This window comes from Gymnogyps californianus, chromosome Z (genome assembly GCF_018139145.2).
Source record: "Gymnogyps californianus isolate 813 chromosome Z, ASM1813914v2, whole genome shotgun sequence".
Lineage (NCBI taxonomy): Eukaryota > Metazoa > Chordata > Aves > Accipitriformes > Cathartidae > Gymnogyps > Gymnogyps californianus.
In genome coordinates, this window is record NC_059500.1 from 40,765,056 (window position 1) to 41,053,413 (window position 288,358).

A 288,358-nucleotide genomic window follows, 5' to 3' on the forward strand; every position below is an offset into this window, starting at 1 on the left:
AATCAGGGACATGCACCACATTTCAGAAGCTGTGGGTGATTTGAACTAATGTTCAAATCCTTTTGAAAATCATAGTCCTGCGCTTAGATCCACATGTATAGAGTCTTGCTCTTGAGCGAAAGTGGGTGAAATTAATTGGATTACCGTTACTAGTCCTTCTACTTTCAAACAAGCTGAAATATTTTGGGAAAAATTAAGCAAGGAAGACACTTGTTTAGCTGTGAATTATGCTTCTGGAAAAATTATACATCTCTGCAAAATTTATTATTAGGCCATTTTTAAGTGAATGATACAAAAGAAACTGGAAATTCAGTCTGGTCTGTTTTATAGATTTAATTACTCTTTTAAATAGTTTCTTTTCAGTGGTTTTAATAATGTGCAAATATTGAGAAGGAATTATTATATGCTTAGAATAATTTTGTTGTTTTTCTTAAATTAGTGTTTTCTATTAGCAATGTTCCTTTCCCTCTTCTCTGTACAGAGACATTTCTGACTGACAAAAAGCAGATGAACTCAGCAGGCCGTTCCTATGTCCCTAGAGGCAAACAAAAACAAAAGGCCAAAACAGAGAAAAAAGAGATTTCAAATGTCTTAAACCAAAATGAAGCTCTTGGCAAGAATTTATGTAACGTGTCTAGTGAAGATCTCTCAAGATTACCAATCAAACGTTGCTGTTTTTGCTAATTTAGTATTAGCCTTTGTCTTTTTGGTGAGATTTCTTCAGATTCTTTGAACAAAACATTGAGATTTTAATGAGGGCCACTGTCCTCTTGAAGGTGATTTCACAGACCATTACAGCCTTGGTGTTAATTAGAGGGAGCTGACAGATAAAGATTAAAATACAGTTACTACTTTGGAAAATGCACAGTTTTCTCAGTGTACCAAATTTTTTGGTAGGAAATTTTCACTCGCTGCAGCTACAACTGAAGTTTTCTCTTCAGTTCAGTTTTCATTTCATTTTCTTCTATAGTGTTTCCAGTAATGTTCTAAACTATTATTTTGATGACAGCTGAATGACATCTAAGAAAAATTAGTTAGCACTGCAACATTTTAAAATGCGCTTATTTTTTTCATGTACCTTTCACCTCCCTTCTCCCCATTTACTTGGCAAAGCAGTGTTTGAAAGCCTAGGCCACTTCTGGGCTGGGCAAAAGATAAAACTGGCAGGAAAGGTTGTAGACAGCTTTGCGATTACTTTGAGAAAAGATGCTCCAAAAGATGCGGTACGTTTTGGGAGTCAATATGCTAACTGGTTCCAGATGTTTGCATTGAATTGCTTTCTAAGAATGGGTGTGCAGCTGTGCATGGTGTGCCTGTTTCCCTGCTCCTACTGGTGTCATTCTGCCTTTACATCAGTCTGTCCTTATTTTCTGGTAATAGTTAGGAGAGACGAATCAACACATACAGCAGAACAAATGATAGCATACAAAACACAGGAATAAATATATAAAGGTTTAAAGGAAGCATTAGTTTAAATTAGTGTGTCAAATGTGAAGGTAATGGTGACCTGTCCTCATAGCTTCAGAGGCAGGTCACCTTTTTTCTGTTTTAGGTGCTGTGCATACAGGCATTTAGAAAAGCTGTTAATTCCAGTTATTAAGTAATTTTGCTCTAGCATCTTTGCCATCCAGTAAACAGGGCTATTACTCAGTATGAGTGACAAAGGAATCTGGATATGCTTCAATTTGTAATGGCAGTGCAGTCCTGAATTGTAGTAGCATCTCACTGTAGTAAAAAAGCACAGTGCCTGTATCCAAGTTTCTAGGGATGGTCTCTGAAGATTATGGGCTGGTTACTTGTTAGTGATTGTTACGGCCAATATCCCATCCTGCAGCATTTCTGCATGGAGCTCTGCTTGTGGGAAGAGGAGCCGATGCTCACGTGCTTGGGATGAATTACAGCTTCCCAAGCTTAAGTGGGAATGAATTAGTTGTCTGCCACATACGATGTAGGTGGCATGTAATGTATGTGTAGTGCACAGCATAAGGAAACTCTTAGCACAATTATCTCCCTATTCAGAGTATTATCACTGTATAAATAGCTTAACAGGGTGAATGGTGGCTTTTTAAAATAGGGAATATATAAGGTGGTCGTCTTATGCCTGTGTCAGATTGCCTCTGTTAGTGCTATCGACAAATACTCTTGATCCCTTGCTGCCTTGAACACAAGTGACCTGCACGGTGTGAAACATCCTGCAACTTCCCAGTCACTTAAGACAATCAAGTGCCTCTTCACAGAAACCTGATTTCTGACTTTACTGGTAGTTTCTTCTCAGGCTGCTAAGGTTTCTCACCCTTTCTGCCTGGTTCACCCTGTACGTCCTGCTACGTTGGACTACTCCATCTGCAGTTCTCTTGTTCTTCTAAGTCTTCATGCACTCTTACACATGCTTTTTTGTTTATTTACCTCCCCAACCTCAGAGCTCAACACAAGCAAACAGAGAAGCAAAAGGGCAGATTAGAAGAACAGAACACCACAAAAGCATCAAGAATAAGCAATGCTCTTGCTCAACAGTGTTTCTGAAGAGAAACAAATATCAGGCTGCATGAACATCAAACTCCATCTTCCTTAGAAAGAAACTACACGTTTTGCAGACAGAACTAGTGCGATTTACTATTCATTTGTGTCAACCCAATCCTTTAAATGATTTCTTGTAAATAGGTGATTTTAAAATGTTCTCCGGTGGCATAAGGCTCACTTGCCCTCACTCTCTTCTGCTATTTATTAATTACATTATCTCCAATAAGCAGTCTAGAGTCCACTACAGACTAAAATCTTTGCTCATTTATGAACTGCATTTGTTTTTGTCTGATGCACTGAGACAAACATCATCCCCACCAGAGGAGGAGCCATCCTCAATGTAAACCTCTGCTTGAAGCTCTCATCCAAAGAACATCTTCAGAAACACCAGTGAAGTGGCTGTTATTTATTACTTGGGGGTTTTTTAATTTTATTTTAATTTTTAAAAATAATTATCAGTATTCTGTTTACTCACTGTGGTTTATACTACATGGCAGAAATACCCAGCCAAGACACAGCAGCAGGATTTGTGGGGTTTTTTTAGGTTTTGCTCCTTTCCTTTCTTGTTTCTCTAGATCATTAATTATTTAATAATCTGGAAGATAATTTTACTTTGGAATTAATGTCCTAAATATTTCTTTCTATCCCAGACTTATTAGCTTTCAGGAAAAGACAGTGTTTTGTTTATTTTGGTTTAGAGATGAACATACCGTGGCATACAAAACACAGGAATAAACATGTAAGAGTTTAAAAGAAGCCTTAGTTTCAGTTAAAATGTCAAAAGTGAAGATAATGGTGAGCTGTCCTGCTCATCGCTTCAGAGGAATGTCGCCGTTTTCCCATTTTATATACTATGGAGACAGGTATTTATAAAAGCATATACAGTATATTAGCAACCAGCTCCCCACACATATTCTACGGTTCTGAAAGCATCAGTATTTGATCGGCTCGCTGTATAAGAAGTCTGGGATGGTACTGACAGTACCACCTGGAGCAGAGACCGTTTCCGGCTCCCTGCAGCCTGGGAGGTTCAGGGGACCGCAGCCAAGTAGCACGGGGATCTGAACAGACATCATAACAATGTGCAGCTTTTTTTTCCACCTCACTTTTCATGGGGAACTATTCACCTAATGTCACTTCTATTTGAGGACTTTAACCTGTCATTGGTACAACAGACACCTGGCTGAGATTTTTATTTTTTTAAGTCACTTAGGGGATAAGAGTTGAGCGTCTGGGTAATCTCAGGGAAAATGACTAGATGATAACTGAAAAGTGTATGAGCACGAATTTTTTCTTCCATCACTTTGTTTCCTTTGTGTACACTTGTTGGTAATTTGCATATTGCTACAGTCACTTTCACTACAGATTCCAGTTACTTCTAAGTACCTTTCACATGAGAAAAACAAGTAGAAAACAGGAAAGCAGTTATATAAAAATCATTAAAAATTTAAAGAATGCTCATGAGTGAGAGAAAGAAGTAAAAACATGGACTCCATTTTAATGAGGTTGCGTACTTACTGTGTCTGAGGACATTTCATTTAAGATTGAGTTTGCTTGAATACAGAGGCATTGTTTTCTAATTATTCAACGTGAAATTTCATTGTTGGTTCTCTTTGTTTCATCACCAAAAATAGACGTTTAAAAGAAAAAAAAAATCTAATTCCACTTCAGAAACAACATCATCAGATACCAATGATGTTAAAGAATTCTGTTAGTATTGCAACTAATACCTCATAATTCATGTGAAACTCCTGTTGTCAAAAATTGTACTGCTGAAAGCCATGGCTGCAGTCATCCTAACACCTCTTTCTTAGAAATAATGAGGTGAGAGTGTTTGTACCCTGACAGATCAAAGGTCTCCCTATCCCAGGAGCAGCTTGTGGCAGGTGCATGGAGAAGGATACAAGGACAGGAAGAACACACAGTAATAACCAGAATCTTTTCCCAGCCTCATGTGGGCTGTACACTGATCGCTGTGGGACCTCCCCAGTCAGAGATGATGTCATACTTTTAAAATTTTTTTGGTAGATTTTTCTTCCAATGAATATGTCCAGCAACCTTTCAACCCACTTTCATTCCTGGCGCCCACAAGAAGCTTCGGCCATGTTACGCAGCTAAACTGCAGATGTGGAGGGATTTCTTCTCTTGTTGCCTCCAGAACATCTTCCTATTTCTTTTTGATGGCTCTCAGGACTTGTATCTGAAAAAAGGATGAATAATCGTGCCGTACTCACCTTCATCATGCCACTTGGGATTTGACAATTCTTCACTATAACCTCCTCAATTCTGAAGACTTAGGACTGTATTTAGGATGCTGCTGAGGCATTTATTGCATGATAGCCGCTGCCATAACCTAGATTTTCTTTGTGGCCCTTCTTTGAATTGTCTCCAGTTCTGCAGTACCGGTTGAGATGCATGCAGCATTTACGAAGTAAAGATTTACTCAGGGACACAATGATATTTTCTGTTCCTTCTCTATTCTTTTCATATTAATTCCTACCTACGTTGGTGCTAGCACAGCTGATGAACTGAGCAACAAAATGGTCATTATCTCAGATTTAGAGAGAGACATACTTTTATGTCTAGAGTGTCTCATTATTTCTCTTTGGTGGAAGCCTTATATCTATAGGGAGCTTGTGGCAGGCATAGGGTGTGTGAAAGCATTATATTCACAGTAGTCAGATTAAGAGCCCCTGAAATCAACAGGAAGATTTCCACTGACTTAAATGAAAGCTCTGCCAGGCCTTAAGGTACCACCTGACCATCACTTAGCCATAAGAAAACACCAGTGGATGGTTCACTTTTCTTGAAGACTAAGCACATACTATAAACTTTCACTGCTAGAATAAAAACAGCTACTCCACAACTAAACAGTTATGCAGGCAGTTTTTCATCTTGAATACCAAATTCTCTCTCATCCTGTACTGTCTTCATCAAGTCAATGGCCAAAGTAGAGGGGAAAAGTCAATCATGTCCATGTTGATTTTCTTCTTTTATGACCAAGATTCCTCAAACCACTTTTGTTTGGTTGGGTTTTTTTTTTTGCTAAATTCTGAAAGTGTAAAGATTTCACACAGTTATATTTTTCTGTGTATTTCATCTTTCCACATCCTTTCTTTCTCCCATACTTCCCTGGCCTTGCTTGTTTTTGTTTTCCATAGAACTACTGGATGGGACCCATTGCAGATTTGTCTTACTCCTCACAGTGCTCACTCATCCCAAGTCCCCAGAAGTGTCCGCTACTTGGAGCTTTCTCCCATGCCCTTCCTACCTCCACTATCAGAGCTTTTCCAGAATTCATGAAGATTCAAAAAAGTACAGAACAGAAGCTAAAAAAGGAGGTAATTTAAAAAAAAAAAAAAAGTATGCATGTGTATATATCCATATATACAGAAAGAGAGAGAAATTAAAGTAACAATTACACTTTTAAAAGAGATTTCTTGTAGATATATACATATGTTTTTAGGAATATTAGTTCTGAAGAAAGTCTATATCTCAACAGAGAAATGTTAATGAACAGCTAGCCAGCTTTGCTTCTGGATTATGACTGGTTTCTTGTATGAGGACTTTTACCAGAAACATATTTTAGTTGTTAAAACAAAATTAAACTGCCCTTAAGAGCTGGACAGGGTGTAATAAAAACAAGAAAGAGTCTGTCACCGGTAAGTTCAAAGCATGTTATGAGATGTTATAAAGGCAACATGGATTCTTCTATCTCCACTTTTTTGTGCATACAGTTGAAACAATTCACTTGTGTTTTGTTGAACCTTGTTTTGGTTGTTCCTAGGGTATGCCTGTATTTTGCTATATTTCAAATAGGTGCTGTTTTTTTGCTATGTTATACAACTGCATGGAAGTGACTTAATTTTTCTCTGAAATAATGCATTTTTTAACACCAGCAAGTAAAAGGCAGCATTGTCTTGATGTTGAGATGCAATTTAACAGCATCACTGATACTTTTTTTCACATGTTGATTTATTTAAAATCCTCTTTATAATTCATTGTTTTTCTACTGAATATCAAGACTATGTTGTGGCAGTTCAAAAATGTAACTACCAAACTCCAGTTCTAACTGCATGAACTGTTATAATAATGGGAGGAATAAGCAGATGAGAAGACAATCTTTTCCCGAGCATACTGCTGCGGCAGGTATCAGTGAAGATGCAAGAGGTAGAGGTCCTTAAGGTACTGGCTCGCAGACCTCATTCAGTGGCAGCATATGCAACAGTAAACGCTATTCACTGTGACTATAACAGAAAGAACTGGGTTCAAAAGTACTGCCAGGAAAATCGTCTTGTCTTCAGCGTGACAAGTTTATACGGGTGTGTTAGCATCAGTACAACAGTTACTTAAATGAGGAATGAGGAAATGAATAGGAAATTTGTTGAACAACACCCCCACGCTCATTCAACCAAATTGTTCAGACTGGTATCAGAGTGTCTGAACATAATTCACCTCTTGCATCAAAGGAAGTTTTACCACTTATTTCTGGAGGGAGGGAAAAGCTTTCCCCATAGATATTCATTACAGACCTTCCACTGCTCACAGTCAACTAGAGCAGCAAACCACTGAACCAGAAAATCAGTTTATCAGGATTTTTAAAAGTGCCAAAGCATGATACACAAAGTCTTCTTTAAAAAAAAAAAAAAAAATTATAACACTCAACTAAGCAAAGCAATATAACAGCTTGGTCTGGACTGGCTTGGGAAGAACACTTTTAATGTGAAAGCCTCGGGGTGTCGGAGGCAATCGAGTGGGACGCAAGGTCTTCCCAGCATGGAGTAACAAGGCTGGAAGACCCCACGCTGGGTCACGTACTCCACTCTGAGGCACCCGTGCAGAACAGTTATTCCCTTGCTCTAGGAGATATCCAAAGACAGACATTTTCTGTGAGCTTTTCCTGGCAGCCTGGCATGGCTGTGACATGTGCAGCCCAAACCAGGAAGGCTCACACCTTGGTGGGAAACACATCACATCACAGCCTTGGTCTCACACCTGAGTAAATATAGCTGGTTTTCTAGTCGCCTTTGAATGCCTCCCATCTCAGGGAAGGGAACCTGGCTGAGCTCCCTCTGCCTGGCTTACGGCCATGTGTCCTGACCTGCTGAGATCTTTGCCCCGGCCTGCAGCGACCGGGAATACCAACCACGATCCCCTGCAAAATAAAACACAGCCCTTTTAAAACCCCCTAAAAGCCTGCACTTCTCTGAGAGTATGGGCCTGATCCAGCACCCAGTACAGTCAGGGGGAGACAGATCAGCCTCTCCATGAAGAGCAACCTTGTTAGCGGCTCTAATTTAGCAACCGGAGCTCTGTCTTTTTAATCACTCGGCAGTTCTGCTCTGTTCCTTCCCAAGCACAGGGCATTTCCGATTTGAAGAATTGCTTTCCCATAATTAAATGAAAAAGAGTTAGTTGCAGCCCTCTGCACAAATTACTACCCAGTGAATGCAGAATAATGCATTATAAGTAGTACTTTATTGTATTTATTGTACAGGTATTGATGTGTGTTGGATTTGTTCTATTTTAGAGGCACTGCCATGGTAACTCGTCTCTCTTGACAAAGGCTTTATGTCAGAGCAGAAGTAGAAGACGCAGAAACTGAACTTTGGGTAGCCAGTGAGATGAAGGCTGCCAGCATTAACCTCACCAAAGCATCACTAGAAAACAATCTGGTGTGCCCATCTCCTGTTGAGTGTCCCGCTCACCAGGGAATCGCTGACTGCGGGGCAAGAACAGAGGCAAGGCGGCAGCCGGCAGTGTCTTTTTATGGTAAAACGCAACAAATCTGTGCTGCGTTAGTTTCCGAGATGCCAGCTGCCCACATAGATTTAATCACTGGCAAGTTTTAAAGAGAAAATAACAGCATGGAAGGGTTACCTTGATCTGACATTGTTATTCAGTGCCATCAGTAATACGGCAGGTAACCAAACAGCCGGAAAGATGAATGTAACGCCAGGCGCACTTTGCTGCCTTTCACTACTACTGTTGTTCTCACTTTGCGTGTAACAGCTTTGCTACCATTTCAAGGTACTGTTACAGACTGTCAATTTTAGTTTTTTTTGGGCTGGCTCTGGCTTGATTTCTTAGTCTGGAACAAGATTATCTAATCCCCTCCTAAATCCTTTCTCATCACACCCGCTCCCGTGAGCACCCCAGGTTTTGACCTCTGAAAGGCAGAACAGCAGCAGGGTTTGATCCCTGGGCAGGATCCCAGGAGACATCCCCGTTGCTCATGCCTCAGCCCACACTCTCTGCTGATTCAGGTTTTATGGCCCCCGCTGCCACCAGCTCTGCAGTTGTATGCTGCTAATTGGGGTGAGATCCATGTTGGACATGTTGGTGCCGCAGACTTGAAATCAAGAAATTTTGTGTCCATTGGTTGTGTTTCTGGCTTTCTAAAAAAAACTTTGTCCAAAAAGAGCTGGCAGATGAATTTGCCTCATGTACCATTCTGACTTGGGAAAGCCATCTTTGAACCCTGCCCTTAGTCACATTCACAAGTAGGTGTTTAGCAGCAAATCTAGTCTGAAAATAACCACTAAGCAACATGTATGACAGTGCGACAGGATTTTGCACACCTTGGCAAAACAGCGTGACCTGCAATATCAGTTTGATATTGCAAACTTCATCGATCCCTACCCAGTTGCCTAGCATAGAAGTCAGTGAGGTTGTACAACACGAGGTGAGCCAAAAGAGCACTGAAACAGCTTGCAAAGCGCCTAGCTCTTGCCAGAGTGATTAGTCGCCCACTGGTAAAAAAAACAACAACATTTATTGCCAATAGGTGTTATTTTAACCAAGCAAAGTGCATATTTATTTAGTGGCCTCTGTGGTATCGGAGGCACCATGTTTACTCTCCATCTGCTTTCCCTCATCCAAACCTCTTTAGATTCTGGGTTGCTAAAAATGACTGGTGCTAATGACATTTGTCAACATAATTCCCCAAATAACAAAGCAGTGCAAAAAAAACATAAGCAGAAAGACATGACCTGAGTTTACAATGCATTGTTTGCAGAGACTTTCTTTCTTGTGTAACAGCTTGGAGGAACTGGAAGACAAACAGACTCTGTGCCAAAACCCCCGTGTTCAGGGACAAGGGGAGCAGGGGATATGAGATCCATATGTTTGTCTTATTTTGTCTCCTAAAGACTTGCCGTTCCCGGCCGTGATTTTTCTTGAAACGTTAATTATAGGAGCTGGGGATGTCAGCAGTGCTCTTAATAGACTAACTTAAGTAAGTGCTGAAAAAAAATCACCCGATGAATAAAAAGCCTTTTTTAGAAATAGCGATCAGCTGCAGCAAAAGAAAAATGCACCAGTGGCTCGTGTGAGGAGTGCAGGACTGCACCTCTGCCCGCCCTGGCAGTGGGTTTGTCCATGTGCCTCTGTGCTGGCTCCCAAAACCGACCTCAGCAAGAGTGGTGGGAGTACATGGGGCCAAGGAGGGTGCACCCAGAGCTGGCAGTGGTGAGGCACACAGGTGCAAATACTGCTGGTGCCATCCAGGGGGTCACCTGGATGAGACAAATGAGTGAAAGGTGATGTGACTGCGTGTGCCTCCGAGGACTGTTTAAATTGTCTCTGGGACAAGGTATATTGGTTCTCCCTTTGTGAGCAGATTTAATCGGTGCAATAAAACCAGGACAGATATTTCGGTGTTTCAATCTCAAGATCACTTAAAGCTACAAAGCTATGCCACTGGGTGATTTATCACCTGCTGTGCCAGAGCGAAGCTAGACGGTGCCTTGCAGAGAGAAAGTGAGTGGCTGGGGCCAGGGAGCTGGTCCCCTCCTGGCGCAGGGCTGGGACCTGGCCAGTTCTCTGCTACCCGACCCCTGGCTGGGGGCAAGGCAAGCAGCTGCACAAGGCATGCAAAAAATAGCCAAGACCAAGATACAGGGCCAAGCCTAGCCGCCAGCCCTCTGCATGGCAAACAACTCAGGGCTGCCCTAGTGGCAATGAGTGGCATCCCCCAGCCAGCAGGTCCACCCAAAATGGCGAGTGTTCTCCTGAGGAGATGCGCCACGGTCACGAGCACCAGCCTGTGCCAAGACAGGCAGCTCTGCAGCCCTGGCAGCCACCCCACTTGCTGGCTGGCTGCTCTGATGCCACAGCAGCACGTGAAGATGGGAGTGTGGGCAGCTGTGTGCAGGGTGTTTGTGATGAACAGGATGACAGGCGATTCCTGTCACAGGGATTAACATCTTTTCCCACTCGCCTAAGACCAAGACCATTGCATGCTCAGCCCTTCGCCTACCTTGGTGAAAGTGTGCTCTCTCTCTCCTCCTCACTAGTGTTGGCACTGGGACGCTCCAGAGGCCACAGGAAAGAGTCGAGGAGGATTACAGGCTGCAGGCTGTCCACAGCCACGTGCACCCTGCTGGCTCTGGAGACACGCCATGCCATCTCCACAAGCATCCCATGGGACTGTGCCGACTTACGGCAGATGGACAGGAGGCTTGTTGTCAGCATCGGACCCAGCGTTTGCCAGCAAAGGGGAATCATGCCCATCACCTCTATCAGGATGTGGACACGCAGAAACCCAATCAGTGCAGGCACTTGGGAACAGGGACTTCTTGGTTGCCAGGACTCTCCCCAAAAGCCACTTGAGACTGAGGGCCAAGGCAGCTGGTCTATCCCTCTCATACTGCAGGGTATGAGGGGAGAGGGAAACATTTGTGTTGGGGGGGTAAGACATGAGCATGCTGAGAAGAGACCTTCCCACGTTGCTCCTTGGTAGATACCACAGGCCTCTCAGCACTGCTTAGAGGCTGGAGACGACAAGTTCAGCTTCTGTCAGCTTTGCAGGCTGGGCTGGCTCCCACTTACATGTTTTTTCTCCTCTCTATTGCATGGACAATAAACAGTGTTCACCTACCCTCACATGTATTGAGAGCATCTGCTGTCTCTGCAGTATCAGGGCACAGAAATTAAAGGACACTTACAGGTGCAAAACCCAACTGGCAAGGAACTGTCTGCTTCAAAGGCGAAGTTGATCACCTCTGCCAAATTTGAAGGCTCTGCCCTGGTAGTACATGCTGGGGAAGAAAAAAGTTTCAATTTAAATGTTACCCAGGACCAGGGCTGGTAGCACTGGCTAGAAGGGCATACAGAAAGGTGCTCTAGAGAGGAGATTTTTTTCCCTTTGATCAGCTATCACAAATGAGTTGTAATTTGGTTTCAGACTGTGAATGAGAAGGTGCTAAATGCCTTGCCATTCCTGCTGCAGCCCCAACCTTCCAGAGAATGACTTGGGTTACCCCGAGTAGAAGCTTGCCCTGGGAGTTACCTGTGTCAATATTCCCATTCTCTGCTAACCACCATTAATTACTTATTAATTCCAAACAGTTTCTAACTGGGCTAGCTGGCAAACTCAGATAAATTAACCCTGGAGCCAGCTCTGCCCATGCTGTGACACAGTGAACAGCAGTATCAGTTTTTAGGTATTTAAACGAACTGTTTCAGAAAAAAAAAAAAAAGCAAAAATCAGGATAATAGAGAGGCAGACCTGGACCTTCCATGAGACTAGCAGTCGTATCATAACAAAGCACTACTAGGCCTAGAAGCATCTTTTTCTGTATCAGAAGTGCTCAAAATATGTGTAAATAATTTGTGAAGTGTCTGTTTTGTCTTTCAGGTCAGACACTGGAACAGCAAAACTACACATCTAATATTTACATCACATTTTAAACAAGGGTTTGTTCACTTACTCTCTGATCTTCTCCTATCCATCTCTTCTTTCCTTGCATACCATTTAATACAGACCCCAACCAGAAAGAGCACAAGCTCTTCTATTCTGAGCATCCTTATTAATCCCTGGTCTAGGCTGAGTTTTAGCTCAAATTGTGATTTGTGATAGTACATATTTTGCATGATGTGACTATCAGCTCAAGAATGTAAATCAATTGTTTTTCCACACCTCTCTTGTTCTGCTTATGGTCTTTTTTATTAGTAATCTTCATTGCATCACTGATAAAAATAGACCCAATCCCTAAAATCTTCAACTCTCAAAAGGCTGGAGTTGCTGAAGGAACCCTGTGCGTGTTGTGCAGATCAAACCATCCTCAAGAACTCAAAGCACAGGGCTCTTAGCATAGAAATGAGCTGGGTGATTCTTCAGGTGATTACTTCAAGTATTTTTCTTTCTGGCATGAAGTCTTGCCTGTCAGAACTTATGGTTTATGATAAATATTAATAAGCTGCTTTGGTAAGCTTACCTGTGAGCTGGTTTAGTAGAGTATGCCTGACCCTGTCCTAATGACATCCAAGATATTTTTTTTGTCCTTTCTGGGGTCATCGTTCTTGTTTGTAACATAAACTTTCTCACTGATTTAAAAATAAATTATTATAGCCATTAAAAAATACTAATGGGAGTAGTCAGCAGGTACTGTGAATCACTTTTAAAATAATACAGTGATCAAGATGATTGGTTTTCCAGTTATGTGAAGCATTTAGCACAAAGACTTCTTCATCATGGAATCAATTGTGGAAGTTTGTTGAGCCTTAGCAGAAGCAGGTGCAGGATTTGTGTTGCATATCCCCTCCTGGCCTGTCAGGTATTTCACAACTCTCTGTGGATTTTATGCAGAAGGCAGGCGCAGGATGAGCTGATGGGTCTTTGGCTGCTGCAAGGCTGTGTTAAGGCTGTTGCTGAGCAGCAAACAGGAGGGTGCTCGGCTGGTTGCGCACCTTTCAGCATTAGCCAGTGACCTTAAACAAATTACCAAGTCTGACACATTTTGCAGCATCAGGAAGCTCGTCAGCCTCATTAAAGGGTCTTCTGCAAGCCCCTTGTGCAGCCTGAACTAATACCTTTACCCTTACAGCTGCAGTGAACAGAAGGCAATAAAAATGGCACCAGTCATTCCTTTTAAGTTGAGCCTCTGCTCTGCGACATGGTGCACGCTGTGGGGCCACACGTGCCCAGGTAGGAAAGACAGGAAAACACACAAAACTCTTCCTCCCTCAACCAGGGATGAGCAAGGCTATCAATGTATCAAGACCTCCTGCCTGCCCAAGGCCCCATCTGGGAAGGCTGGGATGAGTTGGGAAGGAGCTATGGGACACGGTGGGTAAGCAGGAGGGCTGCTCAGGAAAGGAAGCTCAAACTGTAGTCTTGAGGGGCCTGGACTGCACAGGAGAGAACAACCAACCTGCCCTGTTGCAATCCTGCAAAAATACTGAGTGTACTGCTGAGGCTGAGTGCCCATGGGCCCTGCTGGCTCATCTGGCTTCGTCTCTCGTGATGCAGAGCAGCCACGAGGAGTGGCAATGTCCAGTCCCTGCTGCTGCTACATGCCCCTGGCCCTAAAAATCCCTGGGGAAAGGGAATGGTTGGTGGGGAGGGTGTGCAGGCTGTCGTGCTTGTGCTGCTGGGACTGCAGGGCGATGCTTACACAGGCTCGGCGCTCGGAGTTTCTGCAGCTCTCGCTGCAGCCAAACAGACTTCATGGCAACCAGTTGTCTGCAGCAAGGTGTTTCATTTTGGAATGGCAACACAACCCACTGAATCTGGAAGGCATCCGGATTTTACCACGGAAGCAGGTAAGGCAGTTCTAAGTCACTGGATGAACATGAACTGCCAACAAATCTTTTTAGTGTGGTTCAAGGATATTTTCACAGCTTTGGACAAACTTTATCCTGAGGCTTTTTCTCAGTGGATTATTTTCCTTTGACCTTTTGAATGCTTGTAGCCAACTCGTCTAATCTCAGAGAGGTCTCTTGGCAGAGGGAAGCAGATGCAGTCATAAAGTGGCTCTAATATTGTTTTACTCTAACCTTGAAGGGCTTGGTTTAGATCAATAGCTTGTGGAGGGATCTTTAATCAAGTTGCTGAACCTTCCTTTGGATGTCTAAGCACTCTGCATTCTGAATCTTAATTAGGTTCTTCAAGGACTTGGATTTAATGCTATATTTGTTCACAATATATTCATTCTAGACTGACATGAGTAAAAAAGAACAAACTACATTTTTAACGGCACTGTGGTTGGAGGGTCACTTTTAGCAAAAAGCCAGAAAATATCTGAAGGCCTGTTTCTGCTAGAAGATAAACAGGTATTTGCTAAGCCAGGTCCCCAAATGAACAAGCATTCAAATAGGATCTTCATTTGGAAAATGAAGAATAAAAAAAGTCTGTTGTCACATTCAGATTGGATATTCTTTTGCCCTGTTACTATGGGTCTCCTCTTTCGTCAACTATGAGTTCAGCAACCTGTTTTTTATTTAGAGTTTTAGAGTGAAAATATGTCATGTCTGGAAGCATACAAAACTGTTCCTTAATTTCATCCTTTTCAAAAAGAATGGAGGTAAACAAAGGCATTCAAACAAAACAAAATAGCACACAACACTTCATGAAATTTTTAGGTTTTTTAAAGTAGTAATTTCATCTTTCTTTTGGATGACATTGTTTATTGTAAGACATCATTTTTATTAAATACACTGTAATACAAGAGACTTTCCATGTCATGTCGAGAGAAGCTGGTCACATGATTCACAAACAAAACTTTTAACACTGATACCTAGGCATCACTTTGAAATCAGCCAAGATGCAATGAAAGTTTTAAAGCAATGACTTGTTATAACAAACTGCAAAACAAGAACCACTAAATATTTCCACGGAGACATCACATTAAAAAAAAGAAAAAGAAAAAAGAAAGGAGAAAGATAGCTCAACACACCAGGTCATAGTTTGGTGACAATATAGAGATTTATATTTATATGTAGATATCTTCCTCTTTACCTTAAGTGACAAAGAGAGCGATATCTAGAAATATATATATACATAAAGTATAGGTGGAAAGCAGGGCTGGGACAAATATTTCATAATTAACTGATTCTCTCTCTATTGGTGATTCAATTAAAGATCAATGTTGAATTAAACTACTTGTATATAAAACATTCTTAGCTGCTTTTCTTTAAGTTACAGAAAGATACATACAAGCTGCAAGATATAGGCCTCTGGAAAGATTCAATTTGATCTCTGTTTTCTCACATACTCCAACCAAACGGCCTCACTACTAGCAGCTTCTATTATCCTTGCCCAAAGTATTCAGTGTTTATAAAATATCAGCCGGTCATCACTCAAAACCTTCTACACGCAAACAAAAAACCCCCACAGACCTGGTCTAGAATGCATAGACGGAAAAATAACACACCCATCATTTCCCATTTCTTCTCCTGAGACGTATGTTTAAAAGATGGCAAAATAGTTACTTGGTTGCTATTGTGAAATTCACAGTGTTTTCCCTGCAACATGTAGACTTTTTTTTTTTTTTTGCTTCATATTTGTGATGAATGTAGCACAACCCCCCTCCCCACCCAAATAAAGGTGTTTCAACTAAGGCTCTAAAGGACCTCTTGATTCAAAGCAGCAGTGGTTCATCCCAGCCCTCACAACAAGAAAATACAAAGTCCTGTGCTATCGAAACCTTAATCTTTGATTAGAAACCCCTATCTGTTCCCCAGCTCCTCCCCACTCCCCTCCCTCACATTTTATAGCAGTATTTGAAATTGTTACAGGCTGCAACAACCCAGACACTGACTTGTTCTAACATATATGCATTGTACCTTAGTCATCCAGTGACCTAATCGTTTTATTGGGTTATTTAATTTATTTTTAAAGTGTTTTGTAAAGGTCTACATCAACCACAACAAAAACAATCTCTCAGAAAGGTGGGGAGGGGTACAGAAAGAGAAAGAAAGAGAGGGAAAGAGAGAAAGGAAGAGGAAAGAATAAGGAAAGGAAGAGAAAAGGAAAGAAAGGAAAAAAGAAAGAAAGGAAGAAAGCAATAAAGAAATAGCAAGAAAGGACAAAAAAGAAAGAAAAAGATAAAAAAATAGGCAGTTACTTGTTAAACTGTAGACAATATATAGATATATTGTTTTACAAATCAAAATTAATGAAGTCCTTTTAAAAAGGGTACACTCCATCATGCATCATGGGGTGCTGTTGCTTTACAAGTATCTGTTCTCCACGGCCAGTTCTGAGTTCTGCAGATCTATTGAGAGTGAAGGACAGAGTGTGGCGAATGCTGCTATTACTACGGCTGAATTTTGGTGTTCTCATTGTCCTACAAGTCGTGTTGCAGTCTGAATAGTCCAGCTCATTCTTGGAATTATTTTGTTACTGCAGACGAGTGTAAAATGCTAATGGAGCTGCACTGTTATTCTAGGACAATAAAACAACAATAGCACAAACCCAGAAACGACAGTAAAACAAACTCTGTTTTCCGAGCTTGAAAGCTTGTCTGTTCATTTCATTGTGAGAAATCAACAAGTGAGATGGGAATGGAAGAAATGTTTTTATGCAATCATCTGGGGAAGAAAAGTGCTTGTTGTTAAATCTCTGGCATTCTAGCTCTGCCTCTGCTGCACACCAGTTAAAAAGTTGAGTCTTACAAACATAGAAAAAGAAATATCAAAAGAAAAAAAAATTATTTTGGTTACTCAGCAGACTTTATCAATTTATTAATAGCACTCTAATCATCATTTGTAATAATGTAGGTGTATGTAAATTTATACATATACACACAGCCCATACATAATGTGCATGCATGTCTGCACATATATAAATAAAATACAACAGACATAGGCATATATGTATATGCTATGTGTGTGTATATATATATGCCATATGCAAACACACATATATAATATATATTATATATATGATCAGTTCATAGTACAGTCCAGAAAGAGTTTTTAAATGAGCCTGATTGTCATATTTATTCAGTGTACACGATTTAGCTGACAGTGCAAGCATGATGAATATGCACATATACTCACCCTTCATTGTGATCTGAACATATTTCTTCCTCTTCGCTGCTCATTCTGCTACACTTACCCACCTTTTCATGAACAAACGCAAACTATGTATAGCTACAGTTTATAGCTTGTCTACTGTGATTATACATCTTACGCACTATCAAGAACATTAATGATATAGGTCAAAGTTATCCATACCGGTGGCTCTGTAGAACATTTGGTCCTTTAGAAGTTTAACATACTGCTATGTTATTGCACAATGCATCGTAACACTACTTATTCTCTGAAATGACTCTAATAGTCTCACTAGTAAATCAAAAAGAAGATGCCACTAAGTACATTTTCAGGGTTTTGTGGTTATTTTTGGTATACATTCTTTCAGTGCTTGCAAAACCCACCTGTTTGCTTTCAGGCTCGAGCCTGCTTTCCAACAGAAGAAGCATCTCAGATGCCTTTTTCTTCAGCTTATAAGAAACTAAGACAGAATACAGCAGGTAGAAACTTAGCACCCCCCTCCACCACCTGCAGCCTCCTCCCACTGTACAGTAAGAGCGGACTCTGACACCTTTCTTTTCCACCACTGTTATTTTGAAGACCAATTTCAAATTCCTTTAAAACACAACATTCAGATTCTCAAGAGAATGGGTTTCACTGGATGCTCAGTATTTATCTAGCTTTCTGTGTGAACTTCCAAGACAGTCTAGATAAAATCTTAAGGCCCATTTTGTAGGAATCTTTCTCTGGCTTTTTGTGTGTTTCCAGTTCAGTAACGGTTAAGAAATACATCTAGTTTATTAAAGAAATACTGAGTATGGCTTTATAGTTACACTGTCATGTTTATTTGTAATGCTGCCTTTTCAACGACATTGAGAAGGGTAAAACTTCATCAGTGTCCAGTGAACTGTTTTCTTTTGAAAATGTTCAGAACCTTTATGAGCTAGCTCTAAAAGCTTCTGAAGGAAAAACCTAAAGTGCCTCAATAAATAATATATGCGAGCAAATTATATATTAAATGTGCTATGGGAACACTTACAAAAATAAAATGCTTAATTTATTAAATAAAATATCCCCAACACAAAGATGAAGGACTATTTTGATCTGGCTCATATCAATAAGAAATAACAAAAAGAGAAAATGGAAAGAAAGACCACTTTTTTGCAGTAACGCCCCCTCACAGAGGGAGGCAAGAGTCTTGAGGAATAGGTAAGGTAGGTTTTCATTTGTAAGAATTCATATTAAAAATAATCCTAACTCTAAATTTGAAATCGTCAACTTCTGGTTTGAAAAATAACAGGTATGCCCATGCAGCTGTCATCAACACAGTGGCCATGCAAATGTTGTACATATACAATGCCAATCCAACCAAAAATAAATTATTTAAGAAAGACTGGATGTTGGTAATGACAGCACTAGTACCAATACAAACATGGTGCTGAGTTCAGGGTCTTTGCACTCTGAATAGCAAGCCATAACCTCAGAGTAATTTGTTTTCTCTAGAGATCTCTATCCCCTGCCATGGCTTAAACATAACCAGTGATCTCTGTGATTTAGATTACTCATGTTATATCAGCCTATTGTGTCTGTAACATTGTAAAGGCATTTTAACATGGCTAATGTCCTCCATTAGCCCCTTCTAATGAAATATAAGTTATATCGTTACGAGTTCACTATGCCTACTAGGGTGTACTACAAGATGAGTGATAGTTTCTGCACAAAGGGCATTAATCGACAAAGACCATGCACAGTTTTGCTTGCACAGTTAAAAAAAAAAGAAAAAGGATTGAGGAAGGAAGGAATATGCTGCTGGACAAGCACAGTATGAGATATACCTGCTCCAGCATCTATAGCTTGTCCTATCTTATCAAAATCCTTAGTTTCAACAGGTGATCCTGAAATTAATACTGTACATTAATAGCCTAGCTTCAGCCTTTATTAGAAAAGACTAGCTGGAGAACATTTTTATAACAGTGGCATGACAATATCCTACCAGAAGTCAAAACAAGGGCATGTGTTTAGTTTATCATGTTGTAACATAATTGTATGCAGTGCAGGCAGCATCTTTTTCCTTTTTACTTGTATCTGGCAATGAAAGGTGCTGGCAAAGCACCTCCTTGAACAATCCCCTTAGTCCTCCGAAAGACTCTTCAGAGAAAGTGCTAAACCCACTCTTGCTTTCCATCAAATCATTTCAATGTTTTTTTTGTGGGGTTGGATGCCATCTGATCCCCTAGTTCCTCCAGATAGTGTATCACACAAGACTGTCTTCTCTCCATCTGGCTTTATCTCCGCAAGGAACATGCTTCATGTAGAGAACACCAGTCTTCTTTTTCCACCCACATGCTGAAGCAAAGAAATTGAGGTGAATCCATAGAAACTCCCAGTTGCTGTACAGCAGAAATCACAAAGTTCGAGTCAAATATATTTTTCCCTTTTTTCATCCACATCAAAGGCATGAATACAACAAGGCATTGTTAGTTGTGGTGGGCAAACTGAAGAGTCTGCTGATATAACAGATCAGGTTTTTAAGGCCTTTGTCTATGCAGAGTTACAATAATGCAGAAGCCAAATTGATTAGAAAGACAGGAGAGAAGAAAAAAATGATAGAAACTGAAAAAGAGAGAGAGAGAGAGAGAGAGAGGAGATACATCTCAGTAATGTCTAAAAAGTCAATACTGTGTCTACAGATGGAGAAGTGCACATTGCTTGCCCTTTGAAAGCTTCTCCACAACTTTGTCATTAATACTGTCAAAGTTAAGAACACATTTTAATGGAGTTCAGCGGCAGTTGAACACATTCATTCCCGCAGCCCATAAGAAGAAATGCTAGGAGACTTTAGCCTAAAATATCCAAATAGACTGGAGATGCCTTGGCCAAGTTCTGGAGGAGGGAATGGATTTCTTTGATGTTGAGCCTCATGTGAGGCTCCCGTTGCCAACAGCCCAGCATCAAGTCATACACTTCCTTGGGGCACGTGCGAGGTCGCTGCAGGACTCGGCCCTGAGTGATGCACTCAATCACCTATGAGAAATCACAAGGAAAGGATCAGCACAGCTGTGCCAGCTACGTGGGGGTCATCCATGGAAGAGTTAACTGCTAATCGCCACAGCTGCCTCACTGGTGGCAGTCACCCAGCCAGCTCTGCCAAGGGCTGCATGTCTAGGTAGATGCATGAGCAGTGGGATGCAATCTGGAAAAATCACCGTAATGTAAGTTGTCAAGGAGCAATAACTTCTCTGATGTTAAGTTCACCCACGCTGCCCCTTCCACTCATGAGGGAATGATAGCCAGGAAGTAATCCCATACCTCCTCTCTCTACCCATCTATCAACCTCACCTCATCTCAGAAGGAGGCTAAGTTTTCACCCTGCTCACACAGAGCATCAGTGCCTCTCCCTCCCTCCCTCCTCAAACTTATGAGTATCACTGTGGCTAATCTCTGGAAAGGGGTTACTTGTGACCACCTGGAAATCAAGACATCTCCAGATTACTTCAATCTATTCAAGAATGGTTTTGGACAACCACTCGGCAACAATGACATCTATGATATGGAATTGAAATCACCCAAAGCCCGTTCAGGAGATAGCTAAGCTCCTTTTCATTGCCTCACGGTGTTTCTCGATACCCAGAGCAGACTCTATTCTATGCAAAGGAAAAAGCTAAATTCCAACTGGTATGGTTCTGCTTGGACAACTTCCATCCCCCCTGGGGAGAAAAGGGTAAAAAGGAAGACATTCAACCACAAAGTTAATGACAATACCATAAATACCTGATATCAGGGCTTTTGCCCTTACTAAATAAATTTGTTGCTGTCCCTTCACCAGAGAAGCTACATCAACAGTTAACATGCCAGCCTTCCCAATGCAGTTTGAGAATGTATTACACACACCTCGTTGTTTGAGAGCTGATACCATGGCTGTTTGCCATAGGTAAAGATTTCCCACAATACAACCCCCAGGCTCCAGACATCACTTTCTGTGGTGAACTTCCTGTACATGATACTCTCTGGAGGCATCCAACGAATGGGCAGCATGGTGTGACCCCCAACCTGAGAAAAACAAATGAAAGAGTCAGAAATAATTCCTCCAGACCCTCACAAGGAAGAGTATCAAGCCAGTAAATAAGGAGAATCCATGGTTTATTTTTTCCCCATCTGATACCATTCACTTTGAAGAGCTTTTAAGAACTAGGGATTCATGGTCCAAACTCCTCTCCCCCCAACAACAATCACTCCCATGATAGGTTTCACAACAGAACCTCCAAAGACACTGTTTCTGAAGTGCAAACTCATCTTTAACATTTACTTGGCACACCCTACCCAAGGAACAGGAAGCTCTACAAAATTATTAATTAATTTAGCCTACCAACCCACTTTAAATTAGGCCAGTTTTACTCTCCGTTTTAACACTCAGGAAACTAAAAAGATTCATGAAATGAAATCTGCACTGATGATTCTCCTAGAAACTCAGCGATATCAACTGAAATCCATGAAGACACAGTGGTCTGACTGCATGACACAGTAGGATCAGGATCTGTATGGTTTAATATCCTAATTTTGAGTGAATTAAAGCAATGATATTTTCTTTTGATAATTTCAAAGTTAATGCATTAAGTTATTTTGTTCCACATCAACTACCCAGTCCTACACAGCTTTAAAAAAAATTTCAGTCCTTTGGATATATTCCCTTGATAATAAACAACTTGTAAGACATGGACTCCTATCCCAAATGAACTCATGTTGAATGGGATCTTTCACTGAATGAATGCCTTTCTGAAAGTCTCTTAGAACATTTTTCATTTTCCCCAGAATGCTATACTTCCTTAAAATTAGGTTTCCTAAACTTAATTTAAATTTTTAAAAATCTCTTATTTCCCGTTTCTAAACAATTTATTGTTCCTGATATGTCCCATTCTGACTGGATCACATCAATAAAGAAATCCACTCAAGTAGTTTTAAAATAGTGTAACTGCTGAGATACTGTGAAATAGATATATAGATATTCTGATTACTTTTGCATCAAGACATCTGTGAATATTTCCAGGGAAGTTAAAAAAAAAAAGGAAAGCTTTTTCAAGGACATCTAACTTTCGATTAACTCTCATTTTCCTATCTGAAAATGTATTTAGTTATGAAAACACATCTGCACTTTCAAGATTCTGTCAATTCAAAATATCATTTCTCCTTGTGGGACTTTATATTTGTTGTTATACATAATGCCCTCCTTGTTCTCACGTTGAAACAGCAAATAGAAGGAAAACCCAATAGAAGTTCAGTCAGGGTTCACATTTTTTCTAAATCACACAGAGCATCTATTTCCAGCTATTTGTCAGTAATTCAGTGTTAGCGCAGCATACCAAAAACACAGCCAGGGCTGTGAGAGCTCAACCCTGTTCCGTGCATCGCCACAAGTCAACACTCGCTATTGACTCCATAAAAACAGAAGTCATGCTAAAACTTTCATAGACTTGGTCTACTACTACGCTGCTCTTCTCCCCCCAGTTGAGATGTCATGCGAGCAATGGAGGAGTACTTTTTGCCAGGATGCTGAATGAAAGGCAGAGCTCCCAACTTCAGTTCCTGGCTACATTGTGGATTTGCTTCTGACGCAATGCAGGTTGCTGTTCACAGGTTTCAGAGCCATTCAAAAGGGGACTCAATTCCTGCAGCTTTCTGCCTAACTTAAAAACATACATGTGAGCACTCCATTGACAGAGAATGGATACACATTTTTAAGAAGTGTTTTGTTCAATTTGGCCCATTTGTCTCTGTGTTACAGTTTACCCCTCTGGCAGACAGACTGGATGTAAGGCTCTGTGCATCAGTATTTTTAATCATCTTTGACTGAGAAGTCACTCTATGTGGAGAGTTTGAAGTAACGCACGAACATGCTGAGATGCAAACAAAGCTTCAGTTTCCCACCTTATCTCAACCTAAACTGACATGGCAACAAAACAGCTCCACATACCACTTCTACCCCCGTCTTGAGAGGTATTTCATTAGAAAGTCAGAAAAGTTAGTCCCTTAGAAACATGCAGCCACATACACCCGGACAAAGGGCAAGTGCCATTAAAAGATGGTTAGTGATGAGAAGCTTTTGGTCTCATCAAATATTAAAATGGCTCTTAGACCTGCTCATCATACAGCCTCTGCTAGTGGCTCTTTTAAGCAATTTGACTCATTCCTTAAAAATTAATGAAAGCTATAAACAATAAAATATGTGTCTATTTTTTCTTATTTGTCACATCTTACATCAAGAGATTTTGAAAAAGCAATTAAAAAAATCACCACTCTCCAAATCTTCTTTTCCCATGGTTCCTTGCTACAGAACCACAGTGTATTTGTGGTAGGACTCTATGCTGAGTTTACAATGTCATTCAGTAAAATGAATGACACACCTCTAGAGTGATGATGATAAATTGCCACCAAATGATGGCTCTGCAATGAACTGACCTGAAACATCACCAACCTAGCTGTCTCTCTTTGCAGTCATAGCAAGACTGACTCATCAGTATTGACACTAACAATTCGATTTACAGATAAGCACGAGCCACACGGCTCTTTGGTGTTCTTCCCACATCATCTTGCCTGGAGCTGTGTCGATTTCTGTCCCGGAAGGCAGAAGACTTCACTGGGCAGAGTACTTGTCCAGGACTGAGAAGTCCCGAGGTCTCTCCATCTCTATCATTGCCAATATCAATCATTTTAGGCAAAGTTACTTCCAACGCCTCAGCATCTTTGAGAAGATAATATTTAATGCCTTGCAAAGTATCAATAAAAGTATTACAAGGGGTGCTCTTCTTGCCAGATGGCATTGCAATGAAGACAGGATATTTGTGCAGTACTGAGCACCACCTGCGGCAGGCTGAGCATCTACCCCTGGTCCAAGAGCACCTTCAGTTTCAACTCAGATTTCGGTTCAGCCACATCAAAAGCACAGGTCAGGGCCTGGCCAAAGGCACTTTTTCTAAATGCACATTTCTTTCTCTATTAATGATCAGCGGTTACTGAGTCAACACTCACTCAGCTCAGAAAAGCATTAAGGCCTGTATTAGGTATACACTTAAAATGAAGCACATGCTTCAGAGCTTTCTTGAACTGAAGCTTGGGACTTGACACCACTGTTCGCAGGATGCCTGAAACAAATTGCCAGTCAGCTGTGAGCTTCTTTCGATCTTTATTGGACTGTTGAGTCCAAGCACCCACAGTTGTGCCATAACAGCAGTGAAGAGAGGTGGAATGCCTTTTTGCTGTTGTTGCCAAACTCTCATCAAGGCTAAGGGGTGTTTTCCAAGAAGGACCAATGAAGGAAAACAGGACTACACTGACCAAACTTTAAAGGTGCTGAGTGCTTCAAAGGGATGCCTTCTGTGTATGCTTCAATAAAAAACGCAAGTATTACACAGCTCTCAGATATCATCACCCTTCTGTAGGATAAAGTCCCTGCTACGCACACTGTAACTGCAGTGCTGCTTGATACACATAATTTTAAAATGGCTGTGTGCTAAGTAGACTACAGTTGCAGGTAAATAACACCTTTATATTCAGTCTAGCTAAGGTTATGACAGGTTTAAAAGCATTACAGTTTTAACTTAATATGCTATCACTTTAAAATCCATACTGTAGCTGTAAAAATGCCGCAAAAATGACCATTTTATAGTTACAAATTAGGGTATATTTTCTTGATGCTTACCTGAAAGCAGCTGCATTATGATGGTTCATTTTTATTTAGAATTGCACTTCTACAGATTCTTTCTGGGACTTAAGTACTTGCTTCCAAATGTCAGTTTATGGAAGCAAGCACTCCCTAGCCCAGCTGTAGCCTTGTATTACGTTCACTAGTTGCTTTTACTAGCAACATTGGGCTAGAATCTAAACCAGAAAGCTTGGTGAAGTAGGTTCTGCAATGTGCAAACTACCCACAGGGAGGAGACTCCTATGCCAGATCAGTGAACTATGATGTTCTCCAAAGAAACGCCTCCAAGGGGAAACTGCCACACTGTTCCACGTATAAAATGTTGCACTTTCAACAATACAATGTCATTCCACTCGTCACCACTTTCAGTCCTCATATTTTAAATGAATTTAGCACTTTGAAAGGTGCGAGATAAGCTGACCTTGAACATTGTTTTCATCTATTGGCAAACCTCAAGCTTCAAGGATTGCTGTAGAAGCACCAAGGCTAAGAGCCTTGAAGCAGGGCATCTAATTCTAGAGTTTGCTAAAGTTTGTTCACTTTCTGGCTTCATATGTTCCATATCCTGCTTCACAGGCACTAGGAGATGGTGAGGCTTGTCTAATGCAGAAATGTCAGCTTTAAGAAGGAAATCAGGCCTGTAGTATGAAATTCTGTGGAAGCTGATTTTTGTTGCCCAAGGGTCTGCACGCATCCATCCATCCATCCATTCAATGTAAACCCAGCTTTCTTGCACATTAATATACTGCTACAGAGAAGAGCCCTCAGCTGATTGTCATCAAGCTAAAGGCAGGCAATCACTGCAATTTCCCTATGCCAACTGAAAATGCATCTGTTGATACCCTGACCTGGTCACCGTTTCTTCTACTGCCCAACTGCCATGGGAACCCAAAGCCCTGTTGCCTGACATTTGTGAGCAAATGGGTATGCTCTCTTACACAGCAAGAGCAAATGAAGCCTTGTGCTCCTGCTGGGAACAGGAGGCTGTGGGTGGAGCTGGGGGAAGCCAACCTACAGAGATATGGAAGAAACAAGCTGTATGTTGGGCTGCACGGATAATACGCAAGCCACGAGCTGGGAAAGGCACAAGAAATAATGTTACTAAGATCAACTCAGTCAATTCACACTAGGTTTATGCCTTACTCATTTGTACCACGAAGAGGGAGGGCTGAATGGATTGGCCACACTTTTGCAATGCATGCCAGCTGCAACCCAGTCTTACCATAGCAGCACTGGGGGCTGTGGTGCTGAGGGTATGACAGTGGGCTTTAGGGGTCCAGAGCCATGCTGTAGGGTGCTGCAGGGTCTGACCAAAGGACAGGACAGGGATTAGCCAGAACGGGGAGCAATCTCTCTTCCTGCTAAATGCTGGTGGCCATATTTGGAGAGGCTCCAGCACTCCTGGAGAAGACGTCAAATTCAACCCCCAGCTTTTGCAGGCATTGTATTACATAACACTTTCCCTATTTTTTTCAATTTCTGGCTTTAAGTAGTTGATTACTCTGAATTCATGCAGTAAAAAGCACAGCAACCAATTGCATAGCCTTGGAAAACAGACTTCCTCATTTACGTTCAGCGTTCCCAGGTTCCCACGATTCCCACAGAGTGACATTGCAGTAATGTGTCACAGCGCTTTGTATATTCTCTAAAGACTAGTGATGCTTTTTCTGCCAACAGGATAAAAGTAATCTTTTTACTTTGTGAGCCCAATTAACCTGAATGACTAACCCATGGGTTTTAGCCCTGATCCTGCCCAATGCCCTGTCTGGCTTGACTGCTGCATCTCTCCAGAGCCCTGCTGATCTCAGACCTTTTGCAATTCAGGGTGGTAGTCTTGAAAGCAGCAACAGGGTTCAGCATATGCTTAAAATAACCGTCATGTGACAAGCATATACTCAGTCCCTTTAACGCAACTGGATCTTAGTTTGTGAAACTGGAACCAAGCTATACCTTTTGATTCATTTGTTCACCTCCTCCTAAAAAAGCATCCTGTATACTTGTGGGATTACAGCATTTCAGTGTAGTTTTCGCTATTTATGTTCTGGTCTTTGGACTTGTTTCCCCATCTCAGGATGATATAACTGCAAAGAATTATTCTCTGCAAAAATTATCATGTTTTATTGCTAAAACTGAAAACCTCTCCTCTCTTGGTGAACAACTGCTCTTTCCCCCTCATAAAATGCTGGGAAATGTTTCTCTCAGCATGTCGTGGTTTGACCCCAGCCAGCAACTAAGCACCATGCAGCCACTCACTCACTTCTCCCCCTCCCAGTGGGGTGGGGAGGAGGATAGGGAAAAAAAAAAATAAAACTAGTGGGTTGAGATAAGGACAGTTTAATAACTAAAGTAAAATAAAATATAAGACTACTACTAATAAATGTAATGAAAAGAAATATAACAACAACAACAAAAAAAGAGATAAAACCGAAGAAAAGACAAGTGATGCACAACGCAATTGCTCACCACCCGCTGACAGATGCCCGAGCAGCGATCCACCCCTGCCAGCCAACTCCCCCCAGTTTATATACTGGGCATGACTTGCTATGGTATGGACTATCCCTTTGGCTAGTTTGGGTCAGCTGCCCTGGCTGTGCTCCCTCCCAGCTTCTTGTACACCTGCTCACTGGCAGAGCATGGGAAACTGAAAAATCCTTAACTTAGGATGAGCCCTGCTTAGCAACGACTAAAACATCAGCATGTTATCAACTTTATTCTCACACTAAATCCAAAACACAGCACTGTACCTGCTACTAAGATGAAACTTAACTCTATCCCAGCCTAAACCAGGACACAGCACAAGAAAAAAATCAGTAATTGTTATTTTCATTTCTTCTATGCCCTGGCCTTGCAGACAAAGTCAATGTCTCCTCTTAAAATACCATCAGTCCTGCCACATCCACTTGCAGAAAAGCAATATATTATTTTCACAGTCATAACAAGCCATACCACTCCAGCACATGAGGTTACTGAATTATGAAACAAGGCAGATTATGAGCCAATAGCTAAAGATGTGTCCTTTCACTTTCACTTTTCACCCTGCTTTAGTTCATCTCTATTCAAAAGGGGCTTATGTCTAAAGTTCTTAATTAATTCTACCAGTGGTCTTGTCAGAAAACTGAAACAATGTCTAGAACAACATCTATTACACTGTACATTCTCTCTTCAGTTGTGCAACACCAGTTCAATATTGTGTGTCGACTTTGTGTCGCTGGAGATAAAATTCTTCTCATTAGTCTCTGTGAAACCACGAGCAGTATGGAGAAGATGAAGAAAGACCAATTATTCAGAGTTTCACATAATGCAAGAACCAGAAGACAAGAAATGAACTTTGTAAATGACAGGTTCATAACAAACAAAAAGAGGCACCCTGTCACATAATGTACAGTTGCTTATGCAACTCATTGCCACAAGATACTGCCAACCCCCAAGGCCTACTGGGATCAAAAAGTGATTAAACACACTCATGGAGGATAAAATCTGACAAGGGCTATCAAACACAAAGATACCTTCTCTAGCCCAGGAATTGCCTGAGCTCAGAGTTCTGGAGGCTAAGAGAGTACATGAGGAAATAATATATGCTTAACCTGTTTTCATACTATTCCACAGGCACTGGTTATTCACACTGTCAGGATCCTGGACTAGAGGAGCCTTTGGAGAAGCTATTCCTACGTTGCTATGTAAATGGGCCACACATTGCAATATGCTGTTCTTATCAAACTTCTCAGCAATGCTTATGGAGGGCTAGAAACGATTCTGCCAGAATGGTGGAATGAAAGAGAGATACCACATGGAATTAAAATATGTGAATGACCTAATGTATCTTACAATTCAGCATCTTCCAAAGATCTTTTCAAATGCTAAGTTGAAAGGATATAGAAACTGTATCTATTGTTGTGTTTTACACAGCACAATACATTGGGTCAGCCAAATATACAGGATAATTAATAAACTGTAGTAGTTACTGCATTACAGAGCACTTCCAAGAAAGGAAGATGAAGTGCCCTGGAGGTAAGATCCGACAAGTGCTATGAAGAAGGCGACATGATTCACATCTTTGATTAAAAGAAATGTCCCCTATCAGAGGGACAGAAGGAAAATTAACTGAGTAGAAATCTGCAGCACTGAAAAGTAAGATTATAGCTCTTCGGTGTCCCAGGATGAAGTATGTATGAATGAAAAAAAGAAGTCTATTCTTTTCAAATATTATTTCTTTTACTTTAAAATTAGAAAAATTTCTGGTGTTAAACAATAAATGATAATCTAAGTGAAAAGAAAGGGAGGTAATACTGTGGTATATTGAAAGGAAAGACAACTCGAACAGTGCATTTCATTGAATTCAGTGGACTTCTAGATTTGTTTCTGAAGATGGGAATTCAGGACCTTGGTGAAAAAGCAGGGAGATGGGATTACTATAAGCTATAGAAGACTTGGCATGTTGAACCAGACGGCCTTTCCTTTCTAAAACACCTTGTAGTCTCCTAATTTGCCATATCAAGTTATGCCGTAGCATACAGTTACTGACTGCAAGCACGACTTGCAACTCAGAATATGGAGCTCATGTGAAGTCCTGTGTTTTGCTTTACAAAAATTCGTCACTATATCACTTGTACCCTACCACTATTTCCACACCTGAGTGTCTGCTGCTTGTACCAGTGGATGAAGAGAGGTATCAGGTACCAGCAGGCAACCAGCTGGAACAACTCATGTTAAAATCCTCACAGGCTCTGGGATGATCATCTAACGTGTCCAAGTCAACAGCAAAACAATTTTGTAATGCAATATTAATGAACTACAGCTACTGCCTTTCTGATTTTCAAAGCAGTTTACAAAATATCAAATTCCACTTTTATATTAATTCCAAGTAGTCTGGGACACCAGGGCCAAGGAGGTTTTAAAAATAACCTTTAATATGCATTGGAAAACTGCCCTCTACAAGTCTGTACCATAGTCGAAATCCTAACTTCTGTTTGCTTTTTTAAATAGGAAGTTTGAGGTGTAATGTGATGAGATGCTAGCTGAACTGCACAGTCAATATCAACAAGTAGCAGTTACTCGAGGGCAGACTCTAAAAGCCAAGTATCATACCACATAAGCCAGTTTGTGTTCACTAGGAAATCTCTACTCCCAATGTTAAGTGTGAAAGCTGTTTCTCAAGTACTAGAGATCACAACCTTTTCCCATATTTATTTTACTGAAAACCACATTTTTTTCAAATTTACTGTAGGTTAAGGTAGCATGTCTGGCTCTATCGGTCATGTCAAATTACATGCCAGGAGAAGAGGGGAGCAACAGAGCTTGGTTTGTAGCTTTACTTCTCCCTCGTGAGTCACAAAAGTGTTTCTATAATGTATACCGCATGGGAACACCACAATTTTTAGTTGAAATGTCTCAGGTGTTCCAGTCCTTTGAATTTTGTTAGATAGCCTCTCCCCCTTTCCCTGGGTGGTTAATTTATCACATGGCTTACAAATACCAAGATCAACAAACTGCCACACATATGTGAGACAACAAAATGAGTAGAGTCTTTAGTTTCACAAATCGTAAGAATATGGGCAAACCTACTGAGTTCCCACATCCTTCCCACCAGTGAAAGAGGTTGTTTTGAACCATCAGTGCAAAAGGGAAATAAGTATGTCAACCATTTCATGTCAGCTATTTTGGCTTGTTCACAGACTACCTGTATGATGCTGGGCAAGTCATGTCAGATCAAATCTGTCAACTACTGACTGCCTGAAGAGAGTTCAGAGATGTGCTCTCTCCAGCCAGAAGCATCAAGAAGGCAGAGCAAGGTTTCATGAATTCAAAGGAAGACCGATAATCTTACAGATTGCTAATTGCTACAGAATTCTTTTCTGTGAAGACTTATCTCTACTTGCCTAAAGAGCAAGGGAGAGAAGTATGATCACAACCGCAATCCTGATCTGTCTTCAGTGCCTGCACTGGGAGTGTCTACACTGATATTGTCAACAGGCTAATCTAAGTCTACGCAGATAGACAGCCACATTGGCAGGGACCTGAGAGAGGCTAAATTATATTGGTCCTCAGTCAGATGCTAATAAACAAGGCAATGGCAAGGTCCTTGTGCTCGCTTTCCTTCTCTCCTGCAGTCTTGATGATGTTTTCTGCTTCTCACTTTCTCTGGGCCATAATTTGTTTATATAAACTGGAAAACACAAGAGAAAAGTTTCACTAAAATAGAACGGAAAAAATTCTCTGTTGTTTCCCTTCCATGAATTCTAATTTTTGTCTCCTCACTTGTACCATGACATCATTCTATGAGTTGAAACAGGCATTTGCTCTGAAATGAGGCATCCATCAAACAATAAGCAATATGATCATTAAAAATACCAGTAACTGCTATTACTGGGGAAAAAAAAATATTACTCATTCCTATGAAGCTTGCAAAATTCTAAATTGTTCTTATCCAATTCATAGGTTGAATTATTCCTCAAACCATGCTTAAAATATTGTTCTTGGACACAAGAGCAAAAGTGTAGCCCAAGCAGTGATGAAATCATTTTATAGCTCTTGGCTGAATTTCTACACTGGTGTAAAGGGACAATTTACACCAGCAGAGGGCTTGGAACCACAAATTTGGGTTTTGGTTTTGTATTTGGTTTTGGGTTTTTTTCTTAGTTCTTTTCAGTGCCTGTCTCTACCCTCAGCACTGTCATTTTCCATTTGGGAAACATTATACTGAGTTGTGTCTACAATGGCTCTTGGAATTCACATGACTGTGTTTGTTTAACACCAACACTGAGCTGTAAATTCTGCCTGTGATGCTGAAGCATCTTTCCTTCTGCCTCAAAAACGAGGCCAGATAATGTCCTGACATGCAAGCATTCACAGAAAGTGCCAGTCTAGTAAGAAGTGCCCCCTGAAATTTCCCTGGGTGGATCCATTCCCTGATGGCATGTCACCAAGGTGGAGGTTTGGCGTTCTGACATAAAGCCTGTTGAACTTGCTCATTACTAGGTGATCCTGGGGAACAGAGGAAGATCACAGACAGCAATCTGTGAAAGGATTTAGGACTCTGCACCAGCATTGCTGCATTTCAGGTAAGGGCTCTCTGAAGATTTAACACATATGAATTTCCACACTTCACCATGGATTGTGCAACGTACTCCTCACATCCTTCACTAAATGCTAGTGATGTGTGGACAAAGGAGAAGAGGTGGGTGGGGAAAAAAACCCCACAACTACACCTACTCTCCCTGCTTTTCCCTCACACATTTTGCAGTGCTCCAAGGGAGCATTCTGGAAAATCGTCTGCCTCCTCCTAGAATGAAGCTACTCCTTACTGTAACCATGCAGCACTGAGGTGGTTCCTTCCTCATGCATGCTCACCTTCCTCTCTGGATGAACAAGAATCCTATTAAACATTGAATCCTCTCCTTGCTGCACTGCTGTATACTATAATTAATTCAAAATCAATGTAATTGATGCATAAATGTAATTTTAGTTTCACTGCTCAAATAAAAGTAGGATCTGCAGTAAAACTGAGAGCTCAAAGGTTAGACGCCCCATTTTTTTAAAAACAGGCTGCCATTCTACACCAAAGTAGTTAGGACAGTCATTTAACTTTTTGAGATCTCTATTGTTAAAAGTGCAGGTCAATTGTATGATCTTCAATATAAATCTTACATGCAGCATTCCCAGACTCCAGAGCTGCCTAGATTCAAGGAGGTCCTGGAGACATTAAAAATAAGCCAAGTGGGAAATGAATGTCTCATATTGTTAAGACAACATATTTCAATTTGTTTGGGGTTTTCTGAGATTGTCTACAGCCCCAGTGTTTTGGACAGTTCAGGAATACTTTGGGCTAGGACTCCCAAATCAATCTCTGTGAAAATCTGGTACTAAAACAAGTCCTACTTAAATTAGGCTGGCACTAGTTTTTTGACCTATGCTTGTGTAATGCCTAGGTCAGTGAAGTTCTGATCTACACGAGGCTCCTACACACCCTTGCAGTACATGTCATACATTATAATAACATTTTTCCTAGCCACTTGTAAAAAATTACAAATGGCTCACCATAGCAGATGCACTTTAACTTGGTTATATGATAGTGGGTTACTATAGCCCTAATACTGTTTGTGAGTCTTTGTACTTCAGAATAGTTTTCATCTGCTTCAGATGAAAACTTTTGAAATATTGTTCCATAAAGCCTGCATTTCCTTTTAAAGTCATGCTACTTTATAATACTCTTTGGACATGTTTAGGATGATCCACACAGAGTATTATCAAATGCACTCAATGATGTTCTTATTAAAATGTTATGTGCTTCAGGCCTTAGTATATAGTTTTCTTTGTTTTCTTGCCAGGCAAATCTATTATTCTTTCTGTGTATTAGGCTGTCACCTTCACCTAACCCTGCATCCTGGCCTCTGTGGTTATTTTCATTTTATGGTTCATTGTGGCCTACAGGAAGGGGGTGGTTCTGGGGTTCCCATTAGCCTTGACCCCATACTTAGGCTGCAGCCCCATTTTATTTTCCTTTTCTCTCTGCCAGATAGGAGTTCCCCTTCAAGACACTTCAGTCATTGAGCTAGCTAAGAGGCTTTTGTTAACAAAAAGCAAATGCACCACTAAGTTCCCTCCTGAAAGGATCTTCTTCCTACCATAATGATTTTGAGTTTGGAAACCCACTGTATAGTGCAAGACCCATTCTGTATGAATGCTCCAGCCTTCCAGGACATCCAAAATGAGCGTTATACAAGTCTCACGTTCATTTTATCAGTTGGCTTATCACTGACTAGCTAACACTGACAAAAGAGGGTGCCTTGCTAGCATGGCAATTCCATGTGAATACCGACATTTTAAATGAATGTCCTCCAAGTTGCTGAACCGTGTATTTGATCTGTTTTAATTTGCTTTTCAATTCTTTTGAACACTTTGCATAGTTATCCCTGTATGAGTGATTGGGTGCTCTGTTGCTGAGAACCATGAACTAGGTAGTGAAGGAACAGGATTAATGCAAGATCATGAAGACTCCATCACAAAATGTACGCCACTTAATTTTGACACATTACTTACATCTAGTTACATAGGATAATATTTATAGCATGATAGTAAATGCACTGCAGCGTATTTGGTAAGGGTACTTAAGTCTTACTGAGATCTCACTGTTATGGTCAGTATGACACCTTTGCTGGAAAGCGAGAGGTGGCTCCAATTTTCTGTGAGAATTGTTGAGCTAGGGAAACAGTCAAGTGAGAGTTAGCCATTTGAAACCCAAAAATAATGCTACATGTACTTTCTTTGCCTGTTTTGAAGAGATAACAATGAGTATCATATGTGAGCCAATACAAACCATGCTTCTATTAGACAGGAATTAAGTCTGACAATTCCTGAACAAAATTCAATCCAACTTCTTACTCTTTAAGGTCAGACAGCTTCCCAGCATCCATGTCCTCCTGTGACAGGCCTGACACAATAATGGCAGAAGGAAGTTATTGTCTCCAAGACTGTCTTGGCTCTAGAGAAAGCAGGGGAGAACTTTCCCTGTTAAATGAACCTAATATGGGTTACTCCCCCTGATGGGCACTTACTCAAATAAGGGCCTCTTCATGCTCAGCAGGAGCACTTTAATGAAGAAGCATCTACTAAACGAAGCAACAACTCAACAGCCTAGCCCTGGGGAATGGGGAAAGGAATCAGAATGAAAACCACAGAAAAGAAAAGAGGGTGTGGGGATGGGAGGAGCACAGAGGGTGAACAGGAGCTGGGAGAAAAGCAAAATATTCACAACCATAGACTGGGGCATGCAGGAATGGATGACCAGTCAGCCTTCTATCTATTGCAAAGCATCTGCAATAAGCCAGCACACAGTCATCAGTGAGCACTGTCCCACATAACCCTCTTACTTACTGCACTCAGTCCCCTTACGGGTGGGCTGAAGCCTGGGAAGACTCCTTCAGCCCTAATCTTGCATGTGCCTTTCAGTTATTTTAGTAAATACCCAGTAACATTAACAGCCTCCTGCATAAGGTGACCTATGGTCAAAACACTGCCAAGTTACGAGAAGCCTCAACCTTTTTCTGCTTCAGCGAAAGGAATGCCATATTCAGAATGAACACTGTTGAAAAGAACACAATATTCAGAATAAGAATAATAAATATCATTTCACCTCACTAGCATGTAGGACACAAAAACTACAGTGTCCTTGCTCATTTGTTTTTCCTCCGCAAGAGGTGGGTAGGGAATAAAAGAGAGTAGGCAGAACTGGTACCTTCTCTAAGAGAACACAGAGACAGCTTTCCACTGCCCTGCAGGACCCCACGGGCCTGTACTGGCAAGAGACAAGGCAATTTCCACTGGCTCCTGGGAGATTTCACAGGCTGTGAGCGGCTGTCAGGAAGCCCTGATGAAATTGTGCTTTTCAGCTGTCACCACCAGAAATAGGGCTTTCCCCTGAGTCAGGGAGCACAGCCTCTCTGGGCAAGCCTCTGGGCTTTCCCTAGGTGAAACTCAGGCAGAGGTCTGGGGAAAGAACCACAGCATGCAGACTGACCCCAAATTTCTAGGGGTCTTGGGATTATGTCTGCCACCACAGGGAGTTGTTCCCTGCAAAACAGTTAATGCATTTGCATTCTATCTTGCAGCAGAAGTACAGCTTTTGGTTATTCTGCATTTGCACCAGGAATTTCTTCTGCAATGTCTAACACTGGGCCAGCAATCCTTTATCATTACTATCCATGTCCTTGTTCTCTGAGAAGCCTAAGTTGAAATACACAACTGGCAAGTTCAGCACCTGTAAATATCTTTATTATTTCTCTCCAAGGCTTACATTCTGTGATCATGCTTTAGCGCTAAGGGTGAAACTAATCTCTGTGGGGCCATGCCAAGGCCATGCCATGGCCAAGTCACTCATGATGCTCTCAGCTGGAGGGCAAGGGAAGAACTACGATACCCTTTCTGCTGATTATTAGCACTGGGATGGATGCCAATCACTACAATGTATTTGCCACAAATTCATCTCTGGAATAATTAATTTTAACTTGATATAATCATGGAAAAATCTTCTTATCATTAATATTGTTAAGCTTGTTAATATTTAAAGATATTTAAAATTTAATATTTGATGTTAATACTATAAAATACTATCACTGTTAATATTAATTATGAGAACAATAGGTATTATGTATGCAAAGAAAGATAAAAATGCACTAACAAATGAAAGATAGAGCTGCATCTGTAAGCATGAGCTTGGATGCAGGTTCTGGAATTCAACCTTTTTCTCCTATTCTAAAGAAATGGATAATATTTTTGTATTTTGCAATGGTATCCAGAAGCAGTCCATGTGGAACTGAGTCCTAGACCTTTTTGTTCTGTATTGCCAATGCAAAGAAGAGAGAAGAATTATCTCTGTAAAGGAAGAGATGGTTGTATTTAGTCTGATTGATAGAAGAATCGCAATAACTTTTGACTATCATGTTAATACATTGTGATTCAGAAGTACCAGAAGCAGCAGAGTGTGCGGATGAGATAAACAGAATAAGACTCAGCAAGGCAGCAGAAAAGTTCACCTTTTACTTCTTCTGAACTGAGAACGTCTCCCCTTAAACTTCTCTTTCCCAAGAAATCCAAACTAATTTATACAAACTTCTCCCTAGGCTACTTACAGTAGCCTTATTAGTCTATTCAGAAAAACCACAGTGGTCAAAAAAAGTTCTGCTCTTTGTGAGAATTACTGATGTTTTGAAATGCCTTTGATTCTGTATCAGGCAAAAGTATTGAACATTTTCACAAAATGAAATATTTGGAACAGTTTTGAGCAATAAATTCTGAAATGAAAAATGTTGGTGTTTTCCAGCAAAACAAAACAGCCAGATGCTCCCAAAAGATTTCAGTTTGAATGGAAACTTAAAATAAAATGTACTCAGATAATTAAAAATAAAATGTGACTGATACTGAATTTAGGTCACACTCTACAGCGTGTTTTTTGATATTGTGCATCCTCTAAATTGGTTCTGAAGTGAAGCAACCATCTACAGAGGTCTGTTAAGAAAAATCTCAGCAGTGTCTGCTGCTGGAGGTGGAAGGGAATATTACGCTTTTGGAGGGCAGCTTCCTGCAGAAAGTGGCACCTTCTTGAGTATGAGGGAGCCCAACATCCAGGGGATTCCCAGTGTGTTTCAGGCCCTAGGCAGTTTGGCACGGTGAGCGGTTGGCAGGGGCATGAGGAGCAGCTCAATGCAATACCACTAGTCTCTAAATTATTTCCATTATCACTTCTAGGAGGAATTCCTGGAGGAATTCTTCCCCTGCTCAAACCTCTCCATGTACAACTCTCATACTCAAGATCTGCACTGAGGGAAGGCGTATTTTACGGAGATTCACAGGAAAAAAAAAAACAAACAAAGCTTCACCCAAGATCAGTAAAACATGTCTTAAAACAACTGGATCTCAGATAAAGCAGTAAAACATACTATACGGAACAAACATATATTGGGAAGGGAACTGATTATCTTACAGCCTAAACAAAAACAAGCAACAACAAAATTATTAATTAATAGGGAAATCCTTCTGAAATTTCTCTAGACAGATTCTTTCCATGGAAAGTGAAATGATGGGAGAAAGTGATCAGCAGTTGTTAAAAAGAAAATAAAAATCTGAAATAGCACCAGTCAATGTCCGATTATACTTAGAGTGCTTTCCTTCTAGAGATTAAATATTTTAGCATGTCTGTATCACAACAGAATTAATCCCTCTAACAGTCTCCAACTGTCACATTGCATTGTTTATTCAGAAACTTCGCAAAACATTTATAGCTCCTGTACAGTGGCACAAAATATATGCAGCTCTGACTGAAACATTGTCAACCCAGGACAAAATATTGCAACCATTTAACAGAACAGAGAAATCTCAAAAAAACCCCAGACTAGGCCAAGAAATGAAGAAAAAGACTATGTCCAACAGAAACTGGATGCTCTACAGGAGGGGGCAGCATGTCGCTTGGCATCACAACTGGAATCTAGCAGAGCCCTGTTGTCTGTTCCCATGAAAATGCACCCTGGTCTCCAAGCTACATCTTTTCCAAAAGTCACGTCCTGCCATGCGCTACAAGCTAAGTGGCAGCAGAGAAAATATCATATCTTCATCTGAGTTAAGCTCGCCTTCTCTTTCCCCTCTCTGCAGTTCTCCAGCCGAATGTCACCATGATATCTGACTGGTTATCAAATGCACAAATTTCAGAATGCATAATTTTTGTCCCTGTTCCTGCCCAACAGGAAATTAGAGGCTCCCCTGTTTCTGGGGCATTTAGCTGGTAGGGTGTGAACGATGCCAGAGAGCTCATCTGTAAGAAAGCAGGTATGTGTCCGGTGTGGAACCCTCCTTGCTGCCCCAGCGAGGGGCAGCTGCCCTTCAGCTCCAGCCTGCTGTAGCCAAATGCCTGCAACTCCATCTTCCCCCGGTCCGCTGTGCAGCTAGGGCACTCCTACAGCTGCCTGCCTTTGCGAGCTCTGCCTGCCACAGCAGCCCTGGCCCTGCATACTAATTGGCACATTTAATGACTTTCTCTTGCTCTCCCTCCTGTCTCCTCCTGAGCTGCCGTCTGGGAGCAGAGGAGCCCGGCTGCCATGGAAACCGAGCCTCCAAACGCCCTGAACCTGCGTACCAACCTTTGGAGAAGATTCCGGTGGTGAAGCTCAAAAAAGGGGATGCTCAAGGGGGCGTAGAGGCGGAGGAGTGGGAAGGGGTAATGCTGACTGTGGCAGGAGCGGGTCTGGGCTGTTCTGCCAAGGCACTGCACGAGCAGAGTGTACACTGGGCATACGAAAGCAGACATTCAGGGGAAAAACAGATTAACCCTCTATTACCTACATTTTTCTTCAAAACGTTTCAAATGCTTCTCAACCCCCTCCCTCCTGTCCACTTGCAGTCTGGATCAAATACCCCTAATGCATGCACAGGCCATGTCATCAAAGGGGTTTTGACAATCCCAAATATGACTCACGCATCTGAAGGACTGTTTGTAGCCAGAAAAATTGCTGATTATGGTGAATGTTCAAGGGGGCCTCAGGCCCTCCACAGCACAAGCTGGCAGAGGACAAACCCCTGCCTAGGCAATAAGGCTGTGATCCCATGCCCAGCCTTTCAGTCCTGCCTCCCTTTCCCAGGCCAGCCGCGGGACTGCAGTCGCATGGAAACGCAGCCTTTGTGGCACCGTCTGTGTGCACTGATGCCTTTTCTGGGCAGGCACCTAATTCAGCTCCAGCTCTGTGTCCAAAAATATTCTGGACCCCACTTCAGGCCATGTGGCAATGGGAACTGCACTTTTGTCCTCAGTTCTGCCTCCTGAGGATTTCTGGGCATATAATGAAGGTAACATGAGTGTACACTTAAATCTGAGTTAGCACCCAAATTTCAGCCTTTGAAGGACACCATCACTTGCACCCAGTCTCCTTGTAAGCTTTCAGGCCAGCAATGGAGAATCTCCTTGGGGGTCTTTTTTCTAAGCAAAGTTCCCCATGATATGATTTATTCATGCAGGGAGCCCTCAGAAGGTCAATAAAACTGGCGTGCTCCCAAAAATACACAAACAAAACAAGGAAGAAAAAACCCCCACTGGGTCAGCACTTTTCTGAAGACTAGATGGAGCTGATTATGTCTCAGGCAGACCCTCTCATGCAAGGGACCTAATAAATGTTTCAACTCTCATTCTCTGTCCCAACCACTTGAACAACCAGCTTAATGCTGGCAATTTACTTCACATCCAAGTCAGAATGCGCCATGCTGTGAAGCGGTGCAGTGGTTTGGAGCTGAAGTACCCAAGACACCCAACAAAGGCCCTGCTTGGTATTCCTGTGAGGCAGGGGGATCTACCACAGTGCACGCTGGGGAGCAGTGAGACAGGTCTTAGGCATGACAGCTAAGGACAGCCCAACCTGCTTCCCACAAGGATACTTCCTCTTTAGCTAAGACCAGCAAAAGGAGACTTCTGCTTGGATTTTTTCTTTTAGGGACTTTACGTTGTCTTGCACCTGATCTTGCCATTAAGGAGACAGAATTCCCACTGACTTGAAAAGGAAGAGGACTGCCCCATTATAAATTTCAATACAGTAGGTCTGTCACACAACTTGCTACTACAGCACAAATTGGTGCATAAAAGATGAAGTGCAGAAGGAGTGTTTGCAAGTCACTTACTTACAAGAATGCCTAACCTAAAAGTGAAAACTGTTTTATAAGGTTTGCAGCATTTGTGCAAGCCTCTCCTCTCACGCAACTGAGAGTGATTTTATTAAATAAGAAATAATGTTTGAAACAGAAAATGTTAGAGGATTACAGGAAGGGAAAAAGATTTTTTTCCAAGCAAATAGAGAAGTTGGTTGTTAATGTTACCATGACCAAATGGCATTCACCTGAGTCTGAAGGTATGCAGGTGGGAAACTGCAGGTGTATGACTATTATTAAAAAGAGCAACTGTGCCAGAGAGCTGATGCATGGATAAAATCAGTCTGTCTGTATCTTTCTGAGCAGAGTGGGAAACAAAAGCTTCTGTAGAAAGGGATCCCACTCTACCAGCCTAGTGGTGGCCCACTGGGGAGTCAGGATGAATGTGAACAAAGGTGATCCAGCAGACAAAGCATATGTGGATTTTCAAAACACCTTTGATAATGCTCTGCATCAAGGGTTATTAAAAAAACTAAGCTGCTGCAAAGTTTAGGAAAGGCCTTTTTATGGACTGAAGGCTGGTTAAAGGACAAGAACCAGCAAGTAGGACTTCAAGGTCACTTCTCAGGATAGAGAGGAGGCAATAGTGGAGTCCCCAGAGGTCAGTGTCAGGACCAGCTACATTCAACATCTTCATCAACAACCTGGAGACGGGAGGGCATTGTCCAAGTGTGGGGGTGATACTAAATTCTTGGAGAGGCTTTTGTGAGAAGGACCTCACAAAACAGAGAGAGCGGGCAGCAGATGAGCTTCAATGCAGTTAACTACATGCATGATAAATAGGTGTAATAACCTAGTAACCTATGTTTACACCCAGCACTGGCAGCTACAACTTGGGAAGGAGATATTGCAGCCATCTCTGACACCAACAGCTCAGTGAGCAGCAGCTGCCAGAAAAACTCAAGACGTCGAGTATCACCAGCACAGGTACTAACAACACAGCACAGGACATAATTCTGCCACTTCACACAGCCATGGCCCCCCACAAGCCTTTAGTGCTGGGTGCAGTTTTGGTCTCCACAGCTCAAGGAGGATGTAATGTAATTGGAGAGGCACACAAAAGAAGAACTAAAATGCTTAAGCAGAGGCTTACAAAATCATTAAAATGATGAATAAAGTGAGGTCAATCAGCAACAACTGCAGAACTGTTATTAGCAAAGTCTGAAATACTGTAACAAGAGGACACTCAATGAAATTGCTATGATATAAGTTCAGAACAGATAAAAGTAAGTATGATTTTACATAATGGGTATTAAACTTCTGGAAATTCCTGCCACAGTTATGAAGGTAGACAGTATCAGTAGGTGCAAACAACGATTAGACAAATTCACGAACAACTGGTTCATAAACAGATAGTAAAGGGAACTGGCAGGAATGCACCCTAACATCCTTGATCCACAGATTGTAGATTCTGTAACAGCATAAGAAAACGCCCACAAAAAATGACTGGAGATAGGGCAGATAGATAGCTTACACGCAAATGTGATTTACACTTAAGAACAGGCTCAGTCATTTCTTAGAAAGGCTGAAGAGTCATATGCATATTGAGCTTCCTTGGGCAGGTCAGGACAGTCAGGACAGTATCTGCCTTGTCAGAGAGAATTAGGCCAGAATGGAGAGCCCCATGTATCTATGAGATGTCTAATTTTGAAGATGTGCCCAGTTTGCACCTCACTTTACTGCTTATTGTCATGTACCATGTGCATTTCACACCAGGAGGACTGGGTTAAACCTTCCATTTGGTAGAAAAATGAAAAATCTCCCTTGCATGTTGAATTAAAATGTAATGAAATCTTAGAAGATCTTTGGCATTTTACAAGAAGTCCTGGGGAGTTGGGTTTCTGAGTGGGCAAACATGCTTACGGGTAGTGGATAAAGGAAGAAGCATTTGTGAATGTACTTCATCAGTGCAACTGATCACTTGTTTACATCTGTATCATTTCTATATAAATGTTTTTTATATCACATATATGATATATAAGGGGTTTTTTTTGTTCTGGAGTGAAAGATTCCAGCGCCACTCACAATCTAAATATGCATTATGGAAAACATTTTTAATTACAGGATCTAATAATGTTTTTCCACAGAACCTCTGTTTAATTCTGTACATTTGCTAGACGATGCTCAGCAAATGAGGGAACTGTTAAATATTTCTTCTTAATCTCATCACTCAGTGTGTGGCCACCTGCCTAACTCCTTCCACATCTAACTTTATGCAAACATACCAGTTTCCCGCAATGTGTCAGCAAGGGGATTTGACCATGAAAGGTTCAAATTGCAGCAGAGACACCTGGTTCCTCATCTACCAGACTAACTACGCTGTCTCTGAACTGCTGTACTATAAGAACGTAGAATGCATCAGCACTGGGACCAAGTGTCAGCATAGTGGTTACAGCAAACCGGTTGCCTTTTTGCTGACTTTCAGAAGAACAGATGCTCATCCCACTTGTGGGATGCCCAGGAGGAGGATACTCTGCCTTAGTAGGAATACAATGGGAGAGCTGTGGCAGGAAGGACCATAGTCTGTGTTTCTCCAGATACTGACGTGGGAGCCAAGCCCTTCTCAGCAGTGTGCTGGAGTGGCTTGGGCAGTCATGCAAGCCCAACCTTAAGCAATGCAGTGGAGAAGGCTATGAGGACCTTTTATTTTGGGAAGTGTTTAGCAACGCACCACCATGAAAACAACAACAATGTACAGATTTGGGTGTGCACACACCCATGCTCTTTCATACACATGAAAGAACCAATTTTAGCATTTACTCATTTGGTTTCAATAGGTTTTGATGTGTATCTGTGTCTTTTAATTTCAGGACCTTACCTTTCTGACATACTGGAAACTGTAATGATTAGGTTTTTTCTACAAAGCAGAAGAAAGTGTTGAGGTGAAAGGCTGGAAATTGCAAGTTATGACTTGAATGCCAGAAGAATTCTGGAAGGACAAGTAAACTTTTTGTTTTGTTTATGTTTCATGGGGGTGGGCGATTTGCTATTCAAAGGGTAGTAATCTTGAAATAGCTGCCTGGTAATAACTATAATTTAACCTGTCTGTCCCCAGAAGTCTCCAGACTCCTTTTAAATTCTGAGTAGTTGCTCTGTAAAAGGCAGAGGATCATCCTATATAATTAAAATTACAGCTGCAGAGAGATACTCTCTGGGATTTCAGTGTGGAGCAAAAGCTCCACTGCCACCCTGGGACTTGTGTTTCCTGCTACTCAAGACTCCCAATGAAGAGCAAGACCAGAACAATGCACCCAGATACCTGCTGGAAATGAAGCAACTGATCTTGATGCTATTCAACCTGGTCCCAGCCTCAGAAACAGAAGAAAGGATGAACCATTAAATGAACTTTAGGGCAACTTCCACTGGTCCCTTTCTAACAGAATACTTTTTTTTCTAGGTGTTGAAGGGAAAGGTGAAGTGAGACAAAAGTGCCTTTCACCTTTTGAGAGTAACAGGTATAGGTTTGCTTTATTACATCTTCTGCTATTATATCAGACAGGAAAATTAGCCTTTGTCCATTTCCCCATGTCCACCATGCAAGACTCAGGAAGATTGCCATATGGGTGTCCTGTTTGTCATATCAGTGTTGGACTGCTGCTCCCTTCATCATCATATTGAGGATCTCCAGCACTTGAACAGACCTCCAGAACTTGAAAGCTCTAGACAGTGGCTAAGGTTGTAACGGCTTCATGCTCTCTGTGAAAGAAGTTTGGAGCAGGGCATATAATATGCAATAATGAATGTGATGAATCTGCTATACATTAAAACTCCAGTGAGAACCTGGCATAATCCAGCATGGAAGCCCCTATGCTCTTAACACTTTGCATGCGAAGCTGTAACTTTTTGACCTAAGGGGTAACTTCCACCTCGCTGAACCAGCAAGGGTCGTAATAAACCTTGTCACAAACAGAAGCCACTCATGTTTTTGAGATGGGCACGCACTGAAAAGATAAGTTCAAATTGTCACCCTTCTTAAAAAAAAAGAAAATGTGAAGAAAATAGAAGGGAGATACAGATGGAGCAAAAGAAGAACTATTTACATGTTTTCATGCTTTAAAATCTTCTTCTGACTTTACCTAATAACAAATGGAGGACACTGGGAAACAACAAGGTCAAAGCAATATTTGCTCTGCCTACGGTGAAACAGAAGCATCTGTAAAACTAGAACCCAAACTGCCTGGAATGTGGAGGGTTAAAGTCTAATTAAACCTAATCAAAGTCAAGGGAGGGGAGACTGCATGCAGAATTAAAGAACAGATTTTCCCAAAGTCACAGAGAGAATACAAAGTCAGGCCTGATTTTCTGGTGTGTGTGTGGTTTCGTAAGCAGTGAGAGAAGCTAAGAAGTTACAAGTTAAGAGTTGCAGAGCTACTGGCAAGTATTTTCATAAATAAGAAATATTTTATCTTCCAAACTTTTTCCTTGCCATGAAAAATCAGCCACTTTAAGCTGTCTTTCACAAATGCTAGTAACTCTACTTTGAATAATCTGTGCAAACTAAAGATGGGGTGAACTGATCCAGACAAAATGAAGTATCTGTTCTTCAAACTGCTACTCATGTTGACACTGTCGAACCAAATACTTCTGACACAATCAGTAGTTTTGGTTCTTTGTGTGCTTCAAGGTACCAGCTAAGAATTGTGAGGGGCACGCAGAGTCCTCTGGTCCTCTTGCACCCTATCACACAGCTTGCCTACATCACATTATTCCCTTCATAAATTGCACAGTACCACCTTAAAATGAGACAGTTTTCTTCCCAGTTCACAGGCTGTCCAAGAACCTCATTCCTCTGATGGTCAGAAACCTTTTTCTAGTCTCTTGCTTAAATTCTTTCATGTCCAGCTTGTAGTCATTTGTTCTTATGCAAACATCGTCCTTTAGTTTAAATAGTATTTTTCCTTCCCTGATGTTTATTTACTCTTCTGAGGCACTCATATAGCACAGTTCTGTTAGACTCTCCTTCAACAAAGACTTTAAGCAGGAATGCCCTGGTACTGTACGTCAGTTTGGAGAAGGATTCTGTCCTCCTCACAAGCAGGAAAGAAAGTACTTGATTTTCAGCTGGCCTGTTTCATCAATACAGTTTGTTCAGTGGCTGCAGAAACATCTGTGCTGGTGCAGAAAAGCGGATGATGCAGGAATTAGCTGTTGAGACTAGCAGCAGAGCAGGACCTTCTCTTTGGGAAGCAGGGCTGGCTTATGCTGCTTAAAGAGTTTGCTGAACTCTTTGTCTCCCATCATAAAACAGGCTGTCCACGTCCCACATTGTTTGAGGATCTCTTCTCTATGACTGTTCCAGGTTTAGCCTTCATGTTCTCAGTCCCATTAGCCACTTTGCCTGTATCTTCATATTCATCACTGTCCTTTCAAGACCTGATGTTAAAAATTAATTTTGCTTCCAGGCCAAACTAACTCTCCTTCCCACATCATCATGTCTGTAGTGGCGACATTTTCCTCCTCATTCTCTTTACATTTAAACAGTCAAGGGACCTTTCTCTTGTTTATTTTATTATTCTTTTCAAAGTCAATCACAAATGGTTTTTGGCACTTTTCACTATATCCCTCTTTGTCCGTTAGCCTTTCCCTCTTGCATGTTTTTGCTTACTCCCAGTGTTCTTTATGAGGTGAAATCACAGCTAGTTCTGCAACCTATTGCTCCCTATCTTCTCCTGTGATTTACGGACACAATTTCCAATTACTTTCTGCACCTTTATTTAAAGAAAATCCACATTTCCCAAATACTTAAGCTGATCCTAACAACTAGTTCTCTCCATTTCTCAGAGTTTACCCTCTGAAACAGCAGTAGAAGGACAGTAAGAAAACAGGTACTCCCAAAATTTGAGGTCATAATTATTCCAAAGCCAGGAGTTCTGAGAATCCCATGCAGTTTTTAAATCCATCACTACCCCTATAAGCTTTACTTAAAATAGGAAATTATTCAACTACAGGTGCAGAGTAATTGCCTCCTTTATGTAACCTGAAGGCTAAACAGATCCAGACCTATTCCTTTTTTGTTTTCTATTTTTGCTGCCTTTCATCTTAAAGAAGTCTATTAAGATGTTGTAAAATACTGCCAGATTAAAAGGAATAATGAGGAAAGAAGCATTATTTACTTTTTTTTTTTCTGATTGTGTTAATTAACATAATGCTGTTTTCCAGACCCCTAATGACATGACTGAGAACATATAAACACAAGCTACCTTTAAAGTAGCTAGCTCAGACTTGGTGAGTAGCACAGGCAGAGAAGTGTACGCCTCAGAAAAGGAGCATTCACCCTTCTTCTGAATAGCTATGCAGTCTGCATCAAGCTCGTGTCACAGTTTTAGAGCTAGCAGTGCCTGCAGACCAGACATATCTTCAGTCTCACGTTGTACAGTGGAGCTGTATAAACCTCTCTACGAAACTCGTTTGTATTTCCCAGTTTATGCCATTTTAGCTGTGCTTAAAGCTGTATTTGAAGGACTTCTTACTACATGTAGTACAGCATAGCCTTCAGTTTCCTCCTTTTCTATTTAGTGTTTTATTCTACTAACTAAAGCTGATTGGAACAGAAAATGAGAAGGTTAATATTGCATAATATGTAGGCATATACAAGCTGGCTCAGCTCCAAACCCACCATTTAGCCCCTCTCCAAACTGCCATAGAAACATTTGTTGGTCAAAACTCTGTGTTCCTCCAAGCATGATTGATGTAAAAAATCACAACTGTGTGTGTCTATGCAAACAGGTAGGAGCTGTGTAAGATGGATCTTTCGATTGCTTTCAAAAGAATTCCCCTCTGCAGAAAATGGCAATATTTGCCCTGTATATCTTAAACAATATATAAGCTTTATTTTGTAGATTCAAGTAGTATCTACTGGCTTTCTGCTGAGGGTCACATTCCACTCACTGTGTATTGGCATTGAGCTTTATTTTAATGTGGTTATGCTTTTCCCACACAAGTACTCAACACTAGATTCTTTTCTCTAAAAAATGGCTGATACGGCATGAGAGACCAGTACTAGAATATGTGAGGATACTCAAAGAGCATGGAAAAGTCACTCAACTGAAAACTGCAAAATTCCCTTTTTCATTGGTGCTTTCGATGTAGAAGATGAGACGTGCTGCCAAAATTATGACATGAAATATTCAGCTCTATTTTGATCTCTCTTTTTTCTCTGTGTCTTGTTTTGCTAAAGATGATTTAAAACTCTGCTTGCTGAATCCAAAAAACAAACAGCTCTTGCATATGACAGGCTGCCAAGAATGCAGGACCCTGCCCTTCGCTTAGCTCACAAGCAAGAAAAATGTCCTACAAGGATACTGCCAGCCAGCTATGCTGCACTAAATCTCACCGTCAGAAAATAACATTGGCAGCATAATCAGCTGCAAAAGGACTGCATGCAGAGCAGTAACTTGCAAAGAGCCCAGCCTATCAGTTAGCCTTTCAAAGTGACTTGGTGGTGACAGACATCTGGTAAATCAATCTGGAAAGAATCTATATTCTCCAGATAACATCACATTTTTATTTTGTGGGATTGGGCTAAGGCAGTATGAGGAAGGTAGATGACAAAAACATTAGGACAAATGATTTGTAATCGTCATGTCTGTCATTCATGTTGCCTCTTCCCCCCCCCCCCCCTTTACATTTATACTGGCAGTGAACCAATTGCAACACTGATGTGTTATCAAAGAATATCTGGCAATATATTTAATGAACAGTTCTTTATCTTCCTAAAATTCTATCACCAAAAAAGAAAAAGAAAATGAAAAAGAGAAACAGAAAGAAAATGCGAGTGATTTCTTTGCCCTGATAAGATTTCTTCCTTTCTGTGTACACCATTAAATCCAGATTTAGAGACATAATCTTGCAGATCATAAAATAATTTGAAGGACTCCCTTCACACACACACCTTGGAAGGGACTAAATGATGTTATACAATAATCTCCTAAGGGAAGCTCAGACTGCATCACATTTTACATATCAGTTGAAAAAAAACCCAGCTTACATTTCCAGCAAAACATTTGTTTGCTTCATGGTGTGGCATGCAAGGATTGGATCACAGGCTGATGTGATTTTTTTTCACCCTTTAGATACAACAGTGAACACAGAAGTGAAAACAGATGTAAAGCCATTAAAAATTTGCAATTAATAAGGATAAAGGTAAAAATCCTGTCCCCAGTGATGTCACTGCCAGTTTGCTCATTGGTCTGGAAGCTAGACAAGTTTTCATTCTTTGAATACGTACCAGTGTCTTTCTGTCTTCTATAAAAATTGTATAGGCTACAAAACTAACCACTTAGATCATATTCACTTTCAATAGCAACAGAAAAAAACAGTATTTTGTGCTTTAAAGTATCACAGTCTCAAGGTTCCTTTATCTCTAAATGGCTTTCAATCTATTTTATTTTCACTAGGTACTCCTTTATTACAAAGGCTCATTATTTTTTGTAGATGTAATTTGCAGCCTTTTATGCCATTATCAAAAGTCTCGCACAACAGCTCTTCCTTAAAGTCCTGGCTTGTAAGCATGTGATTATGTGAATAATTGAAATTACATTCATTCAAAAATGTTCACTTCCAGGACTTACAGTTGTGGAGAAAAGCTTGAACACAGCTACGTGGAACAGAGGACTGAAGTAGGGCTTGATGAGCCCCAAGTATCACAGGGGACTATCATTTAAGCTTCTTCCAAAGTGTATCCATCTCTACCTTGAAAGTAGTTGGGCTTCTTTGTGCTCTGTGTTGCTCCCACTAAAAGGGCTTTTCCAGACTTACTTCTTATACTTAAAAAATTCTCACTTACACTCTCAATCATGCCAGTGCATATGCATTTGTTCCCGAGACAGTCATGGCCTTTTGCTTGAATAGGTCTTTAGCCTCCTGATTATACACATCTTGCCCCATTATATTTCTTGTTCACAATTCTTGCCCTTAGCAAAAGGGCCCAGGAAAGAAAATACACTTTAGAGAATCCAGCATTTGTTTGCTTATTTAAGTGTAAGAATTTAAGCTCTTCTTCTGAGCTGGTGGGTAGGGAAGTAATTAAACTAATGATTTCTTTTAATAATTAGAGCTAGCAATGTTGTAGCATCTCTGGTGTGGAAAAAAATGGCAGCATATGTATTTTCTGTAACGGTGCTGAAAATGGTTTGGTCTCATCTACATTAGCAAGGATACAGATTCTTGAAAATCTTTGCTGACCATTCATTAGTTGCCTCTCTAACCTGGGGCCTAGCACATCCCTGTTCTTCATGACTCAACTCTGAATAAGGTGGTTTAGGCAAACTCCTCAGAAGTAAAATTAATCTCAAAAAGCATTCTGATTTTCTAGGTTTTGCTACCCATTTGGATCAGTTTCAACCAATTTTGCAGAGTTCCTGATCACATAATGCATACAGGAATGTAACTCCACGAACAAAACCAAATTCAAAGTCTTTCCTCATAATTGTCACAAAGGAAAAAAATGCCACAGCAAATTAAAAGCGTGACTATTCCAGGTCAAATCAAGAGTTAAAATACAATTTAGAAGCTAACTACATTGATCAGCAAAGAGAGAAGATGTAACTTGAGCAAAGTTATGCTTCCATAGGCTTTAAACTAAGGCTCATCTACTCAGAGTGTTAAACTTTTGACCAACATAAATATGTGTTGGAGAATAAATAGCTTGAAAACAGACAAGATAACTTTTATGTCTCACCGGAGGACAACACAAAGATACAAAACTAAATAAGGGAATAGTTTCGAAACTTCATTTGCATCACTTCTCAGGGTTGGTACCTCTATCTGAGCATTTCAATGGGTCTGACTTGGCTCCCAAACCAAAGACATGAGACATCACTATTGCAGTATCAAGCCCTGGATGAGATGAACTGGACAAGAGGTAGGAATTGATTGTATATCAAATTCAATGCAAACCCTTCCAATCCTCAAGGGCTGAACAGCAGCTTTGCAAGGATACTGTTAAGGGACAAATAAATACTAACTTCTGAAAGTAAATTCAAGGGTATTAAGCGAGGTATGTTTCTTGAAAGCGTTTCAGTACACTGGGAAGAACAAAGTTACTTCCCACTCATGTGGCTTTTCTTCTGCAGATTTGTTTACCCGCCTGATGGAGACAGAAGCATTTGAGTCACCACGATCTTTTCTAATTTTTTTTACCTGTCCTTCATATCAGATGCATATTCCCTCACTCACCTTAAATCAGGCCTTCATCTCTTCCTAAAGTTAGGCCACAGCTAGAAGCTTGACAGCATTTTGTAAGTGTTTTGGCTCCATTTTATGTAAGACTAGATTAATGCAAAGCCAAGTTATCTCTGAAGTTTGATTACAAAGTTCCTGAGCCTGCAAGATGCAAAACCACCTCAGTTCTGGGGTCCTCGCCTTCTGGGAAGCTTGGAGAGCTGTGCCTGACAACTTGTTAAAAACTTCAGTACTGTTCATGATGTCTGATATTGAAAAGGCTTCACAAAGGCATATGCGTTACAACTACATAGGTAACCTAAAGCATGTCCATGTTCTCTGTCACCGATGCCAACAGGCTCAGACTGACCCAAGTCTTTGCTAATGACTTCCTTTCCCCTCCATATTGGAGTGGACACATGCAAGCTGCCTGGCTGGCCAGGTGCTCCATCAGACAGCCGAAGGACCCAGGGAGCAATGAAGATCTAAATGACCTGCAGTATCACGCACTGCTTCCCTTGTTCCCCATTTCCACTCACCACCAGTAGCTCTTTGCTACGTATGCACCAATCTACAGAGCCAGATTTGTAGGCTCTGCTCTATTACTAGCTGATGCTGTCCTCTCATCCTCTAGATCCGTCCCGTTACAAATAGCACTTCATAGTCTAATTGTCTAGTTCTTCCTTTCCGTGCTTCCTGAGTTCTGTGAGCCAAAAGAGTGCCCATTGTTCTTTGGGCCCAGGAAAAAAAATGCATATTTAGGAAAACTGCCTAGCAACTGCTTTCCTTATTGCAAGGAGAGAGGCCATTTGCATAAGAAAACCTTCCAGCTGGAAGCCTGCAAAGGCTCTGCTGGGAGCTGATTGTGTGATCAGTCCTCAAAGGAGAACTCCCCTTTAGTCCTGCTCCTTCTGGGTGGCCTTTCTGTGCTGTCCCCACCATCAGTGGGGGCGGTGGCACGGTCGCATAAGGTGCACCAGTGCTCTGCAGCAGCCAGGAGCTGCCGCTCCAGTTTCTGACTGTGCTCACAGTGCTCCCAGAGATCTTTTTCTCATTTTGTTCCCACATCATCTTTTCCTCACACTGTGTGCATCACACATCACAAAGTCAACAGCTTCAGCTGCTAACCTTTGGAGTTCTGTCATTTGCTTTGTAGATTTCCTGCCAAAAGTGACAATCTGTAGCACTACAGTACAGTATCTCTCTCTCCAGATATTTACACATGGTTCCTCCCCACAATTACTAAATGGCATTAATGGTCTGCACAAAGACCTGGCCCAGGAAGACAAACTACAGAAATCACTTCATCATTTCTCTTGCCGTTCTACGCCTGGTCTCTAGAAAATGTTGCCTATAAGCTTTTCACTTTCTAAAGCCCTGGACAAAACATTGACTCTAGTGAAGTCAACAGAAAAAGCCTCCACCAATATTCCAACTACAATTCAGCAAGTTGTGAATAGGGTTGGGATTGAGAACATGGCCCTCTTATGTGCTAAACATCTACACAGGGGTCAAATAATTTCAGCACCTGCAAAAATGGCTTTGTAGTGCTGTGCTGCTACTTAATGGAATGAGCCAATTTCGATCAGAGTTCTGCAAAGCTCTCCAGATTGCGGTTCGTAAAGCTAATTTCAATGTGTGAATCATTGCTTTCCTTCAATTTATATCCATATGTGTGGTTATTTTTGAGAATGATTCAGTTTTGTATATATAATTTTAAAAGGACTTTTTAAGTTAATGAACATCTGTGCTAAGAGCCCCTCAACAGAAAAGCTTGTGTCAGCCACTGGTGATGCTGACTGTGTAAACTTCCTGCTATTCTATAGGCGTGCATATGGATCCTAAGGCTCTTACCAACTGCATATAGCAGGAGTAACCCTGCTGAAAACCACACCATTAAAATGCTTTAAAAGGGGTAGGAAATCCAAAATTTCCATCCATTTGAAAACTGTAATATCTGTTTTATAACCAAAATGGGACTGTCCTGGTTTCAGCTGGGATAGTGTTAGTTTTCTCCCTAGTAGCTGGTATAGTGTTATGTTTTGGATTTAGGAGGAGAATAATGTTGATAACACACTGAGGTTTTTAGTTGTTGCTAAGTAGTGTTTACACTAAAAGTCAAGGATTTTTCAGCTTCTCATGCCCAGCCAACAAGAAGGCTGGAGGGGCACAAGAAGCTGGGAGGGGACACAGCCATGACAGCTGACCCAAACTCGCCAAAGGAATATTCCATACCATATGACGTCATCTGCAGTATATAAACTGGTGGGAGTTGGCCAGGAGGGGTGGATCGCTGCTCGGGAACTAACTGGGCATCGGTCGGTGAGTGGTGAGCAATTGCATTGTGCATCACTTGCTTTGTATATTCTAATTCTTTTAGTATTACTATTGTCATATTAGCATTATTATTATTATCATTATGATTATTTTTCCTTCCTTTCTGTCCTATTAAGCTGTCTTTATCTCAACTCATGAGTTTTGTTTTGTTTTGTTTTTTCAATTCTCTCCCCCATCCCACTGGGTGGGGGGAGTAAATGAGAGGCTGCATGGTGCTTAGTTGCCGGCTGGGGTTAAACCATGACAGAGACCAAACAGTAAATTCTCAAAGCTTTTAACAGAAGCAAACAGAGGGAAAATTTCCATTTGAAAATTTCCAAACACTTTGATTAAGTTTTTGATTGACATACATTCAGAGGTTTTAGCTATAGTGTGGTTCAATAGGATTTCTGCATTTCCTGGCATATGTTTCTAGGTGCTGCTTCCTGGCTGAACTTATTTTCTCAAGATGAACCTATTTCTTGACATCCTTCATGAGAACCACACTGGTGTAAATCTAGTGGGGGTGGATTTACAAAGGAATAATTAGACACCCAAATTCAATGGGTAATCAAGTAACTGGTCACAGAAGCAAGGCCACTCTGCTCTAGTTTGTCTTTTAATCAGCTCCATTTTTCAACCTAGTCATTATGTTTTTCTGTTTCTGCCATCTCTACACTCTTTGATCTCACAGACTGAAGGAGAATGTGCTCCAGGAGCCATGGAGCTGGCTCCCCACTTGCACATTTCATGTGAGAGCGGGCTTAAATCTAGCAAAACAAAGTATGTCACAACCTCCCAGTTAAATATTTCATTTTCTGTATTACTGTCTTGTCATTAACCCTGCAAGATGGAGTTTAGTAAGAACTCACTGTTAAATGCAGCACACTCACATGCTGGACATCTGATGTTCCTTCTCCTAGAACTAATATGGAAAACTTTCTTGGACTCTCCTCTTAGGATCAGTGTGAGTGAAAATAGATGGAAACAGAACTATAAGTAAGACCAATGACCCTGGTGTGAACATGATGAGAAAACTTCATTTGGGAAGTGACTACATCTATAGCCATGCTAAAAAAGGTGGAACTGTACTTAGCTTAAGACAAAGCTGAATTTGGCCTCTCTGTGTAGAACTGAGCAGGTTAGAAAACTGCAATTCCAGACAAAACACCAGCAGTCACAGATGTTTAATAAGATCTGGGGAAAGAGCATGCTTCCCGCATACAACAGAATACACTCTGGCATGGGCAAGTAGTAACAGCCTTCAAGCCATACTGCTAATCCTTTAGCATCAGGATAACACTATGTCCTGGTGCTTACAAGTTTCTAAATGCTGACACAGTGGTGACCTTTAGGAAGCTCCTAAAAGCCCTCTAAAATCATTAGGCCTAATTCTGCTTGCGATTATGTTACTTTAAGTTCAGAGTTACTGCACTGACTTCAAGGCAGCTAGTTCGGATTTACATCTCTCTAGCTGGCCCATTATTTCCTGTATTGTTTCCAGTTGCATGAAATCATCTGTACACGTCCTCCAGGGCTGCTGGAACCCTCTGTCCTCCCCAGCACTACACATGATGCAATGAGCCTCTGACGGAGGAGGATAGCCGAGAAGTCCATGTAGGGAAGCAGATAATTTCCTTTTGAGCAATGGATGCAAAAATAGCAGCTAATAAAAAGCCTTCAAACTGTGCCTTCAAACTGTGACAATTCAATACACACACCTACGAGGATGCCTTGACAAGCTGCTTGACTTCTCAGTAACTCTTTCTTGTTTTCTTTAGTGCAGCCTCCTCCAAACTCCCACACACAGGTATTCATCTCTGTAGTGACAGCTGAGACCTGCAGGTGTTTGCTGCTATTGCCCTTTCAGAATAGACAGACACTTGTTCCTCACTGTAAACATTTGTATTGTGGTGCTTGCCTGGCTAGTTACAGCCCAAATAATGATAAGCCACCCTTTTCTTTTTTTAGCCCCTTGCTGTCATGCATTAATTCTCTTTGCAAATAGGCATTTGGTACTGGAAATAGCTTAAGCGAGATCACTCTCTGGTGATTATTTTACTAGCACTGTCTTTTAGCAAATGTTTCATATAGAGCGTCACCAGAAAAGTGTATTATGCAGTTGCCAGAAATACAGCAGTCTACAATATTAGGCTCACACATGAAGGAAGGAGTATGCCTAGTGGGCAAGATGCTCTTTGTTATTTCACTACTCTAATACTAAAGTTATTTCACTGTCTTCAAACTGTTCCTCTGGCCTTGCTAAGCAACAGCAGAGATCAGAATTGGGACTGTTTGCTGAGGACTATAATACTCCCCGGGGTCAAAACAGTTTCTCAAAAGGGTTTTTGACCTTTTTATGTAGAGAGAAGGTCTGAAAGCTGGGTATTTTTCAAATTGGCCTGGAATAGCAAATTGTGTAATCCTTAGTTTTTCTGGAAGTCTTCCTGGGAGACTAAGAAGTGTAATAACTTCTCACTTCTTAACCAAAAGCGCATGGGAACTCTATGTTTTAAAAAGACATCCTTTCCCAAAATACTCATTTAACATTAACATCAAATAAAAGTGATCAAGAAACAAAACATTAAGAAACAAAGCCACAAAAATCTAGGAAACTTCCTCACAAATCTTTCTCACTCCCTCAGCTGTTTACTTTTTGGTACCATGATTCTGTTTCTTTAGTTCTTTACTCACCACCAAATTAGACAAGACCTGAATTTAAATTTTCAAAAAAAGCAACCCCCAGAGCAGCTAAAAATAAAAGAGACAACAGTCTTTCTCAGCCACCAGAGGTACAAAATGTGCCAGTATGAACTGCAAAGTCATTTACTGAGGGATTGAAACCAAAAACTTCAAAAAAAGGGGATGTTCTTCATTTGGAAGGAGTGGAAGATGAGAGTGGCCCAGGGCACTGTTTGACAATACAGTGACTGTGTGCCAATGACACAGGCTATGTGAGTCTAGGATGTACTGCGCAGCACGTTTTCATTAGAGGCTGGGAAGTACCTCTCATCCAAGAACAGGCAAAATCTCATTTGGAAAATACTGCTCACAGTCCTAGTGATGTCTGTACCAGAAAGAGACACCGAAACTGCTGTTTCACACACTGGAAGTCATGGGAGAAGGCTACTGTGAGGATAAGAGAAATAAAGGACCTTTTCTCCTGACAGTGTGCCTTCTTTAACCCTCCAAAACAGTCTGGGACGGGACAGGAGTACTTTTTCTAAATACAGTTGAGACATAAAGGCTAGGAAGGGAGGAGAATAATGTGATCAACTAGGTGCACATTGGTCATGAGTTAATTCAAGTTACTGACAAAAAAGAAAATTTGCAGCTGTTAGGACAGTGAGGTTGTGGAGCAGCCTTCCAGGGAAAGCCCTGGCAGTAGGATCCTACTTATGTGCAGCATCCACTTTGATGGAAGGGGCTCTGTGACAGGACAGGAGTGATCCAGGAGTTAGAAATTCAAGCTTCAGAGACACAGGACTGCTGCTATTCAGTTTTGCGGTATACCTGAGAGACATTTGAGAAGACGCCTGTCGGTGTTTTGCAGGCTGCTCCGTATTAATTTATTTAACGGAAGTCTTTCTTCGGGACTTCCATTGGTCACCTGCATTTTTGTTTCCCCTCTTGCTGTATGATCTGGCTCTGGGTCAACTGTGGTTTCCACACTGCTCTGAGGCACTGAGGACAGGTAACAGGGCCAGATGTGCTCTGAGGGCCATCACCAAACCCCAGTAATGCCACAGGCTAGTGCAACTGGCTCGTCCACTCATAGCGTTATACAATTTGCCAGCTCAGAAGGTAATTCTTACCGAGACAGACTGATGGGGATTGGTGTCACCTCCTGTTGTGTGGCGAGTGTGACTGGCTTCCTAAGATCTCGAAAGAATTTTTGCCAAATATAATTTCTCTTTGGAGGCTTAGGACACCGTTGACACCCTTGACATCTCCTCCTCTTTTCCCCAGGCAGACTGGAATTTTTATGGGTTTTGGAGCCTTATATAGAAGGGGCTAAAGTGTTAATGAGTGTTGGGGTTTTCCATGTGGTTTGAGGAGGTCTGAGGTTCTTGTAGCTCCTCCTACCCTTAACATCTACTGCATGGCTTCCTGCAAGAGTGGAAGGCTTGGGCTCAGTAACCTATGTTGCCTCTCCCAATCCTATGTGCTATGCTCTCTTTAAATAGCAAAACATGGTACAAAATATGCAGCAGATTTTAAAGAGAAACCAGGTCACTGGACTTTATACTGAAACACATCCTCTTGGTCTTCTGCCCCATCTGTGCCAGAAGTGGAGGAAACTAATTTTTGACTTATGAACCTCTCTGTTCCTTTGGGGTGAGTTGGGCCTAAAGGAAGACGGAAACCTCATTAATAGCCCCAGTCTTTTGACAGATCTTTGCGCAGTTTGTACAAGTGGAGGAAAGGAGTCCTTATTTTCTCCACTGTTCCTTGTGCTGTTGCATAAAGGCAAGTAAATTATACAATAGCTAAACACGGATTACACAACTGAGCTCCATAAATCTAAATCAGAAACAGAGTCTCTATCCTGGACTGGACAAACATAAAAACGTGGAAGGGTGAAATTCTGGTCCTAATGAAGTTAATGGCAAAGCTCTTGCTTACTCCAGTGAGATCACAGTTTCATCCAAAATCTTGGCTCAAGCGTGTAGCTGGCTGACCAGGCTGGATATTTAAAGCATATCCCTGTTAAGTTTTTCCAAGTACTGGGATAAGGCAACCTTCCTTTTTTTTTTTCTTTTTTTTTTTAAGCTTTTTACTTATGATAAAGAAATGCAGAGAAGTATTTTAAGACCAAGTACTGAGCAACCACTTGCAAACCTGAACTGGAAGCCTAAAAAGGGCCTGATGTACTGTCTCTGAGTGCAAGAACAAATATCAGCAAAGTTGTTGTTCCCATGCTTCAGTGTCAATACTTCAGACCACTGAAAGCTGCTGCTGAGTCACACTACTTGGGTATCAGAGGGAAAGATGGGAAGCCCTGACCTGTGGGCGTTGGGAGTCCAAACAACAAAAACCAGACATCAACAAAACAAATAAAAGCCCCTAATGAACCTGAGACCTAAGCTCTGCAAGTAAGTAACTTTGTGAAATGATCCACTGTGCTACAAGCACTGCAGTGCAGCAGTGTCACTGGAGCTGTTTGGCACACAGACCAAACTAATTACTTAACAGTTGTTTTAGTTTGGCCTGGGGTGGACAGCAGTGCTGGGTAAGAAAACCCACTGCAGTTTCTTCATGTCCCCAGGCTCATCTGGTCTGACTATTGAAAACCATTGCTGTTACACTGAATGCTAGCATGTACACCAGGGCTCCCCCCACCCATGATTCCTGCCTGATGAAAAAGAAAGGAAAAAAGAATGGAGGAGAAAAAGGAAAGCTTGTGCAATCAGGGCCACGCATCACAGGTATTCCCAACCCAAGGGTTATTTCTCTCCCCCTCTTCCCTGAAGCATCTTTTAACGACTGAGCTGATTCAATGCAGAATGTCATTAACAATCTAACAGTGAACAAGGGCTGGGAATCATCCTTATCTTACAGAAGCAAGCTATAAATAATCATCTTGGGCAAATCTAACATCTTGACAGGGTGGTAGGATCCCAAAAAACTGATTCCAGTGTATTAATAAACACAAATGCTGAACCATTTCTTGCAGAGCTTTTTGGAGCTGTGTAAATCCTTCCAACAAGCATCAGATAGAGCTGTCAAGGTTGGAGAAGAATTGCTTCTATGTATGTGATTAAGCCTGAGCAGTTAAAAAGACTTAGCCTGCTATAAACAATTAGGTATGGTAGGTCAGTGCTATTCCAGTGTCATTGCTGACAGTTTCATTACTTAGGCCTGCCATGGATATAATTCTCCAGGCAACCGTCTGGAAAGTCATCATAGCCTTGACTGTTTCATGACCAGCTTCTGACCCGCCCACAGATGGCCGAAGCGGGGCAGGCCAAAACCTCACAGGCTCAACTGTAACTTCCAACTTTTATCACTGTGAAATATGGTGGCATGGCAGGCTGTGGCTCTGTCGCTCCTCTGCACCAGCTTGAAGCCAGCTGGAACACGAGGGGCTGGAGAAATGGTCCTTCTTGTTTTTTTCACTGTGCAGAACAAGCGACTACCCAACTTTTAAGTTTCATACCCATCCATCCTACTGCAAGCTTACACCATCAGTTTGGATGGAGCCATGCTACTTTACATCTTCATTCATCCCCTCTGACACTTGTCTGCCTCCTTCTCCCTTCATTCACACTTGTGTCTTTTACTAACACCTCTCTACACTTACTTTTCCTGCCTTATTCGTTGCCTCTTTCACATCCATGATTGTATCCTTTTCACACTACTCCCTCTTTCTTCTCGTTTGTTACACCCCGAACCCCAAAGATCCTGCCTTGGCGTCAAAAAAAGTGATGAAGAGGGAGAGAAGAAGGAAGGAAGAGAGTGATTCTGTATAAGAGGCAGTGAGAAATGCAGTATACCCCTTGAATGAGGTCCTTTGCGACGTACCCAACGACTATCCAGGTTATCCAGAATTTCCTTTGGTGAACTCCTGCTTTCTCCAGCTCGTGGGTCTTGTTCTAAACTTGTGCTTCACTGGGTAGAAGCTTTGCTTGAGTGATCACGTGTAAGACTCAAGGATTAAACCCAGAGGTACACGAGCAGGTAAGATGACGCCAGAGTCAGTACGCTATCACGTGCCTGTTCCAGGCCTCAGTTGTCCCCAGGAAGCCCGTACGATTACTGAGCTTCCATCCCTTTTTGCAGGTAGTTTTTCTGCAGCAGGGAGTTACTCATTTTTTCAAAAAATAAGCAGAGCATTTATTGTTCAAAAATGCTGCCTCTGACTGTCAAGGCCTTTGCAAACACTGTTAAGCATGGACGTTCATTCTTAAGTGTAATGATGAGTGTGGTAAACAAATCCAGCCTCACTGAAGTACAGAACAGAGACACGTCTCCAGTCCCCACAAGTACTGCTCATACTTCAGATGCAAAATCAAGAAACCCTGGCCTTTGGTGCTCACTGGTGTCCTCACAAACACAAACAGAGGCAGTGATTACCATTCTGTATATTTTTCCAAGTTCTGAAGTGCAGTCATGCTTGTTTTACATTGACCAAATAGCTTGAAGTGCCAAGTTTCCAAAATAACAAAATATAAGAGGAATCTGGCTCAGATGTTTACTAAACACTAGGTTTGCCTTTTGAAAGAAAAGACAAAGAACAGAGGAGACTGTTACTTCTCAGCTGTTAAGTGAAACAACACTTAAAAACAATTCTTGTGTGTAGCTTCCTCTGCCCTGTCCAGCCTCAGCCGGACACAAAGACAATCTCTTTCTGGGCATCTCACAAACACTGACGCTGAGGTGACACTCTCCTTCATGGACACAGCAGCCCAAATTGAGTGGCTAAGGAAGACGCCTTCATTTTATCCATAAGGAATTCACTGGCAACAAGTCATGTGAGAGGCAGATACAGAAAATGTGCTTAAAGATGCTGAGTGGCTTAACTTACAGGATAAACTCTAGGGTTTATAAACTAACAGCTTGGCCACAGACTGCCTTCCCCAAGCCACAAACACCTGATAGCTTCAGTGCCAATCATGAAATCACAAACGTGGTAGCAAACAGCAAATGCTGTCAACTGCATGACTTGCCACATAGTACAAAGACAACAGCAACAACAGTAATTAATGTACACAGTCCTGTTTATCCTAGCAATCCTAGAAGCCCTTTGCAAACTTTAGAGATCATTTTATGGCAACCAAGCTCAGGGAAAATGGCCTGGGCCAGAATGAACAAGCGCGATCAGCTACTCTTACCCACCACAAAACAACTCTTCAACCATAAGCAGCAGGACTAAAGGCCTGGCTTAAGGCAGGAAAAACTTAGTGACAGCCTTTCAGGTGCTGGGTATATAACAATTTCTCACCTAGTCTTTTCCTAAGTAAAATAACTGGTCCAGTGCTGCTGTCCAGTACCTACACCTCCTCTAGTAAACAGAAATGTTATACAATACCCAAAAGTCACAATTTCCATTTGTCTTAGCAATATGTGAGAACATATTTTAATAACTTCAAAGTGTTGGGCCAAATTACCCACTCTTCCTTTTTATCTGCTGCTGCTTCTTCTTCACTATAGTCAAGCAAACATGCAAAATTTCTGCCCAGAGAAAAAGATCTTTCTGTGATTTTATTATTAGAATATAAAGCCAACATATATAAACAACAGGACATGGCAATCTTACTCTGATTAACTCTCTCCAAATTTACCAAAACTTTGTAACTCAAAACCAGGTTCTCCATATGCCAGCCTCTAAATTACCTGACAGACAGATGGTCGAGTGTAAAAGCAAAATCAGTCACATCAATGTGGTAAGATGACTGAACAAGACCTAGGTTATTACCAATTACAGCAGTTCACTTACCCTATAGTAGTCCGTGCTGTACACATCTCTAGACATCCCAAAATCCCCAATCTTCACCAGTAGGTTCTCACCAACCAGACAATTTCGCGTAGCAAGATCCCGATGCACAAAGTGCTGTGACGCCAGGTAAACCATTCCAGCTGCAATCTGCTGGGCAATGTGAAGCATCTGGGACTGGGTCAGCTCAGCAGGACGGTTGCCTTCTGCCATCAGTACTGCATCTGGTCCATGTGCCCTGCACCAAAATACAAGCTGATTAAGTGATAGGCCACTTGTAAGCTGGAGAGGTGAAAGGCCTTAGTGAGCCTAAAACCACGCAACCGTCTCGCTCAAATATCATAACAAGAAGGGCTACAAATTCATTGGTGAAATACGGGAAAGTTTGTATCTTGGCTTTTTTCATTTACTGGTTTCCTTCACTGTGTGAAAGACAGGTGGTATGAAGAGCATTACACAACACGTGATATATTACTCATGGAAATAAGGCACATGTGTTCATAATAATACCCTTCTGTCCAAAACCACCACCCTTCTCCTGTTCCGTTCTAGTAATCTTTTGTGGAGAAAGGCTGGCAAATGTAGCTGTTTGGTAACTGAGGATAACCTTATCACTCTGTAAGAGTGAAAGGCAATAGAGTGAAAGGCAATGAAGTGGCATCCATAGCATCACTTTTCCTATGACCGGCATTCCTTGATTCCTACAGGGAGACAGGCCATTGACCCTTCCATCTTTTCTTATAGAAGAAAGAGCTAACTTCCTTCTGAGATGCCATCTGAGAAACAAGAGCAGCAATTTTAGATTTACACTTCTAATTTCCTATCCAAATGCATAGCAGGAAACCATTTTTGCTTATTTCATCACCAAGGGTGAGTCCTGCCTGAGATGGGAATTCTTGACAATAGGAAGAGCACACAAAACAGACACTATTTGGAACAACTAAACAGCTTCAGAAATATGAGCTTTTCAAGACCTAGCAAGTCCCTAAGATGCAATACTGATTGCATTTACTGATTAATGAGAAACTTATACACACTCCAGCAGAAGGAGAGCCATTTTGCATTTGGAAAGCCCAGCAAAGTACTGGAACACATGTGCTTCACCCATCTTAACTACGTTAGCTCTGGTATACAGGTGTAACATCCTAGTATCTTGAAGATACAGATATAAACATTCCTACACACAACACTTTATAGTAAGCATTACTAGCTAATCCTTATCCAATTAATGAGGTCATCTGGCAGTCATTCCTCATTTGATACACCTTATAATATTCTGAATAACCCTTTCCACCCATTCCATTATTCTGGATTTTCAGAAGCCCTTTTTATTCCATTCCTGCGGACTATTCTTTCTAAGAGACCACCTCTCCTCTTCCCTCCTCAACTTTTTTTTTTTTAAAATACTCTAGAACTGATTTTTATTTTCTCTCAAAAGCCCTTCCTTCCTACAAAAAGGAGTTTCAGAGAATCACCTTTCTAATCAATAGAGGTGAGGCCTTAATTCATCCCTAGGGGAAGGGCACAGGAGTTTGGAAAAGAGTTGCAAATTAATCAAAATCTGTGAGATCAAATCTGACACTACCTATTAGAAATATGATATTAAAATTGCCCCAAGGGAAGAACTTCATGAGCAAAGTGACAGATGTGAGAAAGAAACGAAGGAGGTGTGTAGCATTGCTGGGACTGCATCTGGTACCAGGCAAAGACGCTCTCTGCCACAGGGTACATACAGGCAACAAACTGGTCTGGGTTGGGGGGAAATAAACAGGAGGATATGAAATCTCCAGCCAAGACTCACAGGCAAATTCCTACTGAAAAGCACTGTACCTTTTCATTGCATGGATTTTTTTAATGACTGCTCTGAGACATGAAGCTCTGAGTCACTAAATTAGAGAACTCTTCATCTTTCGCTAGCTTCCTTGAGGACATGGCCTGTATCTAATGAAACTTTTGGATTGTTCTTAACACTCCATCCACCTTGCTTGTCCTCTTGGTGCTGGCTGTAAATAAGGTGCTCCTCAGTGTCTGCAAAAGCCAGGAACATTGACAGAGATTTCTTTGGATCCACATCTGCCTCCACTCGCCAGAACAAGCACAGGGCAGGCACGACTTTGAAGCTTTAGTCCTAGATCTGAAACAGCCTGACAGCAAGGCTCATTTGGGTTAAATTTCGGATTCTTTTTCCCCCGACAGCCTTTGGTGGCGCTGCAGGGTAAGAAATACAGGCCTTACAGCCCACTTACAACTAACCTCTGATCTGCAGCACAAGCTGCAGCAAATGTGAGAGGAATGACAAATCGGAGCTTAGGTTTAACAGCTTGTCCCAGCATAATCATTTTATGTTCTAAAGACAAGGGTTGATTAATAATTAAAAAAAAGAGAAGAGCTAAAGTAGGAAATACACTGTCTGCTAAACTACCTTTCTGTACAATAATTCAAAATCAGAGTTACGAGGTAAGAAAAGGCCAATCAAAAAGAATCAAAGAATAAGTATTTCTTATGAAATAAGAAATTACTTCATATCAGCTGCAAATCTGGCTTCTTCTAATGGAAATTCAATGTTCTAAAAAAGTACTGGGATAGCGTCTTAGGAAACTGCAGTTCTCTCCTGATCCACAGCAGAGGTCCAAGTAGGCAAATGTAAATGCCCCAACATGGCTCTGACAATATACTTAAATCCTCTGCCAGAGAGACAATCAGTCTGGGAAAAGCAGTAGTGTTTGCTCTGCACCCCCAGTTCAGGCCCCAGTCTCCCTGCCAAACCTGGCAGCCCTGCCAATAAGGGAGGATGCTAGTTGATGTCATTTGCTTTTACAGTGTGGCTATTTGTTCAGTGGAGATTAGAAAGACAGCAAACTGATTTCACATAGGGTATCAACAATGCATAAATGGCGACACTAGCAGTGACTAGCCATTTCAGTCAGATAGAAAATCTGAACCCATTTAAAGGGACGTCAGTTTTGATTGTTTTACAGCTTTGTCACAGATATCTTTCCAAAATGGTGGTAACCGTAGTTATCTTCGGCAGGAGAGATCTCAATACATTGAAATGCCTTTGTGATATCCTTTGATGAAAATGACATAGAAGACCTTGAAAGAACAGTCCCTTATGCAAATGTTTTTTTTACATAGGAGCAAAAGCTGTCTCTTAACTGCTTATTTTTATGTCAATGAGTGCAGGCTAGTGGAAATGGCACATACACAAGGCCACTTTTCATAACTTCCTGGTTCATGAGTTACCTATTATTGTGAACCTTAGGTATCATCTATTTATTTATGACTGCTTTACTGCCAGATTTCCATTTCTGATGCACATCCCTGAACAGCTTTATGAAATAAAGCCCTAATCCGGACCCCAAGATGTAGCATTTTCCATCGCACTGAAGTTTCCACGGCTCACAGTTTTCTTGCTTCAGATTAATGGCAGTCTTTCCAAAACACTGAGAGGAGGGAAAAGGGGTTAGATTTCAAAAGCTCTTAGACGCCTACAGATAGTGATAGGTGTTGAGTGGGATCTTCCCAAGTGCTACCAGAAAGCCTGCAAGAAAATGATTCCTACTGTAAGATTTATAACCAAACATTTCAGAATACACTGAAATATATTTGAGACAGTATTTCTTTGGTTCTCATTCCTTTGGTGCAACGGATAAGGCTTGACTTGATGGCACTACCAAATAGGTGAAGAAACAATGAGCCCCACATCCCAGTACAGAAGACAAGAGTTGCACAAATTTGCACTCCTAGGTATCGGCATTTTCCAGTGGTAGTAGTTAATTTGACATCAAGTACCAGTAACACCTACCTTCTCTGCCCACTTCTGGCTCAGCAGCACAATATGAAGACAAGAGCTGCACAGATTTGCACTCCTAGGTATTGGCATTTTCCAGTGGTAGTAGTTAATTTGACATTAAGTACCAGTAACACCTACCTTCTCCGCCCACTTCTGGCTCAGCAGCACAGTATGTGTTCATGGATTTACCTGAGGAATTTGTTAAGATCTCCGTGCTTCATATACTCAAAGACCATGATGAGCGGATCACCCTCGACACAGACGCCGTAGAACTTGACGATGTGCTCGTGTTGCAGGTTAGTTAGCAGCTCTGCCTCACGGTGGAAGTCCTTGCGGGCATTGTCGCTGGCATCCTTCAGTGTCTGGTGAAGAAAACGAAAACGTAAGGAAGGAGAGATGTTAGCAGAAGGTAGCGAACATGTGGGATGGCACTGTAAGGGTAAGATAAGGACACTCTACTGCATAAAGGATGGAGGAAGTACTTTCTTAATAACTCTTTTAGAAATGCAGATGTAATGTTTAAATGCAATTAAATAATGGCAGTACAATTTTCATTCTCCTGCCACACATCATCCCAAACAATGATTCTTCTTGTAAGAGGATGTAGGAATACTCATGATCTTACTGTGCCAAGTGTTTTCCAAACACAGAACAAATAAACTGATCTTATCCAAAAAATATACTAGTACACAGCTGGTTCATATCCTTTAGCATTTAACCCAGGCAAACCCTAGTATCCTGTTGGTATTTACCTTTCTCGTAAGTTCTGTAAAATAAAACTCTGCTTGCTTAAAACACTTAGTGGGAACGTAGATGCATTCTTTATGTATTACTAATGTCGCTGTTGCTGATGTTGGCCCCTATGGTGTGCTATACATTAGGTAGATTTATACAATGATACGTCCCTGGACCAGAACTTACAACCTGAGACTTCAGCCAGCAACTCCTTTGAAAGTCAGTAAATCTACTCACATGCCTAAGATTAAGCATATGTATAGGTAACTGGAGGATCAATCCTAAATTGATAGACAGAGAGGAAGCAGATGCAGATCAGAATTCTAGGGTGTCAATTTTTCTCACCCCCTTTTATTTATACAGCTCTAAACTCTTGCATATTTTCATTTTCAAGGAAATGTATCAATACTGGATCAAATAGGAGGCCTAAATGTTGTATAATGAAATAATGCTAATTTAACTGCCACACATAGGCAGTTTCAGATCTCTTCTTAAGAACTACACTTCCTGAGCAAGAAAACACTTTCATGCACCAAAAAAAGCAAATTCTGACACCAATTAAATGAGGAATAATTATAATTGACAATAAACCACTACTAGGCTCTACCTTCAAAAGGTACAGTGGTTGCACTATATTAATTCAAACAATAGTTTTAAAACAGTAAGAGAAAGATAGCAGGTTACCAATGTTCACCAATTATTATTCACAGAAACTGCTGTCTGGGCTCTGTACCTCTGGATTTTAACTACATCTAGACTTAATACAAAGGAAGATAAGACACAAAAGTAGTGGTATTGCTTTAACTAAAGATGTTTTTTCCTGGCAATCTAGTCACTTTATTTTCTACCCTGAATTCATATACAGAGCATGGGACCAACCACACTCATCAGAACAGACACAGAACAAGTTGATACTGTGCAATCATTCTGCCAACAACCCAGTTTTTAGCTGCAGTAGTCATCGTTTGTTCAAGCTTCTTCTTTAACAGAGACAATTCTGTCCACTTTTCTAGTATTATACATATTAATGTATGAAGAAGGGACTAAAAGATCACTGTCAGAGAAAACACTTGCTTTACATGTGAAACTGCAACCACAGGTCTTGAAAAATGAACAGCTACCATAATAAGGTTCAGATGGAGGGACAAGAAGCAGCACAGACTGGATAGCCATCTACCAAGTTCAGGGGCTTTTCCCTGTGGATTTCAGGCTCTATGGATCCTAGAGGCAATAGAAATCACTCATGCCACAGATGTCCCTTCCCTGAGGGACCCACTTATGAATCTCATGTGTCTTCAGGCCCAGAACGCTTCTTCCACAAGTTTTACCAGTAATGACGCAACAAGGATACTGCATCATCAAAGCTTTACAAGCTATGATATATTAGTATACATAGCTATATCATCTAAGGTGGATACCAAATTGGCTTCCTACTATGGTCCCCACACAATCACATCTGAATCAAGTGAGGACTGAAATTGAAATGTCTTCCAATGCTTCCGGGCTCTGGGATGATGCTTTAACATGATACAGGCACCAACCCACAGTCCAATCTATGCTATATAATGAAATCACTGGGAACAATTCTGTTGTCACTTGAGTTTCCTTTGGTGGTTTCATGCATAAAGAAATTGGACTGTATTTCTCCTCAACAACAGAATTAGAAAAACAATTCATATAAAAACCATTTTTAAATAAAAGCAACCTGGAAAAAAATTGACAGGGAGAAGCATAGACTGATCCTCTTTCCAGCACGCTCTTTCCCTAGAAAGACAGTAAAAACACTGAGAGCTCTGCCCTGTGAGGATGGCATACTGTATATTTCAGAAGACGCTTTTTATCCCACAGAAACAGCAAAATTATCATATGACAGAGCAGTTGCCATGGCAATTACACATTTTCTGTCAAACAGCAAAATGCAGAAAGGTCTAAAACCCAGGTAAAACTCAGGCAGTGTTTCTACAACCAAGGGACGACTTGAATTTCTGTCACCCACCATTGCTGCATTATTTCATGCAGCGCACAGAACAGACACAATGCATGAGAGATAGCTGACACAGTCAGGCAAGGAGGAGACTGGAAAGTGAAAAAATTAATACGTATGTAGAATTTACATAGAAATTACAGTGACTAATGCATTTAGCTTGTTCTCAGTGCAAGAGAAAAAATAAAACCAAAATAAAACCGTAAGAGCACAAAGAGAGAAAAAGACATATTCATTATTATTATCACTACTGACAAGTACACCAAAGCTCTGCATACAAAGCACTCTCACCAGTCGATAGTTTTTCCTGAGTAGGAACTGAGATACAACCACATGTACTTTCCAACCACTCAGGTCAGCAGCTAAGGAGGAGGGACACGCTCCCTTGGGCAACAGAGGGACTCCCTGGCTGTTACAGGAGCTCCACATCTGCTGAGTTCATCCTTGTGACAATCGGAATGCCACCCCATGCTTATTCGCCTCCACAGAGTCCTTGCCCAAGTATCCACGTACCATCTGGTCTCTGCAGACCTCTGCTCTGTAGCGGGTGCAAACCACCAGCTCCTTAGTCCACCTCAGCACCACATAGCTGCATTCACGGGTGAGTCAGAACAAGAGCAGGGGGATGTGGCTCTCACCAACATCAGTATGACTTGGTAATGAAACTCTCACAACAGCTGTCCTTTATACTGTTTCAGCCTTCCCCTATGAAATCCTTACTACTGCTCCCCATCACCATACAAGAGCTGAGTGGCATATTTCCTCAAGAAATGAAGGAGTGGGTTTGACCCTTCTCTGAACTGAAGACCTGAAGAGTTAGAAACATTTCATTTTCCTCTGCAGGTACCATGGAAATGTTCTTCACCTCACGCACACAGCAGTCTGCTAGCTGAGCACAACCCTGGAGCAGTGCAGGGTGAATCCCCCTCCAACCTCCCAGGGGAGCCAGAAGCAGCTGCTAACCTGTGCCCTGACAGTCATCCTCACCTCCAGCGCCAGCCAGGTTAAACTAGTGTAAGTCTATGCCTGGGGACCCAGCCCTATGAGGAGACAGTACTGATCCAGGCCTGAACAACCACTGTGGCATGGCAAAATGGCCTGCAAGGAAATTATAACTTTTCCTTCCTCCACCCTCTGTTCTTTAAAAGTGCCTGCAGCAAATGGTGTACTGATGTGATGTGCAAACTCACCTGGTGGGAAGGCTAGTACAATGCCCACGCAACCAGCTTAATCTGTGGTTAAGCTCTCTGCTCACAGGGTTTGACCCACAGAAAGCAATTCCAAACACTCAGTGCTCCCCCAAAAAGCGTGATGGTCGAAACAAATTTAAACAGATTGTCTTTCTCCTCTTCCAAGCAGCAAAAGCTCAAGCACTTTGGGTTGTTTATGCTAAGCCTGAGTTTATATCTTCGTAGATTCTTCTGGGCCTCTTAGCTCCTAAATAATTTGCTGCCACAACATCAGCATTTCAGAAACTGACCGGCCAAAAAGGAGAAGGATGCATGTTGAGTCAGTGATGCTCAGGGCCAGGCGCAAACCACGCAGTTGCCCAGCAACAGGCAGGGACAGGCAGCCAGCGGGGACCACCAGACCTCCTGACATCCTGATCCACCCCGTGCAGGTGAGACCATGCCTCCTCGCTGCCGAAATCCCCCTGGCACTGCCTTACTCCTCACCAAGTACATATTCCCACTGGGCTCACGGATTCTATTTCATGGAGACAGGTGTGTTGTGGTTTTGCCCATGGGGGTGAAGCTCTCTAAAGCCCTTGCTGTGTGCCTGGAGGAGCTGCCCTCCGCTGCTGGCATCCAGGTCTGCTCCTCTAAGACTAAAAACAAATAAAAATGACATGTTTTCACTGCCAAACCCTATGCCCAGTGGTGGGGTCTGGACACAGTCCTCTGGCTCTCTGCACACCACTGAGGCCCTATCCCTTGACCTCCACTGTGACTGGAGGATACCTGCAAGCTAGGGTTGGTACCACAGTGAAAGAGAGAAGCGCCAGGCAATTAACCCCTCAGTTATATGGGGATCAATCCAATGGCACAGTTCGCCAAAAAATTCGCTCTTTGATGGCAGCCAGAGTCACATCTTCAAGAGCCAACGTGAGAAACATAAAATGGGCATAACCCGTCCTCAGAGGCAATTCTTCCCACAGCTGCCTGCAAGATCCTTATTAAGGACACTACAAAGAGTGGATTTGGTAAAAAAAAAAAATAGTACGACAACTGGTCCAGAAAACTGATAGATTTGTCATCTAAATCCATAGAGACACCTCTCCCTTTAAAGGCTGAGAGCTCTTCCTTGTGAATTACACTGAGAAAGAGCAGCACAGAGTGAGCGCGGCGCAGCATTTAACAGCAGAAGTGCTAGGCTCCATTTGGTCAGGACTTTCAAAGGGAGCAAGTGAATGGAAAGACTTTTATTTTGCTATCAAGCAGTTCCCTGAAGGGATAGAGGAAAGGCAATTTCCACTCTAGCTTCACCAAATACAATAGAAAATTCATTCAGATCTAGTTTTGTCATCTCCTACCTCTTGCTTTCTCCTGTCTATGATATATCCCTTCAGGGCTTAATTTTTTCTCACCAGTCAACGTGACTGAACAACTCCCAAGTATCAAAAAGCTTGTAACCTTGGCAAACCCCAAAAACCTGTCATTTTTGATGGAGCAAGAAAGCACTCTACAAGTCCATCCTCCTTTCATGTTCTCTCAGTGCCAGATCCAAAACTCTATTTCTTGTTTCCAAATTAAAAAAGATGATCTACTCGACTTCTTTTACAGTATGGTTTGATCCAAAGTGTACACATGGTTGCCTAATTGTGACTGGTCAGATAAAATTATTTTCTGATCCCTAGGCACAGCCCAAATTCTAAATGTGTATTCCCTCTGCATCTAATGAGATACTTCAAATGCTGAATACCTTGTTCAGCTTTTGGCAGAACACTACAGATGGAGACAAGAGATTGTTGCCAGGGAGACTTTGCAGACTCTTAGAGTGTAGTTTCACTGATATTGTTTTCTAGCGTACATCCATAGCTGAGGTCAACAACCAACCTCAGCCCTTCCATTTGGGGGAACAAAAAGGCTTGGTACAGTGAAGCAGGTTTGGTGTCCAAGCTCTGAGATCAAGCTGGAAATCTTCTTACTCCTTGGTAGATTCCCAATGTACCCTGTAGTCTGTGCCCTTTAGGAGAACCAAACAAATCCCATTTTTTTCCCCCCCAGAAATGTGAGAACTATTCTGTATACTTGAAACTCCAAGGTTATGGCTGTTTTCATGTGGTTTCCTCCTCCTTTGGACTGTATTTTGGGAGAGTTGACTGGAGCGGTATAATCAAGAATCACTCCTCCAGGTCTGACATATCATGACTTCTGGATTTCCATACAGGCAGTGTTTAACAGCACATGACAATATTATCCACCAGTTTGTTATAACATTCCTGGCAGCTCTATTAATGACAATTAGCCACAGATAATTTCAGTGGCTGACTAAAAGAATGGCACAATCCTGAAAAAGAAAGGCTTTCTTTGACTAGCAATTATACACATAAGCTATTCACTTAGCTAGTAATAGATTATTTTTTTAGACACACATATATGTCACATGTATTTTTAATGACCTAGACATTATTTTTCACTAATTATATTTTAGATAGATCATAAAAGATTTTGCCCCTTTGTGACACAGTCTGTTTCCCCCCTTTTCCTTATGAAATTCAGCTCTCATTTTATAATCCACAGCAAGATCAAATATCACATTCTCTTAACACTCCATTAGCCTTGTGAACCCTTCCACATATATCAGAGCAGTTACAGTGGGCTACAGAATAGGCAAGCATGATCATTTACAAATAAAATAGCATTAGTTGCAACCATGAATTAATAATGGAAACCCTAGATTCTTTTACCTTCACTGCCACCAAGATCTTGTCCTGCTCAGGACAGAGGTTATAGCACTCCGCCAGAAAGACTTTCCCAAAGGCTCCTTCTCCCAGTTCTCTTTTGAGAACAATATTGTGTCGCTTGATGTGCTGCACAACTGTGAAAAGAAGACAAAACGGAGGTCAGAAGTTAGCTGCAAGGCCAGGAGGGGACAGGGTCCATGCTTAGAGCCACACGGAGACAGGGTTGCCTGTAGAGTGGGGCGCATGTTGTGGAAGGAATCAAACTGCCCATGCGTCATTCATTAGTGCTTTGTCCAAAAAGACCAAGTTCATATATTTATATTTGGAGAGTAGAGCATTTGCTGGATAAGAAGACATGGAATTAAGAGTCACCTGGGAAAAGGCCATTTATAATCGTGTTAGGAAGACTGCTGCAGAGCATACATACAGCCAATGATGCCTTTTTTAAAACATGAAGACAAAGAATCAGAAAACAAAACAAACCTTTCTCACATCACTTCTGTTTTTGTACCTCTAACAATAGCTGAACTCTCTCGTCCAAAGCCAAAAAGTTTTAAAATGAACCTAATCCAAGAAAACAAAATGTGCCCTCTTTCAACTAAATCTAACTTACTCTCTGGTTCTCTTACCACTTGTTCAACTGCTATCCCTCTCTGTGCTATACTACAGTTACAATAAGACAGAAATTTCATTCTCACAAACATGATTTACAGTATTGCTCTGAAGTAAAAGAAATAAAAGATGGACAAAGGTTTCAGTCAGCATAGTGGACAGTACCTTAGTTGCATTGCTGCCCAGAATCAATTAACTCAGACATTAAAGTCCTTGAGCATTTTTATTCAACTCATTTTACATTTTCCTTTCAGCATAAGCTTCCATTAAAAGATTTAATATTTAAAAGACTGTACCAAATTTTGTAGAATACACTATCAATTTGCAATGTTCAAGCTAAATAAAGCAGCTGTAAGGGCAGTTTAACTGGCCAACTCAACAGGGCTGACAGCTTGTGTTGCTGAAATTGTACAAAATAGTCAGCATCTACTGATAAATTTAACCTCAGTGCATTTAGCTGCATTTGCAAACACTGAAATTTAACCCTGCCTGGACAAAGCCTATTTGCAACTTAAATCCTAAACACAGTGAAGTAAATAGTGGTGCACAGACATCAGGCCAGCTTCTGCAAAAGCATGAATCTCACCTCAGCTGCTTAACTGCAGGGACCAGGACTGAACCCTGCCAATAATTTAAGATATATTCAGATGCAGACCAACGCCTGCCTCCATGCTTGGCCACACGCCTGTTCCAAAGTGGGTGACCACTTACGCAGAAACCACCTTGCCTCCATTACTAAAAGGTGGAAAACGGAGTGCTGCTGGTAACAGCAGTGGGGAGAAATGGCACAGCCTGTCCCCATTGCTGTCACCAGCATTTGGAGAAAGGGCCCACATCCTGCAAGAGAAAAATATGTGTGTCCCACACCCTGAGCCTACGGCGACATAACCCGAATGCACTGCATATAAATGCACTTCGTACCCACATGCATGCATGCGAGGGGAGCCCAGTGCTGGAGCAAGCCAGGAGAGTGAGAGATGTCCCCAGGCGCCTCCATCATAAGTCTGCCAGGCAGGCAGCGCACCCGAGGAGCAGACCTCCACCAGACCAAGCTGGCACCTGCCAGAAACCCCCAGGCCAGCACACAAGCAGGCCCACCATGCCCTGGGAGCGGAGTGAGCAAAGCCGGCTTGTCCCCATGCCACACCAGACCCACCAGGGCTTGTTCCAGTCCCCGCAGCTGGCAGCTGCAGGGGGGGCATTGCCCACCCCCTCCTCCAACGCCAGGTCTCCCGGCAGAGGCCACACGTCCCATTAGCAGCTGAGTACACAGGAAATGAGACTGCAAGGTACCATGTTTTTCACTCTTGTCAAACTCTGGTCTAGCGTAAGATTAAGTTTTATCATGGTGATGCATTTATATGGGTACACTTTGTTTGGCCAGCTACCCGAGCAGCTCCCCTGCAGTCAGTAGGAATTTGCTTTTCATTTTCATTTCCCGCTCAGCACTGGCTTTTCAAGGAAAGCAGAAAATGCAGTCAGCACAAGACATGGCCTGAATCAAAACACACCTTTTCCCCACAGGCACGAGTTCACTGGCATCCCTCGCCTCTGCTAATACTGGTCACAAGGCAGACACACAGGGAGGACTGCTGCCCCCGCACGCAGCCTGAGCATGGGAGCATGGCACACCTCGTGACCTGTGCTTTAAAAAATGCTTACTAATAAATGAATACTCCCCCCTGCTCCCTGCCAAACCTGCCATTCAACCCTGCCTCTTGGGGAATTCTTCTCTTTCCCTCTGCTTGACCAGTATCACCAGGAGGATCCCTTTCTTCCTTTCCTAGAGAGAGAAGTTCAGCTCCACATTACCAGTGTCACCGTCTTGAAATGCCCACAAAGCCCACAGACAGGGAGTAGGGCTGAGATCCTGTCCTACTGGTGTCAGCAGCAAAACTGCAGCAGAGGCAGTTTTTCACTTGGTTCTCTCCACAGCTGCCAAAGAGCTGGTGATGAACACAGCTGACTTTCTGAATTCTGTGTGGGTCCTCTGCATTTTGAACCCAGCACACCCCCAGTGTTGGCCCTAGCAGTATGAAGGTTTTTTGTGAAGTTCCTGGAGGACTTCACAAACAATAGAGTAAAAATAAATAAGAAACATATCAAATACTTCTCTGTAGTACACTTAGAGCTGCTGCTAAATCATCTTACATAAACCAAGCATTTGAATAAACAACCCATCCCATAAACCAAACTGTCAAAACTGAAACACAGCAAGCTGCAGAAGAGATCTGCACGGAATATATTTGCAACTTGTCACGCTCTATCCATCCCTGTTACCTTTCTGAACTGCACCGAATTACTAAACAAATAAAAAATTACAGTAAATGTGACTAAATGGGCAGAGATTAAATATAAGAACAATGTAAGTAAATCAAACACATATGATGTGACGGAAATATAAACTAAGCAAAAAATCCGTTTAGCACACTCAAGACCCCAGCCATAATGACACTGTCTTCAGTGGGAGGAGATTTTAGCAGGAGATGATACACTGAAAAATTCAGGTCAAAATCTGCTTTCAGTTAATATCAGGATAAAGCCAATTATCTCTGTTGAAGTCCAAGAGATTATCCTGGATTTACATTGAAGAAACAAAGCAGAATTTGGCCAAAGAGGTGGCATAACTGAATTACCAAAGAAGTGGTCTCATAACATTGTCTCACAGGCAAAGATACACAAACTTTCAAAGGGCAGCTATGTATTTTCCTGCTTTTGACTCTAAATGGTGATTGCCTTTGAGCTGCCATTTGTACTTTTAAGAGCACATCATCCCTGGTTTAAAAGATCTTGTCTGATTACTGTAAAAAATATGTTACATTAAGCTAAAAGCTAAGTCGAGTTGAAACGCTTAAGAGAAAAATGAAACATAAAATATGAAGTGAGACCAAGCAAATTAAACAAGGGTAGATGCTGAAAAGAGGCTGTGGTGTTAAATAATAACCACACAGCTGTGCGCATAGAAGCAGGAGGCTCCCACGGATGACTGCAGGGAATCGGCTGGCAACAGGAAGCACAACCACAGAAAAGGACTCTCTTCTCATCTCGAGGTCTCAGAGATATCCCACCAACTGAGCTGGACTGCCAGGTATTTCACTTACTAACAAACAGCACGTCGCACTGGAAGTGATACATCAAAGCCTTATCCTGCAAACACTATCTGCAGGCATGGGATTGCACTCCCCAGGTAACCTACCTTTGATGGTGAGGCTGAATAGAGAGGGTCAACACCATGTTCTGGAGTGGGTGCCAGCAAAACAGGCAACTCGGGATCACCTCACCACATTGAATTCACTGAGTTGGATGTGACTGATTCCAGCCACGGACAGCAGGACACTCAGCAGTATAAATTATTAAAATGTTTCTGCACATAATTAAAAAGTGAAATGTTGTGACAGAGTGAAAGTGTTTTCCCCTTGGTCACAAACAATACACCTGAACATTTTACCACCACATGTGACCATTACACCACCTAAGCTGACCTTCCACACAGCACGGAGCATAGTATTGAGTTAAATGACTTGTGCTTGGCAGGAGACTGCCTCCAGAAAGTGGCTGTGCCAGTCCTGATTTCAAAGTCTGAACTATTCACTTTCCCTAATGTGTAATCATTTTCATTGCTAATAAAAATGAATGCCTTTTTCTTTGTCTCTTAATTTTTAGCTTGTCTGGCTTGCATCTCCCTCCCTTGGGTTTTAGGAGACTTTCTCTGCTAGCTTGAGCGGCCTTTTAAGGTCTAGTATTAAATATACATAATCAACACTCTTGTTGCTCTTCTTGGTAAGGCAAAGAGATGGAAGCCACTCCCAGGAAAACATTTTCTCCAGTTCACCAGTCATTTTCATGGCTCTTCTCTGGAAAAAATTTCAACAACCTTTTAAAAGTTGTTTCCAGTTGTTTTACCCAACTGGAAGTCACATTCTTATATCACTCGCCACAAGGTTGTGATAAAAACATAAAATCAGCTCCCTATATCTCTGCATGTCCAAAGATTACACCAGTCCTTTTAAGGCTGGGTTTCTTAAAGAGCATGAAAATTACGTAGTTATGTGGTATACATGAGTGTGTCTCATCTTGAACACCTCACCCAATTACAATATCACATGTGCTGTAAGTTTCAGATGTGTTCCCATATGCCTTATGAGAACAGCAGAGCAGAGGAGAGATCTGTCCTTATGGAGAGGCTGCAACACGGACTCACTGCTTGATGGACAGTAAGAGCCACAGCAGACAGGCTCCATCATCACTGCTCACTGAACTACCAACACTAGAAGATCCTCTTGTGTTGCATGCCCACTTAAATAATCTGCTGAGACTGCTTTCTAGGATACTGTTCAAAATTTTGCTAGCAGTACACACGTGGAACGGTCTTGATGAAATGTGTTGTGTCAGGACTCTGAGAAGATAATGAGAATCTTCAAGATGCCAAGTAACCAGGCAAGGTAATGTTATAAACATATTTATAGTTGCATAAGAAAAAATGCAGCCGCAGAAAAGACTCAGCTTGTGATGTGACATGAGATGCCACAGAAAGACCTTTTGCAAGTTTCTGCATTGCTTCTCCCACCATTTCTCTTGCAATTGTGAAGACTCAACTATTTCTAAGATCTTGCTAGAAAAAACAGGTGTAAATGGCTGAGTGATTGTTCAGAAACTATATCAAATTTGAACAACATCTGTTATTCACATAAAAGGAGGGGTGGAATTTCAGAGAGAATCCCGTAGCAGGAGGATACAAAATCACTACAAACAGCAGACAGCAAGTCTAGCCTGATGGCCATCGGATTCTGCAGTAGCAGCATCTCTACAGTTCTGCATGCTGTTGCCAGAGTAGAAATTTTGGCATACTGAGATATTTATTATCTAACATGGCAATAAAAGCCAACAACAGCCACTTTTTTTTTTTTTTTAACCTTTTAACCTGTCAGCGTTGCCTGGATGCAGAAATAGGCCAGCTCAGTTCTGAGAGTATATTTCTGATTACTTGATGTATTTATCCCGTATGACATTCATTACTTATTATTCTCTATATATTTTTGTGTAGTGCTATCGTACCATATAGCAGCAACAAATTCTCATGCAAGACCGGTGCCCTTTTGTAGGTGCAAACAAACAAGCAGCATGTTTTCATATATATAGCCCACAGCTGAGATTCAACTCACACCTCTTTAACAGAAGGAAAATAAGCCGACAGAAAACCTACTCCTCAGGTACTCTGCTCTAAATGAAAGGTGCTGGTACAGCCTACAGAAAACGGAGTATGGAGGATCCACAGAAGAACTAGGTCAGAAAGGCACTTGGGCCTTGTCACGTTACCTGTACAAGTATGGCTTCTGAATCACTTTGAATTTTGTTTTGTTTCTTTGAAAAAGAACAGATTAATTCAACAGTTGTAAAACAATTATCCATGAGTAGCCATCAGTGATTTGCCAGATTTTTCAGAGGCATCAGACCCCAAGTGGGCCTTGAGGAGACATTTAATGGGCAAGTTGAATAGGCAGTGGTCTTCCTGGAAGAACTGGAAACATTTATGAAAGGCAAACCTGTGAGCACTCACAGGAATGGCGTAATTCCCAGAGATTTCCTAGCTGTCAAGAGCTACATCTGATGATAAATCCAATAAATCTGTGATTGCTGCAGCTTAACCTTTCAGTTGCTTCGTTTACAACTCAAATCCTCACAGGATCTATACTTCAAACCCCAGAGTTTCTGTTGTCTTGGCTGAGAATTAGGCTTCTCTTTGTGACATAGTGCTGCAGCTCCTGGGAGGGTGCCCAGACCTCCCCCACCTGCCCGCAGCGGCAGGGGCACCACAGCTCTTGCCCACTGTAAACTCATTTTGCTGTAGCTGGCGTGGCTCTTCTCTGACTGTAACTCAAGTGTTTGCTGTCTTTTGGGGTTAATATTTGATTTCTGGTGAGGCGTTTTATCTTACTCTTTTGTTACAGTAATTGATTTGTTTTAGTTGGCCAAGATCCTCTCAGTTTGGCCACAGGCAGGCATATTGCCATACTTGATTAGATCCTTATAATCAAGTAAGAACTACTTAATAATAAATTATAATAACAATGCTATCATTGTTTTAAATGCATGAGCCTTATGAGCTAAATTCACCCTTCAGGAAAACGTGAACTTGACAGGTTTTCCAGGCATGAATTTAACCTTGCATACGAAAACTAAGGTACATAAGGCCCTCAAGCCTTAGCAACCTGAAACTGTTTTTTATTTCAACTATAAATATTTATTAAATATGGATTTGATCTGTTACGTGCTAAAACAATCGGGATATATCAGAACAACTGAAAGCTAAGTTTGGCGCTCTATGTTCAGAATAAATAGCAGATATTAATCACTCTGCATTTCTCTTTCTGTGCTGCTTCCAGCCTACTAACAGCTTTTCAGCACAGCATGGTAAATCAGCTTTAAGCAGAAAACTGTGCTGGAATTTTGACCAAACATTGCCTTTGCAGACGTGTATACACTTAATTTGTAAATGCCAACCTCAATGCACTTCATCCAAAAGATTAATGATTGTAAAAGTTAAGGACTATTGTGTGTGAGCTGCTGTATAAAACCTCTGCTAGTATTATTTTATTGTGGCAAATCTGGTCCGTCTTCCATGTTTAAGTTAACTGGAGACAATGATCTCACCACCACCACCCTTCTCTTAGCTCACAGCAGGAAATCCTTTCCCTCAGCACGATACTAATCTTTAGGGATCTTCTGTGCTGCAGAAAGAGAAGCACTCAGCAAAGGATGGGGAAGTGCCATGTAGCATCTCTCATATAATAGACACTTGCAGGGGAGAAGGGCTAATAAACATACTGTCTTCAAAGTATTAACTCTTTTCTGTCTCTGTTTTCAGAAACAGGCATAGTCAGAAGAGCATCCCAGGATGCCAGTCTGAGAAGCAGGACCTGAAAGAAACATCATACATTCAGAGACTGAGCCATATTCAAGCTTGGCTTAAGTGGGTATAAAGGTGACATTCAATGGAGATTGCCCTATTTTTGGTGTACGTTTCTCTGCTTTGCTTTTTCTCTTCTCATTTTAAAAGGAAAAGGAAATAATTTTGTACCTTGATATAAGGGAGGACAGAAGGTTTTTACTGCTGGCCTTTCAAAAGGAAATATGAAAAGTAAATGGAGCTTTCCAGCCTGTGAAGGAATAAACCACGTGCTTACCTCACAGTCCCAAATTCTATCCCCTTATATAAAAGTTAAGCACATACTTAATCTTTACCTTTTGCTCAACTATTTTACTAAAAGATAGCATAGCATCTGATCTGCCATGTTAGATGGGTAGGTCTGCCCTGTTGCAGCTAATTGTGCGTGGAAAGAAAAGGGAACAATAGAGAAAACACCGTAGGTGCATGACAGAACGTAGTCTTTTATATATCACTTTTAAGCATATTATTTACCCTTTTTGTAATAATTTTTGTCCTGTTTCAGAGCACCTATTACAGTTCTATCACGCTGCAGCACACTGTGGCTTTCCATGAGCAAAGCTGAATCCTATGCATGCCCATGTTTTGCTTTCTTTGGGCCAACTGAGGTAAACTCCTCCCCTAGAAGAAGGCTCAGTCTCTGCCTGCTTCCTTTACTGCATACAGTTAAGGCTTTGCCGCTACGTGCTTACTTGCTCTTATGATTCTGTGCGTACTGCCCCCTTTCCTGGGTTTTTGCCATAAGTGGCCTTTAAACACAGAGAAAAGTTACAGGTTTGGTTATCTCCGAGGAGGACCCACAAAAGACACATAAAGACATCGGGCATTGCAAACTAACAAAAGAAGAAACCTTCCTCGCTCTTTGATCAGAGGTAATACCTCTGTATTATTCACTGAGAAACAAAATCAGCAGGAAGGAAAGAAAGAAAGTCTTGAGTGTTCCTATACACTGAAAAGGAAAGAACCTCAGTTTGCCCTCTGTCCTCCGGGGACGCAGAAGGGGTTAGCAGAAACCATTATACTGCCTCAAAGCCCGATGCGACAGGAGAGATGAGCAAAACTGTCATAAAAGGTGAATGGACCTGGAAAGGAGGCTATTCCCTTTTACAGATGTGCTGTCCTTCAGCATTTCTGTGGCCTGCCATGGTGAGGCATTTGTTGCTCTGCTTTTGTTTCACTGACAGGCTAGCACACCTCTTTGCTAGGGCATGCCATCTACAGAGGCTTATGTCCCCATAGGGCATCTCCCCCTGGCCCGTTACAGTTTCAGAATCCCACTGCTTATGGGTAACAAATGCAGTTGTAACTGGCAGCATATGCATGCAAGGCACATTCAGAAAATTCATCTTTACTGCTGGGCTGTGCCAGATACCTCTACTGCAGCCACAAAGCAGTCAAAAGATTATTACATTGTACTAGCTTGAAACAAAAGCCCTACAAGTTCTCACTTACAGGTCATCCAAATGAAGTCATGAAGGGTTTGCAAGACTGAACGTGCTGAGAGTTTTTCAGGATCAGATCCTCAACAACCGTAAAGAAAAGATGACTTTTCTTTTGTCTTGTTGCACATGCACTGGAAAAAATTCTTCCTCTGTTTCCATATGAACGTAGCACATGCTTCATTTTTCAAGCTTAAAAAGAAATGCTTATCGTAGACTACACATCACCTCCTCTGCTGACCTGGTTCTTCCATCCTGCATCCTCTGAAGGACTAAGACCATAAAGTATACGTTTGTTGTATGATAACACCACAAATTATTCCGTGTGTAAAGGTCATGAGGTTTCTACAGCCTGGGTGACTTCTCATCGTTCTCCAGGGTCTGACAACCTCCCCAAATCCTAGGGAAGGATGCAAATGAGACTGTGTCATGCCCCTTGCATTGAGCTTTGCTTAAGCAAACAGTGGTGCTCCTACATGGAACTGCACTGTAAATTACACTAAACCGTAACCCAGCAGGATTTGAGAACACTTCAAAGCCTTTTTTACCGGCAGCAGGATAGGTGCCTATTCTAACTGTCCTGATAGAAAACCCAGCCTGCCTCATGGATACAGTGAGAAAAGAAAAGCTGTGGCTTGACAATGGGAACAGCAGGACTTTCCCAGATAACTTCTCTTGCAAAAAATGTCATGTATTTTCTCTTCTCCCCTCTTGGATCTGCATGTTATTTTCATGTAACATGAAAACTAACACATCCAGCTAACAGATCTAGCAGAGAACATGAGAAATGTTCTTACACTCACTCGAGCTCTGGACTGTGTTATGTGTCAGTTGAAATTAAGTTTCTCTACATTTCAGACAAATAAGGAGGAGTCCTCCTCCTTTGCTAAAAAAAGTTTGGTGAGGGAGCAAAAGTCTCAACTACATACAGCCCTTGCAACTGGTCTGCACAACATACAGCCCAGGCCCACGTGCCCTTTAGTAGATCAGAGGCAATGCCATGCTCTGTATGCCCCCATGGCTGCAGACAGCAGGCACCAGTCGCTCAATAAGCACGTAGCCCGTCTGTCCAGCCAGCAGCCAAATGGAGGTAGGCTTAAAGTAGGAGCAGAGAGTGCCTCAGTTCCATGACAGACAACAAACCAACAGGTCTGTTTCTCAGCAAAGTTCCCTTCAGACATCTGTTTAAATAAGGGCTTTGTAAATTTTCACTGACACATATAAATCCCCTCCCACATATCAATAAAACTTTATTTTAGAGAAAGAGAATGAACACAGATACATTAATCAAAAGTTAATTATATGATATGTCAGCAGCTAATGAAAAACAAAGACCTGTACTCCTTTAGGACACCAACAGCTTCCCACAGGGTCCACTGTGATAATGAACTGTCAGAGCCCCAGTACCGACAGTGACAACACAACCAACCAACCAACCACTAAATGGGATCTTTTAAAGCTGTGGCCCATGACAAGGTTGAGGACAAGTTCAGTCTCTGCCAGTATGCTTTCAGCACCTAAAAGCATCTTGGGTTTGAGTTGATAATTACAGTGTGCTGAGCCAAGCAGCTGTCACTAAAGAACAGGAGCTGCCCAAATGAAGCAAAATGCATAGAAGTTTACTGCTGATTTATCACACAATAATGAACCCAGTTACAGCCTTTTGAGGCATGGAAGTGAAAGACAGAAAGAGGCAGGAAAAAAAAGAGGAAAGGGAGGAAGAAAGAGCTTTGAACATTTTGTTCCAGTCAGTTTCCAAGAAAGAGGAAAACACCAGGCGTGATTCAATCAAAGGATGCCCTCCCACAGCCCCGCTGCTGCTGGAGAAGTGGCCCACTGGGCAGATACCCGAGACACGTATTTCCCAAAGCACACAGACCCAGTCTTTGCTGAGACGTGAACTCTCGCTGACGGCAGCACACACACATAGCAGGGCAAACAAGAAGAAGAACGGCAGAAATGGCTGAATGATCTTTATTCAGGATCTGACATACGATGTCAGTATAATAAACATGACCTAAAGAAGAGTGTTACACTCATAAGCAGACTGAGTTGGCAGCTCTGACCAATTAGTACCAGTTAATTATATGGTGATAGCTAGTACACATGTATGATATTCTGTAAAAGCTTAATAGATGTCAACATAAATCATAGTCACCTTTTTACCCTGCACTCTTTATATTTGGGAAGTACTTACAGTTGAATCTTCTGTAATACTTGTTGCAGACTGAAATGAATGCAAATGTAATTCTGGCAGTCTCTGCAAGAAACCAAAAATGCATGGAACAGAAAAGTTCTCTTCTCACTTAGTGTTTATATGACTGGTGCTTTTAAAAAACAAAACTGTTTTGTTCCAGCTACTGTACACCATGATATTTACAGCAACTGTAGTCTGCACAGAACAAAGATAGGCAAAATGTAGGTTTTTTCTCCCCTTCCTTCTTAAGTTCAAGTTCTCTCCCAGAGCAATAAATACCAGCTGCCCACATACTCATGTACTTGGAAAGCATTTTGAGCAGCATTAACCAACACAAATGGCTACTACCTTTGTTGAACTGTAATGGCAGAATACCCCACGTGCTTATCAGTAAAGGAAATATTAAAAATTACCATCATTTTTATTGTTACCAGTGAAACAGCTGGATTTTTGTCTCAAGTTGCTTGGAACTGGCACTTGCAGCTAAGGAAATGGGTGTTGTCATTGATATGCGCGCCGTCTGCACTTAACTAAAACACTGAGGTACACAAAGCGTTATTGTTAGCCCTACAGACAAGATGTCACCAAGGTACATTAACAGACCACTTTACAAGCAGTGTTGATTAACTGCTGCCTCCTGCAAGACCACCGCCAGCAGGAGGGCAAGTACAGACCTGCTTTTAGGAGGGACTGGTCTGAAGCCTGTTAGGGAGCTGGAGGGCTACTTCGCCTTTTGGTAGTCCAACATCCACAAAATGGTCCTCAAGCAATTTTCAGGACTCTCTGTTTCTAGCCTGCCCTTCTGGTGAGAATTTTAAGAGGAAGGGTCAGAAGCTAACATAATTATTTATAAACCAATTTCAAGAATTATTGGATAGTTTTTCCAGTGTTTTCCCACGTACAACTCTCAACTAACTTATAGGCTAGTGTGTTGCTTTCACCATTGCTTCTGTCACATTTATTCTTGTTGTAACATTTTCTTCGATAGGAGAATGGTAATTCAGCCACATGTTCCAAGAATATAACAGGCTTTAACTGCAAAAATAACCATTACTGATTTGCATTTTTCCTTACAGAGAAACTACAGAGAGGCAACATCATTTGCTTCTGAAACCTAGACACACACACATAGAGATGAAAAGGTATTTGTCATCTGTGCTTTGGCAAACAACTCTTACGAGGCTTCTGCTGAGTGAATCCCTTTATCATTGTTTCCCCCACCTAGAAAATAAGGCCAGAAATCCTTACCTAGCTGTTTCATAACAGTGGGTTTTTTAAAAATATTAATTACTTTCTATTTGGACAGTGTCACAAAGCTATGAAGTGTAAGTTTTGTATTCATCAAAATTCTTATTTGGTATATTTTGAAAACAATGGCCTAAACTCCTCACTGCCATCACTTTCTTAATTTCAAAATCTCAAGTGGAAACTCTTCAGATATGGATTTGGCTGCAATGAATATTTTCTTTTATTTTTACAGATTCTGGCCTCCTTAAAGTTTAAGTGCATTATAACATAGTCAAAAATAAAAGCAACTGGAAAGAAAAAAATACATTCAGAAAAAAGACTTTACAACAACACTGTTTCTCTTGCACTGCCTTCAGTGTTATCTTGTATGCCACGAAACTAATCCTCCTCTCACTCACAAAATGTAAACTGGGAAGCTCAGTGGAGTCCTTCTAGATTAACAGTCACAAAGAGAAGCTGCTGAAGCAAGCAATTAAGAAACCCACAGCATCCCCTAATTTAAGACCCCCCCAAAAAAAAACCGACTTGCCATGAACAAAAGAAAATGTGAGGTCTGCTGCTTAGCTAAGTGCCCTAATTCTTTGCTTCTTCCAGTCTGTATGTTGTTAGTTTACAGTCTTTTATGTACCATCTTGCATAAAAATAAACAGGCCCTCAGGGATTAACATACCACAATCAGCACTTCAAAACTATTTGCTGTAGCTCCCTTTCCACACCTTCAAAAATGTAAACAAATAAAGATTTCTGAACAGGAGCTACTGGAATAATTTTCCTTCATATTGTGCCAAGCAGGCATCAGAAATGCCAGCTGTTGTGGAAATTGGGGAAAATGGTAAATTGCATCCTAATGAGGGCTATTCTAGCTAAGCATCTGAACAACATCATTGGGAAAAATCTCTTCTCAAGACTATTTTAAAAGGTATTTTTGCCCATAATTAACCAAGTTGAAAGCTAGCTACAGTAGCTAGGAGCAAGTGGTTCGAGAACCTGCATTATCCCTGCTACTGCACAAAAAGTACTGTGCTTTCACATATGGACGGACCTTGCTGAAAGCCCTAGTTAAGGACAGCCATGATGACTCCTGCTCCAGTTCAGCATTTTTAGTTCAAGCCCAGCTCTGCAGGAGTCTGATACAACTTTCCCAAATCAGTGACAGGTTTGTCACTGACATCGAGGGGAACCTGAAACAAGCAGTCTCACAGAAAAGATGTACATCTTGCCTCAGAAATACCTCAGAAATTGGACAAGTTGTGAGTTTGAATGAAAAGACAGTACATACACGGCAAATGTGCTATATGCTGCAGCTTTCCACCCAGCAATTCCTATCTGCAGATATACAGGAGAGGAGGATCATCCAAGCCATGGAGTTTATTGTCTCCAGTGAGAAGTGCAAGACTGTGCTTCTGATGGGCTTGAGAAGGGACACAAGGGAGAGATTAAATATGGGCAGGGTGCAGTATGAACTCTGAAAAAAAGAAAAGGAAGATGAATAAACTGCTCCAGTTCAAAAGAAAGGGAACCTCCAGACCTCAGTTGATTAGCAGTGCTAATCAGATTTTCTCCTGTTTTCTCACTTAAGCATTTTAGGTCCTGTTAATTTAGATTTCTTCATCCTGAACAGCCTGTTACAGCTGCTCAGGAACAAGCTAAACATCTGCCCTGCAAAGACTTCCCTTAAAGATTTTATACAATATTTTAATTAAATGCTATCCCCAGTACAGCAAGAATTTGTCCATATCCAAACCAGCGTCACAGACACTTGTTTCTGCACAGTGATGTTTTTTTCTGTTACACTAGACAATCATATTTGGGGTATGCTTAGGAAAAAAGACAGAAACTTTTGCTAGCTTATTTATCACTACTTCTTAGTGACTCAACTTTATTTTGATGCCACATACTGCACAGCTGCCGGCCTGTTGGAAATATTTCTGCATCCCACTTGGTTAGTTATCCTACAATTTCAAAAGCTTGTGATCTCTTATGGAAGTTTGCAGATGTAGTTCCCTCACCCTCCCCAGCTATAGCATAACAATGCATGCCAGAACATAGGCTCTGGCACAGACTTTGGAGACGGATGTGGAAAGGTTACACAATTTTGCAATAAATTCATTACGATCAAGCAGCACCAGTTAAAGCAATCACTCTCCTGGCCAAAGAAGTGAGGAAAACAAAAACAAAAAACCCAAGTCTTCGCTTTTCTGATGTCCTGTTGCATCAAAGCACAGGTTGCAACAAGCTGAGAAAGTGTAATGTGCTTCAACGTCTTTTTCAGTTGCTATGGTACAGTTTCTTATGGAAAATTCCTTGTTCTGCGTGATGTTTTTCCTGCCTCATTTGGGATGGCAGAACCGTTCCTTGTGTCACCTGAGAAACCGGGCTGTCAGTTTCCACCTATTGGTGAGAAAGAAACTCATCAGCAGCAGAACTCAATGGAAAATTCCTTGGGTAGAAGTTTCTGCGCTGGAGGCCAACATGACACCAGGGAGGAAGGACAGATGGGTCAGGGGCCAAGGGGGCCACACAGGAGATCTGGCTTCCACCTCAGGGTTGGCCACAGATTTCCTGCGTGAGCTGGGGCAAGGGATTTAATCCCTGGGACTCCCTGCTCGCGCAGGCAGGACAATGAAGCATCCTTCCCCCGTTCTTCACCCTGTGCTTGAAGCCCCAGGTCTGTAACCTGCCCACAGGCCAACTGACTAGCTCCAGGTTACAGGAGCAGGGCCATAGCCCAAAAGCTCTTCAGGCAGAGGTTATTTGCAGCTGTGGGGTCCCACAATGCTACGCACAGTGAGGTCTTGTTTGGACCTTGGGGCTCTAAAGCAACACATGCAAATAATAATAAATAATTGCATTGTTCTCCACTCGTAAGGAAAAATATCAACATAGGCAAGGAGGGAAAACTCCAGCTTTACTGTACAGCCAAGCAGGAAAAAACATTTGACTTTTAGAGGAGATCTGCAATCTATTTTCTGCATAAATAATAACCAAAAATTGCCAGAAACAGTATAAAAATCGTATTATAGCATCACACTAGTGATACAAAGCAATCAGGGATAGGGCCTTTTCACAAGGGGAATTTCTTTTATGGATTAGTTGGAAGTAATCCGATTTTAATGTGACATTTTTCCTGCTGGAATGTTTTTCCTTCCAATCAAAAAATAATTAGATTCCACCACTTTTGATTCATGACAAAACCAAAGCATGGTTTAAAAAAAAAAGAAAAGGCGTTAACATTTTAATGCAGTTGGATACCTGCCGTACTTCAGAATGCTGAAATTCCCATGGGCTCCCTATCGTGATGAGAAGAGCTTTTGACCTCTCTGAGGAAATGGGTTTTGAAAATAATAAATGCATAAGTGCTTGAAAAGAGACTCCTTTAGTAACGTCTATCATGAGAATGAAGAGCATTCAAGATGTGACAATGCAATTGCACTCCATGGGACAAATTTTCTGTTGGTGCCAATATTTAAAGCTCCATTGACTTCAGTGGAGTTTCACCCTTTAATCCAAGGTTTGGACTTGTTGGATTTCACTTGCAGTTACATACAACCACTTTTGTCTTTCAGAGTCCCTCCCCTTCCCAGATAAGTTCAACAAGAAAATTAATGGAAACAGGTGTAGGAATGAAAGAAAATGTGCCAAATATTAATTGAACACAAGTCAGGATATTCAAAATTTTGATTCCCACAGCACTGATTTCAGCATCAAGCCAGTCAAAAAATTTGACTGAAAAATATTAACGGTGTAAAATAAAGTTTCAAAGATTTGGCAGCAGGAAAATGTTGATTTTCAGTTACCTTTCTGGCTTTCTACAACAAAGAATCAAATTCAACATTCCAAAGTGGAAAAAGCTTCCCCCCCCAAAAAACCTCCCCCACAAAAAAATCTCACCCATAATTTTGAAACATTTGCCCAAATAAACTTTTTGTTTTAAAATAGCAATTATTTAAATTTTATTGAAGAGGCACATTTTTCCATTTCAACATTTCAATTCGAAACTTGAGACAAAATTGAATCAAGTGCGCTCTGCTTTAACTTATGTGCTGATTTTAAAGCAGAAAGTAATTTTGAAATGCTGAAATTCCCATAGGAGGAAAATTCTATTTTTGAACAGCTTTACTTCTGTGCATTTAAAATCTCAGCTATTACCCTGGAACTTTGGAGGGGGAGGAGTTGTACTGAAGATGGAATAATTCAGTAAAGGCTGCATTATTCTGGTTGTACAAAGTGGTAAAGGCACTAGGACCTTCCTCTCTCACTTTGCATTATGGTGGAGGAACCACTCTTTCAATGCTATCATCAGATGAAGAGCTGGATGCCAATCTCTTACAGAAGCCTCTGCAGGATGCCTGCACATCAGCACATTGCTCCACTGATCATTTTCCTCATTCTTATCCAGAGGGTACCAAATTTGACTTCCAAGAAACTTACCCAGTAAAAATCATGTGCAAGTGAAAAGGATGCGGAGAATGGAAGTTAAAACTCAGCTTTAAGCATGGCAAAGTTGTAAGGAAGATCTAATGAAGTTATAGAAGTTTGAACCAAAACCCAAGATTCGAATACAACTTACTTTTTACAAACTTTACATCCTGATCTGAATGCTATGAGTTAAAAGTAATTGCTCAGAAAATGTCTCCCAGACTGAACAAAATGATAATCATCAAAGAAGGATTCTGCAAGTTAATTCCTATGCTACTGCAAATACTTGTCAATGTACAAATCCTTTGGAAGAGCACAAGTTTTGCATACAGCAGTATTTTTGTACTAGAGCCCACCATTTGGATTATGATGGGCCATCTCATCTTCAGTAAGGTGGGTGCTGTTACATTAGTATTCCTAATAGAAAGAAAATCTGCAGAATGGCTTCTCTGCTTTTCAGCAACCAATGCAAATCATGATACCTCTTAAATATCCAGTCCCTTTGATAATCGCAAGCACTGCTGTTACATTTCCCTTACACCAGCACCCTAACAATCTTTCTCCTCATATCTCCAGCAGCGTAAGTGGCAGCTGGGGTCTGGAGGTGGGGGGCATGGATGGGTACAGAAAAAAACAGTGACCCAGAAGAGCTTTTTGTTCTTCAGCTGTCTTGTAATCTGTTGATCCTTTGACACTCCCCAAAGATCTGAGACTTTTTATAATTACGACCATAATGAAATGCCATCAGGGATTCAAGAGGACTTCCCTCCTGAACATCTAAAGAAGCAGTAAACATCAGTTTAAAAGCTATAAAACCAAATCAACAAACAGTTAAAGCCGCAGATACAAGGCCCTGCCATTGTTGGCCCTGCCAACCTCCGGTTCTCTTCACTGAGGCCCCAGAGGAGTGTGGATAAAACTCCCTTCCGAACCCGACCCAGATATTCAATTAGTTGGCTGTCAGGATGAAATGCAGAAAAGAGGGAAAGCTCGATGAACACATCGGCCTACTGAAAGGCAGTTAAAAAGATCCTTAATCAAACACTGCTGCTTTTAACAAGTCAGGTAATGTATCAAAAGCAAAGCCTGCTTGCCCAAATCCTTTTGCTCCCTGAGTCCAAATCCTGAAGTCAGGGAGGGCAAAACCTACACAGTGACTTTAATTGCTTGAACTTTGGAGCAGTACAGCTGCAAAGTATTGGCTTAATTGGAGTGAATGACCAACAGGCCTACCCTTTTGTCTTTCTTATCTTTTATTTCCTTTTTCCTCCCCCACCCTCTCCTTCCTTCTCTTTGTCTGGGAGACGGAGATTTGTACACATCACTGTCTCACAGGGTGCCACTTCTTACTGGAGTCCTCTCTGGTTATTGCTTGTATACGTGCAAGTCGTGGGCTTTTGTATTTTCCCTGCAGTTTCCCTATTGTCTGAGCATGATTTATCTATCTGCTTCATCTTTGTGACGTTGGTTCAGTTTTGTCCCATCTAATGAGTTTTATTAGTAATTGTGTCTCAGAGTTTGTATTTATGATGCCATGTGTAGAACAGTGTTACCCTTAACAGCATGCTTGCTGGCTTAAACAACATCTAGAGATAAGAATATTTTCTCCATGTTTGCAATGCAGGAGGTATTCCCTGTAGCAAAGCCTGAGGACATACAGTGAATTCTGCCCATACAGAGCAGCTGCCTGCTAAAGATAACAAGCAAAATGTTAAAAAGTCTGCATTGCCTTTCCTTTGGTCCATAATCTTGCTATAAGAGAATACCACGTTAAGAGACTGAATATATTCACGTACTTCATATTGTTTGCATTCATGGGTACAGTGTACATTTTCTAAGTCTTTACACTATTTTTCCCTGATGCTTTGCTCCACCACCTTTCATTGGGTTGAAGAGGAGGGGAGAAGAAATTTTTGCCTCCTATGAACCAAACCATCACCTTCTGTGGATCAGATTGAGTACTAGCTACCCAAAAGTGCGATTTTATTTATAGTCATCCTACAGCTTGCACAACTTAAACACCACCACACACCCAGAACTTCAATAATTCAAGTGTATCAGGATGCAGAAATGCTTAGCTTGCACAGTATTAAATGGCTCGTTAGTTTACTTAAAAGCAACAACCTAAAAGCTAATTCCAAACACACTCTTGTCAGAGACAATAAGGTTTGTCACAGATGAGGTTAGATAAAGCTTGTTCCATCACAGAATCTGAGATACAAAGAAAACACTGCTCGTTGGTTTTGGCTCGAATGTTTTCAAACAGCTTTGATCTATGGCCTCCTTAGCCTGATTACCCAGAGAGTTAACATGCCGTGCAAAACTCCAAGTCCAGCTCAGCACTGACACAGCTTCTCAGGATCTGCCAGCAGAAAGCAGCACAGGGAATGATGGACAGCTTGTGACCTCAGAGGGTTTATACCCAAGCTTGTAAACTAGTACTTCCTCTTCTTATTATAAAAGCGTGGAGATCTAGGAAAGATTTAAACCCAGGATTGCTATCTTTCCTTAGACTGCATTTCCATCTAAACAATTGCCCTTCTTTCTTAAAAATGAAAACTCCCGCATCGACATATGTTTCTGCAGCAGCTTTGTTCTTAGCACTTCTCTGAATTCATCTGTCTTTCTGAGGGGGATACCTAAAAAAGTCCTCTGTAAGAGGAGAGAAATTCAGGGGACTATTCTGACACAACTTTTCTGCAGTCTGCTGCTGTATTTCTTTATCATAGGGCAGAGACTAGTCTCTCCGCCATTCAAATGTCTCCCAGCACAGCCTTTGGCTGCAGTCATGGAAGAATCAAAGTTTCAGGAAGACAGCTCTTGAGATGGTTTAGCTAACGAACAGTGTGGATTTTAACACATATGCTTGTATATAGCATACCCATAGCGAAAGGTCAGAGAAAGAGTAACAAAATGTTTCTTAAAAGCTTTTATGGACATTTAGATGGGACGACTGGTCTGATGAAGCCAAGAACTCACTGTAGGTGGGCACAGCCTTTTATATATGATGAAAAATAAACACCACACGCTCAGGCAGAGAGTCTGTCCCAAGACTAGACCAAAATAAATAAAATTCAAAGATTTCTCTGTACACTTTCTCTCCATTATTAAGAAAAACACCTGATGCTTTTCTGTGCTTTTCCCATAGAAAGTGCTCTACATATTTCTGTGTACATATTCTGTCAATAAACACAAGCTGCAAAGTTGAGATGTCAAAGCTGTCTCCCGCGGGAGTAAAGAACACCTGTGTGCTTTGTTCTATCTTGAAACCATCCTATCTTGCAGTCAAGAAAATTTACCAGTCCAAGATAAATCTCTTACCAGTTTGTTTAATGTTGCCATTTACCACAGTCCAGTTTCAGATGTTGAGGCCAAACTCAAAACACACAGAGATCAATAGGCTGGAAAGACTCATGTTGATTAAAATGGGAAATCAATTCTGGATTGGCCCTTTAGAGGAAAGCTATCACTGCAAAGAAAAGTTGAAACATCTCTCTTCTTCCTCATTTCTGAAAGATATACTTTATTTTGCACTGTGTTTATTCCTCAGTGTGGTACAATTTCAGGGTTCTCTAAAATGCTTCCATTAAAAGAGGCAAAAAATTGTAACCTTAAAGTGCAATACAACATTGTGATAAATGTGTGAAACCAATTCCAGCAAGGAAACGTGCTGCATCCGAATGCATAATGCAAAAGACTTCAATGAGTTCGGAAACAGTCACCTTCTAGTAAAATAAGGATTGTTGCAAATAGCTGAATTCAGATGAACTTTCAGAAAGATTCACTGCATCTGCAAGGAAAGCAAAAGGCTTGTGCTTTTCTCTCAGAAGCAAAAGCTAAGACAAAAAGGAAATATGTTCTCCAAGAAGGACCGTGTGAATTTGAGGCTTAAGTTTCCTATACCACATCTTCTGGATGAGAACTGTGATTTACTCTGTCTGAAACCACACCTCACTGAAAACATGCACCTGATGTCTCCTCTCAGGGTTAGGCACAAGACTGAAAGGACCCTTCCCGCAAAGTTGAGTTGAGCGCAGAGCTTTTGGGCTTCACATCTGACGCCTGCTGGGGCTGGCTGTGGCAGCTGAACGGGTCCAGCCCACAAATCCAGCCTCCCTAGTGGTGGCCAGAGAATTGATGCGACTTGAAGTCAAAGGCAGTTTACACCTATAGTCAGCCAAGGGCTGCAGGAGCTGGAGGATGACAAACTTGCCTCTGCCCTTCCCTGCTGCAGAGGGGTGGGCAGCAGTCCCTTCTGCAGGCACATTGTGAATGCAGTGGGGGTTCAGAGCCCTTGGGGCAGTACCAAAGGCTCACCTGGGTCATTACATTGGGTGCAGGACTCTAAGGCACCTCTGATGATGCTAACACTGTTTCACGTCATTGCCTGCCAGGACAGATGAGCATCAGCTCTCTGCTGCAATGGTTGGGGGTGCCAGCGAGCTGTGAGCCTCTGGCCTTTTAGCCGTTTCTGATCCCTCTTCTCCTCTGCTCTCCTGGTCCTGAGGGTTTCGGCCACAGGAGGATATAAATACATTGCTGTTAGTGTCATGGAAGCTGCTACATACCATACAGGAAATATCTGCTGGTTTATTAGACAGGTTTAGTATTTAAAAAAGGACATCAATCTTTATGTGACAGAGCATAAGCCAATCTCTATGTATTGGAAGACCTGGAAGAAATACACTCCTTAAGGTTTACTAGATAGTTATTTGATGAAGGGTTTTTAATAAGTACAGTACCAGCCATTTTTAGGTACCAGAAAAGTTACTACTGAGAGCCACTGTAGCAATTTGTCCATTCCTGAACTGAGCAGATACAGTATGCAAAATGAGGTGACAATTTACCATCAACATAGACAGGAATGGCATTGCTGGACAATGATAACACAAATCATTTTACTCTCACCTGATGATACAGCACCTTTATGCTGTACCCCGTTGCACAAGTGAACTTCATGGACTGAAGCATCACAAGCACATGAGAACATGGACAGTCCTGGAAAGAGCAACCCTGTGTAACAGGGTACTTCCACTTCTAAACCAGAGGATGAAGAATGAGCCCATAAGCTTTTGCCTTGTGCTTTACCACCCAAGAAGGAGCTTTTCAAGCTTTCCCACACAGTGCTGTCAATGCATTTCTGTCTGGAGGCAATCCCATTGCTATTCCAGTCTCAACAGCCTCTTGAGTGCAGATTGCAAATACTGCAAACAGTTGCTTTTCTTTGGATGAGAATAGAACAGGGACAAGACACATCATGTCCTCTTGCACAAGTGGTCGGAGCAAATCAGTCATGTATTGTTCTTTCTTTGCCAAAGGCTGAGACTGCCTGAGGTTCTTTTGTTTCTTTTCAATTTGTTTCTCCCTTTTTCTGTCCCTCTCTACTTTGAGTGGGACATGTTCCCCTTGATAGGTATTGTTTTCAGCTATTTCTTTTTTTTGTTAAGGCAGCCACAGGCTTTTCAGGCTGTGGGCATGTGCTGGTTTTGGCTGGGATAGAGTTAAGTTTCTTGACAGTAGCTAGTATGGGGCTATGTTTCAGATTTGTGCTGAAAAAAGTGTTGATAACACAGGGATGTTTTTGTTATTTGCTGAGCGGTGCTTACACAGAGTCAAGGCCTCTTCTGCTCCTTATACCACCCCGCCAGCGAGCAGGCTGGGGGTGCACAACAAGTTGGGAGGGGACACAGCCGGGACAGCTGACCCCAACTGACCAAAGGGATATTCCAGACCATATGATGTCATGCTCAGCATATAAAGCTGGGGGAACAAGATGGAAGGTGGGCACATTTGGAGTGATGGCATTTGTCTTCCCAAGTAACTGTTACACGTGATGGAGCCCTGCTTTCCTGGAGATGGCTGAACACCTGCCTGCCCATGGGAAATAGTGAATGAATTCCTTGTTTTGCTTTGCTTCCACGCGCGTCTTTTGCTTTACTTATTAAACTGTGTTTATCTCAACCCACGAGTTTTCTCACTTTTACCCTTCTGATTCTCTCCACCATCCCACCGGGTGGGAGGAGTGAGTGAGCGGCTGTGGGGTGCTTGGTTGCTGGCTGGGGTTAAACCATGACAGGGCACAAAAACATGAGAGCACATCCTTGAAAGACAGCCTAAGAAACCAAATCTAAACAAATCCTAAGCAACACTCAGAAATGAGAGGAGCTGTGTGGGAATGGCTTCACTGCAGAAAGTTTCTAACTGAAATTGTGGCTCAAAGAAGTATTCATAATGGCAGTTGAAAATTCTGTCAAACCTGTATTTCCCTCAAAATGATATAAAGTGGAGATTGTCTGAAGTTAGATTTGGCTTCTCATTATCCAGTCTTGGGAATAAAGAACCACGTGATAGAGACAACCACCCCGTTTTCCATTCTTTATTTCCAGTGCTGTGGGAAACAAACCGAGGTGGGAGGAGGGAAGAAGGGAAGGAAGTGCCACTGTGAAGACAGCTTCGCTTCCCATCTCCTTAACTCTGACTCCAACCCTCCAGTACAACTCAGTGCCACTCAAGGGATCCTCTTGGAGACTGAAAGCCTTTTCCTGCACCCTGTGACCTGTACAATTACTGACTTTCAACAGAGTTTCCAGCAAAGGCATTTAGGTAGCTAAAGGTGAAGCAACCATCTACTGGAATTGTCCAAAGTACTAAGCTGACTAACACTCTGATTTCTATTGACCAGATTTTACACTTCCAAGCTGTTCAGGGGCTTTTTAGAAAACCAGTTAGTTGTTGATTTAGCACCTGAATGCCTTTGAGATGCTTCTTTCATGTGCCTAGCTGACATTTAGAATGGAATTTAGATTCCCCAGATGCAGAAATTAAAAAAAAAACTCCCTAGAGAGATTATTAGTTATACAGAGACACACTGCAATTTAGAGAAACAGGCGATAATTGGTATGTATACACCACATATTTTTTCTAAATGCACACAATACCCCCATGCAATATGTTTTCCATTTAAATGTTTAATTGCCCCCAGAAGCTACTGGGCAAGTCGCTAGCCAGAGGTACTGCACAACTTTTCATCAACAGAACTTTAACAATTTCAGACCTTGTTGCAGGGTCTTGACTTAGGTTATTTGACACTTTTTTCCCCTGCAGGGATTTTGTACTTCAGTCACAGTGATTCCCCTGCAATCTGCAAATAATAGTCTTCAATTATTATGGGCATTGATGGGCTAGAGATAAGACGTGAGTGTTCACCTCATACCAGATCTGTATGCCTCATGACTTAATCCACATACTGGCCTTTGAAGAGCAATAACCTGTCCTCTGTGGAATGTCCTGCTCAACCACAGGCTGAGAAATTCATACCAACCCTCATGGCCCGGGAACTACTGAGCTCAATGGCTGCCTGTCTCTCCTTGCACCCCTCAGTCATAGTCCCTTAGTTGGCATCCTTGGCCGAGAAAGCAGCTGGTACTGAAAGGTGCTCTCGCTTCTGTCTAACAAATCAAAAGAAAACTAGCTTAAGGGAAAGTGAGAAAAGGAGGGCTTTAAAAGATGATCATAAAGGTACGTTTCAGCAGTTGAGTTTTTATTTCTGTTAATTAATGATGGAAGCATGTTCCTGGAATTGTCTACCCGCATAATCATATTTTTTAAATGAGTAAAAAATGCTGAGCTCAGGTATTTTATTATACAGAATATATGTCTAAACTAAAATGGGTATATTAATTAAACACCTTCCAGTGAGAAAAAAACAGCCTTATCATTTTTCCCCAACTGCTGTTGTGGAAAATGAGAAGCCTTTTGAGAGATTTAATTAACAAGTTAATGTTGAAAAAAATAGTTTGAAGAATATTACAGAATATTTCAGAATATTACCAACTGTGTTTCTTTTATCGCTGACAACATTTTAAATGGCTGTTAGGTTCCACTTGCTGCTGGCCTACCCTATGCCCATAACACACATGCAGCTGAGCCTGAGATAATGAGGAGCTCCCCAGCAAAAGCCTGTCAAAACCAAACCAAACGTACTTGGACCTTATGAACCTCGGCTGCATTTTTGCTGGGAAAGGTTTCTCAAGACAGAATGATAATCAAGCTGCACAGACCACAGAATAAAAAAGGTCTGGGAGATCAGCCCCAGAGCAGCTGATAAGCACTCCTGCTTGCAGGGGGAGACGGGGCAGGGGTGGGAGCACGAGCTTTCTGCATCCCAGCCCCGCAGATCCACCACCAGTGGGATGCAGTGAAGAAAGCACCTCTTTCACAGAATCTGATAGCCAGAGTACAAATGATGTAGAAAAGGGAGCGACAGAGCAGGTGAACTCCTGCTGGGTGCGTGGGCTGCCACGCGAGCCAATACAGCCCCATTCATACACAGAAACGCATAAATAGGAGGGGCATGCATATATTCAGAGTGGGCCATGGACCCTTCTGCAGTTCTGATGGCTCCAGGCATAACGTAACCCATTGCTATCCAGAGCCTCCCCGCACTGGGCAGATCTGCAAACTTGCAAAGCCAACCGCACGGTCTCATCCAGGACACAAACTGCTAAACCGCTCTCAAAAGTCACAGTCTCAAAGCACTGACAGCCTTAATTCCTCAGAGACCGCTGCTGGCGAGAGGTGTGAAGACGTTATACACAGCTGAAAGACAACATGGCTCACACTGCAACTGTGATAAATACTACCCTGTCTTAACCGATGCTTATTGTGGGCAACTGTATTCCTGATCATTGTCTCTCAAAATTCATCTTTGGGTGAGCTTGTGCTCAGGGCTAACTGCCTTTTACACACTTATATTTCTTAATAATGATGGACTTGCTTGGTGATGAACTCAAGAAAATTAGAAGTAGGGTTTATGAAACAATTTTGGCTACAAAGTTATTTGATTTATCTCTGATTTTCTCGTACTTTAGTATTTATTGGACTTAAAATTTCTCATTTTATTCTTACTTATACTACCTTGCTTCTCCGGGATCTGTATTTCTTATTTAGCCAAAACTCTCACTGACACAAAGGAATAAACCCAAGGCCCAAGCCTGCTTCCATGCTTATGCTCATGATAAGGAGGTTTTCACAATGGATTACTTTTTTTTCCCATTCAGCTTAAATATAAGGACTACCCATTTAACCTCCATCATGTTATTTTCCCATTATGCTTTTACATACATATGCAGGTTTCTGTATATAAAAACAACATCCATAGAACTTAGTATGCAGCACAGAGTCTGAAAGGCATAATTTAATCATTACAATATAAATGGTGCTATTTGTCATTTACTTATTACTGATTTAGCTACATATTTTGGTGCCCAAATAGTGTATGTATTTCTGATACAGATGTACGGTCAAATGACAAATTGAATGTAGTGATGCCACTGAGATTACACCTACTAAAAAAGCACCATGTTGGATTTTTTGATCTTGACTAATACCCTTATTGCAGAGAATGCTTGCGCATGTGATTAATTTCACTTCATCTTTCATAAAGTCCTTAAGTGTGCTCTTCACGGGAAGCCCATGGTTGGGCTTGATGTTCACAGTGCCTTTCAGTGCTCTGCTGAAGAAGAACAGTGTGCTTATCTGAAGTTTACCTGACAAATTTACACAAGACAGTGCACGCTCTACCTGAATTTTGACACTGGACACTTTCCTGAGAGTGCATGTTTCACGCTGTCTTGCCTCGTACTCTTGTCTCTATAGTTGAAATGCATACTTTGGATCTTCATTGCTCAGATCTCCTTATAACATCCTCTAGTTAGCCAGAAGTATGTTTCATGTGCTATATTTCCAGGTGATAAAACACTTATGCTATTCATAAATTAAAGATCAGAGTCCAAGCTGTTGTTTCTTGCAGTTGCATTTCCAGCATTTGGACTCTCAGAGAAAGTAGTTTACCATATAATTCAGGTCACAGAACAACATTCTGTGTAATGAAATGCAAATATTTTGCTGAAAGCATTATTTCTTGCCCTTCTTATTAGATGTAAATGGACTTTATGGACAGATCAAGACTGCAACACAAGTAACTTCTGGGGGCAAAAGTGACTCTACAGGTTCACCTCTACACTAAATGTGGAAATATTCCTTTCTTTCCAATTCTGAATTTTTAAGGAGGTAGAAGCCCACGCTTTTCAAGCTGAAGGCTTCTGCCTTTGGGAAAATTTCTTCCATCTGGTTGGAAAACAAAAAAAATGCAGGTCCGCTGAGTCTCAGAATGAGCAGCAGGAGTTAAAAAATCTAATTTCTCATGAATTTATTTATTCCCTGTTACATTTTAGTTGTCGGGCAAAGGAAATATGTGACCACATTATTGGGAAAAATATCTGAGACTCAATATGCTATGGTCTGGGAGACAAATCTCTCACCCAGTTAACAAAAGTCAAATGCAATTAATGAAATACACCACCTATGTATATGGCTGACATTTCTGACATATGTATGACTTGATGAAAAATTGCAAAGACAGACACACATTTTAAATGGTGACTGCAATCAAGGATTAAAACATACAATCAAACTACAAAAGTATTTAGTCAAGATGATAAATATACCTTCATATATCTTTATATCTTTATTCAACGAATATCTCTCTTATACGTTTACCTAGCCAATAAAGTATCTTCAGAGTAAAGCACACAATGGGATCAGGACAATCAGTAAATATAATATTTATATTCCTCCTTGTAATCTCAACGTCATTCACGTTCAGCTTTCAGCATCTAAAGCTTTTTGGTTTTCGGCATCTAAAGATCCTGAAGTGAGTGCCCTGTTAAGCCTCCCAACCTCAGAATCCTGACTACCAGTGAATGTCAAGACTGGCAAGTTCAGCTTGGACAGCAAGGTTTTTCCTCCCAGTCTGGATTTCACTAAGATTGATCAGTTTTGCTCCTCTGCGTTCTGGCTGTTGAGGTCATGGTGTCTTTTATAGGAAAATGAGCTACTTACAAATTTTCAGCTCTGTGAACTTTGGGAATTGATGGAAAATCCCCAGGCTTAGGGCTTAGCTGACTAAGAAACCATTACAGCAGCCTTTCTTTCATGGTCACTCAGATATAAAAGCCTTTCAAAAGAGATGGAAATGCTGACAGAGTGTTTCTCTTGGGAGACCCTTCTTCTGTGCACAGGGACCAACTCAGTCTATTTTTTAGCCTGTAATGTGTGTCAAAAATTATCCCTATTCCTCAAAACTGTAGGAAAGTGTAGGGTGACAGACACAACCTGGAAGATGCCATAATTTGTTACGTGGGAAACAAAGTCAAATGGAGATTGTCCGCTGCAGGCAGTCTGCTCATCGCACATTGCTATTTTCTACAGGACAGTGCATGTGCAGCACGAGCAGCACACGGAAATGAATAAATCTGCTGCTCTGGGCCAGAGACCTGGCAGATCCCTGCAGTGCAGAGGCTCTCTTGGTGAATTTTCTTTTTTGCCTGCAGCTTTTGTATCACCAGACTCTCACATCCCTGCTCTGCAGTGAGAGCCCGCACACCCAGCAAGGAAACACATGTGCTGGGTCCAGGCTCTGCTGTGGGACTCCTGGGGCAAGGATGCCTGAGAAATACAACCTGGGTGACCACATCCCGTCCTTCTGTTGAACCTACCCTGGAAATACAGACAACTACTTCTTTTTTCATATCAAATGGCCCGTTGCTAGTGATCCAAGGGTTGGGGAGAAGGTTGTCAGCCTACTCCAAAACGAAGAGAAACCAGTCCACCTTGCGGGATGTGAGTGGTCAGAGCCACGGAAACAACTGGGTATTGAACTACAAGTAGCTGCACCCTTCCACAAACAGCCTGGGAGAGTAAATGCAACTCAGAGGGTCCTGGTATCTTGCTGCTCCTGTCTGCTCTCTGCGGCAGCCGTGCCAGGGCTGCCTCCCCAGGCTGGCTGAGCATGGCCAGCTCTGCACCCTCACATGCTGCTGCCATGCTCAAATGCTTCCAAATCATGAAACTGAGTTTAAAAAGAATCACAATGTAATAAACAGAAGAAAAACAAACCCAGATCTTTTTTTTTCGGTTTCCTCAGCCTTCTGGGGTCTGGCTCACATTCTCAAGCTTTTCTTCACATTTTTTTCATTCTAAAATGAAATCTGACATCATCACCAGACTCCAAGACCTATGGCTGTAAAAAGAAAAGTCCAGTACTGTGATGAGATGAAAATGATAAGAATAACACTCCTATTTCTTTTCTCCCTTAAAAGTCATTCAAGAAGGTGGTGGACTGAAGCAGAGCATTTCTGCAACTTTCCTGCCTAACAGGTACAACCAAAGTCTGGCTATGTATATGTTAAAAAGAAATCCATAGTTAAAGAACAAGGAAAGTTAGAAAAAGACTGAGGTCACCTTTAACTAAATGGTGTAACAATCCCTAAAATGTAAATGAAAATCCCTAAGCATAAATTGAAAAGTTCGGTGTTCAAAGTGGGATAGAAGAGGGATGCTCTCAAAACTTCTGCATTTAAAATTAGCATCATACATGCAATTAGCAATTTTACTGTGGATCTGGAGCTGTAGACTGTAAATTCATTTTTTCAGATCAGCAAAATAAATCAAAATTAATTTACACAAATTCTTTCTACCAACTTGTAATCACCTGCAGACTTTCCCTAACAGAGGCCAAACAGAAGTGCAATAATTATTATCTAAACCGGACATTCACACTCCTGTACTTGAAGGAACACAATCCCAAACTGCAGAAATATAGATGAAATATTAAGACTATCTCATGAATACACCCAAATTTCCCGTATGAAAGCCACAATCCACACCACATCATCTGAAACTCAGTGGCTATATGTACGGCCAGCCACTGAAAACATCTTGCCACTAAACCACCGACTAATCAACAAACCTGCCCAGTACGCTATTTTCCATCATTGATAATATCTTTAGGGATGAAATCAAGTGCGCTGCAAGTACGGATTAGCTGGGAAGTGCAAACTGATGTCAGTGCAGCTGCTATTTATCCACCCTAGGGGGCCTGAAACCTGGAGCTTGCAAACCTCTCCATGAAAGGGGAAAGCTCCAGCCTTCCTTTCAGTGGCACCCAACCAACCACAGTGACCTCGTGGGGCAGCAGTGGGGGTTACTGGGATGAGATTCAGAGAACAATTTCATTCCCAAAATCCCCAAACCACCTGCAAGCAGTTTCTTACCCAAGTTCTGCCCTGAGAGTTTCAACCTGGGCACTTCCACAGACGTTTTATGCATGCTCTCTCCTCAGGTTTTGCTTTTCACATTACTACCAACACACCAACATTATTTACTGACTGTATTTCCACCATTAATCACAGAAATGTAATAGTAATGGGCTGATATATTCCAAGCGCTGGGCTGCAAGCTAAGTGATGAATTAAGAAAGTCCATAGCCGTTCATGGGGAAAATGGCTTTGTTTCTTTTGTCCTGTTTCAACAGGTCTGGTAGGCTCAGTTGGCAACTTTAGCAACTACAATTTCTGTGCCGAGATGTAGAAGACTAATTTTTGAAATATCATGGTATTAGTGAAAATACCAAACAGCTTAGAAGCTGTAACAGCTCATAAGATTAGTGAAGCTAACCACCTAGCAGCAGTTAGCATCTATGCCCACAAGATATTACATTGTCCACTTGATTTCAGGGGACAAAAATGTTTGCAAGGTTTGCCATCCATGCAAGGTTTCTGCACCTGATGATATCACTTCACTACAAAGTTAAGGCCCAATTTTCAACAGCGACAACTGAACACTGTTGGTAATTCCCAGGCAAGAGGTTTGCAGGCTGACGTTAATATAGCACAACCTGGTTTATAATGATTTAAGTACAAAGAGCATTTCACCATGTCCAGGCTGCAGACTCTCTCTTACACATCTGAAATCAGAGTTCTCACTGTTAGCCAAGTACTGCGAAAGAGGAAATACCTTTTGATTTCACACAAAAAGGAACCAAGCAGTCTGGTACGTGTCTGAAACATGTCTGTGCAGCACAGACTGTAAACTTTCAAGGTGGAAATATTCAAGATACTGGAGTAGCAGATGAGCCCACCAGCCAGCAGCAACCAAGGGTACATGGCAGGGAAAGGAAAAGCCAGGAGTGCTGGGATGGGGTGTCAGACAGGTAAGTGCTGAAGAAGCATCAGTGAGTTTGCTGGAGAGGAAAATGGGTAGTTAAGATGATGAGCAGCTGGAGTGGGAAATATCAGCCAATCCCAGTTGGAAGATGAAGAGTAATTTTCTACTGTTATGTCAATTAAAGGTACAGATGAGCATTTGCGCTGAAACCTGGGACAAAAATTCAGTCCTTCTGAGTGATTACTGGAACCTGACCCCTCAAGTTCACGGGTCTTCGCTCTTCATCAGTTTGCTTTTCCCACCTTGAAAGCTGTCTCTCAAGAGGAGGAAAGCGCTATAACTTTTAGCCTGAGACTGACTTTTTAGAAGCCATCACTCTTTGGGATTTAGTTATTCAGTAGCGAAAGTACCAATTTACTGATACAGTGATGGAATTTCAAACTAAATTGATCGCAATCAACTTTTTAATTTTCTTTTAAACACATACACTTCTAATACTTTGCAATGGAGCTTGACACCCTGTATTCAGAAATGATTATCTGTAGACAAGTCAAAGGATGGCTTAAGTAGATAACAAAAAAGAAACTCCACTTGCTACTCACAGCACACTCACTCCTTCAACTTCTGTGAAAACTGCAATACCATTTGCGCACAGTTTCACCTAGCTTGAAGTCTCACCTCCTTCCACAGACCAACATACGCTAAATACATAAGAATCTTTTCCAGCATGACTGTCAGTGACTGCTGTGTTTAATGCTAGCGGACAATGGAACTTAGACCAGATAGGAAATAAACATAAATGTTAATTATCTTGCTGGAGATGAGAAACCAGATGACATCTGGAGCTGGCATTATGGTAAACAGGAAAAAGGTACAAGAGCTACTTAGCTTAGAGGTTTATAAATACCAGATATACACATGAGGAGTAGGGTGGCAGGTTAAGAAAGGACAAGTACAGCTCTGTAATAATAAGCGAGTGAGAGAGACAGAAAGAGAGAGTATGTGAAATTATTTCTGTGAAGACCATTTTTGTCTGAGACAATTTTAATTACGCTCTTTATTGGACAGATGCTCAGTGTGGTAGGAGAAATCTGCCTTGGTTTATACACTGTCACAGTTTACCTGATTCTCTTTGCTAAAGCAGTAAAACCACAAAGACTGGGACCACCATGGCAATGTGGCAGAATGCAGAGCATCAGCCCCACAAACCTCCCCAGAGCACCATAGCAAAGTCTTGAGCCACATCCTGCAAGCATTTATGCACAAACTGAACTTCATGTACTGTGATTAATTTCCCTGACACCATGTGGGTTTCATTGCAGCACACAAAACCAAACACAGACTTACGTATTTTTAGGATCAGGACCTACTTAGCACTAGTCAGCCGTGATTTAATGCGTCTGTACTTAATGTGCAGCTTACTAAATGTGAGAGAATTCTGTGTTTTGGTGCAGTTTGGGTTTTTCCCCAGAAAAGCATGTATGTTGTTTCAACATTAATGCTGAAAGTTAAATACTCTGTAGTCACTGATGTTTATTTAAACAATTATAATGTTGTCTAATGCAGCTGGGAACGGAGGTACAGTAGCCTCATATTTAAAAGCATGGCCTTTTATATAACATTAGAGAGCTCTAGTGGGCATGTTGCCCATTTCTGATTCCCTAGCAGCTTCTATTCTTCACAGGAATTATTGTTCTAATCACAATGAATCTGTCTAACATTTTCCTTGTGCTGATCAAGTATCAGCAATTCAGTGATTATCTTATGCATCCCACTGCATATGCTAGGCCAGATTATTCAAATATCCTCTAGTAGAAGAGATAATGGGGTATTTCTAATCACAAAATAGTGCCACAGAAAAACCACTATGGTAAGAGCAAACATCAGGGATGTACAATAAAAAGGCAAGAAAAAGATTTTCTGTTGCGTTGCAGGAACATCCCTCTGTGGACTGTGCTTAGTGCAACAATCTAGATGTAGATGAGCATTAATATTCACAAGATACATAGGTAGTCCAGCACCAGTCTTTGCAGCCTTAGAAGTCATGCATAGACATATGCGTGCATGCCCTTGTGCACAGGTCAAGAAAGATTCCTGTTACGGCATTTAAGCTTCGCAAAGTTGGAGGCAAAGGTTTCTGACCTTGGCAGTAAGCCCCTAGACTACAGTTTGTGCTATGAATCAATATAATTCAGGGTAGGATACAGATAGGATGTAACGTCTGTTAGTTGCAAGCCCAATGCTCACCAGCTATACTGGGAATCTCTAGCATGACTTCCCAGAGAAAACAGTTCAGACTTCCAGTGACACTTCAGAAATGTATGTACATTCACACAAAAAAAATAGGAAGAAAGAGGCAGGAACAACCTTCTCTGAAACACTTAAAGACCTTAATGTACTGATGAAAAATAGTAAACAGTGCAGTTACTATTAATCACAATATACTTCAGGTATTTTTTCAGTTATGTCCTGCAATGGTAATCACTGGTTCAAAAATCACTATTTCACATGTCCAATTCTAAAACTGTTACTAGGTTTGAAGAGTAGCATCTGAAGTTAGGGATACTCTTTTTTAACTATTCATAGTTAATTAGGTTTAACTCTTCATATTCTTTCACATTTCACCTGCTTCTAACTGAACATGAAAGAATTTGTATGCGACATTTATTGTCCATCATGCAACCTTCTGCTCTACTTTTAAATATTCAACATCTTGTCTGACTGTAGAGGTTGAATTGTACAATGAAATTAAAAGAATTGAAGTTTTAACCCTTATGATTCTTATAACTTTGCAGATACTCAGATTTCAAAGTAAGGTTATGTTCATTGCCAATACATGCAATGTGTGTATGTAACAATACTGACTTCTGCTTCTGACCCAGGATTTGTTTTCTCCCAAGAATGCATTCAGTACACAGGACCGGCCAAAGACCACTGAAATCAATGGAAAGGCTACTGGTGACTTTGATGGAATATGGATCAGGCTTTGAGTGTAACACTGCTGACTTCATTGACTCATCACAAGGGCTGAATTTGGCTTTGACAGATGTAAAGCGGTTCATCCCATGTACCTTTAACAAATTGCAGACATTTTAACCCCACCCTTCTACTCCCAGAAATTTAGAGCATTTTGTTCTGCTAGCTCTGTTAAGGAGCCCCAGGACTTGCACGGGTAAAATGAATGACTGAAACACATACAGTTGTTCGTACTTACAGGTGTCTGGCTTGAGCTGACTGTTGGTAATTCCAAAATACTGGGGATTTTCGATGACGGGAATCTTCGTCATCCCAATGATGACTGCATCAGGACCCCCCTCAGAAGAAGATGGAGTGTTACTGCCATTTGAGATGTGGTGGAGGGGACTGGCTGAATCGTCGTCGTTGCTGATAACTGAAGAAGGACCTAGAGTTAGAAACAAAGATTTTCCTGTAACTCAGTACATGGTTCCCTTCCCTCAGATGATTACCTTTTTTTTTTTTTTTTTTTTTGGACCAGTTTGTCTTCCATCCCCATAGTCAACAGCTCTCTTTGTGTGCCTTGTTGACCTTACCTCAGGAATTCTGTATGTCTGGGTGCAGATGGAGAACAGTGGGTTTTTTCCATTAGGAGTTGGAATGTGAAGCAAATTTTTGTACTGGTAGATCACCTAGACTAAATACGTCAGGCTCCAGCATAGTCTGTCACTGAGAAAGATCTCCAAATCTATTGAACTCCTCTGTCATTCTCAGAAATAAGCTACAAAATATACACATTAACTATTTTACCTTACACCCTACTTGGATCACACAGCAATAATTGCCACAAATCCAGGGAATGCCTGCCCCCCCTTTGAGGTGGCATTGCAACAAGACAAAAGACACAGAGGAGATGGGCTCATCCTGATCTGGGAAGCTGGAAATTTCTGAAGGACAACACAGTTGAGAGCCAAAATCCAGGGGACAATTTGAACAGTCACAGAAGGTGTGGAGCAGACACTGAGAAGAGTAGTGGGAAAGACACATCCCACACCACTGCAAAATCTGGGGTCACTGTAGAGGGGCTCATCCAGCCCAGGGGAACATCCCACTGGCTCCCCCATCCACACCTGCGTCTAGTCACCTTCCAGGAAGAGGTTTATTTGGAGCAGTAATTCAGTGACAGTTTTTGTTTTGTTTTCACTCTGTGCTTTATATTTTTAATGAAAATGCCATGGAGGTAAAACCTTGTAAATGGGTAAAAAAAATCCTGCTTAGCACAGTGTCCCACTTCTGTGAGCTGCAGGTGCCTTTGATCTAACAGCGAGATCAGCGCAGGTGACATTTGAACTCTTGCCATCTAACCCTGCCATTTAAATTCCACATTACATCTTCCAGTTTACATCCAGTATTCAAAGAAAACCAGAATCGACATTTAGCAGCGACAACATTTTGCCTAATCTCCCCACTGAACAGCCAGCAGAGCATTCTCCATCCATGTTAACCAGGGTTTTTGGGGTGGCATTCGCATCTTCTAATTGTAACAATCAAAAGACGATGCTAGAAACAGATGGCAAAATTTGCCCTCTGGAAGTGCCTATCCTGGAATGGCATCCTCAGACAACACCTGCATTTAGCCTGTAGGCAGCTGTGAGAGGTGGGGCGAATGTCCCCCCAAAGAAGGGGGCAGCAGAGAGGATCCTGAGGACAATGAAAAGCTGTGTTTACTCCAAGTCACCAGTCACCCCATTGCAAAATGTTGGAGCCCCAGACTGAGTTTTAGGTTGGACAGAAGGAACAGTGCAGAGGCAAGACAGAGCTGAGTAACCCGCCACATAGATGGCATCTGTGTCTGCAGCAGAGATGGGGGATGCAGAGAGAGAGAGAGAGAGAGAGAGAGAGAATGGGGACCAGCAGCAGGTCCTGTAGGCACATCATTAAGGACGTGGAGAAGATGGGCAGGATCCACCATAGTACACACACAATTAAGGAACAAGATGAGAACTAGGACAGTCCCAGACAGAGCAGCCAAGAAAGGGCAGCTTTAAAGAAAAGAAACTCTTACTCTTTTGCAGCTCACTGTATCATTAACAAAAACACTTTATCATTACATGGCATGGCTCACAGGAATAAAACTTAAATAATTTGGCATGTGGCTGTTCAACCCTACCTTTAGAGCCTCAAGTGTACTCCCACCCCTGTCCTGCTTTCCCTTCTCCCCAGTTGGTTTAATGGTGCATGAGGGAAATGCTCTCATAGTTTGAAAAAGTACTTCCCCCTCTAGCCTGAAACATTCAACGTAATTTTTCAAATACCTTGCACTTCACTGGAAAGTCACTGTTGACAAATGTAAGTGAAGCCTAGATCTCTGCAATTTATCAAGTGAAATACTAATACGAAGGCTGGTTTTGTCATTACTGATCACGCAGATCCTCAAAAGATTGATTCTACTAGGAAAGCTGCCAGGATTAAGAGTTTTTGGTGAAGATTTCTCTAATGAAGTGCAGAGCCTAACAAACTGTGGGAAAGGGTCCCTCAGATGGCACACAAGATACTTATATGAAGTCACAACACATTTTTCAGGTGCATGAGAGTTGTGTGAAGTGGCATTAGACTGCAAACCCATTTAAAACTGCATTCAATTTTTTCTAGACATCATCCTTACATGTCTAAACTTTCTGAATGTCAAGCTAATGGCTCCAAAAAGCAGGCTGACAAATACACATTTTCTTGGGAAAATAAAGTCCTTTTATACTAATACAGCTTTAGTATGAGGGTCAAATCCCTTCTCTTACAGCAAATGGGCAAATTCTCCGGCTCTGTAATTTAATAGAGGCATGCCTCTAAGACCTTTTCAGCCCTGCTGTTCTCTGCTGCACAGGAGGAGGCTCTTTTGTCATTGTTTGCTTCCACCACGCATGTGGTGATGGCAAGGAAAAGTGACCATTACACATTTCTAGGCGTTAAAGTGGGATAATAAATAGAAACTCATTCTCTTCATCAAATCATTTCTGCACTACTCCAAGACCCAATTTTGTACAGTGAACTATTTTTTCAATCAGTATAAACAGCAAAGCGCTGCAGGTGAAAAGTAAACAATTGTTCTGTAAATCTATTTACACATTTAGGCTAACTGGTAAAAACTAGTCTTTGTGTGGTATGAAGCAGGCTCCAAGTATATTCAGCTCTCTGATGTAGGTGAGGAAAACCTGGAAAATTAGGTGATTTCCAAAGCAATTCCTGGCAGTATGAAACAATTTAAGTAAAATTCAACTCTGGGAACTTTGTGCTGTGTCACTTAGTGATCCCTCTCACTTATTAGCAAGTAATCAGCTCATGCAATGGTCTTTGGAAATAGTTGTTTTGGTTCAAAAATCCTATTTCCTGTATATTTCTTCTCTAATTAAGACAATGAGAACTCAACAGATGGAAATTTTTGTGTATCAGAGGCAGTTGAGCTCACATCCTTTCAAACTTCCCCTTTGCTGGGACCTTTTCGTCAACGTGTGCGAACTGGTACATAAATTGTTTCCACACTTGCTTATTTGCCAGACTATCCACTTACCATAAAGTTACATTTCATTTTTTGAATGCACTAAGCCACATTACAATTACAGGCCAGCATTGCAGCTGGCTGTGACTGATATTCTAGTAAGGCAAAACCATTTTCCAGGATGCAAGATGAGGCCATCACCTGTGCTGACAAGAAGCTACAGCTGCCCTTTTCTGAATACGCACTGAGCTCAAATTGAAGAGTAATTTCTTAAAGCGCCTTAAAGTGTGGTTTCATCCAGATGAAATGGGGTCACTGAATTACTTGTCAAAGGCAGAATGAGTATGATAATTACTCTCAGTCACCTATTACTGATTCTGATTTTCATAAAATCTTTGTTGGTTTCACACCTGAAACCTGAAAATTTTAGACAAAACGTAATTGGTGGGAGTAAAAATCATGGGTTGTCAGTAGCCATTAGCTATTGCCAGTAGCTGACTCAGTCAGGTTGAGCTTTTAAGAAAACTCCAGAGGCCTTCTCCACCTTCAGATGTGCTGCCCAACATCTTCACTTGATTTCATTTTTAGACCATATTTCTTATCTTAAGAAGACAGAAGCCAGAGCCAGATGAGAAATGGTAGCCTGCCTTGGAGAAGAAACATGAGAGCTATACACTGCAGGGCTGAATTTCTCCTTTCTTTGATGCTGAGCTAAAAACCTGTCCATTCTGCATCACCTAGGCCCGAGAAAAATCCCTTCCGTGTACAAAAAACAGCAGCTCTCTGAAAAAGTTGTGACATGTAAGAAAACCAATTATATTTGAAACTGACAAGCTATAATAAAGCCAAAATACCTCCCACACCTAGGTTGTGAATGATCTTCGGCACATGGTGCTGAAACACTGCTGGGGTGGGGTCATGGTTTACCATCACTAGTGCCAGCACCCGTCCCTGAAATATAACCCACTTCTGTGCTACCTCTTGAACGGTGCATCTCTGCACTGTCCTTGATCGTGGTGGTCCCAACAAATGTGAGTTTCCTGAGGTTTAGAAATAAAATTGAATAAAACTAACTATTTTCAAGGCGTGCTGCTATTTCTGGCCAGGAGAAGGATTTTCATGATTATAAAATACAGACTTTCCTGCTGCTCCTATCGCCATCAGAGTTAATGCAGTTTTAACATACACATTACCAAGACCTATCTACACTGCTATTTGTTGGGTCTATGTTTTGCTTTGCATTATTTCAGTCTTCTGCTAATACTTAGGTAGTTGGCTGTGGCGACACATCTGACTACCGGCTGCCACTGGATAATCCATATGACCTTCCTGTGTATCAAAGTACAGAAAGAGTCCCAAAGAGAGTAATAGCATGACTCAGCTAAGCAGGCTCAGGCAAAAAACAAAAAGGAGAGGCTCTCAAATGCAGAATCAGAAGGAATATATGGGTTTTGTTTGCACCTGGCATGGCCTTGCAAGCACATATACTCAGACTTTAGTTTAGATGGTCACAAACGAGCACTGCGTCCATCTACTTCTCCCTCCACCTACTGTGTCAAAGATACAAGCAATCTACTCTGCATGTTTGCTCTCCAAGCTCTAACAAGATCTCTTGGAGGCTACAATATCCTGCATCCTCCTCGCAACACACTTCTGTGCGTCACACATTACTCCAACTATCCCTGAAGTCACCACTAACGGCTCAGGCACACTGGGAAACAATAGGAGTAATAATTACCAAAAACCCAGCCGATTTTAGCTTTGTGGTTGGAGCTGTGTAGTTACAAGGATGCATCTGCTTAGTCAAGTGTTACAAGGCAGCTCAGGTAAAGAGGACTGTTTATAGAGGTGATTTTGTGCTGTGATGCCTTAATAACCATGGCTCCTTCCATGAAAAATTATGTTGACTGCTAGGAAGATTTCTCAATCGACCTTGCGCTAGCATTGGCTCTTGGGAACAGGGACCAGTCTGTGCTGGGACATGGTAATAGCACACTGTCAAGTCAAAAGCAGGACAGTGACTGCATGTCACATCAGTCAGCATCACCTCTGCTGAATTTTGAGGCCATACTGAATCTTCTCTCTTTTTCCTTTTGGGAGGGGTATATTTTTTCACTAGTTAAATACCTTGTTCTGAAAAAGCAATTACACAAGACTTCTTTTCCCATGAGACTCCCATATTTGCTGTAGATTCTAAGTTCTTCTTTTCTGCATGATTAACAGGTAAGTTTTATGCTTCAGCAAGAGCAGATACTCAATTTTTCCTGTTATCAAGCTAGGATCCAACCTTCTTACCAGAACAGACATCTTTTCAGCTTAACTCTTGAATCGCTATCTTATCTTTCACTCGCTCTGGAAGACAACTCATCAATCATGGCTTGGCACACTTTTTTCTGGCTGAAGTGCTATAAGCCTTACTTTGAATATTCCTTTGCATTCCTAAGTTCAACAACTGTACGCAACTGTGATATCGAATCATGTTTATGCAATTCTATTAGACTGGATAAGAGAGCCTAGCATAATAGAAAGTAATGCAATTATAGAAACATTATTTTATATTATTGGTCTCTCAAAATGCTGCATGCTGAATACAGGGAATTGAATTAAAAGGCATAAAAAGAACACAAGAAAAAGAAATTCAAAGCTGGCTGAATAAGCTTCCCAAAGAGAAACCTCACTTTTCTTGGTGGAGCTGTTCAAAGTAAAGTCAGATTCTTCTGCAAATCTAGAGTGGGCTTATTAAAATAATGGTCTTTGCTTTGCATCTGCTGATGCTTTTAATTAGGGAAAGCTCAAGGCAAGGTGCTCCTATGCTTTCTCAGCAGTTCAGCTGTGTGGAGCAATAGCATTTCTTGCCTCTCCCCACCTTCCAGCCAACCCTTCTTGTCCCGTATCCCCATCCCTGCCAGCTCCCCAGAAAACACCCATTAGTCTTAGCCTCAGTGAAGTCATCTCAATAGTCACCGTCACACTCAGTTGCAAAACGAGTGTTATGGGGTTAATCCTCCTTTGTTTGTGGTGGAGAAAACACAAGAATAACATCACTCCAAGCAACATTATACCCAAGTCCATACTGCTGAAGTGCACTGCTCTTCACAGCTCCAACAGTGCATGTCCTTCTATCCCGGCGCAGCACACTGAGCCAAAACCCACACTGTAGACATTAAGTCTGTGACTCAGAAAACTGAGAGGCTTGCCAGGCTTGGGTGTTTAGAGGATAAATAATTTCACATCTTCTGACAGGTATCATTAATCTGTTTAACTGATTTGCACCCACCAGCGCTTGTTTAAGCTTGTACTCTGTTGCTTCTTGATATATGAGATGAGAAAAACTTTCTGACACTGCCCAAGAAGTTCAGTTCCAATCCAAGAGTATGGTCCCAGGAAGTCAGGGGAACCAGAACGGAGAGCTGGAGAACTTCCCCTCACCCAGCAGACAAATGCCTCTGTTCCCTGTCAGCATACACTTCTAACAATCTTTGAATAACAGAAAGAAGGGGGCTCCTTGGAGGTCTCTTGCTGGAGTAAGTGGCTGAAAATAAAGGTCTAAACTCAAGAAGCAGCCCTTAGGAGTCTGTTCACTTACAACCATTGCAAAACGAAGTGGAGACATTTGGTTGAAAATCATGATGAAACCACACCACTTTGATATAATATTACATTTGGGTGATCAAGAATCCAAGGTGGTTTGCTTTTGTTTTCATGTGAAAAATCAATGTTTTGTCTTTCCTCATTTGTTGCAGCTTCACAAGAAGAGTAAGTTGCGTTGTCATTACTGTATTGCTTTCATACAGAGCAATTAAGTTACAGTGTGGGATTATTTTCTTTCCTATGTAGAATAATTTAAGTAATGCATACTTTTGAGTCTAATGAAATAATAGGTATGTTATTCAGCTTTACAGTACCAAATTTTCAGTGTTCCTAGGTGTCAAAATGTCTTTCCCCTAAAACGCATGTTCCTCTTGCTGGAAAACTTATTTCAAATGCCTAACTCCTCTAGAGAGCAACAAACACGCAATCTGGGTAATTTCCACTGAAATGACTGCGCACAGATTTTAGCCAGTCAAGTGTTTCATCAGGACTTTTTGTTGTGGCTTTGAATCTAAAAGCCACAGCTGCACATTTGTTTGCTCCAGTTTTATTCTGGAGCGTGATTGTGAAAGAATCCCAGTCAGTTCCTTTCAGCTGCCTTTCTTCTCACCACCTCGTCTATACTCCCCTGTATGCATGCATTCACACATCCCTTTACACACAAGCCTAGAGCATTCCAGAGGTCATAGTTTCTGCAAGGGAGGTTTCCAAATAGGGAGGACTCTGTAGGATAACCTAGGGGACCCCTTCATAATGCAAGTCACTCCCTGGAAGCCGTGTGACCTACAGGATGCAGGGACAAAGACACAGGTGTCTAGGTCTGGGACAGACTGGCAAGGCAGTTCACCCAAGAAACCTCCTTTGCAGCACTGCAAAACCCTGTAGGAAAAAGGATGGGATCCCTAATACATACTCGATTTGCTAGTACTGTCTGTGCAGGACTGTCGCAGTTTAACCCCAGGCAGCAGCTAAGCACCACGCAGCTGCTCCCCCACTCCCCCCAGCTCCCAGTGGGATGAGGAGGAGAATCGGGAAAAAAGGTAAAACTCATGGGTTGAGATAAGAACGATTTAATAAATAAAGTAAAATAGAATACTAACAATAATAATAATAAAATGTTATAATAATTATAATAATAATAATGAAAAGGAATATAACAAAAAAAAGAAAAAAAAAAAACAAACCAGTGCTGCACAATGCAATTCCTCACCACCCACTGACTGATGCCCAAGCAGCAATCCACCCCTCCAGGCCAACTGCCCCCCGGTTATATGCTGAGCGTGATGTTCTATGGTATGGAATGTCCCTTTGGCTAGTTCAGGTCAGCTGCCCCGGCTCTGCTCCCTCCCAGCTTCTTGCACACCTGCTTGCTGGCAGAGCATGGGAAACTGAAAAGTCCTTAAGATAAGCGCTACTTAGCAACAACTAAAACATCAGTGTGTTATCAACATTATTCTCACACTAAATCCGAAACAGCACTGTACCAGCTACTAAGAAGAAAATTAACTCTATCCTAGCCGAAATCAGGACAAGGATGAAAGGTGCGTGACCCCCCTCTGCCCCAGCCTCACTCCAGGGCCAGCTCTCCCCAGGGATGCCATCAGCGAAGCCTCAGCCTGCAGCACAAAGGTTGCCAATTTCTTTCTCCTTTCAGTCAGAATGGGAGGCATTTGTACAACAGATCTCACAACCGCAATCTGGTACACATCTTCAAACTCTTAAGCACCATAACCAACAAATCCTCACAGTTCGTCCTCGGTGAGGTACGTGCTACTATTATTCCCAGTTTCGAGGCAACAGGAGGAGCTCTGCGCGGCTCGCTGATTTGCCCAACACTGCAGGTGGGAGCTTTGTCAACGTAATGACCAGGACCCAGGAGGGACTGCCAGCCCTGGCTGTCGAACCACAGAGCCCTTTGGGACTTATAGCCCTCCTTCAGCTGTAGGATAAATGGTGGCTATAGAGCTGCCCATTGCTTCGTGGACACGTTTGCAGTATCTGCAGCTCAGATGATGTGCCCTATCATAAAGAATGAGGAATGTATGGCCTCTCATTATTGGTAGTCAAATGAAACACAGACCTGAGACAAAAATCTAGCAGGGATGTAGCGTATTAATCAATACAAATATGTGAGCCAGAGAGGTAAGGATACAAGGCAGCAGAAAATGTGAAAGGAAAAAAAAAAAGATTTATCTTTTTTAATATAGATCACCAAGACCATTCATTATAGCCACCTGCAGGTTTGGATATCTCAGAAACATGGGTAAAATTACAATCCTTCAAAAATACTACAGTGAAAAATCACCACAATAAGAAAAAAGATCAGCTGGAATGTGCTTGTTGGCATGAAGCAAAAAAAAAAAAATTCACCCCAAAATAAATCCTTGTTGACTTTCATTTCACTTAAAAACTATTTAATTAACAATAGCTTCCCTCCACACTTCTCATAAATAATCTAAGTGTTAGCATTCCCATTCCTAGGGCTGGGAATGAGGTCCTCTGTTGTCTAGAAGATAAATACAATGTGTACAGAAGCAACACAAGTTTCCCCATGCTGCTTTGGCAGTTAGTCTTTATCTGAGAGAACAGCAAAGCTATTTGGAGTAGTCAACTTGAATAATTTTCCAAATTCTGTTAGACATGGTTAGATGATATGGCAGATACGCTAGATTGTGGAGAAAAGCTCCCTGATATGAAACTTGTATTTGTTGCTTGCGTGCTTTTTTTTTAAAAAAAAAACCCAAACATTACTAATGAAACTATTTCCCTTCTTTAAACCCGCCCTGATTACTTCTTGGGAGTACAGAGATACTGTTTACAGGCCTCTCCCATCCAAGCAAATCAGCTGAAAACATGATATGGAAAAATCTAGAAATACTCAGAGACCTGAGGAAAAACTGAAGAACTGGGATTTCTTTTATCCTAAACAGAGGTCTGAGGAGGTACACGAGGATAGCCTTCCAATGGAAGGGAACAATCTTTATTTCATGCCTATGCTGGATAGGAATGAAAAGTTGCATGACAAAAGTGCATCAAGAAAGACTGAGGTAAAATGTTAGGAAAACATCCTCAGGCACTGGAATCGCTCATACAAGACTCAGAAGTCTCCACTTCTGGAGATCTTGAAGCCACATCAGGAAAATATCTGTTGGAAAAGATACAGGTGTAGTTGATACAGGCTTAGGACAGGGAAGAATCTCCCAGGTCCCCTTTCAGCGCGAATCTTCCATAATGACAAAAAGGTAAACCTTGAGTGGTCTCACGAAAATACTTTGGGTTCTTCCAGTGTTGATTTATGTCTATTCAGAACTGAATGAGGCCTGTAGCTCAACAAATACATAGCATGTATCAATAAAGTACATACATTTCAGTGCATTAGCAGGTTACTTTTCCAGGCTGCAGAATCAAGATAGGCTTAGTCAGGTCAGAAGCACACCAGTGATGTATGAATCCACAGTCTACAGTGGGTTATTCTACTAGAACACACATCATTTAATTGCATTCTTTACATACAACTTATTTCAGTGGGTTTTTTCCCCCCTTAATTGTTTCTGAACAGTTTTCATTAGTGGAATTGTTAACTACATGACACTATAACACAAAGTCTTGTATCATTTCTGACTTTTTCTGAGTGGAAGATTCTTACAGGCCCCCAAAACTGCACGAATTATGAAGTCAACACTGTCCTACATTGAAATATACCTCTCGATTTGTTCTCAACAAGCATTCCAGCATAATAGCTTCCAATTCATTTTTCATTTACAGCCACACTAGCGAACCTTAAACGTGACAATCTCTAAAGCAGCAAAACTAAATGATTACACACAATCAACCCAAACATCATGCTCAAATTGTAAACAACATCTGCAGGAATCTGGTTTTGCTGTTTACTCAGCTCTCACTGAGATGATCTTGTAGCCTAACTGAAGCCTTTTTGGATTTGCACTGACTTGGACTGGCTCCTCTTCATCTCCAAACATTCCCCATACTTGAAAACAGGTTTTAAAAACAAAATTCAAAGGCCCACCTACACCTGAAGAGGAGAGCATGGGAAGATGGTGAACTAACACTCCATCATCTATTTCTTGTCAAGTAGTTCACTCTCTCCTTGTGTGAAAAGGCTTTGGGTCCTGATGGCCCAAATTTTGCATGTGCTCGGGAGGCAGTATGTAGCCTTTGGAGGGGGGCTGCTGGAAGGGGAGGAGGCCTCAGCACAGAAGACAGGCTGTCCAAAACTGGCCCTCAGTGAGCACAAAGCAAGAGATACCTTACTTTCCTTCCTGAGCATCAATGCCTGACATTTTATTCCAATTTATATTAGATTACTTAGCAACAGTGAAACTGATTCCTTTTGTGTCTCTGCCAGAGCAGCCCATTTCAGTGGCTTTCTCTACAGTCCCTGTCCCTAGAGCACTGAGAAACTATACATGTCCCTGGCCTTCAAACAGAGATCACAACCCCTCCTCAGAAATCCTTGCTGGCCAGCAAGAGACTGGCCAGAACCTTCTTCTGAGAAGATTTTTGGTGCTCAGCAATCATGTGTCACTAGAGATTCTTGTCATACCCAGGTGAAGCATCTGCCATGTTCTCCAATGTGGAATAGCCTGAGCAACAGACTCACTCTAGCATCTGGTGGTTTTGTGCACCTCTAAGAAATTATAAAGAAAAGAAAAGCAATTGCTTTCCATTAATCACTTTCCATTTCCACGGTTATAGACTTCTGGATTTTGCTCAATTAGATCTTTTGGGATATTGTTTAAAAAACAATTCACCTTTGAAGATGGGAGGGAGCTGAACAGACTGTTTGGAGGAATATCCCTGCCAATACAGCTTCAGATCAAAGATGCAGAATTGCCTCCGAACAACACCGTTCTTTCCCCAAGCACAATTCCTAAGGTAGTGAAGCCTTACGTATTCAAAACCCTCGTCAAATGCAGACCTAAAAATTACTGCAGTGGAGCAAATGACATTCATGGATAGAAAGGCAACATGTCAAATTTTTGTCCCAGCAGCATCACTCACAAGCTATGGGATTAGCTGCACAAATTGACTGACTTGCCTCTAGATGTTGATCGTTTACTGCCATTTACAGACACCTCCTCCTCCCTGCCACATGATGCCTCATCTGCTGGAGGTTCCTCCTGTCACCTCTCTCCTGCCAGCTTTCCTTGAAATTGCCTCTATGGCAAGCAGGAAAATGCCCCACACTCAAAGCTATTTGCACTGTACCAGCTAGCTCAGCTGTCCCAGAGGTGGCCACACTACAAACGACGCTCTGGCAGTTTTGCTACAGCAGATTTGAAAATGGACGCATTCATTGTGAAACTGGTCACAAAACTGGTCACGAAACCACCATGAGATTTTGCTAAAATATTGGAAGCATTACTGTTTCTATTCTGCAGGGCTCTAAATAAAGCAGTGTTTCTCCTTTTTCAGTATGCTGCACATAATATTTTCATAAATTACTTCTGCTTCTTCTACTACTTCTGAATATTTTACCAAGTATTCTCCCCTAGCTTTTTTCTGATGTGCCTCCTCTGCTTATTTACTCATTTCTTCCTTTATGAAGGGTTTTGCCTCTCTCAACTGATTCTCTCTTGACCACCTGGCTCATTTATCCTCTCTTTTTCTAACATCTCCCTGGATTTCTTAACTCTGCAGCTTCCTATCACCTTGTAATATTCATTTCCCAATTGTCCACATGGCCTCCTGTGATGTTGCAATTTATACGTTAGCATTAAATAGCATTAGCACTTGTTAAACTCAAGTATTTTAGGGTGACACTCATTTATTCTCAGTGTAACTTCCTCTTACCAAAAATTCAGTCATGGTTGTTTCTTAGCAACAGATTTATCAGAACAGGTTTGCATGGAAATCAAATACTCTCAAAAAGGAACTGCTAAAGGAAGCTGATATCATAGCCTTACTCCTGACCACCATTAGAAGCAAATACTACAAAGCAGAATAAAATGGTTTTGTAATTCTGTATGAATCTAATGAACACGTGTAGAACATTAGCACCAACTGAAGTAGAAGACCATATAAACTTCCCTAATTAGTGTATCTCTGAGTTGATCTGCAAAAATAATCCTCTTGCCTTCAGAGACCGCAAAACAAAACAAACCATGCACAGCCACAATCCTCTCTTGCACTGGACTAGATTCAAAATTGGAGTCTGCAATGGTCACATACAAACAGGTCTCAAAGGACCAGACTGCAAAAGGCAGACACATGCACCTCCCACGTGCATGAAAAATGCATACCCTCACTCCAAGCACACCAATACTAAATAACCAAGAATTGGACTTCTGTGCAGGAACATAACCACTTAGTATTTCATTCTCTGGAGTCCCCACTTTTATACCATAATTGCAGTAAACTGAAAGTTTTTCATTTTCACAGTCTTTAGAAAGAATCCATTTCCCCCAAAGATTTTTCTACACCTTACTTGACTTTGCCAGATGAGGGGTTTTTTTTGTTTTACCCAAAATAATGTGCTAAGCTCCAACTAGCTAGTTCATCAAAAATTTAGAGAAAAACAAATTTGGGGACAGGGTGAAAGAGTGAAACCAAGCATGAAGCATGAAATCCTTTGAACAGAAAAAGTGAAATAGCAATACCAAGAGTCTAATTCCCTTCATCTTAATATCAACTGAGAGTAATTTATTAAATTGACAATGCTGCAAAATCTCTATGAATGACAGCAGATTCAGTATTGCTGTCTTTGTATTAAGAATGATGACAACCTTTTTGGCAAATGAAGTCTTGTGCTGCTGTGGCACTTAAGTTGTGTCACTGAAAGGCAGCATCTATAATATATGGCTGCACATGAATTATGTTAGGAATGGGTTAAAGTAATAGATCTGTATTATTCCCAAGAGGCAATGCCAAAAAGGTAATTGCCCATATTTGTACCACTACATTATAGAGAATGACAGTTTCATGTCTTCCCAATGTTTAACTGAAAATCTATAAAACCCATTTCTCTTTCTTGCTGAGAAATTAATGTAGGAGCAAAACCTGAAATTCCAACTCTGGTTGGTCATGCTCAGAGAAAACTCCCACTGAAGTCAGTGGTACAATTTGCTGCATGCTACGAGAAATGTAAAAGCTGTGGAGCTAAGTTTTCATTATGGTGCTGCTGGGATTATTAAAATTAGCAAGATTTTGGTCTTTCACCCTTCAGTCACACAGTCACATGGACTTGCAGAGGAGGGATGGGATGCGAGGCGGACAAGCCAGCTTGCTGGAGAGCACTTAACGCTGGGCTGGATCCTTAGCAAACAGCACTAGTTGGAGGCAGTGCAGCACGCTCATCATCACAAAAACCTACTGAAGCCGTACACAGTATCTGTGCCATATCAACACTGGGAGCACGCCTGGGCACACACCCCTTTGGGAGGCTTCAAGCTGGGCTCTGTGCCACAGAGATAAGACACTTCAGAGGAGAGATGTCAGAAAGCAGCCAACATGTAACAGCTTCACTGGGCTTCTGCCAGGGGCGGCGGGACCGCATGGGTAACCGGAGGAGCCCATTATCCCTAGGGGGGTACCCAGATCTGCAGGGAAGGGACGCCGCCCTGCCTGGGGGTCCTTGGGCTTTGCTGGCTGCTCCCTCCACATGTTACCTTAGATGGATACAGAAACTCCTTTTAAAAAAGTACATGGTTCATAGACTGAGTGGTTGGGATGGTTTTGTTCTCCAATACCGTTTCCAGAGGCATTAGAATTTGGTTTGTTAAGACAATATCAACTTTTCTTTACCAGCCAATTTCTCCATGTTTTCATGATGTGGTAGCAAAACCCAAGGAACGAAGATATGACAACTTGAAAGACCTAAGTTATCTAACCAGCCTGCAAAATGAAGCAAAAATTAAGTCCTGAGCTACTCACCCATTTAAATTTTTATGAGAAAGCAAGAATAACGTAGGATCTCACTACAGATATTATTTTTAAAATGAAACGTCATTTTCAATAGTATGATTACAACAGATTTCTGACGTTTTGTATCACTAGCAATGCCATCTGGCACCAATTTCATTTCAAATTGCCAAGCAATTATTGCTAAAAAATTAACTAATATTCACACCCAGAGATATTTCTTATAATGCTTAATGAAAAAATATATGTTTAGGGACCACCATCACTTGCAAAATAAAGATCGATACAGCACTAATGATTCAAACACCAGCATAAAGAATTTAGGGTCCTGAATTTAAAATAAGCTAGCCCTGTTGAATTAAACTTACTGATCTGGGCTCTAAAGCAAGTTTCAAAGTATATATCATACATAAATTCATTCAATACTGGTAGTAAAAAATGAGATTATTTTATTCACTCTGTTAGTAACACATGACTAAAACTGTAATATATAGCGCTATTTTACACCTACATAATCTCCTAAAAGATAATTTTGTAGAAAAAATGAAACTACAGATAAATACAGATCTTAGATGGAATCTGGCTATTATGGATTAAACACCACAAAAACCTTACAGTTTTGGAATTAAAATTGCATTGCTTCATTTTGTTGGCATTTCCTTTTTATGTTAAATGTCTGGCAAGAGCTAAGATGTTTACTCCTACAAATGTTCACAGACAGTGAATTTCAAGCTTTAAAATTTACCATTCCCAAATAGTAGGGAGTACTACTACTTACGAATGGCAAATATTTAAGTTGGTCTCTTAGCTGATGTGAATTGGTTAAAGGATCTGATTCATACTTTTCTCGGTCTCTACTGATTTTGAGTTCCTCATGGTTTTGCATCTCATGCAGATATATTCACTGCTGGACAGATTGATCTGTTAGCATTTTACAGTCACATGGCATAAACATAAACGCAATGCAAGGAAAGACATGGGAGAATGAGGCTGCACAAGCTGTGCACTTGCAATTGCGATGTGTAGGTAGCAATGACAAAAAGTTTCAGAATGCTAAAGATAGCAGTTACACATTACTCAGGGACAATTTAATGTGGTACACTAACAGCCCTCCCTCGAATCCTGAAGCAGATACTTGAGTAAGTACTTCTCTTACTTGAGTAAGAGAAGGATGCGACTCCAGGCTGGACCACACACACATGCACAATTTCTCCTGTTTGTAACTGCAGTGATGACAAAAATCTCAGACAAATAAATGCCCTTGATTTATTTTATAGGGGAATACAGTGCTGTGCTCTATCTGGGGTCAGAGCCAGGGCTCTGGTGTAACCAAGCAAGCATCTGCACAGACTTTTTGCATCCTGCAACATGCAGATGGAATTCCTTATGAATTCAGCGAATTAAAATTACATTTATATTCTGTATTAAACAAATAAATCTTACAGTAGCCTGATTTATGGCACACGAAGCAAGACCTGCATGTCTCCAAATGGGGAAAAAAACATCAGAAGTTTTTCAGAATTTCCACTCCCCTCCTGGAGACGATCAAACCCTTTGTAATTAGACTGATGACAGGATAACTCAGTCACTCTGCCATCAATCCTCAGCCTCTCTGCTTCGTCTGCCAAAGGTTGCCCTTTCCTGGCACGAGTATCTGTCCCCTGGCAATCACTGATCAAACTGCTATCATGTGGGCCATCTACAAATCACTAGTAGTTACAGTCACTGTCACCATGGGCAAAGTTCAGACCAAAACCCAGGAGCAAATAATGTTAGAGCCCCACAGTTAGCAACAACTGCCCCCAGAGGCAACGCCATCACCTCCTAATGACAGGTAGCAACTTCACCTGGGTCCCAGGGTAGTCAAGTTCAACAGCAACAGGGTTATATATACATTTGGATTCCAATGAAGTGTGAAGTAGCAGCAGGGAATGGAAAGTTGGCGTCCTCTTTAGAAAGGAAAAACAGTTATGATAAATCTTTGCCTTCCTCTTGAAGAGGCACGTGGCCCTTCATGCTTTTTTTAACACAATGATGAAGAGTGATAAAGTGTGACTCTTTACCTGGAAAGAGATTATGCCAACTCCCAAGGGAAGACCACTGCTGACACAAGGGAAAAGGTAACCTGTTATACCACACAGCAAGTAGAAAGCTGGTCTCTGCGCGTTCTGCTTCAAAAACCATTGTCTGGTGGTTACTGGAGAAAGGAAATGCTCAGGCAATTCACAGTCAGCTTACCTGATTTTGATTCATACTCTCATAAGCAAACAAATGCAGAGTTGATGACTTGGGTTGTATTTAAAAAACATTACATGTATTGAAAAATGAGACAGCTGAACAATTGGTAATAACACAGAGTTACTGCTTGTGTGGCAGAAGCCTTCACAAGACCCATCAGGGACTGAGATATCTATCACTGGGCTACTTGGTACCCAGAAGACAGACTTCACCAACAGGCAGACAGCTATATTACAACACAGAGGGAGTACTTCAGACTGCCAAAAAATAATTTTTGGCTTATAAAAGATAAAACTAAGAGAGAAACTAACTTCCTAGGTCTTTCATCTAATCACCTGACATTAACAGAAAAATCAATGAGCAGGGCTTACCATAAGGAAGCCAACACTGATATTCTTTCATACTTTAACTTTTGTCTCTCATATTTAAGGCAACATACACTGTTTTGAATCTGAATGAAAACAGGAGTCTTATGTAAATGTTTTCTTCTACAAAGCATAGACTTATCAAGACTTCATATTTTGTTCTAATTCTAATAGTTAATCTGTACAGGTACATACAGCCCTTGGATTTTTCCTAGGAGTCTTAAGACATTTAACAGAAGTGAACCAACTTCTTATGACTATGCATTAATTAGGTGCAAGTGCACCAGGAATCTCTGACATGGCTAGCTGTATTGACCTTCGCTCTGAGACCATCTGGGGCAGAAAAGTGTGAGCTAACTTATAAGCTCTGACCTCAGCATCATGCTAGGTCTCATGAGGAAGCATTAAAATTGGTTACATGGCACGCATCTTTAGAAAAAGAAAGGGGAATTCTGGTGTAGGCAGCAAGGTCTATGCCAGGACAACTGCTGGAGTAAAGACATTACAAAAACTCAGCATGGGCTGACAACAAACTGAAAGAAACATTACCCAGCCCTCAGACAAAGGTTTATATAGAACTAGCTGTTTTCTTGGATCATGCGCCCTGAGGCAAGGAGGATGCATCCATTCCTGAGGCATCATCGACTTCAATGCTGTAGACACTGAAATCGTGTTACAACCCTTCCAGTGGAAAACATGGTGACTGCTCCGTGGCATCACACGAGTCATCGAGAAGCTGCAGAACCAATTGCCCATCTGGCCGCAAAGAGTTTCACCACCACTTCCTGGTCTCTAACTTCTCATACCTAACATTAGCTATTAAGAGTTATTGAGGAAATATGATCTGTGGTGTCATCAATATGTGGTTCCCAACACACACTTGCATATTTTCCTTTTGCCTATCAGCTCTCTTGGGAAGGTGTCATGGATAGAACAGCCAGTTGAATACTCTGCTTCTTCTGGATGTGTAAATAGCACAGCACTTCTATGTGGCAAGAGTAAACGCAGGTATGAAAAACATTGCCACATTCATATTCTAACTTACTCTGAGACACTATTTGGGATATTACTGATTACAGTTGCAATGTATTAGGGAACTATATCCGAAGTTTGCTATGATGAAAAATGAAGACACAATAATGGCATCAGAAGAATGGCATAATGGGAATAAACTATGAATTTGGAAACTACAGTAGAAAAGCAAATTGCATAAATAAAACAAACAAGTGGTTTTCAAATTACTGTTGTTCAACTACCAGAGCAAGCTGTTCATGTTAAATGCAGTATCAACTTGTGCACCAAACAAGAACTCTAATCCAAATTAATTTTCAGCTCTCTTTCAAATGCACTTTTCTATTCTCTTTACCCACTATTGTCTGTTATCGCACACTACGAACTGCAGTTTTACATTTTGAGGGGATTATTTTAGCTGAAACTCCATTCTCTGTTTATAGACCTTAATGACATCTGGCTCCTTTATTGTTAACTCTGCTTTGATGATGAAAGTCCTAGAGCTCTGGACAGTAACTCAGAAGCCAAACAAAACATTATCATTTAAATCTAAAGTATCTGTCACCTTCAACAAACTAGCTAGAGAACACTTAGTTTAGAAACCTGCACACTATATTTGCTTTTTATAGGTAAAACACATTGCCAAAAACATCTTTCAATAGAATTATCTAAATATCAGAAACCAGAATTTTGTGACTTTTTGCAACCATTCTGATGAAACTGCAATATACAAAGAACTGCTTATTATGTGCTCTGTATTTTTGCCTTAGAGACTGATTACTAACATAATATAGGAAGAAACACCAATTACTCAACCTGAAAGGTGATCTTTAAATTCATTTTACTTTTAAAATAGTAACAGAACTATAAACTAACCTATGATATTAACTCTTTATTCTTGCAGTATGTTAATGGAGAAATTAGATGGAAATAACAATTTCTCAGGATACAAACATCCAATACATGCTGTTTGTATTTTCTCATTTAAAAGAACAAAATAAAGACTTCTACAAGAATACTGTTAAGTTACAATTCATGTTCATTAAAAAATGAACCCTTGTTTGCGTTGTTACACTAATTTGCATTATCAAGAACATTAAGACTGTATGTTACTTCTTATCCTGTTGACTTCCTTATTTCCTGGGCAGTATAAATGACTATTTTCACTTTTGCCTTTACTCAGCTTCATTTTTCGATTGTTTTTCCTAGTTAATAACTTCTTGCTTGGCTGAGGCTACAAACCCTATATTAGAGTATTTCAATGGCAAGCTTGCTACCACTCAAAAAAATATCCAATATATCACAATTTCATTGTATTCTTCTACTTGGTAAAGCATTTTCATGAATCTAATATTTTATATTGTTTGAATACTTTCTTTAAAATAATTGTATCTACCAGCTTAATCAATATCACAATTTACCTGTAATAGCAAGTCTTAGCAAAAGCTTTTGTTAGAAAAAGAATGGACCTTTACCTCGAGCCTGTTTCCTCTAGATAGTGAGGATACATCAAATTAGTTCCAAAAGCATATTTTACATGGATGATGATAAAAAAGCATATGTGTAAAATACACTACATGATATCAAAATTGTGCCAATAGATGAAAAATTCGAAATTCCCTACAGGCATACAAAGCAGATTTGATACAATGCTCAGAGATGTGCTGAGCTCCCAGGAGAGAAAAATGTGACCAAACATTTCAGAAGCAAGAAAATGAACATGTAATGCAATGTCCACATCTGCTATAGTCCAAATACAGCAATCAAATTCATGGGAAAATATGACATGCCCTAGTATGAAGCAAAAAAGGGAAAAACTTGGGCTTAAACTGTGACATAACCATTTCAACATTCTTGTGTACTCTGTTTCACTAGGTCTGTCAAGAAATCCAGATGGTCCAGGCCAACAAACAGAAGTCCCAAAGCAAAACACACCCTTCAAATCACAGCACTGATGTTTCCTCAAAATAGTTTGGAAGATCAGCACAGCTTACTTGAGTATTCAACCAACCAACTTTTTCTACTTTAAGTTCTGAGTAGATGAAGCATGGCCTGACATGGAAAACTTGCTGTCTTACGGCCAACAGCCGAATACATAGTTATTTGATCTGAATAGACACACACCTGATTGAATGTACATGTTAAACACACATACATTTAAATTAAATTAAATAGAAATAAAACTGTTGCAAAGAGGTTTTTTGGGGGGCAGAGGGTGTTTTTTAAATAGGGTAACCATTCAAGATGCTATAAAAATATAATTAAGGAGTTGAATCTCACTGTTTATCAGAAAACAAAAGCAAAAATAAGCACATTTATAACAGCAGATAACAGGTGAGGAACTCCAAGATTCACATATTTTCCAATACACTGCACAATTACTAATGAAATACTAGATGTGATCAATTTACAGAGAGTGAAAGACACAATGATAATGAATTATAAAACTTTATTGGCCTGTTAAAAGTAAGATCGTCAAGTACATTTTTTGTAAGTATTGATTGTCCAAACTGTTATGGTAGTACTTGGGAATAAAAACAATCATTGTCTATTATTTACAAGAAATATAAAACAGTTTCAACATGAAGAATTGGGGGGGGGGGAGAGAAAAAAGACTCACAGCTTGCTGATGGATAACAGCAAACTTTTTTTTATGATGTGATGTTATCTTATGGTAGAAGGTATTTTTGCGCTATCATTTAGAATATTACTTTTTTCAACACGTCAAAAATAGATTTTAGTAAAGAATGCTTAAGTTCTACACTTTGATACCAACAGAATGACTCTTTTCCTATTTTTAAGTTGATCTTGAAATCTAAGAAAGACCAAGGACCACAAGGCTCTGAATGGCAGTGGAAGACATTTCAAACATATTTGCCAAAGACTCTGGTCTCAGGTTTGTGCAGTGGCATGGCAGCCCAATTCTGCTCTCACACTAGTAAAGCCAGTAATATCAATGAAATAGCTGTATTAAAAAAAATTCTTAGGAAAAAATCAAGATTTCTTTTCCTGTTTTGTGGACATGCCTGAGGAGTGAGCCCTACACTGCTTATATCAAGGAAAAATCAAAGCCATCACAAGAAAGCCATGACTTCACCCTCTACTTGCTTGAATATCAGATAGTTCCCTGAAATCTTATATGGTTGTTTGTGTCATTCCAGCCGAGGAACAAAGTTACAGTGAAAATGTGTATGATGTGATAAGGAAAGCTTCCTCCTATATTAAGACATAATCTGCTTAGTAACACTGCCATGAGTTGCTGCCTCTAGGGACTATGGGGGAATTGCCCTCCTCCAAATGAAAGCAGTTTGGCTCTATACTGCCTGCAACCCTGCTCCAGGCCAGGACACATGTGCTTATCCACCACACTCCTTGCAGCTGCAAAAATATAGCTAATCATGGAAGGATGCTATTAAAATTAGAAGAATATGGCATGTCCATATCAAAACAATACACACTCTAATGTGGGCTCTTTCAACCTATCTTTTTTGATGAAAATAAGTTAACCAGTTAACCTTGAGGTTTCATTAAAAGACAGTAACATCTTCTACAAGTTTGATCATACAGTCTATATGCTTGTGGAAGTAAACAAACAGCTGTATTTATTTCCAACTAATGCATCATTTTCTATTTTCACAGCAGATTTAATTTGTATGTACAAAAGAAAAACAGAACAAATGGAAGCCATTTTCAAAAGTTTGGGGATACACATTCCCATGGAAGTAGGACAATGAAATGTGCTGTGAAACACGTGAAATACACAGTACTAATGTTCTCTGTGCTCCCTATAATGCTGTATTTATAGTTCTCAATACTTCCAACCATCCACAAACTCTTGCTGTGGAGATCAGATGACAAAATCTGGCACAATGTGGGTCTACATTATAATCTGGAATACTTTACATCATCACATAATGACAGCAAAGCCCTTCAAAAGGATATTCAAAGACCCTGCACATTTGTACACTATGGAGAAGCGACCTTGCCGCAGCTCACAAAAGAGGATGTTGAGCTCTCTCAAGAACAGAAGAGAAGGAATGACAGAACCACTGAAAACTGGAAGGAAGAGAAGAAGCCAGAGAGAATGAGGAGGAAAAAGAAGAAGAAGAAGAAGAAGAAGAAGAAGAAGAAAATACTAAAAACCTTCAGGAAAGCTTCTGGGGTTTTCTTTTGAAATGAATATGAACAAAAAACTTAGCTGCCCAATCCATTAACAACTTTCAAATTATTTCAAATGTTAAATATGCAACTGGAGAAGGAGCGCTGAATTAAAAAGATGCCAGAAAGGACACTTTTTTTAATCTGTCTGATAATGGCTTCCAACTTCACAAACCATTTGCAACTTTTTAAGCATTCAAACAGCTGCAAAGTGCTGGTCTTCACGCTGATGATTAATTGTCAACTTATCATGGATGGCCGGGTGAAGGGACTGAGAAACTGGACCTTTGTATGAACGCTGTTGCATAAAGAGCCAGTAGGAAGTGTACCGGTCATTCCTACATGGCAAACTTCCATAAGTTTTTTAATCTTTGAAAAACTGTGCTTAGGGATTGGCTGCACCCTAGGAAAGAAATAGATTTCCAGTGCTTCTGCCGGCAGTCAAAAAAGAAAGAGCAATTCCTGTGAGAACTATTTGAAGTAGAATTGTTTCCAACTAGCTGTCCACAGGTTTTCTTGGCACTGTCTGCTGCCCCCAAGGATCTCGGTCCCACTGAAATGAATGGTTTTCTTCACTGCTGCATGGGAGATATCCAGCTGGTAGTGAAAGGCAGTGGAAAGGTTGAGGACTGCCTTGCATAGGTTACGGTACTCAGGCACACACATATTGCCACGCAAATGTGTCACAGCAGCCTCCGTCTGCCCTGGCAGTGAACTCCCATGACTCCCATCAAAAAAAGACATGGTCCCCAAACACCCTTCTGAAGGAACAGCCTTCGCAAGGGCCCCCACCTTGCCTGGCATGGCAGGCAGCTGCAGCAAGCACAACACAGACCCCAGGCTCTGCCTGGGAACAATACGCTTGCTTGCAACATAGACCTGGCCACTGGTCAAACTTTGACCAAATTTAACATGCACAGGATTATTTAACAGACCAGATGATATGCCTTGCCTCACACCAAAACACCCCCAGCAGTGCTTCCTCTCCAGTCCCTCAACTAATTCGCCCATCAAACTGCTCAACAGCTTATCTCAGTACTTCTCTGAGTATATTAAATGTCAATTTAAAGTAAATTCTAGTATAAATAATCCCCTTCTAGCAGAACATTAGAAATATGCTTTTATTTTAGTTTCATGTCTGGCACAGTGAAAAAAAATAGAAACTCTGCCTTTAGATGTTTCATAGCCTTTTTTATTGCTCAGTGAAACAATATAAAAGCTTTTTAATGTCAAATCCTGGATGTTCAGCAACTTTTACCATGTTAATGGTTCCTGCATGATTCTTAGTTTCAGTCTCACTTTATTTTAAGGAGGTCAAGAATTCGTAATTAACTGAGCCCTTTGTAAACCAACACCATTTGGGCAGATCAGAATCTCTACAGTTACAAGCAATGTCACTTACAATCAAGCTGAAAGACAGGAGCTAGTGGGTACTATAATTTCCATGTTAAAAGTTTAGCTCCCTTAGCTTTAAGAGGCTCTGTCCACATACTGAAAAGAAACCATTTTAGGAATACGTAGTCTTTTTCCATGAAGCATTAAACATCTGCGTTAAGACATTATTAGTAACAAATCACATGCTGTAATCCATAAGGTTCTGTGAATATCTGCATCAAATAATAGTGCACTGAGTGGCTAATATAAAAGATATAGTACAAAATATGTAAGAAGAATATTCTACTATATATATATAAATATATATATTTCACTGGTGCATAAATCAGTTGTGGTTTATTAAAGTTACCTCCATGATTACATAAAATCCAAAATACTGTGTCAGTACATGCTGAAATATTTGAAGGTGAAACCTACTCCTATACCATAAAGATGAACTGCAAAGTGCTACAAAATAAATTACAAAAAAATTATGTAAAATCCCCAATCAATAACTGTGCACATTTATGCATATAAATATTATGAATCAGAAAGAACTACCTTTTAAAATTAAATATTTCAAAAATCAACTGCCAAATTCCAGCTCTGCAAGTTTGCCTCTTCCCTGCCAAAAGAAAAGGGTTCAGATTCTCACCTCATTTATTGGGCAATAAATTGTGAATACATAACTGAAATATGTTGATTTTGTCCCAGTAAAACTTAAGACTGGAATCTGGGCTACTGGGTCAAGCTCTGCTCATGATCCAGCTTACATTTGATGTAACTCCACTGACTTTAGTTCAAACATTGCTGACCTAAATGATTCTCCATTCATTTAGAATCAGCTCAATGGCATCAGATATTATTTCAACAGGAGGAGAGACGCATGGGTAAGCCAGAAGTCTGAGAAGAAAATAATTAAAAGGAAGTTAAAAGAGAATCAGTAAGCAGAAGAGAAAGTTAGTATCTCTCTAAAATAAGACCATGTCCACATAGGCATAGGGAGGAAAAAAGGCAGACATTCCTAATACTGTTTCTGAGGAACAGGAGAACACTTGTTGACATCTAATTTCAAACAGAAACTATGATGGATATCCTTAATTGCTGCCATCCCTCCCCAAATCACCACAGTATGTGCAGGGAGACAAAGACACCACGATTCCTAGGTCACCAGTAGACTTCCAGCTCTGTCCTTTTCTTTAACGTGGGGAGAAGAACACATCTTTGGGACAGATTTTGGAGAAGGGAAGAAAGCACTTTAGCAACTGCAACTCCCCTTCCCTAGCCAGTGGCAAGAGAAAGGAAATATCTCACTACATAGGCCTAGAAGAATGCAAATGTGGACATATTTCTTGACTAATAAGGATATTTCCAAAACTTGAGCACAGCAGGAATAAAGAACTTGGATGCAAGAGACTGAAGAGAAAACAAGAAAAAAGTCGAAGGATAAAGAGTCTTAAAAGGCAAAAAGCAAGGGAGTATATGGAGATAGAACAAAAGTCAAGACAGTATTGTAGAAAGAGAGGGATGGTGTATGCTGTAAAAGACCGCAGCAAAAGAAAAGACAACAGTGTTTCAATGGAAGAGTGAAAATGGCTGAAATGAAAAAGCAAAAACAATGAAAAGCAAATACAGTAGAGACAAAGCAATACCATCTTTTCTTTTGTACTAAACATAATTGTAAGGAATTAAAATCAAACCATAGCTCAGAAATGTAATCAAAATGCATAGAAACATAAGCATCTATCTCAGTCTTTTGCTGCTAGTCTTTGTAGCTAACTCTCAGTTAAAAAACCAGAAACTTCATCTTTCTTACAACAAGTCCCTAAACTGAAAAGATCAAAGTATAAACTCGGGATTTGACAGGTAAATAGCATGAAAATGAATCTCTAGCACTAAATCTAAATGCAGTCCCTGCTCTTGCAAAATGCTTGTGCATTCGCTTAGCTTTACTTGTTACAGTAAACTTCTCAGAAGAGAGTAGGCTCTCCTCTGAAGTATACTGAAGCATACTCTGAAGTACACTTCGCAGTTAAATATGAACAGTTAAATAGGCCTGTAAGTATACAGTCTGAAGGACCAGGCGTATAGGGTTGTTATTCTTGCTCTTGGCTCAGAATCAGCATTTCAGCCTACTAAAGATTTGTACACTTACCCAAACAGACTATATTGAATAAGTACGATCTAACTGAATGTGTAAGTGATGGCACTGGTTCAATACCCAAACGCACTAAGGAACAGTATTGCCACCTTTCTGTATACAGCTCATACTCTCCATCTTCCTAGTAAAGTCAGTGGAACCACATACATAAAGATTTGCAGGGCCAGCTCTGCAATTTACTGCTTTAGCATTTAAGGCCATATCCTGAAACTATACAAGAACTTAACTTTAAGGCTGTGAGCATTCCCACTGAAATCAGTGAGTTTACACACACACTCAAATTAAGCATTTGTAGAAGTTTTGCAGAGCCACTAATGCAATAAAATAAAAGCAACTTTGCAGTTCACCTTTGATAAATATTATTTATAAAAACAACATCTTTCCAGTTAAGTTCAAACAGAAAAAAATTGACAGAGGAAACAATATAACGTAATTTCATCTCAATGTCATTTTGGAAGACACAGTGAGGACAAGGCAATAGGAAAGAGTGTGATAGCTTATTTCTGGACTTTCTTGAGTTGTATAGCTGCCTCAGGGCTTGGCTTCACCCTGCTTTTGCAAAAACAGCTACTGATTTGAATGTACTTCTACAGTTCTCCAAACACAACCAATGTCTAAAACAGAAGTCCAAGGGAGGTGGCACTTCACTGAGCAAGAACACTGTCCACTCCCTAGTGTGCAGCATACAGCTTCCACAAGCTCAACAGCCCCTTTCTCATCTTTTCCTTATTTCATTTACCCATCCAGTGGGATCTTATGAAATAAAACAAAACCTAAAAGAAACAAAATAAAATGTGAGAAATCATGCTTTAAAAAAAAGTCAAAGAAAAATTAATACAAAAGTCCAAACACAAATGAATACTTGACAATTGAACACATAAACATAACATGCATTTAAAGCATACATAAAATGTTAAATAAAAACTGTACATGAATTTATGAAAATGACAACATTAGCTCTATCTTGTGGCCAACGATTTTATTCATTAACTAAAAATGTATAAGGCGTGGTACTCATTTGTCTTTAACATATCAAAATATTCATATTGAGCTGTAATGCAATAAATCTAGAATTCTCCAACCAGGGACTGTACTATGCATGGGTCAGAAAAACCTCAGTCAGGTGTCCTGCCTTGCACAAAGGCCTATGGTGAACAAGCCTGGGTGCACAATCAAATTCTCTGTCTTTGGTCTGGTCCACCAACTAAGTGAAGGGAACCCTGCTATACCACAGAGTTACTGTAAGTACAACACCAGGTTCCTCTGTAACCTTTGTTTCATGCCTTAGCTCTGTGCGCATCATCCTTTCTGCCTGCTCCAAACAGGCTCCTGCCCTTAATGTCATTAAATGACTTTGTAATGGCAGAAAAAAGTGGAGCTGGGGGAAATACTAGTTAATTATCTCAAAATTTATTGTTTCTAAACATCAACAGGAACTTAAAAATCAACAACTAAATATGACGGCACATTGAAACACAAGTAAAAACCCCTGGGTCATGTTCTGTTCTGAGATGAAGTAGAAACCTATCCCTCAAACGTTACCTGACCATCTAAGGCTAAGAACTTTCAAGGAGGCTATGTTTGGCCCTGTGTGAAATCCAACTATCTGACTCTACAGCATAAATACTTCCTAGAACAGCATTGTCTTACCCAGTCTGTTGTTATCTGATGCAGTTGAGTTATTATGTACATCACTGTTGACAGTCACCATTACTTGTTCTAATGACATTTGAAAAAAAACATGTGAGAGTTGTACTATTATCCTGCAAATGTAAACTTCATCAGTAGTTTTTGTTTGTTTGTTTTGGGTTTTTTTTTACCTTGCTTTAGTAAGTTCTCAATGTTTATAAAGAGTGAAAGCTTATCCATATTCCACAGCAATTTAAACAATTCAGAGCCAAATCTTGATTTGCCTTAAATGAATGGGACTTATGCTATCAGTTTCAAGAGAAGCTGAATTTGACTGTTAGTAATTAAGTAACAATGACTAATTCATTTACATTGCATTTTCTTGCTTGTTCTAACCTTGAGGCACTCATAGTACTTCTACCCTGAAAGTAGGTAATGGCACATTCAGAAACTGAACATGCTAGCTTTGAGCCACCACACATTTCCAAAAGGGTGTGGCAAAATTCCTTTTCTCTGAAGCAATTGATAAGGTTTAGTGTAAGGCATCAAGAAAAAACAAAGGGACCTGGCTAATTCACAGACAAAAATATACTATCAGTTGAAGTAAGCATCATTTCAGAACAGCTAGGCTTCTGCATAGGGACTGTTTTACCTGGAGAGGAAGGCTCTAGACTAGACTGACCTTGAGAAGATGAGTTTCTTACGGTCATATCACATGTAGTGATGGGTATCTTAAGAACTTGTAAGGAACACAACATTATTGTTGGAATCTGTGCTTTTACTGAAGCTTACATCATTCAGGTCCTTACTACTTCTACTGCTTCCTCTCACATACATAAAATATCTTACAGTGATTTAATATCATTTTGCCATACCATGAAATTCTCAATAAGAGAATTCAAAACCAAAACCATGTCATTGAAAATTCAGTTAATCACGCAGTGTATTAACATCACTGCCCTAAAAGCCTACTGTAATGTCAAGAAAAATGCACAGCTGTAAAATATGTTGGCCTTCATGACTGTATATGCATGTTGCAAACTCCATCTAACAGAGTTTGAGGAAGACTGAGGATCCATTTCTGCACGTGGTACAAAGGTGGCAGGCTTTTCCAGGCCTCTCTGCAGTATTTTTACTGAGTCACTGTAGTTAATCATTATCTCCTAAGTAATTTTTTGAAGGATGTTTAGAAGTTACAGGTTAGATGGAAAAAGAGAAGTATCATCAGGATTTTGGTAGTCTAGAATTGAAAGCTACTGCATGGTTGCTACCTTCCCTTCAAACTTCCTAGGCCATTCAGACCTCCTTGGTGGAATTTTGTTTTTTTAAATCTGTGAGATTGCATACATTCTTGGAGACTAAGTCAAAGGACAGATACATGTATTTACATAAAAACACACATCTGCACCACACTTTTAACACTAAAGCAAATCATTGCAAGTGAAAGCTTTCTGGCCTTTCAGGTTGTTCCTTACCTGGTCTGCTGCAATCACAGTGAAAACATATTGCTGTGTTTAAAGTCACCTCTGAATTTTCATTTGACAAGTTGTTAAATGATGAACTACTATTTAGTGTACAGTACTATGCAAAACACAGGTAGACAATAGATCCATTTATATTCTTAGTTGCATCTGCATGTATATTAGTAACTCTAGTAGTCAACAGTGATGTCTAAAACAACCAGTATAGAAGAAGCCTCAGGCTTAGGACCTGAGCAGTCTACACGAGTCAAGAAGTCCACAAGGGAGTCTTGCAAGTCCTATTGAGGGCACAAGAATTAATTACAATAAATACATCTTTTAAACAAAAAAAATGGTAGAGGCTATTGACTTTATTCACTGAAACATGGAAAGCAACCAGATAAAGTATGTAGAAAAGGACACAGAAATACAGAATAATTGCAGGGAGGTGGGGGGAGGCGAGGGGTGGGGGGTATAGGAAGGCTCTGACAGGACAGAGGTGAAATGGAGCAAGGAAAAAGGACTGAAATATAAAGAGTCAGAAATTGAACAGAAGAGCTTTAAAAAAATGGTTCCAGGGAAAGTAGAGAAAGCTGCAAACCGATTAAGCAGCAGGCAATCTGGACTTAATTTGTATACTAGATCTCTTATTTGGAGTCACTGAGCTAACAGAGGCAAAATATTATGGGCAGTGGGTATTTAGAAGATGATTTCTCATGTCCTAACTGCCAATCTCTCATCTGGCTTCTCAGAGTTCAAAAGGAGTCAGTTAGGCAGGTTGAGGCAAAGCCTAATTTTGGCTTGAGCTGCTGCCGGGGCACTGGATTCTGAGTTTAATATTAGTTTTAAAAAAACACTGCTGTTATGTAACCTGCCACTCAGACTTGCAGAGGAAAGTACACTAAAGAATAAAAATAAAAAACTCAAAATAAAAGTGGAAGAGAGGAAAAAAGCTATCCATCTTCCCTGTACAAGGAATGACAGAACTTCATTCATCCTTTAAGGGAACATTATGTATCTGTCTCTCTCAGATGCAAATGTGTCCAAGACAATATAGAAAATAATAAGTAGTTTAAAATGTAACCTGCTGATACTTTATTTCCAATACCAGCTCTTCATTCAGAGAGTTTTGAAGTGAGTACTGTATTCATTATTAGTCTTAAAACAAACATTATAATGATTTTGTAACACTATTTTGGGGAAATCAAATTTAAGTCTAACTGCTCTCCCCCAAAGAGAATGTGCTACAGAAAGTGTAGTTTGAATTATGTTATTAATATGGATCCAGTTGAGCCAACAGTGAGGATTTTTTATAATCCTACAACTGGCTTTCTGGAAGTACCACAGCTGACTATCTCATGAGCTTTGCAGATCTGTATCTCAGATACTAGATGATCTGTAAGTTCCTAAGAATTTACTCTCATTGGGAGCTGGATAAAATGCCTTTAAGACCAATTGGTTTTAACTTTACTATTAATTAGAGAAGAAAGCATAAAAAGAAAAGTATAATAGCAAAAACCTATGTATTTATACATACCGAACTCATTCTGAAAGAAGAGCCTTTCTTAAACACAATCCTTTTTATATGCAAAGAAGCCAATTTTTTTCCTCCTTTAACCAGCACACAACACAGAACTGAGCAGTTAATGGCATCATAACATCTAATGCATCATAACACCTAATGCCTTGCCATATCTGGGCATATCCCCATGTAATGGGGATAGTCACACATCCACGGGCTCAGTTTCTACCTATCCCAAACAATCTTGATCATGCCCCTTCTCACTGGCTACATTCCCTACAAGCCTTCACCTAAGTCATTCAGGAAGGAAAATGTTATGACACGGTCATCTTCTGAACTTTTTTCACAAAGCGAGATGATAAATTTTAGTTGTCTGAAATCCTTTTTACCCCAACAGGATTTGAAATAATACATTCTGATGAGTTGTACATAAACTGGAGGTCTGCAGTCAAACTTTCTTGGTCATTACAAACCTGACCTAAACTCTGCCAGAATAAATACAAGTTTCCTGTAATGATGACTTAACTGAATTAAAAACTAAGTTTCATATACTCACATCCCACTCTCCAGATATATCTCTATATATGAGTTGCCTAAATTTGGAGATCATGTATGTAAACCCAAGCATTCAAGGGAAAGCACAAGCAAAAGAAGAGCTGAGCAACTGAAAGTTTCTATGATGTTACACCTTGTTACACTTTCTCTCTTCACCAAGTACATATGGTTTATCCTAAGCAGAATGTTACTTGGGACCTTGATCCAAACAGAGTATTTTGAAACAAAAATCAATTTACATTTTTACTTTTTCCAGCTTGGAGGAAATCAAGCATACCATGACATGTATCTCCTGTCTTTTTAAATGAACAGTGATTTATATGGAGAAAACTCAAACTGCTGAGTGTAAGGGAGGAAAGTAAAGAGAAGATGTAGTTGCATTACCTAAAAAGGTATTCTTATCAAATTTGTCAGTTTCTGGTTTCAAGTAAAAAATTAAATGAAACGATTCATTCCTAGTTTTATTTGCTTCTTGGATCTGAGCCACCGCTTCAAAGAGCAGTGGTGGCTAATGCTGTGGCAAAATGAGGACGAAATGTCACCTCATTTTTATTGGAAAGCAAGGAGAGGCTCCTGAATAGGTTTCTGGAGAATGTTTACTGCACAAAGAATAATGTCTTGCCTCATTAGAGCAGTGCCTACACAGCAGCAGAAGATAAAGCTGTCTGAAGAAATCCATACTTTTTCTTAGGATTTCGCAGATTTTGCATGCACTAGGCTCAATACTGCCTTATGTTTCAGAGCACAGTAACATAAACATTTAATACAACTTTTTCTTTATTTCTAAACATCGCTTTTGCCCCATGAGGCACTAAGTATTTTTCATTCATGTCATTAAGAGCTATAATGACATAAGTAAATACTACGTTTTTTACCTAAAGATAAAAGCATGGATAGAAGACAAAGAAATGAAAACTAAAGACCTAAAAACACACAGACTTGGACACACTCTTAATTTATTAGAGGCCAGGGATTCCCAGAAAATTCTGGATCTGAATTTCACATTAGACTCTCTTTCCAGATCAGATTTTTCAATAACTGAATTTACTTAGCAATTGGAAAAACTAGGACCAGAAGAGATTAAACAGTCTATCCCATGAAGTTGTACATCAAGATAAAGAGTCTTGACCCTCTTATGCGCTCCAGTTGCTTACAACAATAGGAAGGCAGTACACAATACAATATCGTATTAACCTCAGGACTATTTCTAGTAACCCAAAACTTAGAGTTTTTGTTTTCCTTTACAATTCTTCAAAATACTGCAATATCTTAGCAAGATTTCTTTTCCACTATGAGCTTTTCCTCTAATGTTTAAATTTATGCTCCACAGATAAGGATACATAGTTTGTCATTTTATGGATGCTGCCACCTGTATGATTTCCAAATGGGTTTAATAAAATTGGAACCATTAAAAATAGTGTTGCAGGCAGCATTCAATCTATTTAATGGTTTGTTTCATTGATCTACAAGTTCATAAAATGAGAAAAGAGGTCAAACAGAATTATATGTACTTTAGAACAGAACCCTATCAAGCTGTTCTCAGTGTGAAATGAGTTAGAACCAAGAGACAGTAAAACTTGACCTGTCTACTCAGCATTTTAGAGGCCAAAAATATTTTGGGCTAACAGTCCTCTACATTGGTAACAAACATCATTTAATATCTTAACCTGTTTTTCCCTAGTTTGACTTGGAGTTCTTATTTTATTTCGCGGTATGATACATTGCAAGATGCGCTCATTTTCCAAGCAGGCATCAGAAAATGAAAAATTTGCGCTCAGCACTCTTAAGGAGAAAATACTGCGTCCTTCTGAAGGAGAGTCATTACCCTCATGTCTTCCAGCACAATATCCTACAGACGTTTCCTTTTACAGTACTGCTGCTGATGCTGTAGTTGTTTTGCTTACTATTGATTAGTGAGAGTCAAGGACATTAAAAGCTGAAGCTCAAACAACCAGTGCTCAGAGCTAGTCAGTGCATATATTTTGCACAGCTTCTAATTCAGGGACTGGTTAAAGTGAAAAAGAGAGCATGTGAATAAGCAACTGTTCGGACTCTGAAACAGAACTCTGCAGCAACAGCAGCTCCCCACAGAACCACAGAAAACACACATTAATAGAAAACCAGTTCATAGGAAAGGGCACATTTAAAATTTTAAATATTCATACACATTTTAAAACATGGACGTCTGCAGGTTATTTTACAGTTCATTTGCATGAAACACTGTATGCCTGAAAGATCAATCAATGTATCAAGGAATGCTTTCTCAAAGCTTTCTTCAAGTACTTGAAAAGTCAAAGCTGTTAAGAAAAAAGGCTGTTTACCTTATGACATCCCTAGCATTTGTGTTTAATACACTCATTGGTATGCATATAAAATACAGAAATGCTACTACACAGATACACTTTTGACAAGTGTCAGTTTACAGCCACAAGAAAGAAGATCAGAGCACATGAAGGACACAGCATAATTATGTCCTACCCTTTTGGAAAAGAGAATCACTGTCAACTTCGAAACCATTCTGTCTCTACCTGAATACTGAAGCCAATGCTACCATCACATTATCTTGCATAATTCCAAGGATCAATAGATATTCCATGTTTTCGATATATGGCCTTTTGACAAGAACTGGCAAGCCAGTTTTTACATACAAATTAGGGAAATAATGTTGCTCATTCCAGTACAATAAGAGTTATGGAACTATATCATTTATATTCCTTTGTAATGGGATTATTTTGCTTACTGTTGCCTTACAACAATATTAACTCCTTTGATCATTACAGGCCTCATAGTTGTTATTGAGCAATTTTCCAGCTTCCTTTCCATGACATTTTACCTTGAGTCTGTGAAGTCTGAATACTTCTTACAAGATGCATATCCTAATCACTGAGTTCCTCTAGGAAAACAATCCTTTTTTTTTGTTACTTCATTAATCTCAACTGCCTTCCTTTACAGTCACTACTATTCAAGCACTTCCATGTGGCAATTAATGATCTTCCTCAAAAAAACTGATCTGTGCGTGGTCAATGATCAGGATAATGGACTGATAGCAATCGACCAAGAACCAAATCCCAGCTAGCCCAGTTACTGTTTTGCTCCATGAACACTACTACATCATTGCTGTGCATCTTTTCTTCCTCCATCCTGTGCAGATTTTAAGTTCTCAGGGCCAAAGATCATTGCCCCATTTTGATACAATCTTGGGTCAAGTATTTCACGCCACAAATTCTCTCCTGACAGAAAAATTAAGACATAGGTCTCATAGGGAAAAAACAAAAATACCCCAAAAGCCCTGCTAGTTATCTCTTACCACAAATCCTAATGTCACAGCACAGGGAAGAGACAATCTTAGAGTTGCCTTCCACTGAACCTTATCTAAATCAGTCCTCCTCCACAACAACACATGGGCTTTGAGGGAAGAGAAGGATGAGGCACGGGCTGTTTCCTCATGAACCTCATCGTCTGGATTTACACTCCTGAAAAGCCATCTCAAAGTCTGGCACACATTTTTAGGCAGCTTGAAGTATATACATTCAGGTCCTGCACCTCTTCCAAGGCTCCAGGGACTTTTCTTTCTCCTCAGATACTGCAGTAAGTTGGAATCACACCAAAGACACTGCTTGACTGTGAATGTCCCTGTGATTCCTCCCAAACACAGAAGATGGAGAATATTTTTAAGGAAAATTCCTGCACAACACAGTACTAAATGAAACAGTTTGACTCTTCCGAATCACAGCTGCTTGGAGCCAAAGTGAAAACAACGTGCACTTACTCCAGTCTGGCCTTGGTTTGCTTCACTCTGTTCTCAGTTTTACATGGGCACAAAATGGATCTCCATTCAAAGGAGCACTCTTCACAGGATACACCAAGGAATGCAGAAGGAAAATGGTCTTGGGAAAAAGGGAAGCTCCAACTCTTTGTGTTTATGAATGCTACCTCTTCCAGCACCTTTCTGACAGAGCAATCACATACTGTATTTAAAAGGCTAATTGCACCTAAATTACAGCCAAAAAGTCCCATCTGAAGACTCAGCGACTTTATAGGAGAAAGTAAACAATTTTACTAAATGATACCATGTAATTATAAACTTAATTAACATGAAATAAACTAGACATGAGTCTATAATGGATACCATGTTTAGTTGCTTATTGCCATAACTGCCAGGGGAGGCTATTAGAAATTAGTGAATAAGACTGTTCTTTTATTTGAAACTGTGTTCCTGCAACTGGAGCTGCTGGGTTTCTCATCCACATCTGCTACACAGTATGCTATATATGCTATATATCCTATTCAAATCCTATTTGTCTGCTACCACTGATGCACTAGGAACAGAACTTTCCAAGCTGTGTGAACAGCAGTAGAAATAGCCTTTCCGTCTCTGTGCATGTGGAACAAACTCCTGTCCTGTTACCCAACCAAAGAAAACCACTCCCAAACATATTACTGTCGTATAACTTCATAGGGACAGAACTAGGAAAGGAATGGTGCTATTGCTCAGTTATTTTTATAGCACTGCCAAGGTGTGCCTTCTGAATTTCCCTCTTTCTACACAAAGAATGGTTCTTGTAGCCATATTAAGGTTAACAAAATGCTTGAAATGCATTTGAAATAAGAGATATTTCTTCTGAAAGAAGAGAGATTGATGCTTTACTTGGTGATAATTCCCCCTAAAGGCACTGTTTAAGAAATCAAGAGTTCTCAGTCTTCATAGTCAAATCCCCTTGCCTTGTCGATCAAGAAATAGCCAAACCAATACACCTGGCTCTTCTCTGGTCAGGCAAACAGAAGAACTGCCTACCTTTGGGCTCCAGAAACCAAACAGGTCCCAGCCTGCAACAATTGCAGGTCAGGAGTCCCTGGAACCTGGCAATGCTTTGGCCACGATGCTGCCAGCATTGGCCAAGGTGGTGCTCTCCACTTGTGCTACTGCCACTGCAGAAAGAATCGGCAATAGAGCTTACACCTGCCTTCCTTTCATGAGATGAGGTTCCCATCTCATCCTCATCTCCCCAACTTCCTCCCAGAAAATAAACTCAGACTTACTTGGAGCTAGGCTGCTGCAAACTAGAGCTTGAATGACTCCACCCTACCAGAGTAATCGTGTGAATTCAAATGTGGAACAGACACACAACAAGATCCAAACAGTAGTTAACAACCCAAAAACTCTTTAGTGTAAATGGGATGTGCAAGACTAGTTGCTTCCAGGCCCATCTACTAAGCTAAAGACTTCAAAAACAAAAAGGCTCAAGGTACATTTGTATCGGTAAGTAAAAAAAGGCCAGAGCTCAGGGTTGAGCAAGGGTATATCTTCTTTTTTATCCACAGTTATTTAACCTATATTAAATTAAGTTACCATTTTGGCCTAAGATAAATAGCACTCTCCCAGACAACATCCCAGTACGGTTCAAAGGAGAGCATCAGTCAGGAATTATTTACAATACACAGTATGTAAGAAGCCACCTTATTTGAGGGATGAGGGAGAAGAGAGTTTTAAACGTATGGACATGATCTACGCCTTTCCGTAAGGGCCAGAGAACATACCCTAGCCCCATTTGCTTTGCTGGCACACTGGTAGCCTCAAACACTGTTGTGCTTTGCCCCAGAACCGAGTGAAATTATATAGTACACGCAAACCACACACTATGCCTACTCTCCAGGGAGATCACTTAACAGATAACACAGAATTGAGTTATTTCTGACTTCTTGAAGTACAATGGAAGAGGTGAGTCAGTTACGTAAAATGCATGCTAGTATTGCAACTGGTTAAATAATTTTCAAAATAATTGTACCAATTTTGCTAACGTAGGACACAGCAGCCTGGTATTTGGCCAGTTCTAATTATTTAGGCTTGATGCCATGAATCAATATGGATGGAACAGAAAGCAATTTTTGACATTCTGTCTGAAAAATGTATAAACAGGTACTTGAGAGCTCTTGTGATTTTACTCGTCTGGACTGGAAAATAAGATAACGATTGAAAACATGTTAGCAAACTTAAAAGAACAAAACCCACTCATCTAAAGATGCTAATCTAAACATGATATTTAGGACTTTTCCTTAGATATATAGCTGGATTTGCTTAGACCAAATGGATTCTTACCAATTGCTTCACAATGTATTTGTAATAAGCAAAACAAAACAGCAAGTTACATTCTCACATTGTTATTTAGTCCATCCCAAATTATCAAATATTTCAATAGAATAAAATCCCTTTCAAGCCCTGTTCAAAGCCCTGACATTTACACAAAAAGAATTTCCCAGATTCATAACGGAACCTAACATACATCATTAATTATTCACAATTTTGACTGCATATGTATTTTTTTGACCAAAAATGTATGTATACATGTACATATACATATACATAATAAGATAGACATATTCCAGAAATATAACTGAAAACAAATGTAGTATTTTATAACGACATCTGTTCTAACAATAAATAATTCTGTAAATTCACCAGGTATATTTAAAAACAATACAGTCTTGCTCTTTATAGGTTAGGAGTCTGAATACTTTTATTATCTCACCTTCATTGTCGCAGTCTTGCAATGAAAGCCATATTTGATCTACCAGACCAACTCCTTTTACTTCACCATGAACTGGAATGGAATGCATTACCATTAATGCAATTGTCAAGGGTTGGGTTTGCAATTGCCAATTATACTGTTTTTAAATTTATATTTCTTCACCAATTGCTTTATTTTCCATCCTACTCTGCAGGGCAGAAAACATCCATTGTGATACTTCTAGATTGTTCCCAGTTCACATTTTTCACAGTTAACAATCTATACTATGAGGAGGGCTGTCACTATTAACTTATATTTTTTGGACTGGACTCTACCAGACACAGCTTGTACATGTGTTTCAGAGCTATAGAAATACACATGGCTTAAAAATATTTATGAAAAAATTGTAATATGCTTTATGATAAGCAGTGAGGAGATACTCTTCAGTCACTGGCCAGATTCTTCTTGGTGTATATCCTTGGCCTGCAAAGACAAACTTGACGTACAGATAGCCCCCACTGAAGTCAAGGGTCAATACTTAGTTATACTGCATGGACTACTTTTTTGCTTAGGATTTATTGTTTTTGTCTGGGCCTTTTGCTTTTGCTGGGGATCATATACAGACAAAAGCGCGACTCATTAACAGACAAGTCAGTAATTCACTGCATTAAAGAATCCTAAGAAGACCTAACATCAAAATAGCTTGTTCAGGACCTGGCCCTGCTCCTTACTCCCAGTACTGAAATTAACCTTTAACCAACTTGCATTGCCTAAAGCTTCTGCAAGTTGCCGTCTCGTATGCCAGAGACGCTGGTGTTCCCTCGCTGCTTCCTGTAAAGCAGGAGGTACCAATGTAGCAAAACAACAGGTTTCCACATCTCCTCCCGTTCTAGCCCAAGGTAGTTCAGCATGAGGCATCACAATGAACATAAACAAAAGGTTTGCAAATTCAAGCCTCTCTGTCCTGAGTTTTCAGATATCAGTGCTAAGTGTTCTTTGCAACATAAGAAAATGAACTTCACATGCAAAGGCAACGGATCTGTGGCCAGCAGACCTGGACATACATTATGAATTCAATGTAGGGACAAATGCCTAAAAATAAAAAACATATAAAAGCAAACCCCAGCCAAATGGCAAGGCTCAACTTAAATCTTCTACTTAAGTTATACTGCTTGAAAATTTGTGTAGCTGCACATTTATTTATATATACATATATACACAAATTCTGTCCAACATATTTCACATGAGTCACCGAACAGCTTTTTGCTTGGAAATTACACTAACATTAAGGTACTAGTCCCACACAAAAAAGCAATAGAAATAGATTTTCTACTACTAGCATTTTATGAACAGCATAAAATCAATAGAATATATACAAAACTGATTTGAGCCACATTAAATATGATGTCAGTAGAATGAGCAAAGTGAACTGTGGACATTCTTTGATTAGGGATTACGACCCACAGCAAATTTGGATCCATCGTGTTCAACAAACATGATTAACTGGGTTCATAATATTCCACAATAAAGCTGACCTCCAGGAGCTCACTCCTGAAATTATTATGATAACTCCGAATTCTGTCATGACCTCAGACCTTTGCCCTGTCCAGATTTTCCTAAAAAGCAGGAGATGGAAGACATAATTGCCTAAATTTTATTTGTTATTTTTCAGCCAACATAAATATTATACTGGACCAACTTTTTTAGCTCCTACAAATACATCCAGCTCTTTCTACTCCAGTTAACAGATCTTAAATATCGTTTTTAAACTACTGAATTTGAATTTCAAAAAGCTGTCCCTGTTCAGCAATATGATGTCTATGTGAAAACTGAAGCATGTAAGTAAGGATAGGCGGTCTTGCTTGCCTCTTGTCAAAGCATCAAACCTGTATTTTAGCAGCCTATTCAGAAAGGAAATGCTTGGCTGAGAGAATACTCTAACAGGATTCCAAACAAAAGATATTAAGATAGTAAGATATTCTTCTGTATTTGTGAGTGACTGCTTATGATATTTCTCAAAACAGGAAAGCTATTTTACAGGGACAAAGGTTTCCACTCTTATTAGAGGAACATTGTTTCCTTTCCTGCAACTAAAATACTGAATCTGGTACTCCCCTTAAGATTTACAATATAACTTCAGGAAGTGAGGTTAGTTATTGAGTATGTAACAAGTTTACTTAGTCTACACTGAACCGGTTTCTTAAATAAAGGAAAAAAATGTACCAAAAAAAGTACACAAAAAACCTATTAATATTTTTTTAAATATACCTTTCACTTGCAGTTCTGGAAAACAAATTGCCAAAACACATTAAGAAGTATCATCGCCCATGCAGCGGAAACATCCTTTCCCTCGCAAAGACAGAAACTTAATTTTCTCAAGCTCAACTCTATTTTACAAACCTTGCAAAATCGAGTATCTGAGATATGCTATACCACTGTTTCACAGCTTTCCTGTCCATAATGCAACCACAGGACTACTGGGGATAGGAAGGGAGGGGAAAAGCCCCTTTCATGACTGACATGAAGCTGTTCATGTGCACAGCACCCCTGTACTTGGATCAGGGCAGAGCCCTCTCCTGTAATAATATGGCTTTCTGTCCAAGCCTGACTATGCTAAGAGTTATTGATGAAAACCTCGATTAAACTAGTAATTAAATCCTCCAAAACACTCCTATGGTTCGGCAAGGGTTGTGAGAAGGACAGAGACCAAGCAGCAGTTGTGACCTTGAAAGAAAAGTATTGATCGTATTTTGCCTGGTGAAAGGAAGGAGGGGAAACTGAAACCAACCATCCTGAATCATTAATGAGCTCCCACAGCATGCTCCTAACTCCAGTTTTTTACATATCCAAGTGGAGCTTTCTTCAGGCTTCCTCAAAAACAGCACATTTACAAACTATTCATGAAAAGAAACTGCAAATTCATTCAAGACAACATGAAGTACCTCTAGGCAACAACTCAAAGGTGTCACTTTTTGTGTACTTTAGACTATGTAATGTATAACAACATAAGTTACATATAAATTTAAATATACACATGTATGTGTCTGTATATACATATTACGTTCATTACTGTGAGCAACTCAAAGATGACATTGATTGTCTGTGCCACTACCTAGGCTTTCATTAGTACCCACTGATGCAGAATATGATTTTCCAGTCTTTGGATCCTTCCTAGGACTGAAAGGCCTTTTGAGCACACTTTCTACCAGGAATATCCAGTTGGCCGTAAAAAAGGAAAAGGTTTTTTTTTTTTTCTTAAAAAAAAAGCTCTTCCTAGAATGGAATGAAATAAAATTATGTGAAAAGTTATAATTTGTGTGGCAGGAAAAATCCAAATAACTGCTGTTTTGTATTGATTAACACTAAAGCAATATAGAAGCGTAAATGGGGAGCAAAAAGCCAACCATTAGGTGAGACATAGGAAGGTGTACGATAATTTTCTCCTTATTTATCTTACATTTCACTATATCCTCCTTCTTAGTGAGTTTTCCCTCCTCAATACATTCTTCAGTTTTTCTTCTAAAGTCTCCTTTCCTACAAATTGTCTCCAATAGCTTTTCTTTGGGTAGGGCCAGCTACTGTGCTACTTACTGCAACACAAAGAAAGCCTCTTCCTTTGGTCTTGGCTCATCTAGCAGTCCTACTGCAAATCATTCTCTAACTATCAATGTATTTCTACAGAGAAGTCATAATTTAGTTCTAGAACTGCTTTTCTGATTTCAAAATGCCTTTATTAAACAAATCAACCATGTTAAAATATTGGAAAATTATTAAGCCAAGATTTTTTTAAAAATGTGATCAAACCAAGAGAACTTGAAGAAAACTATCCAACAGCCAAATGATCATTGACTGTAGACATTTCCTCTCAGAGAGATGCTGCTCAACAGAGAAAGGTATACCAACAAGGTGCAAATATGAAAAGATTTTTCTGTTTACCATCCACTACAGGAAGGAATAAATGCAACAACTTCTGTCCCCTCTGCCACAGAGCAGTGCATTGGCAGAAGTCTATAGGCTGTATCTGCACAAAGGAGTGCTTAGTGCTGTCAAAGACAGTGAGTTCACATGTGCAGGAAGTTGGCTATTTTCAAAATATCCATGTGATCAGTTTCCTTTTAATTGCCTATTTAATTACCAATATTTCCACTGTCTAGAGATTAGAAATCTTCCTTAGAAATACCCTCTTTTTCAAGGACAACATGGTAACATTGACAAAGGCGAGAATTACTGCTACTGGAATTAAATTCAGGTACCTTGTATAGTAATAGGATATAAAAAACCACTAGAGTAACAGTGCTGCTTCTATACTTAATGATTATTGAATTAATGTCATAAAATAAAATGCTAACCATTATCTTATACAAAGTGTATAGGTGATTAAAAATTCTATACTGCAAAATCACACTCAAAAGGAGATAAACCCTTTTGCCCTAAACTCTGAAATATAACAGTTTTATAACAGTTCTGCTCGCCATGGAAATTTACATTTTTGTATGCTAGCGAAAAAACATCCAAAAAAGATTAAAAGATCATAGGTAAGGAACAAATGAGCTAGGCAATGATAAGGACACTCATTTAAGTAAGAGAGAAAGCAATGAGCTGTGGATTACAGTGACAGACTACACATGAAGGACAATGTGCAAACCTACACTATAACAGAGCCATAAACCAATGCACCTTCAGTGTTAGTCCAAAACTGCAGTATGACTGCACAGTAAGTTTAGCAAGAATCTGGTGATGGACAGCTTTACATCAGGAATTACATGGTGCTATACAGGAAGAGAAGATTCATTCATAATCTTATTGTTCAGTTTACATTTTCACTGTACCATTGTCTGTTCCATAAGATATAGGTAATGAACAATGAGGTGTTTCAGTGCCATGAACTGGACAATATCTAAATGCCATATCCAAGGGTCTATAAGACATACCAATTAATTCTTTCTGATAAAAACAGAAAAAGAATATTCCAAATCAAAAGACCATTATTAAATATCTTGTCCCCTTTACATTTCAAAGAGTTACAAACCTTCCCAGTTTTGGTTACGTAGTTGTGTTGAGTCCCATGGCTCTTCTGTAGACTTCATACAAAATCAAGGAGGAATAAAATGCAGTGGAACGTTCCTCTGTAAAAAAAGTTTACAATCTTGGCTAGAGCTACTAGAGCTACCTAATATCAGAGAGGACCTGTAATGATTTTTAAAAAATGAGCTGCATACAATTCTATGTGTAAATCTGTAATTTACAGGCCAAGGGCAAAATTCTCCTCTTCCATGCAAGCTACAAATGTAATAGCTGTGGAGTCTATCACAGTGCTTATTCTGCACCGACTGGTAGCTCCTGTTCCCATCAGTGGTGTTTCCGGTGCTGAAAAGGCAATAGGACACAGCAGCAACGCTAGGGCAAAGAGGTCTGGTCTCACTGCTGGCTGAACCCTGCAGCAACCACCACCATGACACAACTATCCATCCTTCTGATTTAACAGAGCTGATCCACAGTTCTAATCAGCTGCTTCTGTGTACACAATTATTTGCACGTGGCAGGTGGGAGAGGCCTCATTTTTTTTGCATTCATGATTTTAATGGTACATATTGCACACACTGAAATTCACCGTATTCCTTGAAATATCCAGAGAAAGTCTGGCTGCTGCTTGCATTTGTTACTGTATTCTTTGACGTGCTCACATCCAATCTTGTGACCACGTGTGAACAGCACAGGTCAGATTAAGTAAGCCTTTGCCAACAGGGTTGCCCTGGCTAGGGGCCAGGCTGAGTGCCACTGTACAGAGCTTTGCAAAATAAGCTTTCTCATCTTCCTACCTTTTTGATCCTGTAGCGGCTGTGGCACAAGAAGCACATTTCTTGGCCCTGGCTGCCTGATTTTCAGTGTCACTGGTCTGGCCTTGGTTCATCCCAAGTTGAAGTTAAATATTGTAATTTTTTCTTTTTCATTTTGTTTTCTTAAAAAGGTGTGCTGGAATTCATGACTATGTGGACTCAGTGAGGGGCACCACAAAAGACAGGTGACTGCAGGACACTGTTATTAGCTAAGGAGCAGGACATCTCTCACAACAGAAGCACAGATTTCTTCCTCTGACCCCATGATATTATTTTGAAACATACATACCTTCTGGTATCAAATTCCACAATAACAAACCAGCCTCACAACCATACAGTTCCACTGACTGCAAGAGCTTGATTTCAGGTTGGCAGCAGTTAAAGAGGAGAGAAAAGCTGGCTTCCCAAGCTTTCATTCTGCTGTTACAGAGCTCAGAGCAGCTCCTGGCCCCAGTTATGGTGACTGGACTAGGTCTGGCAACCTTTGCAAGATACCTGTAAAGGATGCGTTCCCAATACTGGCCTGACCTAGAACAAATTCTTACACTGTTGTTCTGGGACACATCATCTGGCCTTTCTCTCACTTTATCAGAGTTCGACAGAGCTGATACTCTCCACAGCTCTCAATCCTCTGCTCTTACTGCCTTTTCTCTTGCTTTCATTGGATAAGGTTACCAATTCATTCCTTTCCCACTGATTTTTTTGCTCCTCTCCATGACATCAGGGACCACCCTTTCAAAGCCAGGTTGGGACCTCCCCCAGATGGGCAAGAAATCACACTACCCCTGTTTCTGTCATCCTTCGAACTGACAGAAGTTAGTCCCACCTTCCTCATCATAATTAACTACTGCATCTTCAATCCCAGCAACTGCTCCACAACTTTGGGCTCCTATCTTAATCCCGTCCCACTATTCTCTTTCTACTCAGAATATAATCAAGCCTTCCAGTACAAAACTGGAAAAGGGTGTGATTTTTGCCTTCTTTGGCTTGCTTTCCCTTAGTTATACAACAATGTTTTCCTTAACTATACTACAACCTTCTCCTTTTTCCCCATCACAGTTTAAGAAATTCCCTACCTGCTCACCTCTTCTAGTCTTCTCACTTGGACCCAAAGATCTGCTCTCCTAGCTTCCCTTACCTCTTTTTTCACCCCTCTCTCACTCTTCTCTGTCACTTCTCACTTAGCCCAACTTTTCCCACAATGAAGGCAGGCTTTGATCTTGCCTTTTTTTAAAAAAAAGTAACCATCTCACCTGTCTCTCAAACTATTATTACCTGTATTTCTCATTGAGCTCACTGAATGAATTGCAAGAGGTTCACCTGGTCTTATTCTGGGACTAAGAGCCCTCTGGCTATGACCTCCCTGGTCTGCATCCAAGACCTTACTCAGTGTAGTCCTGACCCATGACTATATTTCCTGTTACCCTTACATAACACATCATTCACCTTCTGTACTAAGAGTTTTGCATGACTCATGGTTCAGAGCTATTTGTTCAATCCAAACTGCCACACACTACACTTCTTTACAAAACGATCCTTCAATTCCCTACAGTCAGTCTCAGAAAGAAGAAAAGACAATGTAATTTTCTTCACAAAGTAGCAGTCAAGATGATGCTAGTACAAGGAATCTCCAACCACCTATACTACTGCTGAAGACAGATGAAAATCTACACAAAGAACTACAAAACATTATTTTGCAGAAAAGGAAAACTGAATTTGTTCAGTCTGGCGGCAAGAATCATGCAAAATCATGCAAAATTCACTTTTCTTATTTTTCCATCTTTAAAATTTTAGACCTATTTTGCATGATTAACACCCCTTTTTAGTGAAATTAAACAACAGAAGTATGTCAGAGCTACAATCACATTTCAAAAGGTGAATCATAAGCAGTGAAGCCATTTCAAAAATTGACATATTTGGTTCTTAAGTCACTAAAATATGACTATATTGGACAAATAAGAATATTCAACCACCATAGATTTCTGTTAAACAAAGCAGAAAACTATTTTGAGTCATATTTAGGAAGGTATTTATCTGCCTATAGCTGACAGGCTATACACCAAACCAGGAATGTGTAAGCATACACGAACACGAACACGAATATACATGAACCCCCCAGTCTGTGTAAAAAGGATTTATCAGTTCAGGCTACAACCTGTGTTCATACCTACCACTAGACACATGCAGTTTTCTCACTGGCATCAGCAAAACATACTTTTTGCTCTACCTTTTGTGCTTTCCACACACACCAGCCAATGCAGTCAGGTAGATCTGAAGTGCAGACAAGGGCACCCTCTGAAATTTCCGTTCCTTAAACTCCCTCTTCCATAACTTTTTTGTAGCTAAGACTTACCTAGGAGAATTGGTCCTGGTCCATATCTTGTCCAGAGCCGGTTCAGGAGAGACCTTACTAGCTGGGGGTCTTTCCTGTTACCTTTTTTTAAGTCCTGCCATGTTGGCTGGAAGCAGTACTCCAGCAAAACACTGATATTTCATCCCCTATTTAAAAAGCTATTTAAGAACCACTCTAAGATGCCTCCCTCATCCAGAACCCAGTGTGTTACAGTGCCAAGGTTAATTGAGGAATTAAAGGCCAAGATTAAGTTCCACCTATTCTCTGGGAGGATTTAGTTTCCCATGTTACTATAAAGATACTTTCCTAGATGCACATGGAAGCTGACACAGCCAACCACAGGACCTCTGCCTGCTGCACTTCCCTCCCCAAAGAAATGCTAACCCCCATCAATCTAAATGAGTCCGATTCCCATCTACACTCATTTACTGGCAGGGTAGTATAAAGGGGCCATTGTGTGAAAAGGAGTCAGGCTCACTGACCTTTTTTTTTTTTTTTTTAAATGAAGGATGCCATCAGCATACCAACATCTTTAGATACCAATGATCCATTCTATGCAGCCCATTTCCTCCTCCCCTTTCCAAAATCCCCCCACTTAGCAAGGACACTACTTCAGTTTTAAACATTAAGACAGCTCTTTGACTGGGTAACAGTAATGAACACTGAATTCTGAAGTCTCCACTGCAGCTGAGGTTCTTTTTTTTTTTTCCCCTCACACTGAAGCAAAACAAACTGGTGATCAAGTTGTTGAACTGAAAGAAAACATTTCAATTAAAGCATCTCCATAATACTGCTCACTCTCCTGAATGCATTTTCAGGATTGTAACAGAGGAGAAAGGTTATCAGTAGTCAGCTGCAATAGAATGAGTTGGAAAAAGACAGGGTATCTAACTAGCTAACTCTGAAGTATCTAATTAAAATTTAAGTAAACTTGGCAGTTAGGACAGCTGGAAGAGGCACTGGGAAACTCTGAGAAGCTCTATGCCTTGTACTTAAAAGGCAAGTAATAAATGACAGGAATTAATTTAGTGTGCACAAAGTATGGGAGCTCAGTGGCACTGTTTCAAGGCCAGCTGCTGTACTCAACAGCGCACACGAACATCCTTTTTGTACAGGTAGTGGTCAGTGAGAACAGTGCTCAGCTTTATACTTCATGCAATAAAAGCACCTGTTTGTAGAAGCATAGCTTGTACTTAGCAAAAATGTTGTCCTGGCTGCTAGAAGCATGTCAAAGTTTGTGAAAGTTACCATCACTGCAGTACTTAAATGCTAGGTGACGTCATCGTGATTAATAGTGAAAGTCTACTGTGGCATGAACATTTTTCAAAGTACACAGATGGGTCACAGCCAATTGCATAAAGACTGCAAACACACGGTAGGAATTCCTCTCCCTTTGGCACCACAAGGGTATGACTGTCAGCCCAGAGCTGCCACAGGCAACACCAGCACTGCACTGGATTGCTGCCATAGAAGGAAGGTACAGGAAGGCAGAATAAGACAGTCTCATCCTTCTCCCAGGAATATCAGTTCCTCACAATTCAAATTTGGCACATTTGGGCCTGAACATGCAACTGGACAGACGCTTCCAGTCCCTGCAGGAACACACAGACTGTGACCTGAGCTCAGGAACTGTCTGAACGCACCAAAGGGAAAAGCAGGGGTTCAAACTATCCAAGTCTCTCTGTGGTCTCAGGACAGTATGGTCCAACAGCCTGAAAGTATAAAGGCTCCTCAGTTTCTCTGTTGGTTTGCTGTCATGCTCCTCTTGTGCATGCTGCATGGCCTGTAGCATATGCCATGTGCAAGACCCAGGTATAGACTGCTTTGCCAAGGAGCGAGAGGAAGAATGTTTCCTCTGGTTCCTCTGCACTCATGCTAGATCATCTGGTGAACTGGTGGATTGCTCCCCAAATCAACTATAAGAAATTCCAAACTATTACTTTGCTAAAATAAAGCCATGTCTACTTATTCTTCTTTACCAAAGCAACAGGGTGCTTAAGAGACAGAGAGAAGGAAACTTTCTATTCCTTGCCAGTCTTCCTGTGTGCAGCAGGCATAGAACACGACAACAGCCATGTTGGTCCAACCAAATGAACATCTATTGCCCTGCCTCTGACAGGGACCAAAAATATCTGCCTGAGGGATCATGTGACCACAGAGCAAGTGCATAGTCACACTTACCCAGAATACTTCTGCAGCCCAATGATTTCACGTGCCAGAGGTGATGCCTTCATACTTAATATTTGTATGGCTCGAACTCACAGCCTCTGGGCAGGGAACAGGCCCTGTGCCATTCACCTGGCTCACAACCTGCACCCACAGGGCACCTGGGGTTTACTGTGCCACTGGCAGGTTGCATGACTACTTCTGATGGCAGCAGAATAGCCTGCATTGATGTTTGCCTGGAGCATGCAGGGAGAGGCCATTGCAAGAGCAGCTGCAATACACAAGCTTCAGGCATCACGAGAAGCAGTTACAGTACCTGCCTAGCTGGCAAGCTGGCAGTCAGAGGCACAGAAAAAGAGATATTTAGCAGGAGAGGCTATCTACTGCTCTCCACAGTGAACGAGAGCTGTGAGAGCTCACAGGAAACCTCCAAAAGGATGGCAATGGGCAGAAACATTTAGGTGGTGGTAGCCACAAACACAGAATTTGACTGCCAGTTTTAATTTGACCCTCAAGCGGGTAGGGTGTGAGAGACAGTCAACAAAGGAGCAACTGCATCAGAGCCAGCTGAAGACCTAAAACATGGGCTGCTCTTAGTACGTATCCCCATGTGCCATAGGAAAAGGACAGATAACAGTGCTGCGCTAGAGGTCAGGGGAGGGAACACGGCAATGGCCCTCTCCAAAAAAATTAAGGGAGGAATGTCAAGAAATTCTGGTTCAGACACTATTGTGGAAAAAGGATATTTCTGTGAAATATCTGCTGCTGCCTAATCCTACAAATCACAGAAATGCAACTTTGTGAAAGGGTGGAATCATAGAGAGATTAGGCCACAAACCTTTCTTGGAAGCCCTTCGGTAACAAACGTTTCAGCCGTGGCCACCAGCTCCTGTGCCTGAGCGCTCCCAGGTGAAATTAAGTGTTATTGTAACTCAATTCAGTGATTTTTAATGAGTGTTTCTCTCCAAGTTTGACTTACTCACAACATCTTCCAACCAGAACCAAAGTTAAAATTTCTCCTACTTTACAAGGCCATATAGGGCATATCTCCTTGTTGGGGTTGGCCCTGTCAAATGTGGAGGCAAATCCATGAACACAGGCACTCCTCACAAGGGTTACGAATGAACTCCAGCTGCAGATGCTTCCGTGTACTCTCTGTGGGGGAGTTGTGGCAGTGTAGAGATTGTGCCATGACTGCAAGCTATCTTCTTCCCTCCTGTTACTCCATGAGGATGATGCATTTAAAATCCAAAATGGATCTGAGGGAAAAGGTCTGACTTCTCAGACGTGCTAGCTCTGTATTATCGTACCATCAATGCTCAGAATGGGCAAGAAGGAAAGGGGCTGGTAGAGGGAAGAGGACCACAGTTAGACTGGCTGGCCAAACTGCCACAAAGAAGTGAAGCTTCATGACAAATACTTTGTCATCTATCAGGGACACATGAAGGACTTTTTACAAATACTTCTTCCATGTTTGCATTACTCCACTTTGTGGTCCAGGGCATTCAGCTACACTGCGGAGTTGAAGAAACAGTGGCATTAACCTTTAACACTAAGAATAAAACTGACCTAGAATAAACAATAGTTACTAAATAGTTTGTCCATTTTACTTCATTATAAAGGACCCTGTTACAATCCTCCCAGTAAGGAAGCTCCAAAAAATCAAACAGAACAAAACAGAAAGATTCTCAACCCCGCCTTATTTTTTTCTAAAAAGTCTCAAAGAAATAAGACTGATCTCATTTTGCTAGATCTGGTTTCTCATTTCCATACGAGAAGTGCCATCAGTTCTTCCTGGTTTCTGGTACTGGCAAAGTGAACAGCATTAAATGGGACAAAACAGGGCAGAGGACAAAAAAGAGAGAATGAGAGACTCTTGTTTAAAAAGGCAAGTCTGATTTCTATGTAGGATACAGAACAGGTGTTAGGAGAAAATGGGCTTTGAGGACAGCACGAAAAGCTACTTTGAAACAGAGAAGACCATTCCGATTTCATCTCATCATTCATTTATGGCGAAAAAAGGCATTATTTATAATAGTCTGATCCTTATGCTGGATTATCATCCAGGCCGAGGACTGAATATAACCCTAATGTTTTAAGTAAATGAATGTGAAAGGCTAAAAGAGTGTCCACTGTGAGGCAGAGAGGCACACATATATCGCACCGGTGAGGAAGCACTGGGGAGGTACAGTATCTCCAGGAAGAGAACAACTGAGAACAGCTGAGTCACTTGGAAAAGGTGTGTTCAGCTACCCACAAAGAAAACACCTTGGGGAATTCATGGGCTGCAGTGGCGGGGCTGCGTCAACAGCTAGTATACGAAACGGCTCCTGGGTTATAGATATCCTGGGAGATGATAAACATGCATCGGGGTGTGTATGTGAAAAAGAGCTATAAAAAGGACCCATTCATTCAAATAAAACAATCTTATTTGAACTTTTGCCCAGAATTGAAATAAAACCTAAAGTGTTCCTTTTACTAGATATTCAAGCAGCTTGGCTACCTTTTGTCTTAATTTTCCTTAATTCCTGTGAACTTTTGTACTTCCTTGTTTCTTCCTAAGCAGCAACAGCACTGCTACAACAATGGCTTTACAGCACTTCTTGTTCATTCTGAAAGAAGAAATGCCATGAATCTGGCAAAAAACCCCTATTCTTGACGTTTTTTCCAATCATTCAGATCCAAAGAGTGTAATGCCATGAGACTGTACAAACAAAACAAAGGCATCTTCAGATGCATTAAAGGAAGCTGTTGATAAAAGGCTACTCCTGTGTGTTTTTGCAAAATCGGGCAAGAAAGAACAAGCAGTTTGCCTGATTTGAGGGAAGTTCAAATAAGCATCAGAAAGCTTTAAAAATCATATTCAATCTCTGAGCAGTTTTTATTTGCGGGGCTTTTTTAGACGCACACATTTGCCTGGAACATAATTAAATGAGTCTTCATTTTTTGTGATTCCGTCCATGCTACTTCAAAAGACATGGCTTCACTGCAGGAAGCAGAACGACAACAGCTGTGAGGAGAGCTCCAGCACAGTGCTCTCTGCCAGCCAGGCTCTGAGGCCATGGTGAATCTTCCCCTGTTGTGCAAAATTCAATACTGAATGCTTTTACAGGAACAAAACAAAAAAGGGCACTCCAACCATACTAAGATCTCAGCATCTGCTAACAGAATTGATAAGTAGCTAACATGGCCAGGCATTTAAAAACAGAATTATATGAAGCAGAGTAATTGTATTATCTACTATTCAGGACAAGCACAGGGTTTGTCCCAAGCTCAGGAAAAAAGAAAAACAAAAAAGGTTCAAACTTCAGAGCCGTTAACAGAAATCAATGCAACTCGATCAGAGGAGGAAACCTACATCAGTCTTTGAAAGGTGAGGCATGCAAATGGAAGGAAACTCACATAAAATCTGCGGGTATTGTAAAAGGAGTGCAGCGAAGTCCTAAGCAACATATACTTGTAATCCCCGGTGGTGTTATTCAACCGAGACTCACATACCTGAGCCAAATAATTTCCCTGAAAAAGATGTCACTGTACTGTAAATAGCATGCAGTCTACTGTAACTTTTCAGTATTTCCCTGTTTTCACAATTAAGCCAGTATTCAAAGGCAACACAGAACAGCTCAGAAAGTGTCTTTGTCCACACGCCACCTTTATGTACCCCTTTTTTGCTCCTCTGCCATGTGAGTCAACATGTCCAGTGACAGGACAAGCAGCAACGGGCACAAACTGAAAGAGAGGAAATGTCATTTAAATATAAGGGAAAAAAAATTGTATGGTAAGGGTGATTGAACGCTGGCACACATTGCCCAGAGAGGTTGTGGAGTCTCCATCCTTGGTGATATTCAATCCTAGCTGGCCACAGCCCTGAGCAACCTGCAGTAGCTCACCCTGCTTTAAGCAGGGAGTCGGACTAGACACTCTTAGAGTGCCTGCCAGCCTCAGCTGTTCTGTGGCGAGTCAGTACAAGCTGGACCAGCCTCCAGGAGCAGCCTCTAACAGCGCCTCTGCTGGCAGCCGCTTCCTTATTAGCCTTTTTCCTAGCTGGAGACCATACAATGGATCTCATCTCTACCAGGAATACCTTCTATTTATCTACTATTCATGTTCCCACCTATGTTGTTTAAGAACTGCTTGGGTTTTAGCATCTAGTTTTCTAGCATCATCTAGCCTCAACATTTCCTCAAATGGTGATCACAACTAAGCATGTATGTACTTTGTAGTAAATGGTGCTTAAAGCATTGGAAATAAATAAATAAATAACATAGGCTGGCTTTGCTATTCTTTGCACCTTTTCTTTCTTCCCATTCACTCCCCACATCCGAATACTTCTTCCAACCTATCTTTGTGCCTGATCTCACTCTGATTACAGGTAAACATCTGATTATTATGACCTACCTTCTCTCCCACCTCCCATTCCTCTCGTCCTCGTATTTCCTCCTACATCCAGTCTCATTTCTGCCTAAAATTCTCCATGGGCTAAACCACAATTTGCCCTCACAAACTAATGCATTCCCAAAACAGCATGACCTGCATACAGGCAAAAGTTCATATAAAAGCAGGCAAGTGTTCATCCTTTGAACATAAGAAACTAAAAAAGAAACTCTGGGCTCTGTAAAATAGAGCCTTGTGAAGCAAATGTGGATGTAGACTGAACAGGGGGTTGGGTCTCTGCAGTTTACACCTTTAAGACCGACTCTTCTCTTCTGCCACTATCTCGATGTAGGAGCTGTGCTATTCCTGTGATCCTCGGCCCATATCAAGGTAGCCCTGGCAACTATGATTTTCAGCTCTCCTCATTTCCACTGCATCCATTATTAGTCTCATTTCTCTTCAGTCTCTTTCCATTTTGCCTCTAAGCTGTCCTCTACTCAGCATCTCCCTAGTTCTCCAGTTCACCTCACTTCACACACACCACATACATGTGCACTCCTTCATCCCATCACCTGCTTGTATACTTCTTTTTGGGGGCGGGGGGGAGTGGAATACAACAGGTACTTGTTTACACTTGCTTTCCATATATTTTTACTAGTAACAGACACAAGGCCTCAGATAATTTTCCTGTGTTAATAATATCCATCAGTATAGAAGTCTGAAAAGCTCTCAGCAAGTTAATAACTCCTTTTCTGCCTCAATCATTACAACTGAGTTTGAATTTTGCAACCAAAGGAGATCATAGTCAAATGCACCATCTCATCATTAAAAATTCCCCAGCTTCAGATCTGAGATGTCTCCCTAAATCCTTTGTTATGTACGGGGCATGTTGTCCACTGGCTTGTTCCTACTACAGAACCAGAGCTACGTTCCTCTCTTACATCTTGCACTTTAGGATCAGACTCAGGAAAACTAGTAGCAGACAGAAACAGAAAGCTGAGACCTAGAGACCAAATTTTATATAAATAATAACAATGGAAAGCTAGAAATGCCTAACAGTATGTTCTGATAGGGTGACATGGCCCCAAAACAATGCTTTAAGAGACACCTCTTTTCTTTATTGGAACACAAGAGAATGGTGGCTTAAATATTTTAAGATCTTTGTAAAATCCTTAACACAAAATTACTTTCACAGATCAGTTCATAAGAACTCTCATTCTTTGAAGTACTTACAGCAACTTGCTTCTTCAGAGTAAGGTACTCGGAAGCACCAACAACTCTATCTTCCAAATGTTCATGTGATAAGTATTACTGCCCCCATTATACAAGTGATCCACCTGAGACAGACAATTTGTATGATCTGCCCATGACTGCAGGGACTGGAATGCCAATGTCAAAAAATAAAAACAGCTTCTTGTGTGTGGTTCAGATGAGCAATATCATCATTGCCTTTACATGTCTACTCACTAAAAATACTGAGGATTTGAGCACATTCATTTTTTTCTACATCTTATCTTACGACAATGACTCACATGAATTAATCTCTCTTTTATATTCTGCTCATTGACTAAATAATGAAATGTTCTAAAGACATTAAAGGATCGACGCCCACAGAATCGACATTTCGGTAGGTACAACATAGCACAAAATCACTTCTATAGGTACAAATGGAAACGCAAAAAGTTCAGGATTTCAATGACTTGATGAAGGTCAAGCAGTAAGCATGTTCCCAAGCTACAAACTGATCTTCTTAATTATCTGGCAAACAAGGCAAAATTGTCCAGGAAGCCCGCACTGCAAGCTTATTGCAGACCAATTTGAACATTAGATCATATTTGTCAAACTGCAGGTCTTTGCCAAAGATGCAAAGCTTTTATTTTGTACTTCCTTTAGAAGTAAAACAAGTAAAAGCTCTTCTATTCTAACTGAACTTCATTCTTCTCCTAGTCTATAAGTAACCCTATTTCTTAAGCAAGACATGTGATACCGCATGAGTTAATAATAAACAGAACAGCTCTCCCTTTTCCCATATCAGTACTTCAAACCACTCGCTTAGAGCCATCTAAACTCTCCAAAATCTGAACTCTTCAATCACCAATGTTAATGAAGCAAGGTTTGTTTTGAAGTCCCTTGCAATCACCCCCTCTCCCACAACAACGTGGAGTGAAGTAAAATGTATTAGTGCAGAGAATACAATGACCATTTGCTATATGCTTACAGACAAATAAGACAGAAAAGATTTTTCCTGCTGGCCCTAAAGTTACATGCAAAAGAATATTCAAAAACCTCAATAAATGGTCACGTTCAGAATGGCAAAGCACTCCACTCTTACCTGGACAGCACCATATTTGACCTCATGTAAATATGAATACTTGGGTAAATGAGGGTTAAAGACTTTAAGTCATCACAGATGCATTATGTCAGAACGACAATATTGCTTTGTAAGGAGGCTTTTATCATGCAGTTGTACAGTGTTTCTTACCCAAACTAAAATACAGCAAGACATCTGAGAAATATGCTGCAACTGAAGATGAGTTCCAAGCTGCCCTTTCCTGTAGTGTCTTTTAGACCAAAGCTCAAAATGTAAGAAGAGTTTACAAGCAAAAACAATACAGTGAATGACATATAGAGAAGAAAAAATATTCCTTGACTATCAATGTGCTCCTGTTGGAATAACCAATGCTTTTAATTAAAAAGTTTTCAGGGAAGTTCATGGCCCAGCACAGAAGTTACAGAAATCACTTGAGATAAAAAGCTATCAAGAAGTAGGAGAAAATACCCTGTTTTGACTTTGGCAAGCAAAATCCATTAATGTGTTCGTAACTTTTAATCAGCTTAGTGAAAGAGCACAGCATCCTGACGGACAGTTCAAACTTTAAACTTACACTCAAAAATGATGACAAGCAGCTAACAAGGGCTTGAAGGAAAGATAGTATTTTGGGGTGTTTGTCCTAAAAGGGACACTGTTTTCTTTCTTAAATCAACACACACTATCTCATTACCTGACCAAAGAAAGACAAATTTCTGTACCCTGAACTGCACAGACTTGAAAGACCACAAAAGGGGCGAAGCATTCATAGTCAGGACTTATGTTTAGACATGGTAGGTAGTTCAGAGAGCAGTCGAGGAAGGAGAAGCACCTTTGAAAGCATGATACCCAAGCCCACAGACACGAGAAGATAGCTGGCACTGCCTAAGTACGATGGGAATTTCAGACTGTTTGTTCCCTTACCTTTGCGCTACTGCACACAGCTCAAAGCACTGACAGAAACTTCATACAAATATTCAAAAAAAGCCCTCTCACCCTAAAGGGATTAAGTACACATATGTTTCCCTCTACTTCTGTCAGATTCTATTTGTTAACTTCTTAAAAGACAGAAGGAGCTGCTCTGGGGACGAGTGGGTTCTCTCTCCTTTCTGGTTTTGGTAAAATCTCAGAAACTCTGTTTATCTCTACAGTAAAGCAGCTGTGATAATACTCTGGTCCACAACCATCCACTTCCAGCTTTCCTAGCAAGCAAGGAGCACTGAGGATATTGCCTTGTTGCTGGAACAGGGACACCCTGTGCTAAAATTTACTACAGTTCAAATCAGCAAAAATGTTTTCATCCTTTTAACTGAATTATGCTATTTCAAACTTTATCCACTGATTTATCTTCCATCAGTTTCCTCCATACTTCCATTCATGCTTAGTGGCACACTGCTATATTAACATTTGCAAACTGTGTATCGGGTTGGTTATGCTGCAACTAGTTGTTTATTTACATTTATTTTTCAACACAGGAGGTAGAGTAAAACAGGACGAGAATTATTCTTCCACAAATCATCTCAGGGAGTTCACAAACCTTCCCCTGCCCTCTCTACTCCAGCTCCCTTGTTATTTTTCAGTTTCATAAGCTGGTTAGACAGAGTCAGAAATACACACAAAATGGTAAGAGCTGTCTTGGCAGCCTTCAGTGAATTCCCACCATAAGCACTTTCACATCCTCCAGCAAGCAAGCAAGCCAAGGTGTTTCATAAGAGCAACCCGCAAATCTTAATGAATACATTTAAGAAATTAACTGAAGCTTTCACCATTTATGCTGCAGCATCTTGGAAGGGTCTAAAAACTTCACCTCCAGATTCAAGCAACCAAAAGCAGCTTTTCACACAAAGCTGTTATCAACAGACCCTCTATAAGAAGGTGTTTAAAATGTGCACAAGCAGAGAAATAGAGAGAATTATGTTTCACCAGTTACTCTGATGAATTTTGCAATGGAAGTCTGGAAGTCTAGCACAACATGAGAATTTATCCACAGAGTAGAAAGAACAGTATTGGTTTTTTGTACTAACCCTATTTTAAGTCTCTTCTAGCACAGATCACAGACCAGTTCTGTACTAATACTGTTCCTGAAGTTAATCATCAGAACCTGCTATTTACCTTAGCTCTAAAAGACAGAGTGAAAAGAAGCAAGGCAAGAATTAAAACAATTGCCTTGTACAGTGCCACCCAACTTCATGCAGAATCCAGAACATCACAAACAAAATGTTTTTGTTTTGTTACTCACAGTGAATGAGTGCTTTGCTTGTCCTCCTTACCTGCAAAAACACTCTATTACTACAATTTGGAAAGGTAACTGTGTGAAATGAACATATCCCAAGTTGTTCCTTAGATATACAAAATGAAGAGAGAAGCCAAAAGATAAGGTAAGTTATTTTTATACAGCTCTTCAACAGATCTTGAGAAGAGATTGATCAGTACTGCCAAAGTACTGGAAGCTCCCAGAGGACCTCGTGCTCCCTATCACATAAACTGGACTCTTTTCTGCTCAGTACAGTAATGGAAAGAAGACAACAGGGGCATGTGAGCTCTATGGCAGTCTCTGTGGCTCTTCAGCATGTGCAGTGCTTCCAGGTATGGGCAGCTTTGATGCAGCATAGCTCAGACACAACCACCCACTCCACATCTCTTTCTGGGGACACTATCACTGTCAGTCCCACACTCCAACCATGCTCAAGCTCTTTAAGTGCAGAAGGACTCAGCAAGGACGTAGTCTAAGACGTGGGCAGATCATGCCCATGCAAAAGATGGGATAAACTGGCATTTAAAAATACCAGGCATAAAACAATGTTTTCAAGAAGCTGCAGATGCCTGCTGTGAACCCAAATGGGGTGAAAATTTCATCCCTTACATAAAGACATTTCCTACGGGACACACAGTGCTGATTGCCTATTTACACATTTCTTTTTCTGATTTTCAGTGCAACATTTTTTCCATGTACACAGTTACATGAAAAATACCACTGAGTGCCAGTTTGACTGCTCCAGTTACTGAATGACTATTTTGGTTTTTTCCATACTGCTTGCTGAAGAAGGGTGGGGAGATGTTTAATGACAGGGTGTCTAAGGTGACCGTGTTGTGTTCTCACAAGATAACAGAAAAATGAAGCACAGCCTTTTGTGCATTTCTGTCTGATGTAACTCAGGAAGTTCCTTCTTATGAATGCAAAATATTCATTAATATTTTGGGGAAGATTTGAAAAGAATATTTTTTTATCTTGTTTTCTAAATATTTTCAATGGCAATCTGGATATTTTACTCCTTCCCACTTCCCTACTAAGACTGTTCATTAAACCACCAACTATAACATGATGTCTGTATGCTAAGTTGGGACTAATTTTGCTGTCGCTGAATTCAATGGCAAACGGCTCAAGGAGTTCACAGGTAGCTGGCTTGATCCTTTTATTCAGAATTTCCAAGATACACATTTTAAATGTATTGTACTGATCAATACTAACTGCAAAAAATTTCTCTTCACCTTTGCCTTATCTTCCTCATGCTCAAATACCCCAGGTTGTTTATCTTCATTTATGAATTCTCAATATATACTTATGCTGGAGGCTTTTCAGAGCAGGTAGTATTTTATTATTAGTCTGGGTATTACATATCGATTTGGTGTTCTAATCTCAGGTGTTTAAATATTGCTTTACTATAAATTCAATAATACTGATGATGATAAATGGAGAGAGTGTTTCTGGGACTTTGGGCTATGGATAAATCCAGATTATGAAGCTCAGGTGTGAATGCAAACTCTGGAGAAGTTTGAGGTTCACTTCAGGGACAACTGAAGGTCACTCCTTTCTAATGAAATGTTCAAGAGTTATTTGTAACTCACAGTGACATTTCACCATTACCACACATACCATGCCTGTGGTTAGTTTTTGAAGGAGTGTACCTGAACTGTGAACTCATTTTACTGATCTTCCTAACCATCACTGGTCAAATTTAAAGAATAAAATAAACACCACATACGAAGTTGCTGCCTTTTCATAATTTCATATAGTCATTTCCCAAAAGTGTATCCTTACTAAAATATGATTTAGAAGGACAATTCTGCAACAAAAAACTACTGAGGTCAAACTTACTGATCAGGCAAGAGCATTATTTTTGTGAGAAAAGTTGTACCTGAAGATACTAATAAACAACCACCACGTAAGGAGCTTCCTGGAAGGTAACTTAACATGTTACCACACGAAATACAACCTTGTGCATTCTCCCTCAGGGCAGAGTTTACTTCCTAGTTCCTCCAATAATGTTGTGTTGAAATATTTAATGCAAATTGTGAAAAACCTAACAAGCATTCAGCTTTAAAGAGCTAAAATCAGACATTTCTCATTGGTGCTCTCATTTAGCTTCCACCCACTTCAGCTCTCTAAATGCAATTCAGAAAGCTTCAGACACAAATAAAATTTACGCTGAACTGTTGCTCAGTCACAGAAAGTTTTTTCTAGTCTTTGGCCAAAACTCTGCAGCTCTATCCTGCTGGCTCCATGTTGCTATTCGGGATATTTCACAATGACTGTCCTCTTCTAACGCTACCCCAAAGAGCAGAGACTATGTCGTATCAGAAGGAGGTGAGAGAAAAGGTTACCATCTCAGCAAGCTAATCTGCACTGACTACATTTCCGCTCTGCTCAAATCTCATTTGTTCCAGGAACTTTCCTCTAAACAGAATAAGAGAAACACAAAATATACAGTAGATATCTCTGAAAAGAGCACTTGTCAAGAGCAAGTAAGGATTACCAAAATATATATCCATGTGGTACTATGTCATAAGGACAGCCGAGAGGAAGGATATGCAGTTAACAGGAGCCTACCAAAAGATTACTTACCACTCTCGCCACAGACTCTCATCTACACATCTTAAGAACAAAAGCTCATCTCCTTTAGCACACAGCAAAGCACCTTCTAGTCCTCCCAACAAGACACCAAGTGTTTTTTTTTCTTTTTTTTTTAATACAATTTCACCCACATTGCCGGACACAGACTGATGATATCAGTAAAATAATACGGTAACGGAGTTGTTGCAGGTACCTCCATGTTACACATACCTCCATCTGGCTGTAAAATAAATAAATGAATAAATGGAAGGGCTGAGATTTCCCCCTTCCACAGGGACATGAGCACTTGCCACTCGCTCCAGCTGCTGCTTCCCAAGATACAAACAGAAGCTCAAGAAAATGCATCTGTCAGAAAGCACCAGTATGACAGGATCCACTGCAAATGCACCTTCCACTCTTGCCATTGTTTCCCCTTGAATCTAACTCCTTAACGTGACATTGTAGTATGGTCTGAAGTACCTCTTACATACAGCATAGATTCTCGTCAAATTGTTGTAATCAAACTCGTATCAGAATAAATTTCATTTCCTATCTTCTTCCTACCTACACTGACTCAAGTAATATTTTACTACAGGAAGTGTCCCAGGGGGCTTTGCAGCAGAAGGGAAGGAAATGAGATTTGTCATAAGAAAAAAAGAGAAGTAGCAGAGTTTGATCCAAAATTCTACACTCTGTCTACATCTGCCTCTGCCCTTACTTACCTGATGAATAAATGAAACCCTAAGCGTGATGGCACTTAATCTAGTTATTTGGACTGCTCTCAGTGCAGAAGCCTATAGTATCAGCTCATACAACCCACAACAATTCTGGAAGGTACAAAAAACAACCCTGCTTACCTTTCATCCCAAACTTAGAGTGTCTTCCAAACTTCAGAATAATGAGCATTATTACTAAGCCAGTGCACACCAGTGCTGCAATTCCCACCACAACATACACCTAAAAAAAAGGACACAAACAGATCTGCTTGTTTTGTTCTCATGAACTACCTTCAAAGACATTCAGCATACATTCAGATTAACCCAGTTAGGTAAAGAGATTCATTTCAAGTGGGAAACATTGGCACTCAGATCAAAGAGTATACAAAACAGCCACTTGTTGAGGTTTCTTCTATCCTGCAGAGAACAGAGATTCAGACACCTCTGAGAACAACTTTTTCAACATCCTACACATTCAAGGCAGGTGGGAGGGAGTGCACATCATCCCCTTCCCTTCCAGCAGAGTGGCATGTTATAAGAAAACATGTAAGAAAAGCATACAGGAAAATTTTTACTGTGAGGGTGGTTGAACACTGGTGCAGATTGCCCGGAGTCTCCATCCCTGGAGATATCAAAACCAGAGTGGACACAGCCCTGAGCAGCCATGCTGGCCCTGCTTTAAGCAGGGGGGATTGGACCAGAGGATTTCCAGAGATCCCTTCCAACCTCAGCCGTCCAATGATTCTGTTATCAGACTAGACAAGACTGTCTGGGATCCTCCCAATTTTTTAGCACAGTGTCCCAACTCACAGTCCACTCTCTGGTTCACAAACGTACAGACTCTCCACTGCCTGCTGCTTTACGAAGTCACTGATGCAGGGAGGCTGCAATGTAAACCAGACTGGCCACCCACTACCGGTTTCCAACAATTCAGTTCAGGAGAGCATAAGAGGCAAGGCAGCAAAGGAGGAGGCCCACCAATTCAGCTACTTATACTAAAATCTACTGCAAATTACTCAATCAAAAACCTACATGAAATCATATTTTAAAAACATACAATTAGAATTTGAAAGTTCATTGCAGCACATCCTCTCTGTAAGGAGGAGATGACTCCAGGACTGGAATTCAAACAACAATCTTCAAATTACCTCGGATGTCTTTGTTTCGTAAATAAAGAGTTGTTCTCCTTGGCTAAAATTAGAAGCAAAGTCTTGGGCTAAAAAATTACAGTTAGTTGTTTGGAAAAGCATGAAACAAAATAGCAATTTTACTTGGACTGAAAAGTGATTCACTCTTTCAAAAAATGGGGGGAGGACAAGAGTGGGGATCATTGATTTTCTTTTTTTTTCCTTTTTTCCTGCATTTTGATCACAACACACTAATAGCTCCCGTGTTCTGGTAGCTCAGGGTCCTATTACAATCTCTGCAGTTTTGTGAGTTGTATAGCCAGAAAGTCCGCTGAGATTACAGATCAGGAAACAATGTATATACTTACAGTGATGCTATCTTCATTCTCTTTGTTGGAAACATCTGTAGAAGTGATTTGATTACTGTTATTTGTGGTGTCTCCAAGATCATTAGGCGTGGTTTCATACTCTTAGGAAAAGAAAAAAGGTTGCTTTTATAATTTCGTAACCTTAGAGGGGAGAGGGTTGTCTTTATTATTTCTGCTCTATAAGACGGTAAGGCCACTAACAACTCTCAGGACTCTGAGCTCTTTGGAAACAATACATAATTGCTAATGTAGCCGGAACATTTCGGGGGGGGATCCCTGTGGCAGATAACCAAACAAATGTGTTGTGACTGACAAACTTGAAAACAGAAGCGATCTACACCATAACGTGTATCTCTACTGGAAAAACTAGAGTTAAATAAGAACTCCATCCATAAAGCTATTTTTATGCACTTCTGGCTTCCCATTAAAAATGAAAGACTGCCCTCTACACTGAACTTCTCCAGCCTTGTATTCAGCCAAATATAGGACAGTCTTAGAAACTAGCTTGGGGACTTTTGTTTAGCTGAGAAGAACTTGGCAGATGGGTTTTTAGCTAGTTTAATACTATCAAATGTGAAATAGCTGTTTTTCTTCATTTAAAAAATAATAAAAAATACTGTTGTGTGCACAGAGGTTACAGTTTAGCATCATAAACTGTCATACAGGTAAACCTATAAAAAAATCAAGTGCCTGAGATGGTATGAAGAAATTTGATTATCAAAATAACTCCACTGACAGGTCTGCAGGGGTGAATCCAGAACTATGCCATCAAAAGAATGAACTTTTTATTGAATTATTTATAATTATTTAAAAATGAAACACAGATATTTACAGTCCATTATTTCCTGTCAAAATTCTTCAAATGAGATTAAAAGAATTAAATAGTATACATATGAACTTAGAGAAATGTGCATTAAAATAAAATAAAAAACGCATATATTTTATGATGACATCTGGAAATACACATAACATTTCAATTTCATTACTGTAATGTGTGCAGATGAAAGAAACAAACAAGGGCAATAACTGCATCTATTACAAAATGCACCTCCAGCATTGTAATATGAATTTGCAATTAACTGTGGATTTCTTTACATGTTTTGATTAAAATCGGTGCCATAAGCCTACAGATGAAATTTTAACTGTGAATCTGAAAAAGCAGAGCGCAGAGGCATAGCTCTCACTAACTACAGAGGCAGGAACTCTTCCAACCACAGAGCTGCTGCTAAGCAAGGGCAGGGAGGGCCTGCGCCTCGGTAGAGTTTATCTTCTTTAGCTCCCAAGGCCAGTTTGGAGAGCTCAGCTGGCAATGCTAGCAACAAGCTGCACTGGGCTTTTGATCTTCATGCATGCACGAACATATTTGCTTTCTGCAAAGCACTCGGCAGGCTACAGATTTTTTGGTATATGAAGCTATGCAGCTACCTCTGGCACCAGTGCTACACTCCATACAGGCAGGTTGTCTAATCAGCTCACGTAGTCTATTTTGGCTCTACACCATGCATGCCAAAGGAAAGGACTCTTTCAAGCCAAAATACATATTAAATATACAGAGCTTTCATGAGAAACAAAATTTAATTTCCTGGTCTTTTACCATTTGAATTCTCCGACTCAGCACTGCATCTCTATGCCTACAGCTTCCTATGCAGCAAGGTTAGAACAGCAGCAAGAGGCAAATGAACAGCACTCCTTACTCCAGGCAGCACAAACCCTGCCTGAATGGCTCACCTGTGCAAGAAGCCTGGACACTCTTAAAAGGTGCTGTGCAGACCATCCGCCACTGTGACTACATGCTTTGCCACAGCAAAGGAGGAGACTTCTGCTTCATTCATTTGCAGGCAGAGGCCGCTTTATAACAAGTATCTCTGCCTACAAGATTGGGCTTCCTTTACAATTAGCTGGGAAAATCTTCACAAAGATAGTTTTGACCAACCCTATATTTATCGTAGCTTTATGAGACCAATATACAAAACAAATATTTAGCGCCTTTGCTGCTCTGCCTTTGTACTACAAACTTTCAAGAGGGAAATGTTTTGCTCTTAATTTTACCTGTAACTAGCAGTGGGCAAAAGCCGATGCTATTTGTATTTCTATTTATACTCACATCTGTACTAAGCTATTGGAAATCACACCCTGACGGACTAATGAGAACTATGCAGAATGTTTCAGGTCTGGTCTGTGAATCCTCTGAATGCACTTTTATATTAAAATGGGCAAGAGCTAAAGTAGGCCACGTCGGTACACTGGTGTTGCGTTGCCATTCCCCCTGTATAACTGTGAAGTGCTTCCATTTGAACTACTGCCAGATCTTCGAAGCCTCTTGAAATCGGTGAGCCAGGCAAGGAAAACATGCGCAACAGCTATCCAGCCAAAACCGGGTGATTCAGAGTTAAACAAATTCCTGTTCATTTCACTATGAAATCCTGACATAGACACCAAGCACTCTGATACAGACAGGGTCATGCCTCTTGACTCACGCTATGTGGGACTTGTATCGCTTCAGGGCCAGGCTCTCCGGTGCTGCGTACCTCATGCAGCCACCTGTGACTACACCAACTGCGGCGAATCACAACTGAGGCTGGGCAGTATTTTGCAGCCATTTCACAAACAAGGCGCACGGTGGCTGAGATACAGACAAGAGCACAGTCACACCAGCACCGGGGGGTCACCCTGCACAGTCCTCTGGGGGGCTGGCTGATAAGGGGCATGCTGTCTCTCTCATGTTCACAACCACGTTAGAAGCAGCAGCGTGGCACGACGACGTGAACTCAGAGCCAAAGAAGCCGGCTTTGCATTTGATTTCCTGCTCAGCCCTGGGTGAGTCGCTTTATTTCTCTCACTTACTTCCCAGACGGGGCCAGGACAGCCTCCCCTCTCGGCCTTTTCCGAGAGGTGCCGCAGAGATGAGCTGGAGGCACTAGCAACTGCTCCGTGCTTGCAGCAGGCAGTGCCCCACGCAGCCGGGACTCCCCCAGGCAAACACGATGTCACGCAGCCTGCTGCGACCTCATCAGTTCTTCTGTTTGCCGCTGTATGCTCAAAACACTTAACGGAAAACATTTGAAAATCACCTCACATGGAGCACAGGACACAGAAGGTCAATTCCCAAAGGACAGACCAAACCCAGCTATTCAAAGGGCTTTGCTCCGCACAGATGGCTACTCGACGCTGGAGTCCCCTGCCCTCTGTCGCTTCCGTCTCCACCTCCTCACAGCCCGGCCCTGGCCAGCTATGGGCACTGCTGAGCCCGGCCCTGCGGGCCAGTAGCCCGGCCTCGGCCCCAGGGCAGTGCCCAGTGCCTGGGGCTGTGGCTGCCCATGGGCCCGCCAGCAGCCCCGCTCCTGGCTGGGGTGGTGGGATGGGCCTGGCTGCCAGGCCCTGGCCTGATGGACCCCCATGGGGAGCCCCCTGCCCAGCGGCGCCCTGACACTTGCAGGGAAGTACCTTGCAGTTCCCATTAACTTTACCTGTAGCCAACAGACTGACAGACACACAGCTAGTCCCAGTGCCCAGCCAGATCAAATCCTCTGCCACTGCTTTTACCCTTTACACTAGGCACACTTGCAACATGATTAGCACAGGGCTGTGAAAAATGCATTTTAAAGGGAAGACTGCGGGGGGTGGGGGGGTGGCAATTCTTTAAATCTTCCAACATAATCTAAGTTGTGGGTAAACAGGTTAGCATAGAGATAGAGAGGTCTGAAAAACCAGTCATGAAAACTGCTTAGTCTCTCGGGGGAGCTCATCCCAGGGGTCCCACTGTCAGGCATAAAGGCAGTGGTTCTCTGAAGAAGTGTAGCAGTTCCTAGACTTTCCAGCCGGCCTCATTTATGCACCTCACTAACTGGACCTGTTAATTTGGAATAATTAAGGGAACACTCCGGACTACAAAGCGTTTCTCAAAGCAAGCACTGAGTCACTGAAACGAAGATCAAAGACAGCAGTTTCAAACAGCAGAAAGAAAAGCCAGGAATAAAAAGGAAGGCTGCTTTCATCAGGACTAGGCCTTGCAGGCTGTGATCCGCTGGTGCAACCTGAAGCACATATCTCAGCAGAAACCTACCCAAGTCAATCGAAGCACAGCACTCACATGGTTAAAGCCATACACACACATCAGGACCTTGCTAAACAGCTCAGAATCAAAATCTTCATGCATATAGCTTATATAATACAACACATGTAAGAAATTGTGCAAACCATCACCACTTTCCCACCCCTCAACCCCCCCCAAAAAAAAGCATTTGGAAAGAGAGGGAGGGGAAGCTATCCTTTGGTATTTCTAAGCGCTTAAAGCCAAACTGATGCCTCAATTGCACATTTGCTAAAGTTTAATGACATGGAATGGAATCAAAGCAATAACATTTAAATTAGCTTAAGGAAACTTGAGTCATGGGCCATTTCATCCAAATAAAAAGTACTCCAAACAGGATCCAGCTTCTTCTGGAAGCTAAAGGGTGTTTGGGTATGTCGGTTAGGATGGACTTTCCAACTCACTAGAAGTATACCAGAAGTATTATGTAAAACTAGCCAGTTGCTTTTCATTCTGCAGCTTCTATTCTAGTGCACACTGGCTTTCACTAGCTACAGGCCAAAACATTACGCCTAACTAAAAAACTAACGTGAACACTGTGTCATCAAATCTTCTGGCACACACTCAGATATCACCAAGTTGATGGTCTGCTTATGCAAGAGAGATTAAGGGAAGGTACAAATGAGCGGACAGAGCAAAATAAATTGCCTACAGGAAAAATTACTTGTGCCAACCTCATTTTTAAGTGGGATTTAAGGGTACATTTTGGAGGCAAAACAAGTATGGAATCATCCCTGAAAAAATAAATTAAGTTATATAAGGAGAAATCACAAACTCTCTTTCCTCCAAGAAATGCCTCCAAAAGGTTCACAAAATCTCATGCCTGTGAGCTACATCAGAGAGCTGTCATCCTACAGGATCAACTGCAACCATTCGTAGCAGTGGATTTATGCTTCTCCTAATGTGAATCAAAAGCAGCAGAGTAAGTAAAACATCACATTGCCCTCATGTATCTTAACTAATATAAGGCAAGAGAAGAACCAAAAATACAAAATACCTTTTAGAATTGTGTTATAATATGTGCCATTTCAATTTAACTGAGCCTGACATTCAATCTTTTAACGGTTTCAGTTCCTTCATTTCTATCATTAAAAGAAAAGAAAAAGGAAATCAAATATATACCATAAACGTCTGGATCCACAATTGGGCCACTACCTGTACATGGAGAAGAGAAAAAAAAAGAAAAAGCTTTGTAAATAGATGGCAAATGCTGGAAGAATAAGAGTTTCTTTAGGAATTTTTTTAAGAGTTGACATGTTATTTGCAATAGCAATGATCAGTACCTACACAAATGCAAAGCAACATCAATATATTGCAGTACCTGTTTATCAGATTACATTTTCAACCATTTTGGAGCTATCCCAAAGGTTAATATTTTGCTTCATGTGAAACAGCTAATGCACAGGCCACTAGCTCTGGCAAAGGCAGGCGTATTTCCCAACTGGGCAAAATTCTGCTTTCCGCTTTTAATGTATATCTGGAATAAGTGCAACAATAACTGTTCCTGTTGAAAAATCAATGGTAAAGTTCCCCCTGACCTCAAGTGGAAGCAGACTTCAGTGAGCATTAACAATCACTGACCTCTACCTGGTCAAAAAATTTTGCTATTAAATCACTGTGAAAGCAAACCAGTGAGCTGGCAAGTTAAGGGCTAGAGGTAGCAATGACCTAAGCAGCACCATTTCATTTGCTCTGTAAAAGGATGCTTCCAAGAAGCCAGCTGCACAGCTGATACACAGACAGAACTCTTACCAAAACAGTCAAATGTCTCAGAAGCCAGCCTTTACCCAAGCAAATGGATACCCGTCTGTCCTGGTTTCGGCTGGGACAGAGTTAACTTCCTTTTTAGTAGCTGGCGCAGTGCTGTGTTTTGGATTTAGTGTGAGAATGATGTTGATAACACACTGATGTTTTAGTTGTTGCTAAGTAGCGCTTATCTTAAGCCAAGGACTTTTCAGTCTCCCGTGCTCTACCAGCAAGCAGGTGTGCAAGAAGCTGGGAGGGAGCATAGCCGGGGCAGCTGACCTGAACTAGCCAAAGGGGTATTCCATACCATGGAACGTCATGCCCAGTATATAAACAGGGGGGAGTTGGCCGGGAGGCGCGGACCGCGGCTCGGGAACTAACTGGGCATCGGTCAGCGGGTGGTAAGCAATTGCATTGTGCATCACTGGTTTTTGCCTTCCCCCCTCCCTTCCTTTTTTTTGTTGCATTCCTTTTCATTACTATTATTATTATATTTCATTATTGCTATTGTTAGTATTATATTTTACTTTAGTTATTAAACTGTTCTTATCTCAACCCACGAGTTTTACTTTTTTTTTCCTTGGCTTTCCTCCTCCTCACCCCACTGGGAGGGGGAGGGGGAAACGGCTGCGTGGTGCTGAGTTGCTGACTGGGGTTAAACCACGACACCGTCTAGCCTAAACTTTTCTAAATTTTACTAGTTCCAGTTCGCAGCTTTTTCCAATCACTCCACATATCTAAGGCTGAGCACATATGTGAGTATAATGCACAGAACACCCATGAAATTAGCGTACTATTAGACTATTTACACTTGGAAAGATACTTGTGTTGTATTTCAACATACTCATTCATTCTGGTCTATAATGTATTTATAGCACAGCTTATGTAGTAGGCTCCTAATCATCTCTTCCATATTTTTACTCCTTCTTTTTGTTGGTTTGGAAATAAAATTAACAGATAGTTAAAATCTCTAAAGATGAATCAAACTTCAAAAAGCATAATTCTGTTTATAGTACTACACAGTAAATCCATAGCAGTGGCATTACGCTGGCACAAAGCCACTGTGAAGTATGACCAGAAAACTATTGTTTCTGCTTATGTCAACGTACTAAACAGAGTTGCAACCTATTTGCAGAATGGCAGCAGATAATTAGGTTTATTTTTAAATGCATTTGAAGATATTCTAGTATCCAGAGATATAGGTTAATAGACCCCATGAGAACTGTCATGTCAAACTGCAGAAATAAATAACAAGTGAAGAAAGCTTGTACTATCTGTCCTCAAGCAACTTCTGACCACGGTTTTCTGTCCATAAAAGTTCATGGATTCAATTTTTCCAGTATAAAACATCCATCTGCTGAAAGACAGTATTTCTAATTTACCTTCTGTAATCTGAAGGGGAAAAAAACAACAAAAAAATTCCCAGGCCTTTATTCCCGAGTTAAATGGCAACATTTTTGTTACTGTTTACTGGAATTGGGATAAAGTAATCAGATTAGTTTAACCCCTAACTCCTGCCAGGGATATAAACTAGGTAGTCATCAACTCCATTCAAATACCTTTTATATAACTAAATATTTCAAATCAAGTTGCAAAAATCAAGACGCTGGATGAAACCCAAATTTCTATTTAGTATTCCCTACATAAAAACATATCTACCTAATCATCAAAACATCAGTTGAAGCTATTTTAACATTAAACTTCACCACAGTAATTTTGCACATTTACACACAATTATTTTTAAGGCAAATACAGAACAGCATTGTCATTTTGGACCCTGTTAGAACAGGTTGTTGTGTAAATAAACTATTAAGAGATTTAGCCTATTCACTCATCTTTATAAACTACATCAACTACACTTGGTTTGCTTGCTTCTTTCTTTATAAAGTTGACATTTTCAAAATAAAGCAGCAGCAAAAGACTCAATCCAAAAACATACTTCTGCAAAACAGCCCGATGTTGTTATGCCGCACAAGCAAGATGCTACTTCTAAGGCGTATTTAACATATTCTTTTACTTTGGCAAGATACTATGTGACTTGGATTCCTTCAGCTGAATTTTAGAGTAGAGAGCTGGTAGGTGAATAAGCTTAATTAAAAATACTTATTATTGGTAAAAATCTCTCCCACATTCTTTAGCTGTTTTGGATCAACTATGAGAACAGCCTCCAGAATAAAACATGAACATTTCTTGCTTACTGTTTGCTGCAGTGTAGTCTCAAATAATCAAGTCATCCTCAGCAAGAACAGCTTCACAGAAATCCAAGAACTTTAGCAGATTAAAGCTAGTTTAAAATCTAGCTAACAGAATATGAAATTTATTCTTCCAGGCCTTCGTATTTAAAGCAAAGTCTTAATTTACAACATTAACTGTGTTATCATTAACTCAATCCAAATCCCACTGTGGTACATGCTTTCCTCTCTTTGATGCCTGCATCCTCAGACCAGTGAAAAATGTTCTGCAAGTAGCATGCTGGAATTTGAGAGCATCTTAGCACAAATCATGTCTTCATCATGTTTGATGCAACTTTGAAAGTGGAGTATTACACTGTTGATAATAGAACATGCTTCAGACTTAGCTGCATTTAATTTAGATAGACATACGGATTATAGGTGAGGGGGTTTTCTTAATTTTCTTTTGTTCTTACCTTCAGAGCATTTGCCCGTAAGTGATGCAATAACCAGAGAATCAGTTTAAAGCTCAGTGACTATACCCCACCCCATGAAACATCAGGGCTGGTATTTAATTCAGTCATGAAGGCATGGAAATGAACATAATGCCAGGGCGTGGGCCTTAATCTTTATGCTTCATTGTGCAATATGTGGGCCAAAAGAAGAAACTACACAGTAACGACAGCACTGAAAAAGCCTTTTAAGGGTTTGAAAAAGCCTGACAGTACTTTAAATAGTAATAGTTTAAAACAAAAATTGTAATACAATGCACAGAGGATTCTAGTTTTTTAACATGTGCTTTTATGCCAGCTTCAGTGGAGGAGACAACAATGTTGTGACGTTTTCTAAAGCTTAATGCCATGATTCTTATAGGAAAAAAGTAAAAACAATATTGAGGAGGCTAAGTAGATAAGCAATTTCCCCCGTTGTTAAGACTGGTTTAGTGCCATCCACTATGCGTGAACTGATTTCTAATGCAGTTACATTCTGTCTATACATAGTCCAGTTTCCTCTATACTCTTTTTGTGAAGCTTAATCCACCACAGAGCTTGGGAAATGCTTAAAGAACACAGCACAGATTATCTTTGGAGACTTATATTCCTTATGAGTATAAAGAGGATGGAACAAATAAATAATGCTGTCTTTCTAATTTGGAGGATACCTACAGTTCTATTTACTGATTTAAAAGGCCACAACTAGGAAATTTTCAGTGTACAGGGGAGAAGCATAAAGGAAAAACAGAATAGTAAAAGGGATTTGGATCAAAGACAAAAAATGATAAATCCACCTAAATGTATTAGAGGAAATGTTATTATGTTAAGAAAATGAAGCCAGGTTCATATTAAATAATCAGGCTGTAAGAGAACTTCCACTGTACACAGAACATCTATGAGGTGAACTGTCTTACTGAACCGTTATAATGCAGTATTAGAGGACGCCAGTAGATGAAACCATGGCATGTTTCTGCAATGAGTCTATTTAAGGAAGAACTCCAGAGAAAAAAGAGGAGAGGAGCACTAAGGACAGCAGGACTAAATAAAGCCTGGTTGTATCAGCTCTTCACCTTCTCCCTCTAAGGGTGGGAAAGCAAAAGACCTGCCATCTCTCTCCCTACAGCAGACTGAGCTGATAGGGAAAAAATACAGACCATATTTTTACTGTCTGTAGCCTGCAATGTAGGAGAGAGAATTTAAATATTCACTTTTTTTCTGCCAGATAACATTAGCACTGCACATTGCTGTTTCAAAAAAGAAGGCGGCTATTTATATCCCACGGCTGAAAAGCCAAAGGTACACACATGCTCATATTTTCAGATATGACTGTGCAATTATTTGTGCAAAAACATGCCTTTATTTCCACTCCAGCTGTGCAAGGTCCACTCAAGAGTTTTTTCCACATACAGCAATATGTTTACATGTATGCCTTCTTACTCTTACAGTCAATTCATATATGGTTTTGAAGATGTGGAAAAAGATCAAACCATGGTGAACAACAATCCCTTGCAGTAGTGCCTGCAGTTCAATGAGTTAGTCCACCTTGAGCCTGCTCACACAGCATTTAGGAAGGCTGAGGCGGAGCCTTTAGAGCAACTGAAGATGCATATATTTAACAGTAACCATTTTGAGCATGGATATTCCTAGGCATGTAGGCACCCAGCCTCCACTGAAATGGATGGGAATTGGACATTGAAATGCCTGTGAGGACCTGAGACCTTGTCCATCCTGCCTCTGGGTTACTTGTTTTCTCTCCAGCTCCCTCTGGTGTCCTAAACAACATATTATCACCAATTCACTTGACTGCACCATTGATTTTGCAACAAGGCACTAGATGCTACATAGGCATCCCCCGTATCCTTGGATACACTGCCTAGTTGCATTCATATGCAGTGCAGAAAACTTACAGAGTGGCTGAACTGGCACTCAGTGCTTTCCAGGATCAGAACTGAGGCTTGAGAAAGCACTTCAAAACCAGCAACCTTTTACTAGCCTTAGCTGGCACTGAGGATGGTTACTCAAAGGGAAGATTCACAGAGCACTAGCATGGCCTCCCTTGAGAAGCAATCAACAAGAAGAAAATGCTCAAGAAAAACATTATTTTACAACTAATCTTGAAGACATTCCAGGCCAGGAGCACTGTCTCCACAATCTCATCAGTTTGCAATTACTAACTTAAACAAAAAAATTGTACTCACCATCTCCAGGCACTGACATGAAATGAGCATCAACCCGTTTTTCATCCTCTCCATACTCATTCTTTGCCAGTAAGGTGTAAGCACCATTATTCAGGTGGGTAGGATTGTCCAGCTGAAGGCAGCCATGGTATTCACTTTGATTGATAACGTGTATTTTAGTACAGATGTATTCAGACTCATTCAGTATAGCCCCTTCATAGAACCACTGCAATGTGGGCTTTGGGTTCCCTTTCACAGTGAATGGAATACACCAGTGGTGGTCCGGGGTTGGAGATTCAATAAACGTGATATTTGGTGCAACTACATTGGAAAAAAGAGTGAAGAACATCAGAATATTCTGAACATGTCTTTCCTCCCTTCCCTCACTCCCCCCAAAGTTATCAGGGTAGTATTTTTCATTCATTAGTACAAAAGTATGTTATTAGTAGGAAGGATATCTATTTGGAGGATACTCACAAAGGAACCCACCTGCTCTGCCTAGGGTACTATGTTCACAACTGAAATGAAGCCATTCTTTAGAAAGAAACAAAATAAACTAGTTTCAGACAAAGACTGAACACCTGTTAAATCACTTAAACCATGTAAGGTGTGGGAAGTTCAGTTACTGGATCCCTGAGAAGGGGGAGAGAGACATTTTAGCTTTACTCTGCTGAAAAAATGGTGCAGAGGAGTGCTGAAGGAACACAACAGTATTGAAAATATTTAAAAGTTGGCCAAAAGCAAGTAGTACTGGAAATATATTCAGCTAGGAATCCAAACTTTCAGATTATTTTCTTCACAGAATGAAAGCCAGAACAGATGACTTAATTCCCTGGATTTTCCTGTCAGGGAAAGACGATTTTCTACTACACATTTTCTCATTCTTTGTTCAAACCTGCTAAATGCCTCAAGTTTACAGACTTGTTCTGTATCCCTCAGGAGATTATTCCAACACCTTGCCCATTATTTCACTATTGGGAAATTTTCCTTGATATTTATTCTTAACTGCATCCAATTTCATCTAGTTATACTCCCTTTTATCACTCATAATAGTGCCAAACTCAGAATCTCATTTACACTGTTCAAACATTTCTAGTTTATGTCCCTTCCCATAGCTATTGCATATCCAATTTCAACCTATAAACCTACATCTACAGTGATCTTTCTACTTTACTCTGTCATGAGCACATGCTGAACAAAGTTTGCCATCTACAAAGCGTTCCATTCCCATCTTCAATTAAACAGAGGGTTGCAACTTGTGAAAACATGCTGTCTAGTTCACATAAAATTAATTCAGGCTGGAGCTTAGATCTAAGAAGCCAGTGCCTCTACACTACATGTCCCTTCCCCCTCCCTTGGCCCTGACAAATAAGTATATTATACAAAGCTATGACAAATAAATTTACATCTGGCAGTACAAATGTTGCAAGTGTGTTATTTTTTGAACAAAGCAGTTGTTGCTTTAGATAATAAGAACTTAAACATTCGTAGTCTCTTATAATTAATTCTATGAGCCTTTTGATGCATTCACACTTCTTAATTCCTAAGACAGTGTGTATGCACATGCACATTATTATAAACTTTCCCACACTGACAGTGCCATTGCGTATTTTGGGTTTCAGGCCTTTACTTACAGATCGTTCTAACTGAAGATAAAGCATTTAGAAATACATTTTTTGCAGAACGCAGGGCTGAAAAAGATAAATACAGCAACTGCTGGTTGGGCTACTCCCAGCATTAACTGCAGTAGATAGTTCACATGCCTTAAGGGCTTTTGTTTCAACAACCTGCATGCCCAAAAAAATATTTATACCCAAAACAGTTGCTGCCAATGCAGTTTGGCCTCAGGAGCTGTATAGAGGCCTGTGTACGTACAGAATACTGTGAGCTCGGCAGAGGCTTGGTCCTCTCCCACAATGTTCTCTGCTACGCAGGAAATCCACAGTCCGCTGTCCATGGATGAAACATTCTTTATGGTTAGCGAGGCAGGGTTCTTACTTGTGTCACTCTACAAGTGATCAGAAAAACATGTACGTGTCAACTGCAGCATAAAGAACAAGGGAGAGGGAAGGAATCACTGGCCACACCTGAATGGCATTTTTCATTTTCCCTTCCTTTTAGCTGTATCAGTCCACAATTAATCAAAGCCTTACTTTAATGTCTTATCCAAACAGACACAAAACACCTACAGAACCAATTGTAACCATCAGTGGCAGTGGATTCAAAGCTCCAAAAGTCCTGCTACAAACACTGCACTCAACCATTTTTCTGTCCTGTCACTTTCAGTTTCTGCCTTTTTTTGAACACTTCTTCCCCTCTACACAAATGGTTTTTTCTCAACCCATACTCTTGCTCACCCCTCTCTTCCACTTCATGACTGATTTCTACGGTCTGTCTCTGCTCCCCTTGAACTTTTTCTTCCCTCCTATATTCTGTTCAATCCTTGCTTTACTCTTCCTTTTTTCTCTTTCATTTACACTTACGCTTGACATCTCTTCCACTGCTGCCTTCTAAGCTCTACTGTACCTTGACAACATGTCTTCTCTCTCCTCCTCAGCCAAATTTCTCTTGAAAGCTGCTTCTTCTCATGAAACCTTCCACAAGAAATTACATACCTTCTACTACCTAAGCTACTGCCCAAGTACTATTTTATGTGTGTAAGCACAGGCTAATTAAGGTAAGAATTATGATTCTTAGAAATCTTGATTCTTATGATTCTTAGAAAGCTCAGTGCCCATTTACAGCCTTAAATGCCATATTGAATATGCAGCTATGCAAGACTGAATAAAGCAAACAGGACTGAATTACAAAAAAAAAAAAAGGCTAGCAAAGCTAGTTGTTAAAGACTCTAGTTTTCTTAAATTAGGCCCTTCATATAATCTCCGAATAATTACTATTTCCATACTTCAATTGTTCATAAAATGTGAGACTATTTTCTTGAATAGGAAAGGAACCAAAACACATTCAGAAGATAAACAATAATTAGGATCATTTTTAAAAACTACTTTTGAGGTACTTTTCTTAGTGTACACATACACTTCAGTGCTGCACAAAACACAAACAAATAACACACTGCATCTGTAAAACGACAGTGACTTTCAGCAGCAGTCAATGGGGACATGTGGGAACGCTCCAGCATACAGTCCTGTGGGACCAGAATTTTGAACCTCAAAATGACACCTTAACTCCACTTAAGTTAAATGTCTTTTTGATTTTGGTGTGACACTAGGGGAGGTAAGTGGAAAAGCAAACACCCCATTACACATTTCACTATGCGCAGCTCTCAGAGGTGAGCAGTGCTCAAAGCTGGACTGAAAGCAGAGGGGCTCAATCGCAGCTCAGGGCTGAAATCTAGAGCAAGAAAAATCTAACCAACATCAATCGGATTATACATCAGCATAGAAACTGAGAGCATACAGTTAGCTTGGCAGGACTAGAGTTTTAACTTTTGTTAACATCTCTTTTTGTAAAACAGGAAAGAGAGAGAAAACAGGCAAAAGCAGCATAGGAGGTGAAGAAAAGGGAGGCAGAAACTGAAATATGGAAGTGAAAGAAAGGAAACCAAAAGCACCACTCAGAAAAGGGAAGGATAGTTGTGAATGGCAAATGAGGTTTAAAAGGCACTCGTTCTTCTGCTACTGAAGAGACTACCGTGTTCCACGGCTAAGGTTGTAGCTAGCCTATATTATGAGCCCCTGTGCAATCTCAAGATGAAGTTATGCCAGGACAGAATATTTCTGGAAAGCTTGAAGCAAACTGACCATGGCTTTTCAAAGATCACAGGGTTAAAAAATGAGGTGATCTCACTTTTTGAACAGCATCCCACATTTGTTTTGGCCCATAATGGGGGGGGGGGAGGAGGAGAAGGAGAAGGAGAAGGAGAAGGAGAAGGAGAAGGAGAAGAAGGAGAAAAGGAAGAAGAAAAAGAAAAAGAAGAAGAAGAAGAAAAAGAAAAAGAAGAAGAAAAAGAAAAAGAAAGAAAAAGAAAAAGAAAAAGAAGAAAAAGAAAAAGAAAAAGAAAAAGAAAAAGAAAAAGAAAAAGAAAAAGAAAAAGAAAAAGAAAAAGAAAAAGAAAAAGAAAAAGAAAAAGAAAAAGAAAAAGGAAAAGGAAAAGGAAAAGGAAAAAGGAAAAAGAAAAAAAAAGAAAAAGAAACAAAAAGAAACAGAAACAGAAACAGAAAAAGAAAAAGAAAAAGAAAAAGAAAAAGAAAAAGAAAAAGAAAAAAGAAAAAGAAAAAGAAAAAGAAAAAGAAAAAGAAAAAAAAAGAAAAAAGAAAAAGAAAAAGAAAAAAAGAAAGAGCACAACTTGGCATAGGTTGCCCAAACTGTTTTAATTTCTTGTTCTTGATGACGACTGATGCCTTTCGTAGTTTTACAGATTAGAGAAAATTTTAAAAATAAAACTAGAGCTCTGCACAGCTCTTACTTATGAGAGCTGAAAGACAGGCTAGTCAACTTCTGTACAGGCCTGATATAATGACCTCAAGGAAGAAAGTACAAAGATTATGAGACCCCAGAGGTCCTGTCTCTTCCGCACTGCAGGAACAGTTTTGGAAGTACACATCCCGCACTTTGTACAGACCAGGAAGCTTTAGGCAGCCTGCACCATCATGAATGTAGGAAAGCCAGTGCCATAAAATTGTAAATAACAGAGGGTCTTGTCCACTGTGTAAATAACGGCAATTTAAGAGGTCAGCAGCTGCATGTTGAAGATCTGCTTATATGCATCTCCATATCAACACTTCCATCAGAAAGAACTTAATCGTTCTATCTCCAGTGTGCACGCAGTCTAAAGTAGGGACACAGAATACAAAGATCTCGGAAAACAAAATTCCCCCTGCCTAGATGATTTTATTGAGGAAACATCTTTATACTTCATTTAAAAAAACTGCCATTCTTTTTAGTAAAACCTTCACTTCAACTTCCAAGGCTTCCTGTTGTTGTTTTGTTTGTTGAAGGCAAATTAAACAAGTGACAAAATATTTACAATCAAATTCCAACACACCAAGCTTTTGGTGTGAAAATATAATAAAATTAGAGACACAAAGCTTTTTTTCATTATTAGAATTAGATTATTCCCTGTATGCAGGTATCAGTGATAATAAGAAAGCCCTTGTGTTTCAGTATCCCAATTCACCTGAGTACTTCCAAAAATTTACAGTACTCTCATTTACAAGTGAACATCCAAAAACCAGAGTGCAAATCAGGGTCTCGATGAGCAAATGTCTGCTATTCTCCAAAAGCACTGCAGCAGTCATCCTGGATTGAAAGTAACTGGAAAATAAATGTAATCCCAACATTAATTTTCTATTTCATCTTTTTTAATAAAAAGTTAACTGAAGCTGGACATGAACCTTCATTCCATCCTTCAGCAGGTATCTCCTGTCTCTGAATTGTCATGTATTTGAATACGAAACTTACCTCATGGTTTGAAACAAGATTAGTGAGCACCCAGGACACATTAGGGGGCGGCCCGCCAGTAGTATCACAGTACAATGTGATGCTCTTTCCTTCCACCACAGTGATGTTGTAATTGCTTAAGTTTGCTGAGGGCAAGTCTACAATAGAAACAACAACAAAAAAAAACCCACATGCATTTGTATTTGACAGAAATAGACACCACTAAATTCTAAGCAAGCTGTATAAATGCAAGCAAAAACACCACTAAATCAGATATTCACTGTGGTCAGTTACTATTCAGTCAGAAAGTACAAACAGCATCTTTGGAAACATGTAACTACAATCTTTAAGCTGCTACGTAAGATTTTCCTGCGCCTTCTCCGCTTCACATCGTAAGAAAACATTACTGCATGTGGAAATACATTAAGCTAATTATATAGGGAAATGTTTCAGGTGCGCAAACAGACGTTATCCTAACTTCAGTTTTTAACTTCAAAATGAAAAAAACCCTTCCCTTATGCTTTAAAACAGGAAATTTAATCCGTCTCTTTGTAACAGCTGCAAAGCAACCTCTATTTTCCACAAACTGACACTGTGGTATTCCCACTGTTCTCCACAACACTAACAGGAAAATCCCATTAGCTCCCAGTATCACACAAGAGATTGCAGCCTTCCCTCTCATACAGAGACACAGCTCACAGAGAGCAGGGCAAAACCTAAATCTTAAGTACAAAAAGTGAGGGAAACAGAGCACTGAACAGATCAAACCAGAGGATAGAAAGGACAGAAGAGAGGGTTACCAATTGCACAGAGCTGCTGTCCAAGGCACCTCAGCAGACTTCGCTGTTGCCCTCAGGAAAGCAGAAAAGCAGTGAGATGGTACGACTCACCAGGAAACAAGCCCAGATTTTGCAAGAATCAAGACTCCCCCTCCATCTCACAGAGCTATAAATCACTCTGTATCCCATTCTTCAGCACCCAAAGCAATGCAAGCTTCCCAAAGAGTAAATAAATGTTGAACGCTTACAAAAACACAAGGAATTATAGACTGACCTTCTTCAAAAATAATGCCAGCAATATCAATAGGCTTCAGGCATAGAGGACCCCACATTTCATATTTATTTACATAGCAAATAATTATGCAACATGCTAGAAATATCATATCCTTCTTAAAAGATGCTATGCCATCATTTTGAGCTCCTACACTCTGTAAAAAGCCTTGGCCTCCTTTTTAAGGCATTTCTCTTCAACTGTTCCAGGCAAGATTTACTTGCAATTTATCATCTCAAATAATCAAGCTTAGCTGCTGTGCTGGATATATATGCATGATCTTGCAATGACTTTTCTTTTTCTGAAACAACAGTGCTCTTTCCTTTTTTTTTTTTGTTTTTTAGTTAAGAGTACAGTAGTTTCATCATGGACTTGCAGGTATAGAAGTTTAGCAGAGACTTTTTTGCTTATGTAAAAAGTCCCATACAAACAATTAACCATCAAATCAGTGTGAACACATTAATACGTTTACTAGAACTTCAATAGAAGTTATATATATTGGAAGTCTCCCTTTAAGTTTAATTAGTTCAATAAAAATTAAATAAGAGGAAGTAATATGAAATAGAAGACAAATAATTTTCCAGGCAATGCTTTCTTGCCTAATAAGATTTGAAGATCAGTGCAAGTATACAATAACTGCTTAGGCAATTCTCCCAGTGCTTTAAGTAGTGCTGTAATATGATTCCTGTTATAGGCATCATGGATTTCTTCTATTATGTTCACTTTATAAATCATATGTTGAAGTTTATCGAGACAGAGCTGGACAGTTTGTACGCCTTGATGCAGTAATCTGTTAGCAAAGGTAGCCATCTGCTCTCGCCTGCTGTGAATTCAAATCTCAGCAGTGTCTGTCAACTAGCTGAGCAGGAAATAAAACTAATCTTAGGGAACATTTGGATATTAATTATGCCGGTTAGGGAACAAGGAGAGAAGTAATGAGATCATTTGCTTCATAAAGTTACACTTCCACACCACCTCTGAAAACCATTCCAACTACTCTTGCCAGACTTGAACATGTGAAGAGATTAAAGCTCCCCACCTCTTCCTGGCCCTAGCACGGTCTACATGACAGATTAGCGTTTCACTGTACAAGCCTGCACGGTTCCTACTAACACATCATTTCACATGAAACTTCTCATGTAAGCAAAAATAAAAACAACGTTGGTCCCTTAGAGCCCTCCTTTAATAGCTGTTAAGTTCTGAGACAACTTCTTCCTGCAGTGTGTTTATTTAGAGGATAGGCAACTGAAATTTAATTCCTCTGGTACTGGTTCTGTTTCCCACCCAGAATTAGATCTAGTTCTGTTTATTTGCAAAAGTCTGCACATGTCATGTTGGTGTTATATCTCTAAGGGAAACAGCTACATCATGCTTGCATCCTGCCAGAAGGTTATAAAATGATAGTGCTTATTATTCTATAGATTCCTAAAGTTACACTAAAAACCAGTTGCAAGACCCAGCAGAAAACATTGCAGCAAAAAAGTATGAATTGAATAGAATAGAATAGAATAGAATAGAATAGAATAGAATAGAATAGAATAGAATAATCACATCATTGTGTGTGTTTTCTTTTAGTCCCTTTCTCAGTCATAAGAGGTGGGTGGGAAACACATACAAGAATTGCCTTGGGATTCATTTTTTCTGGTTGGATATCTTGAGTTAGTGAACTTTAACTGCAAGGTCATTTTGGCTTTTATTTCCAGTGGCAGCCAGACTGCTCCACAGCAGAGTACACACTAGTTGAGAAGTGGCTCTGTTTGGAAAAAGCAGACAGTAGCATAAGACCTCGTATCTAGAAAATTTGATACACTGGACTTACCAATAAAGCAATGAGACTAAGCAGCAAAACCTCTACTGAAAAATAACTCTAAAAAATCACCATGCACCCTAACAGACACATATGCTCAGCATGTATGCTCAGCGTAGTGTGAGACCATTTATATGAGTCAGTAGCATTTTGACACCTACAAAATTACAAAGATATCCAACCATGCTGCATTTACTCCTGACTTAACTTGGTTAAATACAGTGGTTTAGATGCCTATCACTTCCATTGATACAGATGTACATTTTAAAGGACTTTGTATATAGTAATTGATACAAGCAATCAGACAACAGGTTCAAATACTTTTGTATGCTGCCAGCATAAGTAGTTTAGACAGTAGCATAAGAGCCCATGCAAGGTAGACATGACATCATCTTTCCACAAGTCTCATCCTGATATCTGTCAGACAGAGATTACCCTGTGCCCCAAAGCTTGAAACACAATATCTCTTTCAAACTTTGATAGCATTAATTATTATAATTCTGGATATCAGTAATAACCCTGCTAGTATCCGATGTCTTTTTTAAGTTTGCTATATTCTTTTACATAGCAAATATATTTATATTCTAAATTCATTGAGTGCTCTCCTGTTCTGACACGACAGAGAAAAGAGAGTTTCTGAATGATCTTCTTAAGACCACTCTTTTATTTCTTTTTCTCATGTCCCCTTTCTTCTCAATAATCTATCCAAAGCTTTTCAATCTCTACAAAAATAGGAGGACAGAACCTGCTACTGAGAATTTTAAACTGTAATGTAGAGAGTTACACAGTTCAATAGATGAAAGCGTACGCTAAAATAAATGTGTTTCATTATGTATGGGTGTATAACAGCTATGTTATTTCAGCACATACAGAATATCTGTTCTCATATTCAAATTGATAACACTTTATTCCTGGGAATAGGCAGCTCAGGATTAGAATAAGCAGTCACTTCCCTCACCACAGCACAAATGGACACAACAGAGACAAGCAGGAGGAGCTCATTTATGTCAGCTGAGTCTCTCCAAATATCATCTCATGCTTTAGAAGGAACAAACCCTCCTTTAAGTAGAGGGGGGGCTATTTACCTTCACAGACCATCATTAGTGCAAACCGATGGCCCGAGGCCATCAGACAGTGGAACTGTCAAGCAGTTGACAGGGAATGACTCGTATCTTCACTGCGCACAGCTGGGACTTCAGCAATTACAAAACCAAATACTTTGGATGAAATTTTCAAAGGTTACTACAGCATTTGGCTACACAGCTGTCAATGGAAATTAATAAAAAGAACGTGCCTAAATTCCTAGAGGGCTTTCAAATTCTTAATGCTGCTACTTACTTCTTTCTACAGAAAACTTACACTGGCCTTGGTAGAGCCAGACTGTCACTATATGTCAAAGGAAGGATATGACCTAATTAAGAAATAACTGAGTATTAATACAAACTCAGTAGTCTGTAACTCAACTCTCAGCACCAAGCTAATGCTCTAGCTAGTATACTACAGCAACTTTTAGAAGAAGAAGGTCTTAAGCAAGGAGAAAGGAATCCACCATTATACCCAAGATGTTGTTTCACTGGTTAACTAGCTTCACAGTTACAAAAATTTTTACAAAATTATTTCCAGGTCGACTTTTTCAGCTTCAACTTTCATCTGTTCAGTTCTGGGATTTGTTCAGCTGCTCAAAAACCTTCACCAAAAAATTCTCTCAATATGGTCATTTAGCCTCACTGATACCTAAGAAATGACATGATGAAGAAACAAGCACCTGACAGAATACCATAAATCCAATATTGCATTCATTTATGCCATCCTTTGCATGCTAAGCCCCTGATTTTCATCAGCCTGTCGACAAACTCCCAGGAGTCTAGACATGAAGCAGTGTCACTAAATGGTTTTCAGTGTGGCCCATGACATCTCTTTTTTGCTTGGCACATTTTTGCAGGTCAACCTCTTCTGTAATAAGAACAAGCAGTTACCAAGAAAAAATTGACAATTTTTTTCTCAAAATTAGCCAACTGCATCTGAATTTTAATAAGGTCATTTTAATCCTTACCTCAAATGCTTAATCATCTTTTTAATAAATATATCAGACCCAAAATGATTAAATTAATACTGAGCCAGCAACCATCTATCAAACTGAACTATGTAAAGGTAGACTACCAGAACCACTGATTTATAAAATAGCCCCTGTAATTCATAAGATACAGTGGCTCACATCCAGTCTCCTTGCCTCACGTAAGGTTTCAATACAGTCCAAGGTTCTTGGCTCCCCTGGTTTTGCTTTTTCTCTCTAGGGAGAAAACATACAACTAATTACAGCACTACAGTACAGCTTGGTAACACCCACTACTTGTACTGTCTGGAGCCTGAAAACAGGATGGTTGACAATGCAATTTGTTAAGAACTGTGCACATGGATCTGCAAATTTCAGAGGTCTTACTGGCTCCAAACAGGTTGTATCAATGTAAGGTGTAAGACAAACAGGGTTTTATTCTATCATTCTATTAAAATTCTGCCTTGTTTGAAAATACGGGAACATTTACAAATTCCAAAGGTCTCTTCCTATGGGCTTTTATGGGTTTAAAACACAAAGCAAAAAATTTCCTAGTAATTCTAGCTAAAAAGCTAGGAGCTGTTGGATATGTGATTCACCTCCTGTGTTTCACTTAGCAACTGTCTGCAGCCAACAAGCTCTGAGCCAGATTTCAGCCATGGGGTAAGTGGGCATGTTTCCACCGAAGTCTGCAGAACGACAGGGCCAAAAATCAGCCTGGCTGCATCTTTAGAGCACTATAAACAGGATACCCCAAAAGTTTACATGCAAAACATGAATCAAAGAAACATAAATCATTGTTTCCATTTCCTGTTGTATCACAACCACAGAATCAAAATGCTCAATATATAGAGATAATTGCAGAAATCTCACAGAAGTTATTCCAAGAGGACAACCACAACCATATTCAATGAAAATAAAAAAATATGTTAGGCAAATAAAATACAGAATTAGTAGAAATGAGGAACCTTTAAAAAAATTATCATCTCATGTATCTTCTTTTTTCTGGAGCCCAAAGATCACTTTCCTCTCCAGCTACAGGGAAGAGAAGCCTGTAACTTCTCATTTCACTGCTCTAACCACCAGGCACTACTCTCCATTTCTCGTTATGCCCTTTTGAAAGGAAAAGCACGAATTCCTACCATTGGGAGAGATTAAGTCCAAACGTAGAGGCTCCTTGCCAAAGCCCTGAGGAGAGTCATTCAGACCAGAGCTTAGGACTTTCCCATGCCTTCAGCATTTCCTAATGAGCAGTTGGAAGGCATATACACACTGAACAAGCTCATTTTGGACTTCTTGCTAGATGTGCTTGCTGCTTCAGCATACCTTCTTAGAAGTCCAACTTTCATTTTCTTACCGCGCCAGATCTGATACTCACAACACCCACCTCGTTAGTCTATGGAGGAACGTCTTTCTCTCGGGAAGCAGAATGAGTGATGTGGCAGCTCACTGAGCCACCCAAATATTTTAAAATACTAAAAGAAATCTGCCTCCAATCATGACATGCCTGATTGTCACATTCAGCTGGGAACCTTTACAGAAAATAATTAAACAAGTACAGTTCTACCGGAAGATGATGAGTCTCTAAAGTATGCTTTCCCAGAGCCAATACACCCTTACTTTGCCTTTAAACACTCCATTGCTCCCTGCTTAACTGAAACAATCACTAGAAGCAAACTTCTGTAAGTAGAGTCAACGTGTGCCACAGCAAAGACCACAAAACTTGCTAACTCATCTTCACGATTACAGCAACAAATGCAACCTCCACAGAACCGTTATCCCATCCAGGGCTTCAAATGCCGTCATGAACGCCATGCAGGCAAAACCCACCAACAGCCGTGCACCAGAACAAATTCACTTGGACAGCAAGCTGCCTTCTGCAGTCAACCTGTACAGAAGCTTTGAAGGTGGCTACTGACATTTCAAACCAGATGAAGGGCTTAACGTTTCCAAGGTTTACATCAGCTCCTTAACTCCTGCCCAGGACCTTTCTCTTAAGGTCTCTAGGCCTGACCTGGGTTCTAGTAGGAAGGTGCTGAATAAGAAAGGATCTTGCAGCACCTGAATCATTTAATTGACCTCGTCCCCAGTATTAATATCAACAGTTTGTCTGCAAGAATTTTCACATTATATGTTTCTATAGAGGCGATCAACCTTATCAACACTTCCCTTGCTAGCAGTCTCCTGAAGGTACTCAGTCATGTTTTCTCTCAAATTCCCTGAATGGTTAAGGAAATTAAACTACATCTGGAGAAATTGTTCTTAACTGGTATTTAAGCTCCAGTTTATCCACAACAACTTTCAAAAGAAAACCAAATACATTCAGTGCAGTGGGGCTGAATACAAGAGCCACAGGCTTAACAGATGAACCAAGAGCTAAACAGCTTTTGTAATGTAAGTTAATGAGGCCTAAACTAGCTTATGCAAACTTCTAACAAATGGCTTCTTATTCACTAAGTGCAGGTAAAGCAGTTGCAACTCCTGTATCTTGATCTGGGGAATTTCATGTGTGTCCAGGAAATACTGAAAATAATGCTGACCTGTCAAATACTGCAACGTGATAAACATGTGATCCTGAAACAGGAACATTTTCAGAGAACTACATAAATGAGTAAAATGATGGGTTTCACTCTTGAAACCAAGTATACTGTATACCAAGTATATGGCTGAAGGGATGCCTCCATGAAATGTCTCCACTTTTAAAGTGAAAAAAGTACTTTCTTTAGACTTCGGAATACAGTTACCTAGTTGTCAGTCTTCACCTAGTTACATCGTAAGAGCACAGTACAAATACCTCCAGCCAACAGTCAGATAGCCGTTCTCCCTCAGTAGATCAGTACTCCACACTTACTTACGCACGTGCGTCAAGTCAGGCATAGAGTGTACCTCTGCAAACCTGCACAATGCACTGAGTTCAGGAACAATACTTGAGTGATCAAGACACGTTTCTTTCCTTTAGACAGTGCCTTACTCTCTGTTTCTAACCTGCTTTGTATTATAAACCTACTTCACTCAAGTTAAAGCAGAAATTGAATCAGAATTATAAAACAAAATTCTGCTTTTTTTTAAAACATGAGACTTTCACGTACATCACATACACTCAACTATTATCACTCACAAGCCCTTATTTACATATCATATGTCTAGACATCTGTATGAAAGTTACTGGTTGCTTCATGAACAGATAAAAGTGTGCATGTTCACAATGAAGTTATGTACATGTCTTTGAAAATGAGATTCCTGTTGCCTTTTCAAACATCCATAAATTATTGGTTGTTTTCACTTAAAAGCTGGAATAATGAAAACTGTTTTAATTAAGTTTGGAAAATTCTAACTCAACTTTGGAGCAACAGTGAAACCCCATTACTGTCAAAACTCTCATAAAAAAAACATTTTTCATGCAACCTATGATCACAGATGAGAATTAAAACTTTTACAGAGAAAATAAGAACAGTTTGCCACCATACATCATGGATAACATCTAGTTCTTGAGCCAAAATAAACAACACAGTCTAGAGAGCCCATGAATATTCTGAAAGGTAAACACAGAGAATGTTTAAGGCTTTTTTTAAACTCACTTCGTTCTGCCTGTAATGTTGTCCTTCTGATAAGTCTTATCTGTGAAATCTGGCTGATAATGGAAAAAAATGTCAACACCCAATGGATTATGCCTTTGCTTGTGGTTTTAGACTCCATTGCACTGTGATTGCCTAAGATCTAATGCTTATTTTATTGACTTACTAATACTACTTTCTGTGAATTCAGAGAAATAAATGTGTCAATCCTTCAGTTTGCCTTTTTCGCCTCTTAGAATTTATAACCACCTGCCTCCAGTCTGATATTACCATTTACTTATTTACCTCTAGGACAAAAATCTATTACCAGAAAGAGGCTGAAATGAAGCCAGATCCCATCCAGTCCACTGGTAGTCATCTGAACAATTGCCTGTAAAAATTCATGGCTTTCCCAACCAAGCAAGAAACGGGCAACCTGTCTCTTTAGATTGTAATTCTACATTACAATGACTTCTAAAATTTTGTCAGTCATACACAAGAAGCAGCACTAAGAGCAACACCACAGTACTTCATGTGCAAGGGAAGAGACAGACAAAAAATGTTAGCATTCATAAAGTCCCATAGTTCTCAGATAAGACAACATTTCCACTGACTGACTGCATATGTAAACAAACAGCCAGTCTGAACATACCTTTGTTATATGTACAACAAATTAGTACATGGGACTAATTTGCCACTTTGTTCAGTAGACTTTAGCTAGCATGCATGACCAATGACAAGAAAACATCTGCAGAAACAATATATGATAAATAAGCATACGAAGCTGGGACAGTAAGCAAAACTGAAAGCACCACACCAGCATATATAAAACAATCTGATTAACTAAATTAGCCAGATAAGGCAAAATGCCATTACCAGATCGAGACCCAGAGCAACAAAAAATCCACATGGGACTGCAGACACAGCTGTAGAAGACAGGTCTCTCCCAAAAATACCACAAGAAAAAAAGAGTTCTTTCAGTATCAGTGAGTTCAACGATAGCAGCTGAGTAACTGAATGCCTACCAGAAGGAGCAACCAACACCTTAATAACCAGTCCCAAAGACATGGTCTTGCCTCCTTGGCATTCAGGGAGCTCCAGGTGATCTGCAGACTGACTGTCTTTTGAGTGACCTTACTCCAGGTATAGGACATGCCTCACTTCCAAGGACTTAATACACCGGTGGCAACTGCCTCCACAGCTTACGGAAGTAGTAATAAGAACAAACTGTTTACTTATTTAGTTCTCTTTCTTGATTTTCTACTGCTATTTATCAAGTGGAAACAAAAAAAAAGAGGATGGCCTACGTGGTGATGCTGTCCATGTTGCACAGACAACCAGCAAATGCTGTGAAAATGGCAAAACTAAACACCACCATTCCTCTACAGAGAAGGCTCTACTAATACTACTGGGGTACATGCAACCTAAAAACCTTTGACGTAGTAATAAAGTGTGAATTTAAAACTTAAAACAATCTGACAATTTTCATCATACATAAATACATTTCAAATACAGTTGAAAAAATAATTCTGCAAACATTGTAAAAATTGATTGACACTTTTAATATTGCAGCTGGAAAGAATCTTCTAGGTAGTGAGCATACCTGACTTTAAACGTCAAGAAAAGAAATCACAAAGTTGATGGCATCTAAATTGCAACCAGCCTTTAATCAGCACATTAATGAACACTTCCACCATATAAACAATAAGTAAAGTACCACAGAACTTTGCTAATTTTCACATCAATTATCTACAAACCAAAGCTTTATGATCAAGAAACCACAGTGGCCTCTTCCAACTTCCCAGCAAGAGATTTATTAACAGCACACAGTAGCTAGACGTCCTATTACCAAGACATTTACCACATACTGTACAGGCCACTTACTATAATATTATGAAGTAATTAGTAACACCTGCACACAAAGAAGAGAGCATGCTTGCTTAGTTTCTAAATTGAAAAAATTTAACAAACCAGAGAGATAGGATGAAACCATTTCATTAGCAGAGAAAATTACAAAATGTTTTATTAACAAAATTCAAAGGCCTGCATGCCCAAAAATTTCTCTTGACATCAAAAGGAGCTAAAAAGGTCACATAGTTCACAGGAAAAAAAGTTCACATATGTCAAAAGCTGAATTCTTCTTCTATTTCAGTTCTACCTATTAGCCTCTCAGAAAGTTCTGGAAATGAAATAAACCAGCTTAATCAGTGAGCTTTTTTGAAATTAAGTCATGTTCTTTTAAACACAGAAAAGTATCTGTAGACATACTGAAAGCAAGAGCCACACATTAGTTCTTTGAGATATCTTCCAGAACACAGTCCATGCTCACCGAGACAGTCATTCCTCTTCACCTGGGATTCTCTATTCTGTGCCTAGGAAAACGCTATGTTGTCATCTTTATTAAAAACCTATGTCCTCCATTGGCTCATTTTGAAAAAGGTAAATTAAGGGAAAAGACCCACTAAAAGAACAGAAAAAAAAGGAAAAAAACCAATTATGTGAAGTTTAGTGATATTTCGACCCTGTAAACTAACATAAATAATTTGCAGGCATGTGCTGACATCCAGACAGATCTTCAGCAAAATGCATGTTTCCCATATGCAAATTCCACTCACTGCAAACTCCAATTTGAATGTTGTATATACTCACCTTTCCTCCTCCTCTTCCTCCTCTAGTTGGAAGTACCACCTTCCCTTGTCATGGCAAGTATTTTAGTCAAGATATGCTCACAGGATGTGCGCATATGTACATACACATGCACCTACACAGCATCAAGACGTGAGAGACAAGTCTGTTGTGACTGCAGATGGTCAAGAACTCAGGAGAAAGAAATAATGTCTCAGCCTTAATTCTGGCTATTTAACATCAAAAGTTTTCAAAGGAAAATCCTAGTTACCTGGTAGCTTCTAGATCTGCCAGCCAAGAATGTTACAAAAGACTATGCTGGAGTTCCTGGTTTGTACAATTGATCTCAGTCCACCAGGAGACCTTTTTACACCCAGCAGATTAATCTACCTTCTAGTCCATCCAGATGGAGCAGACAGTTGGGTTCGTTTAGGTCTGCTCGGTATCATCTCCCACTTCAGGTAAATCAGATCCTACAGCACACAAGACCAGCTGTGCAGCTCACAAGACTCCCTAAACAGGTTGCTTTTTTTTTGATCGCACCAGACACTAGAATCCTTTTTGTCATGAATACACCACCACACGTGGCCCCAGCAGGAAGCTGGACACAAGACCAACAACATGATACACGGCCATAAAACACATTACTGCCATTAAACACTGCACATGTTGGGTCTGCAGCAGGTCCCCTCCATGGCTGTTCCTCGCTGGCAGCTGCTATCAGAGGGTGTCACACCCTCCATATAGGCAGTGGAGAAAAGGACACTCAATGGGCAAAGGTGGAAGGAGAAAAGGTATAATTTTTGTGTTCCTCCTGCCATTCACCTTCACTTACTGCTTTCCCAATCCAAATCAGCCCTCCATGAGGATACCCTTGCTCCCTTTCCTTCTTGCCTGCCTGCTGCTTGGCACCCCAGCTCCCTCCTCTGCAGAGGAAACTCCAGACTCCAGTGTCTCACATTGTGTCAGAAACACCCGGCCTCTGGCCCTCGTACACAGAGGAGGAGAAATCTCTTCTACTAGTGCATGAAAGCTTTCACCAGCTGTCCCACGACCATACACAGGCAGCAAAGTTGTATACAAAAAAAGTAAGGGGATGCCCTTACTGTCACATCGTATTTCCACATATTTCCACTCTCTCCAGATAACTGAAAACAATATGCTGCAAAATGCTACAAATCTAAGATCGTTATGACTCTTTTGCATAGCATTTACAAGTGAACTCAGTAGAGTTTTATCTGTGTGAACAACAGAGCTATTGCTAATTTGTCTCTATTAGCAGGCAGTTCTTCTGAATTTTCTTCCTATGGTCCTACCACTAGATTTTGTATTTTTGAAGGAAAACAAAGACTTCATTAACCATAAATATCTGAAAAAAAATTCAAGGAGGTAATATTTTGTGTCTATTGAGCTTGGAAGCATTACTATTTAGTTTAACAAAGGCACATGCATTTTATATAATTCTTGTGTGTTATCTGTAGTCAGTGTTCTGTTTTCCTGCACTTGAATAATGGTACATTCTTAAAGGATCAAGGAAAAAAAAAAGCTTTACGTGAAGCTCCCAGAATTATCTCATGTGGGGTGAAAGACCACTGAGTGGTTAATACCTCCACTGAAACCCTTTCCTTTGGCAGCGCTGCTGTCATCCTGATAGGTATCTTCTAAAAAAGCATGTTTGTTTTTCCTGTCTCACAATAATTTAGCTGTAATTTTATGTTAAAAGAGTATTACCGCAGTTCGGGACCTTCATATCCAGCAAGGCTGTCCTCTTGTTGTTGTCATCTATGCAATATAAATCCTGAGTTTCTGTGTAAAACTTGGTCTCTTGAAATTTCTTGATCCACATAATTTCACAGGAACACTTGAATGGATTGTCCACCAATATCCTATAGCAAAAAAACCCAATTTATTTAGAATGCAGAATGTCATGCATATAGAAAAAAATGGGGGGCAGGGTGACTCCAAGCACTCAGCTGGGTGAAAGTAGAAGTTGAACCCTTTAGTTAAGAAGGATAAGGAATGCAACCTTAGTAACCTCAGTGCAACGCATGCTGCAAGTAGATAACGGTTTTCATGTAGAGAATGAAGCTCTCCGTGCACAAAGAATCCAGACTGTCATAGATTGGGGAGATCACATAGGGGGCTCAACTACTATCTCCAATTCACCGGTGTAAATCAGGAGCACATGGAGGACTGGGCTTTCTATCAAGCTCCATTTTATTTCATAAGAGTTAAGCAGAGATCAGAATTCCTCTGTTCTACACTTGACTCTCTGCTCAGCTACCTCGGAAAGATCACACCAGAAATGGTTTACTGCTGTGAGGTGGTAAATTCTTTATGGAATCAAACAGTCATGGATTATAGGCAAGCTCTAACAAACTCTAATCATAAAAAAGGATTTTACCTAACCTTCAAAATTCATCCACTACAACACTCTCTCGCAGTAAAACCCTAGGTAATGTCATGAAGAAACACTTACTGAAAAAATGGTGCTGAAACAGAAACATATCACCTAGCTATACGGTATGCTGCATGGAACAGGTTAGCAAACTTACCAAATTCTAGTTTTAAAAATTAATAAAACTACACAACAGTATAATGCAATAATGCCCAAGTGAAATATGAACAGAAACATCCCAATGTCTACATAAGAAGTGACCCAGGGTTACTTCTTCTCCTACAGGCATAGATGAGATCCAATAAAGCATGTGCAAGTGACTGTTTAAGGCATCTCATTACAAGGAAAACAATTGCTCTTAACAAAATTTCACGGGTATTTTCAAGGTACAGGAACCAAACTCAAGTTGCTCACAGACTCTATGCTCATAAATGCCTCCTGAGGACATAAGTGTGCAAATCATGAAAAACTCAGCTTATCAGAGCTGTAACCTGTTCCCCCAAAAGCCATCTGCAGTTCTTTGAGGATTAACAGCTGCAGGGATCATTCTCGCAAGTCTCTGAAGGAGCAATTTGTATTCACAGAGATCATCTGCTGGACTTTAACACCACCACAGCACGGACGAGAATTGCTCGTGCAAGACAGAGTATGAACATTAGGATCCCTTGGGTCAAAACCTACAACATGCATTTTCAAAACAGCAAGATTTACTTCCCGTCTTCTGCTTCATCATATAACTTCCCTGTAAAAGAGAAATTTCCCTTGACCACTGGCTGAGCAGTCCTTTTCTTCCACTGTTTTATGTTGTGTTAAACCCACCAAGGGAGTTAGGCACATCATAGGCTGGATGCTGGATAGAGGCATGATGGCCCTCGCATATACTTGTGTGAAAGAAAGAACCTAGTAAAAGCAAATTATGTGTCTTTATCTTGTTTGCTGTAATTTTACAGCTGCAGCTACAGTTTGTGCTAAGAGAAGAAGCCTTTCAAAGCGGCATTTCCTTCTCTACAATACCTGGTGAATATCTCTACTTCACCCTATCCTGAACTTTTCATCCCTTTATGTTTTGATTTACAAGAGTGCTAACAACAGGACACTTGTCTGTCAGATTTAGAGGAAGCTCCTCAGAAGCTATTTATGGCATCATTCTCCTCTTGGATTCCCCTTCCAAAACTCTTCTTTCTCTCCTCTTTCTGATTTTCCACCTATGTATTAGCCACTTATCAACAGAATGGTCCAACTGATACTAATTTTATCACTGTTTTTCCTCCCTTCAGGCTCTGCTTTTCCCCCCCCACTTTCTTTCCCTCACTTCCCCCACATCTGTTTATCTCACTTCATGGCAATCTCTGTTTGCATAACATTAGTTCTTCTATCCCTACGCTCCAACTCTTTCCCAAGCCCACAACACCCTACCTCAATTTTGTATGCTCTCTCTCTCTCTCATCCCTCATCACACATTGCCTCCATACCTCAAACACTACTCAGTTTAACCTTCACATCATCCATTTTTCCCATGTCTGGCTCTCTCCCAGTACCCCTCCCCTGCTTCTACTACCATGACACTGAACGGCCATTGTTTAACTCTGGTATTAACAACACATCTATATTCACTCCTAATTCACATCAGCCAGTTGTTTTGCCTCGAAGTGCTACTTCCCTGCCTCATTAAACTTAATTTCCGTAATTCCCATTACATATTTGTAACTTTTGATTCTCTCACTCTCTGTCCCAAATCCTTTTTTACTTCTCTCTGCCCAGGAGCAAACCAACTTCTTCAGAAAGATTAGCAACACTGATACTGTTCTTCAAAATCTTTGTAAGCACTCACTCCACCCACAGCCTAAAAGAAGCTGTTCACCTGAGATGGAGAGATTCAAGAGTGGCTTGATTCATGCTTTGGAATAAATCTGTTACTGGCAGTAGACAAGCTCCAAGAAACTGGGAGCAGAGTATGCCTTCAAAATTGCAGTCATTTCCTTTTTTGCATGCTTCCTAAGCTAGAGCATACCCACTCTTACATTTCTGCAGCCCAGAGAGAGAGGCAATGGGAGTGCTCTGCAACTAGCTAGTCTCTCCATCAGAGTGCTCGGCGACCGCCAAGTTATGAAAGAAAATTCCAGTAAGCAATGTTCCCTGAGCTGTAAAGAAAGTGATTATACCAACTTAATTATCAACAAAACATACCTGAGGGGCATAAACTCTTTTTGTGGCACTGGGATTTGCTCATTTCATTTCTCACATGCTGAAGTTCACCGGAAGAGGTCAAGGATTGCAAGGCTGGTGCTGCAATACTGGACTGGCATTTTGGACAACTTCTGACTCTGAGCTCCGGGAGAGCAATCTCCCTCTCCTCTGCAGCCCCAGCCCTCCCAAAGCTCCTGCAGGCTCTCTGCAGTCCCACATATTAGCAAAGAATGCACAAGTGACCAAAATTTTTGAATGTATACCAATACAGAAATACTGCTTGATGGAACAGAGAAAAAGAAAATGTAATATTGAAACAATCAACAAATATATGTTCACTAGTGCTTCATTACCAAATTATTATATAAAGCACAATGCAACTCAAAGAATTTTAGAAAATAAAATATTCTTCAGTAGCCAACCATAAGCATAGCAGCTGTGGGGCCAATATAAGAATATGAGAGAGAGGCTTCATTTGAAGATCTGTAGAAGGCTGTATCTTCACTAGCTCGAATATTTAATAGAAACACCAGTAGTTTCATTTGAAGTAAACTCACAATAAAATAATTTAAAGCTGAAGGGAAGAAGCTATTTTGACCTCTACACTGTTTTAAAAGATACACTTGACCTTCTTAAAGCCCTGGAATAAAAATCTCTGTGTATTTAAGTGTCCAGCATTGCTGCTTTCTTTGGATCAGAATTTCATTCCTAATCATTGATGGACCTCTACCTTCAACAGAACAAACTTCAAAGTCTTGTTCTTCCTTTCCAGCCAAAAATGAACTTTATTTTAAGAAATGACAACTTACAGATCAGACAAACCCAGATGGCGAAAAGGCTTCTTGGACAAACTTGAGAGCTTGTTTCTGGATAAATTGCTATGGGAAAAGAGAAAGATTGCATTAATTAGAATTGCTTCTTCTTATACTGAAAATACAGTTTATGTCTCTTAAAAAAATTAAGAACCCAAACCAGCTCTAAAAAGCCCTTATTCCTTTGACTTCAGTTGTTAAGAAATGATGCCCAGTCTCATTTTAAGGTTTGATGGGTTTCAAGGGTGTGAATCCAGTCTGCATCTAAAGTCAAATACATTCAAAATCAAACTCAGCAGGGATCAATATTTTCACTTTCAGCACTTCTGTTCATTGCAGAAGAGCAGCAGATTTAATTGTGTTTCAAAAGTATTTTGTAAAGTCCAGGTGTTAATTACATGCTCAATTTATTCATAAGTGAAATGGGTGTATCCCTTTCTTTGATGCTGCACCAAACTCTGTACTCACATAAGCCCTCCTCACATGCTAGCACACATCCACATCAGAGCCTTTTAGTTATTCTTTTCAAATTGCATGTACAATATGCACCCACATGGAAGATCAAAAGGAAAACTGTAAAATGCCTATATTGGGCTTTTTTATGTCAATTAAGCATTTATGGTTTCCAGTGGTAATTAAGTGAAAGGTCCTCTCCCATTATGCAGAGCAAAGAAATGTTCCATCTGAATCAGAAATACTCCTCCCCTCCCAGGCTTACAAAATTGCTTTCTCCACCCCAAAGCAAAATCATGCTGTTTTTCTACAGTCTTATCAGTCCACCAATTAAAGATAGTGGAGCAGTAAACTGTATACCTGCTAGCAGTACAGTGCAAATCAGTGTTATGAGCCAAAATACCACGAGTTTTATGTGGTATTATAAAGGCGCCATAGGGGCTCCATAGTTAAAAGTTGCATTGCATTTAAAACCAGGGATTAAATTTCTCTTTTTTTTCCCTTACTAAAGAATACAGTGTTTACTTCCCAAACTTTCAGTTTGTACTCAGATCTCTGAGTACAAGATAATTTTCAGAGAAATTACAAGTTGGATCTTCTACAAATGTTAGAATAGAATCTTTAAGATATTTTATTTACTATATTTCCTTGTTGATTCCTTCTGGCAAACAATAGCCTGAAGTTTACAAATTGACTGATCCTAATGTGTGAGAACAAAACAGATGAGCTACAATTTCATTAGTCAGGTGAACTGGACTGCCCTATGGCAGATGCTGGTGGAAACATCTCATGGACCCTGATTGGATATATCAAAATTAAAGTACAATTTACATGCAGGACAGAACTCGTGTTTAAGTAAAAACTGCCACTATGATTTCTTCCCTAATATGTATAAGCCATATGTTGGGAGGTTGAAAGAAAGAAGTCGAATCCTCACAGGGACGTGGGCTTTTGTCTCCAGCACCACGGCAATGTGAAGTGCATCAAACCCCACCCCGCCACAGGCACCTCTTCACTCGCCATGCAGGAGAACCCCTCCAGTGCTGACACTGCCAAGCAGCACATGCGGATGCCCCTGTGGTATTACCAAACGACGTATGCACCTGCTTCTCTTACCTGTGCAGCAACTAAATCCTACCTTTCCCGAAAGACTACCAGATATACAGTGGGCTTTACCTGCAGACAGGCGCCAATGCCTCTCACTACTCTAGTGGGAGGCAACATATTCCACGTCATGTGATGACCAGGTTCAACTCCTGGTTTCCCCACAGCAGAGGACCCTGCTCTTCCATATCAGAAGGACTCCCTAACCATCAGACGACGGATTCCTCAGGGAAATCTCTGTCCAGCTGAAGCCACTTCATTTTGTGTGATCTTCCCTGGCACCCTGATGGGAGAGCCAGGCTCAAACTCTGATTCCAAACCAATCACCAGGGATTTGAAACTCTCTACCACCAACACCTTCTAAATACTGAAGTATCACAATACAAATCTGAAAATGGGCCACAAACAGCTTACGTAAGAGCCTCAGCCATCCTCTGAGATAGTATTTCTCTCTTTTTTCTTCTAAGAAAACAACACTTTAAAAATAAAATTACCAAGGATATCTTAAAAACATAAAGACTGACTCTGGGAGCGGGTTTGCTGTTAGTAACCCAGCATGGACATAACAGCCCACCTACTTCATGGGCAGGGCTGAAGTCCTGTCTTTCCTAAAGATTTCCTCCTAGTTGCTTACACGTTTCCTTGCTCAACTTACTCATGGTCATCTAACTCATCCCATCTCTTCACGAGGTGCTGAGCTGCCTGCTTCAGAGCTATGAACTCTATCAGACAGCAGACTGTGAGAATTAGGTGCTGCCATAGCTATATCTTCTTGTCATTTAGCCTGAGGCCAGTCATTGCTTTTGGAGGATTACTGCAAACCTTTAGGCAGAAGAATAGCCCATACTTGTTTAGATTCATGAGCCAGACTTACTGCCCAAATGTCAGCAGGTATGTTACTTTCTGAACACTTTGTGCAAGTATCAATGACTCCATGTGAGCCAGTGAAAAAATGGGACTGATAATTTAAGTAAAACTATCAAAAGAATAAAGAGTCATTATTTTAACAACTCCAGTTTTGAAAAACCAAAAGCACTTTGATAGCTTTAATGGTCTTTTCAGATTTTTACCAGTTGTGCTTGATAAGCATCAGGAAAGGGAAGTAAGAACAGTAAGAAAAGTAATTAAAAATTCCTGTGCCTATATTCTTGATCATGGGTTGAAACATTTAGTGCTTCCAAGACTGTAGCCTTTTCTCCCGTGTAGTTTAGCACTTTAAGATTTTTCAAGCTGACAAGTGATTCAACAGAACTTTTTCAGACCACTGTTACAGATTTATCACCTTAAAAGATACTTTGACAGTAAATTTAATGTTATATATATTTTTCATAAACTGATCACTTTATATTGATTATAGAGATGCCTGCTGTGGTCCCTTTAATTCATGTTAAGTGAAAAAATCACTACCAGGATTATTATGGAGTAGTTAAGGACCACACTTCCACTTCCATGGAAAGAGAGTAAGAGGATATAAATTAGTTCCCCAATTCAACTACACATAAAAGATCATGGTGAGCAGCCCAAAGAAGATACATCTAGGGTTCCAAAGTCTTTTTTCCTTAAAAAAAAAAAAAAAAAAAAAAAAAAGTCTGGAGTACAGAGCCTGGCTCCAAAGCTATACCTAGGGAGAGGACCCAAATTCAGTCAAAAGCGAGGCTGTATTTTACATACGAGTATCAAGCTCACATGAAAATTGCTAGCCCTAATTCAGCTAAAAGTAAACCTGTGGCAATGTAAGGAGTGCAGAAGCAGCCTGAGAAGCTGCATAAATATTCACACAGCTAGCAACACAGGCACAGCTCTACCACCTATAGCGCTCCTGGCAAGGGGAGGCAAGAAGGAAGAGGAGGGAACCAGATCTAAGAACTGAGGGGAAGAGGTGAAGAAATGGCCATTTTGCTATGCTCAGTCTCCCTCCGCAGGCAACTGCCTGCTCTGCCTATGGCTGGAGCCAGCCCTGTGTGCAAGCAAGGGAAAATCTGCAGCAAGGTCTCAAATGGTTTCATCTGGCTGCCTCACCTAAATCTGAACAGTGTAGAGATACAAACACATCTTAATACCTAGAGCTGTATATACACTACGCTCACAAATGTATGATTCAGCGATACAATTATACACAGCCTGGCACATAACAATAGCTATTTTTTAATGTTTTTGGAAATATGCACTTGCTGTGAAATGTATTTTTATGTTTAAGGGTAATGACAGTATACCATGCATGTGTATTACACAGGTCCATTAAAATTACTGTTAGCAGCAGATAAGCTTATAAACTACAGCACTACCAAACTAGGACTGTTTAATAGCTTGTTAAATGCGACTGTTGACTAATTTGAGTCTAAGGTCAATGAGAACACCAGAATTAGATGAGCAAGGCTATTAATTACACTTAAGTAATATCTATTAGAGCATTTATTTTCCTGTTCTTTATGTTGTTACTCAAATCTTCTCATCATACATAACTCTAGAAAGATATTTCGGCTATGGAAGTTGGTCTAAGAAAAAAAGGTAATGACAAAAAAGGGCTTAAGGAAATGTGTGTTATTAAGTTCCTTATAATCTGATATTCTTATATGATTCATAAAATACTACGTTCATATAACAAAGCTCCTTAACTACATCAAAAGATTTTTCATAGAAGAAAAAGAAAACTGTAATAGTATCACTAGCAAAATTAAAGCTTATACAGTTACATCAGTCTTCAGAAAAGGGTTTGGAGTTTTTGTTTTCTTTAGGGGATAGTAACAAACTGTTGTTTCAAAATAAAAGGCAAGACTTCTCAAAGACCCGTACTTGGAGGTTACTCTTGTAAAGTAATTATTTCAGCTCTTAATAGTTTTCACTGTCCTGACCACAACAGGGGCTGCACTTCATTCCCAGTGCAGTCAACAAGAGTTTTATTGCTGATGACAACAAGCAGTGATTCACTGGGGTTTTCAGAAACATTTTAGTGTGCATGAAGACTTGCCAAAGAAAACAAAGAAATGTATTTTTTGCAGAGATAATAGATCAGCCTCGGCAAAAAATGTCTCCATACTTACTGCTTTGTCATGTGCATATAGAGCAGGTGGTGCCACTTAATATTTTCCATCTTATCTGGGCTTATCCTGTGTCTGCTAACATTTCTAAATCCCCACCAAAAGAAAACACAGTACGAGACTGGATAAGCTCCTCGTTCATAATGTAAGTATTCTGGATCAGGATTCCACGTACATCAACCAAACAGATGTCAGTCAGCCTAATTTATTTCCAGCAAGCAGCTTCATGAACTACAGATCCAGTAAAGCCTGCTTACCAACAGATACGTATTCCACGTTTGACCGTGTGCTCCAGCTGAAGCTCTTCCTGTGGCTGAAGTATTTTAAAGACATCTTGTCCACGTGGATTCTGTAGTGCCTAGCAGGTCATATATGCACAACGATACTTTTCCCTTAAGTGGGAACTCTAATAGGGTCTCCCTGTTCTGTCCAATGGTCAGTTTTCAGAAAATCTGTTTACCTGTATAAGTTTTGGTCAGAAGCAACCACTGGGGACAGAGACACTTTGTGACTGCATGAAACCCACTTCCCTAAGGAAACAGGCAAAGAAGCCTATCAAGAGGATCCCACCAATTGTCTCAGTTACCTTTTGCAATGCCTACTTGCCCATACAGCTGGGAAGGTCTTCCAAACATCTATTTACCTTGCTCCAAATTAAATTCATTATTTCTCATTCTCTACTCATGGTCATGGAGAGAACTGATTGCTCTCCTCATCATAATTGCTCTTCTTTTAAAGATAAGATGTATGTTCCTTTGCAGTCTTCTCTTTATTGGACAACATACTGAACACACTCAGCCTCTGAGTCTCCTTAAATTATTTGCTTTACAAGCTCCTTATAGCTCTGTTGCTCTTCTTTGTAACGTCTTTCAAGATGGGTAGATTCAGTGTCCTAATCTATATACAGTATTCTGATAGATGCCTTCCCAGCAGCTAAGGTAACAGGGAAAAGATGTAAAAATCTAACACAAAATTCCTTTTGATCTCAGATTGAATTTGCTTTGTTCTGCCGCATTACGCTGAGATTCTGTCCCAGCACAGCCACTAAATGTTTCTCTGCAAATGTGCCTCTCAGCCAGTAAGTTCATATCGCGCATTTCCACAGCCAGTGCATATGCACTTGGCTTTATGGAATTTCATCTTTTACAACCATAATTCACTGAGCAATTGTTACACAGGTAAACACACAAATTTACTCTAGAAGGTACTTCCCTTATATCACCAACTGATTATAGTAAAAGCTATTTACTTTATTAATGACTATATGAAGTAATATGTAAGCCTCATAGGCCAACAAGATCTGGTTCACACTTCTCCAGTGACTGTTCAACATTAAGAACAGCAGTTACTGTTTAGGCAGATACGGACATTCACATCCACTTCTTTACATGAATTAATTGCCATTCTTTGGAAAACACAGGTGCAGAAAGTTATTCCATGTCATTAGCAAAGCAATCAGCCCTGTGCTCTGTTCAACAGTTCTTCCCTATTACAAGGAAGTATCTTACAAGCCCGAGGCTTGGCCTTATGTCTTCCCACTCTGATTAGGACTTTAACAAAAGCAAAGGGTTAAGTTTAACTATATCTAACGAAGATGGATGGACTGAAACACACACTTGAACACTTGGCTACAACAAGGTACCCGTGAGGAACTGAGCCCCTCCCATGATCTCAATGTTTTGTAGGACTAGATCCACAGTCTTCCATGTAAGTAGCAAAGCGAGCTACTCCATGTCTGTCCCACCAAAAGGCACTACAGTCCTTCAGGGACGTGTACTTATACTACAAAGAAACAAAGTCTTTCATTTTAGCTGATTATTTTGCTCTGTACTTTTATAAAGAACTTTGATCAGTTCAGCCTTGGCTAAATCTAAAATGTAAGTAATCTTTAAAAACACAGTCAAAAAGCTGCATAGGTACCAACTCCGCTTCCTGAAGTTCATGAAGCACAAATTGCATTTGGGTGTGAAAGTAACCTCGTTCTTATATTCTGCTTTGGGGGCATTAGTTCAGATCTTGAGTGAGCTTCCAAAGTGAATCTTCTGATGATACCCAGGACTTAAGTTCATAGTCATGCCACAGTCTCTGGGCACACACACTGGTCAAATTACATTAGATGTGCTCCATGCATGCAGCTACTGCACTGTAGCTGCTAAAACATGTTCAGCCCATTGAATCAGACTAGAGCTAGTCAAACCCATGTCACTGAGTGTGATACATAGTGTGGACATCATACCCTCAGCACCAACTGACTCAGCTGAAAGAGGCACTCTCTGTGCTACACTACTTACCACAAAAGACGCAGCCAGAATCCATTGTTAGAGACAGGATAAAGAACTGGACGGTCTTTTTACCATTCCACGTTATGTTCTTATGATCTGCCAGTTCCTTACCACACACGTCCTATGTTCTGCCAGTTCCTTATCATACGTATCTTATTTAGGGTCAATTAATGACAGAAGACCATTATAAGTCTGTCTTGTTAAAACATTTTTAATGAAGGAAATGGTAAAAGAGAGAAATAAATTAACAACGAAATAAATTAACATGAGTTGGACTGTTTTGACTTAGAAGGTAGACGCTATTCTTACTCACATGTATTGTAGGTTGACATTTTTCACAAATGCCTGACGGGACACAAATCTTAAGCCTGAATCCACCACAGTCCTGTGAAAATACATAAAACTGTTAGAATACTTCATTTAAAATACAATGGAAAGCATAATGATAATAATGGCTAAAATAAGAGCATGGATGAAATCTCAACAAAGGCTGAACCGCAAGACCTACAACTGTCCTCTATAACACACAAAGTTAGGCCTACACTCTGATGAGGTCTCTATATGCTTCTATAAAAGAAATAAAGAAAAAATAGCTTTATAAAACATGCATTCCATATACTCACAGATTTTTAAGTCCAACATAAAATCCAACTTCATTGTCATTGATACTTTCTAATTTTCGCTGGTTTGCGATGTAACTGTTCAAAAAGCAAGACAGAAGAAAGTATGAAAGTGGATCCTTCCATGGCTTTGACTGTTCAGAGATCAAGCACTAATGTCTGAAAGTCAGCAGTGATTGCTGATCTATTGCAATTAACACTACGATCTAGTTAGAGCATCTGCAGAGCAGAAGTGCTCCTTAAAATCTTCCCCATCATTTAAATGGTACTTTGCGGGACAGGGCTGGAGGAGAAACAGTTGAGTTTTACACAGGGGAAATGAAGCCTTGTTCATCAAGGAAGCAAGTCACCCTGAAGGCACAGTAAATAAAGCTGCATTACAGTGTCACTGTTTTCCAGGACACACTTCCCTACCTCACGGATTTCACAACAGCAAAAGGGCCAACTTTAATGGTGGCAGTGGAGTTACCCTCACTTACATGGAGGGGGGATCGGACTGCCCTAGTCTTTTCTCTCATGTTGTTAACTTAATCACTTGTTAAACTGATTTTCTCCCTGCCACAAAGTAGCTTCAGTTCTATTTACAAGGTGTGGCAATAGGAAACTGAGGAAAGGGAGGCTGTACTTCATGATGTTACATACACAAGCAGAAATTAAGAGAACAGAAACTGTCATAGTGGACTAAAGCACTGAGTCCCCTCACATACCGTGAATATCTGCCTGAACCCCAAAAGGATGTGGGCATGCAAACTGGTCCTTTGTATTATCATCATGTGAGATCTATGAATAACCAGTGACATCCCACAGACTGGAAATTAAAATGTTTTATAGATAATCTATGGGATGATACATAATCTGTTACCTCTTCTGCAGCAAGAAAAAAAGTTTCACAGTGCAGATCATGCAGTCTAGGAAGAAGAAATCAGTGGAAACTGTAATTCAGCTGACATTGTGGGCAGAAAAGTGAGCCTGATGTAAAAGATGCCTTGCTAAAGAGTCCATGCATTTCAAAAGTAACCCCAGTCCCAGAAAAACTTAAACAGAGATTGACCTGTATTTTCATGAGCATCCAGAACTAACCAAAGCTGCAGGTTTTCCTAAAAAGAAGGAGTCTTTCTTTGCTAGAATAAAACTTGTCTTCATTTTAAGCATTTTTTTTTAATTTAAAGGGAATTCTGGTGAATTGGAAAGAAGGTGTATTGCTTTCCCAACAGCAACCCATCTACCTCAGCTGGTGTGCTAGAGACATTCACTGTGTGCCCACATCCCAACAGAAGCTTGAGAATCCCAAAAGTTGGGTTGGGCTTTCCTCCAAAGCTGCAAAGCTGATTTGGGCTATGCTCTTGCCAAGTACCAGGAAAAGCAAAAAGCTTCCCCTAATGGGATTCATTATCCCTTGGGAAAAAGAAGGGCAGTAAAAAGACAATGCATGACGCTAAACAAAACACATTACTACAGCATCATATGACACTGACTGCTCTGCAGGAGTCCTTAGGATAAAATTAACATGGCGTACCCATTACAAGATAATAGAGTCCTTTGTATTTTGTGTTTCCTTCCTTGGATTTTTTAAGGCAATCTGATTTACTCTCTTGGGGTTTATTAATCTATTTTTTCAGTTGTTGGTTGGTAAATTTACATATTTTGCCAAGTAAAAGTAATGAAGTAGTTTATAAAAGACTATCAATTCTTCCACCTGAGAGTCCTGCAAGTGGATGACCATACTTCCTCTGAACCTGCCCTGAAGAACTCATTATTTAATTAAGTATCATCTTCTCTGTCGCTTGGACCTCATCATGCTAAAATAAAGTTATACAAGAGGTATTGAAGATACCTTCCTCATCCCGCCCTCAGCGTTCAACCAATGAGAATCCTGTCAAGACCAGATAGAGATAGGGAAAACACAGAAGAGCTGGAATTGAGGAAAATGGACACAGAAACACAGAGGGAGAAGAGACTCAGAAGAGTAAAAGAAAAGAAACTGAGCAACCAGTTGTACTAGCTGAAGATTAAGCCATCAAAAAAACCTCTGACAAACACTGCCAGAACGCAGATCAATCACTTAAACGCACTTACCACCCATCCAAATCTGACATTGTAATTTTAATCATAAAAACATTTAACCAGAACCTCCCACTACGAGAAGCTCCAGAACTTGACATAACTTATAGTGTCACACAGAAATGTATTAGTGTATTACATCCTGTGGTAAGCCTCAGCCAGTGTAAAACAGCTCAGCTCTGCTGAAGTCAATGAAGCTACCACAATTCACATCAGACGAAGATCTGAGTATGAGCACACAATCTATATAAAAAGATCAGTGTCGGTCCATTAGGGGACAAACCAAAAAGATGATATTTGGGAAGAAGAAGCGGCATGAATTTATGATCTTTTCTCTCCTTCTCTTATTGCATCCCTTAAAAGAAAAGCAAGGGGGGCCATACTTTACTCTGAGCTGGTACTAGTTTCTTTATGGTGAATGATTTATGATTCCAATTCCTAACTGAAAGAACCAAAAGAAACCACTAATTTTCCATAACCATACTTTGAGTAGGGACCCAGAAGAAATTCTGGCTAAGTGCGACTAACTCAAAACAATAACTGCTCTGCAATACATTTGTAAAAACACTCTCAGTACAGAACATGACAGTAAAGCAAATTTCACTCAGTTGGAAATCCTTGAAGAAAGAGTGGACAGATGTAATTTACCATAAGCAGGTCACATCCTCTTACGCTTCCTTACTTGCTTAATAAGTCTGTTTTAAGTTAAGCTTTTGCAGCTATTTCATAGCAGTGAGAAAGAAAGGAGTACAATGATGTAGCTGTACACTGTAAGGGGAAGTTGTTCTTCTGTTTAATTTAGAGGGAGGTTTGAAATAAAACCTCTCCCTAACTGAAGCCTATTTTTACCTCCTTCACAACTACTCTACCTTGATGTTACTTATCATCAAACATTAATACTCTAAAAGCTCTGACTTGCAGTGGGCGACGCTGAGAAATGTAATTTGCCTACCTGCCCTTAAGAATATCCACCCTATTCTTTAACTGAACGTTTTTATTGTAGCACAGAAGAAAAACATCCTGACTCACGGCTGGCTGAAGTCACGTGAGGAGCTTGGAAGCTCCCACTGCACACCACAGCAAAGTACAGCACTGCCAAAACCTGGCTGGATAGTACCCAGTCGGATCCCATGTATCAGCTCACAAATACCGATTGCTGCCTCTAAACCAAACCCTCAGCTGCCTACAATACTATTTGCTTGATTATACTATAGCATTCTGCCTCTCCTTCAATGAGTCATCAGCAAACAATATTTGTTTTCAGACCTTTAATTTCATCTCCCCTTTGTAAACTACTGATTAATTCTAATAAAGGCATTCAGAATCACACACCTACTGACTGCACACTGCAACCTACAATAACACGTTCATCTCAGCACACTTCAGCAGCTATTGAATAATGTCACACACTCATACTTCACCACTTCTGCAACATTCTGGAAAGGATATTTTAAAATCCTATTGTAACAGAGTTAACTCCTCCAAGTAAGTTCTCCTTTAAGAGGGTGGTCTTCACTTCTGCTCATTACACATGTGAAAGACTATGGCTACAGTCTGTATAACATCAGTGAAGCAACATCTGAACTGCAGAAGCATGAAGAGAAAGCAGGTTCTGCTCTTTAAAGCAGTCTAGATTATTTTGTGCCTCAATAGCTCAAAAAAGGATTTCACTTTAAGTTTCAAATTTTTTCCTTAACCTGAAAAAAGATGGTCAGCAGAAGTACGCCTTCCTAATTTATTTGATTTACTCTATTTCCTCTGGATTAATGTACATTAAAGTCTACTACTCCATTTGGAGCTACAAGGACATGCTGGAAAACTAGCGCACACTAGTCTTAACAACATAGATGCAAGCAAATAACATCGTAATTCAGCTCCAGAAGTATTTCTGTTGCCAGAAAACTCCCTTTGTGGGAAACATATCTTCTTAACACTCCAAAAAATAAATCAATTGTATGTCTAGCTCTGGTTCACACAGCTGGGAAAAAAGTTTTTAAAATTAATAAACATTCCCTGGTGAAATGTTTCTGAACTTTGGGAAAACTTTATACTCCGAGTTATTTCTTCACTAAATTTTTAAGGGAAAAGGCAGCACACTACAGACATTGAACTGTCAGTAGATGAATTACCATTTAATGACAGGTCACGTATGTCCCTAGTCTACACTACTGTGAGAGCTGTATGGTGACATCGACAATTAAACACTGCAGAGTTCCCTAGTGCTGTATTTTCTTACAAACTCGAATGTCAGACGAAGTTCATCAAAAGGTTTGCTAAAACTTAGGGACATTTTCGACACACCTAGGCTGATTTATGGTTATGCATCAAAATCATGCAAAATTTGTAAGCTGGACACAATACTTGATGAAACCTGGCAGACTCAAATGGGTTTCATTTGCAGCCCCTCTGAAACCAAATTTAAAATAATGCTCAAGGGGTGTGAACTCACATAGTCTGAAAATTAAGCCTAGAGCTACACAATGTTGCTTATCAGGAATGCCAGGTTTCAGATGTAGGGACCAATGACACAATCTCCGCTCAGCCAAGAAATCTTTCTACAGAGGACCAAGCTCCCCCTAGGAAGGAAACGCTAACAGCAAGCAATGAGCATGATATAGACAGCTACAAGCAAAAAGTTCTCTACAGATATACAGGCTTACTCCAATTATTTTATCCTATTTTGCTGTCTCCATCTGGCACCATCAGTGCCAGATTTCATGAAGCCAACTTCAAGAAACAGAACTTCTACTGCTAAAAGAGCATGCCCGAACTCAGGAAAGAGACAGTGTGTTGAGTTAGTCCACTGTGGACTTAACCTACCACTCAGCAATTTTACAAACAGGTGCTCGACTCCTTGGCTGTATGGTGTCTCCTGACAAATTCTGAGCAAGTGCTGTGGTGGTATTTTTTTTTAAACTGTGAATCACTCTGTATTTCACAAAGAGTGAAAAACTGATTGCCAATGTCACAGGCTCCTTAAGTCATCCTTTAGGGTTTTTTTTCCTCCCATTTAGAGTATTTAACCATGAGTCACAGAAGACTACAGTAGTTAGCTCTCCACGTGCCAGTACAGCAGCTCTGGAGCTGACGTAATTAACTCCGGGATCTTTCCTTACAGGCACAGGCACGCCCATTTTTTGAGAAAATCCTTCACTACACATATCCCACATTCAGATAACGCACCATTCAGGGCAATCTGGAACTCAGCATCTCATGGCCAAGGTCACAGATCACAGTTACCTTCAAGAATTCCCTGTTCTTGATGTGTGGCTGCATCAACTGCCAAGAGACGGCGGGGCTCAGACATTCTGCTCCATGCCAACATACTATGATTATCCAATTAGTAGTATCCAATTAGTAGTACACAGTTGCGATTGGGAATTGCTTCTCCAAAGCTGTCATCCTGAACAATTAGTGCCAACTCACCAGCTTAAAGTAGGAGAAAGCGGGCATTCAGTGGAGATCCCAATTTTGTTTTGGCACTGCAGGAGCCGATCCATACTCTTGTTTATGACAACTCCCTGGGAAATGGAAAGCCCACGGTTTGCCAGCCAACCTTAGTTCCCTCTTTACAGTATGCAAACATGAAGGCAAAAGTAAAAATAAATGAACATGTCTGCAATGCAGAGTTTAAGGAAAGAGTTACTATATTTAGAGGCAGGGAAAATGAAATGTAATGCACCCTTGGGCTTACTTTGTTTCTGATTTGGCTTCAAGGTGTTTGTTCTGTTCTCTTCAAAGAGCAGACTACCAAATCAAGCAAACTCTCAAGGCATTTCATGCAGTTTTCCAGGTTTAAGATTCATGCCCTTGATGAGCTCCACCTTCAGGATTACTTTCCCCAAAATGAATACAAAGCTTATTTAACTGTTTTCTCCATTCGGAGACCTGTCCTCCCCCTTGAGCTCCATGAAGTTCGTACATTTGATATTTCACCAAGACATCAATTTTTGACATTTCTCCAGAGGACAATTGACAGCTACAGTCTAGCTTTTCCTTAGCAAAGATATTTTGGAAATGGTGATATTTTTTGATATAGTCAGAAAGAAGTATCAGCTGGCCAGACTATAATCTATTTATTCAAAAAGATATGTCTTAATCACTGGCCTTATACTTATCTACAAAACATGTTTCATCCACTGTGTATGAAATCATCTCTGCAGACTGTGAGGAAGAGGCTTATACTCCTGTACAGTCCCTTTAGAATATATACACTAAAAATCACACATTAAATAACATACAAAAGGAGAGTAGTGAATGTGGCTTTTCATTAGTTCTCAACAGAAAGCAGACATAAGACTAATTTTTTTATTATTATTATTTGGCTTGCAAGGAAGAAAGAGCATCTCAAAGGAATGAATGAATACAAACAAATAGCTGTGACATTTCTTTCTCCTACAGAACCACCTAGTACAGTAACTCTTCAAAAACTAGTAACACAACCACTCTCTTTTTCAGCACTTGCATACACCACCTCTGTAGCCGTCCACTGGCCTTGATGCAAATGAGAACAGCAAAACATCAGTTCCATAACAGCACAGTAAGATTGCTCCTAACCATCCTTTATATGCATCTTTTTAGGTCCCTCAGTGAATCAAAACATTAAAGCATTTTAGTTGATGTCAAATCCTTTGAATTCTCTTCTTTGCAGGCGCCCATGTTCAGGTAGTGACTTTGTGGAAGCGATGTCTTAAGTGAGTTGCACCTCCTTCAGAGTTAGATATGCACTTGTTGACACAAATCAGTATGCTTTACAACATTTTAAGTCTTTTTCCTATCTCCAGGCTTTGACATGTTCAGTACTCCCTGACTCTGATTCAATGTAAGAAATTCCTTCTGAGGTCAGTCTTCCCTCCACATACATTATTTCCACTGTTTGACATTAATACCTGGCTTTATTCAGTTTAAAATTACTGGCTCTTGGAATGTCAAATACTCTGTTCAATCTGCTCTGATATTCACTGGATCATCGAGACATATGTCCATACCTGCTACACTGTCCACTGTCTCATTCACTGCATGCAATACACCTCATGCCAAATACAGATCAAAAGACAGTACTTCCAAACGATGGAGTGAAACTGCAAAACTTGAAGGCATCTATCCAGGCAAATCCATCTATAACCTGTTAATGCATTAAATTTGCTGAATAATTTGACTCCTGACATCTCAAACAATATTTCCCTTTCCATAAGCCAGCAAAAGCTTTCCTTCTTCTGTTTTTATTTAAGTCTTGAGAGTCTACATATGGTCATAATCTCTACCCTTTTTCTCTGCAATTATTACATAGAGAACCCAACTGGTAGATGTTTTTCCATTCTTCAAATGATACCATCTGCTGCCATGGTTCACAACTGATTTCCTAGCCTCTTTCCCAAGACCTATGAAACATCTTGTGTAGCCCTGACCACAGATCTGTGTCTTCTCCAAGGCATATCTTGTCTTTTAATGGAAGACATACATGAATACATCTTCACATTATGTTACCGAAGCATTCCAAAAGGGTTATGAGTTGTCTTTTTTACTTTACATGATATTGACTCTCTTGACGTTTACCTCACTCTTCTAGGCCCAGAACAGGTTGCCACCTTCTCTATGTCAACACCATTCTTACTATTTAATCAATGCATTTTTCAGAGAGCATTTCAACAGCATTAAAATGGCTTTTTTGCTAACGCCTTTCAGAGGCACTCTTCACTCTTCCACATTTATGTGCTCTTCAGAGTTCCCTATTTCACTTTCTTTTATCACATTTATTTCCATTCTGTTCTCTGTCCTGTATAGTCCACTCCTCTTCATTTTAACTGGCCAATCTTTTGAACTTATAGCTTCTTCCATTACCATTCCTTTTTCTAGGAATTTTCTCTTCACTTGAGGAATCCTGTTCTTCACTCAATATAAGTAGTTTCTTAATTGCACTGCATATATTAGCTTGATGACATGTTTATTATTACACTTTCTGCACATTTGTGAGTATCCAGAGTATTTCTAATACTTGTGCTGACTGATGCATTGCTGCCACTGTTTCCATAACTTTCCATGTTCCCATGTTTTGGGAAATTCTCTCTTGCAATGGTACACACAAACAAGTGTCCTGTGTCTGTCTTCCAGGTTTCTTTGTATTTCTGTTCGTTCTGCTGCCTGACATATAGGTATTGCCTCTTCTAGAGTGAGATCACCTTTACTTAAAAACCCACTCATGGATGCCTTAATTGTTATACTTCAGGAAAATACACTCTTTTGTAAGCATTAATTCTCCATTTTAACATCATTTCAAGTCTTAGATCATCTTCTCTACCATTTTCCCTTCAAACTAAACTCTCACCCTGCATGTACCTCTTTCACAAGGTGACATCTTTTGCTACAGTAGTCTTCAAACTTCTTCACTATTTCTGCAAAGCTGCCTTCTCCTTATCCACCACTACTTTCATAGCATTCTTCATTTACCTTTACAGCTTTTGTCCCTGCCACTGCTTATGAGTAGAGTAATATCCTTCTCATCTGCCAGCCTGTTTCTCATTATGGTTCTCATGATCACACCACACCACTGCACATGCCTTTCAGCGCTCCTCCAACCTACACATCTTTGCAGCATTCCCCCCCCCCCCCAGGATGTGCGTGGTGAAGGTGAAGTGTTCACCTGCAATTATAGAAGATCAAGCAGATGTTTCGATGATACCTCCAACTGCTAGGACTCTCACCTCCTAAATCTTTCATGTCAGATACCCACTGTGAAGAGCAAAACTGCTTCAAGTTAAACTGTTCATTAAAAGTTGTAAGAATATGCAGAGGTGCTCTACAGCAGGTGAAAACTATGCATATAACCAGACCAAGCAAACAGAAGAAACAACTGCTCTGTCTCCATGCAGACAGCAATGCCACAGAGAGTTGGGAGAAACGTTCAGGGCAGGGCAGGTCAACAGAGTCTTTCTTCCACCCACGTCCACCTCCAGGACAAGTGATATCTATTTCTGCAGCTGTGCCACCTAGGTCCATGTCCCTCAAATGACACAGGCTCCAGGCAACAAGATAGTCGCTGCACACAAATATGGTCTGGGATCTGCAGCGATGTCTAGCACAGAAGTAGTATCCAGTATCAATATTCTTCTGTTTAGGTGCCTTGATGTCACGTGGATTTGTGCCAATTCAAAATGTTTGTAAATCTATTTGAATCTAACCCGAAAAGTTTTAAATTTTGTATATATGTATAAATGTGTGCAATACACCGTCTTCAAAAGATACTTGTATTGCTACCACTCTAAATTGTAAAATACTTCAGCATATGCTTAACTACATAGTTAGTCCCATGAAGTCAACAGAACTGCTCGCAGCAGGAGAGTACAGTGTATGTGTTTACCAGGTGAGGATCACGGTATGCATAATGTGTTCCAAAACCTGTTTCTAAAAATTAGGAAGAGGCAAGAATGGAGGGGCGAGTAGGAGATGAATATGCAATAGACTATTCACCTACGGGGGGGGGGCAGGGAATTTCATTTTCCTGAACTAGACCCGTATCCATCAAATAGATTCAGCTGTTTAAAAAAAAAAAAAAAAAAGACACGTCTGTGTCAGGTAGAACACCACAGATTTGGAAGAAATGCTGGAAATAATGCTCCAGTAGCGTTCAGGGGTACCAGGTTCAATTCCTTCCTCTCCCTAAGGGAATGTGATCCCAGTCTCTCAGAAGATACCATACTATAAAGCAACCTGAGAGAGGGCAGTCTCAACATCACCTATTCCTGCTGTTCTAATTTTTGCTGTAATTGAACACTCAGTGGAGCAGGAGCAGGACTCAGCTGTCTCACTACACAAATAAGCGTCACAGTCGCTTAGCTAAACCGACTGTCCTGCTCTCTGTCCCAAAAGCACATTTAAATACTCTATGCCAAGTAAGGCAACTCAGACCGGAAGAACTGAGGCAAGCTCACATCTGTACGCCATACAGGACAGTAGTTAAGACGCTGACATGCAAGACCTTGGTTCAGACCCATGCTCTGCTTCAAGCAGAGCAGCTCCCCACATGAACTGCTGATATGGTTCATCTGGGACCACAAAAACATCTTACTCCACAGTGTGTCCCTGCTTGCTAAAAGGAAGGTCTTGCTTTTTCCACTCACCCCAGTGAACTAAGTCCCCAAGGTCTTCGTATACTCAGTGGAGAGAGAAGGGGACGCCTCCATCAGGTAATTTGCAGTAGGAACCCAATTTAGCCTCCTGAATCACTTCCTGGTAGAAGCAAGCTCTCCATGGAGAGCAGGAGAGTAGCCAGCGGAGTTAAGTGCCTTCGCTACACAGTTCGTAGGGAGTTGCCAGATTTTAAACGCTGAGGCCTGGGACAGTCCCAGACATAATTAGCAAGTCCAGCGCATGACACCCGTAGCACATGCTGTGAAAAGTCTCTCAGTCCATGCCCAGTACGTCTGACATGCCCAGTATGTGCACGTGATTTATCTGTATATGCTCGCTGTGCCATCTGGCATTCAGAAAATCAGACAGTTGTTGCAAAAGAATGGGAAAAGTCACGTCCTATATGCTCTTCATATGGAATACAGCATCTGATTGTGCAATGTGGGACATCCACTCTTCACAAGACACCGGCTGAATACAGCCTTAATTATTTTTACATGTATGGTTAGGAAATAAAAAAGGTAAAAATAATTTCATTTAAATCTAAAACTGGAAGATTTCTTTTGGCTGAACTGTCAAACCAAGAGGAAAAAAGGTAAATTGCCCAGCCCAACAACAGCTCTATCAACAGACTCTTCCATAAGGAGCTTGGAAATGTTGCCATCGCACTGCTTTTCTGTTTCATCAATGGACTAACTTTGATTAATGTATTGCCCTTCTTTTATTTATACATCAGACAACTGTATACAGTGAACCATGTGTCCTCTATGGATCCAGCACAAGCTTCTGTAGTGACTGCAGCTGCTACTGTTTTGCACACAGAGGTGCAGGTTCATTTCAACACAGAATTATCTAAAACTTTGTAAAAGACCCCTCTAAAATACTCAATGTCAACTTCCTCTTGCCTCAACACATTTAGTCTTCACACAATAGGAAAACGCTTGAGATCCAAAAAAAGCCACAAGTCAAAAACACATCAAATCATGGAGCAACAGGCCCCTTCTCTTCCAAACTTAGGCAGGAAAACGCCTGAATCAAAGTTCTTTTCATCCTTTGCGTATGTCCTCTAAACTACTCTACCCTGGTGAAACACTAATTCCATCCAGTTTTGTCACTGACTTTAACAAGGCCAGAATCTCAGCCTCAGCTTCCCCCTGCGATAAAAGGCACCTAAGTACCTTGCTGGATCAGGACCAGCAGGCCTAGCAAAAGGCTGGTTCAAGTCACACCGTTCAGAGATTACGATCTCTTAAAGTGCCTCTGAAAATGCCTTGGGCCTTTGGCCTGCCTCGTTCCACTTTCTCTTACTTCTGCAAAAAAAATCTCATTTCTTCACGCCTTGTCTAGGAACCAAAGAATACTGACCTGAAATCTGATCTTCAAGAATGTATCCTACCGATGACAACACAAGCCAGAAACAGGAATAGCTGAATTGGTATTAAATATATTTCATTTTCAGCTATAACTTCTATCAATGATCAACAGTCAATGCAGGTCATTTTCTTCCAGGAAAATAAAAAAAATTGCATATTCACAACAGAATTTCCATGGCATGGCTCCTTTCCTATAAGTCCTTTATGACTGTGCAATGTTATGGTTAACAGTAGCTATGTAAGAAGCAGGATCTCCATATGCATATTTCAAGAGGGGGAGTAGGCTGGTTTGCTTTTTGCAGTTTCTGAAAATATAGGCTCACAATCGAACCGGAATTAAGGTGCATCCCGATTATATTTGATTTTTAATAGCAGCTGTGTGCCTACATACATCTGGATGAAGAGATCTTAGCAAACACAAACAGCGTCCAGTAACAAAGCATATTCACATCCCAGGCAGTACAGGCTTTCAAACCCCTGTGAATTTATTTCTGCATTTGAAATGCATGTAAATTAATGAATTTATACAATCAGTGGTTCACTTTTTAAAGGACAGTTTTCAAAGAGAGGTTTTTCAGATGTAACAAGCTAAGTATGCATTTAACATCAATAAAGCATTTAGATGTTTTTAGAGTTCTCTGCTCCATTTTTCATCTTTTATTACTCTTCATTACCTGCTACACTCATCCAGCTTGGGCAAGGATATTTGGATGGCCACCTTCATTGACATATTGTTAGACATTTGTGCAGTGACAGATGACAAACACAGGAGGGAGAGAACCGCAGTCTAAAAAAAAAAGGGGGGGGGGGTTCCCTCTTACTTTAAAATGAAATCCAAAATGGAGAAAAAAGGCCCTTGTTGTGTTATGTAGAAGTTTTTGCTTTAGAATGATTTGGGATCTAGAATCTTGCTAAGCCACTTTCTCCCTTACACTGTCAGCATAAAAATAATAAAGAAAAAAATAGAACCAGAGAAATCTGGAAAATGCCATCCTAAAGATATCGCAGGCTGGACTGCCGGGCCCTCTGTTTTCTCATTAGTACAGAAAGAAGTGGAGGTTTCTTGAAAACAACATATTCAAGACCAAATCCTTGAATTCATACAAATAGCTTTCATTTTAGTATATAAATCCCAAACCTCTCTCAGCACTCGAGTGACCAAAGACATAGAGGGAGAGGCAGTGTTCTGCCAGCCCAACCCTGCCCAACACTGAGTGCCTCCTGAAGGATGCTGCCCTCCTCCAGCATGAGCTGTTTCATCTCAGCCTGCCGGAGACAGCCCCAGTGGAGACCCCGAGGAGCCCCATCAGTCATCAACCAGAAGGACAAGGACTAAAACAAGCCATACAAAAGGCTTCCTGGGAGCAAAAAAAGAACCCCAGTACACACAAAACCCAATGCTTTGTGATGTTTGGAGTATTTTTAGAGCCTAGAAATTACAAAACTGATTTTCATAATGCTTCCTTTCAACTCACCTTAACCAATTACTCAAGATCTTTCAAGGAAGATTTAAAAAAAAGAAAAAGGACAAACTCCTAAAAGCAGCTATTATATCACCACTCTCCAAAACCCCTTTAATAATTTGTAGCCTGATGCCTCGTGTTTTATCATATAATTCCAAGTCACCAGAAATAATTTTTCAATCCAGCCAAGCCATGCGAAGCTGAGGACGAAGGGGCTGGGGGCTGAGGAGCCTTGTAGACAGTTCTATATTATATTAAATCTACAACAGCCTAGAAATCTAAAATGAAAGAGACCCAAAATACCAACAGCTCTGAGCTTCATATGAATTTAAACGTCTTTTTTTTTTAGCACAAGCTCACATGACTTGTTAAATAATTTACTCTATAAATTACTTATCCTGTCTTATTTATTAACAATTCTAGAGTGCTTTATATAACTGCATTAGAAATTTATTTTGTGGTTTTGACATGTACGCAATACACAATCACCTCTCCTTTAATAGGCAAGAGCTTGAAAGTCACCTACTATTTTGTTGGCAAGCAGTTCTTCCTGAAATACACCAATTAATTTCAAACCCCATTCACCTGAATAATCGTAAGTCAACATATTAATGACTTGATACCAGAACTGTGAAACTAGGCCAGGAATATACATGCACTGCAAGAAGACACTTTGAAATCAAAGTCTTTGATGAGTTGTATATATTGAGATATACTAACAATACATTTTACTTAATGAGAAAATATTAGACCAGTCCTTTTACAAGAAGTCCTGAACACTTTAAAAATGACTCATTTACTGTCCTATTAATATTTTTGCTTGAGTGATCTCGCTGAGGGCTACTTATTTGCTATTGTGCCTACAATGCATGGATTTAACAATACTTATATACTCATTTTGCTCTCACCACTCTTGGTCCTTGGCTCTTAATGTGAGCTTCAGTGACTGATATCATGATTTTAATGCAGGATCTCACTCTGGAGTTAAATTTATTTCTAATAATATCAAAACTACCAAACAATTATTACGATTAAGCTCTGTTATGAGAAGCGATTTTAGCACTGGCACATGCTTTCCAGATAAAGACCAGCCCACGTCAGCACCCTAGCCAACTGGACAAATCTAAAATCTTGTTAGAGACGGAGAATTTTAAAAATCTGTCTTTTACTCACCTTAACAGAAAACTATGCAAAAACAACTAGGAACAGAAAGAGTGAGGAAGATGACTAAGAAAAACACTAGGCATAAATACTCTTATGACCTCCCACACCAAGTTTCAGCAGCTGGCCCTCACAGGGCTGATGCAGATGTGCTCTGGGTGTCTTTCTACTGCTCTCAGTAGATTTGGATGGGGGATCCCACCAGGAATCAAGAAATGGCTGGACTGGGAGGAGAGTGTTTATTAAGCTCTAAACTGCAATTTACCTACGGGCCAAAACAGAGCTGAAGCACCTGGGCATCAAGTGGTAGAGGCTGCCCGATGCATGGGACAGCAGCTCTGTTACTCCTACCAGCACTGCCCCAGCTTTCTCTCCCACCTCTCAGAGCGAAGGGGAAACCCTCGCTGCCCACTCACATCCTGCCTGCTGAGTGCCATCCACCTGGCCTGCAGCCAACCCTCTGCACCACCACGGGTTTCACATGCCCACCCTAACCATGCATCTACCCCAACACTCCCAGTGCACATGGCCCAGGTGAGGATCTTGACTCAGCCCACACGCCCCGGGCGCCCGTGGTTGTTTTGCCTCGGACTGTGCGATCTACTCCCCTCAATAGCAGGACATAAGCAACAAATGAAGGATTGGTCTCAACAGACACTCAGGAAATACACGGGAATAAATTACTAGAAATTAATTGTCTTATGCTCTTCTCACTCTTGTTTATACCAAGAGTAATTCCACCAGAGACCAATGGAATTGTGCCCCTGTATCTATAGAGCTCATAAAAGAAAAATCAGGCCTGAAGCTTCCTAAGTCAAATGCAATGTCCCAGCCTCTTAAACCTGTTTCTTAGCTAGAATAAAGCAACATGTGCGGTGTTAAAAAATGTTTCCACAATCTGTATCTACCATATTAGAACTGCTTCCCTACATATTTACTATTTACTGAGCTCCCACAACGAAATAATGTGACAGCTACTGCAGTCCAATTTTTAATTTATGCCTATAAACTAATTAAAGGGCCTCTGTGTTTTTTATGTTAAAAGTACACATGAAAAGACCATCTTAAATACGTGCAACAGCATCTCCTGAGAAATCCATGACTCAAAATTATTTTTAGATCACCAAACACAACAAAGTGCAATGTCACAGAATGATACAGTAAAAACTGAAAAGAACTGTAAAGACAGTGATGCTCAAAAAACACAGGAAAATGAAAACCAAAAGCGTCAATGCAAAATAACTAGACATGTTTTAAGTTGATCATGGCTGGAATACATATTTACATATGTGTATTCTCCTCTGGCCTTTTAAACAGAGTTTAAATTCTAGGGGGAAATTGCTGTTATCTCCAAATTGAAAGTACTGGATAATAAGGCTAGCAAAGCCTATGAAAATGAGCAGAGATGCATAGCTCAAAGCAGTTTTTTTTTAAATGAAGCAATCCACAGAATATTAAACAAACATCTGAAACAGTAACTGCTGTAACGATGCAGAAAGACTGTTTCTTTACCATAGGCCATATATGAGTAGTAGGAATTAATGTCTCCAGCTTTTTCCCCAAACACATGCGGGGAAATGCAGCAAATTGACTTCAGCAAACTGCAGAAAGGTAGCCCAAAGGCTAGAATTTAATCTAAAATCACACAGTATTTCATGGTATTTTTATATTGTTTCTAAAGGAAACTGAAAAAGAGAAGAAGGATGGAGAATGCAAATAGTAAGAAATCTGTATAGATTTGGGGGAAAATATTGTGGTATCTTTTACATTAAATGCCATGGAAAATAATCCAGACACAACAGGGACTGGGAAATATGGAGATGGACAAAACAGCTTGAGAAGGTTTTTTCCCTGAGATCTATCATCTACAAATCCAGTATCCAAATTTTTTTGCTCAGCAAGAGCCTTTGCAGCTTTTCTCAGGCAACGTATGTGGACGCCACAGAGTACAGTGCTGTGAAACGCTGCAGGATTGAACACGAAAAGCTACAGAACTCCCTCACCGAATACCATCTGCAGGCAAAAGAGGATGGAAGCAACACATGGGTAAGGGAGAAAAAAAAAACTTTTTGCACCTTCCTCACTATTAATGATGGTTTCCTAATCCTCTAGCACTTGCTGAGAGACAGCACAATGCTCATTCCTCTGCAGGCTTAGTATTGTCTCCTTCCAGCCACCTTAACTGAGAATGGCAAAGCAAGCTCGCATGCCTATGGCCAGGGCAGAGAAGATAGTTCGCTGTCCCTTCCACCAGAATCCGCCGCATCCCCTCCTTTTTTTTCCTTCCTGTTTGGTTTTTTTTTTTTAAATAGAAAAAGAGTATAGGAGAGATGGGGGGTGAGGGGCACCCACCAAAACTCTCGGTTCGCAGGAATAAACTGAGGGAGCGAAAGCAAAAAAACAAATGGAATAAACCCCCCCTTCCAGATCTGCTGCCGCCGCAGCGGTGAGGTCTGGGCGATGCGCGCCCCCGGCAGGGGCAGGGGTAGGGGCAGGGGCAGGGGCAGGGGCAGGGGCAGGGGCAGGGGCCGGGGCCGGGGCCGGAGGCGGCACCCCAGCGCGCCGTCCCGCTCCCCGGCTGCCCGCGGTCCCGCGGCGGCCGGCGGCGACCCCGCGCCGCCCTCCCGCCGCGCCGCCCGCCCCGCTCCCCGCACCGCGGGCAATTAGGATTCATCATCTCAGTGGGCTCGCAGCAGTGTCTCTGGGAAGTCGCGTCCCAATTAAATCACACCGGCTTGTAGGCTTCCAGCCACCGCATCCGCCCGCGGAGCAAGTGCCTTTCAGCGCGAGTAAGTCCCCCGCCGCCCCCTCCCGCAGCGTCCCCCGGCTGCTCCGTCCCGCCGCCCCCGCGCCCGGGCTGGGGCCGGGCCGGGCCCGGGCCGTACTCACATCTCGGTGACATTGTCGCCCTCGGCGCTCCGCTGCGGCACGGGGAAGGAGGCGATGCCCGGCGCCGGCTCCGCGCACCAGATCCGCCAGGAGCTGCAGCGGCAGGACGCGGGGCAGCCCAGCGCGCCCCGCCAGCAGCCCAGCACCAGGCAGCAGAAGCCCCACAGCCGCGCCAGGCCGGGCCCCGGCCTCCGCCGCCAGGACACCATGCCGCCCCCGCTCACTCCAGCGCTGCCCCGACGGCCTCCTCCTGCTCCCGCCGCCGCTGCCGCCGCTGCCGCCGCTGCCGGGGCGCACGCCCGGAGGGTGCGCAGCCTTCCGCGCCGCGGGCGGGCACCCCGCGGCCGGGGCTCACATGGGCGCGCCGCAGCCGCAGCCGCAGCCGCCCCACCGCGATGCCCGCCCCGGGGGCTCCGCGGGGCGGCGGGAGCCGGAGCCGGGCGCTGCGGCGGGATTGGGGCGGAGAGGGGCGAGCGGGGCCGCCGGCGCGGCGCGGCGCGGCGCGGCACCTGCCCCCGGCCCCGCGGGCGGGCGGACAGCGGCGCCGCCTGCCCCCGCGGCGGCTCCCGATGATGCTGCAAAACGCCCGGAGCGGCGGGGGCAGGTGGCGGAGGCTGCGCTCCTACCTGCGGGGGCTCGGGCGGCCGCTGCCCGCCGGAGGGAGGGCGGGCGGGGAGGGAGGCGCAGCCCGCGGCAGCGGCGGCGGGGCTCGGGGCGCCGTGCTCGCCGCTTTACGCACCGTCTCCTCCTCCCTCCAGCTGATAATAAAGCAGCCCCGGCTCCTGCTCCAGCCCAAGCCGGGGAGCTGCCGGCAAAGTGACGTGGGGCTGACGCAGAGAGGGGCAGAAACTCCACAAAATGAGCCTGAAATCCAAAAAAAAAAAAAAAAAAAAAAAAAAAAAAAAAAAAAAAGACAAAAGCAACAAGGGAGGGGGAGGGGGAGAGAAGGGAGGGTGCCGAAGAGGAGATACCAATAGGCAGTCTGCGCCTGAGCCTTCAGACGCACACACACATATACACGCAGATACATACACGCGCGCGCACCCCGCGGGATGGGGAGCGCCCCGCCGTCGGTGCGGGCTGTCCGCCCCGCCGGGCGGACGGGGACACCTTGCCGAGGGGCACTGGGCATCCCCGCCAGGGCGGGATCTCGCCATCGGGTGATAAAGGGGGATGTTGTAAGAGCCCCGGGAGGCGACGGATGAGCGACCCTAAAGCGCCTTGTTCTTTCCCCAAAACGCCTTGTCCTTCGCTTAACAGCTCCGCGGTCGGGGGATGTTTTGCGTTTTCCGCCCCCACCCCCCCGGGTGCGGGTTTTCCGCAGCGATGCCGGTGCGCGGGAGCCCGCCGCAGTGCCCGGCGCTGGGCGCTCCGCAGGCGCCACCGCGCGTCCCGCCGCCGCCATGCACCGCGCCCCCGCCTACACCCCGCCGCCGCGCCCCGCGGGGAGACCCCTGCGCCGGGTCCCGCGGGGGGCACCGGCTGCAATTAGCGTGGCGGGCTAATTAACCCCTGACCGCCCTATGGACCAGCACAGTGCCCACTTGGGGCGGGGGGGGGGGGGGGGGGGGTGGAGAAGGAGTTACCGTTTCTGTGCATCGAGGTTGAGGCAAGTCTGACTTACGTATGTGTATCACATATTCGCAGGTGCAAAGAGCGGCTGATCCGGGAAATGGGGGCCTAATAATGATGTTTGTGCCTTGCCGTTTCTGAGACTGTGTTCCTTCTGTCCTGGTAAATGACAGGCAGTCCTTGCTTCGTGTTGGCAGGCTGTTTACTTACCTCTGTACAATTATATCCAAAGATGGTGACAGTCCTTTCTTATCTAATTACCTAGGCTGAGGACTTTGAAATTAGTAAATCAGGGTGAATTAAAGAAAGAAAGGTTACAGATTTTTTGTTACGAAGGTACAGAACAAGTAGTCAATACACTGTTAGAAAGTGCTCAGGAATCAATTTGACATGGCACTTATTAATTGAAAGCACACTCCGTTCTTTCTGAATTTGCTCAGGCTACAGAAAAATCCAGTTCTTACTGGGTGCATTCATAGGCCTGGCATAGTCACAGGTAGGGTTGTTTTTGCTTTGAAAGAACATCCTCCTAAGAAAGTCATAGCTGTACCTAGCTGAAACACTGATTTATACCTCCCTATAAGGCAACGAGTGAAGACTGGATAAAGAGACATAATTGAAAACATTGTCAATCATGCTATCATATTTAAAACAAATTTATTTGAAATTTAAGTAAAATTGTTATATAGATACATTTCTTCTACTCAGAATATATCTCCTCCTTACCAAGTTCAGCACTTTGTCCTTTCTAAATAAAACACAAGGAAGATCAAGAGAGTCCCAAGGAATAAGAAAGCCACGTGATGCAGCATAAAAACATGGAAGTACCATAAAAAATATTATTCAAGTACAAGGCATTTTTTCTACAAGTAAAACAAAACTGGGAAAAAGGGCACTAATAGCTTTAAAATAGAATGTTTCTCTAAACAGAAATATTTATGGAAGGATAGCAAATAAGGTAAAAATTTCGTGTAACAATTTTCTAGAGGCAAAATAGTTTGGGATTTTTAAAGGATTTGGAGGAAAGTCCTTAGGAGAAAAAGAGAGACAGAAAAATTAATAGCATAAACTGCAATATGATTCCATTTTCAAAAAACGTTGAGAAAGGTCCTTAATGCAAGACAGAAGTAAAATTTCAAAACCCTGTAAGCTCCTGCAAAACCTGCATTACTGTTCTCCAGCCAAGTCTGCTTACAGCTTTGAAAAATATGCTTAATTCCTCCTCTCTCTCCTGGATGAACACAAAGACATCAGCTCTTCAAGGGAATAAATACTCATAATTCTCCTAGTGATTTTATGAGAATAAGCTCACAGTTGTCTAATCATATATGGGCGCAAACTAGACTTTATTACTTCACAGACATCTTATGTCTCTTATTTTCTGTGATTCTGGGAAACTGAGAAGTTGTCAAAGAAGTTTCGGACAAAACCATGCGGTTAGATCAAACTGGCTAATTAGATGATTCAATAGTGTTGGAAGAGTAAAGTTCTGTAGGTAAGACCTTGAACTCATAAAGCTGCAGGTAAGTGTTAAATAACACTAGAGCACACACTGGAAAGGGGTATCATCACCTGTTGTGGTAAACATCAGTTTGTATTTTCTGCAACTCAAAGATATTTCTCACAAGACTGTTGCTGTGTTGTACAGTAATCATTTCTCAGAAGGGCTGGGACTTACCCACACAGACTTCTGCGGGACAAGGCCAAAAATGATCAGGTGTGAAAACAGGTAGGTAAAATACCAAATTCTGTTTAAAATATATTTCTCCCCTAAAATTAGTATTTTATCAAAATAGATTGGGGGGAGAATGTGAGAGGATAACAAACTGAAAGTGTAGTATGCTAGGGCCACCAAAGCTGCCAAGATGAAAGCTGGGGAATGCTCCACGAAGAAATACCATTGCCGGCCTACTGGGGGAAAGAGCGGCTCTTTCAATAGGCACAGCTAGATGCTTTGAGTCTTTTAATTCTAGATTTACAAAAGGACAGCTGTACAAAGAACTGCTGTGGTAAGTTGTGACTTTATTTCTACATGGATAAGTTTTATTTATAAAGGTAACACCATTCTTCTATGGTTTTTCTCACAGATTAAAGAGTAGGAAAGAACTGCTCAAATACTTCCTATGAACAATTACTTAAAGGAGACTCACAACGAAACCGCTAGAGACAAGTAGCTTTCTGGTAATGCTGTGAGAGCAAACATCATCCTGAAGGTGATAAACCTAGAACAAAAACTTGAAAAGATGACAAAGCTATAAAGTGTGATCAGAAGGCTAGAAAATACAAACTCTGGGTCAAGATTGAAAGAACTGGCTTTCTTCAGTGCATGAAAGACTGAAAGGAAGTGCAATAACACTCCTGAAACATGGAAAAGGGTATGCAAAGGGACAGGTAATAATTTTTTTGCCTTGTCTACTGGATAGGACAAGAAGTAATGCACTTGATTTACAGCAAGGAAGATTCATGTTTGACATTACAAAAACTTTTGTATGGAAACGACAGTTAAGCACAACAAATAGATCACCCTGGAGAACACTGGAATCTTGAGCAACAGAGCCTTCTCAGAGCAGGTGAGGTGAGCCTCTCCAGAGCAGGTGAAGTAGAGTCAGATTTGTCTTAGGTAGGTGAAAACAAATTAACAACCTTCCAGAGATTCTGTTTCCTTGCAATACATATTTCTTTGCCCATTTTTTTTTACTGCCATAGATAAAGCTATGAGAGCATATTCATCTGAATGTATTAGAAGCAAAACCTGAAGATGCTGAAATACTCAAAGTGTTTTCTTGAAATTACTGTCCTGAAATTGAGTTTGATCACTCTGAAACTTTAACTCATACACCGTACATAAAGTATCTTTGTATCATAGCATAGAAATTATAGTAAATACCTGAAAAGGTGGGAACGTGGATTTCTGGAAAAGAGGCAGGAGTTGAAAACTCAAAGAATCTCTGTAAAAGTACTGTTATTTAGGCAGGGGAATAAGAAATTGTACCACAGAGTCTGGGAAAAGGTATGGGCCACGTGATTTGTGTGTGTACTACGGTATCCTATCCTGTCCAAAGGAGTGCATACAGAAAGACCAGTCTTACCAAAACTGCGTGGAAATAAACTGCTTACAATTTGCTCGCACTTTGGGGGTTTTTATCTGTTACAAGAGGGAGAGCTTGGGCAGCTTATGGGAACTCCTGATTTTATCAGAAACCTTTTGTTTTCCAGAGAAACATCCTGATTCCCATGAAACTTTCCACATGAAGACTTTCTTGCATTCCAGCTAGAACCGTGGTCAGAGACACATGGCTGCAGCATGACCCAGAGCAAGCATATGAACTCAAATCTCCAACACCTGCTGGGCTAATAACTATTCTGACATGTACTTGCCTCTTTTCCCTGAGCTCCCACATCTTTTCACTCGTTGACAAAAACTGGCTTCCACACAGCCCTTTTCTGAATTTCTTCCAAACACGAGGCACTCTCTGAGTGTTCTAGCCTGGCTTTGGTTATTTCCAGTGTTCCACCTATTTGCAGATTTATCTAGCTACTTGATCATAGCTGATTTTGCACTCCTGAATAATGGCAGTGTTTTTATCTTATCTGTTTCAAGCACTGTTCAGCGCTCATTGGCTTTAAAGTGAAGCTGAATCCTGCCACCTTGTGCTCAAGAAAATTAGCACACCTCTTTATTTTGGGAAGGAGGGAAGAAGGAGGAAAGGGGAAGGAAAAGTTAACTGTAACTACCATGTTTCTGGTAAACAAGGAATTAAATGAGGGTCTGAGAGTCTAATGGTTGGGTCCAATTCAATGTTGCCTGAGATGTCTACCTGGGAGCCTTTTCACAAGGGCAGTGACTCTTCTAGGGCCAGTGTTCACACCACAGAGTGTCACTTTTCATATACCCACAGGGTTTCAAAGCTGTGGCCTGCCCCGTGACCTGATGATGGCAAGGCACTTAACCCAGCCTCTCAGGCCGTAGTCTGTGTCTGTCTGATGGCTGGAGGTATTAATCACGGAGTTCCTGTAGCCCTTGGTCACATTTGGTTGCTGCGAGAGCAGCGCTACTTTCTTTTCATCAATAAGCAATCGCATCATAGGGTGGAGGGAAGGACCCTCCTCATTTATTAAAAAAAGTATTTTTTGAGGGGGTGGTAAAAGTAATGATTGTAAGGAGCATAGATCTCCCTTTTCTGCTGAAGTCCAAGGCAGCACTTTTTTTTTCTGACTGACAGGACTCCACAAGTAGCTCTGTGGTAATGCTATGAGAGTAAACATCATCCTGAAGGTGGTAAAACTAGAACAAAGACTTGAAAAGGATGACTTCCTCCACCCCATGCTTGATTGCCTCCTCTCTGTGTCACTGCAAGCTCCCACCCTTACTTCAGTCTATTTTATCCACCACTCTTCTGAGTCTCTCTGCAGCGAGCCAAACAGAACAGCTTGTTGATTCTGCAGCTATCCATTTACCACCTTCTGGACACCTTCTGATGGCAAACGTAAATAGTGTGTTTACCAGTAAGACATCAGCAACAGGAATGCCAAAGCAACTGATCAGCTGTAATGTTGCTGGTTTTGTCAAACAGTGTTTGTTCAAGTTGAGTTTGTATCAATTGCATGGACTTGCTCAGTTCACAGAAGTTGTTTCTCCCTCAGATAACCCAGTTGACTGTCTGTATGCCTGTTTGCACGCACATATTTTGTTGTGGAAGACATGCTTATCTTTCTCATTACAAGGGTTCAACAGGTGGAAAATGCCAACATAATAAAAGTCTGACAGCCAATTGATAGTTTTCTCCCAGTTTAAGAGCAGCCCAAACAGTAAGGATTTTTTTAGCCATGATGAGCTGATGATATTCTGAATCCTCCTTTACAGTAATCAGTGAAAAAGAAGGAGAAAAAAAGACTACCACAAACCTAGTCTCCAATACACTAATTAAAAGGATCAGAAATCATCTGAAGACTTAGCTGTTGGAACATTGCAAGCCAACTTCAGTTGGCATCACAAGTTATTGAGTTACTGCTACTCTTGTCATTTATTGTTCCCCATTCACATGGACTACATACCATGACTGTGCATTGCTCATGATTATGGGGTTAAGATCATTTCAAGTGACAGGTGAACATGATTTTTGAGTCCTTGTCCTTCTAGGCCATATGAAATACACTGACCGGGAGAAAGAAAGCTCTCTAGTTTATTGCTCAAGATAGAAATAATTTAATTTATGATGCAGATATTCTTGCCATGGCCATGCTAGTGTCTCATTCAAACTGAGGTCAAATCTCATTATATGGCCTGTTTCTCCAAGGGAAAATATTGCTTGTACAGTTGTGCTTATTGTTGATGGCACAGGCAGGACATAGTAACTCTGTTCCAAAACTACTTATGATATCTGAGCATGCCTTTTCTCACAATGGCATAGATAACAGCCATGAGCAGAGATAAGCAGTCAAACTAGTAGAGACCTAGAAGGTCAGAAATCCATCATTTCCGACTGATCAATTTAGGACTGAGAGATCCTGGTGGTCAGTACTGTGGCTGTAAGTAGAGGTAATTCTTCCACTTATCATGTGGATAATATACTGTGAATGGCTTGGTAAATCTAATCTTCTTCTATCTGAAAATCATGTATATGGGAGCATTCTTCATTTTTTTTCTTTTTTTAAGTTAAAAATATTGGTACTAGAGATAGTATTATGTAAATGTAGTACTTGTTAGCAGTTTCTGTTTCATTTTTGTCTGCCTGTGTCTACTGATGTTCTACATGTGCTTGGACAGCTTCTATACAATAGGAGACATTAACTATGATATTAACTATTTTTAAGACTGAGCAAGAGCAAAACAGGACAATTATTATAAAAGACCTGCTAACTTTTTTGCAGAACAGTAAAGTACTCTCAGAAAATGTCTGTCTTGTCCCCTGTTTATGAAATCATCTCTTGATGCTGACAGAATTCCTTGCCATCCTCTGGCCTGACTTGAGAAAACATATTGACAAGTTTGCTGCTAAGCCACTCTGCTATCCTGGAGGCTTTCCTGTTTAAGTTTAATGTCAGGATTTAGTCTAGAACGGAAGCTATGCAGATCCCTTTGATTAATACTTTTTCCACCCTGCTCTCTCTCTCTCCCCTCCGCCTCAACAATGGATAAAACCACTCCCTTGCTGATTATTTTCTGTGGCTCCCATAGCCACAAGATGTAGTGATCTTTTCCCCATCTCCTCCAGAGCCTTTTCCTCCCAACAACACCCAGATTTGGTCACAGGGCATGAGGGATTCTCTTACATAATGTTCTGCAGGTTTCTATGGTACTTCCACTTGGTTTCCCACAGCAACCACACGGAGCAGGAGACATTTTAAGCTGTACCATCATCATCAGTTCTTAATCCCTTTCACAAGATTCAGATAACATTGGTTCTTCATGCTGTCATGTCCAGCTAAGACAGAGGCACCATCTGAAGTTCAGACAAGCAATGGCGCCTTGTGGCTTGGCAACATCTGGACCAAAGAAAGAGCTGATATTTACCCTTTTGTTCACAGAGAATGTCATAAAAGTTCACAATCTGAGAACATATGGGTTTTGGAATTGTTAGCATAAACTAATCTCAGTATTTTTGGTACCTTCTCCAAACCTCTAGCTAAGGCAGTGTCCAGCTGCCTCCCCCAAGAAGCCAGGCTTATTGCATGAAGCACATTACGTACAATTCAGTGCAGGAAGCAGCGTCTGTTGACTGTTAACAGTATTCACATTCATTTAAGGTGAATTCACCTTACAGTTTAGGTCCTGAAGCTGAAGTCAGTGAAAGATTCCTGTTGCCTTAGCTGAAGTTTATCTATCCTGCACAGCTTAGTCCTCAGCAGTTAAATGCTGTTTGAGTTGTACTTTTTTGCCTTGGCCTTACGTTCCATCTGTTAGCTTGAACTGATAATGCAGCAAAAGTTTATACCTACTTTCAATGGAATTTGCTTGAGGTTTTTGTAGGGATTATCTTTTTTAGATGTATGAAAATTCTTGGTAATGTACTCTATTCATGCCCAAAATACTTGATTATGTTCTCTTCCCATGTTGCTTTTTTTTTTTCACAATGCATGTTGATGCCTGAACTTTCACTAAATATATTTTTCACTTGAACATTTCATCCAAGAATTACAGAGCAACAAAGGAGAGAGGGAAGGAAAGGGATGGTTCCTCCTTACTCACCTGTGTCAATGCAAATTGAAGATTAAGGTTTGCTTTCTTTTGTCATAGTAACAGTTTCAAAACCTAAAATCAAAATCTGCATTCCAGTTAACTGCATTTCTATTTTAAGGGCATGATCCAAACATCCATCTGTCCGTCATCAATGTCTCCCTGAGTTCGTTGGTCTTTGGGTTAGACTGTAATTTCACAAAAGCCAAGAGTGATGGCTCAGTCTTTCTCTACCCACTAGCAGATTTAACTCAGCAGATTTCTGAGAACCTGCCATGAGCCAGCCCCAATTGCCCTTCCAAGCACTCCTTTCCACTTAGTGACTCAGCTGCTCCAGCTCTTTGGCTGGATCCTTGCATCTTAGGATGTTTCACCCATTCCAAATGGAGTCAGCAGATTTTAGTAACCTTTCTACTGGTGGCAAGTTGCAGAGGAAATTCAGGACCTTCTATTGAGGGTGCCAATGTTGTCATGGTTTAACCCCAGCCGGCAACTAAGCACCACACAGCTGCTTGCTCACTCCCCCCACCCAGTGGGATGGGGGAGAGAATCAGGGGGAAAAAAAAAACCACCCTCATGGGTTGCGATAAAGACAGTTTAATAGGACAGAAAGGAAGAAAAATCATAATAATGATAATAATAATAATAAAATTACAATAATAATACTAAAAGAATGAGAATATGCGAAACAAGTGATGCACAACGCAGTTGCTCACCACTTGCCGACCAATGCAAAGTCAGTTCCCAAGCAGCAATCTGCCCCTCCTGGTCAGCTCCCCCAGTGTATATGCAGGGCATGACATCATACAGTATGGAATATCCCTTTGGCCAGTTTGGGTCAGCTGTCCTGGCTGTGTTCCCTCCCAACTTCTTGTGCCCCTCCAGCCTTCTTGCTGGCTGGGCATGGGAAGCTGAAAAATCCTTGACTTAGTATAAACACTACTTAGCAACAACTGAAAACATCAGTGTGTTATCAACATTATTCTCCTACTAAATCCAAAACACTGCACTATACGAGCTATTAGGAAGAAAATTAACTCTATCCTAGCCAAAACTAGGACAAATATAAAGCATTTAAACTTGTTTTTCCTCCATCATTTGCAGTTTCGTTACTCATCCTACCTGAAGAGCACCTTCTTTCTTCAGACTCTGGTGCTTTTACCTGTCATTTACATAGGCAATGCTCTTTGGGATCTGTTCCTGTCAGAAGTACCTCTTAATAGCTTCTCTTTCTTTCTGGGCCTCTACTGTCACTTGTCACATCTTACTCATGTCATAGGCCTGCTCCTAAACGTTTTAGGTAAATATGAATATATGAGTGGAGTAACTGCCAACACCAGTGGCACATCATCAGCATCTCTCAGGTGTTTGCCAGATCTTTTACCTGTCCAGTTATGTCAGGGGTTTAAGTCCATCCCAGCTGAAGAAACAAGCAGATGAAATAACAGGAGACAAACTCGCTCTGTGACAGGGAAAAGAGAATACCTACTGTGGATGCATTGCTCCCCACACCTAAGAGATCAAGTCTGCATTACACAGGTTTAACTTATTCCTCACAAGTGCCACTGGGTACTTCTCTTTGCCTTGCCTCTGCAGCAAGAGTTCTCTGATTTTGTTAGAAATTTGGTCCCGCACCTAGAAAAGAAACAGAAAGAAATCCAGAAGTTTTAAACCTGTTGATATCAAACAAACACAGCCTTTCTTAGCTGTGCCCATTTTAATCTGGTTTTGAAGACCTCCCCTGAAGAATGATCATCTTCTGAAGGAGATACATTTTCCTTAGCAACAGAGGCAGGCTTTAATGGCAGGATTCATCTGATTACATGTAGACATTCACAGCATAACTCTATGTTCCTTTTATACTTAATAGGGAGAAATGGACAGTGCCTGACAGATCTCATCCTACAGTAATGTCTGAATAGGTCAGATGGATCATGTCCTGAAAGTGCCTGTTTCTCCACTGACTGCAAAGTGACTACCTAGATGTGGAATTTTTTATTCCAGATACGTATATTTAAGTGGATACTGATCCTGGAGGGATTTCTGCCTTTGAATGATCCATTGGGGAAATCTGTTGATGTTCCTGTAAATATTTAGAGACTACAAGCACTACAGACAAAAATACCTTGACTCCTTGATCATACTGTCCTGCAAAAAGACATTTCTTGATTACAAGCCTTGGCCGTCTTTTATTTCTGTCAATTAAGTATAAATGTCTTGGAAGAGCATTCTCCAGAAAAACAGTGAACAAAATCCCCTGCAATTTCAAGTATATCATATTCCAATAAATTTTTTATATCTACAAGGTTAATTTCATTGACTAATAGCCAGTAACACTCTAGTTTTCATCTTGATTCAAGCAGATGATTGTTTCTTCAGCACGTCTACATGTACTGGAACTATTTTGCCAACTGTGTAGCTGTTCAACAACAACAGTAAGTGTCTGTTTCCAAAGACACACGCCTCCCTTTAATTCAGCCCAGATTTTGCCTTTGGTATCTGCCCTTGGGGGCTCTGATGCTTTTGGAGTAATTGATTGGATTTTTCCTGCTGAATCCCAGTTACTCAAATGCTTCACCCTCCCCTGATCAATGGCTGAAGACTTTATATACCCTCAGGAAGCCAAGCCAGTTTTGAAATCCGTGTCCAGCATCTAGCCCTAAAGCTCATATCCTTGGAGCCCACTCCTGTTTGATTCATTTACCTGCTGCAGTAATCCTTTCTTTCCCTGTACAGTCCTCGCTAGTGTTCAAAATCCCACAATTCTTGTGGTACAGCATTTTCTTATAGCTCCTATAGTCAGGATGAGACACCTCCTGTGCAGCATTCTTCTTCCTGGCACACGACTGTGCTTCATCAGAGTTTTGTGAAGTCACATCAGCCAGGGATTCCCCAGGTATTTTGTAGCTAAGAATAACTTTCTACAGTCGTGGTTCATACATGGCCAAACCCAATTTATGTCCTGATTTTGCCCTTTAATGCAGGTATAGATTACTCACAGTTGGATGTACACTCTCTTTCACTTTTGGCATCCCCAGTTGCCCAGCCAGTCTAGATCCTGCTGCAGGTACAGGGCTTCCACCAAGCCTGGGACAGGTGTCTCTGGCTTTGCCGCTGCTGCTTGTGTGACTAGGCTTGGAGGCTAAGGTCCTTATGTTGAAAAACAGCAGTGATTTTTTTTCCATTGCTTCTTTAAGGAAAAGGGTCTCACATCCTATTTCATGTTGTGTATATACCCACATTAGCTCTGCTGGGGAGGCTCAGGAGGAGTCACTGAGACCCAGTTTAATCTTCCTTCCCATCACTATTTATTGTGTCTTGACTGGATTTGTTTCATGGGATGGCTCTTGTATAGTAGTCCCTACAATTTTTTTTTACCTGAGAGGGGATGGGGTAGTTGAAGAGATTCCCAGGGCTTCACTCACTCACAGATTCCAGTCATAAGAACCTGTAGGATATATACAATCCCTTGCTTTGCTGTTTGAACCAAGAGCAATATTTCTTGAAAGGCAGATGGCCTGATGGTTAAAAGGTTAAAAGCTTTGTTAAACATGTGTATGCATTGCCATTGATTGTGGATTTGATGGTATTTAAGTGTACTTTGAAAGGAAACCACTGATGTAGGGCCCTCTTCTTGTCATCCATACTCAATCCCAGTGTGAAACAGCCTAACAGATTGTCAATTTATTAATTGACCACAGAGTGCGGGTCAAAGGACTGAAGTACATGGGTGGTAATTACTGTGGTTTGATAAATCTGGGCACATGAAAGTTCACTGCAGCTTCAGTGTAAATTTCTATGTGGTAAGAGAACTAACAAAAATCTGGGGCTGAGTTTGCACAACACACTTGGTATAGCTGAATGCCAAAAAAACTTTTCAGGTCATTATTCTTAAAACTCTGATCTTTAGATATTGCTTCAGGAGCTCATTTGACTTGGCAGGCCAACATAGACTCAGCCACGTGTGGAAAAAAGTGTCACCATTCTGAAAAGCAAGAAAGGAAATACTAAGAGTATGATCAGGAAGATGATAGGCAAAGCTTGTATCATCATTAAGATGATACGCAAATTGCATGAGGGTTTAAAATCTTGCAGGACTGCCTGATGTTTGCTGTTCTTTTTTTGACCTGATGTTGAAAGAAGTTGTTTGCCTTGCTTCCTCAATTGTACCTAGATTTCTAAAATTTGTATTTAATTTTAAAGGTAAGATACATAAGAAGTAAATGTAAACAGCAGTAGCACAGATTGTATATAAATGACGGTATGAAAATATGAGTTTGTGATTCAATTATTAATAGTTTATTGTTATGATAAATATGTAAAACACATTTGTTTACAATAAGATATACCCATTAGGTTATTATTCCCAAGCGTATAAACCCTTATAGTCTAAGAAGCCTATGTAATATATTTATGACATTAAGAGAATTAGTGTGGCAGCACTATCCCAGAAGACACTGGTCCAGCTAGTATTTTGTAAAAATTGTCTAATATCAACTCACTAACACTAAGTGTGTTATTTCTGTTGACCTAGAAATGCAGACCATAAGCACAAGAATGCAAACACTTTAAAGCTGACAAAACAGAAATCACACGCTTCTGCAAGCAAAGCAGCATCCATGAAAATGTGTTTTGACTGTTCTTGCTTTTGAATTAAGTTCCTATTCTTGAATATCTGGGATGATTCCTGAGAATTCACAAAGGCATATGAAGACCAATGTCTTGATTAAAAACTTGTACAAAAGTGTAAAAAGCAGGCTGTCCCTTATTAAAATGGATGGGATTTCTTCCACTTCCTAAGATACAATGGTTTTGTGGAGTCACCACATGCATTAACACAATCGTCTGCACATCCTGAGCATTATCCATGCTGGTGACTCAGTTAAACCGAGCAGGCTGTTCAATTGCTACTCAAGAGGACTTGGAAACTGGTGAGTAGAGCGTATTCCGGGGAAAGAAGAAAAAAAAATATTGGAAATGCCTCCTACTTGAGCATAAACACAAGGGGACTTCACAAAATCAAGAGCATCTTTGAGGACTTGCAAAGAAATCTGAATGCAGAACACAGAGCTGGCCCAAGTGCGTTACTAGATAGCGTTCAGTTGGCAAGGGTAGGGAAGAGCAAAGAGACCGTTTGCCTCGGATTGATAATTATTAGGCCATAGAATGGTCTCCCAAGAGAAAATTGCTGGAAGCACTGATACTTGGCACATCTAAAATCACATTAAATAAAGCACTAGAAACTCTACTGTAAGGAACGCACTTTCACTGTATGCTAATATTCTAATCTTCTACTCTACTGATGCCCAAAATCATAATATCCGATGTCCTAATTTCCAAACCTGTGACCTAACACTTATTTTTCAAGTATTTTCCATGTTTACATAAATACAGGGTTGGGTCCAGGGTTGCTTGCCATTTTGCTAAATGAGAATTTTTCAGAAATTTTCCCTGCATTTAAAAAAATTACTGTCTTTCTGGCGTAGTGGGGGAAAAAATAAAGGAGCAATTCATATCTCAGTAAAGTCCACTCCCTTTTCTGTGCCATTTCTTGGTTGTCTTCCCTTTATAGAAGACAAATTCTTATCTCCCAGAGTATCCCTTAGCTTTTTACTTATGTGGTGTACATTGGCCCTGCTGACTTTCAGACACTGTGAAAGTGGATGTACCTAACTGGAAAATTGCCCAATGGGTTTTTGCAGTCACATAGTTGACCATTTGACCTTTAAGCTCAATCTCAGTCCAAGGAGGTGGATTCTTTTGAGGTTTTGCGTGCTTTTTGACTACGGAGTGTGACAACATTGAGAAATGCAAAGTAATAAGGAAATGCAGCAGCGTTTTGACCCCTGCTTAAAGGAAAACAAAGGAAATAATAAGACTAGTATGCCAGCTGTAAACACAGGAGTAACACTGGAGTGTTCTTAATAGAGGCCTGGGGCACTGGAGTAAGTAAGACTGTGCTGAGCCTGCAAAACTATCTTTATCGACAGTGTCAGTATCTCTTTGTCTGGCAATAATGGTGCTAAAAACTGTGCTGTCACAAAAGATACAGTAAGACAAAAGGCCTGACTCAACAACGAATTACCCTACTTTTGTGTCATGGTAACTCCTCTAAAAACAAGCAGAGGCAATAAGATGTAACTGGGGAAACAGAGGTACTAATCAAGCTCATCTCAAGGCAAAGATTTCCGCTTGCCAGTTTTGATTGGTAAGAACATCTTACTTCGCTGAAATAGAACACCGGACAATATTCCACAGTATATTTTCTAAACTACACTATATTATAAACATCATAGCAAACTACAGGAATGATATCCTACCCATCTTAATTATGTTTTTATGGCAGTTGTCATCAGGGACTACCAATACACACAGTCTTCGAAATATTTTTCTTAGCATAAAAGCAAAAGAAGATATACTGTAATTTGAGGGAGATTCCATATGAGGGCAAGCGATCTTGGCAGAAGAGTTTTTACTTCTGTCTCTAAATGGAGGCAATTTCTGAAGAAAAGTTGTATCTAAAAATAGGAACAAGTATTGTTGCTGGATTGCTGAAAGAAGAGGTTGGCTATATGCCATTTAAAGACCTCTAGGCAAGGATGAGCTTGAATACAAAATATATGCCTTGGAGTAATCCTAGACTTTGTAAATCATTCATTTCATCACCTGAAAGACCCTGAGTATGTGTTACCTCATACCCGAGGGGAGTTCTGGGATCACAATGAAACACAGATACTGGACAAAATAGGCAAAACTGTTAGATATTTAATTATATTTTCTGTGAGGCTGAAGAAATACTGTAGGGATTATCCCTTGTAATGAAAGGCAATTACTTAAGGCACTGTTCACCTCTTGTCATGGTTTAACCCCAGCTGGCAACTGAGCCCTACACAGCCGCTCGCTCACTCCCCCCCGCTGGGATGGGGGAGAGAATCAGAAGAGTAAAAGTGAGAAAACTCATGGGTTGAGATAAAGACAGTTTAATAGGCAAAGCAAAAGCCGCACACGCAAGCAAAGCAAAACAAGGAATTCATTCACAACTGCACATCAGCAGGCAGGTGGTCAGCCATCTCCAGGAAAGCAGGGCTCCGTCACGTGTAATGGTTACTTGGGAAGACAAACGCCATCACTCCTTCCTTCTTGTTCCCCCAGCTTTATATGTTGAGTGTGACGTCATATGGTCTGGAATATCGCTTTGGTCAGCTGGGGTCAGCTGTCCCAGCTGTGTCCCCTCCCAGCTTCTTGAGCACCCCCAGCCTACTCGCTGGTGGGGTGGTGTGAGGAGCAGAAAAGGCCTTGACTCTGTGTAAGCACTGCACAGCAATAAGGGAAACACCCCTGTATTATCAACACTGTTTTCAGCACAAATCCAAAACATAGCCCCATATCAGCTACTATGAAGAAAATTAACTCTACCCCAGACAAAACCAGCACATCTGTGTAAACTTTAGTCGTGGTGCTGAATGGTGGGTGACCAGAGCAAAACCAGTGGGGCCCATGGGATGGCTCCTGTCAGAAAGAGTTGCGAAGATAATAAGCATTCCCTACCTGAACCCAGAGGCTCAGAGGTCCCAAATTCAGAGTGGTTATTGAGGCGCCCAAATGCAATGCCGAGTAACTTCCCAAGAAAGTGTAGCTGAGTTCAGAGCCAGGTAACAAACCCAGAACCAGCTGGGTCACTGTACTCAGATGTGTGAGCTGTTCTGTTTGTTTGTTTGTTTAATATTTACTCCTTTTTGCAAGTAGGTGTATTTTCTAAAAGCATCATTTTGTCCCATGAATGAAGCCTCTATCTCCAAAGAAAAACATTCCTACAACTCCTCCCAGCAGTCTAAGGAGAGGTGTGGTTTGCAGCATATGAAGCTGCAGAATCAACATCCCTAATTACACTTTATCAAGGAAATTCTGACCGCTTTGAAACCAATGAGAAAATTTTCACCAACTTTTGCAGGATTAGAATTGAACTTCAGTCACACAGGACCAGTGTGAAGCCAGTGAGATTCGCCTGCAAATTTCAGGGGGACTGATAGACTCTATTTCTAAATTTTTTTAGATCTTTCTTATAGGATGCATCTAAACTACGAGAAATGAACACAATCTCCAAACGCTTTGTTAATTTTTTTCTCCATCCCTGTACCCCCTTTACCTTCAATACTTAGAAATCATTCAGGATAATTTAAATCTCATTCAGCAGAATGGGTTTTCTAATGACACATTGCCATGCTTTTTGTGCACAGCATTCCTATTATCCTGTGCAGGCCAGACCTTGTCACAGTAGGAAATAAAAGTTCCCATAAGTGTTGATCAGTTTTCTATGTTGAGAGAGCAAACTCATGGAAATTTTTATAACTATATCAAATACTGCTTGCCTGTGCATGCATGGTGTGATTCTCTTTCCTGGATCAGAAACCTGGAGGTTTGGCTCCCACGCTGCGAGCTGGCCTCCTACACAAAGCTGACATCATAATTAATTAAAAGGAAGTCACTGTACTACTGGTATTCTTGAGATGAGGCATTAGTGTAGCACATTCTGGACAGCATCCACTCCTACAAATGATATCACAAATTGCTTGGCACAAATACAAGCTCTCATCATTAAGGGAAAGTGCAAGAATGCTATTGGGATTCCTGGTGCAGTGTAATAACAAACAAAAAAAAACCCAATTACTCAGTCTTCAAGGATGAAAAGCACAGAGACTACGTTAGTGGGTACCTGGTGGCAAGGTGTAAAGTGCATCAGATTGCACCAGACTATGCTAAGAGGTAGTAGCTGCCACTAATCCCTCACCAGAAGTAGGAAGGCTTTCTGTGTGTACCCTAAAGTACTCGCACTTATATCACCACTCTTCTGTATCATGATATGTTCATTCATTCATTTCCCAAGATGAGGCTGAGCACAGCTGACATATACCTATTGACTCCTTTATTCTGTATTTCTAGGCATTTTGTTTAACAGTGATAGCAAGTGGGTGAATAACACTTACTATGTCTTCTCAGCTAAGTATTCACAGCTCAAACTCAGTTACTTTTGCAGCTGTCTGCACTCCTGTTGATTGATCATCTCCTGAGCTCTGTCATTTCTTGCTTTAGATTAGGGCTTCCCGGTAGGGCTGATGTCTGTGACAAGCCGCCTTGACTCTCTGATTCCCAGAAGATGCAGAGAATGGACACCCCAGTGACTATGACTCATGCTTGGAAGCTGCTGCAGGTCCTGGCTCAGAAGCTCTCCTTCTCTTTTGGCTTGACTCATCAGCAGTGTAAAACAATCCATGATCTCTGAACATTGCTCATTACAGCCAAACTGGGAAGAGGAAAGAAAAGAAAAGCAAGCTTACTTCTGTTAATAACTGTGTTTTCACTGCAATGGTCAGAAGTATTATTTCTCTGCCTTACTTTGCTTTTTTGTCAAAAGTCATCCTATGTTCTGAGCTGGATAGAGATTCTAATTTCTGAAGGGAATAAACCTATTTATTTAGTTGTTGTTAAGGGATAAATTTACTAAAGAAGCTCATTAAATGAGCTGTTTCAGTTTCCTGGATCTACCTTGTGGTTTATGTAACGTGCAGTGAAAAATTTTATTGCCAAATCATAGAATATTTAGGTTTTGCTCACTGTCTTTCTCTAGTCAATAATTCTGTTAACATGTAAGGTATGGCATAGCCTTGTATTTATAATCATAGGAGCAAGTCATAGGTGCATAGGAGCAAGTCATATGTGCATAAATTTGCAGCTTTTTTTCAGTGGGGTAGTAAAGGATAACTGGTACTTCTGCATTACAGATTGACTGATCAGGAACATCTATGACTCTCACGCATGCCCTTTGCTGCATCCCTTTAGGGGAATACTAGATCCCTTGAGCCACCTCTTGGTCAGGAGCTGCAGGCACACTTCCCAGCTCTTTTGCTGGCACATGCGCTCCAGACACTGGAAAGCACCAGCCATGTCCTCCCCACCTTGCGGTTCTGGTGTCTGCAAAGGAAACCGGAGGCACAGCTCATTCCAGAAGGTCCCGGATCTAGGCAGCTGGGTTCCTCCAGGTTCAGCTATGAGGTCTGGAGTGACAGTCAACATTTTGCCTCAAATCCTGATGGTAGCTGAGATGCGGTGTAGTCCTTCAAGCCTGTGATGTTAGACCCCTCTGTATTTCCTGAAGTCCCCTGTAGTTGTGTGGACCAGTTCAGGATGAGAACGAACTGAAAAGGAAGGAGGGCAAGATTAGAAATTGCCAGCATGATCTCATATTCTCAAAGCTCTAGATTTCTACAGTTGTTCACAGAAGGAAAAGAGAAGTTGCATAGCATTTTCCCAAAACCACACAGAAATTTATATAAAATCATTACTACTTATTTGAAAGAAAATCAGCAAAAGGAGGTTTCATAAACTACAATGTACACCTGGCACATACAATGTTTTAAGAGATTTACGTTTTCAAAACAGGCTTTGACTCTGTGGTTCACTTGAGTGAATCAAAGTTACTGTTCTGCCATGCTGAATTCCTTGCACTTAGGGGGTTTAACAGATAAAATTGAAACAGGGGAAAAAGAAAACAATTAATAACAAGTTATGCCTCAAACAGAGGAGCAGATTTTTTTTTCCCTAAACAAAGTCAAACTCACACTACCAGGTAACCTGCTGTCCACTTCTACATTTAAGTCACAGCCAGGTCATGAGTCCAGTCAAAAATGCCCAGAGATCTCAAACTGCTGATAATACAATGAGAATTTCTTGACAGTTTTTAGTCCATCAGTTCATTACAGCTTTCTGCAAGACGCAAGGGAAGAAAGACAGTATTTCAAGCTACAGAGACAACTTTACTTTTCTTTATTTTTCTGTCTTCTGCTTCCATTTCCCTCCAGTGGTTTTTGGTTTGGGGTTTGTTTTTTTTTTTTGGGGGGGGGGGGGGGGAAGGGGGGGGATTAACTACAATTTAAACAAATTAATTTCCACCTTTCATTCTCCCAGTATGTTTCACCTAGGTGAAAAGTTGGTCTCAGTTTTTTGGAAGCCTCTAACAGATCACTTAACTGGCATTTAGAGTACTTAGGGAACAGTGGTCACAAAAATACAAATCAGAAGCATCTGTGACTTCCAATAAAATATTTAAACCAAAGTGTGAAATGGTATTAGCTTGTTTTCACATCAGATCCAGATAGTTCAACAAAGTCCATGCTCTGTGTACTTTATTATTCTCGTTAAAAATTTAAAAGGCAAGCTTTTAATGTCTCAGCATTAACTTAAGTTGTAGTCAGTCGGTAAAACAATCGGAGAGATGCTATTAAAAGTATATTAATAATAAAACAGGTGCTTTAAAGAAAGCTTAGCATCACAGCAACCTCAGTCCACTTTGCTTTCCATATAGTGGGCCTGGCTGAGAATTACTGTGCTTCAGTCAAGCTTAAGAGTGGAGCTTTGGGTGGAAGATTCTAACTTTTCCCTAAAAAACAAGGCTTGAGTATGCTGTTTATGTGACTTTTTTTTTTTTAAAGAAGTAGATGTTGCTTTGGTCTTTGATATAACTCCTGAAATCAGTTATTGCGGTCATAATTTAATTCTAAGGAACACTGAGACCCAAGTATGAAATAGCCACCTGTGGAGGATCAAACAATAGCATCTAAGCTGGGCAGAGGTTTTTTGCTGTCAGAGAGTTACGGCAGAGGAAAGAGAACATGTGATTGTTAATGCCCAGAAGCTTCAGCAGCAAGAATGTTTCCAGAAGCGAGGCTTGACCCCAGCTAGTCCAGGATCTGAATAATAATCTGCGGTGAGGTCATCCTGGTGTAGCCCATCCTAACTAGTAAAATCCTTAGGCATGGCCGCAGATCTGCATTTACTCCAGAGTCAGGACATAAGTAAAAATTTTTAAAGACAGCTTTAGAGCCAATAGTATTACTTAGAAACACCTACTTTATCTGTATCCCTTTTCTTACCAGCTTCCTTAGCTATAGTAAAGGCGCTCTACTATAAGATATTAAAACTTTATGAAAATTCTGCACTAGATTTGAATAGAATACAGTGACTATTTCCATATTTCCAGTGCCTGTACTATGCATTTTGTGACACCCAGCCTTGCCAATACCATACACGCACACATTACTTCAGGAGTACATCTGAAGTTGTACAGATGCACCATTAGCAACTTCATATCCATTCTAAAGAAAAATTCAGCATTATTGACAGCACTTATTTTTGTATAGCTGAAACTGACATCTAGCTTTTAAAAACTATTAATTTAGAGCACACATAAGTTCATGATAGCTATCTTTACATCTACAAATGTCTCTGCTTTGTTCAGATTTTTACAGACCTATTTGCTTTGTCTGCTGTTGCCAGTAATATAGGCTTATCAAGCACAAGCACAGGAAAGTTGTGCTCAAATACCTATAAAGCTTATTACAAACACTGAAGCAAAAATTTATCTTTGGCAATTACAGGAAATAAAGCCAAAATATCAGTACTTCCCTTTCTAAAAGAGGCTGGATCCATCTCAGTCACGGAGATCTAAGTTACTTCTTAAGTTACAGAGGTTCCTACTTCTCAAGTTACAGATGCAAGTATACATTAAATAAGTTTTGGGCCAAATGCTGTTCAGGCAATTCTTACAACCAAGATTTTTTTTCACGGCTTCAGTGAAATTACTTATCATGTTTGTAGTAACACACTGGCTCAGGCCCATAGACGTGTAATACACACAGATACTGCCTTAACAAATATAGATTTATATCCTGTCTCTCTTGTAATAGCTTTAAAGAACAATGGGAACTAAGCATATAGTTTTAAAACTATTGGACAGTCTCCAGCTGACCCAGGGCGGTTCATGTTTTACAGTAAAAATATTCTTCAGTACTCAGACTAGAAGCCAGTCGTAAATTGATTCCTCCTCTTCTTTCACATCTGATATCATGTTTACTACAGAGGCATGAGTTGAAGGAAGATACAAAGCTCAGGCATGAGCCAAGCACCCTCCCTGACACACAGAAAAAAATCTCTTCTCCCTCAGGTATGTTTAGGACCTCTTCATCTTTCCTAGATGGAGAGAGAGGCTCTTTATCTCCAGTGAACTTTCCACATCAGCCTTATCTTCTGGTCCAGCACAATCTGTCTTATTGCACAGTCCATGGGCTAAACACCAGACAGAGCCGGGGGAAGCAGAGATTGTTCTAAAAAAATCCCCCTTCACGTTATTTCACATTGCCACAAGTCCTTGCACTGGACCTGGGGTTAAGCAGGCACAGGACGTAAGGCTGGGCCCATACCAGCAAGGCCGCTGCCTCTGCCGGCTGTGCTGTCATGCCCCGCTCCTGGCTCACCTTGCTGTGCGGAGCAGCCAGCCCTCACTGCTCTGATGTCTACTGCAACACGGGGCCACACCTCGACATAGGGTCAGGACACAGCCAGGTAAACACTCAGAGCTGGGAGGAAGGACAAGCTCCAGGATCCACCCGTATGGATAAAGCCAGAAAAAAATCCTGTGACTTTGGTTGTCAGAGGCAGCCCCAGCTGCCTCTTCAGAGACTTTCACTTCTTGATGCTGGCTACAAGAAAATGATGCATAAACTTTGGAGCGAGCCTCTGGGCTGTCTATCTGAATTACTGGAGCTTTGGGAAGTCTGGATGCTGAGCAGCTGTGTTAGCGTCACAAGGACTACGGTGTCTACCGTATCCACATTTAATAGTAGTACTGTAGAAAATATTTATACCTTGTTTCACATTTGTATATTTTCAGGGAGCAACAATGAAAGAGATCCCAGACTCTCTTCAGATCAGTGGGTAACAAGCTAGAAAGGAGAGGCAGGGTCCTAGCAAATCCTGTTCATAAAAATGAAATGCTGAACATCAATATGTGGGGTTTACAAATGGTGACAGATCAAATCATATACAGTAATCTGTGGTGACCTCTTTCTCCACCTCCCCGCTGAATGCTGTTAATTCCACAGCCAGCTATTACCGGTGGCAAGGCACTCCAAGCAAGTTTTGATGGATGAAAGTGACAGATGCTTTGCCAAGCTGCCAATACCTGCTGCCTCAGGAATTGCTAAATACTTAGCTGTACACCACATCTTACTATTCTAATTTCATAAGCCATCTTAGCTTTAAAAAAAAAGAAAAAGACTATGCCTTGCAGTCCTTAAGTTACTGGACTTAAATTAGAAACCAAGCCAGAAACAAAAACCCTTAAAGGGAGTTTAAAACAATGAAGGGGTTACAGCAATGTATGCTGAACTTCCCGTAGAGGGAACCTAAACTTTCTATTGGTTTCAAATGCAGAGTTTGTCTCCAGAGCGTCTCTGTCCTCTGCTTCTCCTTGGGGATCATTTGGCTTTCCTCAGACTCTGTGTGTTCTCAGATCCCTTGCTTTCCCTCACTCGGAAGGGAACGGCAGGGTCTGGCCAACATGCCATCCCTCCAGCGCATGTTTTAGACCAACTTGATTTACAGGCTGACACCGATAGGTAATGTCAGCACTGGGAGCCAGTCCCAGGCACTTTAGTGGGTCAGACAGAAGAACTCACATCACCTCTGGATCTGAGGACAGAGAGAATTGCTGTTCAGAGACACAGAAATATTTGGGGATTCAGATAATTATACAATCACACTTAGGAAAAACAAGTAAAGAAGCTCCATTTTTTACCCTTTGAACAAAACAAAAACGTGGTATAATACACAAGTAAAACATCACGGAACTAGAATTTTTTAAGTTGGATAGGGTTAAGCACAGTTTATGTTTGTATTTTTAAATCCATATTTTTACCATTCTTGACAGCCAAGGAAATCTGAAAATTATAAGGTGGTGTTGAAGGACCCTCTTCCTCCGGGTCATCCTTTCCTCCACCGCTGAATGTCAAACGCTTACGGGCTGTGATGAGATAGGCACAGACTTTGTTAGTGGGTTATCTAAACAAATATGCTCCCCTTGCTCCTGGTCTCCTTCACATCACTTCTTTCATCCCTTTGATGAGACACTGAGACACTTTACATCAAGGGACTTTCGTAGCTGAGGTGGGGCTTGTTAGGCTTAAAGAGAGGAAGTCACAATCTCTTGGGGATTAACCCAGCACTGTTGCCATTTAAATGTGAGAACATCAGGACACAGTGTAGTCATAAGTCATCTTTCAGGAGTCAGATTCTACATTCATGGAAGGAAAAGAGAGAAATGAGGCATTCATACAGAAATTGATTCTGGTAAAATGCAAAATGAAAATAAGAGGCTGATCTTTTCCTGGACTGCATTACACACTGCTTATTTATATGAGGACTGGAGACTTTATCTGCAGCTTACGTCTGTAAGAATCTCCAGGAGACTTTTTAGAACACAAGAATGCGATAGAAAAAAAAAAAAAGCTTTATAATTAAAACAAGCTATATTTAAACCTAACTGCTAAAATTGAAGAAGAGTACAGCTTTTGGTTTTGTGCATAAAAGACACTGAAAATGGTAGGGGAAAAATATTTGTAGGTATGTGATAGCAATGCAATTACAGTTATATAACAAGCATGCAAACTCAAGAAAGAAAAGTTTGAGTTTTCTTCAGCAGAGTAAATAGATGAGTGTGGCTGAAGCTGTCTTTCTAAGCACAAAGCACACTTACATACAAGGTTTATAAAGCACGAACTCAATGAAAAAGACAGCCTTTGATGTTTCTAGATAATGGCTTTCATTTAGAGTTATATTAAAAAAAAATCCAGTGTGATCTTTACTCAGTATTCATTTACTAATCATTACTAATTATAGCACATTCCAAAATTATTTTCATAGAAAGTTATTTAATAGGTATTTTATGTATACACAAGTATCCTGCAGAACTATTTTCTCATTTGCTCTATTCTTGATTTCACTAGTAAATCCAAGACAAACTGTAGGATCTAAAAAACGCAGGTAGAACTTTACAGCAGGTAACACTTGTACTGAAATATAACCCCCTTATAGACTCTAGGTTCCTTTCTATTCGTTGTAGTGAAAAAACAACCAAAAATCTTGTGACTGAATCGAACGATGACAGAAGCCTGAAGACATACAAGACACTCCTGGAAGCCAATGAACTTGCCAACTTCACTTGCACACACCCTTTCTGGAAGTCAATGAAATTTCCAAGTTCTAAACTAATGCAAAACTTCACCTTTCTAATAGATTGACCCTGCCTCTCTATGCTTCTTTGCTCCTTCCCTCTCTATCCTCCATCTCAGTTACGTCTTCCTCAGTTCCTTTGGACTGCAGCTCTTCAGAGGTGAGACGATTTTATTGCTGCACCTCCACAGCTCAGCACAGCGAGGTCCTGATTTAGATTGGGCCCTTTAGCTACCACAACAAGATAAGATCATGCTAGAAATATGCTTTTTTTCCCTCAAAAATCTTTCCAAATGGGACTACCAAGTGGTATATAAAGAAATGTAGTCGTATACATGCTAGTACCCATTCTCTCACAAAACTCATCAAAACTACAGCTCTGACATGCCAGTAACACTGATTCATCCGTCTAAATTCCCTTCCTCCCATTCCCTGAATATTTCTAATGTGATCTATCAGTTTTCAGATTGAGAACCCTTCATATCTTGTTATGTTACATATCAATTAACTCAATGTCTTGAGATGAAATCTGAGAAGATAAAATATTGTATGCACAAGCAGGCATCTTTCTAATAAAGTACCATGCTTTCTGTAATGGAAACTTATTTTTAGAAAGTTAATAAAGAGATTAATCTTCCAGACCAGAGGCAGTAGGGAAATTAACAGTTGTTTAATCATGCAGAGCAGTAAGATCCTGTACAATGTTAAGTGTAAGACTAGTCACTGACCTGTTCTGGTGAGTGAATGCATTATTATGTTCAACATTTCAATTTAGCCCAGTACCACAAGTGTGCAGTAATTGTGATTTTATTATACAGTCACATAAATAATGCAATATTTTTAATGATCCATAGCCTTTAGAACACTACACTGAAAACTGTCTAATACAATAAGAAGGTACTCCGCATTGTTTATTTTTTACTGACATTAAATTAGCAAGAAACATTAAGAAATTTCAACAGCTTTAAAGAAAAAAAAATCAACATTGTAGCAATGAAGTTGTCTAGCTATAACACAGCACATGTCAATAGATACATGGATCGTTGATTAGGAAAGGAATCTGGAGTCACAAAAAGGAAGTAAACACATTGTAATAATAAAGTCTGACTTAACATAATCATTATTTTGCCATTATATTAAAAAAGCTTCTAATGCATGTAGGATATTTTAAAATCTAACAATGCAAACACTAAACTGCTAAGGAATCAATCCCATGTATCTCATTATTTTCTTTAACTCTTCCAAAACCAATATATTCCCTTCTTCCTCCCCAGAAAGAGCAAAGATTTTAGTGAAAATATGATGCTGAACAATTGCCTTTAATACAAGCATCTCTAGGGAGGCTCTGTTCCACTCTCCATGGAATGGACCTTTTTGGTTATTTTGTTCCTAGGAAGCAAAAGTCTGAAAAGCGTGAGTGTGAAGCAGTGAGAAGTGTCGCAAAAGGAGGGCTGGATGTAGACATACAGATGAGGTTGGGTGCTATTTGGGCAATGAACACAACTAACCCTGCTCTTGGGCTTTCTCTATGAATGTCTGCCTTTGAGACTCACGGGCCAGTATGCATACTCTTGCTTCAACCACTTCCTTCCATGCACAAAACTCTTACCACACAGTAATGTGCATATTGAGCCAATGTAGCCTGCTTAGCTATAGGTACAAGCAGAAGCTTGTACTGATGTTGAAGCACAGCCCTACCCCTTCATTTTGCAATTACCAGAAACGAAAGCACGTATATGTGCATTTCTAATACATCCACAACTCTCAGAGCCTGTCTCTTGCAGCTCTCTAACTATTCTCTGCCCAGCCACCCTCTACGGGCAGCTTGCTGATATATTTAAATGGCTGTGATCATCTTCTCAACAGTTCAGCATCACCAAGTGCTTTTTAAGGCTTTTCCAAACATCTTCCACACTTCTAAAGAACACCAGTAGCTCTGTTTTCTCAGTGTATTTTCTTAGTTTGATCTAGTCTTGTTAGACTGTTCCATAATCACTCAGTGAGTGACTCGCCAAATCAAAAGTCTCCTCACCAGGAATCCCAGAGAAGTATGTTCTCTATGCCATGACTGGCACAGAATCTTATTCCAAAAACTTGCTAATTTGCTAATCAATTAACTAATTCGGGTATGTTGAAAGCACAGGACAATACTGCTCTTGGATGCTAACAAGAGACCTTCTTTGTGAGCCAGCAAAACCAACCACAAATGTTCCTCAGCCTCAGTTCCTCTCTTCCTTATTCTGTGCATCACAACTAACCCTACAACTCTCACAAATTCTTTAACTTCGCAGCAACAGATCTGATTGACTTCTACCTGCCAAAACAGTCGGATATATTCAGTCTTAAACCTCACTGGATGAGTTTCTCTCATTATAAATCTGCTTCACCATCAGAGTAGCTGCACTAAAACATAATGTAAGCCTATGTCTGTTCTTGAATTTCTCCCTGGCTGATTTGGGTTTTTATAAATGCTGTCAAAAATGATAAAATCTGAAATGAAAGGAAAGCAAGAAATGTGGTCACACGCGCATGCCTGAGCCACATAAAATTTAAATTGCTGAATGATCCATCAGTATAGTATCAATGATTTGTGAATTGTGCTCTTAAACATCACCTCACTGACTGCTGTGCAGCGGAACTCTGGGCATGAGCGGCTCCCTGGGAATGCTTGCACACCACCAAAGTAGAGTCTACAGGCACTTCAAGATGTCCAACTCCGGAACCAGAGGAAAATACCTGTATGGTTGTGAGATATGGAGCGTGATGGCTGCCTGCTGCTGCCATGTCAGAGTTGCTAACATGGAGCACAACTAGTGGGTGAGTAATTCTAGAGAAAAGAGGAGCCAGTCTGGTTTTTTGAACTCTCGAGACTGGGGGAGGGTCGGGGGAGGGTGTGTTGAAGTAAGAGATCTTTCTTCTCTCTAACCCAAGGACTTCTGTAGCTTCTTGTTACTCTGACAAGGAGCACAAAAGTGAAATGTAACGCTCTCACTTTTCACAATTATCCCCATAATTAATACTACTGTTTCAAAATAACATCATTTATCATTAAACATGAAAAATCCTGACTTTTAAAAACACAGCCTTCACGTGTCCTGGTTTTCTATTTCCCCTTATGCTACTTTACTTAATTTCTAAACCCCAAGTTAAATAAATAAATAAATGCAAAAGCTATGGCCTACTATTTCCTATCTAAATATTGTGATGCAGAGACACAGAAATTGTTTCTTCAGGTTGTGATATTCACCAGTTTAACAATATCACAATTTTAAATTCTTCAGTTTCCTATCAGCCCTAAAGGAATGACAGCCATACACAGCCTGTCACAGAATTTCTTTTAATAAGCCTCTTATATGTAAGCTTAAGGAATTTTGAGATACTCACACAAGTGTAATGATTCTTTCTTTAAACTACTAAAGAATATAAAAGGGAACAAGCTAATAGGTTCTCCTGATGAGTCTGTCAGGGCTAAACCCAGATTCCTTCAATGCGAACAGGAGCTTTGCCCTGAATTCAGTGGGGCCAAGAGCTCATGAATTACTGGGCCAGCCATTCTGATGGCCATGTAAATTAATGGTAGATTTAGAGAGTTCTTCTAGTCTCTCTCCTCTTCCTACAAGCACAATTTAACTTCTGTTTTACTTCTTTATTGCCCCTTGACGAACTTGGTCTTACAAGAGTTGAGAGAGGTTTTTCTCTGAAGTACAACTGGTGTTTCTCATTTAGAATTAAAAGACATAAGGACTAAAACCCCCTATTTGCTCTATTTGAAAAGGCCAGAAGAAAATAAACTTTAAGATAATGTCCCTGCTGTTAGACTAAAGGGATTGAACAGAGTAGATAACCCAAAGCCTACATAATCCTTCTTACTAAATCTGCTAAATCTGCCAGCAGCTGTGCTGGTTTGATTGGATTGTTTTAGAGTCACAGAGAAATGGGCCAAGATGATCATGTCTTTCCACAAACACCATTTGATAACAAATATTCTTGTCTGTAGCAACCTGGCTAGATTCAAGTCAAGAGAGGTCCTGTAGCTTGTTATAAATCCCCTAGTTAACCATTGTTTTGTTTTTTAGTTTTCAACCTTGATACCTGCATGAGATTTCCTTTAGTCCGTCACAAACATAAAGTGCTTTGTACTCTATACTAAAGAAGCCATAAAATGGTTTACACAATAGAGAAATACAGAACTAAAAATCAACCATGAGTTGGACACTTATGACTGCAGAGGTAACGAGTTACATGTGCAGTTCTGCAAGTAGTTCTGGGCTGATAAATTACTTATTTCTTTAAACTTCTCCTAGCTTGAACATGAAAATTTAAAAATCTCCCAGCTTGAACATGAATTTTCTGTAGCAAAGAATGTTTTGCAACTCCATAAATCACAGAGGTCATTCGACAAAAGAAAGAATGAAGCAAACAAACAAAGAAGTTAATTCAAAACTTGTTCTTCATCCTACTTGTTGCTTGATACTGCTTCCAATTTACTATGCTTCTGCAACATATGGGCCAAACCTAATGCTGGTTATGCTAGTGTATCCCAATTCTCTTCAAAAGTATTAAAATAAATACTTGTTCATGTACCACAGAGCTGATTTGCATGTCAGGTATTAAAATTAGGGCAACTCCTGGATATTCTGCTTGCTAACTAAGCTGTTTGTTGAGTATTATCAGTATCTGACTTCACAACAAAAACACACTGCTTGTCTTTTAACTCAGAAAGTACTGTTAAAATGTGGTTGCCAAATGAAGCATTTTTTTAAAAACAAAATCTGATTAGTATTTTTAATCCTCAGATTCTGCTCAAACAGCCCATGGTTTACAGTTAGGGGGAGTAAAAAATCATTAGTTGTTTAATCATGTTTCAATGAGAATTCCCTCATCTTGCACAAAGCAGGTTTTACCTTGATAATTCCTAGCCCTTCAGAATGCGACAGTTACTACCTGCCAGAAATCAGAAAATATAATTTTATATATTTTCTACTTTTCATCCTTAAATAAGAAGTTACTACATCCATGTGGAAATCTTAAGAAAATGAATCTTTTGCTCCTGATCTTTTAATGAGTGAGCAGGAGAAAAAAGGCACATATGTCACAGAAAGTAATGTATAAAATAATGAGGTTGACCCTTCAAGTCTCCCAAACCAGTGAAGCTACAGAGAACTTCTCTTGTATTTCAGTACAGTTCTTATTCCCTCAGAGTGTATCTCTTGCCTCCTTTTTTTGGAATACTACTGGCCTTTACATAATAGCTAAATAAAGATATACTACCCCAATCTTGAAAATCTCAAGCCTCCAACACACACAGACTGTCCAATTTGCATTATATATGACAGAAAATTAGACAATTTGTGACAATATTCCACAATATTTGTGCTAGGCTTAACCTAAAATCCTCTGTGTTATTTCATCTATTTCCACAGCCTGTTCCCATCTGAACAAAAGTGACTTTTAATTAAAGCAAACTCCACTTTACAGTTCTGGAATGCTGTAATTTTTTCTCTTTTCTCTGGAAATGCTACAGTGCTGAAGCAACAACACACGTGATACAGAACAGAGACCAAATTAAAATATATATTTAAGATGATATTGAGTAGAATGAATGGGATACCTAAGAAACATCTGACAAAAAAACTAGAACTCTGAGAAGACAGTTGTAAGGTTAGTTATCAGACTGGCAACTAGACTTGTGTTTAGATGTCCCACCGATGCGAGCAGCCAGAAAGGCAGCCTGGTTAGAAGGGAATATTACTGAACGGAAGAAAATGTCTGCTGAAAAATACTGACAGAAAATGCCTGCTAGCATGGGAGCTGTGAGCCTGGAAACTAGGCCTGTGAACCAGAAACATCCTTGAAAAGGGCAGCTGGCCTCTTGGAAGTACAGCTGGGGTACCTATAAAGTGGAGACAACCTGAGATACCATCGATAAGTGCAAAAACAAGGGACTGAAACGGTACCTTATCATCTGAAAAGGTGGAAAACAGTCTGGAAAAATAAAAACTGCTCTGAAAGAACAGAAAACTTCATCATCTATTCGCTGTTACAGGTGAAAAACTGAAATTAACAGCATCTATTGGGTGCTCGAAGCAGTGATGTCCTACGCCCTGTTATGTCTCTGCGATACAAAAGGAGCTTAATTTTTTTCCAAAGCGGAGCCTCTCTCCCTGAGAACTTCCCTTGCCACACGTACTTTTTCTTTTCTAAACAGGTTGAGTTCTCCACACAAACTTTCTGCAAAGTCTTGGGCTTTCACCGGGGACGCCCAGCTGACTCCAGACTCTGTGACACGGATCACCTTTGCAGTGAGACTCTGTCTGTAATCTCACTGGTCCCCCTTTTTGGGCCCACTTTTGGGGTTGGGTTGGTTTGTCATCTCACTTCTGGGATGCTTGGGTCCACCTCTGGGATCGGTTTGTCCCCCGCTTTGGGATGGTCTGTCCCCTTCTGAAATCTAATTCACTTGATATTGATATTATAAATCCATATAAATAATCTATTATATCTGCTATTATATTGTTGATAAGTTGCTTCACTAATGAAGAGTTCATAGCAACCTGTAATAGTATGTACTTAATTGGTTGTTGCTGTTATTGATTGCTGCTATATGATTGATTGCTGCTATTATTGACTGCTACCATACTATTGATTGATACTATATTATTGATTGCTAATAGTAATTTGTAATAGCTGGATATATATATTCACTTTATTAATCATAAGTATACTTGCTAGAGGTGATTTTTTATTATTTTTTATTATTATTTTTGTGGTAGTTTACTTGCTAGTAGTGATTTTTGTGGTATTTGTGGTTATCTGTAATAAAGTAGAGAAATTTAGAGGATAAAGCCTCCATGTCCCTGTGCATTGCAGAATCCTACAAACCCATGGTCACAATCTCTACACCCACAGACTGGCTAACCCCTTAGGTCTTGACACCCACCCAACTCCGTCTCCTTTCCATAAAAACATTATCAACAAAGAGATACAAAGACCATCTGAGGATGTTCCTTGCACATAAGAATATCTAGGTGGCATATTAGTTGCCTATTTAGTGCCTTCGGTTCTGTTTCACAGTCTTACATAGGGGATGTCTTTGGGTGTATCATCTGTTGGTTTCCGGTGTTCCGAGACAAAACCAACAGCCTCCACAAGGCGGTTACTTGTCTACACAGTGTTGAAGGCAATGGTGAAGAGACAGCTGGAAAGGAGGATAGCCACTGAAAGGGACAGAAAGATGGGGAGACAGAGGAAGGCTAAAAAGAAGCCTGAAAGGACTATTTATCTTTACCTTTCCCATCTACAAATGCAGCTAATGGTATTTTTCTCTTTTGCAAAGTACTCAGCTGTATTCAAGAGAGAATCTGAGTTCAGTGCAGTTCAGCTAATGCAAGATACCTCTCAGTCCCATCAGGATGTGAACTGCTGATTGTAGGCGGTAATCCATGTGTAATCCTGATAGTGTGGCTGACATTCTGATTTTATCTCTGCGCACCTGAAGAAGTTACACAGTGACTGTGACTGTCAGTAATACCACAATCCACCTGTAACCTACTGTGTACAAGAAAAAAAGATAGGCAGAGCATGACAACTCTACTTCACGAAGATTTCGGGGATTTTAAAGACCTTTCAACAAGGACAGAAACATAAAAATTCTCCACATTGAGGAATGTATCTGTAAAATAAAGTATTGCGGATCTTGAATAATTGCACTCTGTTGAAGTCTAAACACACTAGGTAGGATTCATCTTACTTAAATTTAGGCATGTAAGTTTGTCATCAAATGCAATGTTACCAGCCAGGCTCCCTTAACAGTCAACAACAGGAAACAGGTACTCCTGCGGGAAACTCATCTAATCCATCTCAAAAGCCAGCTGAAGGACTGGATTAATTACATTCTGAAGGTGATGATTTTTTGTAACTAGCTTCTATACACAGAGCTTACAGTGACTAGCTCATGCCTCACCTTTTAGCTTTCGATGCCCATGTCAGAACTGATGAACTGTACTTTAAAAAAAAAAAAAAAATCTACTTACCTCAGTTTAGGAGAACGATTATTTAGGAAACTAGTCTATATGTAACACATGAATTCTGAGCAAAGTTAAAAATAATTCCGCCACTAAGTGTGTCAGGGTGTGATACTCCAATTTGTACTGAAGTACTGAGGCATACCTTAGGGGAAATGAGATCTTTCCAACTTCTCAAAAGTAGTGTGACTATACAGATTGGGGCAGAAATATGACAACTGAGACGGCATATGCTTCTTTTAAAGTACACAAGGGCTCACACTGTTGCAAGGAATTCAAAGAACACAATGTAGGCTGGGCCAAGAGACGAGAAAGCACACTTTTCTATAGGGAAGAATAGAAGGAAAGTAACCACAGGAAAAAAAGACTTCGTGATTTGCAGTAAAAATCACGTTCAAGTGAGGGGAGTCTGGCTCTTACACGGGTGTTAAGAAGACAGTAGTGAGAATGACAGACTTTACATTACCCTTTTCTAAATCTTACTATTTCTTGAGTTACTGTAAAATCAGTAAACCTATGTATTTGTTTGCCTTTGCCCTTGTATCTCCCTGAAGTGCTGAACTGTTAATCAAGAATAGTCCCCACATGGGAGGTACGGAAAAGTTGTGTCCAGGCTGAGGATGGGTCCTACGTCATCTGCTCTGTCCCTGAGTTATCTGAATGTCAAAGCCTCTGGGACGCAAAACAAGGAGACTAAACCATCCAGCTAGCGTGCTGGAAAATACAAGACAAAAAGTCGAACAGGTACACAATCAGAGGCAAGTTTAAGAAAAATATCCAGCACAGTGAGACCTGGAACCAACAGCCTCACAAGTGAGCAGCCAGGGAAACTCTTTTAAGTGCACTGTAACATTGCATACATGAAAAGATGTTTCAAAAAAACCCACAACCAACCAAAACCCAAAACTAACCCAAAACCCAAACATTTTTCTCCACAAATGTCGAAGTAGTTTGCATTGTTCCTCCAGAAGATCTTCCCTGAAACTTTGGCAAAGGCAGCAAAAAATATGATTTTTACAGATCATTTAGATTCATTGGTAAATGGTTCTGCCAGAACCTTCTTGTGCAGTTCTAACTGCAAAATATTACTTTTGCAATACTTGTAAGCCAATTGTGCTGTGGGGCTAAAGCTGAGAACAGAATTTGATTTATTACTTCCAATGGTAATATTCCACAGACAGTCCCAATATTATCGGGTTGGGTTTTTCTGCTAAGGAATGATTAAAACATTTTGGTTGGTTTTGCATTCCAGTGTTTCACAGCAGTTCAGTGATGTTCAAAAGATTGCATCTTTTTGTGTGGCTACTTTCATCTTCACATGACTGAAACTCAATCAATATTCTCATGCTGTATTTTCAGTAAGTCATCATGGACAACTTTGCTGAATTAGCAAACTTTGAATTGACACGGAATTAACAAAAATCCCCAAAGGGATTCCTTTTCCACACTTGCACTCAATCTATCCTTTTCCTAGTAAGGGATAAGTCCTGTGGTCTACCTTAAGGTCTAGATTTTGCTCTCACTTACAGTAGCATTAGACACAGGTAATTTCATGAAGTTAATGGAGCTGCCCCTCTTACACCCACCGTAAAAGAACATGAGAATCTAGCCACCATAGAAGCAGTAACACCCACCACATTTTAGACTGTGTGTTGGCTTTCATTCTTGTTTTTCCCAGTTTCCTGTGAAGATGAGGGTTATACAGCCATGCCCTGCTGATCTTTCTTACTGTCAATGTGATCAGCAATCTGTTGAGCTCTTTTCCATAAACCATCATGTTTGAACCTAATAGCTAGTTTCAGCCAAATTGACGGAGGGATCACTGTTCTTTTAAGTTCCGGGAAAACAAGTGACTTTCCGGTTAGACTTAGTAAGTGGCTTTTCAACTCAGTTTGTAGAATTTGTTATCATCTCAAATGAGGAAAAGGGATTAACATAAACTCAAATGTTACTAGACGCCCAAGAATCCACATTACACATTCCATACCTTCAGAAAAACAGCAGTTATGGCCTGCGCTGTCCTAAAAAAATAAAGTCTATCAGGCCTAAGACACAAACCCACGGGAATCCAGACTTACAGGATGTTTGCTATTACTCATACATACACTTTTCTGGCTGAAATTTTCCAGGAATATATTTTTTTTCTGTAGATGAAGTTTGGATGAAAAAGTTCAGCTCCTTTGGAACACAAAGAAAGCTGGGGAAAAGCAAAACACATTCCATTTATTAGGATATATATTTAAATTTAGTTTTTAAAACTTTCCTAGCTGGGAACAGAAGGAAGATATAGTATGAAAGTTCTTGTCCTGCCACTGTCTTGAGCAGCAGAGAGCTTCTCTATGACTGTCAATCCTTTGTTCATTAACAATGGTTTATGCTTATAAAAATGCTACATCTTTTCCAGTCTAAATCAACAGTTTTAAATCCAACAAGTAAGCGATGGCAAAAGTAAAAGAATACTAAAGCCAGTATTTAGACCAGAAAAATATACTGCATTTTTTAATAGTGAATTGGTTAGCAGCAACTGAAAATATTTCTGGCATTACTAGAGGAGGTTGTGGGTTCATTTGGACACTAGATCCTAACTATATGTGCTTCACCATCTCTTAAAACAAAGATGTGACCTGATAGCACTCTTGTAATTGTTGTGTCTGCTTTACTACATTGCTGTTAACCAAACAATCTCATTGGCATTTGAGCAAAATACTGCATTTTGAAAGCGAGCTCTTCACATGTTTAAGTCCTTTGCTTATTTCACTGAGCAATTTTATGAATTGCAGCCCAGTGAAACTCAATGAAGGAAAGGTATTCTACACACCCTGAAAACACAAAATTCAAACACATGCCATTTTCATTGTGACATAGATTTTTTAGGTTTGCCTCACAAGTTTGCCTCATAAACACAGATTTTCACTTTAGGTAGAAGGTTATTTACGTTTAGTGTACAAGCCTTATGCTTCATTAGTGTTGACTTTGTAAATTAGTCTGAATATCTCTTAAATACTAATTTTTTTCACTTCTTTTCTTTTTGTCACCTGAAAAAGTGTTATCCTTTCCTTCTTCAAGTGACATAAAGGCAAGTCATGACCATGTCTGTTTAAACTATAAATACACATCTGAGAAAAAGCTTTAAAGTAATATTTTGGGGGTTGGTCCCAAGGTATATAATATCCCAAGTGATATTTTGGTCAACTCTATGATTCAGAAACAATAAAATTTATTAGCATAGTTTCATCAGATTGAAACACAGTTTCTGCCTTCCTTTATAACCTGTTGCTGTAGTTAACATTTAGAGGTTCCTATAACCTGAAGAAATAGAAATAAATTCCATTAGACAACAGCTGTTATTTCATCCTGCTATCTTCACTTCTCTTTTGTCTTTGAGATCTTTCAGTCTGAATATGTCTAAGTAAATGCACATTGTTCATTACCATTTCCATTAGTCATGACAAAGGTAGTCAATCATTTGCAAAAAATCAAGAGATTTAGGACACTGTACAAATGCATAAACACAGATTTTGTTCCTGCCGCCTACTTGACTCTCACAAAATCCATTCTCCTTCACGTGAGTTATCTCACATAACTTGCAATTATTTGGCATAACTGTATATATTTTAAATATCTATGTTGAAGATTCAGAAACAAAGCAGTTTTCAGGCAAGTAATGTACATTGGTTTATATAGTTAATTTTAGAAGACAAAAATCCCACTCCAGCCTTTAAGGGGAAGATGGCTGAGAACTGAATAGCATTGCCTTATCCATTCCAGGAGGATGTTATCCATTCATCATCTTGATACATTTCCTTAAGACTGTCAGCAGTAGCAAAGTGATAAGATAATGGAATGCATTAATTTTAATTATCTGGAATATTTCCCCAGTGAAAGTTGAAAATAGTTCCAGTTCATTTTAGTAATGAAGGGATAAAGAAACTAATCACTTTTTAGCTAGATATATTTGAATAAACAAATGCTGCATAGTCGTTTACAAAAAGATACATTTTTGCATAAATTCACTTGGGGTTTTTTTGATTGGTTGGTTTGGGGTTTTGTTTTTAATATGGACATCCATCGTAGAAATTAGAGCTTTTTAGTAACCTTGTGACTGTTGCATTTTCTTCCCCTACAATTAGCACCACTACTGTAGACTTTCAAAACTGCCTTTAAATACATATTATCAATGAATAACTTGATGTAGTATTTGCCTTTTTGTACATTGAAATGTTTTAATTTAACAAACCGTTTCGGTTTTGAGTGCAGGTCATATATAGGATCTATGAAGACTGTGGTATTCTGATGGCCACTACCTCAGCTTCACACACTGAGGGGATCTTTTGTATTACAATGCCCAATGAAGAATCATCTATAATTCACTATGCAGTTACCATAACCATAAAGATTTAACATTTGTAGTTCCTCTGGGTAACTGAAAATACAGATGAGCACAAATAAATCACAATTGAGGAGACTTACTCCTACCTAATCCCAGGGATCAATGTATCACTGCCTGTTAAAAAATTACAGAGGCAGGAAATCTGTAAGTTTTTATTGAAAGATAGATTTTGATAAAACAAAAATAAATAGAAAATATGGCTTTCAGTCATGGTACTTAAGATCATTGATGAAATGCATCACTAAAGAACACGGGATGTAACCTTGAATATATGTGGATTTAGGCTTAGTAAAGGCGACTTTTAATAGTATGTGATTTTCACTAAATGCAGAGTAGTGAGGTGGCTCTCCCTAACATACATTTCCCAGTTAAGTTTCTAGCCTAATGTTAGACCAGGAATTACTTAATTAAACCACCATAATTAAGTCATAAATTCAAGGTGAGTGAGAGCAGGTAACACATTTTATCAATTGGATGAAGCATTCTGTTCAGTCCAAGGCTCTCAGTGAAGTTGAGCTCTCCGCAACAGCAAATCTTTCCAAGGAGGGCTGCTGAAACACAGTGCATCCACTACACAATCTCCTCTCTCCGATAAAGCTGACTTTGATCTTGCATAATTCTGAAAACATCAGGGTAAGAATTCTGGCTTAAAAGTGCAGAGAAGTATTTTCTCATACAGAGTGAAATATGATTATGCAAGTATTAGGACGATGCACTGGACATGGCAATTGGGAGTGAACACATTTCATGCAACAGTAAGAAATTCCGCCCTCCACTCATTGTTCTTACAGCTGGTAGAATAGAAACTGAATTAAGAATGGAGATTTTTCCCACAGCCTTCTCCTGGACAAACTGACAAGATACAGACTGGATGGGTGGTCTGTGAGATGGGTAGGAAATTGGCTAATAGGTCACACTCAGAGAGTGGTGATCAATGCTTTTCACTCAGGCTGGCAGCCTGAGGGGTCCTCCAGGGATTGATGCTGGGCCCCATGCTGTTCAACATCTTCATGAATGTCCTGGGTGATGGGATTGAAAGCACTCTCACCAGTTTTGCTGATGACACCAAACTGGGTGGTGAGGTGAACATGTCAGAAGGGAGAGAGAGACCTGGACAGGCTGGAAAAGGGGGCTAGCAAGAACAGTGTGAAGTTCAATAAAAAGACAAGTGCAAATTCCTGCACCTGGGATGACATAACCAAAGAGCCCAGCACAGGCTAGGATCTGTGTGTCTGGGGAGGGGCCTTGCTGAAAGGGACCCAGGGGTTCCTGGTCGACAGCAAGCTGAACATGAGTCACCAGTGCGCCGCTGCAGCAACGAAGGCAAATCGGATCCTGGGCTGCATCCACAGAGGCATTACTAGCAGAGATAGAGACATGATCATCCCACTCTGCTCAGCGCTTGTCAGACTGCACCTGGAGCACTCTGTCTGGTTCTGGTCCCCACAATTCAAGAAAGACACAGACAGACTGCAGAGGGTCTAAAGGAGGGCCTCAAACATGGTCAAAGGGCTGGAGAACCTGCCCTGTGAGGAAAGACTGAAGGAGCTAGGTCTTTTCTCCATGGAAAAGGGAAGGCTCAGCAAGGACCTCATCACAGTATTCCAGTACTTAGAAGGCGGCTACAAAGAATAGAGTGGCTCTCTCTTCACAAGGAATCACATGGTGAAGACAAGGGGCAAACGGTACAAGTTGCACTGGGAGAGGTTTTATCTTGACATAAAAAAGAAATTTTTTACAGTGAGAACAATTATTCACTGGAACAACCTCACCAGGGACCAGTACAGTCCTCATCGCTGGAGGTTTTCGAGATGTCATTGGAGAGAATGCTAGATAATCTCATCTAGGCTCACTTTCCCACAAAAATATGGACCAGATGATCTCTCAAGGTCCCTTCCAACTGGGCCGTTCTATGATTCTATGATTTTATTTATTTATTTTTTAATTAATGGCCACATAAGTTGTAACTTATCTTTCTCTCAAAATGGAAGGATTGTCCTCAGGGCCCCTAAATATTGTTATTGATGTCTACTCTAGCACACATCGGAATTTCTCCATGGAAACAGGAAGTATGAGGAATCTGAAATAATAAGAAGGAAATAAATGTAAGTATCAGCTGGGAAGTGCTTCAAGCGATGATTATTCTTTCAGCATTTGGCTAATTGCTGAAGATGACTGACTGTGATTAGAATATTACTGATCACATTTAAAAGCAAACATAAATTTATCAGCTATTTTCCAGAGAAAGAACAAATAGCACAGACTTGATTCTGATCTCATTTATATCGGCTTTTTACATACGCACGCAGTTGGAGCTGGGTCTGGTTACAGTTACCTTATGAAAATTCAAAGTACCTCTGTTGAACTGCAAAGACTTCCTTCAGATTATACACAATGAGATCAGGATCTAGATCCTCCATTTTAATGGGGTTAACACCTAATTTAGAGCAGCATGAGATTAGAATCAGGCCTTGAATGTGAAGAAACAGTGGAGTTACAGTTTTGAGATATAGAAGACTATGATATAATGAGAATGGGGTGCCCAGTACACAGAGTGAAATATGAAGAACGAAGCTTTATTTTCATGCTCACACCTGAAATGCAAATGTGTAACAGATGTTTAGCTATCTCCTTTCATTCTCTCAACCTCACATTCATCACAGTATAAAAATATGTAACACATCATAATCGAACTGATGGAAAACCTGTATTATACAAGTGACTGTAAGGAGTTCTCTGTTAGTATATCTAATTTAATTTGAAACTGTGAAGTTGAGTCTTCGCTTAGATCAGGCCCAAAACCCTTTTGACTGAGAAATCACTCACTGAGAAATATCCTAATAATAATTTGTAAATCCCCAAAGCTCTCCAAATGTAAGGCTTCAGTGAATTACAAATCTATTTATACAGGGTATGAGTTTATATTTACATATTCATATGTATCTAAAATTGCATGAATGTACACATTTAACTTCCACTTATTCATATTATACCTAAGTTGCTATTCTTTCATTGTACTTCGGCTGAATCCCATTATCTCATTTGTTTGGTACAACATGGGTTTCTTACAGTAGGATTAGGAACAGAAGGAAATGAACAGTGTTGGAATATATGAATGATTTATTCTGTGGCTAGAGTAAAGCAGCCAGGGGTTCACTCAAGTTTCTTTTCTCGTTGTTCCACCCAAGAGAATCACTGGTGTCTTTGTGTCTTGGGATACACACCTATATGGAGCTTAAAAAATACCAGTACACCTCTTCTTCACAAGGAGGTAGTCTATGTATTAAATAAGGCATTAAAAAACTTCAGAAATGTATGTTTAAAGCCTTCAGGCTACTTTGTGGTGTTCTTTCCTTATTCCTTAGGGTTTTGCAATCCTTTCCCATCTTAGCCTCCCAGTAAAACGAAAGATTGACATTATTCCATGAAGTTCAGGTAATCTATTGATTTGTGATCTCTTACAATGAGATCCTGCAAGAGCCTTCACTGACCAGAGAGCATGTGGTAAAGACAGGTACAGAAGAGTAGAGGTCCCAACACATGGTACTGTAAGCACCACCTGGACAAAGCCAGTAATTTATTAAAGAAGGAAAATGTTCCTACTTTCAGAGTTTAATGACATAAATAACCAAAACAAAGGTCACAAAAATCAGTTGTCACAGACATGGACAATAAAAGAACATCACAAAAGAGAGAACTTATATTAATTAACCTGAAAGGAGATGGCACTGGGGTCCATCCAAAGCATTCTTTTCTGAGCACCTCTTTTTGACTTCAGTAGGTTTTGGATACATTGTATTTTGAGCAGGGAGGAAATTCAGAGCAATTTCTTGCTGCACAGTTGTGCTCCCAGTGATCCAAAAGGCCTAACCCCAGCATTAGATTACCAGATGCTCAGAGGTTCACTAATCCGTTAGCTATTACATCTGCATTCCAGGGTTTTCATAAGAAATGCTACAGCTGTGAATCTCTGAAGTGTCTCCTAAAGCGATGACTGACTTCAGAGATTATCGCTCCCTTTTCCCTTAGAACAGGATGGAGCTTCCCCAGTGGCTTCATGCCGCTGGAAGAGATTCTGGATAACCTCTGGCTGTTTAATCCCCGCAGACCTTGGGAGCAGTGCAAGTGTGGGTGGTGGATGGAAGGAAAAGTTTTCCTATTGAATTCTGAGAATTCTTACCCTTCAGGTGCTCCCTCTTTTCCATGAGTGTCAGTGATTTGCTGTCAAAATTTTCAGGAGATGCTTCAAGGAAAATATTTTCCCTTAGGCTGAGATAAGCCCTGTGTCTCAGAGGTGCATAAGCAAGCCCAAAAAAGGCTGGAGGGAGAGGAGAACCTGCATATAGATCTTTTTTAAGAAAAAAAGCAACTTCATTTGTCAAATAAAGTTATTCTAATGAATTGCTTATACTCTGAAAGCATGCTAAGCGCATGAATAGTGAGGAAGTGAGTTAAAATTAAATTTGGACTTAATAAATAGCATTTACGGAATTTATGCTACATGTTTCAAGGCAATACATGTAAAAAATAATAAATTTGATTGCTTAAGGTGTATATGTGAAGGTCAGCAACCACAGACATTGCTAGTGAAGAAAATCTACTGCAAGGGATACCTAAACCACAAGCAGGACATTTAAATCGGTTCTCCCTTCTTTGCCCTTAATCTTTGCCCTTTGATCTTAAAAAAGGAGCTTACAGAAGGTCTTCAAGATTTTCTCAGATCTTAGTTTGAGATAATGAAGGCAAAGACAGTTTCTCTCTCTCTCTGAAGGTTATGATCTCTGCTCTCTCAGACACGAAGATAGACAAGATGTCTCCAGCTGAACACGTTCCTTCTGACAAAACATAAAGCAGAAATTCATGCTGAGACTTTGGTCAACAGTCAAGTGAGTTGCATTCAAACCTGAGTGTCCATCACAGGCTGTATTTTGTCTGGAAGAACACAGCAGGCCAGGTTACGTTTGGCCTTCAGAGGAAGGGCCCAATTTTTTCTCTTCACCATACGTCTCTACTGGATGAAGGCAGAAACACAAGTGAAGGCTCCTGAGTCCAAAACTGCTCTGCATTACAGTCCAGGGTGCAAACCAACTTGAAAATGAAATTGAGCAAATAAGGCCAATGACTATAAAAGCAATCACGTATCCTCCTTGATTCAGTGTACCAGTGAATAACTCACCTTATAAAAATTGCTTTTAATCTGGGACGTTCTGGATCGTTGGCAAACCATTTAGCATTGAAGGTCCCCATTAAGATTATCCCTTGATCTTGAGAGTGTTGACACTGCTTTCTACTGTGATATTTCCTTGTTGTCCCTTGTCAGGGAAGGAGGCAGAAGAAAAGGACAGGAGAGAGAGGATTAATTTTTATTTTCGGCATAGTTAAAGTGTAGTTTCTGGGCATCATAGCAAGTAATTGAGTGTCAAAACAGATACACTGAAAATAAAAGCTAAGGTTGTTTGATGATCATGTAACAAGTATGAAAAGAAATGCCCTCCCAAAGCAACATCATTTGTTTTAATGGTGAGCTCAGTAATTCAACATAATGTCTTATATGTCTAAATATTTTGGCTTGGGTTGTATCATTCTTAATTATATTGAATAGAGATCCTTTTAGCATGTATCATATCACTGAATTCAACAGGATGACAAATGAAAAAAGGTACCACTTCTGTGGTTCCCGCCTATAACAAATTTTCCAGAGGAGTAGAAGATACCACTTCTTTGTTTAGACTCAGCTGCCAAATATATTTGTTCATGTTAGCTTATGTTATTTCTAAAACATCTAAGACCTGTCTAGGAAGAATAAGAGATTTTATTTTTCCAAGAGCTGCATCTGTGTTGGATTTAGGGAGCTTGTGAAAATCTAATGTCAAATGAAGCCGCATACTTTCAGTGCTGAAGGATGAAGAAAAATTACTTAGAGCAACATATATTAGTTTAGAGCAATTTATGTCAGCTTGTTACTATATAAAACATTTAGGCTATTTCCTTTTGCTTAATTGACACACTAGATGAAAGAAGGACACAGGGTGAAGAGATAAGCTGTGATCACAGAAGAAAATTCCATAAGAATACTAAAATATTAAAATAAAGCTGATGTTGCAAAGTTTAAATATAAAAGATTCAAGATTTTCAGGCACAGGTGTATGAGACATTTGCAGCTCCATAGTTAGATATCCATCTACTATCTACATAGCCCAATTTTCAAAGCTGTTGACTATCCACATGCTCCAGATGGTCTCAGGGATTATGTCTAGATACTGAGAAAGTTTGCAAATTATTACTAGCATCTAATATTTCTACACAGACTGCAGGAAGGGAGTCCCATTAGAAGCATTTTCAAAAGCCTTATTAGTGCAAATGAGACAAGCATGTCATCTACTTAGTGATACCAAACTGTAGTAATTGTTCTCTCAACACAGTCTGTTAATAGATGAATGCATTATTCAGCTCAAGCAAGATACCAGAAACTGTGCCGTGGACAACAGTGTCCAAAGCGTAAATACCAAGACACCACGTTTGTTGCTGTCATAACTTTACATCAGTATGTTCTGTTACTTCAGAGACTGTGGGATCAAGCAAGGTGAGGGCACAAGGGAAGCATGTGCTTTTCCTTTATCAAAACACCAGTGTGGGACAGAAAAGGAAAGAAGAGCAAAATATAGTTCAAGATTATATTGGGCAGAATGGAGCAGACGCGACCTTGGAGCATGCACAGCTTTATATACCTCACAGAAACAGAGCATTTGCACTATAGGTTCCCTCAGTTAACAGCTATAGAAAGCTAACTAGATGTGAAATAAAGAAAGTGAACTTACAGCAGGAAGAAAAGTCATCTCAGAGAGCGGTTTTCATTGCTTTATAGTTCCAGCAATGCTGCTGGCGTGAGCATAGTGTTTATACTGTAAATCCTCACAGTCTACTTTTATTTTATGGTCTTTTTTAACTTTCCACTTTCAGATTGCTTTATTGCAGAGGGGATTATGTCATATTTTACCAACTGTGAAGGTATAAAGTAATAGCTGGAAATGTGCTTGGTTTAAATGTTTCTGTTTACTACAGGAAGCAGATATCATTACAGGTTTCTATATGCTTCTTGCGGATGCTTAGTTGCCTCATCTTTTAATGTTGAAAAACCTTTATTTTCTGAAACTTTAGGGTTTGTTCAGAAGAAAAGCACTATTCTTTATAGACTTGAACTCTCTACTCTTGCTATAGACTGCTTTTTATACTGTCTGATCTGGTTCTCATTTTCTTTACTTTTATAACTATTTCATTATCCTCGGTGTAGATGTTAATGAGATTTAGACCGGAAGGCTGTCACTGCATTATCATTGCTCATATTGTCCACCCATGAATCTTTTCTGTTTCCATGTCCATACGCGTACACACACGGTATTTCATGCAACAAATGACATTCACATTCAACAGGCCTTTGCACTTTCTGGTCTTCATCCTGCAACTACATCTAATTCTTAGTCTTGCCTGACCTACTGACATCAGAGAAGGAAAAAAAAAGCCTTAGTGAGTCGCTATTCTGTCCGCAGCCAAACTGCATCGTGTGCAAGGGCAGGAGGGAGAAGGTGAGGGAAGATGGCCCCCCCTTGGGACCGCGCCATCCCGTGCCCAGTGTCTCCCCCACCTCCTGCTCTCATGCTACCCCAGCCCCTGCAGCGGGACGGCCCCACATGGGACCACTGCGGGCCCTGGGTCACCCAGATCACACCAGCTAATCTGGCGCTGGATTATGGCTGTTGTGGTGCCCACATCCACCTGCTGCCTTCATCCACCTGCTGCCCTCGTCCGCTGTGCTTTGCCTAAAACTGATGCTGGAAATGAAGCAAGAGCAGCTCGTGAGTGGCCACACAAGACAGATCAGCTAATCGCTAATAAAACGGATTGCTCTAACCAGATCCAAAGCAGTGCACAGTTGTTTCAAAAGAAATGGAAAAAGTGTATAAAATTGTTTGGCAATTACTGATATGCTGAGTTAAGACATGTAGTTATTATGGAGCGGGAGGGGGTTCACTTAGACCAATAATAAAAAATTTGGTTCAGGCAGAAATTGCATTAGTTTTATCTGATCAGTTTAATTTGTCAGTTCAGGATAAACACATTCATTTACAGCAGCAGCTAGCACCAGGAACAATGCCTGGCATTATTTCTCCCACACTTGTCAATATCCCCCCAGAAAAAAAAATTAAAAAACATGTATGTAGCTTTTCTGTAGCAACAAACAAACAAAGTTACTGCTAATTAGCCACATTTATATTCTCTGAAAGTAACTGTATATACGGAAAACCTACATATTCAACAGGGTACATGGATGAAATTGTTTACCATTCTACCTAAAAGTAAAGCACATAGCTAGAGGCTAAGACAGAAAGGAAGGCAGAGGAATTCTTAAGGCATTTACAAGCAGGTTTAACTGCAGTGTAAAACAATTTGTGATGAGAACAAGGCAGATAAGGGAAGTGTTCTACCTTGTAGCAGCCCTTTCTTTTTCACTTTGATAAAAAGTTATCCCACAGACTAGGCCGGGCCCCTACAGCAGTTTGTGAGATGGCTGTTGCTGAATATCCTTCACTCTGATGGCTGTGATGGTGCCAGGATCCCCCATAGAAAAATTCCTTCCATGAGGAGCAGTTCAAGGCCTTAAAGCAACATAATCCATTCTGGATTCCTTTGGGTTTTGAAGTATGCAACTGACTTTGCAGTCGCTAAACCTACGCTTTGGCTGGTATTTTTACAAGTACTGCTGCATCTTTGTGGTTCAAACCAAAACACGAACATTCTTACAGAGTCCAGAAAGTATTTGTCAAAAATTCTAATGGCAAGTGTTAAAACAGCTCCAAACAGATAAAACTCTCAGCCTCTTTACTGTCAGGCCACCAAAATGACCCTAGTGCTTGACTTTTATCTTCCAGATTACAAATTCAAAGGAGAAAGAAAAGCCAGGTACAATACTGGAACTGAAGGGATGATCTGGCATTTTCAGTACCAAAAGAAATCATGTTTATTGGATATCCCAACTGTTCAAATTCTATACCATTTCTGTAAGTAGAGAACCTGAAGAATTTATCCATCTATAGCAAACTATGCACAGTTCAGAAGATAAACAAAAGATTTATCTGTGCTCATCACAACTTCATGAAAGATCATTTAAAAGGTTTCCAGAAAGAGTCCCAGTTGGAAGCAAAACTAAAAGCATGAATTCATGAGAATTTAAATCAGCTCTTGCTGATGGAAATTTTCCAGTTTCCGAGGCTTCTCCAACTCTATAGGGCACACTGGTGCTATTTAAGAATGGCATGGCTTTGTGAAAAAAGGAAATCTAGGTTTCACTGAAATATTAATATCAAGTACTTCATAATAATCACATAAGCACATTTGATCATAAGCATTCAAATAGAGGAAATTAATTGCTTCACAATGCAGAAAGATAAAAGCTATCCGTCAGAAATTAAGAGGCTGATTGGGTAACATCAGTAATCCTCCTCCTTCCATACAGACCAAGGCAGACTCTTCTGGTCAACAGTGAGAACAACAGCCTCTTATGAAGACCTCATACTGAGCTTTTCTAACTGCTTTAGTAATTCCACTGATACCAAAAGAATCACATCAATAATGCACCCTCGCTAAATACAAGCTGCCAAACTTCCTCTGCCTCCCAATTTAAGACTGTATTTTCAGAATGACACATGCTTTCCCAGAGATCTGCCCTGAGTGTAGCCCTCCTTGGCTGGCAGTCAAAAGACTAACAAGGCACCTGTACAGTTGGTGTGGTGTGTCGTAAACCAACTATACTAATTTATCTGATTGCCTTCCAAGGATGATGTGGGGAAAAGCAGCTCACATTAACCCATTGTCTAGCTGGGATATAGAGAACCGGTCTGGCGTGTGACTATTCAATTGGAAAAAAGGTATTGGGAAAGGAGACACTCCTGTTTTCCGAATCCTCATAAGGGTTAAGAACGTACTGAATACATCCAACTTTGTACGTAAGGGAGCATCACTGGTGAGAGGTTGGTGGTGGCAGCACAGTGGGATGGGAATTGACTTATTGCCATGAATGGTGACGCGCACCCTGAAGCCAAACAAGGAGTGAGTGGAGCCAAAGCTTGGGGGGAAGCATAATAGGTAAAAAAAGCCTTACTTTGTCCCTTATGTGACATGTAATGAAAGTGAGTTCTGCCCATGCCAGCTTGCACAGAGGTCTGAATCCTGGCAAGCATTTGCCTTGGTCCTAGCCAGGCTGGGCTGGAGGTGATTTGAAAAAAACTGGCTACTAAAGCATGACTTGGAAACTTGATTCCTCCCAGGATCCAGAAGTCTCCTCCTGGCCCTGCGACCACTGCTGGCTAATAGCAACTCAGTGGACATCCTGTCTTGAAATGGCTATGAAAGTTTTTTGCTAATTTGTTAGTAGATAATGCTATGGGAGCAAGATCTCCAAGGCCATTTGAATATAGCAGTGGTGCCAGGACAGTCAGCCTGATGCAGTTTAAGGTTTATACGTGGCAGTTAATAAAAACAATTTACCATCTCTGACAGCAGATGTTTCCTTAAGGGTATATAAACAAGATTTTAGCAGAGTCATCCAGTTCAGCACTGATAGCTTTCCTGTATGTGACAAAACCAGATGTGACAATAATGATATAGCGAATCACTGACTCAGGATCCCACAGTACAGAACTGTGTATAGCAGAGATGTGAATTCCTGTATGTAAAGTTAGGAAAAGGTCAATGCATTGTAAGTGTCTCTTAAATGCACTTAAACATACAGTCAGCTGGGTCTCATTTTTGATGCATTTTGGGGTTTTGGTATTTCTTGGCATAGCTTCACTGTCAAAGCGCTTCATCCACTTAAATGGATTTCCAGCTTAAGCAGATGACATCTTGAAAACAGTTATCCCCACCTTTGCTATTAATGCCTCCATGAATTTTCACTGAAATAATTAGGTTTAGTGGTGTTTCAAGAACAAACTGTTTCTTTACACATTGACTCTCTTGGCAACACATTGATGTTACAGAATTCACATGAATTAAAATCTCAACTAGCCTGAGGCTTTTACTTTAAAAAAAACCCAAAACCCAAAAAACTTACCAAACTTTATGAAAGCTTCATGTCTGTGATTGGGATAATGAGGCACTTACTGTGATCAACTGAAAACAAAACTTGCTTAGTGACAAGTGATTTTCAGTTTAAAGCCAAAACTATCTTTCCATACTCTGTCTCCAAGAGAATTTGTTAGAGAAAGCTCCTCTTTCAGTTTATATTATGCTTATGATAGACTGAAATATCTTTTTCTGTACTCTGCAGTTAATAATCAGTACCTTTTATTTTGCTTTTTGATACTTGAAGAGTCTTTTGACTAATAGACCCCAGGAGCCCCATATGATCTTAGGATGATTTTTCAGGAAGACTTTAATAAGGTGTCTTCCTAGCCTGTCACCCAAATGTATCGCTGCTTCCTATCAGTCATGCATGAATGTGCTAGTAGAACCTATTCATGAATCTTGGCACTTTCAAATAAAATGGAATTGAGATTTCAGCTTTCTCAAGGCCTAGATCTGTATTGCCAATGGTCTTTCATTACAAAAATCTTTTGACAGATCCACCTTTTTAATGATTAGTCTAGAAAAATACATCAAAGCCTGGAGAACTTCATGGGTGTTTTTCTTACTTCTTTAAAAAACTATAACTGCCAAGAACATATCTCTTTTTATCCAGAAGGTTTTGACATCAGAACCATAAGCTCTTAAAAAAAAACCCAGCCAGTTGTTTGTTGATAACATCATAAACATTGCTAAAACACATTCCGTTCATTTTCAGCATTTGTCAGTGGCATTTCAGTTGCGTGCATATGAGTGCTTCTCAGACATGTTTCAGGAATTCATCTAATCCATGCAAAATTCTTTGGAATGGAAACTGTTCCACTGCAAACATGAAGCTTGCAGAACTAAGGTCTATAGTTGCGTGTTTCCCAGAATTTGAAACTGCCTCTAGACATAAAAGCAAGGTATTCTAGTGGAGAAACAGATTTTTTTTTGTTGTTATTTTTTCATATGTGCTGATAACTTACTGCACTGTAAGGGGAAAAGAATTCAAAGGAAGGGAGAAAAACACAAACATCGAAATACTAGTACTATGCAAACTGTCCACACACTTTATTGTGAGGCGTATCAAGAGCCATAGATGCTTTAGGGTAGTGAAAATGAGTGGAATTATTCAAATGACTTTTTGGTGTTATTTGTTATACACATAACCATGGTATTATCTATTACCTGCCTTAAAAATATGACTTTATTTTTGCTGTGAGAAATGGTATCATACCAAATTTGATAACATCCAACTTCCATTTCCCCATTTACCTTGATTTTTCACTACTCCCTTGCCAAAATGAAAGGTAAGTACTATGCTGAGTATATACTTGCTGAATATGTTTGGGTATATGGTATCCTCTGCTATGATACAATGAACCCTGTTTTTGTCTTCTAGTGTAATTCCTATATATTAAAATATATATGTTCTGTGTGTTATTACCATATACAGTGATGATGTGTGAATAAATCTGTGAGTTTAAATCCCTGGGGAAGGATCTAGCTTTTAAAACTATTAGATAAGTGAAAGGGTTGTATTCAAGAATGCTAACTCATTTCTAAATATACACTGGGCTCCTTTGAACTCTTGCTAAAGATTCTGCATCCAAGAGCGAAGACAAAACTAAACCATTTTGACTGCTGTTTTTAGAAACGCCAAAGGACAGCAGCTCTACCACAGATGCAAGTAGAGTCAACCATAGCTTTTGGTATCCCCTTCGACCAGGTATATGGGCAACTCGGTAGACTGGATCAGGTAGCTCCAGACCTCTCAATGAAGTTAATGTTATCAGCAGTTTGCTGTTTTATCTCCTTCCTCCTCTACTCCTGTAGAAAGACGCTCCCCAGCTAGGTTTTCTATGACCAAGGAAAACTGTGGGTGTTTCACCACTTACAAGCAGAGTGACCTGGGGGATGTGTAGGCCAATAAACAAATGCTGCCACAGCAAGCTGAATGGAGACATCCTGAGACACAGTGACTGGATCTCTAAGTGTCATACACTGGCATAGTCAACAAGAACCAGTGAGAAAACAGCTCCCATCCCTCCAGTAGTTCCTAAGTCTGCTAAAGTTTTTGGTGTTCCCCAAATGGAAAACATTTCCTTTTCAATATAAAAGTTATGGAAATATTTAGCTATGAAATCATACCTCTTGAAGAAGACACATCATCTGCTTCTAACTTTGAACAGCGATACAGTTGCTCTGTAGATCCAAAGGATTTACCTTTTGACTCTAGCAAGTTTTGCAGCAGAGAGAGAGAAATATGTTGAACATAGGATGTTCCTTAGTTATAATATAGTGTCAGGTATATGATTGAATTCACAATCTCAAATAAATTGCTTTTCCCAAAACTGCCTTTCAGCGTGGAGTTGTTGCATATAAAATGTTCAAAAGCATGATTAAAAGGCAATTGCTCGATTGCACAAAAGCAGGAAAAGCAAAGGATAGCTGGGGTTTGGTTCAGTTTGGTATGTTTTGTGGGTGGCGTTTGCAGGTAAGTCTCTGCAGCACAGGGTGGGTCTGCTTAATTGTACTGGCTGCAGTGGTCTTCTGTGGCAGTATCCTGGAGACCCCCAAGTTCATCTGATTAATGAACTTTCATATCCTACCACTCATAGCACAAAGTGGATTAAGCAGCCCTCTGGAAATGGCTCCATTTTCAGTAAACTCTTGTTTTATAAACTTAAAATCACCTCCTGTATTTTAGTACAGCTTTAGATAGTACATTTTCAAGTCTCTGTTTTACTTCCTGAGGTAAACTTGGGGTTTCATATGCCTTATCATGAAGATATAACATGTGGGTGGGTGTTTTTATCCACTTTCATGGAAACTGATGGAATTGAGCACTGGCTCTTGTGCTTAATTATGTACTGAATTACTGCAAAGAAACTGTAAAAAAATGGAGCAAAATTAGACATATCAATCATATTTTGGTAATATGTAGGGGGAAAAAAAAGTAACCAAAGCAAAAGATCCAGTAAGAGAAAGACACTAGTTTAAGGTTTTCACAGTCATTTTCGCTATCGGACTATGTTCTTTTCAGTGTTGCATAGAATAAAGCTAATCTTAATGCAAATACTGTTTGGAAAAGGAATAATGGTATCCCGGTGAATTTTTGAGTGATTTGTAATGTGTAGTAGAATCACAACTATCTGTGACTTCCAAATATTGGTGTTCAACAAGTCAAACATTTTTCATTTCAGTGGAGAAGAGTTTAAGGCAAAAGTACCAAATTCAGAACGGGTCTAAGAAGTCACATTACTCAGGACATTGAACTTAAGTTCCTCGTTCTTTCAAAAAAATATGTGTAAATACAACTGCAGCAAAAGTAAAACCTGAATTCAGTTTTTAGGTGCAAAATGTCACTATTATTCCAATGTTGCTTATAGAGATTTTAGTGTAAGAATAAATGTGATAACTGAAGTTACATCTACTTCCATAGTGACTATATTGCAACTTATTGGTGATTCATGATGTCTTCACTTTATTTCATGTTCTATTTTTATTAAAATATCTCCCTAACGATTCCTTCATAAGCGAGTATGGAGACCTTTTGTTTGTCACGTTACCAAGCTGGAAGAATCCAGAGCCCTGTCACAGTGCTGTCACCTACCCAGTTTCCCACACTGCAAGTGTCCGAGCACATTTACGAATCATGTGCTTCCTGACAAAAAAGAAAAACCACGGTGGTTCACGCACATACATGCAACTCGGTCTGGTAAAATGGTGGCATGTTATCACTTTGTTTTGGTGTTATTCTCTACTGTAGTACTGCACTACTTTCTAAATGCAACAGTCCGTGTCCTTCTGGAACTTGCAGTCAAAACTTGGGAATAAAGGGCAAGAAACATTCCTTAATTCTTAGCTTAATCAATTAATTCCTTGCAAAGGAGAACAAATATTTTATCCAAACCACAGCTCCCTTCATCCCCCAACAAGATGACTTGAGGTATCTTTAGATATAGGGCTGGAATGTATCTATCTCATATAAATAAATATGCTTCCTTCTGCAAAAAGAGGGTGGGAGCTGTTGCAAAGGCTTCACATTTTCCTAAGCTTCCTTACAGCCATAATTACTCATTTCCTCTGTTGATTTTTTCGGAAAATTCCCTATAGCCTCTCTTTGATAGAATCAAGATCTACTCAGTTGCCTCAGGACTTTTCTTAGTTAACGTCCATCCAGAGAAGAGAAACAGTGTATTGCAATTTAGGCAATCAATCAGAGCAACCATTTTGCAGGATGGGATGTTTTATGCAGGACAAAGTGCTTCTGATTATTAATGCCTTTGCCTTTCAACTACAAAAGTACATTTCAGGAGAAGACAAAATTTTACTAATGAGGAATGAGTTATGGCAGACTGATAATAGCAGATGATTATTCCAGTTCAGACATCAAATGCGTACTCTACGATGCATGAGACAAAGGGATCACAACAGAATTTGTCAATTCAAAACAATACCACCTTTTACATACTCCAGAAGAGCCAGAAGAAACTGCAGCTATGCCAATTGCATGGAAAATGCTGATAAATTGTTGTTATGATAACGTACTTCTGAAATACGAGGGGAAAAAACTTGAGCACTACACTTTCTGCTATTAGGTTAGCAAAAGTATTTATGATTCTCTCACTACAGCAGGTTCATATCTGGGCCTAAGGCATGATAACAACCCTTCCAGCTAGCTGGGTGTATCCAAACAGATATTTGCTCAGAATATCAACCAATATACCTGAAAAGAAATTTTCTATGCCATTGTTCATCAAATCTAAGCTAAGGATATATTTGTGGAGGGCCTGAGAGCAAAGAAGAGGAACTCATCTAACACTGCAACATTGAGTGGGACAGTTTTCCTCCACCACACACCCTTCTACCATCCCCAAGAACTTCTAAGGATTTAAGCCTGAGGTTACCCACATGTCTTTTAGAGGGGGGATATCTCGTGGGAGCAATTCCCTGCTGGTCTGGAGGGAAGGGGAGAGAGAATCTCTGAAGTATGTCATTGCTTCAAGAGGCATTTAAAGGGTTCAGCTGTAGCATTTGTTATGAAAACCCTGGAATGCAGATGTCATAGCTAGTGGATTAGTGAACCCCTGAGCATCTGGTAATCTAATGCTGGGGTTAGGCCTTTATGGATTGCTGGGAGCACAACTGCATCACAGAGGTGCTCTGCATTTCCTCCCTCTTCATAAAGCCTCAGCGTTTATCTAAACAAGGCAAATCACCCTGTGGGCTGATTTGCAAGTTTACTCCTACTTAATTCTGTAAGGCCGTTTTCCTTGCCTGTTGGGATGCTTTGCACCAGCTGTAACTTCCATAGGATCTTCAAGGTTAACTCCATGTGGAGCATATTACAATAATCCCATCGGGAAGTAGGGTGCTCCAAGCCCGGAGCATCAACCCGGAGCACTAATTTTGTTTTGCTTCTTCCTGTAGAATTGCAGACTGGAGTCTTTGTCCTCATGAGATGACCTCTCACTGCAGCTGGTCTGGAGGATGCCCTGCTTCCAGCTTGTAAAGCTGAAAGCTGCTCAATTTGATTGGCCTTTATCACTCAGGTCAGGGGTGAGGTCTCTCTGATCCATGCACTGCCGCTGGCAGGGAAGCTCTTGCCTTCCAACTGGCACCATTATGGGGTCTGGTGGGGAAAGGTAGGTTAACAGCACTGGCATTTCAAGTCGCACTTGCTGGATGGTCCCTGGGGACCAGGGGCCATGGGGGTCCCGGGGGGGCGGGGCAGGGCCAGCAGCCAGGGCTGCCCCACCACCCCAGCCGGGGAGCAAGGCAGCCGAGGAACAGAAGGGCAGCCCCAGCCCCAGCCCCCAGCTTAAAAGCAGCTCCCGGAGGACAGCGGTGGGCTTTGGCCAGGGCCTCCCCTCAGGGCACCTGGGAGCCTATGCCCGCAGCACTAAGGGAGCAGGGCTCCCCTCTGAGCTGGTCTTGATTGCCGGTGGCCAGAATACCTGGAGAGGGACAATGTCTCCAGGCCCTGACATTAAGTACAAGAGGTGTAAAGCCCATGGGCCCAATCTTTGCACTGAACACCAGAAACAGTGGCATCCCAATCCTCAGTTCAGATATTCTCTAAAAATCCATTTCTCTTTCAAAAATTATTCTGTATGCTCATACGCAGATTTTAAGTATCATGACATTACAAATCAGACTCTAGACTTCTTGGGAAGGGTTTTGTGGTTTTGGCTAAGATACAAAATCAATAATAATGCAAATTTTTTTTCTCAATTTTTAGGATCTTTGTAATTTTGAAAGTTCCAAGAAAAAAATATGTGCCTCCCCATATGTGAATCCCCAACCTCCTTTGCTTTCTTTTAATCTTTTCTCAGAAATGTCATAAGCAGAAAAGGGAACAAAGAATACTTTCCTAAGGCTTTAAGCTTTCAGAAGCAAAAATTTCCTTACCATGTCCTGTCCATTGCAGAGAGATTGAAAAAGAAATTCCTCCCTTTGGCTTAAGCCAAGATTAAATCAGTGAAGACATGAGAGAATCAGGCCCATGTTCTCATAGCCACATGAGATCACAAACAAAGCCTGGTAGTAAGGAAGTACAAAAGCTGTCCTACTGCCTAAAGAACATGCATACAGATCTTGAGTGCAGATCTTGATCTTGAGTGTGCTGAATACAAAGAGGATTCCAAATACTGCGGTGTATGTCAACAGGACTCTATCATGAAACTTAAGCTGTTTGCAGTCCATGAGGGTCCATATTTACCCAAAGTTCATAGGTTACTGTAAGACTTCTGGCACACGGGACATAGGCTCAGTCAGCTACAGGAAGATACACCCAGCCCCCCAGAGCCCTACTCAATACCTTCTCAATGAAGGCGAGAGATCATATTAGAAGGAAAACTATGTCAGAGGCAAGACTCAGCAACTTTGCTTATACGTAAGTGACTCCTGACTACTTGTATAAAAATAGAATTTCTGTGGATTGTACTGCAGAGCTTTAAACCTTGTTGCACTGTGACCTGAAAATGGTGTTCAGGCACCTTGATACTTTGCATCTGTTATGCATTTATTTTTCAAGACTCCCCAGGAAAATAAAAATGTCAGTTTTCATCTTGTGCACCATATGGTTCAGGCATTTTAGATCTGGCAGCTTAATCTCACAGATCTGGCAGTTTAGTCTCACTGTGTTGTTTTTCACTTTTAAAACAAAAAGCTCCCCTTTAATACATAGCACAGTACTAAATGAAAACCTCCATGTAGTATCTAGTATGGTCCCAATTATAAATGTTGGCACAGGGATGTGTGCTGAAGAAAAGGACTTCTGGGTTCTTAGACAGAAGACAACCATAATTCACACGTGGAGATCATATCATAAGGGATGCATCTCTACACAGTGCTATATCATTCTCCTCACTCAACAGCATCCCCTCTTAACATGTGAACTCCTGGGAGCTCAGATGCTTTTGTATTAGGCATTCAGACACAGTTTTGCACAACAGGGCCCTGATCTACTCTGGGTGCCATGAAGGCAAAAATGACAACAATTTTAGATTTTCAGCTCCGATGGCTTCAGCGTCTTTCCCTTACATGTTACAGACCCTGCTAAGGGAAAACTTTGCCATTTTGGGTATTAGCTGATGTATATGGAGAGCTGTGTATTCATCTGAACCAGGTCCAGCTGGGAAGATGGTTAATGCTTTGTTGTGCCTGAACTCATAAGCTCCATAGACTAGCAAGGTGGAGATGTACGCTTAGATCCACTTTCTTGTCTGCATGTTATTGCATAGCTTTGCTCTGACTTGTAGCAATAACAAAGGCCAAAAGACACATTCTCTATCTGTGTCTTTTCATTACAAGCCTATAGTAAATGCAAATGCAAAATTGTTGTCTTCATCTGCCGCTTGTTAGCCGATGTGGTAAACCTACTTACTGCCTTTGTGGTATGATAAATCTTCTGACTTGTTTATTATTGTTATTGTCTGCTTTCTGTTACTCACAGTCATCAGAAATATAAAATTCTGCTTATGGTAGTTGTATAACAAATTACAATCCACCATGTATTGGACAATATAATATGGAGTTTGTTTCCTATGTATTAACTACCTTCGCTCAGAATTAAATTATTTGTATTTTATAAAGCAGCAAACAAAATCACTTCCAAATCTAAAAACATGGTAGGGAAAGCGTGGGAAGGAGGCAGTCTAGATTACTGCTGAGATATAATAGACCAGGGTATTTACATGGGGCCAGAGAGCTGGATTACAATCTTTAAAAGTAAGAATTGTTTTACAATGAGATCTTTAGTCCCTCTAATCCATCTTTCCATTTCTCAGTCTAAGCAGCACTGGATGCTTCAGAGGAAGATATAAGAATGCTACAGGAGTGACAATAGAGTAAAAGTCCTTTACAGCTGTATTCATCTAAGCTCTAATAGTTAAAATTCAGCTTAAATTCTAGAGCCTCTGTTTAACAAACCCATTCCTTTCTAAGTACCTACAGTTGTGACAACTCTAAATTTTGAGATCAGAACTGTCTAGTCTCATTTTTAAACTTGCTAAACTATCATCCTTGATTACTTGCTGCAAAATTGAATTCCATGGGCTCAATATACTACACCTCTGGAAAAATACAGTCTTTATCAGTTAGGAATTTTATACCTTCTCATAAAATTGAATAGCTCTAGTTTTGCTAGAGAAAGGATATAGTCTTAACCCCTGATCTTATTTACCTCCCTGATCATTTTATACACTCACACACACTAAAACAGTACCTCTTATTTATCTCCTTTCTATGGTAAGATATCTTTTCTACATCTCTTCAGAAAAAAAAAACCTCTTTCATGTCTTAACCATTCACAGGCTTTCTTAACACCTGACCAAGCCTCTGGCAGAAAATGGAGAAACTACTGCAACGCACAGATGAAGATATGCCACTATACACATCAGCGCTATTGTGCTTTCCATACTGATCCCCATGTCTTTTTCTCTGTATCTTGCTTTTTCCTTTGTGTTTTGTTGGTTGTTTGGCTTTTTTTGCTATAGCTTCATATTGAATTGTCCATACAGATGCCCTGCTCCTTGTCCCAAAGTTATAAAGAACTCAGTAAAATATGGAAGTTAAATGTTTTCCTTCAATGAGCAACGTATGATGCACTTATGAACACTGCATGCTGTCTGCCACCTGCCCACTATGGAGGGAAGGTGGCGGACCTCATCATGTGAATGTGATTCTTGTTTGAGCCTCTCAGCTCAAAGGTGGATCAGGGCTCAACATAGCAAATAAGTTCAGGGAAGCAAAAGTGATGTCCTCTTCTGCTTGCCTGTACTTTTGCTGCCTTAGAAAAAAGTTGGATAGCTTGCTTTCTGCTATCTCCCATTTCAAAAACTTCCACTGTCTCACAAGCCATCTGAAGCCACTCCTACTTGAAAGGCTGGTAGTTCTGCCAGTGCCGTCAACAGGAACACCTTATCTCTTTTCTGCATGGTGTGGAAGAAGGGATCATGTCGGTACGCTTCCGCAGTAACTTGGCTCTTACTCTTTTGCAAAATAGTAACATGTATTTATGTTGCATTACAAAGCAGGTGTTCGAGACAACTCCTGCAAAGCAAAGCATCTAAGCCTGTGCTTAACTATTAATGTCTTTTTTGGCTTTTTTAGATTAGGGACTCTATAAACCTTTTCAAATTGCCATATTAAAAAAGAAATTAGAAAGCTGTACAGCCCCTTAGTTTAAAAGCCTTGTCAATTTGTCGTCTTGGGATTTCACGTCCATCAATCTTATCACTGAAACACGTTATGTTCAGAACAATCAATGAAATGTCCTGTCTATAAGAGAGTAATAGCTTCTAGAAATCTGAGACCGCTATTATAGATAGTGGTTGCTATAAACTAATAGAAAATAAATGGAAGGGGAACAAGAAGCCCAGGAGAACCCATAGGAAAAGGATAAAATAAAACAAACAAATCTCTTGTCAGGCAAAAAGTAGAAATGAAATAGAGTACGTAAGAGAAAAAAGTCACAATAGGTACCTGCAGGGTGACAGAAAAGCATACAATTGAAAGAAAACATGAAATATAGATAGCCAAAGGAACAGTATGCAGACTTCTTGCAAGTGCTCATATTTTACAATTTAGGCTTTTTTGCCACTGGAAATGAATCAGGTTTGCAACATAATCACACAAGAAATCATCCCCTCTCCCATCCTATTTCTCAGACAGCTCGCAGGATGGTGAAATTAAGAAAACACCTGAAACAGGAGAAAATAATACTATTCTGTGAAACCTTTTGCTGTTTCTTTAGCATACTTTTTTGATCAACGTTAACATTGTGTTAAACTTTGTGCATATGAATTACATTGGATGGATGGCACTGAAAACTGAAGTGATCTTTACCTACTAGTGAGATGATGTGAGCTTTTTCCCATACGAATATATCTCAGACCTGCTCTAGAAGTAGAACTGCCATGGGTGAGACAAGTCAGTGATGAAAGGTAATCAGTCCTCACATTTTATGACTAACTGTTAAACACTTGATTAGTACAAATTACAGGTAGCTCAGAAGTCAGTAATTCTAAAAAAGTACAAGCATTAATACTTGTAGTCTTTTCTCATTTAACAAGCACAGCTGGCATTCAGTTTGCAGGGAGGCAGTCACAATTTGGGACTTGCTTTTCATCAGCGAGATGAACCGGTGGTCAAACAACAGAGGTCCTGTTCCCACCAATTGCCTACTTCTGCACTTAGTTACAGAAAAAGATTCCTATCAACACACATGGTATTTAGAAGCATAGTTGCTGTTCACCTTCAGTAGGAATTAAATCTTTAACAAGCGTCTGTGCCTCAGAAGTTTAATTTCTATCAAAAATCTAATGGTGATTGGCCTCCTAAACCCCACCAGTTCCCTTGCAGAATCTCCTTTGGAGTCTGAAAATAACACTTTTACACTTAGAACATTGTGTATAAACTGTAGAGGATTACACAGTGACACATTTATTTCATCTCTTATGCATTATCAGCTGATAAAATTAGATGTTACTGCACACTCTGTTAGCTAGGATCCCTTACAGCAGAGATGCTGTAACATGGGAATCCCCTTTGGCTTTCATTAATTCAATACAAATCTGAAACTTGCAGATTCAGCAAGGTTGCCTGTGGTAATTTAACTGGCCTTGCAGGGCAAGAGCATTGATTTCTTTCACTTGGATAAAGACAGGAACACCACAAGAGCAGGTTTTGTGTTTGGAGGTCACTGACATCCAGTCAAAGGCTAGCATGCAATGAGGTATTATTCCCGTCACGTCTGGAAAAAAAAGACGGTGGACCAATATGCCTGAAATGATCTCTCTGACTGTTATGTGCTTACCAGGAGATGTTACAGAGTCAGAAAAAGTATTCATGAACGTTCTGAAAGAGTGTAACAGGCAGACTGTGCAAATAACACACCTAAATAGCAGTATGCCAAATAAAAATTAGTTTCCATGTGAAAAGCCTGACAAGTGTTTTCAGCTGGTAAAGACAGCATCTTGATACCTCATCGTATGAATAATTATAACAGGTGCAGTAGGCTCTGTAAAAACCACACATAAAGAGCCTTCACGCTTTAGAAAAGTGATACTTGAGCAACACAGTAACTATTGAACCTGATTCACTGCCTCTTTCCTTCTTCTCTGTGGAAGGCAGAGTTGTGTACAGTCTTAGTTTGCCTAATCCTTTGTTATCGCAATAGCTTCAATATTTTTTTGCCTAATGCTGAATCAAAGACAGTGTGCTTCCAGTCATATGGTGTGAGGCTGTCCCCAGGTTTTCAATCTCCGAGTGGCAGCAGAGAAAGCTCTCTCCCTGCTCAGGTCAGCTTCACCAAAGAAGGTGTCTAGCAAGGAGTTTCTGACAGTTTGAGAGGACTGCCTATGCATTCTGCTCCCAAATCAAAAAAGCTATTTTGCTCTAAGTTAAAGTCTCACATTAAAAACAAAAAAACAAACAAAAGACTAAGCACCCCAAACAGTCTCTGGCATGTATTTCATATGCAGTTACATCCAGCTAGATCAGGGGTTTTACATGGGATATGGCTATATGGGAGATATGTCTATATGTTTTACATGGGATATGTCCCCTGCGGAGAAGGATTTGGGGGTACTGGTGGATGAAAAACTGAATATGAGCCAGCAATGTGTGCTCGCAGCCCAGAAAGCCAATCACGTCCTGGGCTGCATGAAAAGAAGCATGGCCAGCAGGTCAAAGGAGGTGATTCTGCCCCTCTACTCTGCTCTCGTGAGACCCCACCTGGAGTACTGCATCCAGCTCTGAAGTCCTCAGCACAGGAAAGACATGGACCTGTTGGAGCAGGTCCAGAGAAGGGCCATGAAGATGATCAGAGGGTTGGAGCACCTTCCCTGTGAGGACAGGCTGAGACAGCTGGGCATGTTTAGCCTAGAGAAGGGAAGGCTCCAGGGAGACCTCATCGCAGCCTTCCCGTCCTTAAAGGTGGCCTACAGGAAAGATGGGGCGGGACTCTTTATCAGGGAGTGTAGTGATAGGGCGAGGGAGAACAGTTTTAAACTGAAAGAGGGTAGATTTAGATTAGATATTAGGAAGAAATTCTTTACTGTGAGGGTGGTGAGACACTGGAACAGGTTGCCCAGAGAAGTTGTGGATGCCCCCTCCCTGGAAGTGTTCAAGGCCAGGCTGGATGAAGCTTTGAGCAACCTGATCTAGTGGAAGGTACTGCTGCCCATGGCAGGGGGGTTGGAACTAGATGATCTTTAAGCTCCCTTCCAACCCAAACCATTCTGTGATTCTGTGATTCTATATTGGAAGTGAAAGCGTGACTCCTAACACAGAGGCATTCCCAAGCCAAGTTTAACCTACACAGCCCAACACAGCAACTGGTGTATAGGTCTACCAGGGACCCTGAACATATTTTTAGATTTCTACATGTGCTCAGGTTTTAGCTGCCACATTTTGTCACATTTTCCTTCAGGCAGAGAACCCAGTCTGAGTATTGCCTAAGGTAAAAATACATCCTCTTCCGAAGGTTTGCTTTCCATTTATCAAACTCCAAAATTGTTAATAATCAGCACCAAGACAACCAAAGTTCAGTCCAAGTCTATTTCAAGAAGTGGTTCAGCCTACTGCCTGCATCTCGGTCATCTACAGATGATTCTTCTTAGAGCATCAGAGAATTGAATCCTTCTTCCTTTCTCCCACTGCATCTGACTGATACACTCACCTTCCAAGTCTAATATTTCTGGCAGGTTTTGAAAGAAGGGCTGGCTTTTGTCCACCCCAAGAGCTAACCGCTCGCACTGTTCACCTGTTGTCTCAGGCAAGGAAAGGGCTCAAGCCTCCATTTAGGAGTGAAAGATCTGTGTGCCCACAACTCTGAGAACTGGACTTCTTCAAACATAGCTTTTTGAAAATGTTGGCATGCATGGCACTGACCTTAGCAAGAAATAGCTCACGCCTCCCTTTTTGGAAATAGATTTTCCCCCTTCTTTTATCATAAAAATCACTGCATAGAAGTGCCATCCTGCAGAATATTTTAGTTACGGGTTTCTGCCAGCATGACTGTGAAATGCACAGCATTTTTATATGCACATTCAACTGTGCCTATGACTACCAACATAGAAAGTGGGCAGCACAACACCAGTGGACCTTGGCTATAATGTTTTCCCATATGGATTCAGGCTGTTTTTCTAAACAAAAGTGCATCTTTTTTTGGCACATGTATGCAAGTTTGTGCATAGCAGTTGTGGTTACAGTAGCACAGACTATAAACTTTACTCCTGAAGCAGCAAAATGAAGTCTGGCCAAGGTCTTTTTCACCAGTCTGTCATAGAAGTACCAATCTGATCTTTGCAGGGTTCAGTTAAGGGTCTGCCCATTTATTTCTACTCTAGTCAAATTGTTTTCTTGGAGTCCTGTCTATCAAGATGTTTTCATTGCTTTGATTAACCAGCATATACATCCCTTTCGTTCTCCGGCTGCATACATGTGACTATGTTGTGCACCTACTAAAATGACAGAGGTATGTTCTTACTGTAAAACATAAAAATTAGGACTTATTTTTAATTATGCTACACACTGACCTAGGGACTGGTTGTAGAACCTGTTTATGTAACTTTGAAGGGTTTAGGCCTCATCTAAGAAAAATATGTTGGAAACTTCTGAAAAGGCAGCCTGAGGATAATTGTCTATTTTTCATTAGTAAATGAAAAAATTCCAAAACTCAAAATCTGAGGATATCTTGTACACCCAGGCTAGGCTGTGCATACATCTCTATGCAGACCAGAAGCAAAGGGACAACAGGAATAAAAAAAAAAAAAAAAAAAAGAGTAGGATAAAAGTAAAGGAAGAGGGTTTTGGTTTTGAGTGTATTCTGTCAAGCACAAGAATGAAATTGGCGGGCCTCAGCTGTTTCAATATACCTATTTCCATATGTTAAAAAAATGCATTGCAGAAACCTCATGATTTCTTCGACTGACTCATCTCTGCATTTACCCAAAAAGCAATTTCCCACTCAAATGGAAGAATTGTACCACTGCTTTTGCTGGTTAGGAACAGTAACAAACCTTGTCCTTTAGTTTCCCTCTGCGGGGGGGAAGAATGGATTTTATTTTTTTAAGAGCTTTATCTACTCAGTGTGAGGAAATTACAGTTCTGTAATTTTCACACTAATGCAGCAGAAGCCCCCATCCCCACTCTGCCTAGCTGAGGTTTAGAGGCTACTGTTACAAATTTTAAAGAAAAACACAGAGGAGCCCTTAATTGGGAGCAGTCATTTAATGTACAGTCAGTTATAAAGACAAGACTTACTCTAGGTAAGTATTAGTTCTTCCTTCAGCTATAAGAAAAAAGTTTTTATTTTCCAATTTCCAGATCTCAAGAGCTAGAAGAGGAGAATTAGGAGACACTAGGCACAAACAGTTCATTCTCTTCTCATTCACACTGGGGTAATGCAGCTTTATTGACTGACAGGCTCTCCTCACTTGCAACCTAACTCTCCTACTTGTTACAGAAGTGCATAGATTAGACCCCCAGCTGCTACAAATCACAGTGATCTGATGGGTTTATTGGAGCTGCATCAATCCGCACTCTTAAATAGTCAAACTATTTTATTTTCTAAATGGTAAAATTGCAAGCCAGTGAAATCCATATTTGTTTTGCCATTGACCGCACTGAGGCCACGCTGTTCCCACACTCGAGAAATTGAGAGTTGGAGCTAAACCCTATCCAATTCACAAATAATTTTATAGCATGTGAGATTACATTTAAAAATAACCTCCATGTATTAGATGTTATTCTGATTTTATGGCAAATTGATGACTCTGTGAGGGAAATTAATATCTGTTTTCAGTATTATTCAGTGCTTTTTTTCACTGGTAGCTAATCTCCTCTTGGTGATGATGTGCTGAATATATGCAGATTACTTTACAGATTAAGACTATGCCAAAATAATTCTTCACTTAAAATATTAACTTTCTATGTTTTCTTTAAAATGTTTCACTATCCTACCATTTTTCTTATTAATTCAAAGGTACTAAAATTTAAATACAGTAGTGCTTGTATTGGTGCATGAGGTTCAGTTTCTAATGTGGTTATT

At 40.6% G+C, this 288,358-nt stretch overlaps 1 protein-coding gene across 1 annotated transcript; it reads right to left on the reverse strand.

Annotated features, from left to right (window-relative positions):
- Window positions 1-20,118: 20,118 nt before the first annotated feature.
- On the reverse strand, window positions 20,119-224,677 carry NTRK2 (neurotrophic receptor tyrosine kinase 2). The gene is made up of 16 exons (XM_050912895.1): window positions 224,469-224,677; window positions 207,398-207,472; window positions 207,088-207,159; window positions 199,895-199,963; window positions 196,232-196,386; window positions 183,433-183,569; window positions 179,887-180,019; window positions 178,033-178,332; window positions 167,334-167,434; window positions 165,980-166,079; window positions 105,569-105,757; window positions 71,490-71,620; window positions 65,050-65,222; window positions 61,071-61,305; window positions 21,172-21,330; window positions 20,119-20,304 (listed from the first exon to the last, which is right to left on the reverse strand). Exons 1-16 carry the CDS (start codon window positions 224,675-224,677, stop codon window positions 20,119-20,121), a joined length of 2,424 nt encoding a protein of 807 aa, XP_050768852.1.
- Between the last annotated feature and the right edge of the window lie 63,681 nt (window positions 224,678-288,358).

Excerpts from the sequence above, each read along its gene's own strand:
- NTRK2 (XM_050912895.1), bottom strand. The coding sequence starts at position 224,677 with ATGGTGTCCTGGCGGCGGAGGCCGGGGCCCGGCCTGGCGCGGCTGTGG. Across the intron at positions 166,080-167,333 it reads AGAATGAAGATAGCATCACT|GTGTATGTTGTGGTGGGAAT; the intron begins GTAAGTATATAC and ends CCTTTTTTTTAG. Across the intron at positions 21,331-61,070 it reads ACAGCACGGACTACTATAGG|GTTGGGGGTCACACCATGCT; the intron begins GTAAGTGAACTG and ends TGTTTTTCTCAG.